Source organism: Pinus tabuliformis, chromosome 6, assembly GCF_031772625.1.
Source record: "Pinus tabuliformis cultivar Carrire ecotype Pingquan chromosome 6, CPIR1, whole genome shotgun sequence".
Taxonomy (NCBI): domain Eukaryota; kingdom Viridiplantae; phylum Streptophyta; class Pinopsida; order Pinales; family Pinaceae; genus Pinus; species Pinus tabuliformis.
This window is the reverse complement of record NC_142292.1, coordinates 1,587,477,035-1,587,751,339: the sequence shown is the minus strand read 5'-3', so window position 1 is coordinate 1,587,751,339 and position 274,305 is coordinate 1,587,477,035. Positions and strand designations below refer to the sequence as shown.

The window sequence follows — 274,305 nt, the reverse complement described above, 5'->3', positions numbered from 1 at the left end:
TGCTCTGGTTTGGTGGTGTATGCTTGAAGTATTGGGCATGTGTCTATGCCTTCAACTTCTCATTCCTCATCTTTATCTCTTTGAACTTGTTTTTGATATCCTTTTCCCTATCGGCTGGCCTAACAAAGGAAGAAACCTCAACACTTTGTTGTCTCTCTATCATTTGGGTGTTGGAGGTTGATGGATGGTGTGTTTCACCTGATGCGGTTGTATCTTTTCTCCTTTGCCCCATTGTTTCAGTGTCAATTATTTCCACTGATTCAATATTCTCCTCCTGTTCAGACACAGGATTCAACTTGGGCCTTTTCCTTAGCTCAAACAGCTCATCTGTAGTCTCCATGGCATAGTTGGATGCCTCCTCCCTGTGCCTCTTTGGATTCTTTTCTTCATTGGTTGGGGTCTATAACACAGGATGAACAGTCATTGGTTCTCCTAATTCTGGAACCTGCAGGAAAGAGCTCTTGTCAAATTGTGTTTCAAGATCAATCAGTGTGTTCTCCACATTCACAATTGTGTTGTCCATATCAATCAATCTATTTTCCACCCACTCAGATTGGTTAGCACATTGTTCAATATCAAGTCTTGGGTGGTGGATGTATGGTCCCAAATTGACCTGAGTCTAAGTTTATTTATAACCCCATGAGGGTCATACTGCCACATGAAATTATTTCTGAATTTCATCTGTTGAAGTATCATGTCGGCCTCTGGTCTAGCCTCTTTATTGTTGCAAATGAATGGGCCCAATTGTTTTTTCATCTTGAACTGTGTTTTCTTCCTAGCAGATAGAAAGTGGACCTCATCAGATTTGATGATTTGTCTGAAGTACTCAAGAGCGAATATCCTCATAGGGAGGTATTTGGGCAACTTATAGGGGGCTAATTGGTAGCCATAAACTCTGATCTCAGTGTGGTTCTGGTAGAGGTACCAGTCTCCCACCTTGTTGTTCTTAGCCAATTGCAGAACCCTCTTGATGTCTTGGTTGATTCTAGGTTGAGTATTAGAAGTCAACATGTTCATGACTGGGTATACAAAGGAGTCTATGAAGTCTTTGTAGGTGAATGATGTGGAAAACTTCTGGACCAAGGGTGTTCAGTAGATCACTAATCTCTCCTTTCCCTTGGTATCCAACTTCTGGACCAAGGGTGTCCGGTAGATCACTGATCTCTCATTTCCCCTGGTATTCAGCTTCTAAATGCTCAAAGGGAACTTATTTGTCTGGTAATACAAGAACATATGAAACAACACTGAAGAGTATTTGAAAACTCTTTTAGTGGGCAGTCTAGTGAATTGTTCATGCATTTTTTTTGCAATGAACTGAGCATAATTGTACATGATAGTAGGAGGCTTGCCTGGAGTGAAAATGGACAATAAAACCAAGATGACCTCATCCACATGCTCATTTGTGGTGTATCCAATGATGCATGAGAGCATGGTGATTATGTGTCTGCCAATTTCTGAAAAAATGCTGGCAACATAGGGTGGATTATCTGTAGGAGTATGGCGGCCTTCAATGATGAAATTCTGGAAGATTTTCTTGATTTTCACTTGGTCTAATGTGACATACAAATCCAATAGGTTTCCAATAGATAGAGGGGTCTGATTAGGGCTAGATTGGATTTGTAGCATTTGGTTGATTGACTCTGGTGTAATGGTGAACAACAAATCCTGGTTTGGGGCAACAATGGCCCTTTGACTGGGGATATAATAGGCATGACAAAAATGTACAATATCAGGGAATGGGTGAATTTCTGGGAATATGTATTTGGGTAAATTGGATTCCCAAAGGTGGATGTCATATGCATGGTTTAGAAACTTGTCCTTACTCCAACAGTGGAGCTTCAGAAGGTGGCATGGAGTAGCAGTGTCTTTTATTTGGAAATCCGTGTCTGCTAGGGCCAAATGGTCAAGGTCGAGGTGAGGGGTTGACACAAGTCTGACGTCTAGAGAGGTCTAGGCAACCATCTTTGGATAAAATGTGGGAATTAGGCTTATATAAGTTGTGGAAGTGAAGCTTCAGAAAGTCTGGTGGAGTGAAAGGGTAGTTTGTAGTTTGCAAAATAGGGGTTTGGGTATTTAGGTAGAAATACTCTAAAATTCAGGGAAAATTAATTAAATTCAATTAATTTATGTTTGAATTGACTGTAAGTTTTCAAATTTGAGAGGGTTGTTCTGGTTTGTTGTCAAAATACCTGGAAATTGGTGGTTCAGGCTGCAAACTAGTTTCAATGGTGGTTGTAGAGGGTACGATTGCTTCAATTGTGCACTGGATCGCTGAATTGGGCGTCTGGAGCATGTTCGAAAGGTAATCATCGGTCAAATTTGGTTGCAGAGGCTAAAGGTAGCGCAGAAACGCTTAGGAAGCTTTCACAGAGCGAATGAGCGAAAAGAGTCAAAATGAGCGTCTTTAGCCTTTTAACCAACGACAGTTAGAATTTGGCTCGAAATTTCATAAATGAACAGTGAGTGGTTTTGGCTTTTGGTGCGGAGGCAGTTTCGAGGGCCATCGCATCGCTTTTGATAGTCGAGCGGTATTTCCTTGAGAGCACGCGAGTTCGCCTAGAGCTACCACGTAGTCGAAAAGGGCCTGAGAAAAAACGCGAATCTCGTGTGCTCTCGGGCTGTAAAGATCAAAAAGGAAGTCAACGGAATATGGATGCACGCCGTCAAATTTGGGGGTAAAAGATCTAATGGTTGTCGCGCGGTGAAGCTGCACAGGGAGAATAGGTGCGGAGATTTGTAGGGCCCTGTTGTGGTAAAACACAACCCTGCCCCATTTTTGACTTGTTCACCTCAAATAATGGGGACTCTTTCTATAAAAATTTTGGCTAAACACCTTTTAGGATTTTTATTTAGTTAATTATCCTACGCTTTTGTTAATTTTTCATTTTCTTTGGATTCTTGTTTTGATTACTTTGTTAAAATCAATTTTTTATAAGCTTCCCACTGATACTTGTTTCGCCTCATTTGGGTCAACTGGTTTGCAAATGACACTCCTTTGAAGTCTAATCATTTATCTAGCCTGGATTAAAATGCATAAAATGTACAATATTCCATGTTTGTAAATAAATTAGTTCAATAATGCATTTATTTTAAATATTAACCCATAGTTAATTCTTACTAACATTTTTCATTTTTACTTATACAACCAAATCATGAAGCATCGAGATTTTAGAAATTTATTCAAATTTCCAAATTAATTATTAATCTCCAAAACCCAAAACATCAAAGTGGCTATAGTTTATTTTTATTTTTATTTTCAAAGTGGCTGTAGTTTAGAAACTAAAATTCATAAAAATAAAACCAAAATAAAAATAAATGTTTAATATTTAATTTTAAATTAATTAATATATTAAATATAATTAATTAAATTAAATTAAAATTTAATACATAAAATATATATAAAATAATAATAATAATAATGCCCACGGAGCTTTGGATTGACGGTGAATGGGCGCACTGTTAAGGCACTCCTTGCGATAGGTCACCGGTTCAAATCCCCCATGAGTGCTTAAGTAGTATTAATTAGAAAAATAATAATAATAATAAAATTTCGTTCGCATTAGGGCTTTTGATCGAATCGGAAGTTTTAATCACAACCTCTTTAAAAAAGCCCCGACATCTTCCCAACGTGGATCGTCGATCATTAAAAGTCAAAAGTCATAAACTTTGGTTTTGTTTTAAAGTTGCAAGACTCATTCGTGAGTGACTGAGTGAAGGTAGGGGTAGGATAGTTTTAATGTTAAAATAATTTTAAATTAATATTTAATATTTATTAATGTAAATAATAAATTTTAAACTAATTAATATATAAAATTTAATTATTATTTAGATTAATTAGTTTATAAATAGATAATTATATTAGTTAGTTAGATTAATTAATAACAATTTATTAAATAATTATTTTAGTTCATAATTAACAATTAAATTAGAATTAATTATTAGATAATTAGAATTCTAATTTAGGATTAAAATTTTGATTTTTTACCCTAGCAATAGAGATTTCAGAATTGTGTCAGATTTGATCCATCAACTTTGGAAGTTCATAGATTGAGGTTTACTTGGCCAAATGAGGCCCAGGACGACTCAATGGAAAGATAAAATCAAGAAGAACATTTTTGAGGAGGTTTCACTAACAGATTTCGTCATTTATTGGATCAAAAATAAGGCAGAAGATCAAGCTCTGAATTTTTAAAACAAAATTAATTTTATGAGTTTTATTTTTTGCATTTTCATTTGTCCAAGCCTCTTCTGAATGCAAAACCATTCATCAATGATATCCTTTGCCAATTAAAACCATCCCAGGCATCAATAGAAAGTTTATATTTTATTTTTTCAATTATTTAATTAATTGCATATGATTGGATTTGCTTTAATGCCAGAAATAACATTTTGATTTTATTGTTGAATCTTAATTTATTTTGATTTATTTTTGCAAGAAAGCAGTGGAAGAAATATGGAGAAAAACATCTCAATCAATGAGAATGCTCCAGTAATTAAAGATTGGAATTTTGAGCAAATGAAATTGGATTGGACAGATTTTTCTTCAACAAACTTTCCTCTCAAGAATTCATTTGCAAATATTATAATAATAGATTGCAGAATATAATTAAGGGCTACTCTCCTCTGCAATTTTAGACTTCTAAAAACACTTTTGCAATAGGAATTTAGAGTTGTAGGAGGGAGGAGAGAAAATCTAAGATCTAAAGATTATTGAAGGTTTTTCCTTTGTATCTTGAATTATGTATGATGGGCAGAGTTTGCACTATTGTAGCTCTAGTTTTGAAAGCAGAAGTTCAAGCAATGTAAATGATTGTTGAAGACCAGGGTCAGAGAAATGGATGCAATAAGTTAGTATTTTTAATACTACTATTTCAAATATCAATTTCATTTTTATGATAACAGAAATGTGTCATTTTATTCATATTTGTGCGCTTTTGTTAATATGGGTAATTTGTCTCAATGTTATTATTATATATCTCTGATCTTATGGATTAAATTTTGATTCATAAATAACTATTTACTCAGAAATCTGTCTTATAAAACTAATTTATTAAATAGTGAAGTGCTGCGAACTATTTCTACATATTATTGTTTAATTATTGGATTTATTGATTTGACAATCAATATCATTTTTGTGAATTATTTCCTAAGTGTTGTTGGTTTATTATTTCAGTTAACAGGTCTCAATAGGATGTGTTTTGGTATTCACAAATGTCAGTTAATTGAACTAATTCGTTAGCTTGACATTAAATAAAAGCCTAGCATATTTAAATCCTTATCATTTAATTATCTTGCTCTTAGTTGGGTTAGATCTATATTTGCCTAATTAAGATAGTTCATTTTGCTTGCGTCTTAGAATAAATTTGCATTTAGATTAATTTCTACATTCTTTTAAGTCTTCTTCTCAAATAGGCAAAATCTTAGTCGAGGCTTGGCTGAACCCAAATTAGCTTAAGGGTCATTCTCTTACCTGATCAGCAAGAAGAAGTGATTTGATATCCCTGTCGATTGGTCGTTAAAGATATTATCATAAACCAATAGCGATAGGGAGAAGGTAACTTGACCTAGTTAAACAAGTCGGAGCCACTACTCCAAACGGAAAAAGAGCTGCTTTAAGGTCCGGACCGGGTGGTTATCCTCGAATGTTGAGGTAGACATTTTTGGCCCTCAACAGGCCCGGGGGTTAATTACAATTGATTTGTAATTAATTAATGAATAAAGTGGGGATTAAATATAATGCGTGGGTTAATGGAGTGGGACCGGGGTTGTATGTAACGGAGGTTTTTTAACCGCACCAAGGGTGGTGGGTTAAAAGGTTTTATGTCGGGAAAATATGACATGGCGGAGTTAATTAAATAATACGGGGGAAACAAAACTTAGGATAAAGGTTTTTTATGGGTTTTATGGGAAATTAATAAGGGAAAAAGTGATTTTTTCAATGGGAAATGGGTTTCACACTAGGGAAAAGGGGTTTTGGGTAGGGAAATGACCTTTGAAGAGTAATTTGCTAGGGTAATGTGTGAAACCAAGGGGTAAGGGTCAAAATGAAGGGAAAATGGTATATTCATAAGAAATGATGGGATAATGGGAAAATTAGTAAGTATGTAGTGTGGGGTGAAATGAAATGAGGGGAAATTAACCAAATCAACTTGTGAACATCCTTTCACTTTCATAACTACTCCCGCACACTAAAACATAGGATTAAACATGATAAATGTGCTTTTGCTTTAACAACCTTGTACTTCTGCAACCTTTCTTGTACCTACCTTTTACTTACCCTAACATTTTTTCTTCACTTTATTGGGTGCATTTAAACTAGCAGACCCTTTCTTTTCTTTTTCTTTTGAAAAGCAAACTATGTAATTCTAACCTTATATCTTCCAATGGCTCAGATTAAGCTGTTGAACACATTTTATTTCTCTACCTAACTACTGATCTGCCAAGATTAAACAGTTTGGCTAGATCTTTATTCTCTATCTATAAACATGAAATTTAAAGCATGAATTAGTCAAGATTAAGCTATTTGACTATCATGGGTTGTGGCATATATGACAAGCTACACATATCCATTATTTTTCACATAAAAGTAAAAGCAATTGCACTTGAATTTGCACACTTTCATGATCTGTTTTTGTTTGGGGTTCATATTTTTCACATTTTTTTATCTTTTCTTTTTTGTTATTTGATTATTCTTTTAGAACATATCCTCTTTACATTTTTTCTATTTTTAATATGGAAAACATTTTGCAGAAAGCAAAAGTATGTACAATATTACACGACTAACCATAGCCAATTCAAAATTATGAATCCTATTATTATAAGACCCTAACAGTACTGTGGTACTTTGAGAGCCATTGTCATTATTGGTGGTTTTTCTCGTACCTGTTAACGGTCCACATCATTGGTCGGTAATCAGGTGGCTTTCTAACATGTTCAACTTCAACTCGTTTATTCGCATGTTAGTATTCATACTTTGATCGGGTCAAGATGGAGCACAAGACCCTGAGTCTTATCTGTTATGGTTCAGGTTGCATGGAGTTATATGTCATTCATGATTGTACACATGTTTCTACTATACGGATGGTTGTGACCATGCCATGAGATTTTATATTTATGATTATCCTTATTATTTGGATGGTTCCGCCCATACAATGGATCTTTTCATATAGTCTTCATCATCCGGATGGTTGCATCCATGCCGTGGATTCATGTCTTGATCTCAAATATGTATATGTATATGCGTCCTTGATTTGCATGTCTCCTAACAATGTGTGCCCTCGTCCTTTCCAGAATATCATAAAGCACCTAAGCCATCACTCCTCGTTCTGCCTTCATGCTTTATGGGGCATCTATTACACAGTGTTTTTTCACGTCCCTTGCACTTCCCTGTCACATACCCCAAATTGCCCGAAACATGATCATCCATGTATACAGCTTAGATCTCTCCTTTAACTTTTCTTGGAAAATTTGTTGAGCTTTCCCTCAAGAAATAACTCTTAAAACCCTAAAATGAGGGTCATCGCTCTTATGAAGCTCAAAACTGCGATGATCGCCTGTTGCAACATGTTTCACCCGCGATGGCATCGCTTTGTTCCCTATCATAGCTGCGATGATCCCAAAAAGGTAATTTTCCTAAAAATGATGAGAAGCTTCATGATCTACAAGCTTCCAGAGTGGCGAAATAGAGGTGGTTTTGCATAGATGAGGTCGAATCCTCCTAACTTGACCTCTTGGTATTATCCCTATGAGCTACCTCCTTGAGATGTGAGCCTAATCCACTCTTTGGAGGAGTCCTAACTCCCTCTCCTAGCCTAGAAATTCCTCCTCTCCCATTCCCAAATGGTTGGTCAGGTTGGTCTATGTCCATTTGCACCCCTTTGTTGAGTTTGTGCTTAGAGTCTATTCACTAGACTTGGAGAAGGAGTGTTTGGAGAGTTTCTTAGCTTGGAATTGGATTACCACTCAAGGAGAGCCTTTCAACATTAAGGCTATGGTTGTAAGATTCCCTTTATTCTTTAAATAATATACAACTGCTAGTTCATCTTCCCAAAATATATATATATGTTCATTTATGTATTAGCTTGGCATTCCTTGATCATCTAAGTAGGTTATTATTGGATTTTCTATTGGTTTTGGCATGTTTTGTTGTCCCTTGATCGCTTGTGCAGGTACATAAGCGCTGAAAGAAGTAGGAACAAGTCTATGACACAAGCGGTTCGAGGCCTTCAACAAAGGAAATCAGAATAGCATCAAAACGAGGTAGGTCATCTCTTTCATTCTACTTTTCCATTATAACCTAGGAAGATGTCTAGTTGATTGTCACTTCAATCGCTAGACCCACTCATTGGGCTAGAGGGATCATCTCTGTCTGGAAAGAGGATTAACCTTGTTAACAGCGGGTGCTCTCCCTTCTGATGTGTCAGTTATGTCTCGCATGGTGTTCTGCTTTCATGCGGGTGCGCCCAGGGCATGCGCCCCTCAACTGTTGCACATTGTCTGTTGTGGGTGTGCTCTCCATGCTTGGACGGTCTCGTGTCATGCAATCCAAGTCTTTTCCAAGTTGTTTCTTCACCGCATGGGTGGGCGTCATGCCTTGTGCATTCGCGCCTCATCGTGAGATCCCCCCTCAACTCGGTTCCAACTCAATTTTTCGCCACTTCCAAGTGTTTGTGGGTCGTCATGGGAGCCGGTTGGCCTTAGTGCCAATTCAAGGTCCTGACACTCATTAACACCAAGGTTACCCCTTGAAACAAACCAAAACTACATATATGTGATGTGCGACGCTTGCCATGTTGAAAGGCAACACTTTGATTTTTTTTCTAAACGAGACGAGAACACTTATAGAAAACACATGTGATGACTTGTTATAATTGTGATGACAACATGCACAATCAAAGTAGGGTCTGAAATTTGGATGTCGACCAAAATTTTGGAGGGTGTTGTAGCAGTGACAAAACTTGGCGACACACTAGTTGAATTCCAACTTCTCTGCCTTGGTCAATTTTTTTGTCCAGAGTCTAATTCCTCATAGAGTATTGATTCATTGTTTATATACTCTAGTTTCCCCACTTACCCCTGTATAAACATAGTCCCCTTTATCCTTTCTCGATTGAACACAATCATAAAGACAATTATATCGCAATGTTTTGAATCATGAGAAGGGTAATGTTATTCGTGAGCTTTATATATTTAGAGTATAGTTTTTCATCTCTGGTGTTGCTCCATTGCCAATAGGCCTAGAAAGTACCCTAGTGGAGTCACTTCAGGAACACAAACATTTCTCTACTTCTAGCGAACCTGGACAGTACCCTGACGAAGTTTCTTGCTTCACCTCCTTGCGCAGGAAGCCTTTCTCTTCTTTCACCCTTTATTTATTTATTTTATATAGGATTATGAAATGACACTTATTCATTTCATGGGGTGGAAGAGGGATCTTGACCTATTGAGATCATAAGAGGTTGCTCCTTTAGAGAAGCATATATAAAACCTCTTGTAATGGTTTGCTCGTTTAGATTTTCCGCTTGTCTTTCTCTAGTTGATCAGATCAGCATGGAAAACACTGAAACATAATGAACCGAGTGTAGGAATGAGGTTCTAGAATAGACATGGATATCATGGTTTGACACAAAGATTTCCTTACGCAATGATCGTATTTTCCATCATAACATCATCGACCAAAAGGTGTAACCAAGACGAAGAAGAAGGATTGGAGTCTAACCAAATGTTGTAGTGTCACAAGACTCTCTTTAATTTTGCCACATACATTGGAACCAAAAACACACTTACACACAACGCTTATTCACATGAATGAAAGAAAATAGAATAAAAATATTGAACATGGATAACAAACAAACAACATGCTATGGGGCACAACCCTATACTCTTATTGAAAATATTATTTCAAATCTTATCCATTTACAGGAAGACAGTCAGTCTTCCCATCCAAATATTAGAGACGATAAGTGTGATGTCCAAGCTCCTCATGAACAGTAAATGGTTTGATCCATAGGGACCGGAACTTAGTGTTTTTCCCCTTCTCTTCATGGGATTTATCTAACTTCAATATCAAGTAACCCACACATAATTCCTCTTTCCTCGCGGAATTCTTATGAAACCATCCCTTGATACGACTTTGGTGAAGAGTGAATTTTTCTTTTGCTGTAACACCCTCCTCCCACATTTACCCAACTAACTGGCCAACTGGGGTAAACATGTGACGAGAGGCTACTATGATTGGATTCAACCTCCCATGTGACCTTAAGGAAGTGGAATCGATGGAAACACAATATACAGACCTTCCACATCAGCTACAAGACTCCTAGGAACCATTCCAACCACTTAGGTAGCTAGCCCCTATGTCCCACTGAAGTTTTTGACCACTTGACCTCTGGGCACTCCCATGTTATAGGCCTACTGGTGGGCTCCAGTATTGCAGCAACAATGCTGCAACTCCTGGGACTCCCTTCTTTACTTTTATCAACCCGGTAGTTCGTAACAAACTTGGAAGCGACGGTGCTATATGCACAAGTACTAGCTCTTGCCGCAGGCTGTCACTTGATCAGCTGCCACAAGTCCGCTAGGAGCTTAAGCCAACTTCTATGAGCTGTTAGAAGAAGCTTTTAACTGTGATGGAAGAAAAGTAACTCAACCAGAGACTAATCTACTTGCAGAAAGAAGTTAAAAGCTAGAAATGAACGCAAACCCTAGTTTTACCGACTAACCCTACTAGTGCAAGTAAAAGGATGAAAGCTATAGAAATGGATGCCATTGACTTCTAGAAAGGTAAAATGCATGTGAATAAGCTACTTCTGAAAAGAAATATGAAGAAAACATATTTTTTCCTTTTTGAGTAATTTGTCAAAATTATTTTGCATGTGCTTTAACTGTTTTTTACTGTGCAGAGGTTGATTGGCAAAAGGAAATGGAGTAGGCGCTTGCAGGAGGTTGGGAAGGTTAGAAGAGGGCCTAAGGGGTCCCTAGCACCCTTCCAGAGAGTTTCACAGTGCTCGGATCTCAAGAAACCGCTTTCGTGAGCTTCTACAGGAAGTCTGCAAGGGTTCTATAGGATGTTCTGTGGCTTCTACAGGATGTTCCGAAAGGGGATTTTTGGAGGGTTGAGGGTGGAAGAAAGGTGAAGAAGTGGGTACGGAGGTTGGATGATGATGTGGAGGGGTCTAGGACCTAGCGAACGAAGCGGGTGAGTGATAAGGATGGTTGGATTTGTTCAAGGAGGAGTAGAGCAATGTTGCACAAAAATATGGAAATTCAGTCAAAGCGAGGGAACGTAGCAAATGTGAGGCCAGAATCAGAGTTAGAGGACGGAGCACGTGGTATTGATGGAGTAAGGGTAGGCAAAGAGGTATCACAGGTGCTCTGTAAGTTATTTTCCAAACTATTCAAACAAAGACTCGGAAAACCAAAGACCTAGCTACTTTAACCTAATCTGAGCTAAATATCAGCAAAGAAAATGAATAGAAGTTTATTGGCAACAAAATCATGTGAAATAGCTATGCAAACTAAGCAATCATGGACCTGAGCATGTAACAGCAACTGGTATCAACCTCCACAAATGAAAATCTAACACTAACAATTGCATGATGAAGCAAAGACAGTGTTTTTGGTGGCGGCAAGGACGCCTTAGTCCTAGCTCATGGTCCCACGGAGGGAGAGGTGAGATCAGGGGTGCTTGATAGCCCTTTTCTGAAGATCTTCTCTGTTATCAACCTATCAACCCAATTTGCACATGAAAAGCCTTTTTAACCATCAACAATGACCTAGGTAACCAAGCAAGACTGTAATCTACTTAACAGAAATTATTTGATAAAGTCATCAACAACACATAACAATACACAAAGGAAGCCTTGGCACTTGGGTTGGGCCCAACCCCAAGAGCTGCAAGCTCTTAAGAAAAATCTCACAACTGGTGCCAAATGAAACTGCTTTCTATTACTCAAAAATAACCATGTCACAAAAAAGTTATACAACAGAAGCTACAAAATGAGCTGAGAAACTAGCAGCACTATAGTGCAGAATACAACTATTCAAAAAGTAACCTACGAAAGCTAAAAGCCTTCCTATTTATGCACCACGAGGACCTCCAACAGTCCTCCTTGATTCGAGGGGCTTGGCTGCCCAAACTGCTAGTACTCAATCACTTCATAAAAGCTGCTCGGCTGCCCTTGGGAATCAACGTTGGTGGGCTGCTGAACTCCGAGCTGATGGTGGAGAACTCGAGGAAGAGGCCATTTAGTGCAGGAGGCACCCTTCCTACGAATCCTTAGCCTTGTCCCCTTGCATTCGGTTGTCAAATGGCTCATAAATGCTTGACCTTGGTCCAAAAGTTGTCCAAAAATCTGCAATAAACACGTATTAGTCTTCATGGTCAAGTGACTATCCTCATTCATTCAATCAACATAAATATACTCAAAAGCATGCATAAAATATGAAGAATGGTGGATTAATGGAGAACAATAGGCAAAATGATCCCAATAAGTTACCCATTTTTGGGGCTCATCACCTACCAACGTCCAGAAGGCTCTAGACACTCTCCTGACAAGGCATGCCAGTGTCTAGGGACTATTTTTCTCAGTGTTATGCCAACATCCTCGAGATTTGAGCCACTTTTCCAGGCCCAGAGCCCAGGTCATTACCCAGAATTGAATGGCACCTTCATATTAGTAAGATAACAGGGAAACAAGGATGCAAAAGTAAATACTTGAATAAGCCCTTAACTAGACCCCTACTGGCCATGACAGGGATTTCGTCAAACATATCACAAATATGTAATCTACAGGTGTAAACAACAAATTTAAGCATAGGGATCTCATACTTATCTGATAATCGCTAAGAACCATTATTCCCTGATATCATTTGATGCATTATCATCTATTAGGTCATAGATACATTATTCATTCATGTACAACTAAAAACATGATGAGAGCCACACATAGGCACTGTCATAAAACACATACATAACCAGCGTAATCGCAACAGAAATACCAATGAAATCACAGCCATATGATCCACATATAAACCAATATAATACTCATAGGAATACAAGGAGAAATAACCTCATATTGATGATGAAAAATCCAAACCCAGGATGGGAGTACCACATTCCACCCAACCATAAAATGGCTTAGCCAAATCTCTCTTCATCCATTCACCCCTTTGTCATATTCCAAGCATGAATGTGGCACTCAAACCAAAAGAACCAACTAGGGCATCCTGAGGCTAAACCACCTCACCCTAATCAATAAAAACCAGGCTTAACCGCAATCCACATAGGATCACTAGGCCAACACAATGAACATGTAATAACATGTTTTACCATGATCTCCACTAGATCACTAGGCCAAAACAATCATGGATTCCATTGGATTTTTCCACCTACACCGTGAGGAATTTCCTTATCTCCTAATCTCTCAAGCTTTACCGCAATCCTGCCATTCACCGAGACACCACCCTCTAGGCTTTATTGTATATCCTGTCATTCACCGATAAGGATTCCTAGGCCTAATCAAGGGCAACCACCTCTAGGATTTACCGTATATCCCACCATCCACCGACCAATATTCCTAGGCCCACTAAAGCAACACAATCATGGCTTTACCGCAACCCATAGTCTGACTCAGGGGTCGCTAGGCCAGTGGCTTTGTCGTGATCCATAGTCCAGTTCAGGGACCACTAGGCCACGTGCCCTATCATTCGAAGATCCACCTCACTCAGCTTTGAATCCATTCCACAATTTACCTCAACCAAAACATGAGAACCCCATCACACTATGCTTATTCGAAAATGGAAAGGTTAGGCTGAAAACAATGTCACACTTGGAAAAACCCATGCCATAACAGCAAAAGAACCACATGAAATACCATGCATGCCAAATATAGCAAGGAAAATACACATGCAAATCGATGCCTACAAATAATATTGTTGTAGTTGCTTGATCATGCTCTTCCTTGCTTGATATATGCTTCCTCTTGCCTTCTTTCCCTTTCTTGATCCAATTCCAAAGTGCTCCAAGAAAACTCTATGTGTCCAAGAGTGAGTGAGAGAGAGAGAATAGTGAGAGCGCTCCAACACTGAATTGAAAAAGGTTACAAACTAATCCTCATAAGCCTTTTTATCAATTAGGCATCTATTTTCTTCATTTTCCATTATTTTTCTTCAATTTCCTCCTCACATGCAACCTGTGACTTTTCACCTTCCTTTTCTCTTAATTTCAATTATTTTCATAATTAAATGTGCCAAAAATGCCACTTTACCTTTCCATAGCCTTATCCATTGCCTTTTCCAATTTCCTTTAGCCATATTAAACCGATGAACACCCACACTGGGATGTTTAGCCCAACATTCAACTTGGAATAAGTGTCCCATCAACCTTGGTTATTATTGTTACCTTTATTAACTTTATTACATGGAATTTTCACCAAGGTTGTTACAAAACCCTCCCCCTTGGGGGACACCATCCTCAGTGTTCAACCACACCTATACCTTATCAAAACCACTGAAAAGAAAACATATTTCCCATGGAGCTTTATAACATAGCTTGATGCAATATTTACAATGATCACCTTGTTGAAAAGAAATCCAACATAACAAGCATAAAATAATAATGAAATGAAACCCATACCACTTATTGGAGCTTTATAACATATCTCATGGCAATATTTACATCCATATACATATGTACATATACAAAAAAATCGCCAAACATATACCAAAACTGCTTTGCCTCAACCAGAAAACAAGGAAGAATACATAGCCCACATCTGAACCGCCATCTCCTATGTAACTTCATCAGGCCAAAAGTGCTTCCATTACACTTTAACCTGCTTGATTGCTCAGTTTTGGAGCATGAGCACCTTTTTTTTTGCAATATACACTAAGGCTCCGGCTAGAATTCTCCATCTGGTTACACCTGCAATACAGACTAGTCAATCACATGATCAGCAACTTTAACATACTTCTTAAGAATTCACATGTGGAAAATATCATGGACTTTCATTGTCGAAGGTAGTGCAAGTCGATAGGCTATTGTCCTAATCCTCTCAATAATACTGAAGGGTCCACAAAACTGTGGTGTCAGTTTGGCACATGATCCAATCTGTAAGGAACTCTTCTTTGGTCTGATGCACAAGTACACATGTTCCCCAACCTGGAACTCCTTGAACAACTTGTTCCGATCTACATAGTTCTTTTGCCTATCCTGTGTTGGCTTTAGATTCTTCTTTATAACCTTTATCTCTTGTTTCATGTCCACCAACATGTCTGGTCCAATCAACACCTTGTTAACTGGATCGTCCAACTAATGGGAGTATTGCAACACCGCCCATACAATGCCTTAAACGAACTCATCTTCAAAGATTCTTGATACCCATTGTTATAAGCAAACTCTACCAGTGGAAGGTACTCTTCCCATTTTCACTGCTGATGCACCACATACATCCTCAACATGTCCTCCAATATCTTGTTGACTATCTCAGTTTGTCCATTTGTCTACAGATGATAAGTTGTACTGAAGGCAAACTTTGTGCCCAAACCTGCAAACAACTCCTTCCAAAACTTGGAAGTGAACTTCGCATCCCTATCTCACACAATCTTCTTTGGAACACCATGCAATATGACCATATCTCGGATGCAAACCTATGCTACATCGCTAGCTGAGAATGTAGACTTCACTAGAATGAAGTGCACAACCTTTGTCAACCTGTCCACAACAACCATGATGCAATCGTGTTAGCTCACTATCCTCGAAAAACCTGTGATAAAGTCTATGGAAACAACCTCCCATTTCCACTCTGGAATCGCAATCAATTGTAGCAGTCCACCTAGATGCTTACACTCTGCCTTCACACACTGACAATCAAAACACCTAGCCACAAACTCTGCTACATCCTTCTTCAGATTCGGCCAATAATAAAATTTATTCCCTGTAGTCAATGTCTTTTGATAGCCTGGCTGACCTGAATATGGTTTCGCATGAAACTCCCTCAAGGTCACCTTCTTGAGCTCACTAACATCTGTCACATATAGCTTGTCTCTGAATCTTACCAATCCATCTATTGTAAGACAATAGTCCACATCCTGTGCACCTGCATCTATACCTGTACATGTACCACTACCTGTACTACTATCCATACATGTACCTATACATGTAACTGTGCTTTACTGCAACCTGTGCACAATCTCCATATACCTGACATCTTGTTGACCTGCCTACAAGATCCTACCTTATACGTTTGTCCCATAGGAGCTCATAGTTGCTAAGTGATTTGCATGTATCTGCCTGCTAAGAGCATTTGCCACCCTGTTCTCCTTTCCTTTGATGTACCTAATTTTGAAGTCAAACTCACTAATTGTGGCCAACCATCTAGCCTGTCGGGCGTTCAGATTCAGTTGGTAAAACAAATACCTCAACCCAATGTGATCACTCTTCAACACAAACCTCCTGCTAAGAAGATAGTGCGTCCACATCTTTAATGCATGTATGATCGCTATTATCTCAAGATCATGTGTTGGGTAGTTCTACTCGTGTTCATTCAGTTTTCGTGACTCATAACATACCACCTATCCATCCTGCATAAGGACTCCACCAAGTACTCTTTTACAAGCATGTGTGCATACTACAAACTCTTTGTCTAGATCTGCAATCTTTAACACTAGTGCATGTGTCAACAACTGCTTAAGCTGCTCAAAACTGGCCTCACACTCCTCTGTCCATTCAAACTTCTTACCTTTCCTCTATAATGATGTAATAGGATAAGAAATATGTGAGAAGTTCCTGATGAACTTCCAGTAATAACTTGCCAACCCTATGAAAGATCTCACCTCATCCACATTATTGGGAGCTACCCACTCCATAATGGCCATTATCTTTCCCGGATCTACTACAATGCCCTCCTTGAAAACAACATGTCCTAAGTAGTGTACCTCATTCTGAAAGAAACTGCACTTGTTGAGCTTAACATACAACTGATGCTCTCTCAACAATCTCAACGCTGCTGCTAAATGCTCGGCATGTTCTTCCTCATTTTTAGAATATACCAATATGTCATCAATGAACACAATAACAAACTTGTCCAAATAAGTATGTGACACAATGTTCATCAAACACATAAATGTAGTTGGGGCATTAATCAAACCAAATGGAACTACAACAAACTCATAATGTCCATACCTGGTCCGAAAAGTTGTCTTGTAAATGTCCTCCTCTTTGATGCATACTTGGTGGTACCTTGATCTCAAATATCTTTGAGAACATTGTTTCTCCCTTCAACTGATCAAACAAGTCATCATTCCTCGGTAACAGATATCTTTTCTTGATGGTCACTTTGTTCAACTGCCTATAATCAATGCACAATCTAAGAGTACCATCATTCTTCTTTACAAACAATATTTGTGCGCCCCAAGGTGATACACTTGGTCTAATGTATCCCTTGTTCAACGTTTCCTTCAACTGTAGCTTCAACTCTACCAACTTAGGTGTGCTCATCCTCTAAGGTGCTTTTGAAGCTGGAACTACCCCTGGTACTAACTCAATAGAAAATTATACTTCCCTGTGAGGTGGAAATTCTAAAATATCCTCAGGAAATACATCCTGGAACTGTTGTAGAACTGGGTACCCGCTCAAAACATCTGTATCCTCAACTTCCTTACCCTTGTCACTAGAAATGTGCACTGCGAATAACACACACCCTTTCCCGCGACTGCACTTTTCCTGCATAGTTGTCACCATCCTAACTGATGTGGCTTTCTTCTTCCCCTGCAAGACTCTTGGTTCCCCATTGTCATCCACACACTCAATGTCTTTTTCATAACAATCCACCTTGGTTCTATGAAGGTACAACCAATCCATGCCCAACAACATATTATATGATCCCAATGGTAATACATTCAAATGTGTTGTGGTAGGCATACCATTCAAATCAAATGCACAAACTCTTACCCAATGATGAACTTGCTTCTTTGTTCCTGTGACCAACTGCACTAACCAAGATTCTGCATGCAATTCCTTACTCATACCACATTTATCCCCCAAGTCGAGACTAACATAATTATAATTAGATCTGGGGTCAATCAAAATAGAAATAACTTGATCACAAAATCCATCTCAATGATAGATGCCTAATGGTCTGCCTGTTTGTTATCCAATGTTGCATAAATACGGGGAACACTTTGACCAACATCCCCAACAGTCGGTGCCTCCTGCACACTATATATCTTAGGCCTACCACCTTGATTATGTGGACAATATCTCTTAAGGTGCTCCTTTCCGCATGTCCAACACTCCAAACGACTTGTACCATTACCTCTATGTGGCTGTTGTGACCCATGTCCTTGTCTAGCTGCATTGAACCTCTTTTGCAGTGCCACATTTTCTTTCTCATCTGCATTCTGAGGTCTTGTTTTTTTTCGGCTGTCATTTACCTTTACCTTTGTCTTTTCCTTTCCATCCTTGTTGAGATTCATTCTTACACTTTGAGTGTTCATAATAATGTTTCAATTTCCCAATAACCTCCTCAAGTGACCGAGGCTCATCACACTCAATCCGATATCTAAATGCTAATAGCAATCCAGTGACAAATCGTTGAACTTTAGCCTTCTCACCCTTAAGATAAGCTACATACCTCAATAGCTCTAGAAATTTAGTCATGTACTCGCCGTCTATCATTGATCCCATCTTTAGCTCATAGAATTCTTTGGCCTTACAATCGTAGTACCTATCTGACAAGTATTTCTTCCTGAAAATCCTATTGAACTCGTGCCAACTCAAGTCATTTATCCTATCTCTTTGACTCGCTTCACATCTTCTGACCAAATGTTTGCTTCACCTTTCAAACTGAAGATAACAATTCTAGCCTTCATGTTTTCTGTGTACTCATGCAACTCAAAGAATTTGTTCATCCTAAGTATCCAAGCCTTTGCATCATCTGGCTTCTTCACATCTCCATCAAAATAGCTGGCTTTGATTTTTTAAATTCATCTAGCAAGTATCCCCTATCACTCCTCTTGTAAGGGTGATGACGATGACGATCATGATGCCTATCAGAACCATAACTAGAATAGTACATGTGTCCATCACCTCTCCTATTCGGAGTGCCCAACAATCTACCATCTCTGACTGTGTCGTCTCTATCTTACTTGTGACAACCATGTGACCTACTGCCATATGCCCCATTAGTTTTGTCCTCCTGTCCATGGGTATCGGAAGTGGCCCTTGTCGCTACAATTCTGACAAAATTTGAAGAAGTATAGCATTAACCTCTGCTTCTGGTGAACCAGAATGTTATGAAGAAGCAGTGCAGGTAGAAACTAGGAAGAAGTGGGAGCAAGCCATGAAAGAAGAGATGGACTCCTTAGCACATAACCAAACTTGGGACTTAGTCAAGTTTCCTGCAGGTAAAATAGCATTACAGAATAAATGGGTTTACAAGTTGAAGGAAGAAGATGGAGGTAGAAAAAGGTACAAAGCTAGACTTGTGGTGAAGGGGTTTGCACAAAAGAAAGGTATTGATTTTGATGAAATATTTTCTCCTGTTGTTAAAATGACTTCAATCAGAACTATTTTAATTCTAGTAGCAGTTGAAGATTTGCATCTTGAGCAGCTAGATGTAAAGACAACCCTTCTCCATGGGGATTTCGAGGAATAGATATATATGTAGCAGCCACAAGGATATGAGGTAAAAGGGAAGGAGAAACTAGTGTGTAGGTTGAAGAAGAGCTTGTATGGCTTAAAATAGGCTCCAAGGCAGTGGTATCTAAAATTTGACAAGTTTATGTCTGAACAAGGTTATACTAGATGTCACTATGACCATTGTGTTTATCTCAAAAGGCAAAATGATGACAGCTATATTATATTGTTATTGTATGTAGATGACATGATTGTTGCAGGTTCTAACATGCAAGAAATAAATGTGCTCAAAAGAAAATTGGCAAACTCATTTGCAATGAAGGATTTGGGTGCTAGAAAACAAATCCTTGGTATGAGAATAACTAGAGACAGGAAGAATTGCAAATTAACATTGTCTCAAAGTGAGTACATAGAAAAGGTGTTGAAAATGTTTAATTTGCAGAATGCAAAACTAGTTAGTATACTTTTGGCTAGCCATTTCAAATTAAGTAAGGAGGAGTGTCCCAAGACTCAGGAAGAAATGGTTCATATGTCTAAAGTTCCATATGCACCAGCAGTTGGAAGCTTAATGTATGCAATGGTTTGCACAAGGCCTGATATTGCACATGCAGTGGGAGTTGTAAGTAGGTACATGAATAATCTAGAAAAAGAACATTGGATGGCGGTGAAGTGGATTCTCAGGTATTTGAGAGGTACCACAAATCAAGCATTATGCTTTGGTGGTTCAAACATTTCTCTACAGGGATATGTTGATGCATATATGGTGGGTGATAGAGATAACAGGAGGAGCACAACAGGGTATGTGTTTACTGTAGGTGGAACAGCTGTCAGTTGGGTCTCAAAACTGCAAAGTGTTGTTGCACTCTCAACAACAGAAGCAGAGTATGTTGCTGCTACAAAGGCTAGTAAAGAAATGATTTTGTTACAAAGGTTTTTGGATGAGTAAGAAGGAGTTGGGCAGGTTATACAGTGACAACCAGAGTGCCATACATCTTGCAAATAACTCTAGATTTCATTCCAAGACTAAGCATATACAGCTCAAGTACCATTTCATATGGTCAGCGTTGGAAGATGGGCAGTTGAAGCTGGAAAAGGTACACACTAGCCAAAACCCTGCAGATATGTTAACAAAAGTTGTAACCAGGGAGAAATTGAGAATCTGCTCAATTTCAATCGGTCTTCAAGTATGATGAAGAAGATGAGAAACAGCCAGGTCCAAAGTGGAGTCATTGTCTAGCAAATGAAGTAGCGGTGGAGTTGCTATAATCAGTCTCCAAGTGGGAGATTGTTGGGTGTGGAGCCTGATTATCTTTTGTATTCAAAGGTATCGCCGCATTGGACCCCCAGTTCGAAATGGGGCAGCAATGCTACCCATAAAATATTCGTTGCAGGGGGGGTCCAGGGAGGGTGACTGCGACCTTTTGGGAGCCCCCCCCCTAGCGAGGGGATCGGGGGCCAGCGCCCTCGAAGCTAAGAATAGATGTAAAATTGCCTTGTAAAGTGTTGTAATTTCGTAGTCAATCTGGGCCGTTCATTAGACGGAGATCCAACGATAGAAGCTATGTTTAATTTAGGGTTTTTTGCCCTAGAAGGCAACCCATCGCTATATATGAGGGAATTGTATTGCGTCTATGTAGATCTGCATTCTGAGTGAGGAAGAGAGAGGAGTTTGAGAGCGAAGAGGGAGTTACAGCGGATCTGCTGTAGGTTGTATCTCTTCAGTTTACTAGATAACATAAAAAGAAGGACTGGTTGTTTCTCCATGGACGTAGCCCAAACTGGGTGAACCACATATATCTGTGTCTCTCTTGTTTTATGGGTTTTATGTGTTTATATTTATGCAATATTTTATGTGTTCCATTGCTCTGTAATATATAATGTTCTAACACTCCTCAAGTGACTGAGGCTCATCATACTTAATCCGATATCTAAATGCTAATAGCAATCCACTGACAAATCATTGAACTTTAACCTTCTCATCCTTAAGATAAGCTACATACCTCAATAGCTCTAGAAATTTAGTCGTGTACTCTTCATCTGTCATTGATACCATCTTTAGATCACAGAGTTCTTTGGCCTTACAATCGTAGTACCTATTTGACAAGTATTTCTTCCTGAAAATCCTATTGAACTCATGCCAACTCAAGTCATTTATCCTTATATCTTTGACCCACTTCACATCTTCCCACCAAATGTTTGCTTCACCTTTCAAACTGAAGATATCAATTCTAGCCTTCATGTTTTCTGTGTAGTCATGCAACTCAAAGAATTTGTTCATCCTAAGTATCCAAGCCTTTGCATCATCTGGCTTCTTCACATCTCCATCAAAATAGGTGGCTTTGCTTTTCTAAATTCATCTAGCAAGTATCCCCTATCACTCCTCTTGTAAGGGTGATAACGATGACGATCATGATTCCTATCAGAACCATAAATAGAATAGTACATGTATCCATCACCTCTCCTATTCGGAGTGCCCAACAATCTACCATCTCTGACTGTGTCGTCTCTATCTGACCTGTGACCACCATGTGACCTACTGCCATTTGCCCCATTAGTTTTGTCCTCCTGTCCATGGCTGATCAGAAGTGGCCCTTGTCGCTACAATTTTGACAAAATTTCAAGAAGTATAGCATTAACCTCTGCTTGTTTCTCTTGTGCTTGTATTATCCTGTCGTTGTCTGCCTTACAACTCCTTATTTCTTCTTTCAAGCTTCTTAATGTGTCTTCCAAATCAAAAGAGTGCCCAACACCACGCTGCTCATCTAATTAATATGGAGATTCTTTGTAGTCTACCATCTTACTAGTCATTTTGATCTTTCTCTTGCAAGTCATACTATGTCAGCTAAACCAAATCACAATAAACCAACATACCTTAGCGAAATCCAAGGAGGATATCTCATCTGCAAGAACAATCAATCAACATATTACATGTATAACATAATCATAAAAACATATAGACATATAATACATAAGCACATAACCATGTAACCATCAGTCTAGTTAGCAATGCATGACCATATCAACTACACATACCATGGCCTCGTGCATGACAACAACAACCATACCAACGTATACAGACAATACGTAAGCATAAACAACATGTAACCAATCATACACTCATGACAACATACTTCATAACAATAACATCCTCTTTCACATGACGACATCACTACAACCATGAATGGCACCATGCATATCCAACAAGCACATAGACCACAAGGATGATTAATCACACTGCTATGAAACCAGCTCACAAAAATATAGAAAAGAGAGATAAACGCCTTAGAATTCAACCTCTTTGAAGGGGAAACCTCCTTTACATTGCACAAATGAACAATTCTTGGATGATACAAATGACAAGACCTCCTTTCCATATATAGGAGTCTAAGGGTCACAATATAATCAAATCCGACCTAACAATAATAATATAAGGGCACAACAATAACAATATTGGGATTCTACGGGGCACAATAATAACAATATGGGGACAATAGGGGCACAACAATAACAATAAAGGCTACAATGAAAATAGTAATGGGAGAATCACTAGTATTAAAGGGACCTAACATGCGCCTCTCCTTCAAAAAAGTGGTGTTCGCAACAGTTGAATAGTTATGGATGCTTCTGTATAAAATTCTCATCCTCCCATGTGGAATCTTTAGCGGGTAAATTCTTCCACTTGACAAGATACTCTGAAATTGATCGATTTCGTAGCTGTCGAGTTCTTGTTTCTGTGACTGCTTCAGGTTGCAATATGAATTTTCCTTCCTCGCCAAGTTCTGACAATATTGTTTGATCTAGGAGCTTGTCACCAATAACCTTCTTTAAGCATGAAACATGGAAAATTGGGTGCACTCGGGAAGCTGCAGGAAGCTCCAATTTATATGCCATAGTACCAATCTTTTGCAACACCTTGTACAGACCATAATACTTTGGTGATAATTTATTATCCTTCTTAGCTTGCTTGAGGGACATTTGTTTATATGGTTGTAGCTATAGAAATACCCAGTCACCTATATCAAAACTTCTTTCGCTAAGATGTTGATCTGCCTGTGGTTTCATTCTATTTTGTGCCAAAGTTAGGTTATCCTTTAAGATTTGGAGAACTTGTTGTTGATGCTCGATGTGATCTTCCACTTCTTGAACCTTAAAATTTCTCTTAAATGTGATGTGATGGACGATGGGTGATATCCATAAATTGCCATAAATGGGGTCATTTTTGCTGAAGCATGGAAGTGTTATACCACCATTCAACCAAAGGTAACCATTTGACCCATTTTACATGTTTATCAAATACAAAGCAACAAAGATATACTTCCAAGCATTTGTTTACTATCTGTTATGAAACCAACTCAAGAAAAGATAGAAAAGATAGATCAACGCCTTAGAATTCAGCCTCTTCGAGGGGGCAACCTCCTTTACATTACATAAACGAACAATTCTTCGATGATACAAATGACAAAACCTCCTTTCTATATATAGGAGTCTAAGGAGTCACAATATAACCCAGCCGACCTAACAATAATACTATAAAGCCACAAAAATAACAATAGTGGGTTTCCATGGGGCACAATAATAACAATATGGGGGTAATAGGGGCACAACAATATTAATAAGAGATACAACTACAATAGTAATGGGGTAATCACTAGTATTATAGGGATCTAACATGCCCCTCTCCTTCAAAAAAGTGTTGTCCTCAATGCTTGAGTAGTTTTGGATGCTTCTGTATAAAATTCTCATCCTCCCATGTGGAATCTTCAGCGGATAAGTTCTTCCACTTGATGAGATACTCTGAAATTGATCGATTTCGTAGCTGTCTAGTTCTTGTCTCTGTGACTGCTTCCGGTTCCAATATAATTTTTCCTTCCTCATCAAGTTCTGGCAATATTGTTTGAACTAGGAGCTTGTCGCCTATAACCTTCTTCAAACATGAAACATGGAAAACTGGGTGCACTTGAGAAGCTGCAGGAAGCTCCAATTTGTATGCCATAGTACCAATCTTTTGCAACACCTTGTACGGACAATAATACTTTGGTGATAATTTATTATCCTTCTTAGCTTGCTTTAGGGACATTTGTTTATATGGTTGTAGTCGTAGGAATACCCAATCACCTACATCAATACTTCTTTCGCTACGATGTTGATCTGCCTGTTGTTTCATTCTATTATGTGCCAACACGAGGTTATCCTTTAAGAGTTGGAGGACTTGTTGTTGATGTTCGATGTGATGTTCCACTACTTGAACCTTAGAATTTTCTCTTAAATATGATGTGATGGATGGTGGCTGATATCCATAAAGTGCCATAAATGGGGTCATTTTTGTTGTTGTATGGAAGGATGTGTTATACCACCATTCAGCTAGAGGCACCATTTGACCCATTGTGTTTGTTTATCAGAGACAAAGCAACGAAGATATCCTTCCAGACATTTGTTTACTATCTCAGTTTGCCCATCAGATTGAGGATGATAAGACGAGCTATGAGCTAACTGAGTACCAAGACAAGAAAATAATTCTGTCCAAAATTTCCAGTAAAGATGGGATCTCTGTCACTTACAATAATATTTGGATTTCCATGTAGCTTTTGAATTGTTTCCATAAATGCAGTAGAAACTGTACTGGCTTTAAATGGATGTGATAATGCACAAAAGTGTGCATACTTGGTAAGTCTGTCAACTACCACCATGATGACATTTTTTCCCTCAGACTTGGGTAAAATTGTGATAAAGTCCATTGAAACCTCCTCCCAACGTTGGCTTGGAATGGATAAAGGTTGTAATAGACCCGGGGTCTTAATTGTTTCAACTTTATTTTGTTGGCAAACCAAACATTCCACCACAAACTTTTGAATATCTGATTTAAGGCCATCCCAAAAAAATTCCTTCTTAACCCTGTGGTAATTTTTTAAAAATCCTGAGTGCCCTCCTAAGGGAGAAGTGTGCAATTCCATAAGAATCTTTTGTTTGAGTTGGGAATTCTTACAGAGGTATAAGCGATCTTTGTACCATAACGAATCATTTTTCCAGCTAAATGTATCAGATGTACTGGAATCTTGTTGTAACTTTCGAATAAGTGCCCACACTTCTTCATCATTCTTCCATTCCTCCCTTGCTTCATTTATCCAATCGGGTTGGATAAAAGAAATGGCGCACAACAATGCTTCCACATCCTCATCCTTTCTTGAGAGTGCATCTGCCACCACATTTTGCTTCCCTTTTTTGTAGATGATTTCAAAGTCATAACCCAACATCTTTGTGACCCACTTTTGTTGCTCTTCAGAGGATAATCTTTGTTCTAAAAAGTATTTAAGGCTATCATGATCCGTTTTTACCTTGAAGTGTCTTCCCATTAGGTAGGGTCGCCATTTCTTAAGTGCATGTAGTATTGCCAACATTTCCTTCTCATAAATAGCTTTGTGTAAAAACTTTCTCTTGATTGGACAACTTTCAAAAGCAATGGGTCTTTCATCTTGCATTAAAACAACACCAATTCCATTTCCTGAAGCATCACATTCCACAATAAAGGTTTTTGTGAAGTCCGGTGTATCTAAGACCGGTGCTTGGCACATTTCCTCTTTAAGATGTTCGAAGGCCTTTGTTGCTTCTGGAGTCTATGAAAATGCATCTTTCTTCAATAATGTTGTTAGAGGTGCTGCTATTCTCCCATAATTCTTAACAAACTTGCGATAATACCCTGTCAACGCGAGAAATCATCGCAGATGCTTTATGGATGTGGGGATTTTCCATTCCTTAATGGCTTTACTTTTTCTAGGGTCTACCTTAACTCCTTCATGAGATACAATATGACCCAGATATTCCACCTCTTGTACTCCAAAGAAACATTTGGATCTTTTTGCATATAATTGTTTCTCCTCCAATAGTTGTAGCACCCTGTCAACATGTTCAACATGATCCTTCCAAGACTTGTTGTAGATTAGTATATCATCAAAAAATACTAACACAAATTTCTAAGGAAGGGTTCGAAAATGGAATTCATCAAACCTTGAAATGTAGAAGGTGCATTGGTAAGGCCAAAAGGCATGACCAAAAATTCATAATGACCCTCATGAGTTCTAAATGTTGTTTTCGGAATGTCTTCAGTCTTCATTCTGATTTGATGATATCCTGAACGAAGATCCAACTTGGTGAAGTAAATTGATCTATGCAATTCATCCAGTAATTCATCAATGACAGGAATGGGAAACTTATCTTTAATAGTGAGCTTGTTGAGCTCCCTATAATCCGGACACATGCGCCATGATCCATCCTTCTTGTGCACCAATACTACTGGAGCAGAGAAAGAACTTTGACTAGGTTGAATTATACCAGCCTCTAGCATTTCTGCAACCATACGTTCAATTTCGCTCTTTTGGGCATAGGGATATCTGTACGCCTGATGTTTGGAGGAACACTTCCTGTAATCAGATGAATAGCATGATCATGATCACGAATAGGTGGGAGACCTTTGGGAGTCTCAAATACCTTGGAATGATTGTCCAAGACTTTTTGGAGATCTGGAGAAATATATGATTCCGATGTGGAAACATCTAGTGAACATAATTGTGCAATTACACCTCTTTGTTCCTTTTTTAGAAGCTTTGTCATACCGTTAGAGCTGATTATCTTTCTCGGTTTCCCTGCAATACCCCTTAATTCAACTTCCTTTCCTTCCGCATAAAATTTCATGAAAAGTTCTTGAAAATTAAAAGATATTGTACCCAAGGATTGTAGCCATTGGACTCCTAGTACAACATCAGCACCTCCCATTGGAATGGAAAGCATTGGGCTAGTCAATACATATTCTCCCATGGATAGCTTGATATTATGGCACTTTCCAGAGCAATTTATTGTTCCTCCATTTGCAACCATCACTTGACACTCTGGTGCCGGATATAAGAAGCAATTCAATTCTTTTGCTACCTTACAATGAATAAAATTGTGGGTACTGTTAGCATTTAAATCTACCTTAGGCTGAAGGAAGGCAAAAATTAGGGTAACCACAAACCACGCTCAGTCTGGTAGCTAGCCCTACCAGAGCAGGAGAGGGCTCTCTCCAAGTCACGTTCAGGGGATAGATAATCGAAAATGGTCTGAGATGACTTACAGTGCGATGTTTACCTTAGGCTAGTAAGTGAATAGGGATTCTGGAAACAATTTTATGAAATGATCGAGCTTCTGGAATGTTATGGGACTGGCGCTCAGCAAAGAACAAAGAATTGAATATGAAGGCACAGATTATTCCGTGAGGCAAGGTAGGCGGAAAATGTAGCAATTTAGTTTGAGGTACCACGGCATGAATAGATTGTTGAAGAAAGTGAAAAGGGCATAGTGACATGAATCCTTTTCAACAGAAGAATAACACTGAACATGAAATTTTCCCACAGGCAGAGCAATAAAAATTGGATTCTACCTAATCTCATTCAAAAAATTTCACTAGAAATGAGCATGAAATGGATTATGAAACATAAATAAATACATATTAACACATAAGAAATACATTTGCTACACTCACAACCACAAGAATCTCATGAAACAAAGTTGTTGCCTTTCATTAATTCTCTGTCAAAAATACACAGTGAAAAAACAAAGTTTCTTTCCCACAATCTCCCAGAAGTTACAAGCCAACCAACCCTTTGCAAATAACTTGCATACAATATATAGAATGTGTGAGGAAGAGATAGAACGCCCAAGGGTTGGGGAGTTACTTGAATCATTGCAAAATGGAGATGGAGAGCCAACCATCAGCTACAGGTGCAACGCTGCAAACATGACATTTGGCATTAGGGTGACCGTTTGCCTTCCTTCGCCACTTGGATAGAAGCCAATCTGGAGAAAAAACTTTTTAAATATTGCCTTTGGTGCCAAAAAACCGAAGTGTAGAAGACCAGGCCCACTTGGAGAAGTCGCAAACCGAAATTTCACGAAATGGAAGAAAATTAGCAATTTTTCCTCTGTGCGCCGTGCCATTTTCTCTGTGCGTCGCGCTAATTTGGGGCCTGTTTTTGGGCGCTTGTAGGTGTCCAAAATGTGCCCAAGTGGGCTTGTTGGAAAGCCTGTCCTATTTACTTTCTAACCCCACTAGAAGTTTCAAATTTGGTGCTCATTTGCCCCTCCAAATCTTCATTCTCCCAAGACTGCTTTATGAGTATCAAAAAAGTGGCAGAGAGGCCATTTTTGGGTGTTTTTTGACCTTTAGGAGACCCAGATCTTGCCCAAATCTCTTGCCCGGACAGCAGTAGTCGTAATTTTCGATTCTGAATCCAAATATGCAAGCGGTTTCTCCATTGGAGCCCTAGAATTTTAGCGTCGCGCCAGTGGCGCGGCACACAGGAAAGAATTTCGTGTTTTTTATCCAAAAAATTGCCAAGTGACCAAAATTTGCCCAATTTTTTTGAAATTTGGGCTGTATGTTCCCTATGAAGTGCTATGTTGTGCCAAGGAAGCCTCAGCCAAGATTCGAAGCCGATCTTTCTCTTTTGCCTCCTTTGTCTCTTTTGTTGCTTTGCTCAATTTTGCCTTCAGGCTCCTGATTCTTGCTTTGGAGCTCATGTTTCGGGCCATGTAGTGGTGAGTCATGCGCCTCAGCATGTCTTTCTCCTTGTTAGGCTTATCCAACCGCTGTTTCAAGTGAACGTTCACTTTCTCTAACACATACTCTCGGTCCTCATCTCTTTGCTCCATAGGTCTGCCTTGTGCTGCCATGATGTGTCGTCGGTTTTCCTTGCTCATTTGCAACTCTATCTCAGCTAGTCGATCCTCAAGTTGCTTATTCCTCTACTCCAGATACTTCACGTTCCACTTGGACCTCTCCAAGTCCAGGGATAAGTTCTCAATCACTGATTGTTGCTCCTGAATGATCTCTCCAAGCTCAACATTTGTAGGTTCTGCATCTGTCTCATCATCCTGGAGGAGAACGAATTATGTCTCTCATTCACCTGATGGCTCACCTGAAGGCCCCTCATCATGCACTGGCTCCTTACCTCTGCCCTGCTCCTGTGATGTTGATGTCGGAAGCGAGGCCCCTTCCACCCCGGGTGGAGATAACACTCGCTTTGCTGCTGCAAATAAGGGTCTACTGCCTTTCTGATAGGTGATGTATACTGGCATGGTGGCAGTCTCATGTCGCTCATACTGATGAGATGGGCCCCCTACCTCATGCTCTGCCTCTAAAACTACCTGTGGAGCGCTGAAGAAGTCACGGGAGATGAAGTCCTCCCAAGCAATACCCTGCAATCCCAACTGATGGTCCACCAAAATCCGGATAAGAGCAAAGTGATAAACGTTGTTGAGCTGTTGTCGAGGGGTCTTGTGCTGCATGAAATTCTTCATCCTCTCTATGTTCCCGCAAATGAAAAATGGGAGGCTCATCATCCGCACCCTGGTGAAGTGCATGAGCAACCTGATGTGATAGGCATAAAGGCGAGAAAACCTCCCCTCGCAACTGAAATACTTCATGATCAATCTCATGAGTGGGGCATACTCATCCCTCAAAAATATGAATGGAAAAACTCTGGTGAGCTGGCTCAAACAACTGTCCTTGATGTAAGGCTCATAATGATGCCTCTCCACCTTCTTTTTCTTATGCCACTGTTCCCCAATGTTTGGTATTCCTGTTGCCACTGATATGGTTTCCGGTGTCAATGTGAAAGTGACCCCAGCCAGGAAAGATTGACCTCCCTGTAGATAAAGTGCAAAAAGACGGGCCAACTCATGATGGACTCTGACATTTTCCACCCTTTGACAAAATTCATAACATGCCAAGTGTTGGAAACAAGACATGGCAAGAGGGCATGCCTGCAGCTCAGTGAGGGTGTTTGGCTCATCTCTAAGATGTATGCCACTCCGGTGATGTCTCCTATGGGCCCTCTCTCCTGAAGATGTGTCACTGTGGGTCCCCTCGTCATACTCTGATGAAACTTCTGATGCCATTACTGTTGTTTGTACCCTGAGTTTTATGCTGCCCTCTAAATCCAATGGAACTGGTAGATGCTCTGAAAATCTGTCACCAAGAGGACAATAAAACAGGGAGTATTAGGAGAGGAATGATGAAAGGGGAATAGGGGCTAAAGGGAGAGATTTATCAGGGATTTGGGAGTGTTTTTGGGTATAGTATTGATGGGGTAGGGTTTGAATTTATTTTGGTAGGGTTTGGGTTTTTTGAGTCATAGGAGGAGGGGGGAAAAGGAATATGATTACAGTGGTGTTAGGGTGATGATAAGGGGAAAATGATACATGGAAATGGTGATAGGGGCAGGGTAGGAACACACTTTGACAACACTGTTACTGTAGCAAAAACCCTAGGAGCTTGATTTCTTTGTGTCTTCTTTCGTTTACTAAAAAAAAATTTGGCATTAGATTTATACTCATCAAAATCATGGTATTCTTCTCAAGTTTAATGCCAAGAGTGAAGATAGTTGGTCTACCTCTCAAGTTTGATAGGCACTCACAAAATTTTTAGGCAAATTAGTGGTTTTTTGGGCTTATATCTCTATGCGCCGCGCGCACTGCCCAGTGCGCCGCGCGCTCTGAGTGCGCCGCGCCAGTGGCATTTTTACACTGTGAACGGGCTCCCAGTGCACCGCGCACAATGAGTGCGTCGCGCCTCCTTGTGTGTGCGTCGCGCGCTAAGAATTTCACCTTGAATTGCTTGCAGGGATAGGGAAAGGGTTATGTAGTGGTCTTAGGGTGGGGTTCTTGGGAAAAATGGTCAAGGGGGAGATGAGAAAGATGATGGGTGAGGGGACAAGGGGAGTGGAGTAAAACCTTGGTGTTATCATCACATTTTTGAAACCCCAGCCATCGTTTTCTTGGTGATTTTTTTTTCATGGTTGACCTTATGCTTTTGGGTGACATTTAAACATCTCATAAACACCATATCAATGACAAAATTGATGGAGAAGAGGTGTCCACAGGGCCTACCTCTTGTTTTGCTAGCCTTCACCAAGACTTGAAGCGGTTTGGCAATTTTTTATGCCCCTGGCTGTGTGCGTCGCACGCCAAGCCCAGTGCGCCGTGCACTGGGTGTGCGTCGCGCCCTTGTAAATTTCCCACTGCGGGCTGGCTGCGTGTGCGCCGCGCTCCTTGGTGTATGCGCCGCGCCCTCGAAATCCAACTCTCACTCACTCAAACGCTCACAATTTCGCTTTCTCACTTTTGCAATGTCTCTCCAAAGCTTGCAAGAGCACAATGGCTTTGATTTTGGCAAAACATGTATTTATAGCCTTGGAGGAGATGGGTTTAATTTTTGCCTCTTTGAAAACCCTCTTTTCTGATGTTGAGTTTTGCACTTTTTCATTGACCTTCAAACATACTGATTTTCACTTTCCCTTTGACATTTTGGCTCAAATGATGAAATTTTCGGCACCTCTTTGCAGGGACTGATGGAGCATTTGGCCATGTAAATCATAACTGCATCTGAAAATTCAACTGGTGATTTTTTGGAAAATTTTGTCATAATTGACCTTGTTTGACTTTTCTTCAAAACAGAGTTTTGAAGAAGAGTCGATGTCTCTCCAGGTGATGATGAAGCTTTCTGAACCATAGCTGTGTAAGGCCTCCCTCTGGCCTGCATGGCTTGTTCTGGACATGTTTTCAAAGACCAAATTGATGAATTCCTAGACCCAAACATAAAAGATGACTTTGCCCTGTAAAGGACCAGACTTTGACTGTCATGAGCTTCGGTGATTATGGACAAAGACCTGAGCCAGCAGGGGCCAGACATGAGGGAAAATGACTAGCATGACTTTCTCCGTCAGATCATGGCATGTCCCTAGCGAAATGCAGCTGGGTGAATGGAGCGGGACACCTAAAATTGAAATGCACAAAGAGTTTTGATCTCTGACGGAGGGCTGACCAGACCGACTCTAACAGGTACTTCCTGAATCAATCAACACTATTACCTTTTTCTTCTTGATTTGTCCTTCTATCTTGATGGTTTTGAGGAGTGGTAATTCCCGCCAATGCATTACAAGATATGATCGGATTCATTTCTTCTTTATCTAGGCTTTGTTCCTGGAGTATATCTTCCTCTTTTGACCTTTCTTGCTCCTTTTCTTCTTCTTCTTCACAATCTATGTAGAATAATTTTTTCTCAGCACACTTATGACCTTTAGTGTATTTGCTATCACAACTGTAACAAAGCCTTTTTGCTCTTTTTTCTTCCAATTGTTGTGGTGTCAACCTTATAGGTTGTGGAAGACTAGGGGCAACAACACTTCCATCTTTATAGTTGTGAGTGGTATGCTTCTGGTTGCCATAATTTTGCTTTCCATTTTTCTTGCTAACCTGAATGCCTTCTCTAATGAATCAGGTTCCCAAAGGCGAACATCATGTTGGATATTATCCTTTAAAGTCCCTATGAACACATCAATCCTATGCTCCTCTGGAATATTTTTTACCCTTATGTTCAATTTTTGGAACTCCTCAATGTGCTCCATTATTGAACCCTTTTGTTTGAGACTTATCAATTGGCTAAAAAAAGTGTTGCTTTTTGTATCCTCATAATGTGCTGTCAGTTCTTCCGTAAAAATTGCCCAAGTGATAGTTTGTTTATGAGAGCAAAGCCATTGATACCATACAAACTGATTTGGTTCCAAATATAAAGTTGCAATATGTACCTTTTGTGTGTTTTGCACATTATTGAGATCGAAAAATTGCTCCATCTGTAATATCCATGTTGCGGGATCCTTGCCATCAAACTTCCTCATATCGATTTTTGGAATATGGTGGGTCTTCGATCCAACATTAGAGTCTATGAAATCATGATTAACATTTCTTTTGTTCTCATCATGAGTTTCCTTTACTACCCTTTCACCATTAGTAAGCATTTCTTGTAGAAACTTTGTCAAATCTGTCTTCAAATCTTCCATGTATGTCTTCAAATCTTCCATGCTTGTCTTTAAACAATCCATCTTAGCTTCTACGCCTTTCTTTAAACCATCCATCTTAGCTTCTACATCTCTTTAAAGCATCCATCTTAGATTCTGTTGCTTTTTGTGCAAGTGACACTTGTTGCACTTGGTCTCGTAATTTTGATATATCATGTTTAATTTCTTCATCTTCTTCATGAGTCATGCTAGAGTTTTCATGTTGCTTACTAGGTGTTTGCATTTTCTTCCCTCGGGTCATCAATTACCGATAATAATGCTTTACTATGCCCTTTGAATTCCTTCAAACTAATTTTTCAAACCAAGCTTATGCAAAAATTTTAAAAAACTACACACCTTTTTTCACTTTGTAGGGGCTTGATATTGAATCTGATGTATCTCTGTAATTTCAAATGATCTAGTTTTGAAATTGTAACTTGCGATAGCCCTCTGTGTCCTCTTTCCAATGCCACCAGTCGGATCCAAATTGGATTCTCCAAGGAAGAGTTATGTCAAATCTCCCACAGTGACCTGATTATAGACTAGTTCAGTAGAGCAAACTTGTATGACGTGCCACGAGGCACTATTTCGACCTTTGGCTCTGAAAAATATATAGAAGAAAACTACAGTCCGTCCTCTTTCTGTACCTTCTTACGAAATTTCAATCCGATGCTCAGAGAGAAAGTTATGACGATTTTCTCAGGTCACCTGTTTGGAATGTAATTCAGGAGTCTACAAAAAGACCAACTTCCTCAAATCATATCTCTGCAAATATAGAGCGAAAAGCTCTGAAATTCGGAACCGAGATTCAGCGCGATGTTTTCTCAAATGGTTTTTTTTTTAGCTTCTGAAACATCATAGAAAAAACATTATAGCGAAAATGCCACGATGACCTGTTTGAAGCAGCGAAACCCTAGAATCCAAAACTCTGATACCAAATGTTATGAAACCAGCTCAAGAAAAGATAGAAAAGATATATCAACGCCTTAGAATTCAGCCTCTTCGAGGGGGCAACCTCCTTTACATTACATAAACGAACAATTCTTCGATGATACAAATGACAAAACCTCCTTTCTATATATAGGAGTCTAAGGAGTCACAATATAACCCAGCCGACCTAACAATAATACTATAAAGCCACAAAAATAACAATAGAGGGTTTCTATGGGGCACAATAATAACAATATGGGGGAAATAGGGGCACAACAATATTAATAAGGGATACAACTACAATAGTAATGGGGTAATCAGTAGTATTATAGGGATCTAACACTATCTCAGTTTACCCATTAGATTGAGGATGATAAGATGAGTTAGGAGCTAACTGAGTACCAAGACAAGAAAATAATTCTATCCAAAAATTTCCAGTGAAAATGGGATCTCTGTTGCTTACAATAATCTTTGGGTTTCCATGTAGCTTTTGAATTGTTTCCATAAATGCAGAAGAAATTGTATTGGCTTTAAAAGGTTGAGATAATGCACAAAAGTGTGCATAATTGGTAAGTTTGTCAACTACCACCATGATGACACTCTTTCCTTCGGACTTGGGTAAACCTGTGATGAAATCCATTAAAACCTCCCCCCAACATTGACTTGGAATGGATAAAGGTTGTAATAGACCCAGGGTCTTAATTGTTTCAACTTCATTTTGTTGGCAAACCAAACATTCCACCACAAACTTTTGAATATCAGATTTAAGGCCCTCCCAATAAAAGTCCTTCTTAACCCTGTGGTAAGTTTTTAAAAATCCCGAGTGCCCTCCTAAGGGAGAGGTGTGCAATTCCATAATGCACAAAAGTGTGCATACTTGGTAAGTTTGTCAACTACCACCATGATGACACTCTTTCCTTCGAACTTGGGTAAACCTATGATGAAATCCATGGAAACCTCCTCCCAACATTGACTTGGAATGGATAAAGGTTGTAATAGACCCAGGGTCTTAATTGTTTCAACTTTATTTTGTTGGCAAACCAAATATTCCACCATAAACTTTTGAATATCAGATTTAAGGCCCTCCCAATAAAACTCCTTCTTAACCCTGTGATAAGTTTTTAAAAATCCCGAGTGCCCTCCTAAGGGAGAGGTGCGCAATTCCATAAGTATCTTTTGTTTGAGTTGGGAATTCTAACATAGGTATAAGCGATATTTGTACTATAACGAATCGTTTTTCTAGCTAAATGTATCAGATGTACTGGGATCTTGTTGTAACTTTTGAATGAGTGCCCACACTTCTTCATCATTCTTCCATTCATCCCTTGTTTCGTTTATCCAATCTTGTTGGATAATAGAAATGGCACAAAGCAATGCTTCCACATCCTTGTCTTTCCTTGAGAGTGCATCTGCCACAACATTTTGCTTCCATTTTTTGTATATGATTTCAAAGCCATAACCCAATATCTTTGTGACCCATTTTTGTTGCTCTTCTGAAGATAATCTTTATTCTAAAAAATATTTAAGACTATCATGATCCGTTTCTACCTTGAAGTGTCTTCCCATTAGGCAAGGTCACCATTTCTTAAGTGCATGTAGAATTGATAACATTTCCTTCTCATAAATTTCTTTGTGTAAATACTTTCCTTTGATTGGACGACTTTCGAAAGCAATGTGTCTTTCTTCTTGCATTAAAACATCACCAATTCCATTTCTTGAGGCATCACATTCCACAATAAAGGTTTTTGTGAAGTCTGGCGTAGCTAAGCCTGGTGCTTGGCACATTGCCTCTTTAAGATGTTCAAAGGCCTTCATTGCTTTTGGAGTCCATAAAAATGCATCTTTCTTCAATAATGTTGTTAGAAGTGCTGTTATTCTCCCAGAATTCTTAACAAACTTGCGATAATACCCTGTCAACTCGAGAAATCCTCGCAGATGCTTTATGGATGTGGGGATTTTCCATTCCTTAATGGCTTTAATTTTGCTAGGGTGTACCTTAACACCTTCATGAGATACAATATGACCCAAATATTCCACCTCTTGTACTCCAAAGAAACATTTGGAGCTTTTTGCATATAATTGTTTCTCCTCCAATAGTTTGAGCACCCTCTCAACATGTTGAACATTATCCTTCTAAGACTTGCTATAGATTAGTATATCATCAAAAAATACTAACACAAATTTTCTAAGGAAGGGTTTGAAAATGGAATTCATCAAACCTTGAAATGTAGAAGGTGCATTAGTAAGGCCAAAATGCATGACAAAAAATTAAAAATAACCCTCATGAGTTCTAAATGTTGTTTTCGAAATGTCTTCAGTCTTCATTCTCATTTGATGATATCCTGAATGAAGATCCAACTTAGTGAAGTACTTTGATCCATGCAATTCATCCAATAGTTCATCAATGACAGGGATGGGAAATTTATCTTTAATAGTGAGCTTGTTTAGCTCCCTATAATCCAGACACATGCGCCATGATCCATCCTTCTTGTGCACTAATATTATTGGAGCAGAGAAGGAACTTTGACTAGGTTTGAATTATACCAACCTCTAGTATTTTTGCAACCATACGTTCAATTTCACTCTTTTGGGCATAGGGATATCTGTAATGCCTGATGTTTTGAGGAACACTTCTTGGAATCAAATGAATAGCATGATCATGATCACGAATAGGTGGGAGACTTTTGGGAGTCTCAAATACCTTGGAATGATTGTCCAAGACTTTTTGGAGATCTGGAGAAATAGATGCTTTTGATGTGGGAACCTCTGGCGAACATAATTGTGCAATTACACCTCGTTGTTCTTTCTTTAGAAGCTTTGTCATTCCATTAGAGCTTATTATCTTTCCCGGTTTCCTTGTGATACCTCTTAATTCAACTTCCTTTCCTTCCGAAAAAAATTTCATGAAAGTTCTTGAAAATTAAAAGCTATTGTACCCAAGGATTGTAGCCATTGGACTCCTAATACAACATCAGCACCACCCATTGGAATGGAAAGCATTGGGCTATTCAATACATATTCTCCCATGGATATCTCGATATTATGGCACTTTCCAGAGCAATTTATGGTTCCTCCACTTGCAACCATCACTTGACACTCTAAAGCTGGATATAGGAAGCAATTCAATTCCTTGGCTATTTTACAGGGAATAAAATTATGGGTACTACCCGAATCAATCAACATTATTACCTTTTTATTCTTGATATGTCCTTCTATATTAATAGTTTGAGGAGTGGTAATTTCGACCAATACATTACAAGATATGGTTGGATTCATTTCTTCTTTCTCTAGGGTTTGTTCCTGGTGTATATCCTCTTCTTTTGACGTTTCTTGTTCCTTTTCTTCCTCCTCTTCACAATATATGTAAAATAATTTCTTCTCAACACACTTATGACCTTTAGTGTCTTTGCTATCACAACTGTAACAAAGCCCTTTTGATCTCTTTTCTTCCAATTGTTGGGGTGTCAACCTGGTGGGTTCTGGAAGGCTAGAGGAAACAACACTTCCTTCTTTATAGTTGTGAGTGGTAGGCTTCCTTGTTGCCATAATTTTGCTTTCCATTTTTCTTGCCAACCTGAATGTCTTCTCCAATGAGTCAGGTTCCCAAAGGCGAACCTCATGTTGGATGTTATCCTTTAAAGTCCCTATGAACACATCAATCCTATGCTCCTCTGGAATATATTTTACCCTTATATTCAATTTTTGGAAGTCCTCAATGTGCTCCATCATTGAACCCTTTTGTTTGAGGTTTATCTATTGGCTAAAAAAAGTGTTGCTTTTTGTATCCTCATAATATGCTATCATTTCTTTCGTAAAAATTGCCCAAGTCACAATTTGTTTATGAAAGCAAATCCATTGATACCATACAAACTGATTTGGTTCCAAATATAAAGTTGCAATGCGTACCCTTTGTGTGTTTTTCACATTATGGAGATCGAAACAGTGCTCCATCTGTAGTATTCATGTTACAGGATCATTTCCATCAACCTTCCTCATATTGATCTTTGGAACATGGTGGGTCTTAAATCCAACATTAGAGTCTATGAATCACGATTAACCTTTCTTTTGTTCTCATCATGAGCTTCCTTTACTACCCTTTCACCATTAGTAAGCATTTCTTGTAGCAACTTATTCAAATCTATCTTCAAATCTTCCATCTTAGCGTCCATGCCATTCATATTAGCTTCCATGCCATCCATCTTAGCTTCCACACCATCCATCTTAAATTTCACACCATTCATATTAGCTTCCATGCCATTCATCTTAGCTTCGGTTACCTTTTGTGAGAGTGAAATTCGTTGCACTTGGACTCATAAATTTGATATATAATGTTGCATTTCTTCCTCTTCTTTGTGAGTCATGCTAGAGATTTCAGGTTGCTTATTAGGTGATTCCATTTTCTTTCTTCGAGGCATCAATTAATGATAATTATGCTTCACTATTCCCTTTGAATTTCAACCTAATTTTCCAACCCAAACTTATGCAACAAATTTAAAAGACTACACACCTTTTTTTTCGCTTTGTAGAAGCTCGATATTGAATCTGTTGTATATATGTAATTACAGATCTCCAAGGTCTAAAATTGCTTCCTGCGGTAGCCCTCTGGGTCCTCTTTCCAATGCCACCAGTCTAATCAAAATTGGATTCTCCAAGAAAGTGTTATGCCCAATCTCTCACGATGACCTAATTATATAATTTTTTAGTAGAGCGAACTTGTACGACGTGCCACGTGTCACTATTTCGACCTTTGGATCTGAAAATGATACACCAAAAACTAAACTCTATCCTCTTTCTGTAACTTCCTACAAAATTTCAATCTGATGCTCAAAGAGAAATTTATGAATATTTTCCCAAGGTCACATGTTTGGAATGTAATTCGAAAGTCTGCAAAAACCCTAACTTCCTCATATCATATCTCAAAACATATAGCGAGACAAAATCTGAAATTTAGACCCGAGATTCAGAACGATTTCAGTTCAAATGGGGTTTTTTTTAGCTTCTAAAACGTCGCATAAAAAAAAAGTTATAGCAAAAATGCCACGATGACCTGTTTGGAGTAGCAAAACCCTAGAATACAAAGCTCTGATACCATATGTTATGAAACCATCTCACAAAAAGATAGAAAAGAGAGATAAACGCCTTAGAATTCAGCCTCTTCGAGGGGGCAACCCCCTTTACATGACACAAATGAACAATTCTTGGATGATACAAATGACAAGACCTCCTTTCTATATATAGGAGTATAAGGGGTCACAATTTAATCAAATCCTACCTAAGAATAATAATATAAGGGCACAACAATAACAATAGTGGGCTTCTATGGGGCATAATAATAACAATATGGGGACAATAGAGGCACAACAAAAACAATAAGGGCTACAATGACAATAGTAATGGGGGAATCACTAGTATTATAGGGACCTAGCACACATGTGCAACAACGAGACTGCATGACCAACACAGTGCACATCTAGCCCGAGGGGTGAACCATGCTTTGATACCACTCTGTAACACCCTCCTCCCACATTTACCCAAGTAATCGACCAACCAGGGTAAACATGTGATGAGAGGCTGCTATGATTGGATTCAACCTCCCATGTGACCTTAAGGAAGTGGAATCGACAGAAACACAACATATAGACCTTCCACACTAGCTACAAGACTCCAAGGAACCATTCCAACCACTCAAGTAGGTAGCACTTAGGTCCCACTAAAGTTTTTGACCACTTTTCCTCTGGACTCTCCCAGGCTATAGGCCTGCCAGCGTCCAGGGACTATTTTTCTCAGTGTTGTGCTAACGTCCCTAGGATTTTAGTCACTTTTCCAGGTCCAGAGCCCGGGTCACTACCCATAATTGAATGACACCTTCAGGTCAGTAAGATAACTGGGAAACAATGATGCAAAAGTAAATATTGGAACAAGCCCTTAACTAGAACCCCACCAGCCATGAGAGACATTTCGTCAAACTATCAAAAATATGTAATCTACATGTGTAAACAACAAATTTAATCATAGGGATCTCATACTTATCTGAGAATCCCTAAGAACCATTGTTCCTCCATATCATTTGTTGCATTATCATCTATTAGGTCATAGATACATTGTCCATTAATTTACAAGTAAAAACATGATGAGAGCTACACATAACCACTGTCATAAAACACATACATAACCAACATAATAACAACAAAAATACCAATGAAATCACAACCATATGATCCACATATAAACCACTATAATACTCATAGAAATACAAGGGGAAATAACCTCATATTGATGATGCAAAATCCAAACCCGGGATGGTTCTACCATGTTCCACCCGACCATAGAATGCCTAAACCAAATCTCTCTTCAGCCATTCACCCTCGTGCCATATTCCAAGCATGAATGTGGGACTCAAGCCAAAAGAACCAACCAGGGCATCCCGAGGCTAAACAACCTCACCCTCAACAATAGAAATCGAGCTTTACCGCAATCCACACTAGATCACTAGGCCAACACAATGAACATGTAATAACAGGCTTTACCATGATCTCCACTAGATCACTAGACCAAAACAAGCATGGATGCCACCATATTTCTCCACCTACACTGTGAGGACTTTTCTTGTCTCCTAGTCTCTTAGGCTTTACCGCAATCCATAGTCTGATCCAGGGATCACTAGGCCCTAAACCGAGACACCACCCTTTAGGATTTACTATATATCTCGCCATTCACCGACAAGGATTCCTAGGCTAATCAAGGGAAATCACCTGTAGGATTTACAGTATATCCCACCATTCAGCAACAAGGATTCCTAGGCCCACCGACGCAACATAATTCTTACTTTATCGTAACCCACAATCTAGCTCAGGGGCCACTAGGCCAGTGGCTTTACCATGATCCATAGTCTAGTTCAGGGACCACTAGGCTATGTTCTCTATCATTCAGATATCCACCTCACTTAGCTTCGAATCCATCTGATAATCTAGCTCTGCCAACACATGAGAATCCCATCACACTATGGATATTAGGAAATGGCAAGGCTAGGCCGAAAACACTATCACACATGGAAAAACCAATGCCATAACAGCAAAAGAACCACATGCAATACCATGCATTCCAAATCTAGCAAGGAAAATACACATGCAAATCGATACCTACAAAGAATATTGTTGTAGTCGTTTAATCCTGCTCTTCCTTGCTTGATATCTACTTCCTCTTGCCTTCTTTGCCTTTCTTGATCCAATGCTAAAGTGCTCCAAGAAAACTCTAAGTGTCCAAGAGTGTGAGAGAGAGGGAGAGAGAATAATTAAAGAGCTCCAACACTGAACTGACAAAATTTTACAAATTGCTCCTCGGAAGCCTTTTTATCAATTAGGCATCTATTTTCTTCATTTTCCATTATTTTCCTTCAATTTCCTCCTCACATGCAACTTGTGACCTTTCACCTTCGTTTTCTCCTAATTTCAATTATTTTCATAAATAGTTGTGCCAAAAATGCCACTTTGCCTTTCCATAGCCTTATCCATTGCCTTTGCCAATTTCCTTTAGCCATAATAAACCAACGAACACCCACACTAGGATTTTTTTCCCAACATTCAGCTTGGAATAAGTGTCCCATCAACCATGGTTATTATTTTTGCCTTTATTAACTTTTATTACATGGAATTTTCACGAAGGTTGTTACATTTTCTTTCTTTCTTTCTTTCTTCCTGTAACTTAAGGAAAGTGTCTATCCTACTCTGAACCAAGAGACAAGGCTTACCTTGGGATTCTTGCGAAAGTTGAAGGGCAGGCAGGTAAATGATTAGAGGTAGAATGGATTCTTTTCCATACACAAGGAAATAAGAATAAGTCTTCAGATAAGGTTTAGGCATGACACAGTCAACCCATAGGGTTTCACCAAAGCAATTTGCCAATTCCTTTGTTCAAATAAGAGAATCTTTTTAATGAAATAGATAAGGTTCTTATTGGTTCATTCAACAAGGTTGTTTCCCTACGGGTAGTAGCTAGTTGAATGTTTCAATATGATGACATTTTCCAATGCAAAATCATAAAGTTTCAGCGATGAAAAATACGTTGCTTTGTCAAAAGAAAGTGAAGTCAGAATGTCGAACCTAGTAATAATATTATGTTTGAGGAAGCTGATGACTTCCTGATCATTCACTTGCTTGAGGTGAACTGCTTCTGTCCATCGCGTGAAGTAATCTGTAGCAGTGAGAATATAGTAGTGTTTCTTCGATTAGTGTAGAAAGATCTCACTGATAACATCTAATACCCATTGTTGGAATGGTTCTTCTACAACGATGGCCTGTAATGGGTCAGTTGGCTTCTTTTCTCATCCATCGCATTTCTAAGAAACCGAAGACTTGCGGGCATAAGCGTGAACATGTTTGAAAAGCGTGGGACAATAGGAACTTACTCGCACAACTTTGGGTGTCGTACTATCACCTATGAAATGTCCTTCGGCTGGTCCATCATGGAGGTCACGCACTACGCTTTCCCAATCTAGTGCTTCCAAGCATCTGAGCATGACTCTGTTATGGTGCTTTCTAAAAGCACTCCATGTACCAAATAGTAAGATAAAGCTTTTAATTTGATTGCACTCTTCTGTCTTGCTGATAAATGAGAGGGAAAGGTATCGTGCTTAAGATATTGTCACACATCTGCATACCAAGATATTGGTGTGTTAGTGGGGATAGCTTGTTCTATATTATACATTTCAATCTCCTTCTCCTGTGCAAAAGAGTCATCTTTTGGCGCATTGGTCGATTATGATTCTAGTTGGCATTGACCATGGCCCTTGATTGTATCAATTGGTTTGAAGTCAAGATCCTACTCCTGTAACCCAGTCATCTAGTTCGCTCTTCTTTCACCTAACTCTTATTGAGAAATCAACGATATGACAACTGGGTGTGGCACAAAGATAATGCAATGTTCTTTAGAATATAAGGGCAAGAGTGTTTTACCACCTTGTAGACTACGTAATCTTGTTTATCGATGGTGGGATAATTAAGTTCAGGTCCTTGCAAGAAAACACTCATGAATTATATAGGTTGGTCGTTATTTTTATCATCTTTCTCTGTAAGAATGACAACAAGTGAAGTATTAGAAGCAAAGGTGTATAACAGGAATTCTTTGCTAAAGTTTGGACTGTACAATGTTGGTGCCTCTACAATTGCTTGCTTTATATGGGTGAAAGCATCCTTTTCACTTTTATCTCACTTGTATATTGCATCCTTCTTTATCATCTCTTGCAATGGTTTCACTATCTGTGCATAGTCAGACTACATCGCTTTCTTGTTTAATGAGAAGGGAATATGAGTAATGATTTTGACCCTTTCAGGGTCCACCTTAATCCCACTCTTTGTGATGATATAACCCAATATATCTCCCTCAAAAACTATGAATATTCTCTTCTTGGGATTAAGAGATATCTCGTATTCGTGACATCGCTCGAAAATTTTCTTCAAATTGTGTAAGTGGTTAGTTCTTCTTTTCGAAAACATTGTTATGTCATCAACATAGACCACTACACTTTGTCCAATCAAACTGTGAAATGTGATGTCCATTGCAAGTTGAAAAGTTGCACCTGCATTGATAAGTCCAAATGGCATTCTCTTAAAAGAAAATGTACCCCACTTGGTTCGAAATTTCGTTTTGTGTCTATATGGTTCTAACACTAGAACTTGGTTATAGCCCAAAAATCCATCCAACAAGGAAAAAAAATTAGACCTTGATATTGTGTGTAGAATTTGTTTCATCGACGACACTGGATAATTTTCCTTGTCCGAGGCGCGATTCAAATTGCAGAAATCCATGCACAGGCGTATTTCCCCGGACTTCTTCCTTACTGGGACAAAATTTGACACTTCTGTTGAATGTTGCACTTTGAAAATGATCCGAGCATCCAACAACTTCCTAAACTCTTTCTAAATCAGGGGCTCAAGAGTCGGGTGAACATTACACAGCTTCTATTGAAAAGGCTTGGCCCCTTCCTTGATTAGAATTACATGTTGGATTATTTGTGTCATAAGTTTTGAGATCATTGTATGTCCATGTGAAAACATCTCAGTGTTGCTTGAAAAGGTGAATGAAAGCATTTCGCTCTTGAGGTGTGCAACAAGTACCAAGATTTCCAAAATTCAAATCTTGTTCTGTACCAAGATTGATTTGTTCATGCGACAAATTCGAGTTGTGAGTCTTCACATTCTTTGGTCCCTTAAAGAAATTTTGCAAGTCATACAGCTTTTCCAGTGGCACCACGCCCTTGGGCATGGGGTTTCCTTTGCTTGCTTGAGTTGCATCCTGCAATGCTTTATCATGCTTGTCTTTGTCAATGATTGCTTCCTTGAACACATCAGCATTCGCCATAAAATCCAGTATCTATTGTTCGTCATTGAAAACATGAAAATTAGTAATATTATCAAGAACGAATGACCTATAAATAAGTTCAATAGAAAAACCATCTTTTAGTGATGACAACTTGGCATCAACATTTGCTAATGTATTCGTGAAAACGTTACAAATTCTAGGAACAAAAACAATATTGAAAGCTTGGAATTACAAAATGAAATGACATACCTCTTGTTGATAACTTTTGAGATTAGGTGACACACATTGTATAGTATTTCATACCTTTCGTATGACGATTTCATAGGCACCTATTGCTTTGAGAACCCCAATTTTGAGGTCGATGGCTTTCTTCAAAACCAAGATGAGTGCTTTGTATTCCTGCGATGTTGTTGTTGCACTCAAATTCAAAGCGGTAAGAGATCAAATATTTTCTCTGTTGTGGGTCTAATAAAATGCAACTAGCTCTAGATCCCTCCTACATTTTCGAACCATCAAAATATAAAAACCAAGTATTAGAAATGTTAGAGCTATTTCCTTCACTAGTACTACCTACATTTACTGTACAAATGTCAATATCACCAATTGGATTTTTAGGAAGGAGTTGCAACTGTGTATCTAATGGGACTGGTAAAGGTTGAGCCAGATAACATCTGTGATCTACTTCAAGAAAATAATTTCTGAAGGTCACTTCTGCAAAGCCCATAATTTTTTTTTTCAAGTTGTGTCACGGTACGCTTCATGCAGGGCTCGCTTTCAAATCGAATTTGATTATTTTTGCCCTTGTATGGAAGCCATAAATAAGACTAGTCCGTCAACAAGTATCCCTGGAGTTTGCTTGACAAATATCTGCTTAACAGTAATCCATAGGCTTCTGTAATGTCTACAACTACGATATTTATACATTGGTGAACTCTATGATTATATGACGAATGAATAAGAACATTTCTGAGTTCACCTATGGCATGGACAAATGGTCTATCCAATTGTATGATATGTGCATCAATTTTATCCCATTTTGCATTGATTTTCTTAGCAACCGATAATGGTATAACATTCATGAATGCACTAGAATGAACTAAACAGTTGTGAACATTATAATTAAAAAATTAAAAGTTTAACAGAAATGGAGGGAAGAGAGTGAGAGAACTTAAATTTACATCATTTACAACAAATTCGAGGATATTGCGAGAGTTACCGAACATTACCTATGATGCAGAAACTTTGTTACCTGTCAGAGCGTGCGATGAGAGTGCTTGGAGAATCAGTTCACACTAGCTCATTATCATTGTGAGATCGAAAAGTGAAATGTTAGCACAAGCTCTCTTCATGTCTTCAACAATGTTATAATCAATGTTTTCCATCACAACGGGTTGTGCTGATGAGTCATGTGGTGTAACTTTGTCCATTGTAGCAGGAGTGATGGACATGTTCCTGTTACTACTAGAATTGTTCTTGGAAGAAGGAGCACTTGCATACTTGTACTATGAACTCTGAGGTCGATTTGAAGGGTGCATAATTATGCGCAACAATTGCCTCTTAATTTCCAACTGATAAACAGGTCCCTTGCTCCTCAAATTGTAACGATCAGTTGATTGTTTGGGAGGAGATTCACTTGTTGTCGGTTGATCAACACTCTATTTGTCAGTATTGTATATGATATTGAACATATTCACTAAATGTCTAGCACCCGAACTTTCTTTAGTCGCGGTAGGTTCGCTTGTTTCTTCATTCTGCTCAGACTATTCTTTCGTTAATAAGGTATCAACGAGATTAGCCATCATAGTGTTCACATTGTCATTCCATTGTAGGTATGTCTTTTCTAAATGCTTTTTCCTGATGAAAGGTTCATAAATTATCCATGCCCAAACTTTCGATATTAAACATTATGTTAGAACTCTAAGCAGATTTGGATGGTTGTGAATTATTATTTATTTTGAAGAACTATGGTTTGGAAGACTTGTTGCTGGTAATGGATGCCCCGCTTGACTGTCTCTTCAATTTTGAAAGTTCGTCATGAGCAACTTCAGAGACTTTTTCAAGCCTTCCATGTCGAAATAGTTTTTGTCTTTAATTTTGCTGGAAAAGGGATGATTTTTCTTACCATCTTCTTTGGAGTCTTTGGGATCATCATCATCTACAATGAATCCAATGGATCGTAAATCTTCTTCAACAACAAGAGCTTCTGCAAATTTTAAGGCCAATGTTTCCTTCAAATCTCTTTTAATGAAAACATAAATGTTAGTCGACAAGGCGGATGTGTAATAATCCTTAGTGATGTCATCGTGAGGTTTCACATTGGTGGGGAACTTGTTCAACAATCACATAAATATCTTATTAAAATCTTTGATTCATTCTTTATCCCCTACTTTCAAATTCCCAAGTTCTTTCAACAACATGGCGGGAGTCTTATCGTTAGCAATTTTTTCAAGAAAAACTTCTTAAACTCCCTCCAGTTTCAGATTGAATTGGCTGGAAGATTGTGATACCATGTAGACACTCTACCTTCTAAAGTATATGGAAAGATTCTACAAGAAACATCCTTGAAACATACCTCAAGCATTCGTAGATGCATGTAGAACTAATATATATGATCTTCAACTTTGGTCTTCTTATTCAAATCTAACTTTGACAACAACTTTTCTTGATGTTTGGGAATTGTTACTCACTACCTGTGGGAAGTATGCATAGGAGATTTTTTTTTCTCCTAGATGGTCCTCAGTCAGCATCCAACAACCATCAAATATTTCTATGTGCCATTATCTTCGCCACCTGAGCTAGCCATGTGGTCCCTCACCCATTATGTTATGATTGTATGTTTGAAGGTGGGCCTCCCGCCCATGAATGTATGGATTTTCATTGGTATAGTCAAGTAATTTTCCTTAGTTGTCATGGCCAATTTTAGGAATGGATTAGTGGGGGGATTCAATGGAAAGAATGGGCCAGGTATATACTCTTGTTTCCAGTGCTCGATTTCTTGGTTAGCCTTGTATCCTAGTCCCGTGGGATCTCCTTTACTGACCATTATCTTTAGGTTGGCACTACATTGGAAATCTCGATTTTGGTTGCATGGTACCACTTCCCAACACCATATACATCACTCCCTTCCACTCGATTTAGCCCCATTCATCTCTTTTCCCATCCGGGTCCACATGTGTCTACTGGGTCCACATAGGGTTAGGCCTGGAACAATGCCTCAGAGGTTGATGCAGCTAAAAAGAAAAGAAAAAGCATAATTTGGCCACTCCCAATAGAAAATGTACCATAAAATGCAAAAGACATTCGGGGCATACAAATTAAGCACGTGGGAAAAAGCCAAACATGAGCTCTACCCCTTATATATGACCATCACCCTGGTTCCTACGGGCCCTAGATGAGCCCCCTCCACATTAAGGAACCCATGATTGTCCCAGCCCCTGGTGGGCAACGAAATTCCCCACCTCAAAGGAGGGTACCTAGTGCGACATCTTACGCATCATGCTATCATCCCCTAGAGCCTCTAGTACTTATGCAGAAAAGTCAATCAAAGTCAAAAGGCATATGAAAAATGGTGGAAAAAAAACAAAGGTTGGGGTAACTCATGTACCATGATTTGCTCCCTCCTACATTCATATACCCAGGTGTAGCCTTCCCTTATTATAACTACCCTTGTAACATGGCATGTGGCTTGGAGCATTCCCCTGATCCCCACTTTTTCCCATCACTATATCATTTTCCATCTACCACCTGATGGATGTACCTTGGACATATCACTGCCTTTAAAGGTTGAAACCACCTAATATGGTCCTTTATTAACCCCCTTATTGAGCTTGGAGACACTTGTACATGCCAAAGCCCACTATGGAATGACATGCCACCATGAAGTGCCCCATTGATTCCATGACTTGTAAGCCCTTTTGTTTGGTTATTCTAATGGTTTGTTGTATTGGAGGGCAAGGGAATACATCAGATCTTATGCAGGATTGTAGGTCGATCTCCATTTGGAGCTTGGTCTCCCTATACGGTGTCCTAACCCTCTAGAAGGCCACATTGGCACTTGTAGGGTAAGCATTGAGAGCCACGAGCCTCCACCATAGCAAAAATTACTTAATTGATCTCCAACACTACTCCTTGATTGCTCATGTTCCACCTTTTGGATGAGGATGGTGCACCTGGTTCACCATGCCCAACTAGCTCCACCTTGCACCATACACTTGGCAAATGTTCCAAGGTCAAGATGAGGATGTGACTCACTATAGGAGACAAAAGGGAGGGCTTATGTCATCATCCTTGCTCTTACATATGGTTTACAAGCATTCTCGATCCACTTGGAGACGCATGAGGATGTCCTTGTGTCTCCCGACACCCACTTGGGAGTATCACAGTGACTTGTTTAGAAAACAAGGGGACAACCCCTTGTCCACTATGTTTGGAGTCCATTTTATCACCATGGAATGCTTTGGACTTCATTAGCCCTTCTCAATCGCCCAATGACTCATTATGTTGATTATTATGCCCTCTTGAGAGGTTTATTTTTATGTATAGAGTTATCTTGGTGGGTTTGTCACCAAGGGATGTTATTATTGCACATTACTTTATTATTTGGGGCTTAATTAGGTAAAATAGGCAAATCAAACTCAACAGAGATGGTATAAATTGATGATAGGCGAGTCATTTCTCTCATCATCGCTTGAATTTGGAATTAGTAGCTACTTAAGAATTTCACATTCCCTTTTGGATGTCGAGTTTGGTTTCATGGATGAATTTCGATGTTTGGATTCTATCTTCTTGGTCTTGGAGCTTCATTATTGGCATAATTTGATGATTGGATATACTCATTGTATGTAAGTGATATTTTTCATGTTTATTCTTGTTATTTACTTTGTCACATGAATGGTGTTGGGATTCTCACTATACATGTTTGAAATTTACCACTACTTTATGCACAGTAGTGGAAATTTTAGTCTTTTGAAGCATTGCATACATTGCATGTGACATGTATGAAAGGGTGAATGTTCCTAGAGGTTATCTTTGTTGAAAACACATGACAAGTAATCAATTTTGCACATCGAAGTATAAAATCTTCTAGCAGCTACTCTCATGCCCTAATTTCCATGTGAAGTTGCCTAGAGGTCTCCTTGGTTGGGTATAGTCTCTCCAAATCATGAGTTCACCTTAACTCCATCTCTCCCAAAGGAAAGGCCCTGATCCAACCATTGGTGGTCACTTAAAAGAATATTTTTCTTGCCTTCTCCTTCTCTTTCCAAGCGTGTCCCTAGTAGGTCACCTATGGCATCAAATAAATTCCATTGTATCCATCAAAACACCTCTATTTTTGGTCCATAATTGTGTTAAGGTTTCCTCTAGAGGCCCTCCAAATCTGAAGCAATTTTGACAGTGGGATCCCGAGATATAACAAGCCCTAGCTCATAGACAATTTTGTGTCCTAGGTTTCCCTTGGGTTAGTATCCTCATTTGGATCACTGCATTCAAAACTCAAAAGAAAATTTGTCCTTTGATCCTCTTCTCTTCCCTAGTTAGGTCAATCCCCTCCTTGGTTGATCAATTCCATAACATTACCCTAATTTTGGGTCCACTTGGTCCTATCTAGTCCCGCAACTTTACAACTCTAATTTCATAACGATCACATAAATCCCAATTCTCCACAAGGATTTTCCTGTCTAGGGACCCTCTTGAAAAGATACATTCTGAAACCCTAGCCTCAAGCATCCTCCTAAGAGAGCCTTTCACCTTGCTTTTCCAGCAAGAAAATCATATAATTGAGTCTCTCATGTGAATAGGCCTTGGGAATCACACTTCATCCTTTCATTAAAAGGAGATGGTTAAGGTTTAGGCAGTCGAGATTATGCGTGGAGGAAATAAAGAGGTATCCAACATCCAATCATCTGGTGTTGAACATAATTAAAAGTTTCATGTTTTATCCCAAACTCTTGAATTCCTAGATTGTTTATTATATTTGGTCTTTATTCCATCTAGGATTTAGTCAAAGGTAACCAATAAAGTAGAGGTATAATCCTAGATATCTAGATCACGCATTATAAAAATAATAATAAGCGTCGTTTGGGTTAGCTATGGCTCATAGGGCTCGGTTAAACATGGTTAATGAATGTAGCTCCCAAGAGACACAGAGGGTTAAAGTAAGCCCGTTATTACATGCAAAAGTGATACATGCAAATAAGATATTTGGATGTCAACTTATCAATTATACACAAGTGGACCTGAATCCAAAATTTGTTGAAACAATTTTAAACACAATTATGAGTTGTGGTATCGAGATCACAAAGGTTAAACCCTCGGGGGGCCAAGGAGCCATGAAAATAAGAGAAATATGAGTCATTTGGGATGAATATCCTTCAATGAAAATAGAAAAGCAATCCATGTCATTCGGATTGGATATCTTAGTGTGTTGACCTTGATCAAGTCTATGTGGGCATAATGTGGTATAAATAACTTAATCCAAAGGGTTTTGAAGTGGTGAAGTGTGAGTTAGTGAGGCAACAACGTATAAAGAAGAAGAACTAAGAAATCTAATTTATGTGGTACCAAATGCGGAAGAAATCTGAGAATGAAATCTAAGGAAGACATGTGACCTGGACAAGGAAGTTGTTCAAACGAAGTGTGGATAAATGTTGTAAAATATGTAATTATAATAGTGGTTGTGGTGTGCAAGAATGTTACTTGAATTTTGAAATTAGGGTTGTGAAGAACAAGAACAAAGTGTAGTGTGCAAGAGATCAGAGTTAATACCTTGTGCAATATTATGCAATGTAGAACACATAGTTGTGTCATTTAAAGGGACTCGTGTCACCTTCTGGTTGGTGCTTGTAAATCATTTAAGGGGATTGGTGTCTCCTTGTCAGTAAATCATCATAGTTTGGCACCTACAAGATTATTTATAATAAAAGAAATTCCATGCATATCTAGTGTATTCTTTTGTTGTTGATGTGATTGACACTATATGTGCATTGAAATGTTTTGACTTGTTAAAATTGGTCATTATACTAATCATAATTCCAATATAAATATTTGGATCAATAACAATTGCGAGTATAAGAATCATTGAGATCTCTAGATCACATTTTATAAAGGGTATCTAGATCTCTGAACCTTTGGATTATGAATCACACTAAAACCATGTGGACTATCAATTTTGGGGTTTGTGCCAAGAACTTTGAGTTTTCTGCTAGTTGAGAAAATTGGGCATGAACTAAAATCAATTTTGGAGCACAGTTGTGGGTGCTAATACACAAATACCACATCAGGGGAAGGGAGAGATAACATATCTCTCTCAAAAAAATTATATACAAAAAAATTAAGAGCAACAATCGAAGAATAAAATGAGGACACATAGGCAGAGTTCCTGTTTAGGCATCAATGTCAATTATTTTGTATGGTGCTTATTTATGCCTAGATAATCATATGGAATAATTCCATGCGTGTTACTTGTCTAACTATTGAATTTCCTCATTAAGCTCACTTTTTAGAGTTACTTGATAACAATCACTATCATATGGGATCTCAAGTTCAAGTATGATCCCTTTACTAGTTCAAATGGGATCCTTTTATGTGGTTAAAACCCAATTTTGAATTTCTATTGTTTGTAAATTTCTCCCTTAAACAATATAATTTAGTGATGTTCTTGTATAGTTTATTGTTATCATATTTAACTAGTCTTGAGCATATAAGTTAAATTTGCATATGTTCTTGGTGTGTTTGATCATGTTATTCTAAAACTACATGCTTGTGTTTGAGTGTCTTGAAATTTAAGTGCATATTTACTAGTTTAGATCTATGTTAACCATATGTTACCAAGGATTGAGAAGGATTTATCCCTCAGAATTTCAACACTTTTGAAGGTGAAAAAATGTGAGGTTTACACCTATAAATATTTGGTCCTTCTCGACACTTGATATACCCAATGTTAAGATGGATTTAATTTAGTTTGTTTTATAAAAAGTTTTTTGGTGTTGCTTTTTATGGGAACTTGAATTATTTTATTATTAATTGTTTTTTATGGCACACGTGTTAACTTTTGGGTTGCTCTAAAAGTGTTTACACCATGTTATGGGTATGCTTTGTGTGGGGAGAGTTGCATAGTGAAATCCTAGTCCAATGTTGTATCGTAGACTATTTCAGTTAATTGACATCTAAACAACCTATTGTGGGTGGATACTTATCCTCGAGATATGTGTTAAAAGAGGTGTGTCCCTTACGAAGGTAGTTATCATATGTGACATTGATATCTTGTGCATGACACATGTATTAAGGAGAATGAGGCCTTGTCATGGGATGTGGAGCTATGTTGTGGACAAGTGTTAAGCATGAGGAGGAAGGGTGCATGGCCATAAGAGCATCAAAATCTTGTGCCATACTCAAGGAAGTTGAATGCTTCACTCAAGGGAGTCTTGACTGGAGGGTGCATTACTTGGGAGTTTTTTGTGGACTCAAGAGGCACCATGGTAGAGAGGCGTTGAAGTTTGGAGCATGTATATCCTTATGATGAAGAGCACTCGAAGTATGGAGCATTAGCTTACAAAGTGCATCACTTGGGAGGTGGTTTTGAACTGCCATATGACATGTGTGCACCTCAAGTACATCACTCCCTATGTGGACTTACAATAATGGATTCAATTAGGTTGCATGCAGACTCCTTCCTCTTTCTATTATTGGTCTCCTACCTTTAAAAGGGAATATATTGCCTATGTATTTACAACTTAGTCACTAGACAATTTTTATCTTTTCGATGTACTTGTATTGTAGTGATGTAAGAGTTGAAATGCTTGGGTAAAGACTTGGGGCATTAAGGGTTGTTGTGATACAAACTATAGAGAATACTTGCAGTGCTAGGATTGAAGTCTTGGTGCAAGAAATACCTAATGTTTGTGGTATGAAATCATAGAGAAGAATTTGAGTGCTTGATGATAATGAAGCTTTTATGATGTAAGCTTATTAATCTCCTTGAAATTTTGTGTGATGCAAGTTTGTGAATCTCCTAGAAGAATTGTGTGATGCATTCTAACATTTTATTGTCTCAAGAAATATTTAAAAAAAAAATCATTTTATTTATTTATTTCTATGCACTTTGTAAAAAAAAATATGTACACAAGTTTTATAAGTGACATATAGATTTTTATGAACTTTGGTTTATTATAATGTTTGAATATATTTTGTAAATAATGTGCTTACATAAAGCGATTGTTTTCTTCTATCTATCTCATCTTCTTTCAAAACAGAATTTAGATTATGATTTTTTTCTTCCTCCTTTATGAAAATATTAGCAAATTGTCCTTCTTTACATGTTTCACCTACAAACATACACAAATTGTTAGATTTTAAACCATGTGACCCTTTGGCCTCATTTGAAGTTTCAGTATTCAAGTCTTCATCTTCACTTTCTCCCAAAATTTCTCCCTGTTCTGGTTCACAAATGTACTCTTCCATTTCCAACTCAGCTTCTTTGAGTTTTTTCTATCAGCCACTTTACTTGCTTTTGTTGTAGCCTTTTCTGCATCTCATGCCATTCCACTAGCTTCTTCCTCAAGACCCAACCTAGTCTCTGGTTTTCCTAAAGTATTCTTCTTAATGCATCGAGTTGTTCTTTTAACTCTGCAATCTCTTTGTCAATTTCCTCTTGACTCATCCTCTTTCCATTTGCCTTGGCATCCTCTTTCTTCATCTTTCTTCTGCTGTGGCTTCTCTCTGAACCTCTGCTATGACTATCAGTAGCCATCTTCTTCTCTTCTTTCTTCATGAGCTCCTCACTCATCTACAACAAGCCTCTGCAATAGCTAGTCCTCCTTGCTGCAATCTTACCTCACTAAGCTCTCCTCACTCAGTCTTTTGGTAAGCACGGGTCCTCTATCTGGAACCTCCTCTTGAGCAACACCTTTGCTCCTTCTAGGCTTCTGCAATCTCTCACTCTCTCTTGAGAACACTTCAACTGTCCTCTCTGTCCAATCTCTTGTTGGATTCTTCAGGTTCACTGCCACTTCTCTATCAGAGTGTTTTCCTTACTCTGTCTTCAAGAACACATCTGGTTCTCCTCTCACAGCTTCTCTTGCTGTCACCTGTGCATTAGTGTAAAAACACACATTCTCAATTTAAAATAGAACATATTACCTCACCTTCAAGATCTCAGCATGATCTTGTTTCACCATTCCACCTGTACTTTGAATGGATTTCCTCTGTCTCTTGCATCTGCACATTCTTCTACACATCACCTCTTTGTGTGCCTTCCTTCTATCAAATGAGAATCTGATTCTTCCTTGCCTGCATAAACATTTTAACACATACTCTGTTTTAAATTCTTTCACATAGAATTCTTTGTTCTGTTTTAACCCCAATTACTTCAATTACAACCTGCTCTGATTACAAATCTGCTCTGATACCACTATTGATGCAGGGTTACCCCCGCTTATACCCACAGTATGCATAAAAATGCATAAACACAACTGTCCCAGGTATTTGACTCTCAAAGGAGTCAAATCTTCAACCTCTAATGGTTAAGGCCCTTTCTCCACCAGTTCCTTTTATTGGAACTCAATCACCCCGCCTAAAACCTCCTATAGGGACTCATCAACCCTCGAGTCTTCTTATAAGACTTTGGTTAAAGCCTTCCTTCTAAATCCTTCTATTGGGAGTTAAAACCCTCTTCAATCCTTTATAAAACCCATAAGCCCGCACATATATCGACCTTTCCCTCTTAAAACCTTGGTTAATATATATATATATATATATATATATATATATATATATATATATATATATATATATATATATATATATATATAACCTTTGGTCATCGTTATTTCCTTATAAAACCCATTTATAAAGGAAAATGCACCCAAACATACCTTTTTCCACCTTTGTACAGCTTCTGCACATTTCCCGAGGCTATCTCTATCGCAATCGCTATCGGCTCTTCTGCGGACCTTACATACATGTATGCCTAATCACCCCTCCAATTCCGATAAGCGACTATCAGAATCGTTAATATATGCTTTGTGTTGGCATTATGATGCATGTGTTGTACTTGATGGCAACCCTCTCATAAAAGAATATCTCACTTATGTATAATTGGATGAATCTTCAGAAGAGATGTCAAATGTGACTGATGGAGGACAACTCAAAGGAATTAGATGATAGTTCTAAGTGTAACAAGTCAGCTTTGCCATCAAGTTCAAAGGGGGAGATTGTTGGCATGATGAGACAAGTGTTGTCCTTGATGGCAAAGCACACTGATGACAAATCATAGTGCAGAAGGATAGCAGCAAGGAATTGATGATCAGTCTACAAGTATGAAGAAAAATATATACACGTTGGTTCACTATATACCAAGTCGCGTATACAAGCAGGTTCACTATATACCAAGTCGCGTATACGCAGGTTCGCTATATACCAAGTCGCGTGTACACGTTGGTTGGCTTCAGTAAAAGCGCGTGTATGTGGAACAATTATCTTTGGTCCACGGCGGTTATTCCTTGGAAGTTGTGCCTATGGTTTTGGACCTTGGTGTCTCGACGGACGTGTTGATCCCTAGTTTTGAAGATGATGGTATTGGATTTCTATGGTTTTGGCTCTTGGTATTGAACAAGGCCTAAGGCTATATAAGGAGAAGGAAATCATTAGGCAAGTGTATCTGAAATGTCTTGAATATCTGATGAAGTATTAGATCCAGTATGCAGGTTATGGGTTGATGATGCATTGCTTGATCTGAGCTAAGGAGAGATCTCACGGGTTGATGGAGAACAAGATCTAAGGAGAGATCGGGATCAAATGTTTTGAAATGAACCATCTTTATATGGTTGATTATGCTTATTCTAGATCTGCATACTGACGCAAATAATGTTCTATAAGTGTTATAGTATGATTGATGTCTGGTACAGTTATAAGGAAATATTTTTAGATCTGTACGCGGGTTGACCTTGGAAAAAGAGCGTATACACGCAGGTTGGGTTCATCCAAATAGCGCATACATTGTAAAGCTTGATATTTGAAGTTGCAGATGGGTCTGATGGTTATTGCAGAGTTTTGTGTCTGCTCTGTGTTCTGGTGACTGTGTTGTTGACAGAGTTTCAGTGTTTCAGTGATTAATGATGCAGGTTGTACTACAAGGTGATTGTCTTATGGATCCAGTATGAAAATGTATGAAACGTGGTCCCGGGTAGATCGTAGGCCGGCACCTACGTACTGGTAATCATATCAGCCAGTACAAGAGCAAGGGGAGTAAAGATTGGAGCATTCTGTAGGTAGGCACCTACGTACTAGTAAATGGATCGGCTAGTACAAGAGCTAAGAGGGTTGTAGCCCTCTGCAGGTTGTAGCCTGCGTGCTGGTAAAGGACTGCACCAGTACATTGTAAAAGAAGTTTCTTATAAAAGAAGAAAGAGACGAATTGCAGCAAGTGGTTTTCACCCACATTGGGTTTCCACCTTATATCATGGTGTTCATGTGTGTGGCTCTTGTGTGATGATCTGTTCTGTTATACTGCACCTGTTTACTGTTAATATGGTTAATAATGTTCTGATGCATTTACTGAAGATAAGCTAACTAAATCATAAGATCTCTTGATATACGCTAGTTGCAATAAACACAGTAGCGTGTACACGCGGGTTCACTTAACTGAAGTAGCGTATATGTTTCTAAGTATGAAATTGAAAAGTTTTATCTGATCTGATAATACTGATTCACCCCCCCCCCCCTCTCAGTATTATTTCCAACAATTGGTATCAGAGCAGGTCCTTTGGTAGAAGCTTGATCGCTTGAAGGAGATCCGTGGAACAATGGGAAAGAAGCTTAAGAAGAAAGCTCATAAGAAGAAGAAGACATCTCAGAAGATCTATGACAGTGGGAGAATCGATTGGGGATTAGGTATAAGAAGTTCTTCAGATTCAGAATCATTATCAGGTATGAATGTGTTATCCTCTGATGTTCCTGCTATATTTCCTTGTGAAAGTGATGGAAGTGATAGTGAAACTACTGAACATGCTTTTATGGGTGAGCAAGAAAAGTATCAACTAGAGGCAGTATTTAGAAGGCTTACAGACAAAGTTAAAGATCAACAAGATCTATTGAACAAAAGGGAATGTGCTTTCAAAGAAGAAGTTACCAAACTAAAAGCTCAATCAGAGGAAGGAAACAAGGTAAGAAAGTTACTCAAGGATAAGGAAAAACAATGTCAAAAGTTGCAGGGTGAAGTGACATCATTAAGAGATGAAGTCAATGAAAGAAGCACAACCATCAAGAAACTCAAAGATAGATCCAACTACTATGAAAATCTTGAAGCTACAATCCTCTCACTAAAGGGAGATCTTGAAGAATCAAGGAAGCAAAATGAAGATCTACATCAAGCAATTGAAAAACAAAAAAAATGAAGTCATCAGCTTAAAATCCCAGCTGGAATTTGCTTTCCGAGTTCGTCAAATGCAGCAGGATCTGAATGAAGAACAAGAAAAGGAGATTCTCAAACTAAGGGAGAAAATGCAAGAAGGAAGAAAAGCTGAAGAAAATTGGAAAAAGCAATCTCTTGAAAAGGAAGAGCAACTTCAGGTTGAGGTAAATATCGTGAAAGGTAAAATAGAAGAAAAGGATAAGTTGTTACGATTTCAAGATAGCTCTAAAGTCTTGGATGATATTATTAGTAGTCAAAGGTCTCCTGCTATCAAGACTGGTCTTGGTTTTCATGAATCTGTTGAAGGTGAATCTAGTTCACAAGGTGAGGCAAGGAACTCTAAAGAGAAATCTAAAATGATCAACAAGGAGATGAAAGGTCAACCCCATCAACAATCAAGGAAAGAGACTCCTCAAAGAAAATCTTTTACTCCTCCTATGAACAATGTTGAATGTTATGTATGTCATAATCTTGGACATGTTGCAGCTAGATGTAGAAGAAGAAGGGTTCAAGACCATCATGCAGAAAGATCATCACACTCAAGGTACTTTAACGGATATTGCTTTGCTTGCAATATGTTTGGTCACAAAGCTGCTGATTGCTACAGGAGGAATGAGATACATGTAAGATGTTATGCATGTAACAAGCTTGGACATATAGCAAAGGAATGCAGGAACAAAGGATGGACATCACACCAAAAGGAGAAAGCCTCATCACACTTGAAGATATGGAGGAAGAAGGAAGTGCAGTCAGTACAATGTACTGAGACACAGCACAGCACAGACATATCAGACTCAGGGGGAGCTGAAAGTGTAAAACTTCAGTGTTTTGAATCTCATACGCAAGTTCCTTAAAGGGAAGTCGCGTACATACGCAAGTTAGACACTGCAAAGTCGCGTATATGTCAGTCTGAGGAAAAGCAGTGGGGACAGGATCAGAAAAAGGATCTGATATGATTCAGTCTATTATTTGCTCTATTGGTTACAGTCTGCTGAGGATGTGTGGAAATGTTTTGTTACTTGTATGATGTCTAGAAGTGCTTTGATCCTAACTTGAGGATGAAGATGTTTTGATGCTTATTGCTGATATATGCATGATCAGATCTAACAGATGGCACTGGTTGAGGGGGAGCATATGCCTTTAGTAATTCATTGTTGGCATTATGGTTAATAATCCTTGGTGATGATTCTTATATGGCTAAATAATATATCTTGCTATGATATGATGTTGTGAGTTGTCTATGATAAACTCTCATATGATTCTTGAAGTTACATAGTAGATGTTCAGATCAGATTTATGGTTGATCCTTTGATGATGCTTACAAGGTGATCTTCATAAGGATAAGGAGAAGTACAAAGCTTGAATACACATCTTCCTCACTTGATGATGAGTCACTCATATACTGCTGTTGTCATATGCATAAAGATCATACAGTTATGATGCAGGCACTCTTGTGGATAAGGATTGTTGCTGTTGATGATATCAAGAGGTTTTGTCAATTGAGCTTGAGCTCAAGATACATAGTGCTGATACATGGATGACTACTCAAAGTTGCTTTGTTGAGAGACATGGTGATGAGCTCTTTGATGATAGGTTGATACTTACATATGTTGATTGATGCAGATATTCCCAAGTAATGATACTTGGATCATGTAGATCTTGACGTTGATGTAATGGCTATGGTGGTTTCACATGTAATGTGAATGATTCCATGATGATGTTTAAAAGGAGGAGTTGACATCTATGTTCAGACATACCTTGCTGCAGGACATTTACAGGTTGCTGATATGAAAATGGTTGTACGCGAGTTTCATAAGGCCTATCCGCGTATATACGCTTGTTTATATGGATGCAGACGCGTATATTAATTTTTGAAGGAAATCAGCAGGGACAGATGTTGGTTGCAGAAAGTCTCATATGGGTCTGACAGAGATCATCTGGCACAGGTGGAACAAAGGTGAAAGGAGAACAGAAGGATCTCTTGGTTGCTGATCTGAATGGTGATTATCAGATGCTGCTGGTGACTTTCATAAGTCTTGGTCTAGTTCTTTCGTCTCTATGTCATATATCTCTTTTGTGATATCTCTTCTATGATGTCAAGGTCATGTAACAGCCTTTGTTGGTTTCCCCACTATGCCTGGGATGAATGATTGGTTGTCATATGTAAACTTTTGATGTATCCCCACTTGGTTGGGTGGATGAGTCAACTTTTGTATATCCTCACTTAGTTGAGAGATGGATGTGTGTATGAGTCTTTGGTAATAGGAAGGTCTTTTATGATGTATAGAGTCATGTTCTTCTTGAAGAGCATCTTTTGCGGATCTTGCCTACAGTCAGGAAGAGCATGAACAACACACTTCAGCAGTACAGAGACTCGGCATGTACTCAGGGGGAGCATTGACAGATTGGTACACTTTGGCATATTCAAAGGGGGAGATCATTCAGAGATTTTAACAGATGCTCAGGGGGAGTATGGACAGTGAAATGTTCAGCAAAGGAAGAGAACATCTTGGTCCACCCTTTGCCCTTGATGTCAAAGGGGGAGAGTGATTTGGTGTTGTTGCCATCAAATCCAAAGGGAGAGATTGTTGGCATTATGATGCATGTGTTGTACTTGATGGCAACCCTCTCATAAAAGAATATCTCACTTATGTATAACTGGATGAATCTTCAGAAGAGATGTCAGATGTGACTGATGGAGGACAGCTCAAAGGAATCAGATGATAGTTCTAAGTGTAACAAGTCAACTTTGCCATCAAGTCCAAAGGGGGAGATTGTTGGCATTATGAGACAAGTGTTGTCCTTGATGGCAAAGCACACTGATGACAAATCATAGTGCAGAAGGATAGCAGCAAGGAATTGATGATCAGTCTACAAGTATGAAGAAAAATATATACACGTTGGTTCACTATATACCAAGTCGCGTATACAAGCAGGTTCACTATATACCATGTCACGTATACGCAGGTTCGCTATATACCAAGTCGCGTGTACACGTTGGTTGGCTTCAGTAAAAGCGCGTGTATGTGGAACAATTATCTTTGGTCCACGACGGTTATTCCTTGGAAGTTGTGCCTATGGTTTTGGACCTTGGTGTCTCGACGGACGTGTTGATCTCTAGTTTTGAAGATGATGGTATTGGATTTCTATGGTTTTGGCTCTTGGTATTGAACAAGGCCTAAGGCTATATAAGGAGAAGGAAATCATTAGGCAAGTGTATCTGAAATGTCTTGAATATCTGATGAAGTATTAGATCCAGTATGCAGGTTATGGGTTGATGATGCATTGCTTGATCTGAGCTAAGGAGAGATCTCACGGGTTGATGGAGAACAAGATCTAAGGAGAGATCGGGATCAAATGGTTTGAAATGAACTATCTTTATATGGTTGATTATGCTTATTCTAGATCTGCATACTGACGCAAATAATGTTCTATAAGTGTTATAGTATGATTGATGTCTAGTACAGCTGCAAAGTTATAAGGAAATATTTTTAGATCTGTACGCGGGTTGACCTTGGAAAAAGAGCGTATACACGCAGGTTGGGTTCATCCAAGTAGCGTGTACATTGTAAAGCTTGATATTTGAAGTTGCAGATGGGTCTGATGGTTATTGCAAAGTTATGTGTCTGCTCTGTGTTCTGGTGACTGTGTTGTTGACAGAGTTTCAGTGTTTCAGTGATTAATGATGCAGGTTGTACTACAAGGTGATTGTCTTATGGATCCAGTATGAAAATGTATGAAACGTGGTCCCGGGTAGATCGTAGGCCGGCACCTACGTACTGGTAATCATATCAGCCAGTACAAGAGCAAGGGGAGTAAAGATTGGAGCATTCTGTAGGTAGGCACCTACGTACTAGTAAATGGATCGGCTAGTACAAGAGCTAAGAGGGTTGTAGCCCTCTGCAGGTTGTAGCCTGCGTGCTGGTAAAGGACTGCACCAGTACATTGTAAAAGAAGTTTCTTATTAAAGAAGAAAGAGACGAATTGCAGCAGGTGGTTTTCACCCACATTGGGTTTCCACCTTATATCATGGTGTTCATGTGTGTGGCTCTTGTGTGATGATCTGTTCTGTTATACTGCACCTGTTTACTGTTAATATGGTTAATAATGTTATGATGCATTTACTGAAGATAAGCTAATTAAATCATAAGATCTCTTGATATACGCTAGTTGCAATAAACACAGTAGCGTGTACACGCGGGTTCACTTAACTGAAGTAGCGTATATGTTTCTAAGTATGAAATTGAAAAGTTTTATCTGATCTGATAATACTGATTCACCCCCCCTCTCAGTATTATTTCCAACACTTTGCGTCTTAAAATACTTGGCACAATACTTTACGCAAATAAATGGATTACACAGGAAAATCCACTCCAAACACATATAGCGGATCTCAAATGTTATACGCTCGTCATTGTATATGTCGTCAGGTTTGCCTTCTATGTTAACCTTTCGCCACGCCACTCCTTTGAACTCCAATAAGCAATCACTCCGACCTCCGATCGTCGATCGGCTTTATCGCTATCAGCGTATCGCCCCTTCATTATAACACTATAGCCAACCCTTTGGCCTCTCCGACATGCGATCGCCAATCGCATCTACATCGTCGATCTGGATTCTCGATCCGACAGTCCATGATGCATCGCATTATCATAATCGCTCCTTTTGATGGTCAGGTCCAATAATACCCAAAGGTTCTGTCGATGCGATATGATCAGGACCGTTGATCTAATAGATCTAATGGCTCATGTGCAGTTATACTTTACTTCTCGCCCATCACTTTACTTGTGTTTTTTCGCCATTCGCTCCAATTTTCTCTATGGTTTCGGGTTTCTTCAAAGGGTTCGCCTTACGCTCTTTTGCTACTCAATTCATTCCCACTCGATCTTACCTCCACATGCTCCATTAACCAATGTCCTTTCAGAGCATTACTTGACCCTTTAAATGGATGCAACAATCCATTACGATTCCTTCGAATCGTTCTTCCCCTCTGCACAGTTCTTCAGCACTCTGCCTTCTACTTCCGCTACTCAACTTCCTCTGAGCTTAACTCTGATCTTCTACTGGATTCTAAGACCAGTGATGATTCCTCTGAATCATTTTGCTCCTCTATTTGACCTTCAGAACTCTGCCTGCAACCCTGTTACAGAACCTACAAATTCATAAGTAATTCATTCAATAAATACTTGTTTCACGCATACTGACACAGTCAGGAATAAACCACTGTATATATATAAACAAATGATTACATTTGAGACTTCTCTGTCTCGCACAGGCTTGTTCTTCACTATTGTGGCCTCCTTCTCTACTCTGCCCGTAGGCTTACATATATGCTAGATAGTTCTGTTGAACTCATCCTGGTTCAACTCCTAAATCTATTGAACTGACTCCTAAATCCTCTATCCCCACTTCTAACTCATTTAATTCCTAAAATCTCTCTCTCGTTCCTTGAATCATGAACTGCTTTAAGAGTCATAATTGACTTTAGACTCTTTTGTCATTATTGCCCACTCATGTTCTCATTTATTTGAGAGCATTTACAAACAACCTCACTTTTATCTAATTAATTCCTATTTTATGCACTCAAAAGCCTAATATTACATTAATTCATGACTTAGGAATCCAACTTCCTAAAATTACATGACCTCCCTATGTCTACTTCATTGCAATGATTTTCTCTTGGGTTGAATGCTCATGCATCATTTCCCAAACCCGCCTTGGTTATGTGGCGACCTATCGTTAGTTGCACAACCCCCCCCCGGTCACAAACCCACAAACTATTTCCGCTAAATATAGCTCTTTTCCAAAGTTTTAACACTTCCATCATTTTAAATCAGCTAACTATTTTTTCACCAACACCATTTGCCAATCTCGTTGACCATTAGCAATTAAATCCTTCATTATGTGGATATAAGATTGTTATGTTTAAATGTCTATATCATTTAAATCATTCTGCTCCTGATCTTCTCATATACACCCGATATTCCTGCCATAGCCCTTTTGAGTGTTATCCAAGTTCATTCCTCCATTCTTTAATCAAAGTTACAGTGAACATGAGCAACATTATTCTAGCAGATTAAAAGCTAGTAATTGCAAGAGATCTCAGTGTCATCATTCAATGGGAAATTTTAATTTCTTTGCCTTCATTTTACATTCAGAATGAGTTTACTAAAAGGAAAGGAAACCTAAACCCAGGCAGAGACCATACCTTCTTCTGCATCTGTAAGAATTGATTCATTACCATTAATTGACACATAGGCCAAAATTAAAGAAACAAAGTGTGAATTTGATCTATATGAACTTTAGAATTGGGCATTTCAAAGATTTTAGGATAACAATGATGAATTATCTCTTTTGGAATCTTTATTACCCCAATTCCTCTTCCCATAGACCTATCATTTCCCAGGATTTGTTGTGTGGTGTGTAGATAGGTACTTTCCAAGTGAGAGAGCTGTAATTTCCATGAGTGGAGAGCCTTTATTCTACGTAACCTCTAAAGCAATCTTACAGGCTTTACATGTTAATGTTCCTAGTTCTCTGCACCCATTTTCTATGGAAGTGTTATTGGAAATCTATAAAAAACTGACCTTTCAACCAAAGCCTCTATATTTGAATATTTTATGCCAGAAGAAGTTGGAATTCCCAAACATAATCCACCTTATCCTTCATCTATGTTCATGGAATTATCCAAGCAAATAATATCTATGTTATGTTGTCTATTAGGGTATGCGAATTTCAATTTTGTAGATAAAGTTATATTGGGCTTTTTGTTAATCTTCTCACCACGAAAGAAACCAAAAATATTATTAAATTTCAATAAGTTTCTCTTAGAGGTTATTCATGAGCAATTTTTAAAGTTTGGAAGTTTGGAATTGAAAAAGCATTCAAATATCAGTCTACGTTGGTTTATCTCTTTTTATATTATCAATCAGAAAGATTCCAAATACAATTGCAGAAGTGTTGCATAAGCAAGATTTGCAAGGTAGTTAGTATTTAGTTGTTCATTGGACCTCGTTGGTTAGGAAAAACTCTAAAGAGTTTTCATTCATCAGTTTTGTGGATCAATTTCTTCATGTATGTCTTAGTCTCCTAAACAGTGACAATATTCCCATAATTTCACCAGAGATCAAAATAATTATGCAACTTATTGAGCAAAATAAAGTCGGTTACTGGTGTTTATACAAGTATTTTACAGAAATTAGAGTATATGGTTGTGAGCTCCCTCCTTGCCAGTTACAAACATTCCTTCATATTAGGATTTTTTTCCCTTGAGTTTATCAGACAAAGTCTCAATGTGATTCAAATACATTTTTTACCGAGGAAGAAAGAATCCTGATTTAAACTCAAAGAAAAAATAGGGCCTTTTATTGTTAGTACCAAAGCAACAAATAAATAAGATGAATATTTATTGACATAGATGAAATTCAAACTAGGATTTAGTTGGCCATATGATCCAATAGGGAGGATTTTAGCCATGGGATTCCAACAAAAATCTACTCCTTATGTCCATGTGCAAAGCCATAAATTGAGAAGTTTGCTAATAATGAGACATGGGAAGAAAATACTCTACAAGATTTGTCATAGGAACAAACAATAGGTCAACCAGTAAGACCTAATGCCTTAATCACACCTCGACAGAAGGAAAAATAACTTAAGAGGACAATTAAGGGTGTTTTAGAATCAAAGGGAAGCATATTCAGGGTATACAAAAGACGTAAAACAAAGGATGTAGAAGAAATTGTTTCATAAACTATAGCTTAAGATGTTTCTTCACCAACTACAATGGTTCTTTAAGGCGAGCCTGTTTTCAGATTGCATGAAATTGACATCGTAGTGGAATAGTCTTCCTCTTCAACTCCTCCTCCTTCTAATCAAAGTATTTTCTCTAAGTTCCTGGATATTTTTTTTACATGAATGAGTACTCATTGTATTAAATCTGCGACCAATCACGACAAATACCCAGGAGAGTTACATTGCCAAATTATTCATGAGCATCTAGGATGTCTATCTAAAATTATCTACCCTTACCTAGATTACAAAAAACATCCATTTATGAATAGTATCTTATTTGCCTAGTAATATACATACGACAAAACTGGAACAAAAGCCATAAACATTTCAAGCCAGACATTACAAAATTTTACTCAGACATATTTGTTGTACGATTGAGGTCAATATCCTGAGTTGGTTCCATTGTTGGGTTGGTTGACTTGGCATCCAAAAGCTTGAGGTCTGAAATGATGTTGTAGAGGGCAACAACCTCATCCTCTAAGTGTGCAATTCTTCGTTGTTGAGCATTAATTATGTCTAAGGTGTTACAATCAAAGGCCCTTTGTTGGTATATCATGACATGTAGGTTGTAGATTTTGGAATTAATAGTTGCATGCTCCTTTCTGCAATGGTCGCACACTGTTGAGGTTGAGGAATCAGACGTTGATGAACTTGAGTCCATTGGAGGGGCACGCTAGAGTCGAAGACGATGAAGGAATGGATGACCAACTAGGGAGAGAGCATAGACAATATGCAAAAGGCCACCAAACTTCCCAGTACTTAGAGGATCTTGATCGAATGTCAAAGTTGTGAACTACAACCGCAAAACTAGCTGAACTGGTCCAAATTCTCACAACGCTAAGAACAAAGATAATTCAGACTTTTACCTCATAAACAGAGAGGGCAAGATTCCAAATTGCCCAAATGCAATGGTGTTTATCCATGAACATCGCTTACCCCAAAAGGAGTTTTGAGGAGCCACTCAAAGCTCATCGTTGAGCTTCCAATTGCTCTAATGAATGGACGCTACACTGTCTATCAAAACTTCCCTCTACCAATTTCTCAATAGATAACATAACCTGGACTCACCTTGCTCATAAGAAGTGCACAATATTGTGCGTTCTTTCCTCAATTTATTCATAATGTTGTACGATGACCACATACGATCCTGCAATTCCCCATTATGGGTTCCATTGTCCCAAGACATTGCAATCATCACAAAACTAACTGATATGCCTCCTTCCTTGTATGCCATAAGCTCAAGCTTGAGCACAAGTCTAATCCTCACCTATACTCTTAAATGAGGCACGCTCATAGAGACAAATCCACGATGAAGCATGAAATCTTGCATAAGGGAGGAGCTGATCTTCACAAAGACATTTAGTTATGGCACACTTGCATGTGCCTAACGCTCCATAACTGCCACGATGGGATGGAAAAAGGCCTCCCAAATAAAAGTTCATGGAAACTAAGAAGAAGAACGAAACTCTAAAGGTAATGACATATACTCAGTTTTGGAATTAGACTTCATTTACAAAGAATAAATTGCTCACAGCCCTAGATATGGAAAAGGGACAATTTCAACTAACTTTTCTTGAACATAAGGTCCCAGGGGCAAAGGCTACAAAAGATTTCAAGACCTCGATGTTTGCTTTTGATACCAATAAAATTCACCATATTGATCAAATTGATTTGCATAGACAAACTAGAGAAATGATATATTCTACTTTGACTAGCTCAACCATTAGTGTATCAAAGCTGCAAAATTCATTGAATAATACACTTTCCGAGCTTAAAACCGAGAGAATGCCATCCCTTGCAAAGGATACCGAAATCAAATCACTGGAGGATCTTGTTATTAAATTGGGTTTGGATCCTCGAGATGTTAATGTTGCCCAAGAGGTTATAAAAAAAAATGTTGATATTCAAGCTCTTTGAAAGAAATTGAAGATGCCTACTATAGAACATCCACAAACACAAGAGGTTGGAGAGCTTGAAAGAGAGAAAGAAATTCTTTTATCAATGGTAATTGAGCGAAATATGCAGATACAAAAGATGGAAACAAAGATGGAGAGATTACTCAAAGAAAGAGAGCAAGCAGGAAATATAGTGATTCCTACATCGCAAGAAGGTTCAACAAGAATTGATGCAAACGAAAAATTGACACAAGAATTGTCTTATCTCACTTTGAAGATCGAAGACTGATAAATTGAAGAAATCCTTTGAAAGCATTAAATATAATAAAATTAAATCTAGCAATGCATATCTTACTGAAATGCAAAAGAGTTTCAAATTACAAAAGCAGATTGAACAATATTTAAGCGAATCGAATAGTGCTCAATGTTTGATACATGCTAAAGAGCATATTTGGATGGAAATAATGTCTTAAGTACTATTTGATATTTGGTCATCAAGTGAAATAACTGTTGAACATGAGGAATTGCTAGAACGATCAAGAGAAACCATTGATGAGATCATAGAAGAGCTAGGAAACAAACCTAATCTAGCAAACAAAATCATCAAGTTTTTGAATGCAAAGACAAGGGAAGAGCTAGAAGAATTGGGTATTAATGATAAAACCGATTCAATTTTATAAACTAGAAAAGCTATAAGAAAGAAAAGCTTAATGTTGCAGATGAAAAACAAATGTGAAAGTTTGCAAACACAGTTAAATAGATTCTGCCAGAAATTCTCTGTTTTACAACAAAAAGGTCTGCCTCCTTTTAAAAATTCACAAGGAAAAATGGCGACAGAGGAATATTATGAAAGATCACTACACAACATAGTGATTGTTAAATGAAAATTTAAAGGAATAAAAGGAGCTCTAAGTGGTCAAAGTTTACTCCAAATTTTAGCTGATGATCTTTTCATTTGTTATGAGGTCAAACATCTATTCATAGTTAAACCAACTTTTGAAAGATATACAAAAGTGGATGAAGCTTTTAGAAAAATGGTTGATTTAACTTATCCAATGGAGGAAGAATGGGAACAACTCGTTAAACTCATTGAATAATGCAAATTATCAAGGTAACATTTCAGCAGGAGATCAAGAAAAATTCAGATTTGGAGGAGCAAAATTAGAACATGATCGAGTATTTTGGGCTTGGATGCGAGAATCAAGAACATTTGGAGACTACGAAGCAGGATACTTTCTATTTTGATCAAGTTGTTATTGAAATTATCCAAAATATTTTGGGTAATAATTAGTTTTCATTGTAAATATGTAAAAGATAGAATTTTTGTAAGAAACTATATATATTTCATTTTGATAGATTGGAAAAAGGTTGATACCTAGACCAAAATTTGGAATATTGTTGTGATACCTGAAGTTTTTGAAGATAATCAAAGGGTTTTGTTTTTCAACTTATAACAACATTGTTTATTGTGTGAGTACTTGCTTGTGATTACATAATATTTTTATGCATACATATGAGTTTGTATAGATATTTGGGAAAGGTTAGGTTGAGTGTCAACCTCCCTGACATCCCACTGCAAAGTTATGTTTTTTATTGAGTTAATTGATTAAACAATCTGTTTGATTTGAATACTCTACATCATTAGATTGTTGCATCTATATTAATTCTTATATGTATTGATGTTTTGCTATAGAGGTTCTTCCATGCTCTTTTGTTCTCTTAGATGATTGAATACTCAGGGAGGATATGTTATTTTCTAAATTCTTCTCCATTCTTCTACCAACAACATTCAAAGAATTGTATGTTGCTACTGTTGGATATCAACACTTTGATTATTCTCCAAAGCATTGAGGATTATTAACATAAAGAAGGGTTTGCATCCTTGAATCATCCATTTTCAAAATACAGGCCTCACATAGATGCTTTGACACATTTCTCTAACCTGGAATTATCTACCAAGGATAACATGATGCAAGTGGTAGATCTAGGCGTGGATTCATTAATGTGAAGGTAGGTTGTCTAGACCCTTTGGTGTGGTGCCTTGCTAGGGTATGGGATTGATTTTCAATGTTTGTTGTTAATGGTGGATGACCTAGCTAAGATTTGGTTGCAATTGCATTGTCCTTGCTTGTATGAGCTAAAAGAACATGTTCTACCAACTTGAGATGAGAAAAGGTATTGCAATGTATCTTCATTTATGTTATAATACAGTGTACTATTGTTACCCAAATATGCATGTCGCATATCTAAAAATTAAGAATCATGCTTGAATGGCCCTAACACGTTTGAACACCTCTTTTTTTAGTGTGCGTTCGCCCAAGAGTTGTGACATAAAGCTTTTTCCTCTCTTAATATTTCAAAAGGTGGCCCAATTAATTTTCTAGAATTTAACCTCCATTGGTGGGATCATGTAGGTTTCAACCCCGTACAGAAATTACCTGCATACGAATTCTAAGACACATAAAATAAACCATGTGAGAGCATAACACATAAAGCACATGTACACAAAGATTTTCCCCTGGATCCCAAAACTGGGACTACCAGCTTGATTTTTCATTAGGTTCCTTTCAATGTTATAATACATATTTATACATGCCGAAGCATACAATACCATGGACCGAAAACCATCGCGTCCAAAAACATGTGCGAAATTCATGCACAAAACCATAGGTGGGTCCACCCATCCTAACATAGGGTCCAAAACCAAATAAAGTGGGGTTACGGGTACGCCTCAAACCCCTGTGACCCCCCCCCCCGCTACACAATCGACACAACAAAGGGGGGCTTCGCCCCCCCTCTAACCCCCTGGTTAACTATGTGGGCTAGTCGTGGAAAGAATATAACGCAACCCAACAGATCAGAGAATGGGCAAGAATAAATGTTTGCCTATATTCATGGCGTGGGGCATATGGAAAGCACATAATATAGTAATTTTGAGGGCATGCCTATCAATTTATACAAGATTCTCTCTTAGATACTTGGTTTTTTCTTATAATATATCACCTTGTAGAAGCCCAGGAAACATCGTAACATCTCTTGTCCCATAGTCTCGCAGTCAGATGTTTCATGTTTCTTTGATGGAGCATAACAGGGTGGCTCATGTGGTGTAGAGGATTTCATTAAGCTTCAAAGAAACATCTAATATCAAATTTGGTTGCACATTATGGATCTAACACGAAAGCGAAAGTTATAGCATGTTGGGCACTTTTACTTGTCATAACCTCCCTCAAAATTGGTTCTATGCAGGTATTCAAAGACTTGAAGGTTGTCATTGACTGGTTGAATGGGCAAAGCCACCTTCAGTCTCTCAACATTCAATGTTAGATGGACACAATTAAGATGTTAAGGAACCACTTTTCCTTTCTGTCCTTTGGGCATATTTTTAGGGAATATAACATCCAGGCAAACACCCTCTCTAAGAAAGGCCTCTTGGCGGAAGAAAGACTCGTCCATTATGAAAAACGACAGGGCACACAAATTATGAACAAGGGAAGATTTAATTTCCCTTCGGGCCATCAGTTACAATTTTTTTTCTTGTTATTTATTTTTATAATAGTTGCATTGCCCTTTTGTAGTTTTGTTTTTTTTAGATTTATGACATATGCCATCGATGATCCTCTTTGTTAGTTGTTGGGCAGGGCTTTCATCTGTCTCATGAAAAGCTCCTTTGTTTCATGATTGGAAGTTTGTTTATTTTGTACTTAGGTATATTAAACCTAGTCAATCTTAGACCTTTGATGTTTAATCATTTTTATGGCAATTTTAAGCTTATCCCTTCTCCATTTTGGGGCTTATGCATGTGACTATACACCTTTTTTAATAATGAAAATACCAAGTTTTCCTTTATGGAAAAAAATAAGAAAATTATAATACTTTGAATATTGAGATAAGTATTACATTTTGTTTACTTGTATGTACTCTAAAAGGTGGCTTGAATTAATATTTACATATTGAAATGAGAATAATAAGAATATTATAATACTTTCACAATTGAGATAAGCATTACATTTTGCTTACTTGTATGTACTTTAAAAGGCGAGTTGAGTTAATTCTTACAAAGATAAAGGGTCATTCTTATTTCAAAATCATATAATGCCTTAGAAGTTCTTAATTATTAAGACACCAAAGATTTTATTTATGCAATTTTTTTGTAATAAGAGGAGTTATTTTTGTCAGGTTTCTAGAATATTTTGTTGTTGTTTTATTGTTATATATATATTTTTTTCGTTGGAATCTAATAATATAAGTTCTTGAGAGATTGTAATTTTTTGTTATTTAAATTGCGTTTTTGAATATATCAATACATTCGATGTCCTAAAAACTCTTAGGGAAATTGAATTGTGTAGACACATAACTCAAATTTGCAATTCAAACAAGTCTCCCCAAAATTTTGAGTAATTCTATTTAAAAATATATATTTAAATTTTTTTAAGTTTTCTGGTTTATATTCCGATCTAATTTGTCTAGAAACTGGCAACGATTCATTGAAATCACAAGTTTAACAGGTGAAATCTTCACAATAGAAGTGCCCCATGGTTTTTTGAGGGTGTTGAATCCATATACGCAGTTAAAAAACAAGTTGAGTTTTTTAGGGTGCTGAATCTATATATGCAGTCAAAAAACTTGTTTAAATAACACAAACCAAGATTTGAGAACATTTTTTTTTTTTTCGCGGATTCCAGCTAGAAATCCGTCGGAAACTCCAAAAGGTTGCACTTAAAGACTACTCCCCCATTTTCACCAACTCAACAAATCATCATTAACATTATTATCATTTTAGCATGTAGATTTTCATAGTTACCAATGTGATGTCGAGAACTTCTAGAACATTGTGTGATCTCATTGAGGTGTTTGACATTTCGAGTGAACACTTCATCATCACTGTGACAATTTTTTTTGAAATAAAATGTTTACCCAAATATTCAAACTCTTTAAAAAAATCACATAATATTTAAAATACTATCACCATTATCATCAATATTAATTATCATATATATATATAAACAACTTAGACGAAACCTTAGCTTTCTGAATATAATAGGATCACGATGGCCATCGCTGGGGTTTCCGTGTGCGCAGGTAAGGAAAATACAGTCACTGAGGTCGATGGCGGGGGCGTTGCAGGGCCGGCTACTGCCAGTACTGTTCACGGGATCGTTTTCAAGAGGGTTTGTACTGAAGCTTATCGAAACGCCGGATCGGGCTTGACAAAGAGGCCAAACACCAGGAAAAGATCAGAAACCCCCGACACTGCAAGCCACCCTTGCCCCAACTTTCAGCTGATTGATGGGTCAAAGGCATTAATGGAGGATCCGACAGAAAGAATCGCCAAGAGGCGAGAAACCAGAAATCGGGCCACAAAAAAGTCTTTTGGGTGCAGAATCCACCTGGGAGGCGGAATCCCTCCATACGCGTTTCCTGCACGCAAGATTAGGGAAATGCGGATTGCAGTTTTGACCCACCATAAAATCACACGGCCCAAACTTGACGAAAACCCCAGGAACGGCACAAGCGTTTTGAGCGAGGGAGCGTTCTTCAGTAAAAACAGAGCCTTCAGGATGGAAAAACGCAGCGTGTTTTTAAGGTATGAAGGAAAAACCCATTTTACAGTTCTGTTAATATATGATGTAGATCTAAGTACCTACATACCATGGGGCTCTGTCTGGGAACCATTGCCAAGGGACAACCAGATCTGGAAACCCTATGGGATGGATAATTTAAAAAAAACAGGGGACTGCCAGGGTAAAGATTGGATCCAGATCTTCATCAAACAAACAGGGGGCAGCCACTGTTGCATGCGACTCAGCAAGAATTCAAACATACAAGAGCTAAAAAACAAAATACAAAACCAACTTGGAATACCCACAAGACACCAGAACCTGATATGTGCAGGGCGTAGTTTACAGGACCATCTTACTCTACAGGAATATGGGATCTGTCAGGATACAACCATATACCTTAACCTAAGACTGCGTGGAGGCTGCAATGGATCTGGCTCAAAGACCTCAGGCACCTTTCGTGATGCAGTAAAGGGGAAAGGAAAAATGCAGGATAAACCAATGTTACCACCAGAACAACCTGGGCCACATATAGTAGAACAAAAACTGGAACATGCAATGCTCCAAGTTACTATACCAGAGGTAACTACAATGCACTCTGACTTCACAAAACATGCTGTAATATGTAGATTTAATGGTTTCTGGCCAAAATCAGATGCTTTACATCAATGGATACATTCCCGCTGGACAACAGAATGTAATATTTACCTATGTTCAAAAGGTTTTTTCATTGTTCACTTCCACACAGAGGAAGAAAGGGACAGCATCATCAATGAGGGGCCTTGGTTTTGGGGTAGTGCAGGTCTTTTTGTTACCCCTTGGTTTGCTGAATTCGACCCAAATACCATGAAAATCACAACTACACCTGTTTGGGTGAGGCTTCACAACCTCCCATTACATCTCTGGCACCCCATAGTATTATATGCCATTGGGAATTCCTTGGGAAAACTCCTAAAGGTTGATGAAGACAGATATAGCAGAGGGATATACACTTTTGCCAGACTTTGTGTTGAAGTGGACTTGAGTCAGGGGCTGCCTGATAAAATATCTTTAATCTATAATAACACTGAGAGGATACAGCCCCTAGACTATGAAAACACAGCATTCAGATGCCGCAGCTGCCGGCAAACAGGACACCTTCAAAATTCTTGCCCACTGGCCAGAAAGAATACAAAAGGAAACAAGAAACAGCCAAAAAAGCCAAATGGGTGGCAGAATACAGAACCGCTGGAAGAAGAGGACAATCAGCCAGAGCATAAAGTGAATCAAGAGGAACTGGATATAAATATGGAACAGAATGGCACACATGAAGAAAAAGCACCAGACCCACAAATGGAGGACCATGTTCGGCAGCAGGAAACGCCAAGGCCGGAAGCTAGTGGCAACAAAAGAACCCATGGATCAGAAGGATCAGAATCTGACAAAGAACCACCAGTGAACACGCAGGAATACTCACAGGCCATCATTGTTCCCCCTTCCGACTCGCAGGGTTGGCGTAGGGTGGAGAAGAAGAAGGGCAGAAAAGTATAGGCTATGATGTATCTGTAAATTTTTATTATTCTTTTTACGAGTGTACTTGTCCTATTCATGGACAGCTATCTGCATATGCGCTAAGCATCTACAAAATGTAATTTATTTCAATATGAATATAAATTACGACTTTTTTCTATGTGAAAAAAATATAAACAACTTATAAAAAATACATTAAATAAAGATAAAATATAAAATATGTAAATTATTTAAATATTCCAATTCTTTTTATTCACTTTCTTAACTTATCAAAATCTCACTTTTTAATTAGAAGTTTAATGAAGTATTGGGGCTTTCATAGTGCATTATATTAGATATCATTTTTTGGAATTCAACTCCGTTAAGTAAGTCATTCATCTATGACCATTTCCGTAAGAGGTAGTCGTAACTGACTAATTTCTCATGATTTTTTAATAGTCCACTTAGCACTCATTGTATCAGGTGATGCTCACAAGGGTGAAGAAGTGCGATTGAAACTAGTGAAATAAATTACATAACGCTAATCATCACTTTCGGGGCTTGCACCCGGTAACTAGGACTTCCTGGGAGGTCACCCATCCCAAATCCCACTTCTTCACCCCTGTGAGCATCTCCCGATGCAATGAGTGCTAAGTGAACTATTCAAAAATCATGAGAAATTAGTCAGTTATGACTACCTCTCATGGAAATGGTCATAGATGAATGACTTACTTAACGCAGTTGAATCCCAAAAAATGATATATAATATAATGCACTATGAAAGCCCCCAATAGTTAATTCAAAAGAGTGAAGAGAGCTCTACTTGAATGGTTCATGAGGCACAATACTTGCTAAGGTTTTGCAAATGGGGTAGCAAGCTAAGTGAGCTTGATTGTGGGGAAAACTCCGTAGTTAAGTGCGCTTGAGCCAGAGGCGATTTGGGATAAGCGACCTCCTCGGAAGTCCTGGTTACCGAGTGCAAGCCCCGGAAGCGATGATTGACACTATGTGATTTATTTCACTAGTTTCAATCCCACTTGTTCACCCCTGTGAGCATCACCCGATGTAATGAGCACTAAGTGGACTATTCAAAAATCATGAGAAATTAGTCAGTTACAACTACTTATCATGGAAATAGTCATAGATGAATGATTTACTTAACGCAGTTGAATTGTAAAAAATGATATCTAATATAATGCACTACAAAAACCCCCAATACTTAATTCAAAAGAGTGAAGGAGTTCTACTTGAATGGTTCATGAGGCACAATACTTGCTAAGGTTTTGCAAATGGGGTAGCAAGCTAAGTGAGCTTGATTGTGGGGAAAACTCCACAGTTAAGCGCGCTTGAGCCAAAGGTGATATGGGATGGGTGACCTCTCGGGAAGTCCTGGTTACCGGGTGCAAGCCGCGGAAGTGATGATTGACGCTATGTGATTTATTTTGCTAGTTTCAATCCCACTTCTTCACCCCTATGAGCATCACCCGATGCGATGAGTGCTAAATGGACTATTCAAAAATCACGAGAAATTAGTTAGTTACGACTACCTCTCATGGAAATGGCCATAACTAAATAACTTTCGATGCAATGAGTGCTAAATGGACTATTCAAAAATAATGAGAAATTAGTGAGTTACGACTAGCTCTCACGGAAATGGTCATATGAATAACTTACTTAACGCAGTTGAATCCCAAAAATGATATATAATAGAATTTTAATATATATTTTTTATTTTTATATATTTTGATATTATTTTAATATTAATTCTTATGTTATATATATATATATATATATAACAACCCCGAATTAAAACATGCAACTAATTAGATCAATTATGTGATTTACAATCAACACACCTCTATTCAACTAATTAGCATAGAATTTTTTAGAAATAGGAGCAAATGCAACTTACTTGTAGCGATGATATTCTTTACTTGTAATTTTGGAGTTGAACGTTATTTTAATCTCTCTAACCGCAACAAAGTTTTGGGGACGTCTCTCCACCCAACTGTAGGCTCAACTGCATATAATTTTTCTACAATTAGCCACCCTCGAGCCCTCAATCAATGTATTATTGCTAGAGAATCCTTTGTCTCACAACACTTTTCTCCCAAGAGAATGAATGATGGAATGATCTTTCATCTTTCTCATCATCTATTAAATAGACCAAATATTGGAAAGGGAACCGCATGCACACACTCCACGTGTGAACATGCAACTTTTATTTCTTTATTTTAAGTTTAACTTAATTTAGTAATTCTCTTAATATAATTTTTTCTTATTTTATTTGTTTTTACTTTTTGATAACTTTACTTAGTATTACTATTTTTATAGTTTTTTAATTTAACTATTTCTTATTTTATTTTACTTTTTTGTTAACTTTACTTATTTTTACAGTTTATTTTTATTTATATTTATTTAGAACTCTAGTATTGTTATTTATTATTATTATTATATTTTCTTCATTATTTATTATTTATTTACTATTATTATATTTTATTTATTGTTTATCATTTATTTTCTTATATTTTAATATTACATTATAGTATTTATTATTTATTATTCTTATTATTATTAGGGGATATTACATACTCCCCCTCTTTAAAGAATTTCGTCCTGAAGTTAAGTTGAATTATTTAACATTTTATTTATTTAGTTATTTATTACTTCATATTTGCCCTGCACCCTCTCCTGAACTAGTATAACCAACAGGCATCGAAAGTTCACAACACCCGGGAAATCTCAAGGAATCTCTATCATTTTTCCCACTTTTGGAACCAGGCATAAGCCTCATCGGTCTGTATCTTGGTCCAAGGCTGGCCCCAAGGCTCGTGCTCGACTCAGACCTCATTTGCCCCAAGGCAGGCATCCAATATAATACAAAATGACTCTGGGCATCTCACAAGGCTGGCCCACTCCCTCCACAACTACTAAGGCACACAACCCTAGGCATTGAAGTCCTTACACCCCCACTATACTTCGACATCTCAATCCAATAACAAGCACCTAGCCTACAACATCAAGCACTTGGCCTCCTCAAGATGGTCCCATAGCCCCTTAAGAGCTATCTATCAAGAGCTATACAAGGCAAATGAACCACTGGCATATGTAGTGTTGATTGAGTATGTCCCCAACCCATATGGTGTTTCATATTCTCCCTCGTAAGTATGGGCTCCTACAAGATCATCAAATAAACTAGCCCTCTTAGCCCATTTGTGCATTTCCTGTCAATCGCCACATCTCAACATGCAACCATGCATTAGTTATAACATCATAGTATCATAGAAAATAATCCACATGCCAACTCTTGCATGTCATCATGATAACATAACACCATTGTTAATCACCACATTTTGAATAGTAAAGAACTACATACTCTTGTATGTCATAAAATCTACATGCAATTATCATATTGTTTCACCTTATTAAATACCATCATAAGTTATAACATCAACATATATGTATCAAAGATGTATCATGACATCACATAATAAATGAACCACATGTAAATATACATTATATTGTAACATCATAATCCCTATGCATATCATATCCATCATGAACATACAACATCATTATCATATCAAACTAAATAAATAAGAACCACATGTGCATCATTATCCTCATACCATCATATCATGAAACATCAACAATATGAGAATCATCTCAATACTTATCAAATATAGAATAATACACTATAAACATTCTTATCATGATTCATCAGAAAAATCAATTTCATTTTCTTGAACATCCATCTAGGATATATGTTCTCTCATTATTACTATCAACGTCATGTTTTCATCAAGATACCAATCACTTTTCAATAATCATTTCTTGTTATTTCTATTAGGAAGTTGACCATTTACATCATAGGTATACTCATCTAAGTACATCGTTAAATTTCAAATGAGTCTCCTCACCTTGAGCCTTAATCTCTCGTCAAATATTCTTCCTTCCCCAAGGACATTTGTGAAATTCATTGTTAAGATATTACCAATTGTACAATCATTCTTTAAATCATCAATATTGAATTAAAATTCCATGATCACTATACATATTTTTTGTATCTGTTCTTATACCCTTCTACGTAATGACATTCAAAAGTTAGGTCATCAATGTCTATGTTGTTGTCATGCTTAATCCACCAAAATGTTTCAAATGGTTAGTGTGCTTGGAAATAGCTTCTTTCAACAACAATATCCTAAACTTGATGTGCTACTCCATATCAAGTCTCTAAGCCACAACTTATCATAAAATTCATCTTCTTTCTTAATGGTATACAATTTTTATCCTTTAATATTTCCTATAGACGTTTTCTTAGTCTATCACTTGTCAACTTACACAAATATGAGTGTTCTAGTTCTTACTTTCTATCTTGGGCATTTGAAATTGTATAGGTCATCACTATGACCCTCACTAACCATCCTCAATCATCATTCACTTGTGATATCAAGAGTGCCAAGCTATTTAATCATGATAATTCCTAAATCCAAAATCTTCCATCATGTTCTAGAGTATGCTATTGCAACTTGTTGATTTTTTTCTTTTCTCAATCACCCTAAGTGTCTATCTAGTACTCTTTTCTATTCATGAACATCATTCCAAGTTGGTCATGGTTCTAAGGGATACCATTTATTGTCATAATTTTTTTTGTAAGTTTCTCCTTTGTCCTTCCTTCTTAGATAACTTCACACTACTATCATTGGACATCCCTCTTAGAAAATTTCCTTCATTTTGTAGAACTCTTATCTCTTGATAATTATTTTTCCAGTATATGAAACATAAATTAAAACATGTTAACATATAAATATGCTAACAAGAGAATCTCCTTCAATCAACCTTGGTTTCCAAAATCATAAAAAATTATTGGTCATTATGAACTACCACATCGTCCTAATAATAACTAAGTTCGCAACATTTTTATGTAAAAAAAAACCCATAAATTATAATAAAAACAAATTCAATATTTCTCATGAAATAACATTCCCAACCAATTTTAAGTTTATAAAGATCAAATTTCATTATAACTTGCTTAATACACAATTACACAAAACCTACTTTAATGTAAATTCTCATCTTTAAATTTCTTAAGTAACTATAATACTTTTAAAATATATACATTATGCCCAAATTAACTTTCCCATACACATTAATATATTAAATTAAATTTTTAAAATTTATGACATAATCTTTGATTTCATAAACAAAAATCATAAAAAAATTATGTATTATCCTCTAACTACCTAAAAACACTAATACAAATCTCCAATAAAATTTTAAAAATATCTTAAATTCCCCGCATTAACCATTCACCCTATTTTAAACGTTCCTATCCTCATTTATTTTCCTTATATAAACCACCTAAATTTTACTATCATATATAAATAGAAAATCTTATTAATTAAATCTTATTAATTTTTATTTCAAAGCTTTCAATGCTGGATGCTTGTGTTTTCTTTTGGTCTGGTATACTCCCCTATAAATTTTTTACCACTTACGTAAAAAATAAGAGAGAATGTGTGAGAATGGTTTGCTCTACCACCCAACGTGATATTAAACGAAAAACTAATTCTTGTATTTTGACCTGCACTCAGCAAAAGAACTGAATTTGGTTGTGCATTTATTGTATAAATTTGGTAACAATCGAATAACGAATAACAACTAGTCACTTAATTGGATAACAAAAATATAGAGAGGTGGAAGAGTTGATTGGAAAGTTTCGGAAATTCTAATTATATTTAGAGAAAATTTGACAAAGATTTTTGTAAATCCAATTTATAATTATTAAATTTTAAAATTTCAGGTGTCTTGCAAATTTTTGATGGTGCTTAATCCATTTCCATCATCAAAAATACGATTTAAACACTATCTTTATAATATTTTTTGAATTGTTTTACCCAACTTCTGATATTTTTGACCGTCTAAACAATTCCTCTAGATTGATAAACTACTCCAAAAATATCATACACCATTATATTTAAAATCATAACGCATACTAAATAATTGAATTTCGTGTAACTTATCTATTAATAAGTTTAAAAATAATACGCATGCTAAATAACTGAATTTCGTAAAACATATCGATTAATAAGTTTAATAATAACTACAATCTATCAACTTGTAGATATAGATTATTGAGTATCTCTACTGGAAGTGAAACCAACTGTTAATAAAATATTAATTCATTCACCAAAATATAATATATAATTATATTAATTGGATTACACTATAGTTAATTAAGCATGCAAAGCTAAGATACTCCTTGTGATTAGAGGCATGGGTCAATAAAGCATTACATTGTATTGAAAAAATAAATAAAAAAGAGACCGAAGTTTTAGATTATAAATCTTTTGGTAATTGTTTATCAAAGTTCTAAATTATATGGTAGATTTTCAATATTTTTGAGACTCTTAATATATTTTATAGGGAAAATAAATAATAATAATGTTTAATTTTTATAATATAATTATTATGTATAATTATTTGATGTCTATTTTAAATTAAAAGTAACTAATTATATAGTTTTTTAATTAGCTTAAAAATGCACGAAATATGTCTTGTATGTCTTGATAAGGTTTTTATTTTGGATGAAGCAATTTTCGTAAAAATAAGTAGGTTTTTTTTCCTTATAAAAAAAATTTAATAAAACAAAAGATCTATGTGATGTTATTGATGTTATTTTTTATGATATTATGATACTATTTCTAATACATGAGATAGATTAATGGTCACCTTCTAAGAGTTGGATTAAACACAAAATATAAAATTTAGATATTAGATCATTTTTTTTTTGTGATTTCTACATTAAAATGTCTATAGGCCCTAAGGGTTGAGCCTAAACTCTCATACTATATGTAACAACTCCGAATTAAAACATGCAACTAACTAGATTAATTATGTGATTTACAATCAACACATTTCTATTCAACTAATTAGCATAGAATTTTTGAGAAATAGGAGCAAAGACAATTACCTGTAGCGATGATATTCCTTACTTGTAATTTCGGAGTTGAACACTATTTGAATCTCTTTAACTGCAACAAAGTTTTGGGGAGGACTCTCCACCAAACCGTAGGATCAGTTGCATATAATTTTTCTACAACTAGCCACGCTTGAGCCCTCAATCAACCTACTACTGCTAGGAAATCCTTTGTCTCACAACACTTTTCTCCCAAGAGAATTGATGATGGAATGATCTCTCGTCTTTCTCATCATCTATTAAATAGATCAAATATTGGAAAGAGAACCGCATGCACACACTTCATATGTGAACATGCAATTTTTATTTCTTTATTTTAAGTTTAACTTAATTTAATAATTCTCTTAATATACTTTTTTATTTTATTAATTTTTACTTTTTGATAACTTTACTTATTTTTATAGTTCTCTTAATTTAACTATTTTTTATTTTATTTTATTTTTGTTAACTTTACTTATTTTTATTTAGAACTCTAGTATTGTTTTTTTTTTCTAGGCTAAGACTAAACTAAGTACCCACGGGGAATTGAACCAGTGACCTATCGCAAAGAGTGCCTTAACAGCGCACCCATTCACCGTCAATCCAAAGCCTCGTGGGCAGAACTCTAGTATTGTTAATTATTATTATTATTATATTATATTTATTATTTATTCACTGTTATTATCTTTTTTATTGTTTATCATTTATTTTCTTATATTTTAATATTATATTATATTATTTATTATTATTAAAGAACATTACAATAAATATATATATACATATACATATTATTTTAACTAAATATTAATAATAGTTAATATTTTATTATATATATATTTTTTTAAAAGGGAGGGGCTAGTTCCCAGAAGAAGCGATATTGGGCCCTCTTTTTTGTACATATATACATATCAGTCAAGCTGACAACTGTCACATCCAATCCATCACATCAACCGGAATACATTTGCAATGGAACAACATAGACTGCAGCGCAACAACACAATGGAGGATCGAACGCGGGCACGGTGCGAGTTAGCCGACTACCCCGACCGCTGAGCCGTGCACTGATGTGCAAGTTAATTTTTTACTCTATATGTTACTGTAATTATTTTTAATCCCCTTCCCGTGTTATTTCATTTCTATGCATTTACTTCAACACGTTATAATTTATTAAGGAATTTAGACTTCTGTGATCCATAACATTGTTTAGATAATCTTCGGCAAAATCACATAATCAATCTTTTGTCGACGCGTTTCGAACCAACCAGTGTGGTTAATCGTCAGGACATCTAAACACGTTATAATTTCTTTTTAAATATATATATATATATAATTTCTTGGTTATAATTCTCTTTTATAATATTATATATATATATATATAATTCAATTTAATTATTAATTATTCTGCTTTAAACACATTTACTAATTTTCCCGTTTATTAATAGTTTTTATATTTTAATATATATACATGTATATTATTTTAAATTACAAATTATTAATATTTTATTGATTATTATTATTAATTAAATTATTGATTATTATTATTAATTTAAATAATTTTAATTATGTTTTTATTTTTTTTCCAATTCTAAAATATCTATATTAAATTAATCTCGTGTAATGTATAATTATACTTTTTTTTATGAAAACATATTTGGGAGATAATCACATCAAAATTATATTTTTTTTATTTTTTATAAACATATATTTGGGAGATAATCACTTCAAAATTCATTTCATAATTAATTATATATATATATATTTTTTAATTGAGACTAATTTTTTTTGGTAGGTAAGTAGCCATAGGAGATTTGAACCAATGACCTTTTGCAAAGAGTGCCTGAACAATACACCCATTCACCATCAATCCAAAGTCCCTTGAGCAAAACTAAATAATTATGATATATTTAGGATATAGATTTATATTATTTAATTTCTTTTTAATTAATTAATTTTTAGACTTAATAATTTTGATTCAATTAAAAAAACACTAATAAAATAGATTAAATACACTAATCGTTACAATGGAAATAGATTAAATACATTTATCGTTAAAATGGAAGTCATGGGATAAATCCAAATCCGAGTTTGTGGCATATTTGCATTTCTGAACTTCGTTCTACATTTAAAACCTAATTCCACGTCAGATCATCGAAAACATTTGCATGTAATAATTTAATTGATCTTGCTTCATATATGATGAGCCTTTTTGGTAGCTTGGCGCCGTAACACAGGAAGCCGCTGCTCTGCAAGCAGTAGTATGCACAGCAAGGTCTGCTTAACTGAAAACAGAGCGCTGAGCTTGAGGAAACCCTCAAGCATTGCTGAGGCCACCGTTTATCTAAATAGCGCAACATAGGGCTTCAGAAAAATGGCAATTGCACAAGCATTCAGAGGCCGTGTCTTGCAAGCTGCCCGTTTGCTCCGCCGCAACATTCTGCCGGAGGATAAAAGCTTTGGAGCCGCTGCTTCTCCTAGACGAGCTCTTAGCCTGCTCTCATCAAATGCCTTCATCTCTTTCTCTGTTGAACGGGTACGATTTCCTCTCTTCTGACCTTGTCAAAATACAGAGGATTCAGTAAGCTTTTCTTGGGAATTTTTCTATGACAACTTTCTTGTAAATTCTTCTACGACAGCTTGTTCAGGGTTTTCGATAAGTACCGTAAAAAGTTATTTGACCTTGCATGGCAGCATGAAAGGCGTTGTAAAGTTGCTATCATCTTTTCTTGTTTTTATTTTGGAAGTTATTCCCCAGACTAGCAAGTACTGGGGTTTATGCTCAGGGTTAGGAGTGAAGCATAGGCTATGATTTCACAAGGTTATTGCCGTTTTAACCCTTTAAAATCCGAGTCAGTCAGAAAAGTAATGTTATCAAATCACATTCGCAAGTTGCAGTGTTGGCATGATACTTAATCTTATTATCCCTGTCTTCCAGGGTGAGAGACGGACCTTGTTCCGAAAGGTTGAATGGTGAGTTGTCTTTGCCCGGAGTCAAGACACAGTGACTGGGCACCAGGATGGAAACACTGCAAGAGTTTTGTCATCGTTTCTTTTGTTCTTTTGTGCATCTTATATACACTGGATGGTTGATGTGGAGGCACCCTCTAGGTCTTTTTTCCATTAATTAAAGCACAAACTTAAATATGAAAGGGTTATTAACCTTTTCATCCTGAATGATAGTCTTCTATGGGATGAGTTGGCAATCACAACCCGCCTGACATGTAGCTACTAGTAAATCTCTTGGGTCTATGACTTGTCTTCCTCTCCATAAATCAGGTCAGAACTTTGAACCTGATCTCTCAGTTTTTGCAGATTTCACATCACTTCGATCACCAATTGAGCTGCCCCTAGGATTGTTTTAAATGATATTTATTTCAAGAGGGCTGGACCTTTTTCCAGATGCGTACATGGAGCTTGTAAATTTTTTGGTCTCTCATAGGTTGTTCATAAGAAGACGTTTCTTTTTAGGGGGCTTGAGTTGGATACGTTAGAAACATTCACGTGGGATCTCAAAAAGAGGGCCTAATGGTTTGTATAGGGGATTCTATGAAAATGTGCAAAGAAGTGATTCAAAGTGGTGGGGTGGGGCAGTTGGTAAACTTATCCCTTTAAGGGTCAAAGGGGATTTGGTCGAAGGTTGGCATCCAACCACTTTTAATGTTTTCGGCAAAATCCTAGCCAAATCTCTGGCTAATAGGATAATGCTTTTGGTTGCTTGGATAGTACACTAGGAGTAGACAAGTTTTGTTAAGGGTTTATTTATTCTTGATATTCTTATAACTATTTAGGTGGGGCTTGACTTCATGCAAGAGTCTAGCTAGTAGTTTCCCTTTATGAAAAGTAAATTTGATAAATTATATGACATGTCACATAATTGAATGGGGCTTCACCCTTAACAAGTTGGACTAGCTAGGGTTTATCTCTTTTTATTAGGTGTCTGAGCCGTCCTCCTTTTCGGGATTTTTCTATTAGAGTTTAATGTAAATGGTTTGCTATCATACTCTTTTCAATTGTTATGCATCCTTTAGACAAGGATGCCCTCATGCCCCTTATCTTTATGTTATTGCAATCAATGCTCTAGGTGATTCGATGAATGTTGCAGGGTTAGAAGGGATCAAAGATATACCAATGCTTAGTGGTTGCTAATTTCACAATGTCTAATTTGTAAATGATTCATCTTAAACACTTGATTGACTCAATAATCTATGGGGTGCACTCTTTGTTGTTTGGATGGAGAGTTCATTTGGTATTTGGGAATCCGATTTGTTGTGCAGGTTTCTCTCTTGGATTAAGGGAGGTGGATCATGTACAAGTTTGAGAAGAATCTTTAGTCTTGGACTCATAAAGTCCATTCCCTTGTGAGGAACCTTACAATTGTTAATCCGATCTTGGTAGTTAGAGGCATGTGTTATTCTTTTTGAATGTTCTCCTTTCAAGCAATGTACAAATAATTACATTCTCGAAGATTTTTTTTTGGGGCAAGGGACAAATGAGTTTTCTTTGGTAGCATGGGATTTTTGCACTTTACTAAAAGGGTCTGGGGCTTCTTGACATAAGAGTGCAAGGAACAATTCTTGTTGGTAAATTGGTGGTGCTTTCAGCAGAGAGGATATTGATTGGCAAGTTTTAGTCAATACTGGATTTAACATGATCAACACATTTAGGATATTAAGGGTCCCTTTTAACGGTATGACATAAATAGGAATGCGTAGGCTTGCATGATTTTAGGTTCTACCTTACTTAAGAGAGTGTGCGTTGTTGGACAAGTTGTGTTTGATTTCTTACTTGGTAGTGTGAGGGCCCACATGATCATTGGGATTTGCTATCTTGCATGATTTGGATGTTTCCATCCCCCAATGATTAGGTTGGTATTTTATTTTGATTTTTGGGCAAAATATTGGCATTGATGGTTTATTTTTTTTAAAGTTTTATGAGAACATGATCATTGTCAATGGAATCATTGGCGTGCTCTTTATTAGGCTCAAATATTCATTGATTGGTAGGAATTTGTTTTAAAGAAACTTTGTTACCTTATTTATAAAGATTGTCTTTTCAAAATGTTGATTCACGTGTCAGGTCTGTTTTGGAGGGAATGGAGATGGAGGATTGGGAAGCCCTTTCACTTCTACGTCACCAAGGATATTTATGATATGGCAAGGCACATTGTTGACATTGTCCCTTGGTGGAATCAAAGATGGGGGGTGAAGGATGTTGTGATGTAGTGTTTGAGGATGCATTAGTCTTTAGAAGTGGCATTCTTATTTTAAACACAAAGTTAAGGGGTAGCTTTTTCACTAGCTAGTGTTGGTTGTCAGGAGTAGGCATGAAAAACTTGTGTTATATGTTGCTTGTATCTTGTGTGGCATTGATGAAATTGTTGAGCATGTCTTTTGCAAATGTTAGGCTACGAAGATGTTTTGGGCATGGTTTTAGGCTAAATTTCACTTCTTCACTGCTTTGCTTTTGTGGAAAATGCATCTTTTGGGAGACGCCTGGAGCATGAGAGATAGGTGGAAATCCTTGTAGCACCCAATATGATAGATTACTAATGGTTTTTTATGGAAGCAGAAATGTAAAGATACTTTAGGGAGGACCCCACCCTTTGTTAGCTTAGGGAGCATAAATAGATTTTACAAATGTTGGATTTTCTTATGAGAGTCAAATTTGACAAGTTCCATTGTGATGTGGCGTCCTTTCCCCTGGTGCATAGACTCACATGCTTGACTTTTTGTCCTTTTGGGATGGGATTTTCCTAGTTTCCTTTGGGTTATTTGTCACCTTTTCATTTCACATCTAAGTGGAAAAGCCCTAATCCATAGATGCAATGTTGAGGTAACCTTAGGTGGAGTACCATTGTTCGCTTGGGACAATTCTAATGTCACTTTTGGCCTATTCTCTCAGGGCCAAGGTGGGTATCCTAAGATGTGAATGATTAAAATAACCAAGTCTAGAAGATTTATCAATGAGAACCTTAGACGCAGGATATAAATTTGATTGTTGATGAATATATGATGTGCATATTTACACTTAGGCTACCTCCTCCTTCGAGTTTGGTAACGTTGAAGTTCACAAAAAAGTTGGCACGCGCGCACGCATGCACCAGGAACCTTCTAGAATTAAATTCCTGCTGAACCTAGACCATATTTAAATCGAATTTCAAAATAAATTCTAGCCCAACCTAAACCAAATTTAAATCGAATTTCATGATAAATTTTAGCTGAACCTAAACCAGAACTAGAACTAGATTTAAATTGAATTTCATGATTTTGTTCAATTTTGCATTCAAGTTCGTGTTTGAGTGGATGTTCGATGAACTTGATCGAACAAGTTCGCCCTGCAATGAAATTGGATGAACTTCGAACTTCATTGTTTTTGTTTATCGAACACGGTGACTTAGCACTTAGGAACATCTTTAATGAATTAATCCCAGTTCAAGATATAACTTTGCAAAGTGAAAATGATTCAACACATAAAGGATGTCAAAATGTGATGCTTCATACAAGTAAATCCTAGCGTTAAGGAACTGAAGCATACATTAACTAGATTCAATTAAAGCTAAGCTATTTTGTAAGTGTATGGATCTATAAATTAAATATGGTTCATGGTATTTTTGAAAGGAATATCTAGGCTTAAACAAGTGGTGAAAAGCACTTATTAAAGTTTATTTAAAATATACAAACTGAATGCTCAATAGGTAATTTAAGAATTTGATTTGTAATGTTGAAATATAATTACTAATTTCCAGACCTGTTAAATGTAAATAGCCCAAGTGAATGATGTAAAAGTGAAGAAGAACTTGGGCCTAATCACAATTATGATTTTATGAATAAACCTTGAATAATTTCTAGAATGGTGATGTAATAAAATTAAGTCTAATAAAATAAGCAAAAGCCTTCAAATTTCCACTAATCCTCCTAAAAAGATATTCAACAAAGCTCCAGGAGGAGATGCTCCTTAAGTAGGAGGAAAGAAACAATATCCTCCAACAACTAACTAACAATACATAAAATAAGAAATGGTGGTCAATTTGCATGTACAAGTCTCCAATAAAGATGCTTCATGAAGGTAGGATGTCTCCATCAAAAGGGAACAACAAGAAGTTAAAGCTCCAACATCTAGCGTCTAAGTGTAGCATTCCCATAACAATGATCCTAAAAAAATGCAATGGACCCCTAGATCCAGGGTTCGAAACCTTGTAGATTTCCTATAGTGTGGGACATGTGGCCTCTCCAAGGTGAGATATCTCATTAATAAACAAGAAGGGGCATGCGGCCTCTCCAAGGTGAGATATCTCATTAATAAACAAGAAAAGGTTTGCAATGAAACTTCCAAAGTCAGAGTGCTCCATCAATGATCATGAGTAAGTAATTAACAAGTCCTCAAGAGTGGATGTCCTCAACAATAATGCATAGATATAAGTACAAGCAACCTAGGTGGATGTTTCCTCAAAGTAGGGTTTGAATCAAGTGAAACCTCCCATGATAACATGCATGAGACATCCAAGAGAAACATTCCATCAAATAAGGCATGGAAGAGTGCAAAGTGGCCTTAAATGGTGGATGTTTTCCTCAAATCAAGTGTCAAGCAAGTGGATCAATGAAATAAGTCCTCAAGTCTACGAGGAACACGTGAAATGTTATCAATGCTCAACCCCTCCATGAAACAAGGGGTGTTCCCTCGTCAACTAATAAGATAAGACCATACAACATGTGTACAAGATACCCCTCCAAAGTTGGAACATCTTTATCCATAAAGCATGAGACGGTGTGCGAGGTGATAGATACATACAAGCATGTGCCAAATCATCCAATTAGCGTGCCAACTCATGAAGAAAGGGGAGCAACCTCACCATTCAAGCCATAGAGCAATGTCAAGTGTGCATATGCCTTCATATATGAGGCAAAGAAGGTGATGCTCCACAAATGATTGTGATCATAAGTGACCTATCCATGTTTGAATACCATCCATAAGATATAAGGCCTTGGAGAAAAAGGGGCTCCAACCATGATCACACCCCACTCATCCAAGTAATAAACTGCATGCAAAAGAGAGGGGGTGTATGCCAAGTGCTCTATACCATGATGAAGCCAACAAATAAGTATACCAATGCAATATTATCTTAGCCCAAAAGTGTTAGGGCGTTCTTCCCATAGTCACATACCAACATGTATCATCAACCATCCATTGGTCACAAGGGTTGCATAACCAAGTCCACTAACATGAAAGGAAAGCAATAACCTAGAAAACCCAAATGTTAACATCATTAAGATATCCTTATAAAGTGAAATCCCAACTCTTAGGCCATCAACTTGTAAACTTGTGTTTTTGATAAAAATAATGCGTAGTGAAAAAGTTCACTGGCATAGGCCTCATGCAAAACAAGGAGTAACACTATGTATTGTAATTGTCAATTCTGTCTTGTATTTATTGCTTCTATGAAGTAATATATGCCCAAAGGATTATAGGTCAATACTTTTCAATTTAAGAAATTAGCAATTCTAGAATATGTGAATTTCACCCTACTTACAAAAGTATTGAACTACATTTAATTATTTTTGTAGCTTCTTTTACTAAATAGAGATGTATATTCTAATAGAGTTTATGTTCAAAAAAATAATCAAGAAACTGCATAAGGAATTATGCAACATTAAAAAAAATAACAAGCTTTGACACAAGGAATTATGCAACATGTTAGAAAAAGTAACATGCTTTCACACAAGGAATTATAGGCCAAACCTTTTAGTTCACAAAATACAATATTTAAATTAGCAGTGCTGGAATATGTGAATTTCACCCTTCTCCTATTAACATTGAGCTATATTTAATTATTTTGGTTGCTTATTTCACTAAATAGAGGCTTATGTTTTGATAATGGTTATATTATTATATATACTATGTTTTGTAATAAATGAAAAAATATTTATATGATACAACCCTCCCATTTCTAAGAGCTACTTGAACTTATATACATTTCAACTTGGAAAAAAAGTGTAATTTTTTATCGTTAGAAAACAAAATTACATTTTGTTGATACATGCATGCATGTATTCATTTGATAGTTTATAAGCTTCAGAAATGAAGATCTGTTGATGGTGATGTTGATTACAAATTCATATTTGTAAATACCAGGAAAGTATCATATCAAAACAATGCTAAAATAAAAGTTCTCTGAGAATGATCTTTTGAAATGTTGTAGAAAATGTTGCAAAAAATAGAGAAAGTGCGCTGTGTGAGCATCCACTTAGACGGTTCAGATGTTGAGAATGATAACTATTAGTGTTAATGAAACAAGAAGACAAAAAAGCTCTTGGTTTGCCTCTTCAGTTGGTGTTGTTGTCCTCGAAGAATGGCCTATGATAGACCTCGAAAGCCCCTTCTTCAAAGCGTTAAGTTATTTCCCATGTCCCGCAAGCCAACATAATAGCCTCCTTAGAGAGGGTATTTGCACATGTATTGTGTTCCTTATAAATATGAGAAATAGTAAAGGATGAGAAAGCTGATTAGAGGCGAGATATATCATATAACTGAGGTTGAAATCTGAGGTTATAATAGTTGTTCAATCCTTTAGTCCAGTTGATGATGAGTTGTGAATCCCCATAAATTTGAATAGAAGTGATGTTCTTTTCCAAAGCAAAAACCAGTAACAACTTTAATGCCATGAGCTCTACATAGTGGTTTGACCCTTCTTTAAGCCCCATGTTCATATTTAAGGAGTGGCTATAATCAATGTGAAGGATAGCTCTGCCTCCACATATTTTGGGATCACCTTGTGCCACTACATCAAAGAAGCTCCAGGCCTTGTTTTTTTGTTGATTTGAGGCTGGCAGTTATTTCTGATATGAGGTGTAGAGGATTGCTGTGGTAGGATATTCAAGATAGCAAGAGATTGAGTAGTTGTGATTTCATGAGGAGTTAGCTTGTCATTGAAAATAACTTTTTTTCTTGCTAGCCAAATGCCCCAACCAGATAGGAGAGGGAGAACCATGAAGTCTCTTGTTCCCTTGTTTGTGACCCACACTTGCCAAATTGCCATTAGATTTAATCCTTCCCACTTACATTCCTGACCTAGCTTTGAAGAGAAGAATTGCCATAAGATTTTGGTGTATGAACATTCAATTAGAAGGTGAGTTACTAATTCCTTCACTAATTTGCATAGGCTACACCAATTTGGCCTTTTTTTTTCTTGTCTTTTGCGCAAAAAATCCCATGTGGGTATCAAGAGCCCACCACATGAACAATATAGATTTGGCAAGACATTTGAGCTTCGAGAGGCAACATCACCACAACTCTAAGGGGTCAGGGGCTCGATCAAAGATGAGGGCTAGGTAGCCTTCTTTTGGAGTGTGGTGTCCAGAGGAGGAGGGGTCCATAATAGCTTATCAAGGTCCTCTGTTATATGCAGATGTGTGCCTCTCGTGAGGCCCTGGTGAAGGTCGACCAACATCTTCTGAATTGTTTGGTAAGTTCAGATGTCTGCTTGAAAACCATTTTTGGTCTATCAGGGGATTCAGATGGGGAGCAGTAACCTGGTTTAGAGTATAAATTTCTTTTGAGTGAAGTATTGCTAATTGCTATAAGATCCTCTCGGAGGTGATAACCTCCGTTGCTTGCAGCCCAAGGATCAATACCTAGTCTAAGGTTGGTGCCTACTTTGTTAAAATTGGCAACTAGGGCCAAACTCCATGTGGGTCATCTTATTAATTGAAGCTAATATTTTTCTTGGATCCCTCTCATCGAGAGGTGTAGGATTGATCTAAAGATCATCCGATTCCGATAAATATTCATGGAGATATGAATTTATGTGTTATGGGACAATTCGTCAAGGTCAGCCAGCAACTAAATAAACCCCACTTGTGATCAACGTTTTAGTATAAATAGAGGTGGCCTTCAAGGCATTTCAACACACTTGGGATCTCTTCCTCTCTACTTGTCTTTGGGTTTTAATAGGAGGAGAGATCCTAAGGGATAACGTTGCTCTAATCTAGAGGGCAGAAGCTGGAACTGTCAGGAACTGCCGGGAAAGCTGATGTAGAAGGCAGAAGCCGGAGCTACCGGGAAAGCTGATGCAGAGGGCAGAAGTCGGAACTGCTGGGAAAGCTGACGCAGAGGGAAGAAGCTGGAACTGCTGGGAACAATGGGAATTGTCGGAACAACCGGGAAAGCTGAGGTAGAAGGCAGAAGCCGGAACTGTCGGGAAAGCTGATGCAGAGGGCAAAAGTTGGAACTGCCGAGAACAACCAGAACTGTCGGAACAGTCGGGAAAGTTGATGCAGAGGGCAAAAGCTGGAACTGCCGGGAAAGCTGACGTAGAGGGCAGAAGTCGGAATTGTCGGGAACAACTGGAATTGCTGGGCATTGTCGGAATAGTCGGGAAGCTGACGCAAAGGGCAGAAGCCGGAACTGCTGGAAATAGCCAGAATTGTTGGGAACTGCCGGAACAGCTGGGAAAGCTGACGCAGAGGGCAGAAGCTGGACCTACCGCGAATGACCGGAACTGCCACGAAAGCTGACGCAGAGGGCAGAATCTGGAACTGCCGGGAATAGCCGGAACTGCCAGAGTGTTTATCCAGGGTTTCAGCCGGAGCATCTGTCTCCGAAGGAGAGCAGCATGCAAGGGACAAGCATGTATTGGTACAACTAGCATGCAAGGGACAACTAGCATGCAACAACAAGCATGCTAAGGACAACAAGCATGCTAGGGACAACAAGCATGCCAAGGACAACAAGCAAGCAAGGGACAACAAGCAAGCAAGGTGCAACCAACACATAGGTCAGTATGGCAACATGGTGCAACAATGGCACATAATGTAGTACAGTGATGGGTACAGTCATGATTAATGAAGCATGATGAGATGCAGCATAGTGATGATGGGTGCAACATGGTGCAGCACGATGAGGTGCAGCATGATGATGAAATGCAACACAACGATAGGTGAAGGAGTCACCTTGGAGAATCAGTTGAAGCAGCATGTCTTCAACTGATTCCATGTATCATCTTCTTAGAGATGATCTATGCTCTTATCTAGATAAGTCAAAGTGTTGACTTCTGTTGTAAACGTACTATCTCTCTTTGTCTCTGCTGAACTGTTGAAGAACATATAAGAAGAATTGATCAAGGGTTCCCCACATTGGGGTTTGTCCCTGGCTAGCGCCACATCTTGTGACCTCTTGTCTTGGCTTGTCTTTTGCGATTTATGTTTATGTTCTGTCTGCAGTTTACTATAATGCTGATGTGATTGTTAATCTGGAAAAGATATTGAGTTAACTGTGAAAATTGAAATAAATTGCTCTAAGCGTAGAACATACCTAAAATTAACATACTCCAACTTTCCATGCAAGACCATGTTCGATGAGGGGTGGAGTGAGGTGGGAGGAAGGGTTTTAATAAACGAAGGGGATCAACAAATCTGGTTGTTATGGTGGCTACATTCACCTGGTGAATAGAGATTGGCCCAGATGAAGACGACAACGTTTGTTGGAACCCTAGATCGAGAGGTGGCAGGGAAAGGGGAGGCATGTCGGTGAGAGGGGAGAGATGCTGAAGGAAGGGTGAGTAAAAGGGATGGCTCCAACGGAAGAAAAGAGGGGAAATTGAGGCGGTGAGCTTGAGAAACTCGAAGGTTGTCTTTCTTCAGAAAAATACCAAATGGAGGGGAAACATTCATGGCTAAGACAACAGGTTGCTTCGGAGCAGTGATTATTAATGAAAAAAACATATGATTGAGATGGGTTCTGCAAAGTGGCTTCATAGTCATTCAAAGAAGAGAAGTGGGGTATACTCGACTTACCAGAGGAAGAGGTAGGGAAAGGACTTGAGATCTAACCGACCGTAGGGTTGGAGATGCCCGAGGGTAAACTTGAACCAACTATATCCATGACTAGGTCTAATGGGCATGTTCTCCTCCCTTGTTGACTGTCCATCTGGCTACCATGGAGGGGAAAATGCGCCATCGACGAATCCATACCTTCCAAGCCGTTGAGGGTTTGCTGCTCACTTCGAGGACTAGGAGGCAGTGATGTAAACATGGGTTTACCCTTTAGGGGGTCCTTCAAGTAGTTAAGTAATATGTCTTCCATGGTAAAACAAAGTTACCCTATATGCTTACATGCAATGATTCCTTGGTTACTTGGCCGTTACAGATGAGTTTGAACGCTGTTTATCTGACACCGCCTTTGGAAGTCGTGGCCTCATGTTATGTGAGCAGATATGGAGAGTTCACCACATTTTGATCAACACTTCTTTTCTCGTGAAGAAAAAGCAAAAGCATGGCTAATAGAGTGGCTTGTGCAGACCCAAGGGAAAAACCTACTGTACTAGGTCCTGTCAAAGTGTGTCAGAGGGAGCACTGGAGGGCATTGCTGGTGTTGAAGTTTCCTCAAACCCTCCTTGCTCCAATTTACCATGTCACTTGGTTCACATACATTTCAACTTTAAACTAGAAAAGGTTCTATATAGATTGCCTTATACACATATCACCTTGCCCCTATAGGCCAGGAGACTAACTAAAATAAGGTATATATGGGTAGTCCTTTCCTTCATAATTACATATTATATGTAAAATATGGAAACAAATTCACCTTAAACATGACGTCGCACTAGACTAAATTGGTAATTGAAAGTGAAAATATGCACTTCTTCAAAAAGCTAAAAACAAAGGAGAGCTAGTTTAAAGTTTATACACCATGGTGATGCCTGTTTGAGCTTGTTGAGGTTTTCTCCTTTATGCAAACATGGTGTTATTGTATTGCGACAAAGTCTATTGGGTACTCCAAGTAAATAGATATTTCTTGCTTGAAGGCTTTCTTCTCTTGTTTCTCTTTTCTAGAAAAATTGTGTAGAGAAACCAAATTCCCTATTAGGGTGATTGATATCCTTTCATACTTTAGTGGCATGATGTATTTTGTTTGTTTCTATCATTGAGTCTATGTACAAACTCACAAAGTGCATTGTATAACTTCTCCATACTAATATGAGAAGTATTTTGGGTTGAAAATGTTACCTTGGATATGCGCTTCTTTGTTATCTAGTTTGAGCCATTAAGGCCTTAAACCATTCCATTGTCTCTAACAAATGCATTTTTCTTTAGTAGTTGTTGCAACTTTGGTGCATGTTTGCACTCTGTTGCTTGAACATTCAAAGCTACAAGATTTAGACTAATTGAATTGATGCAAAGACTCATAAATCATGTTATAATTGAACATTCCATCTTACTTGATTTTGCCCCTTTTAAATTATTGATGATCGTGATTTGGTGGGCAAAGTGGAATAATTTTAATATTCTCTAACGAGTGTTACCAACCATGATAGTTTTTCGAGAGAAGTGGCTTCATCTATTTTAACAAGTTACTTGTATCATCAAACTAATTGAGGGTGTCGCAAGCTCTCATGCCTAGTCAACTTGTCTTTCCAACTTTTTCTCCTTTGTCAAGGAGTTGTCTAGCTCAACCCACACATGGCTTCTTGTAGAGATAATTTTCTTTACCAATCAATTTGCCACCTTATTGGTCAAACTATGTACACGGTTATAACCTTGAGTAAATTAACCAACTTTCTAACACCACTTAATGTAGCTCGCTACTTTCTATTAGGAACTTACGTATTTTTTTATTATTTTAGTGTTGGATTGCGTCTTTTTTAATATCATCATCAAGGACTTTTTTAATTCTTTAGGATGAGAGCTTCAAATTTAGTTTTGTTATTTGATTTTTTTTAAAGTGAATTGATAGTAAGCCTTATAATATGTCTGTGGTGGTTCTTGAATACCCTCCTTGACTTGGCTAGATTCGGGTTTCTTTATTTGGGCCTTTGAAGTTCAATTTCGTCCATCAATGTTGGGGGAGTTTGTGATTGATAGCCATCTTTAGGTTCTTGCTATCGTTCTTTATTGAGGGGTGGCTATTCTTATAACTAAACTTGAAAGAATCTTTGCTTTCCCCTTTGGAGTGTTTTGCATCTTCTATTTTGTAGCTTTGACTCTTGTTGTTTTTGAGTGTGCCCTTTTTGTCCTTTCTAAGTGCATTAGTTCATTGAAGTTTGTCCTTCACAAAAGTTATATTATTCTTAATTATTTTGAGAAACCACATTATAACTCCTAGAGCAATATTCCATACCATTTTAAGGAGGGATGTTTTACAAGGACCTTTATGTTGCATTTTGTATAATTCTTTAGATGTTGCTTTTGGAGTAGTGCACTTTCTGACCTCTCCTCGTAGTTCCCATGCTTCTTTTGCATATTTGCAATGGAGCATATGAATTCCAACTTCCACCTATTTAAAATATCTATATCATTTTGAGAATCCTTTGGCTTCCTTCTTTTGGAGCTTATCTTTATAATTGTTACAATTATGTTCGATTTTGCCCAATAATTTATTTATTTTTTCTCAATTTTTTCAATGCCATTTTTATTCTTGCCAATATTTTCATCCAATTTTAGATAAATTTCTCTTTGGACCCTCAACAATATATTTCTTGAAATGATATTTGCAACTTTGCTTTTGATATAATCTTATCTTTCTTTGTTATACATGATAAAACTACTACTTTTCAAGTTTTGCCCAAATTGCATATATTTCCATTTTTTCCCATATTTTGAGTTTTTCTTGGGTCCCTTAGTTTTTTATGTAGGATAGGAAACCTTCTTTAACACAATGAGTTCCTTTCCTTGAAGAGTTTCAATACATAATATAATTTTCCTTTCTTTTGTTTACCAAGATTTTTTATTATTCCTTTAGTAATGGACTTGTTTTTAGGCTATTGTCCTAACTTTTGCTATCGCTTGTGTAAAGAACATGGTATCTCTTGAGTTGATTTCTACTAATAATCTTTTACATTAACCCAATTTGTAGTTTTCCTTTTGTCCATTGTAGATTTTTGGAGAGTCTTCCTTTCTTCTGTTTAACAAGATCTTCCTTTGTTCCTTTAGTAATGGACTTGTTTTAAGGCCATTGCTTTAACTTTTTTTTTATCTCTTGCCTAAAGAGCTTTCTATATCTTGAGTTGATTTCTATTGATAATCTTTTACATATGTTGAAAATTGGTAGTTGCGGTCGATATTTTCATTGGCAAAATCATAGGAGAAATTATGTATTTTCTTGTTGACCAAGATGACCTCATTTGCACAAGTTGGCCCCACCACATGAAGGGGTTTGACCCTGTGGTCAAAACCCACCTCCTAGCTCTCATATAAATTGGCATTTGATTGACATCATTTGGCATCCATCACATAACAACAATTTGATCTGAACCAAGAAAATTTGTTCACACGTGAGAGGAGAAGAAGAGGAAGATTATCTTTGCGTTGACCAACTATTTAACTTTTGTTTGACCAATGTTGACTTGGTATTTTTTGTTGCTATTTGACGAGCTCTTGAATGATTTAGGAGGCCGCACTTATTTGTGATTTGTTGATTTGGTTTACCAAAGTTATATCTTTGTTCTGGGTCGTTGATTGAGAGGTGGCCATAGGTCAATTGTGGCACTTTTATCAAACTTTTCAATGGATATTGTAGGCTGAATTTCGGCCATTTGACTTGCTGCTTCAGGCTGAAATTTGGCTCTCTGTTGTAGACTTTGACTTGGACCAACATTGACTATTTCTCTCTCCTTTGATTGGTTTGACTTGCATTTTTGAGGTTAGAAATTAGAATTTTGACTGGAACATTCTGATGTGCATTTTGATGAATTAAACTCTCTCATAGGGAAAGGTTTATGGGTTTTCCCCTTTATGGGTTTTTTCCTATTTGTGAACCTAAATTTTGGTGTGTCTCTTGTCTCTTTGCTTATTGTGATCTCTATTGCTTTATTGAAGAAGTTAATGGTTGAAATTTTTCATGCGCAACTGCTTAATGATTGGAATGCTCTAAAAGAAGTCTAAATATATCATTGGAGGTAGTTATCAGTTTGAAAAATTGTACTAGTCTTGATTGCACTAGAAAATCAGCATGGAATCAGAGCTACGTTGAAGAAAAGAGCATGAGATCACTCTTGGAAAGACCCTATTCTACATTTGAAGAAGATTGATCTTCTACACTTGAGGCAACCTTGAGGATAGAGTCAATTTTGTTTGCCTTAAAAGCCCTAATACATTTCAAATTTGATCTCTGTCCTTTCTTTCAAAATTGAACTATCTCACTGAATGCGTCAAGAAAATATTCAAAGGAGCCATAGAAGGGCCGAGTTTATATTTGTGAAAGCTCTGGGCCTTCTTTGTGAAAGATTCTCAACTCAAGAACTCTGAGAGCTCCACCTCTGTGGTATTCGAGTTTCATCTCTGTGGCATCTGAGTTGCCTCTGTGATTGAAGCCAAGTCCTGAAAGAAATTCAAAGCAAGATCTCTGTGGTATTGTTCAAGGCAAGTGATAATCATCTTTGTGAAAAATGCAAGTTATCACTATGGCAAGTGTGAGTTCTGTGACCTATGTCTACTTCATGATGATGATCTGATCTAAGAAATGACGATTCAAGTTTGTTATAGTGACCAGTTTGAGTAAGGAAACAAGTTCGAGCTTGTATGTATCTATGAAAGGAGCCACTTTATCTCTTTGGAAGGTGACAAGTTCAAGCCCTATGATCTCTGAGGCTCTTATGCGAAATCTCAGGCTCTCATGCGAAGGTCTACGATACTATACTCATGCAAAGTTTTGTAGCTCATCATCATATAAAGTCCCATGAACTATACTTAAGTGAAGTTTTGATTTTGTAATTCAAAATTCTGTGGTTGAGGAAAAGACCCTCTTGAAAACTTGAAGTTGACTTTGCTATCTACCTAATTAAGGACAAATTTGAGGAAGTTTGTCTTGGCGTCTTGGAGAATTGACTTTTGTTATCTTGATGATTAGTTTTTGTATTGATCAAAGGTCTACTATCTTGGCTAAAGTCTCAAACAACACCTTAAAGTTGAAGCTTGTACCATTTCAAACCTCTTAGAAAATTCAGGTTGTTTGCTATGATTGAAGTAGAATCATGACCATGTCAAGAAGAATGTGCAAATGCTCATGACCAAGGAAGAATACCTTTGAAGAAGCTGAATTCTTTAATGACAGTTTGAAACTCCAAAGGATCCTTGTTCGATATATAAGAGAAGATTATGAAACCTAGATGAAATACACTGCTTGAAGCCGACCTAGTAGATCTGGAATGTGTCCAAGTTGTAATGAGTTTTGAAAGTGACGTGGAGAAGATGCAATAATACATTCTGGCTCAAAGCAAGTCGAAATATTGTGTGATTGAACTCTGAAGAAATTGTATGGCAAGAAATTTTGATTGATAAGGTTAATGATACTGACATCTTTGTCTAAATTTCAATGCTATGACTAAATTGTGAAACTTTTCTTCTAATCAAAGGGAGTCAAAAGGCGCGTTGAAGCTGATGTTGTATCTTTTATAAGTTCAAAGACAAATATGAGGCTTTGATGAAAGGTTGGGTCTCTGTCATCTTGAAGAACGAAAGTTTAATCAGTGTGATTTAAGAGAATGTTGTGGCTTGAAAGGTATTGCAAGTTATAGCCATTCAAAGAGATATGGGCACTTAGGTTTTGAAGGATTGAAGAGTTCTGGACATGTTGTATTATGCAAGATATGTCAAATCATAAAAAATTCTAATTGGGCTAAGGATCACCTTCATTAGCTACCTCTAAAGAAGGAACACTGTGATAAAAGAAACTTGATTTTATTGGAAAAGTGCTCGAGTCCCTCTTCAGTCGACTCTATCTCTCTCTTGATAAAATCAAATCGCTTGCAACAAATCTATGACAAAAATGATGTGTCAATAGAAAGACTTTTAAAGAATTGATGATATATGGGCTGACCTTACTGATGATATGGGTACTTGATTCATATATTTAAACAAAGACCAAGTATTTTTGCTACTGCTACAAGGAGAAAACAAAGTTATTTGGACCAAGGACAATCAGTAGTCAAAGCATCCGTGATAAAATTGATGATAGTGATGAGTTTCTACATGATGTTTCTAGGGTTTGTAAACCCTAGCATGCAAATGGGTTTAAACAAGAAAAACCCTAGGGTCTTTGGATAAAACCCTAGGACTGATCGTTTCTGCTAGAAAGAGAAACATATTGAATTTCTGTAGCTATGGTCGGTCTTCATAATACTCTTTTGTACTTAATGAAATATGAAGCATATTTGCAAAAGAAAAAATTATGTGAAGCATGCTCTTCATGCTTGCAAGTAAAAGGCTTATTTTATATTGAAAATGAAATTTTTATAAAGCTCATCAAAGTGCGGGAAAATGAAATATTTCAATTTGAAATTTACCTCCTCAAAGACCAATTTGACCCTCAAAAATAGCAAGTCGCCATGCCCCAAAAGACTCCCCCATTCGCGTGGACGAACGAGTATAAATATAGCCTATTCAATCTCCAAAAAGACATAACTCGAATGATCTGATCTGAGGCACATATGCAAGGGTCTTAAGGCTCCACAGTGCAGATATGAGGCACACAATGTGAGATTACTGGGGCAAGTTAATGCGAGGTTCTGAGGCATATATCTTGCGATTTTGAAGCAGAATAATGCGAGATTCTGAGTCATATATCTTGCGGTTCTGAGGCAACATGATGTGAGGTTCTGAGGCACTATATTAGTGTGGATCTGAGGCCTATATCACACCTATTTCAATGTGGATTTGAGGATTGTGTTACAGTGCGGATCTATGAGATAAAGAGAATGTCCTTCAGTCTCTCTTGGAGTTCCAATTTCTTTGTGGCATAATGTGAGTTTGAGGCAAACTTGGAGGACACTCCGCGACCTTGTTGTAGAGCCTCTTTGAACATATTGGTGGAGGGCTGACTTGGTCTTTGGAGGTTGGTTGACTTTGATGTATCTCTTGTTGCATTGATTCTTTAAGGAAAAGATTGGTCGACTTTGATGTATCTCTTGTTGCATTGATTCTTTAAGGAAAAGGTTGGTTGGGTTTTTCCCCATAAGGGTTTTCCCAGGGTAAACTTCTTGTGTTCTTGTGCATTTGTCTCTTTATGTTCTTATTGTACTAATGGGTTATATGGTTGATGTCTTTTTGTGTAATTATTGAATGATGGATTGCAAATAAGAATTAAAATCATCAAAGATAGTTACCAGTATGAAAGACCATGTAAAAATCAACAAAACCCTAGTTTATGCAAGAAAGATATGATATGATGCTGATGTGGAGGACAAGGATGATGAAGTTGCAAGACAAATGCAAAAAGTCTAAGGTTAAGAGGGAGTTGACATGTTCTCAAAAGGTAAGTATTCTGTATCTCTCTTTCTTGTTTATTAGTGTTGTTGTTGCTTCTATTCGTCTCTTGTCTTTGTATATCTTGCTTGGTTGTATTTGTTCTTCCTTGGCCTCCTAGTGAGGATTGTAGGCACTTAATGAAGGATGCCAAGGCTGTGGCAATAGATGAAAAGATTGGAAGAACAAAGCTTGTGACAAGAAGACTCGTGTTGAGAGAGATTGTATTGAATGAGTGTTGGACTCAGAGGGAGCAAACATATCAGCCAGATTGAAGCTTGTTTTTGATCTATGTGAAGAAGTCAGTTATGACTTCCAAGATGAAGATTACTAGAAAGTACAAAGAAAATGATTACCTCAGTAAGAGGAAGAAGTCTATGAAGTCAGGGACCTTGAGCTTGAATTGATATTTGTAGAAAAGTGATGTTGATCCATTATTAAAGATAAGCCCATGATTGTGATGATCTATTTCTGACTAGGGTTGAGGACCTCTTTGTCCAGTATAAAAGGAGTTGATTGAAGGATCTTGGTCTAATGCATCACTGCCTGTGATTGAAAGTGTGTGTGGCATAAGCCTATTGAAACCTTTGTTGAGATCCTTCAGAAATTTGGCATGATGGATTGCAAGTCCATGGACACCTCCATCCGTGACAAATTTGAAGAAGTTGTGAGAGATTGTGATTCTGATTTGGTTTATCCCTCTATGTATCACAAATTGATTGGCTCATTGAACTATTTGGTGAACACCAGACCTGATATTTGTTATGCTGTGAACACGTTGAGCCAATTCTTGGTTGAGCCCTGACATGTGCATTGGGTTGCAATGAAACATATATTGAGATATCTCTGTGGCACCATTGATTATGGTTTGAGATATGTTTCTAATGGAAAATGGTAGCTGCATGGTTTTACTAATGTTGATTGGGTTGGATGCACTGATGATAGAAAGAGCACCTTTGGTTTCTGTTTTAGCTTGGGCTTTGTTAATGGTCTAGTACGACTGAAGTTGAGTATATAATTGCATGTTCAGCCTGTTGTGAAGCTGTGTGGCTTCGTAACCTGTTTACTGGTTTGTTTGATCATGTGCTAGAATCGGCCATTGTTAATTGTGATAATCAACGCTGTGTAAAGCTTTCTGAAAACCCACTTTTTCATGGCAATTCGAAGCACATTGAGATAAAGTATAATTACATCTGAAATATTGTCCAGAGAGGAGTTTTGAGGCTTGAATATGTACCTATTGATGAGTAAGTTGTTGATGTTTTGACAAAACCATTGTCCTTGATGAAGTTTGCTTATTTCAGAGAACAACTTGAAGTTGTTAAGAATCCCTCTCTGGGAGAAAGTGAACATTGATTGTATAACATCATGTGTTTGACAATCTTCCTTGGGCTTAGCTGAGAGACCAAGGTTTATGGTTGGGAGTATTGTCCTGGTTACTCCCTTGGGTCATTGAGTTTGACTGAGAAACCTTATTGTTGGGGAGGTTGCTTCTGAAACTTGGAGTGATCCCTTAGGTCATTGTGTTTGAGAGAGAGACTAATAGGCTTGGTCGGGGAAACTGATTTTGAGTACTTTCCCTTGGGCCATTGCATTTGACTGAGGGACCGTATGGTCAGGGAGATTGACCCTTTTGACATCGAGATTGGGATTCCTCCCTTAGGTTGTGAACTGAGAGAATATATAGTCGGGGAGTTTGATATTGAGATAGGGATTCCTCCCTTGGGTCATTGAGCTTGACCGAGAGACCCTTGTTTATGGTCGGGGAGTCAGACCTTGTGTACTCTCTCAGGTCATTGGGTTTGGCCGAGAAACCATTAGTATAGTTGGAGAGTTTGATCTTGATTGCTCCTTTAGTCATTGTGTTTGACTGAGAGACCAATAGGCTGGTCGGGGAGATTGATTTTGAGTTCTCTTCCTTGAGTCATTGTGTTTGACTGAGAACACGTGGACTTGGTCAGGAAGATTGATTTTGTGTACTCCCTTGGGTCATTGTGCTTGACTGAGAAACCATTTCATATGGTTGGAGAGGTTGGCCTCATTGATTGATCCCATTGGTCAATTGGGTGTTGACCTTGATGCCATTGGGTTTTGGCTTATGGGATGAGTTTGATGTTATGTATCTTTCCTTATGATGAGACTTGTACATCTGATCTCTCCCTTGGGTTTATACTGAGAGACCAATGGATTGGTCGAGGATATTGATCTTGAGAGAGAGAGAGAGAATGAAAAATACCTCCCTAGCTAAGAGGGAGTGTTGAAAATTGGTAGCCGTGTTCGGTATTTTCATTTACAAAATCAAAGGAGAAATTATGTATGTTCTTGTTGACCAAGTCGACCTCATTTGCACAAGTCGACCTCACGACATGAAGTGGTTTGACCCTATGGTCAAAACCCACCTCTTGGCACTCATATAAATTGGCATTCGACTGACCTCATTTGGCATCCATCACATCACAACAATTCGATTTGAACCAAGAAGATCTGTTCATAAGTGTGAGGAGAAGAAGAGGAAGATTATCTTTGCGTTGACCAACTATTTGACTTATGTTTGATCAATGTTGACTTGGGATTCTGTTGTTGTTTTACCAAGCTCTTGATTGATCTTGGAGGCCGAGTTTATTTGTCATTTGTTGATTGGGTTTGACTGAAGTGATATCTCTGTTCTGGGCTGTTGACCAAGAGTTGACTGCATGACAACTATTGCACTTTGACCGAACTTTTCAGTGTATATTATAGGCTAAATTTCAGACCTTTGACCAACGACTTCAGGTCGAAATTTGTCCCTCTGTTGCAGACTTTGACTTGGACTAGTGTTGATTATTCTCTCCTTTGACTAGTTTGACTTGGCATTTATTGAGGCCAGAAATTGGAATTTTAATTGGAATATTTTGATCTACATGTTGATGAATTGGACTCTCTCTCTCGTAAGGAAAGATTTTTGGGTTTTCCCCTTTGTGGGTTTTGCACTGGTCGTTGACCTAAATTTTGGTGTCTCTTGTGTCATTGTTTGTTGTGATCTCTATTGCTCTATGAAGAAGTTAATGGTTGAAAATTTTCATTTGTAACTGCTTAATGATTGGAATGCTCTAAAAGAGGTCTAAATGTATCATTGGAAGTAGTTATCAGTGTGAAAAATTCTACTAGTCTTGATTGCACTAGAAAATCAACAACATTGACCAAATTTGTAGCTTTCATTTTGTTAACCCTGGAGAAAGCCCAATGTTAAGCATAAAGCTTCATGTGAAGTCTTAAATGGTGAGCTATGCTTCCATTGTTGAATCTTTCTCTCCTTTGAAATTGCATATTTGATTGTTGTCCATGTTTTTAAAGTTTTTTTCCCTCTTGTAAGTAAAAGTCAACGCCTCTTTTTTTTGAACAAGAACCGAGGATAATTTTATATTAAATAAAGTTCGAGCATAAAACTTTGGTATAGTACATGGCAAAATCATTTAGAGAGACTATTTCTCAGAGCTTCCAATTCTATTTTCACTCAGTCTCTACGTTCTGAGTACATCATATTTAGGCATGTTACTGATCTCCTTATATCGCTTATAGTAGCGCCAAAAACGATCAAACAAAAAGCAAAATTTACATTTCTTCAAGAAGATTATGTCCACCTATGAGGTTGATGATCCTTGGAGGAGCTTTTGTCTTCAGAATTTGCCTGCACTTCAATCTTCATGTTGTAGATACAAGAATAGGTTTGCATTCCATCCAAAGTGATGGAGATTTCCTGATGGAATGTGTTGAGAAAGGTGACATTTGTGTTGCTCCTTAATGACATGATCTTCTAAGTAGAAGTTGACATTTGCATGCAATAGGCAAAGAGGACACAAATTCTAATATTGTAGACTATCTCGGTCCCGTGGATGTTATTGCTGAAATTCGACATAGGCATTGACGAAATCATCTCTCTACCAGATAGTAAACCTCAGAACAATAGTAAAATCTTTAGGGGGCCATAATAACTCTAGAGGTAATATGTTTTGTCAGAGACGCAAAGGGGATTGGCTAAGTGGGTAGAGCCAACGGGTTGAGCTGCCAGATATGCAGGGGACACAACGAAACACTAGGTAGACCACCCAAAAGAGGGAGAGGATATGAAATAGAGGTCTCGAACAACAAAATTTTGCATAGAACGGGCTCAAAACGCAGGAGAATAGAGATAGACAAGCCAAGAAAAGAAAATCTAGGCAGATGCAAGAAGGAAGATTACCTCTGTCATGAATGCACCGAGGAAATTGCAAGAGATTAAGGACTCAAGAGTTTGCATTTGTGTAGTAAGGAAGGTGGCGAATCTGAGAGGTGGCTTTATAATCTATGTTGCCAGGTGAGTCTATCATGCTCTGCCCTTGATAAGGGTCGATTCTCCTCTTGAGTATACCATCCCACTTCCTTTGATTATCCAGGAGTTCCCCCTTTCAGTATCAGCCATGGACTTCCCTTGAAATTCCATCATCCACCATGGCCCCAAGAGCCAAAGATGCTGCATGGGCTCATTGTGATATTATTGATGGCAATATAATTTGAAAATATTGCAAGATCCCAATGGGAGTGGGGTATATATAGGTTGAAACACCACTAGGTTGGTATAAGAAGCCAAGTAACCCCATGTGATGCACCAAAGGAAGTGATAGGGCATATTAGGGGTAGAATACATTCAAAGGTTTGAGAAATTTGAAGAGGAGAAGGCTAGGGAAAAGGCATTAAAAGCAAAAATTGCAAAGAAGAGGCCAACTTTTAGGAGCTATGAGAGCAAGTGGATGTGATGATTTTGACCTTAAAGGCTCTTCTTTAGTCCCTTCCACCAATGTCCATGATCCCTTCCATTATGTCCCTCCCATTCCTGGGTCTCATACTAAACAATTGGCTAATATAAGACACTAAGTAACCCCATGTGATGCACCAAAGGAAGTGATAGTGCATGATATATTCAAAAATTTGAAAAATTTGAAGAGGAGACAATGAAAACAAAATTTACAAAGAAGAGGCAACTTTTAGATTTTATGAGGGCAAGTGGGTGTGATGATTTTGACCTTGAAGGCTCCTCCTCTGTCCCTTCGACTAATGTCCATGACCCCTTTTCTTATGTTCCTGCCTCTCTTGGAGTCCTGGGTCTCCTAGTCAACCTAAAGGTAAAAAAAGGATGACTATTAAGAGCTATTTCACACCTTCCCTCGTCTTTGCCTCAGTCATTGCCATTGTCTCCCAACCAAGTCTAACTTGACCCACCATAGATACCCATTGGAAAAATCAATGCAAAGAAGTTACTTTTCAATACATTGCCAAATGGTGGTATGATACAAATATTCCCTTCAATGTTGTCGACTCACCTTATTATCAAGCTATGTAGAACTCTTATATAACTGTAGCAAAGGGTTTGAAAGGTCCTAGTATGCGAGGATCTCTTTTGCAAAGTTTTGACCATTGATGAATATTTGAAGGAGTTTAAAGAGTCATGTTTCAAAACAGGTTGTTTTATAATGTTAGATGGATAGACTAAGGGAAATGATTGTGATAGACTAAGGGAAATGATTGTACCATCTAAAACTTCCTTGTTTCTTTCCCCTTAAGAGCTGTGTTTTTGAAATCAATTAATGTATTTGATAGGGTGAAATATGTAAACTTGTTTTTTGAGCTTTTGAATGAGATGGTTAGGACAATGCTGGATCAAAATGTTATGCATGTCATTATGGATAATGCTTTAAACTATATTCTTGCTGGAAAGATGCTGGAGTCCAAACATAGGGCCATATTTTGGTCTCTATGTTGCACATTGCCTAGACTTCATGCTTGAGGAAAGAGGTAGGGTGAATTGGGTAAAGAACACTATAGAGAATGCCATGTTTATCACAAAATACATCTATAACCACTCATGAGTATTGAGCCTAATGAGGAATAACATTTGGGGGCAAGGAGCTAGTTGGGCCTACAACCATGAGATTTGCAAGTCACTTCCTCATATTTTAATCTCACAACACAACTTGCAAAAAATGTTTCCCAGTGATGATTGGAATGTGTCTAGGTAGGCTCACAAACAAGATGGAAAAGACACCCGAAAAAGTTTTTGACAACACTTTTTGGAAAAAACAGTATAGATTGTGAAAATTGGTGAGCCCCTTATTAAGGTGTTGCCATTGATGGATGGGAAAATTGGCCATATGTCTATGAGGCTATGAATTGCGTAAAGGAGTAGATACATGTAGCCTACAAGGATAGAGTAGGTAAGTATGAGCCTATTTGGGAGATCATTGATAACAAATGGAATGATCAACTCCATTGTCCTATAAATGTGACTAGGTTATTTTTAAACCAAAGGTATCATTACAAAGCTTGTTTAGGAGATCATATTGGGGAGGGGTTAAAAACGGGTTGTACGAGTGCTTGGAGTGCATGGTCCCTAATGAGTTTGTGTAGCTAGAAATACATTGACAGATCAATGCTTTCACTAGGTCCATAGGTACCTTTGGCATAAACTTGCCAAAGATTGCAAGAGATGTGGGTGAATCAGGTAAGCAATTCCAATTATCTTTTTCTATTTTTTTTAAAGTTCAAGTGTTAAAAATTCAAATTGTAAATACTTGTTTTTAAGCTAAAGTCATAATCTAAATTTTTGAACAATAAACTAACTTTAGTCTTTGTCTGTCATTTTGTAGCTAATGTCCTTAATTACAAAAATTTTCAATTAGAGTCCTAGTCAAATGTGTAGTGCTTCTAGGTGTGGGCGCAACTAGTTTGTTTTTAAGTGGACCCACATGAAGAAGAGAAACCATTTGGAACTCAAATGGTTAAATGATCTTGTCTTCATGCAGTAAAACCTTTGATTAAGGCACAACCAATAGTTGATCAAAAGACTCAATACAAATCCCATTGTGTTGGATGATATCAATTCAACTTCGAAATGGGTGGAGGAGACTCAACTAGGAGAGTTAGATGTTAATTTTGATGTTGATGCCATGGAGTTTGGGGGGGGGGGTGATCTCAAGGTATGTCTAGTAGTCGAACCAGGGGGTAAAGGAAGTGAAGCACGGAGCATGGCACATGCAAGAACTAGTTGTGCAATTTGGCCCAACTTGTGCTTCTGCTAGGCCTAGTATTGATTCAACAACTATTGAGGTTGCAAATGTCCTTAAGGAGTTTTAGTCGTCCTTAAAGTTTGAGCAAGATGATGTTTATGTATCTCCTTTTAATGATCCCATGTCTAATAGTGTTGATGAGTTTGATGATTGATCACACTGATTGTGATTTGTAGTAGGCTAGTGGCCCAGTAGCTTGTAGCATTGTTTTCGGACTCTAGAGGCCATTTAAAGCCTCATTGATTATGTATGTTGTTGTTTATACCAATGTTGCAGTAATCGTTATCGGGATTAAATTGGCGAGGAGAAAAAATTGTAAAAATCGAGAAAAATTCGGGAAAAATCGTAACATACAAAAATATTCATTTTTTTTCAATTTTTTTAAAATCTAAAGCATCTACAACATAAAATAAATACATTGACACATAAATATGATAATATATAAGATGTTTAATATCATTTCTAGTGCTACATCACACATAATAGTGAATCATGTCTTGAATAGTAAGTCTTGACTCATGACTCCCAACTCAGCCTCAAAATATCAACAAAAAATATAATAATGTATCTCATGAGTCATAATGTCATATACAATGAAATGAACCAAATAACTAAAGTCTAATACTACTGATTTCCTCTGCCCCTCTTGCGAGAAAATGTAATAGCTTTCCCTTTCCATCTAGATGTAGATGCCGGTGGAGTTGGCAGTGGACTCTGCTGTGCTCTAGATGCTGAAGAACTAGGAGCTATAGGAGGTAGACCACGTCCTCTACTGGTGGCAGGGGTAGCTTGGGTAGGTGGTGTCACCTCCTCCTCTTGTTGCTCCTCCTCATTCTCCCCCTCCTTTTCCTCTTCCTCCTCCCCCTCCACTACCTCCTGCTCTAACCAATCATCAGTAGACTCCATGAGAGGCCTCTCGGCCTCAACCCTCCATGCAGCAGTGGTGTCAATCCCATCCAATGAAATGGCTTCCATATCAAGTGTCCTCTCAAGTTGCCTCACCCACAATCGGAGATTGTAGTAGACGTAGACCATGTCATTAAGTCGATGGGACTCCAACCTGTATAAAGATCATGAACTAATAATTATAAAAAAAAATACTGTTTAATAATTATTTGGAAATTTGCAATATTTTAAGTGTTAACATGTTGCGCTTCTTGTTGTGTATTTTTTCAAATACACTCCAGTTGCGCTCGGCGCTCGCATCCTGAGGAGCTACATGTTTGACTGAGGATTCAAATGGAAAGCTTTTGCAGAAAGGGTACCTTGGCACCATACATTCTCCACCATGCATCTACAACAAAATTACAAATAAAATTTTAAATAAACATAAGAAAAAAATGAAATTTGAAAGTTGAAGCAAAGTATGAAGTTATGAACTTGAAGAGACAATGAAATTTGAAACAAACTAAAAAAGTACCTGGCATTTTATCCGTCCTATTAGTCACAGCCATATCAAAGCCAAATGTGACACCTGCCATCCTATATGTCTCAATTTCTTTGGAGATTTTTGTACGTTGTGCTAGAGATCGCACCATCCTCTGAACACAGGTTAAGAATCCATCCATGATCTTAGCATCAAATACGAACCCACATGGGTAAGAAAATGCGGGGTTCAGGTAGATCCCTGCAACAAGAATGGGACGATGGAGTGTGTTGTTCCATCGTTCATCAATCACTTCCCATAGGAGGAGTTGTCTATGAAATCCGTCATCTCCCTTATCATCATAGTAGGCCCAAATGGATTCTTTCGCCCTGTCCATGGCCTCATACAAATAGCACATTGCAGGCTTCTCACCATCAACTAATCAAAGAACCTTTACCAAAGGTTTAGTAATGGTGCACACCTCCTGCACTCCCATCCAGAAGTCTTCCTGGTATGAAACTAGTTTGCATATGGCCTCTCCCTCTGGTTTGCGACTCATTGTCAAAGCACGCCACTCCTCTGAAAGAAACATTCTCTTCACATCCCACATAAAATTCAAGAGGGATTGAAGAGATATGAAATTGGTGGCAAACTGTGTAATGGCGGGGCGCACCAACTCTTTGTTGTTGTTGAATTTTCTCATCAAGCTAAGCACAAATGTATGATTATATATACATTTTGTAATGCTTTTTGATGACTCAACAATATCTTTGACAAAGGAAATTTTCCCGATGTACTCCAACATCAAATCAATACAATGTGCAGCACAAGGTGTCCAAAATAAAGTAGGATGCCTCTGCATAAGCATCCTGCCAACAACAACATAATTTGCAGTATTGTTCGTTATGATTTGGACAACATGTTTTGCAACCACCTCCAAAATAAATACATCCAGTAGATCACATAAAGTTTTTGCATCTTTGATATGTGAAGATGCATCAACAGATTTCATAAACATTGTCCCCTTGGGACAACTAACCAAGAAGTTTATAAGGGTTCTCCCCTTTTGCTCGGTCCAACCATCTGACATCACAGTGCATCCTGTTTGTGCCCATGATGCCCTAAACTCCTCCAATCTTTTGGTGCAGTCAACCTTTTCATTATGAAGAATCCGGCCTCTAAAGTCATCATAAGAAGGGATTTTGTATCCTGGGTCAACAGTTGCAATAACATCAATAGCAGGCTGGAAAAATGGATTATTCTTTGCAACGCTGAAAGGAATATCACTCCAAAGGGAAATTTGGCCAACAATTTTTGGCCAACAATTTGTCAGATTTTTCTTTCTCAGTTTTTTTAAGCATTGAAGTGATAGATGGCTGTGAACCAGGCGTGGTTCTAGGAACAAAAAATGATGAGGCAGCTACCGCGTTGGTTGAAAATATTGATGCTAAAGTAGAACCAGTGCCACTGCCACTTCCTTGTTCACCTGAGCCTAACACAACATTTTTTAGTTGCTTCTTCATTTCTTCTTTGGTGTCTCTATTGTGCTCTAAATTTTCCAATGATCTCATGGCTTTTCAGATGATTTCAAGATTTGTATTTTTGCAAGGCCCTACATCAAATCCAAGGATTTGTGCAAGGTGATACTTCAATTTGTAAACCCCCCCGACATATGCTGCCCACACAACTTGCAAGACAAGTTCATTCTATCAAACCCTTCATCAGGTTCACCAGATTCCCACAGAGGGTCCAATTTCTTTGGCATGTTTATAAGATGAAGTTTGAAGTTTGACTTTGAACTTTGAACTTTGAAGTTGAATGGTGAACCTATGACAAAATAAGGATTACAATTTACAAGTTACAAACTTACAATTTACAAATGTCAAAAACTATAAAAAATTACATAAATGAGTAACATGACAACACATGGAATTTTTGACAATTGATGTTTTTAACAAACAAAATGAAAAATCAAAAACCCCATCAAATAAATTCAAAAATATTTGATAACCCATTGAATTCTTTTGATAAACAATGGGTTATCCAGCTCTAAGATTCCAAACCCAACCAAAATGGCAAAAACATAAAAAAAAACCAAAACAAAGTTACAAAACACAAAGGTTTGGTGCCCATACCGGTTTGATGGAGAAAACTCGTCTCCTCCTTGGCTCTCAATCTGTTTTTCTCCTCCAATCAGCTGATTCAGCTCCCAAACAACAAAGAAATTTGCTAGGTCGCTCCAAAACCCTGTCGCTGCCGCTGTCTGTGCAATTGATTTTCAAAAAATGAAGTTTTGGTCATTTTAAAGTCACTGTCTGCATGGCCCGCGATTTTTTGCCATCGAATCTCATAAAAGTCGCGATTATTTCAAAAAATAGCCAAAAAAAATACGCATAAAAATTGTGCGATTTTATCAGCCAGTTGAAAAAATCGCGGTTTTCTGATTAAATTGCGATTTTCGCAACACTGGTTTATATGTATTTCACTCAATGCCATATTGCTTTTTCTAATTTTTAATTTTATTTTTTAGAATAACTTTATAATAATATTTTGTTGGAGAAAAATCGAACTTTTTATTAAGAGAATAGAAAGTTATGTCTGTAGATGACTTAAGCATTACTGTATCTGTGTAATCATAAAGAAAATCACAGAGTGACTGAATAACTAAGAGATTGACCATGAGTATATGCAGTACTCAGAAGTATGCAAGAAACCAAAAATCGGGCCTCTCCATATACTGGAGAAAACAACCCGCATAAAGTACTGTTAAAAATTTAAGAACTGTAGCATATAGTATCGAAAAATATACAAGTTGTATCAGTAGTAAAAATTACAATTGTAAGGATAACAACTGATAAACCTGCATCAAAAAATAGCTGAAACCAAAAAGTAAACTGTTTGTAAAGTGTAGGATAAACATGAATAGGAAACATCAGCTGGTAAATGGCTGTTGGTCTGATCCCGGATCCTTCCTTATTCAGTCTCTCTTATATTCCATCTGCCCAGAACCTGTTGTATACCCTCCTTAGAAAGGATGTCTGCCTCAGAGTTCTGTTCCCTGTATGTGACAAAGAGAAATGTAGTCAAAACCCTGTTTTATATGTAATATTTCTTTAATGAGAGGAAGCAAGGTGTGATTTTGACCATCTCTGTACTTCATTAAACAAATTATTGACATTTAAGGAATCACAAAAAATTTGTACAAAATCAATTCCAATTTCCTGGATCCAACATAATAATAATTTCAAAGAGAGGAGTTCTGCATAATTGTTTGTTCCAGTTCCAAGGCCAACTGAAGCTTTTAAGTTCCTTTGACTGTTGATGTGTATAACCAAACCCGCATCGCATCTGTTCTGTCCATCGGATGCTCCATCAAAATAAGCCCACGGGATTTGTGGGTTTATTTGTTCCTCTCTAATAATTTGAGGAGACGAAGTTGTTGATGAGGTTGGAAGTAGAGAGAAAATAACATCACACTCAATAGCTACAAGGGAGGGAGATGAAGGAATGCCACGAAAAACGCCTTTGTTTCTTGCCAACCATATTCCTCATGTGATTATTGGTGGGACGTTTTTCAAATTTTCGTCTTTCACTGAGTTCCACCAATTTTGCCAAGACTTAGCAGTGTTTGCGCCTCTCCAGTTCAGACTAAGTCCCAGAAGTCTCAGGGTGTCCTCCCAAATTTTTACAGTGAATGGGCAACTTAAGAACAGATGGTCTACTGATTCTTCAGAGTTTTTGCATAGCATACACCAACTCGGACCATGTTTGTTTCTTTTTTGTAGGTTATCCCATGTTGGCACCTTATTTCTGAGGATGCACCGGAAAAATAGTCTTGACCTTGCAGGGCATTTCAGTTTCCATAGTGATTTCCACCACCATGCCTGCACCCCCTGTACCCTCCTGTCCATTTGATAAAGGTATCCAAATTTAGGGGAGTATTTACCTGAAGGCGCATGGACCCATCTGAGCGATCCCTTATCCTTTCGTGAGTTCGTTGCAATTCTCTGGTGTAGTTCTCCCACTCAGCGCCCCATTGAGGTTCTAAGTGAAGGTCCCTGTTGCCAAATCGAGGAAGCTTCGGCATCCGCCACTTGATTCAAGAAGATAATTCCTTGGTTGTTGAGAAAATCAGTTAAATCCCTTGGAAGCTCATATCCTTCGTTGCATCCCACCTACGGATCCATACCTATTCTGACTTTCTCCCCATTCCCTATGTGCCATGCAAGTCTGTCTTCAATTACCCTGAAGGATTCCACTGTGGCTTTCCAGATGACAGATGCATTTCAAAATTTTTTGTCTAGACTGTGCACCCATTCCTCAATAGGAATGGGATCAATATATTTTCTTTTGACTACAGCAGTCCAAAGGTTATCCATTGATAAGATATGCCACCCTGATTTTGCTGCAAGAGCTTTTGCAAATAAAGGGAGATCCTTTATTCCCCATCCTCCCCATGCTTTTGGGAGAGCTATCTTATCCCATGCCACCCACGGGAGAACTGCTTCCTCCTTTGCTCCAGCCCATAAAAAACGACCACACAGTTTCCTGATCTGGGCTAGGATTCCTTTGGGGACCCAGGTGAGGGAAAGCCAATAAACCAGTATTGCAATTAGAACAGATTTTATCAGTACCAGTCTTCCAACCCTCGAGAGCCATTTATAACTCCAGTGTTTTATTCGCTTTTCCATTTTGGCCAGCAGCCACATCCAGTCTTGTTTTTTGTATGAATCCGACTTGAGGTGGAAACCTAAATATTTGAAACTGTCCTTCATAGGCTTATTAGCATCAAAGAGGAGTTCCAAGGAGAAGCCTTCATGAACTAGAGAAGACTTCTGTTCATTTATGCATATTCCTGTAGCTTTGAGGAACAGGTTGAGGGAGGCTTTCAGCTGCTGGATATCACCTCTAGAGCTGTCACTAAAGAGGATAATAACATCTACAAACAGAAGGTGTGTTACAAAAAGATTTGTGGCTACTTCAATCCCTTTTAGTTCTCCCCTATGTTTAGCTGAGAGAATCATCTGGCTCAGTCCTTCGGCCGCCAATAAAATGAGGAGAGGTGACAGGGGCACCGGTGTCTGAGCCCTCTCTGGTTGTGGAAATGCCATATTGATATATTCACCCTTACATGGTATATAGATGAGCAAATTTTGCATATATTCTCTCTAATGGTTTGGAATCTTAAAAATAATATTTTTTATTAAAAGCTAATTAATATATGTGTAATTTTTTCAAATTTGGTTCATTGGATCTGGTTTGAATCAGTTTCTATTCGAAGCCTGATTAGATGGGTGGTCGATTCAAGGCTGGTTATGGTTTTTAAAACTATTGTTTAATATGACAAGTTTAAACTTAGAAGGGACATTGAAGAATCAAATAGATAGGCATCTAGCAAGATGAAAGTGAGAAAAGAAAACTCAGTAAAACAATCGACAAAGCAAGCATTACACACTAGGCATATGATGGTATCCAAGATGTTGTTGTAAGATGCTCTTTCGTCCCTATGTGAGGAGGTGATTGCTTGTTATTGGTAGGCAAATGATTGAGAGGTAGGTGTCTAATGAGAGGTTCACATGGAGATTACTATACAATACTTGTGCATGTAATGGAATTGACTGCTGCATGAAAATTTGTCTAAGTAAAATAAAAACTGTGAAGCATGGGTAATAATGGATAGTTGAGTGTTGGGCATTATATGGGAAAAACACATAGGTGGGTCTGAAAACCAAAAAAATGATTGTAGAGCTATGAACAAAATTTCTTGTGTTGATTTGGAAGGGAAATTTAAGAACATATCGTGTTGCAACAACAAATGGGGTGGTTAGGATATGGTTCATAGGAAATTATTGTAATATGTAATGTGTAATGATCTTAATGGGGGTATATGTGGGCATAAGGGGTGAAATTTATATGTAGATAGTGGGCAGGCTTGGTCTCGGGTCTATATGGTTAATACATGAAAACTAGATATATAAGAAGTTAGTTGTCACTGCACTTATGATTGATGATTATTGTATTGGGATCTATTTGGGTTTTTTTGGAGTTGTTCTCTTAATATCTAAGTAGTTTAAGTTGGGATAATGATACTTTTGGGAGTTGCTCTTCATGTCCATATTTGGTTAACATGGTAGTTATGTGGGTTTATCATGCTTTATTGTGTGTTAGGTTCATTACAATTGATGTTAGGGTAAATGATTCTTGCTTGAGAACCTTTAAGTAAAACTTATTGTTGGAGGTACAACTTTTGATAGGGACCTACAAATTGATCGATACTTCAAGTGTTGGAAAGACATCCTTTAATATCTTGGTCAAAATTTGACTGATAAATCCTAAAGCTTTGTTAAAACTGGTAAGTTTTGCTAAAATGTACATATCAAAAGATTGTAAGGTCCAAATTGGGTGTGACTAGTAGCATCTTAAATTAGACATTGAAAGTGTTGTAAGTCCAAAATTTGTTGGTTTTAAAGAGACATTCACAAAGATACTATATGCACAACTTTCCCTTGGGAAATCCAAATCAAGTGAAATTGGTGGCATTAAGGAGTAGACATTTCAAGTTGCCATAGGTTGAAAATTTAGTGAAATTAGGGCATAAATCATCAATACCTAACAAATATAAGGTTGACATGCAGAGTAGTTCCCATATAAGGGTTTAAAATGGTCATGACATTTGAAGGAATGTTTGGATTTAGTGCTTCAAAAGGAAGTTGGAAATACAATGGAATATTTTGGTAAAAAGTTTGGGACAATTTGGGATAACTTTTATGAATATAGCGGAGTAGGTTAGGGTTCCAACAAAACCGCAGTTGTTTCAGTCAAAATTTTAGTTCTTTCTCTAGAAGTGATGGCAATACTTGTAGCTGGAAGGTTAAATTGAGGCATAATGCTACCACAAAGAGGTGGAGTTGCCACCCAATATTTGAGAAAAATGTAGAAAACTAGGGCAAGGGAGAAAACCGTTGGGGAGAAATGCGAACTGTAGCTTTAGAGACTATTTTTACCAGCAGGTTCTCTTAAGTCTTTAGAATAAGTAATCATAACAATAAATGAACTATAAACTTTAATATATTTAAAGGTAGAAACACATTTTAATATAAATGAACTATAAACTTAATATATTTAAAGGTAGAAACACATTTTAATATATTATTTAACATGAACAAAAGAAATACTTGTCATTTTAACTTCAAATTTTCCCTTTTTTCACTTGTGCTGGTGCTTTTGTCTTTTTATGCTTTGTTGCTCATTATTCTATATATTTTAAATATACTATATCATTTGCCCTGTTTTTTTGATATTACTTAGTGGGTATTTGCCCATTTAGTCCCTTGGTTTCTTTCTCACCCTTCGTTGTGTCAAGTAGAGACCACTACACTTGGCTTTTGTACCATGTCAGAGAATCTACATACATAGTCATAGAATATTATAGAAAGAGGAGACGCAAATGAGAGAAAATATTATACTTAATTCACTGATCATTATGGTGAATACCAATAAGTAGGGGAACAATGTGGTGTTCCATGAGGATGCTTCTCGTCGGGCACACCCTTGGGACATCGGTGTGCATGGCAAAATGTTTTGGCATGGTACCCCTTTTGCGAAACTTTGTGAAACACCTTGAAACATTTCATCGAGCTGTGGGACGTGTTTCACAAAAATGCATAAAAACTAAACTTATTTCACCTTTACATATACATCCCTTATTTGACATTTACAAGTTATTTAGCATTTGACTTTGAGATGATAGTGAGCCACGATTTGCCGTGCTTACTCATGAGAGTGACTTTGACTGGTATAGCGAAAGTCCTATTGATGATATTAATGCCTTCATACAATAGAGGAATGCAGAGGACCAATCAATGACATTGACTCCTTGACGCTTAGGTGATGTTGATTTCTTTTAGCTACTTCTAATTTTCATTGCCCATTAGTTTTGAATTGTAACTTTTTGCTGGACATATTGATGACCAAATCTTTGACTTGTTATAACTTATTTCCATTATTTCTGAGTAATTTTAATTTACTATTCCAAACTTGAGTATCTACTATTTAGCATTTACTTAGTACTATTTGGACTTTGAATGAATGTATTTCATTTTGTTATAATCTATAAATTTGAACTTTTGGTGTGCATGTATCATTGGTTCTTTTGTAATAATTTATAAATTTGAACTTTGGTTGTGCATGTATCATTGGTTCAGTGTGAAATATGATAATAGAAACGGTGATTGATGAATCATGTTTGTATCATTTACGAAGTTGAATTGAGTATTTACATTGCACAATGATGAATTTGCATGGGATGAATTGTTATTATTGGGATTTTTTTTAATAATTTTAGAGGTGGGGTCCCCTGTGCTAGGCACCTTTCCACACTTGTGTGTTGTAGAAACTTGGGGGAACATTGGAACAATGTCTCACTCTACAAGTCTCGTACTATTATTTTATTAACTAAGGCATCTAAAGTGACATTTAATTCTATTAACTTAAGTCACTTAATTAAAGTTAATTTTAACTTTATTTAAACTTCCAAATTACATTAACATATGAACATTATAAGCTAAATCTAATACTATGTGAAATATCAGACATCTTCAATGATTTTGGCAACCACTTCATTCTTATAATAACTTGAGGATGAGTACCATTGGTGGAATTCATAAATAACAAGGCTTTGAAAGAAACTCATCTATGGCCTATAAGTTCCTAGCTGTCTATTTCTAAGAAAGCTCTTTGCCACCCCAATTTGGGTTTTCCATTTAGAAGTGGTTATTTGATTTTACATATTAATTCTGTAATACAACATGGAGGTGACTTATATACATAAACTAGTTTTTTTCAAACTCATATTTGATGAACAGTAATTAGGTCTAATGGGCTAAAAGTCCATATTATAGTTTTACCTTGTATACTAGTAAGACTTTTTTTTGAACTTCGATTAATTCTATTAATCAATCCTATGTTGTCTATATTATCGTGAATTGAGAATGTGATTGGAGTTGTTAGAGACTTGTTTTCTTTATGTTGATAATATGTATTATTATAGTTTTGACAAGATTTTTTTTTCATGTATGTTTTAGCATCAGCTAGCTGCTACAAATTCAACAATTGTGTTGCAATCTCGAAACTTTTCTGCAAAAGGTACCAGGTTAACCCACACTTTTCTTCCTGTTGCTTGTTTTGTTAAGATAAAGTTCGATTTAGTATTGTTTTATTTTTTTTAATTTATTATATGGTAATTTGTTTGTTTTCTTGCATTTTCATTAGTATCTTCTCTTGATTTTTCTTTTCTTCAACTATTATTTCCTTCATTTATTTTCTTACTCTTGCCTTTGAACACTCAGGTATGCGCTATGAACATGGTAATTGAAATAAGGCAATATTTATTCCATTGGTTGTCGAAACAACTTGTCATGTTGCAAACTTGAATATTTTTAGGAGATGCAACAATAAGAATTAAAATTATAACCATTGGCTAGCACATGAAACCTTTTGCTATCAATGAGATCAAGCATACTTTATCTAATATAAACATACATCTTTTAATTAATTTTAAACTATAATGAAATGATGCTTAATGACCCAAGGGGTGAAAATCTTAATTTTATTTTTTAATAAATTAAACATGATATTCTACATGATGCCTCTTTTAATAATATAAATAATGAAATCCACATCTTGGGGGAATCGACCAAGCACTTACCCTCATTTTGAGGATGGTACCTAGGTTGAATTAGATTTCATAGAAGTTCAAGGCTTCTTCAACACAGGGTACAAGGCCATTACTACAATATGCTCCTTAAGAGCTTAATCATGTCACTTGTAGGATTTGAAGTTGGATACAGAGGATAACATTCCTTTGCTCGATCGCTCGAGCTAGACCGAATTGGTTGACGCTTTTGTTTCTTTATGAAAATATTAGTGTGTTTTGAAAGGTATTTCTATTATTATGAGGATTAGTTGTACGTCAATAAACATTCTTTTGGACTAGCTCTAATTTCCTATCAAATTAAACTTTGCTCTAAAACGAACTTATGCCATGCTTAGCCCTATTATTTGAAAGTGATTGATATTTGTTATATGGGTTACATTACCTCCTCTTGCTAATTCAGACATGCTTGACCTCCTTTATTTTGCTAATTCACACATGATTAATAGTAACCAAATGATCTCAATACAATTTAGTTTATATGTCTTGTAGGGTTCTTTAGGTTGTGTATACAAAATATTGCCCATTGATTAACTTAAGTCATGCATATGTTGTAGTTGAATGCTTTGGGTGTGTTGACCAATTATACATATTGTATTTGGAGTATGTTCTTGATTTTTTAGCTTCAGAAGGCCTTTTTCATAGGCTTGTATCTAGTGTGTAGGAGAAGAAGTCCTATTTAGGTGGTTGTTTGATAGGAGCAACTAATATGATATCCTTCTTAAGTTTCAACTTAGGAAAAAATACATTGATTAATTCTTCAATCAATGTTGACTTTGGGCTAATGCTTTTCTCTAGATAAATAATTAATTATTTAAGTGACTTAGATCTAATCTACACTATTGATCTAAGAAGGCTGGGATTTAATCTTAGTCGTCTATTACTTTGGAGATTAGGGATTTGGCCCCATGGAGAAATTATAAATAGAATCTATGGGAGAGGATGAAGACACATTGCATTGCTATTGTTGAGTGAGGGAATTTCTCAAGGGAGTGAGAGAATCCAACACTTAAGAGAAGGGAAAATAATTGTAGCAGGGGAATTTCGGGAGAAATTTTCAAAGAGGTCTAGTTTAGGAGAGAGGCCGAATTATTGAAGAGAAGGGCCAAGTAACAGAGGGAGTACAAATTTCCCAATGGTTGATTTTTTTGTTGTGCACATGGGTTATATGAAGGGAGAAAGAGGTGCTGAGTTAGCTGGTAGAAGAAGTTAATTTACCTAGGCCGAAATCTTCAGGAGGGTCGATTTCTAGGAGGGCCGAATTCCTTGGGGCCTATTTTCGAGAGAGATTTATTTTCAGGTTCTAACAATTGTTATTTTTCTGTGAATTCTCTGTGGGACTAGGCACTACTTTGCTTGAGTAATATGAAGTGAAGGAAGATTGTTTTTGGGCAACATTTTTCGCTGTTGTGATTGATTTCCCTATTTTATTTTCATTAACAATTTAATTTCTGAAGGTTAAAATACTTTGATTTAATTTTCCAATAGTTTTTAGATTTTATTGAGTAAATAATTGCTGGGTATAAAATATTGTTGAGGTATAAATAAATCAGATATGGTATTGGAGACTTAACATGGTATTAGAGCGATATTAACTCTGTGGGGACGCCCATACATCACAAGGGTTTTACAACAACAAATTGTTTTTTAGCAAAATTTTTATTTTGCAATGAGGGTTTTGTGGCTGAAATTGATGTAGTGAAATGACATCATCGTTGCAATCTTTAGTCCATAGAAGGAGAGAATCACCATTATTTTGATGGCAAACAACTTGTGGGAACTCGTAGAAAAAAAGATTCAAGTTCCTTTGGATGCTATACATGCAACCAATTGGATGCTATACATGCAACCAAACACATTTGAAAGATGTGAAGGCTAAAAGGGTCATATTGTTAGTTTTTGTAGCATCAGATGTGTTCTAGCCTTGAAATTTTGTGGAGAGGCTAGAATACATGAGATCTTCGAAACCTAGAAATTGTTTCTAGAAATTCCATCGAGAAGTGTCTCAATTAGATTATTAATAGATTTTTAAATATTTTCTAAGTCTAAATTTAGGGAATATGGTTAATTAATCAATATTAATTGAGATAAGGTGAGAATCATCTAGAAACTCACATGGACCGATCCAGAGATGATCCTCGCCATTGATTAAGTTTTAATCTTGGCCGTTGGTGCTCCAACAGAGGATTGGAAGAGAAGGTCGCTATGGTGATGGTGAAATCATCCGGTGCAGATACTCAGTTGCCTAGGCAGTTCGATTTTCTCAGAAGCAATAGCTCAACAGATAAGATAGAGCCAGAGGGTGAGTAGCAGGTGGGAGAGGAGGGCAGTAGCATTCCGAGAGGAAGATTTTCAGTTACTGGTAGAGGCAAAGGAAGGTAGGCCAAAATATCTAGAGGGCCAACGTAAGCACTACGTAGAGGGTGACACAGGGAGCTCATCGCAAAGGCCGGTGTAGCGATTTCAGAGGTAGAAAATAGCTGTGGGGTGAGAGAAAATTCTCACAATATTTTTTCCATTATTTTCTCAAATTAGATTGCTAATTGAGCATCTAAATTATTGTACTTGAATCGCTGATGAATATTAATAATAAAACCCTCATCTGCTGCATTGGTTTTCTCGCATTAGGTTTTTATGGGGACAATTGTTCGAAAATAACTGTGTCAAATTTTTTGTGCTAGAATTTCTCAGTTTCCAGTGTTTTATTTTCTGCAATATTTTTATGGTGAAATTGTAGTTGTGATTTTATTTGTTATTTGCTGTAGCAAATAAACTGCATAATTAATTTTTGAGTTAGAAGAATAATTTCCAGTTGCTGCAATAGATAAAATTTCTCATGGTATCTGAGCTTAGGTGATCAGCTGGGAAGCTCTTTAGCGAAGAGGAAAGTTTCGCTGCTCAGAAGGAGCAGCAGGCTGAAATTTTCAGAGGTAGTGCAGTGCTTTGACAGGCATGCCGAGTTGCTAGGGCAACAGTTCGATTTTCAGTTGCAGGGAGGCAGAAAAATTGAGTTGCCTAGATTAGTGATTTCAGTAGTCAGAGGGAGTAGTTACAATGCAGATTTTCGCTGAGCAAATTCTTGGTTGGACGCAAAGGGTTTTGCTGCAGGCTGCAGAAGAAGAATTTGCATCGGGTGGAAAAGAGGAATAACATACCAAATTTTTCAAGCATAGCCATGGACGAAAGTAACATTCAAGAGACTTCAGATTTGTCTTCCAGATTGGAAGACGAATTTGCTTGCTTAGCAAGATCAACTTCACAGGGAGGCTGGTATATAGACAATGGAGCATCAACTCACATGATAGTGGTTAGAGAATATTTCTCTAGATACAAAGAGGAGCAGATGGACTTCCAGGTTACTATGGGAAATAGAACGAAATGTACTCTAGGAGGGAGAGGTAACATAGATTTTCAGGGGGAGTCAGGGGCAAACACCAGTGCTATAGATGTATTGGATGTGCCAGGATTGGGTATGAACCTGATTTTAGTATCCCAGTTACAGGATAAGGAGCATGATATTCATTTCGTAGGGAAGAAAGTGTATGTCAAACACCCGAGTTGGAAAAAGGTAAGACAAATTGGAGTTCGAAGTAATAGATTGTACTGGTTACAACTGTTACAAATTGATTCTCCAATGGCAATAATAGGTAGTGATAGTGGGAGTGGGAAGGAGCTGAATGAGTTATGGCACAATAGAATGGGACATCTACACCATGGAGCACTTAAGATGCTCAAAGAAATGGTCACAAGGGTTCCAAAAACTTGGCGCAGAGCACGATGATGTGTGTAGAGGATGCATGCTTGGGAAGTAGGCTAAGGCGACATTTCCAAGAAGTGACAACAGAGCTGATGGTGTTATAGGACTTATACACTTGGATATTTGCGGCCCGATGTCCACTAGTGCTCTTAGTGGTGCGGAATATTTCGTCACCTTTATTGATGATCATTCTAGGAAAACTTGGATTTACTTCTTGAAGACCAAGGATGAGGTGTTCTATCGTGGAGAATGCAATAGGGAAGAAGATCAAGTTGCTTTGCTCAAATAATGGTAGATAATATATTGATAAAGACTTAACAGATTTCTATGCGAAGGAAGGCATCAAGAGAGAATGGACAATTCCCTATAATCCACAGCAGAATGGTGCAGTGGAGCGAAAAATAAAACCATTGTTGGAGCTGTAAAGACTATGTTATATGACAATGATCTACCCAGATTTCTATTGGAAAAATCATGTAACACAACAATGTATATTCAGAATAGGCTTCCTCATAGAGGATTGGGGAAGAAAACGCCAGAAGGAGTCTTCACAGGAAGAAGCCATAAGTTAGCCACTTCAGAATATTTGGCAGCATTGCCACGTTCCAGATGATAAACGTATCAAATTTGGATCAGATTGCAGAGAAGGTTTCTTCGTTGGGTACAACGAAACCTCAAAGGCATTTAAAATCTACATTCCTAGCAATAGGAAGATAGTAGTAAGGCGAGACGTGAAGTTCATGGAGGACCGTGCTTTCAAGAGATCTCTTGAGATGCTTGTAGGTGATTAGAATCAGTCAACAGAAGCTCCTTTGGTCCAGTAGCAGGGGAAGCCACAGTGGCAGCTAGTGGGACAGGCAGGAGGATAGTCACAAGGATCAAGTATTGTGACCAACGCCAGTATTTCCTCAGGTGTAGGAAATCTGAGGAGCTCTCAGCAGATGGAGCAACAAAGACAGGATGAGGAGGAGCTTGCAAAACCTCCCACGACTAGTGGTCAAGCCAATAGAGAGGTTCGTCAGACATGGAGGGATGCAAAGGAGTTTATTGGAACTCCTAGGACGAGTAAGAGACGACATAGACAACTTGACAAGTACCAAGCATTGGTGGCTCAGGTTACAAAACCTTCCAGCTTTTAGGAAGCCGCACAACATCAGGTGTGGGTAGATGCCATGGTAGAAGAGTATAACTCTATCATGATGAATGATGTTTGGGAGGTAGTGCCAGCCGAAAGACATCTTTTGTAGGTTCTAGATGGATTTATAAGATCAAATATGCGGCAGACGACAACAAGGAAAAATTCAAGGGCTAGGTTCGTGGCAAAGGGGTATGCGTAAAAAGAAGGGGTAAATTATGATGAGACCTTCGCCACAGTTTCCAGATACACTTCTATCTGGTCAGTTTATCTGTAGCAGCTTAGATGGGATGGCAGATTCACCAGATGGATGTCAAGACAACCTTCTTGAACTGGGTGATAGAGGAAGAAGTGTACATGGAACATCCATAGGGCTTTGAGACTCATGAGAGGCACACTCGTGTGTATATTGAAGAAAGCTCTATATGAACTCAAGCAAGCTCCCAAGGCATGGTGTGGTAGAATTGACACCTACTTGCAACAGATGGGATTCATCAAGAGTGACGCAGATCCCAACCTTTACTATTTGATGGTAGAGGATGAGCCCCTCAATCTAATTTTGTATGTGGATGATCTCTTTTTGACAGGATCATCAGGGCTCATAGAGGAGTGCAAGAGGAACTTGGCAGCAAAATTTGACATGAAAGATTTAGGGTTGATGCACTATTTCCTAGGATTGGAAGTGTGGCTGAAGGATGGGGAGATCTTCGTTGAGCAAGGAAGATATGCTACAAATATTTTGAAGAGGTTCAGAATGCAGGATTGCAGACCCTTGTCTACGCCCATGATTACCAACTAGAAGAAGATAGATTCATCAAAGGACAAGGATGTCAACCCCACATTGTATAGACAACTCATTGGGTCTCTCATGTATTTGGTCAACACTAGGTTAGATATTTGCTTCACTATCAATACCCTTAGTCAGTTCATGGTAGAATCAAAGAGGGTACATTGGGCAGCAGCGAGCCATATTCTGAGGTATATTCGCAGCATAGTCGAGTGTGAGTTGAAATATTCTCGAGGGGATGACATCAAACTTTGTGGGTACACAAATGTAGATTGGGCAGGCAGTTCAGTGGACAGGAAAAGTACCTTCGGGTACTGCGTCATTGTTGGATCATGGATGGTTTCTTGGTGTAGCAGAAAGCATGAGTCAATAGCACTGAGCTTTACAGAAGTAGAGTATATGGCAGCCAACACAACTACGTGCGAAGCTATATGGATTCGGAAGCTGCTAGTAAGCTTGTTCAGGCAGAGGATGGAGGCAACCAATGTCTATTGTGATAATCATAGTTGCATAAAGCTCTCTGAAAATTCAGTTTTTCATGACACAGGTCGAAGCACATCGATACTCCGTGTCACTTCATTAGAGATTGTGTACAACATGGAGCAGTCCAGCTACGATATGTTCCCACAGAAGAGAAGGTTGCATATTTACTCACGAAAGCTCTAGGGAGAGCTAAGTTTGTCTATTTCATAGAACAAATGGAGATGGTGGAGAATCCATTTCAGTAGCGGGGATAGGCTACTTCGGATGCTTTTCAGTTGCAGATGTTGTAATAGCAACAAAAATAGATGAGAGGGAGTTGCAATGCAGATGCAGTGTTGGCAGCAGTATGGCAGGGTTAGCGGCAGCACAGATGCAGGGTATATTAGAGTTGCGCAGTGGTTGGTGGGCAGCAATAGCCAGACATTAGTGACGTGACAGGAGATGAAATAGAGAGAGAGGGTGCTGCTACAAGGTGTGCAATAGCACTAGAACACATTCCTCGCTAAGCGGGAGTGTTAGCTTTTGTAGCATCAGATGCGTTCTAGCCTTGAAATTTTGCGGAGAGGCTAGAATACATGATATCTCCAAAACCCAAAAATCGTTTATGGAAATTCCACCTAGAAGTGTCTCAATTAGATTATTAACTGATTTTTAAAAGTTTACCAAGTCTAAACTTAGGGGATATGGTTAATTAATCCGTATTAATTGAGATAAGGTGAAAATCATCTAGAAATTCACATGGATCGATTCAAAGATGATCCCAACCATTGATTAAGTTTTAATCTTCGCTGTTGGATATTGTAACTAGGTTTGGTCTTCATAAATTGTACTTGAGTCAAAATGTAATATATTTGTCAAAAAAAAGCAAAAAGATTTTTTTTGAATTGACTTGTTAAGGCATAGGTTTCATGTTTTGGTCAATTGTCATAGGTCAAGCCTCCATTGAAGGCTTTAGGATTATTTGTTTGAGTCAAAGTCTATATTGTCATGTTAGAACTCCTCCATCAAAGTCTCGTTGATGTCGTCCTCAAAAGAATCATCAACAAGTTGACTTTCATAAATGAATTCATGTCGGCCTTACCTTAAATGAAGACACAACTGTTCATGGACTTATGTCGGCCTATTACACTTGGAAACAACTATATATAAGCATGAGGTCTTCGCATTCTACCAGCACAGAGAACTCGAGTTAATTGCAGATGGTTTCGGTGCAATCACAGTAGCCAAGTTTCGGTGCTGTTGCAGTAAGAAAGTTCAGAAATCCCAAAGATCAAGTTTAGTCCTATTGCAAAGACATGTTCGGTCCTATTGCAGAAAATATTTCATGTGACCGCAGAGACAAGTTTGGAAAAAATCTTAGAGAAGGAGTTCGGTGATATTGTAGAGGTTCTCAACATATTTCTCTGAGATATAAGTGTGGATATCACAAAATTATTTCAGATCAGTTTTAGAATGATGAATGAAAATCACATTCGGTGCTATCACAAGGTTCATTACAGTTCAGTGCTATCACTGTGTAGACGCTGTTGTAGTTCAATGTCATTGCAGTGATGAAGTTTGGAGCCACCTCAGTGATGAGAATCGAGAGCAAGAGTATATCATCCTTGTTGGACCAAAGCATATATTACAGTGTTGAACCAATACTACTCACAAGATTGACTTGATGGAAGGAGTCTCTAGTGTGTAAGGGTCTTGGTTGTCTCATCTTGAATCTACTGAAGGAAGAATTTTGATCGGGTTTTCCCCTAGAGTGGGGTTTTGCCCTGGCAGCGTGCCTACATCTTTTGTTCTCTTCTATTCGTTGCTTGGCATTAGTCTTGATGATGAGAAAAGATAATTCGAAAGAACAAATAATAATAATGAAAAACATCACAAGATAATTTCATAATAAGAGAAATCGTTTAATTGCTACACTTTTGATTTATCAACATGGTATTAGAGGTATGGTCATGGTCAAAGGCAGTTTGAAGACCACTTACACAATCTTTGAAGTATTCTCAGTGAAGGGTTCTGCGTGTATTGAAGATCAAGTCAGCTTAAGAAGGAAGATTTAAGTATACATCAGGGTTACAAATTTGGACCTAATTCAAAGAGTGAGGGTCGGTAAAATCACAGTTAAAAAGCTTGATAATTTTCAGAGAGACTAATTCGTATAATCTCAGGAGGAAGTACATTGATACATTTTGGTTCATTTGAGAGATTGGGAGATCAAGTTCGCTAAAAAATCTCAATAGTCAGTTCGATATAATATTGAAGAGAAATTTCAGAGGAAGATAAATTTAGACCATCTTCAGATTGGGTGAAGTCACAGTCATATTCATTTAGGCTTAGTGATCTATGGCTGAAGCATTGCTGGAGCATTGCCATGGTCATTAATATATGCAACTAAAGGAGGATTTGATAAAGGTAAAAAGCATTCATTTGAAGACTATTTGAAGTCTGGTCTAGGGAAAAAGAAATCAAGTATTGTCACCTAATAAGATTCTCTTGCAACAAGCTATCAAAGGTACATAAACGCAAGTTACATATTTTTAGATTTTCAATGTATCTAATCTTAAATGGTTCATACAATCCTTGATTATAGCTAGTCTAAGTTAAAATTGTAATCCTCGATAACATACGAAAACCTCATATTAGAACCTTAACCCCATATCTTCTAGGGTTTACAAGTAATCTAGAATGTCAAGGAAAATTCCTAATATTGTTTAGGAGGAGGAATAACTTGACTTTCAATATCATAGAATTCCATCCTCCTTGATTATGTAGAAGATCTAACTTGAGAAATTAAAGCATGTTCCCGGTATGGTATAAAAGATCATGGCTTAAAGACAAAGAAGACACTTCATAGAATTCTGTGAAGGTTTGTCAAGGAACATCTCTGGGTATGTCTTAGACTATACACCTTATGAAATTCTCTTAAAAATACGTTCATCCTTTTTTGAAATTTGCGTTACATTACTAACATTGTTATGTCTAGCTGTCTTGAATCATAAAGATTCTTGTTTAGGGTGATTCATCATTTGATAAATCTACCCTCCTTACATCGTTGATTGCTCTTATAGAACCCTAGATAGGTTCTCTGGAAAACCCTAACTTAAGGGTATGCTAATGATAATGTCTGAAACCCTAGCCTGCGTAGGGTTATTAGAAATGCTATTTGAAGTTTTTAATGATGATATCATGTTTGGGGTTTTGGGTATGGTCATGAAAACCCTAACTTGTTAGGGTCGAACAATGTTGTATGAGATCCCAAAGCTTTGAATTTTTGGTATAGTAGGGTTTTCTAAGTTATGTATTGAAACCCTCGATCTTTAGGGCTTGGTTGGGCCTATAAGCAAACCCTTGTTATGTATTTAAAGTAAGTTCCTAGGAATGAAACTCTAGGTATGTGTCCATTGATTGAATCCCTACCCTGGTGTAGGTAGGTATATGCTTAATGTATTAATGTTGCTTGACATATGATATAGTTAAGCATGATGATGTATCCTAGATATATGAGTTGACCTAATTATTGTTGGTCATAAGTCGTATGGTTTAATGTAAGCCCTTGTTTGAGTTTGATATTCTAGGATGATCTTGTTTGGGAAATCTAGGGTCTTGCAGCTAAACCCTAGTAGTAGTTAAATCTTTAAGATGTGTGATATGACAATCTGGAATCTATGAAATTGTATTGTGATTGTTGAAGATGAAAATCTAGGGTTTATATCAAGCCCTAGTAAATGTTGTTCATATGCTGTGACGGCTTGATTATTAAAGTTCATGTATGAAATCAGGGTTTGTATGAAATCCTAGTAGGTAGTCTAACATATGGATTCTGCAAGTTGTTAGATGCATTGATCTGATTTGTTTCTAGGGTTTGCTATATAAAAGAACTCGTCGTTGAAAGAAAATTGAAACCCTAGACATAATGAGTTTAGGGTTTGTAACAAAACTTGGGCAAGAAGTTGAAGTATTGAAGTATAGTCTCTTGCTGATTATGTTTGCAAAATCTAATTCTTCCGTTATTATAGGATTTTGATATGGCTAACTTCATGATTCTATATTTTTGGTTGTATTTGCTATCTAAGTTGTGTAGGTACACCATCTTCAAGAGAGCGAAGATGTCCTTAAGTGAAAGTTGATATGATAAGCATGAGGAGAAGGATGGAAGCCATGAAAGATTATCTGATGTCATAGAAAAGAAATTGATCCCCCTAAGTTAAGAGGTGTGAAAATTCCAAAGCAGGAACCCCTATTGCAACAACTGGTGATATTACTCCTATTTGTTAAATTCCTTTAAACAAATTATTTGCAGTTCCTACGACAAATATCGTAATACATACACTGCAACCTTCACTTAAATAAATATTATGTGAAAACAAGATATTGAGCAAGAGAGAAAATACAACAGAATAAACACCGTTATTTTTGGGCAAATGTCCCTGGAAAAACCCAATGTGGGAAAATCGATGTAGCAAGTTTATTATTATTAAGCAGTAGTTTTGAATAGAACTCTGGATGCCCTTCCAGCAATCCAGTTACAGAGAAAAAGACATTGGCAGAAAACTTAGTGAGATTACCTCACTTCACCTGGCAAATCCTGGCTGATTCGACAGCTGAACTGGCGATCCTCGGCTACAACTGCGCTGCCCCTTCTCAGTAACTGCGTGGGCTTGCGTGGAGCTCTTTGAGGCTTTGCATCAACTCTGCGCTGGGTCTCCTTGCCTTCTGGAGCTTTGACGTCAACCCTCCTGGCTGATTCGACAGCTCCCCGACAAATTTCAGACATGCTGGAAGACAACTTTGCCTCTGTGCTGGCCCTTTTGGCTTTGCGTCAAGCATTGCGTGGGCCCTCTTGGCCCATCGTCAGTCCTTCTTGGGTCTGCATTGCCTCCAATGGTGCTTCTTTGCCTCCCTGATGAGTATTCTGTTAGAAAATTATATCTTACAGAGCAATGGAACACATAGAATATTGCATAAATATAAACACAAAAAACGCATAAAACCAGAGAGACACAGATATACGTGGTTCACCCAGTTTGGGCTACGTCCACTTCGAACAGCCAGTCCTTCCTTTCTATTATCCAGCAAAATGAAGAGACACAACCTACAGCAGATCCGCTGTAATATACTTTGTTTTCTCTCACAGTCTCACCTCTCCGTTCTCGCTCGGAGAATACACATCTATTCCATAGCCTCAATACAATGCTCTCATACAAAGAGAGGGGTTGCCTTCTAGGGCAAAAACCCTAAACTAAACATAAGTTCTACCGTCAAATCATCCACCTAATGAACGACCTAGATTGACTAGAAATTACTATACTTTTACAAGGCAATTTTACATATGTTTTTAGCTTTGGGGGAGCTGCCCCCGAAACCCCTGCTGGGGGATCGCTGGCCCTTGGACCCCCCAGCCAGGGGGGATTGGGCCCCCCCGAACCCCCGCCCGGGGGGGGATACAAGTCCTACCCCACACCCCCCTGCGTGGAGGGGTGTACAAACTTACTGGGGTATACATCCCGCTGAAACAAAGACCTCTAAATAATCATTCTCCACACCCAACATATTCGTGGTCCCAGTGAAGATACTCCAACCCAACTATGCCTGCCCCTCAACTGCAAGAGATCTTCTCGATCAAAATTTCCTCGTGAGAACTTCTCACTTCAGAAATTCGATCTCTTGATTTCTCAGTGTGTTTTCCAAATGACTCTCTAGCCCCTTGTTATATCTTTCTGTTGGACAACCAACGACCTAGATTAACTCCTAATCAAAGGCTCAGATCATTTTGGCTTAATCTCCATCTTCTTCTAGAAGTTACACCCACAATTAGATTAATACCCATTAATATTTTTAATTTCCTAAGTTTAGACTTAGGGTCGTATTAAAAAATATTAATTATTTTAATAAAATCATCTCTGGGTGGAATTTCCCAAAACGCTTTCTGGGTTCTTTGGAATACATGTGCCCAAGCCTCCTTGCAAAACTTGAAGCCTAGAGCACATTTGATGCTACCCCAAATGAACAAGAGGGAGGGCGTATTATAGTTATGATGGAAACCTTGAAAGGAGAAATTGGAGAATGTAATTTGGAGGATATGTTGCTGCATGTAAAGTAGGAAAGAAAAGTTGATTACGTAATCTTTTGTCAAAGGTTTGGTTGATAATCCTATTGTGATAAGTTGAGAAGCAACATCTAGAACAACCCCATAGGTTTGTATTTGAGTATGAACATTTGAAAATGTATTACTAATTGGGGTTGTGTTTGTAGAGGTAAATCTCTCGAAGTTTTAATAGCATGCTGGTTATTGATTAGTTTGATTGGGAGAGATTTGTTGTTGAGGCTTTGTGAGTGAAGCATTGCATGGGAGGACATCTGTCCGACATTTTGTGTTAATGTCTAGGTCCCGAGGTAGGGAGGGTGGTGTTGGTCATAGAGCTCTGACCTCGGATACACACCTAGATCCCTGGGTTGATGGTTAGTAAGTAAGCCTGATGGTGTCTAGAGAGGATGAAGGCTTTAGTCCCTCTTAGTCCCACTCGGATAGATTGCCCTGGTCAGGAATCTAGTCTGTGGCATTGCTGTGCCTAAATTGTTGAGACTGATTAGGAATCTAGTCTGTGGCATTGCGGTGCCTAAACTTCTTCGTAGATGATGTGTTTTGAGATCTTCCATGTACCTCTCTGATTATATGTAAATATGAATACATCCTCTATTTAAGAGGGAGTGTTGAAGATTGTAACTAGGTTCGGTCTTCATAAATTGTACTTGAGTCAAAACGTAACATATTTGTCAAAAGAAAAGAAAAAAGTTTTTTTTTGAATTGACTTGTTAAAGCATGCGTTTCATGTTTGGGTCAATTGTTAGAGGTCAAGCCTCCATTGAAGGCTTTGGGATTATTTGTTTGAGTCAAAGTCTATATTGTCATGTTAAAACTCCTCCTCCATTAAAGTCTCCTTGATGTCGACCTCAAAAGAATCATCAATAAGTCGACTTCCATAAATGAATTCATGTCGGCCTTACCTTAAATGAAGACACAACTGTTCATGGACTTATGTCGGCCTATTACACTTGGAAACAACTATATATATAAACATGAGGTCTTCTCATTCTACCACCACAAAGAACTCGGGTTAATTGCAGATAGTTTTGGTGCAATCATAGTAGCTAAGTTTCAGTGCTATTGCAGTAAGAAAGTTCGAAAATCTCAGAGATCAAGTTCGGTCCTTTTGCAAAGACACGTTCGGTCCTATTGCAAAGAAGATTTTGTGTGACCGCAGAGACAAGTTTGGACAAAATCTCAGAGGAGTTTGGTGATATTGCAGAGAGGTTCTCGACATATTTCTCTGAGATACAAGTGTGGATATCACAAAATTATTTCAGATCAGTTTCAGAATGATGAATGCAAATCACATTCGGTGCTATCACAAGGTTCATTACAGTTCGATGCCATCACAGTGTAGATGTTGTTGCAGTTCGGTGTCATTGTTGTGATGAAGTTTGGTGCCACTTCAGTGATGAGAACTGAGAGCAGGAGTATATCATCCTTGCTGGACCAAAGTATATATTACAGTGTTGAACCAATACTACTCACAAGGTTGACTTGATGGAGGGAGTCTCTAGTGTGTAAGGGTCTTGGTCATCTCATCTTGAATCTACTGAAGGATGAATTTTGAATGGGTTTTTCCCTGGCAGCGTGCCTACATCTTTTGTTCTCTTCTATTTGTTGCTTGGCATTAGTCTTGATGATAAGAAAAGATAATTTGAAAGAAAAAATAATAATAATGAAAACATCTCAAGATAATGTCATAATAAGAGAAATCGTTTAACTGCCACACTTTGGATTTCTCAACAATTGCTCCAACAAAGGATTATAAGAGGAGATTGATGTGGTGATGGAGAAACCATCCAGTGCAGATACTCAGTTGCGTAGGCAGTTCGATTTTCTAAGAAGCATCAGCTCAACATAGAAGATAGAGCCAGAGGGTGAGTAGTAGGTGGAAGAGGAGGGGGCAAAGGATGGAAGGTTGAAATATCCAGAGGGCCGGCATTAGCTTTGCGCAGAGGGTTACGCATGGAGCTTAGCTCAAAGGCTGGTGTAGTGATTTTGGAGGCAAAAAATAGCTGTGGGGTGAGAGAAAATTCTCATAATATTTTTGCCAATATTTTCCTCAGATTAGATTACCAACTGAACATCTAAATTATTGTACTTAGAATTGCTGCTGAATATTAATAATAAAACCCTCATCTGCTACACTGGTTTTCCTGCATTGGGTTTTTTCGAGGACAATTGTCCAAAAATAACTTTGACAAATTTTGTGCGTGTGCTAGAATTTCTCAGTTTCCATTGTTTTATTTTCTGCAATATTTTTTCTATGGTGAAAATTGCAATTGTGATTTTATTCGTTATTTGCCATAGCAAATAAATTGCATAATTAGTTTTTGATTTAGAAGAATAATTTCCAGTAGCTACAATAGATAAATTTTCACACATATTGGACACTGTGAATGATCACGTAATCCCTCATATATAGGGAAGCATACAAGTCACCAAATGTGGTCAACGTTGATAAACTTGTACCAATGTAACAACCAAAACAAGACAGTGGAGATAAGAGAGAAACTAAAGAATAAAATGAACAAATTTGAAACTATAGCCTCATACGTCACAAGAATTTAGCAAGTTCATGATGAATTGTCAATTGTTGGGAAGTCGTGGATGAGGGTGAACTTGTTAAAATAACCGAGAGTGGTTGCACCAAGCAATGGGCTACCTTTGTAACAAGTATCCTTGCTAGAGACAAGCTTTTTGATTGGACCAAGTTGTGGGACGACTTCACTTAAAAGGGGATACGGGAGCGTTTGATATATGGTGGACAATGTAGAGGAGGAAGTGGGCAAGCAAAAAAGGGCAAGTGTAAAGACAAGTAGAACTAGAGTGGAGGAGGATCTTCTTAAGGAGAGGAAAAAGGACATGAACAAAGTCGAATGCTTTGCATGTCACATGTATGGTCACCATGCTAAATAATGCCCCAACAAGAAAAACGACAAATGGATGAGTTAGCTGAGAAATTTGAGGAGTTTGCATTGGTGTGACAGTGGTGATTTTTGTCATTTGACAGAATGAAAAAATCTTGTGACCTCTTCAACAATATGGCCAAGGATTACCATGATCTTCTTGTGGAACTTGGTGATAATGCCAAGTATGTAATGGAGGGTATTGGCAACATACAATTCTGGCTGGACTCTGGGAGTCCTATGGAGGTGAAGGGAATATTGTAGGTACTTGGGTTGGGCATGAAATTGCTCTTTATTTTTGCCATGGATGATAAAGGACTTGAGACCAATTTCGCAGTAGGTGAGGCATCTGTTTTGCTAAAAGGAGTTGATCCTAGCATGAGGCGAGTGATAGGAAACAGAGAGAGAGCAACTTGTATCTATTGAGAGGAGAACCAGTGAAGGCCCTTTTACATGATAGTGACAACCAGAGTGAGCTTTGGCAAAGGAGGACAGGGCATCTACACTACATGGATCTATTACTGTTATGGGAGATGGTCACTAGTTTTCTGTAGTTCAATGTGGAGCAGGATTGTTTGTGCAAATGATGTGCACTTGGCATGCATGGCAAAGCAACATTTCCTATTAGTGAGATTAGGTCCATGGGAGTGTTGGATTTGGTGCACTTCAATATATGTAGTCCTATCTTAGTGGAGTCTTATCTTTGGTTGTATTTATTTTCTGACCTTTATAATAATGACTATTGGAGGAGGACATGGATTTACTTCTCAAAGGCCAAGGATGAGGTCTTTTGTTTGTTCCAAGAGTTTAAAGCTCTTGTGGAGAACCTAACTGAGAAAAAGATCAAAGTTCTAAGATCAAATGTTGGGGGTGAGTATAGCTACAATGAGTTCAAGGGTTCCTGTAGGGAGCCAGTAATCAAGAAAGAACTTAGAGTGCCCTACAATCTTGAGTAGAATGGAGTGGTAGAGAGGAAGAATAGGAATATTGTTGGAGTAGCAAAGGCAATGACCCATGATTAGGACTTGCCTATGTTCTTGTGGGCGGAGGCTTGTAACACGATTGTGTACCTATAGAACAAGAGTTCTCACAAGGCAATGAAGGACAAGACCCTTGAGGAGGCATTTAGAGGAGTGAGACTGGAGGTGAGCCATCTTCGCATCTTCGGTAGCCTTGTGTATGTCCATATTTCATTAAAGAAGAGGACTAAGCTAGAGCCCTCATCTAAGAGAGGGACTTTATTAGATATAGTGAGATCTCAAAGGCTTATAGGGTCTACATTCCTGGTAGAGGAAGATGGTAGTTAGTTGGGATGTTAGATTTGGGGAGGGTAAGAGGCATGTCCTTTTCACCCTTGAAGTATAGGTTAGCATCAATATAGCTCCTTGCAAATCCTAACCTCATGAGATAACTATTAATCCTCTCATACCAAGCCCTAGGGGCTTGCTTCAATACGTAGAGAGCTTTCTTACACCTACATACATGTGCCTTTCGATCTTGAACCTAAAACCCTTGAGGTTGTTCCAAGTAGACTTCCTCATTAAGCAAGCCATGCAAGAAAGCAGTTTTGACGTCCATTTGATGTAGACTCCATCCTTGATTGGTAGTGAGAGCAATAATAGATCGGATAGTGGAATATCAGGCAACTGGTGCAAATATTTCGTCATAGTCCACTCCTTCCTTTTGAGAGAAGCCACAAGTGATGAACCTAGCCTTATATTTTTTAGCACTCCCATTAGCTCCATGCTTAATTTTGTAAGTCCATTTAGAAGTGACCATAGACTTGTCCTTGGGTCTAGGCACCCCATACTAGACATCATTCTTCATGATTGACTCATACTCCTCATTCATCGCATTTTTCCAAACTTGGCGCTTTATGGCTTCTTCAAACATGCAAGGTTCAACTTGAACAATAGTACTCATAGCAGCCAAATAACCTTGATACCTGTTCGACTTCTTACTTTCACGAAATGTCCCTCTTGGAGCAATATGTCTTTCAACATCTTTGAGAGTATCTTTTAGCCATAATAGACGTTTCCTTGAGGTAGAGGGATTACCAGGAGGTGGATCAATAGGATCCATCGAGCCTTCAACATCGGACATAGGCTCGTCTGTCGAGGGTTCATCTTGTTTTTCGACAGCATCATCGACCTTCCTTGGGATAGGGAGATCTCTGACTTTCCTACTGGCAGTATCTTCACCAAAGGTGATATCACGACTTACTTCCACATCTCATTGACTAGGCACATAGATTCTATATGCCTTTGAATTTTCATTGTAGCCAACGAATATACCTTTCTTCCTAGAAGCTTCCAACTTATTTCTTTTCTCTTTAGGCACATGAAAATACACGAGACAACCAAAGGTTCTAAAATGAGCAATATCAGGTTTCTTACCAGTGAAGACTTCTTCGGGTGTCTTGAAATCCAAAGCTTGATGTAGGCTCCTATTTTGAACGTATACGACAATGTTGCCAACTTATCCCCATAAGAATTTCGATAGACCTTGATCATGTAGCATGTCATGGGTGGCTTCCATTATTGTTCAGTTCTTCCTTTCAGCAACTCCATTCGCTCAAGAGTGTATGGAATAGTTGTCTCCCTCTTAATGCCAACCTCTCTGCAAAAGTCATTGAATTCATTTGATTCATATTCAGTTCCATTATCGGTCCTCAATATCTTGATCTTCTTCCTTGTTTGATTCTCCACCAATGCTTTGAAAGAACAAACCATTTGAACACTTCATCCTTCCTCTTCAAGAAATAGATCCATGTTTTGTGTGAGAAGTCATCCACAAAGATTGCATAATATGTGTATCCTCCCAATGAGGTTACGAGCAGGGCACCAGATAGGTCAGAATGGACCAATTGAAGAATATCAGTTGTCTGGCTTTCACTAGAAGGGAATGGTTCCTTTGTATGTTTCTTGGCTGCACATCCCTGACAAACTCCTTCATGGTTCATATTAAATTCGGGCATCCTTGTGACCATCTTCCTTACCCCAGGTAAGGCTTTGTAATGTAAGTGGGCAAATCTCTGGTGCCATAATTCACATTGAAGAGAAGTATCACTCGCCAAAGCTCCCAAAGGACTTTCACCAACTTGATAGAGACCATAAACCCTAAATCCATGTGTAAATGCATCTTTAGGGTTTCTTTGCAAAATATATACCTTTCCATCAATGAATGCTACCGTGATGCCTTTATCTTCCATCGCTATAATAGACACCAAGTTCTTCTTCAAATCAGGCACATACAACACTTCTTGTAGATGTATGGTTTGACCTTGATTCAAGTGAAGAGTGACAATACCTATCCCCTTCACGGGGTAGGTGGCATTATCTCCAAGTATGATCTTTAGATTAGTCTTCTTTTCAATCAAATTTGAGAGGGCCTCTTTGTATCAAGTGTAGTGCCTTGAGGCTCTACTATCAATCAACCAATGATCCAACTTCTCCGGAGGAGAGGCAATAAATAGAGTGGAAATAAGATAAAACTCATCTTGTTTTTCTACAACATTACTTTCATCATACCTAACATTTCTTGTCCTTTTGGGAGGTCGACCATTTCCGTTTCGAGCAACGAGAGCATTCCTCTTTTCTTTGTTGTTGAACCTGTTGTTCCTTTGATTGCCATTGCCTTTGAAATTATTGTTGTCATCATCCAGTGGAGAATTCTTCTTGTGAGGGCATTCTCTAGCATAGTGGTTGAACTTGTTGCAATTGTAGCACCTTCCTTTTCTTCCTTCTTCGAATCCTTGACCTTGTCTCCTTGGACCAACATTATTCTTCCTTTTTACATGAGTGGAGAAGGCAGTAGGTTCATTTCCACTGGAAGGCTTATCTCTCTCCATCATCCTTGTCTCCTCTTGAGTGCATCTAGGCAATAACTCATCGAAACCAAGTATCCTGCCATTGTTGAGAATAATGGTGACAAATGAATCCCAAGGTCTTGAAGACCTCCATGTGCAATAAGAGTGAGCTCCCTGTCAGCAATAACTTCTGCAATAGATAGTAGGTCATTCTTAATTTGTGTTATTCTCATAGTGTAGGATTGGATAGACTCCCCTTTATCCATCTTGATATCCTTCAACTTGTTTTTGAGAAAGAAGATTTGATTTCATTGTTCACTTTGAACATCCCAACCAACTTATCATATATTTCCTTAGAAATTCCCAAATCCGAAATACAGGGAACCAAATGCTTTTGAATGGAGTCAATCAAAAATTACTTTGCTTTGACCTCACCTTTTCTATACTTTGTTTTAGTAGCAGCCAATGCGTTTGAAGGAGGCTCCACCACTTTTCCATGCACATAATCCAATAACTTCCTGCTCCTCCAAAGTCAAGTCCAAAGTTTTTTCCATGCATGATAGTAAGATTTGTCATTGAGTTTATCCTCAGTCTTGAAGTAAAATATAGATGCCATGGGGACTTGTCCAATAGTCTTGTCCAACATATCTCTTAGTGATTGCTTTTCTCTCTCTTGCTTAGGCTTTGTATTCCCCTGGGCTTTGATACCATGTTAATTTTAGTTAACAATGGTATGTTCTATGCTTTCAACAATTATTTCAATGTCCTTTAGATAGCCCAGTGACAATTTCCAATAGCAATCACATTAAGCATTCATCACATTGACAATAACTGTAGATATAACATAAGCAATAAATTCAGAATACAAGCCAAGACAAGAGAACATTAGGATTTGGCGAATGCCAGGGAAAAACCCCAAGATGGGGAAACCCTTTGATCAATTCTTCTTATTATTATATCAAATGTTCAACAACGAAAGTACAATAAAGTCAAAATTGACTTGCAAATAGATGATCAAAACAATTGTGTCAAATTTGCAATTTTTTCTTGGTCAACAACAACGAAATCAGCAATAGTGTGTGCCCTAACAAGTCAATGGTCAAGGGTCAAAACAACCCTTTAGCAGCTTGGTGAAAGTGCATTTAACTAGGCCTCCTTGGTTAAACATCAGCCAAAATAGTCCTCTTTAAAGCGGTCAAATCTATCGGTCAACTACCCATGCAGTACACCCCCTTTTTTCTTTGCAAGAAAAGGGCAGCACCTGATCAGCGTTTCCGTGCCATCCAGCAGTCATCAACATTTTTTGGCGCCGTTGCCGGGGATACTTTATTCTCGGTGTTTCAACGACTTTTTATCATTCATCGTTCATCTTTCTATCATTCGTTTGAGCCGGCAACGCCAACATTTTTTGGCGCCGTTTCCGGGGACAGAGTTTTTCTGTTCCTGGAGTTTCATCGACATTCATCTTCTCATCTTTCTCATCTCTCAGTTGAGCTGGCAGATTCAAATTTTCTTTTCGTCCCATATTAGCAGCATCTCTTGGATTTGTTTCTTGTTTGGGTGGCGACTCCACTTTCTCATTTTTCCCAGACAAGAAGCTTTCCTCATATTTGCTTGTGGTTACCTTTTGGATCCTAGAATCAGATTCATTGTTCAAGTGGCGACTCCACTGTTTTCATCTCTTGATTTTCTTGAGCAGGTATCTAGTTCTATCATCCTTTTAATCACTTATCATTCATCATGGATTATTCATTTAAGCCATGTCGTTTTACTGAACGTCTCCATGATTTTCCGGAAGATGCCATTCCTAAGTTACCTATTTTCTCGGATGGTGATCCAATCGCTGTTAGAAGGCATATAGTCTTGTTTACTCGCATCATGACCATATACTGTAGATCCCCTCAATTTAATCATGAAGATATCAAAATGCGTCTATTTGTCCTTTCTTTAAAAGATGATGCTTTGAATTGGTTTAACAATTTTCCAAAGGAATCTTTCACTTCTTTAGAAGACATTGTCGATGCTTTTAAAAATAGATATGGTTATCCAAACAGCTTGCCTTCTGCCTCTAAAATTGTGCAACAGAATGAAAGTAATTTGATAAGAGGTCCAGCTGAAAGATCCCAAGACGATTCATCATGTCAGAATGTGTCATCCACTGGAAATATTGCAGATCAAGTTCATGATAGTGAAAAATCAGGGACAAATGACAATGAAAAAGAAGAGCCAAAGCAAATTATACGAGACCTAATGATGCTGGTGAGAAATATGGAAATCAATCAAACTAATTATGTCAATGATGTGAAAACTTTATGCACCCACCTGGAAAAACGTAATAGGGAGATTGAGGTCACGCAAAGTCACCATGCTAAAGAAATTGAGGCCATGAAGACTAATCATGAAACATAAATTAGAATCATGCAAAGCAAGATGTCAGTCTTAGAGGAAAATATGGTGACCATGAAAGCTGATCATGATAGGGAAATTGACTCTATGCAAAACAAGTTATTAACTATGGATGAGGAAATGACTATCATGACGTTCAATCATAACAATCAATTGGCTGACATGCAAGTGAATCACAAAGAAGAAATAAATTCCATACAGCATTACTTGATGGACATAAAGGAAAAGAACAATAAAGTGATAAAATACATGGAAGAACACCATGTCAGACAAATCAGTGCTACAAAGGTTGAACACTCTAGTCAGATGGATGCCATTAAAATACAAGTTCAAAGGTTTCAGCAACTGGCAAAGGATAAGAGAAACCAACAAACATCAACAGATCAGGAGTCTTCTCATTTGCTGCAACAAGATTCATCTTATTATTGGGAGGTTGTTGATTCGATTGAAAGATGGTTGATTGAGGGTGATCCAGACAGACTTGAGAATGATGAAGATCAGATGCAAGATGAAGAAAGACATAGCACGCATATCTTACATACTTCATCTGATAGCTTTGAAATAGAAAGTTCCAGGTCATCAGTAATTCAACCTGCCAGAAAGAAAAAACGTAAGAGAAAGAAGATGAGACGAAGATTTGATGCATCAGACGGCCGTGAGCAGCTTGATTTTCGGATAGAAAAGAGTCCTACCATATGCAAAATTGGACATGGCACATCCGACAAGCAGCCGACAGATTTGCCTGAAAGCAGGCAAATGCTTAGTATGCACTATATTGAACACATCTGATGCCGTAAGGCATCCTTTGTATCATATTTCTAACCATACTCCTTGTTTTTTCCGCATTTTCGTTTCTGCTTTAGATAGTTAATAAATGAAGAGCTTTTATCTTTCCTGTGCTTAATGTATATGATGATTTTGGAATGGACGCTACTTATTTTTATCTGTGTGTTGTATGGGTGCAGATTCTGGATTCTCACATTCCTACAGTGCAGCAACGTGTCCCCAAGTAGAGCCAGAATGAAATGTGTCTTGAGGGTTGAAAATGTTTTAAATCCCCTCGTGAGTCCTAAGTCCTAGGTCCTAGGTGATGTTTCCAAAGGCTTAGTTCGATGATCCATTTAAAAAATGAAATAAAATAATAAAATAAATAATTTTTTTTTTTAAATTTTAAAATTAAAAAAATAATAATAAAATAAAAAATAATAAAAAATTTAAAAATTTTAAAAATAATAATAAAATAAAAAATAATAAAAAAATTTAAAAATTTAAAAAATAATAATATTTTAAGTGAATAAATCGACGGATGAGATCAAGAGATGTCTTGATCCTCATCAACGGTCGAGATCATTTCTACATGGATCATTCGAACTAGCCGTTGGGATCATTTCCTTTATATAGGGTCTTAGGTGGTCATTTCAGATGGATCGGATCTGATGACTTTTACAACTTACATCTCAAGGGGACAAGCCCACTTAACACAGACCCTCATAAATCACCCAGTTCTGCGACACAACTATAATCTAGCAGATTAACACACTAGGATTCTCCTAAAGTTCTAATGACAAAATCCATCCCGGCTTTGGGGTCAGGTTTGACGGAAAACTCTGCCGATCCATGGATCGGTGAGACGAAAAACCTTTCGGGACATAGATTATCATAGAAAGTTAGGTCCACCTAGGCAATTTTACATACATGACTCTTATCTGCTAAGATTATTTACAATTAATACATGCAGACTGGGTTCACAAATAGATTGATCAAGCTGATCTTATGGCCTTTGCAGATATATGCAGAAAATCCAGAGTAAAGCCCCCGGTCTGAGCGTTGTCGTGTCATCCGCGCGACAACACAGCCAATGCAGGTCAAACAACCTAGAAAATCTCGATGTTTGTGCCAATGAATGCGACTTGCTGAGACAAAAATTCTCCTTGAAAATTGAAGTCAAAAGATGCCTATAAAGTCAAAGTAAACATTGCTCAATCTGCAAAAAATTTCAGAAATTTTGGCCTCGTAATTTTTTCCTCCTTCTGGCCACACGTGTGAAGGAATCAACTGCCCAATGAGGTGTACAAACCAATCAGATGAGGAGAGAGAAGAATGTGTGAATTGATGAGGTGCCAAATGAGGATGGAGGTCTCTCTTATTTATACAAGTCATCGAGGGTCAAGAGACATGTCCATTGGGCTTCATGAGCCTACATGATGATGTGGTTGACCTTGACAATTTGCACATGTGTGGGGTTGACCTCATAAACATATTTTTCCTTATCCAAATTTGATGTTCTTTAGGTTGATTTTGGTCCTCTCGAAAAGAGAAACAATCATCTCCATCAAATAAGCTGTCCAAAGTGGAATTTGGCCCTAGTTGCCAATTTTAACAGTAATTGAGCAAATGGTCTTATAAGTCATGGAACCAAGTGGGCACTTAATAGTGGCATTCCCTTCCATAATGGGCTTTAGAATGTACAAGTATCCCTAGGTTCAAGGGGGAGGTTAATCAGGGTCCCTATTAGGTGGTTTCAATCTCTAAGGGAATGGCAGGTCCATGGTATGTCCGTTAGATGGCAGGTGTCACATGAAATAATGATGGAATGGAGTGGGGCAACAAGGAAGGCTCCAAGCCACATGCCATGGTACAAGGGTAGCTATAGCAAGGGAAGCCCACACATGGGTGTATAGATGTAGGAGGGAGCAATCATGGTACATGAGTTATCCCAACCTTTGTTTTTCCACCCTTCTTCATATGCCTTTTGCCTTTTATTGATTTTTCTTTTATAACTGCTTGGGGCTCCAGGGAATGAGAGCATGATGTGAATGATATAGCAGTGAATACCCCCTTAAGGTTGGGCAGTTTGTTGAAATTTGGTACCGGAGGACAGGTGGTTCCCTTAGGCTTTGATCTTTGGCCTAGGGAAAAGTGTCCAAAAGAATTTAATTTTTCTCCTAAAGTGACTTTATAATTTTATAAAGTTAAATCTAATTTAAAAGTGACTTTAAGTGATAAAGTTATTAAGTCTAATTTTAAAGTGACTTTTATAAAGTCAATGAAAAATTAGAAAGGAAAAGTGACTTTGGAAATAAATGACTAAGTGGGTCTTTATTAAAGTGGGGTGAATTAAAAAATAGAAAGTGAGATTTAAATGAGCATTTAATCTCAACCATTGATCTAAATCTATTTCAGCCATTGGATTTAGAGATCACCCAAAAGTCACTTGGATCACCCAAAAGTCACTTGGAGTTATATTAAAGGAGGAAAAGGAGGAAAAGGTCATTCATTCTTTCATGAGCAGATTGGGAGAAGGAGAGCAAGAGAGCAAGAGAGATTTCTGAGCAGGAAGGAGAAGGAGACAGCAGCTTGGCACACATTCCAAGGCAGCAGTTGAGCAGATTTGTACAGCTGATTCAACACATAGTGAAAGGTAGATTTTTGCACAAACATCGAGGAGCAGTTTGCTGATTTTTCTGCACACAAAACGGAGGTCGTACAACATTTATTGCTGTCCTGTTTGTTGTAATTTCCAAATTGCTGTGAGGCACGGGAAAGGAGATAAGTTGTAAATTTGCTTGCTGATTTTTTGCTGAATAATTCTCACTGTAAAAAGGCAATTTTCAGAAATAAAGAAGAGCTCTCAAACTGGTTTTCCCCAAGAGTTGTAGGGGGTTTTTCCAGGGTCAAGTTGACCAAAAATATCAGTGTTTTAATGTGTTTTAATGGCTGTTTTTAATCGCTGATTTTTATTTCTGCAATTTCCAGCATTCTGAAAAATTTCCAGAATTTGTGTTTTTAGCCATATTTTTTTTTTGCAGTCTGTTAAATGTATGGTTATGGGAATGGGCATTTAACTACATGGGAGAAATAAGGTGAAACTGAAAACTGGGGTGGGAAAACAGAAATTTTTACATGGTATTAGAGGTTGAGTGCTGAAGGGCAGTTTGGGACAGCAAAAGGAAAAATTACAGTTGCTGATTTTTCACTCAGAAAATTCCAGCAAGCTGATTTTTTCATAAACAACAGTTTTATCTTTACTACAGCAGTGCTATTTTTCAGTTTTAGGACATCAGGATGTCATTGGGATTGAGGGTGGAGGATAGGCTGGATGGGCATATAAATTACAGCGTTTGGAAGGAGAGAATGCAGAGTATCTTTGAGGAGGCAGAAGTCTGGGATATCATGGTGCATACCGCACAGAACCCTGTTGTTGTGCCCACTGATGTTACTCAGTTGGCTGAGTATAAAAAGAAGAACAATAAGGGTAAGAGGCTGATTCTAGACGGAATCAAAGACCATTGCATTCCTCATGTGAGAGGAAAGAGCAATGCCCATGAGATGTGGACAGCATTGTCCAATCTCTACCAGAGTACCAATGAGAACCGGAAGATGGTCCTGAAGGAGAAGCTGAAGAACATTAAGATGGGGAATGATAGTGCAGCTGGATATCTCACAAAGATTACCAATGTGAGAGATGAGTTGGCAGCGATTGGAGAGGCCATTCCATCCACTGAGTTGGTGCGTATTGCAGTGAATGGCCTCCCCCGTTCATGGTTGAACTTTGCTGATGGGGTTTGTGCACGTGAGACCCTTCCCACATGGGAGAGGTTTTGGGATGATTGTATTCAGACAGAGATCAGGAAAGGACAGCTTGGGGCAGCCAAGCCAGTTGAGCAGGATGAGGACGTAGCACTGGTGGCAGGAGGCAAGAAAGGCAAAGGGAAGAAGCAGGCTTCCACAAGTAGTGGTGGGGGCAAAGACAAAGGTAAAGGTAAACAGGGTAACTCACAGAAGGACTATTCCAAGGTGAAGTGTTGGAATTGTCAAAAGATGGGACACTATGCAGTTATGTGTCCGGAGAAGAAGAAGAAGAAGGGGAAGAACCAGGACGTGGCAGCTTCAGCAGAGATTGAGGACTTTGCTGGTCGTTTTGACCGAGAGTTTGCGTTCACTACGTGTGAGTTCTCTAGTACAGGATCATCTGCCACACAGGTTCAGAGGGAGCATGCTTTTCCCTCGATTAGCGGAGCATCTTCAGGTATCTGGTATGTGGACAGTGGGGCTTCACGTCACATGACAGGAGTCCGGGAGTACTTCTCAGAGCTTTCAGAGAGTGGCACTGATATTGAGGTAGTACTCGGTGATGACAGAGTTGTTAGAGCAGTCGGGGTGGGGACAGTGACATTTCAGAGGGAGTCCAAACCTCCCTTGAAGGTGTCAGAGGTTCTTTATGTGCCAGGGATGAGGAAGAACCTCATATCCGTCTCAGCTTTGGAGGACAGAGGATATGAGGTACTGTTCAGGGGAGGACAGGTGTTGATGTATCCCAGGGACGCTCCAGCTGATTCAGCTAGAGTGATAGGTGTACGCCATGCAAAGGTGTACAAGTTTGCATTCCAGCCCCTTTTGGCATTGAGCAGTAGTACCGATAGCAGAGCTAGCAGTTCTGAGCTGTGTGAGATTTGGCACCGCAGGATGGGACACATGTATCATGGAGCCTTGAGGACATTGCGGGAGATCACTACAGGTGTGCCAGATTTCAGTACTGATCACTTTGATACTTGCAGAGGTTGTCTGAAGGGCAAGTTTGCCGAATCCCCTTTTCCCAGCAGTGACAGCAGAGCGACGGGGATACTTGATTTGATTCATTCCGATGTGAGCGGTCGGATGTCTCATGTTTCCTAGAGTGGATATGAGTACTATGTGTTATTCATTGATGATCACTCCAGGAGGACCTGGATTTATTTTTTGAAGACCAAGAGTGAGGTCTTCAAGCGGTTTCAGGAGTTCAGAGCTCTTGTGGAGACACAGACAGGTCGAAAGATCAAGTCCTTGAGGTCGGACAATGGAGGAGAGTACACCCTTGGAGAGTTTGTTGACTATTGTGCGGAGGCAGGCATTAGGAGGGAGTTTACTGTTCCTTACAACCCCCAGCAGAACGAAGTTGCAGAGAGGAAGAACAGATCCATCATAGGGGCTGCCAAAGCCATGATACATGATCAGGGGTTGCCATTGTTCTTGTGGGCAGAGGCCTGCAACACAGCTGTTTACTTGCAGAACAGGAGTCCGCATCGTGCCTTGGGGCACATGACTCCTGAGGAGGCTTTCTCTGGGAAGAAACCTGATCTTGGTCATCTTCATATCTTTGGATGCATTACATACTCCTATATACCCAAGGAGGAGAGGACCAAACTAGAGCCCACCGCAGAGAAGGGTATCTTTGTGGGCTACAGTGAGACCTCAAAGGCCTCTCGGATTTACATTCCTGCACAGAGGAGAGTTGTTGTCAGACGGGATGTGAAGTTCGAGGAGGACAGGGCCTTTAGGAGGTCACGGGAGTTAGAGTATCTGGATCAGCCAGACCCTCAGCAACAGTTGAGTCAGTCGCAAGGATCCAGTGGGCAGGGATTAGGAGGATCCAGAGGTACATCTATGAGGATGTCAGGTCCATCAGTGAGCAGTGGCTCGCCGAGCCAGAGGGGTGGTGCTCCGGGCAGCATGCAGAGCAGTTCACTAGGGAGTCCACTGATGGACAGTTCACACGGTACCTCAGCTTTTACAGGTTCAGGTGCAGGCAGGAGGACAGCAGACAGACAGTCAGGAGTTCAGGCTACTGATGGTGATGAGGAGGAGTTTCATTCTCCTATGGGAGAAGCATGCTCAGGGAAGAGGAAGCCCAAGTGGCTTCAGGACACCTTGAGAGATGCCACATCTGTTGCTGAGCCGAAGAGGCCGGTCAGAGAGAGTAGACCACCTGAGAGGTTCTGTAGCTATATGGCGATGGTTACCAGCATCCTTGACTCTGAGCCTTCTAGCTATGAGGAGGCAGCTAGCCAGCAGGTCTGGAGAGAGGCCATGCAGGAGGAGTATTCTTCTATCATGAAGAATGATGTTTGGGAGGTGGTGCCGAGGCCTGAGGGAAAATCCGTGGTTACTTCCAGATGGCTTTACAAGGTAAAGCATGTTGCAGATGGCAGCATTGAGAAATTCAAAGCGAGGTTTGTGGCTAGAGGGTTCTCCCAGGTAGAGGGAGTTGATTATGAGGAGACCTTCGCTCCCGTGGCTCGATATACTTCGATCCGCTCCATTATATCGATAGCAGCAGAGATGGGTTGGAAGATCCACCAGATGGATGTGAAGACCGCATTTCTCAATGGCTTCATACAGGAGGAGGTGTACATTGAGTAGCCATAGGGCTTTGAGGTGCATGGGAAGGAGTCCCATGTGTGCAGATTGAAGAAGGCCCTTTATGGCCTGAAGCAAGCTCCCAGAGCTTGGTACTCCAGGATAGATGCATACTTGCAGGGGATGGGTTTCACAAAGAGTGAGGCAGATCCGAACCTTTACTTTATTGTGATTGGTGAGGAGCCTCTCATTCTGGTGTTGTATGTGGATGACTTGATCATTACAGGTGCAGAGAGACTCATAGAGCACTGCAAGAGAGATCTTGCGGCGGAGTTTGAGATGAAGGACATCGGCTTGATGCATTACTTTTTGGGTTTGGAGGTGTGGCAGGAGGAGGGGCATTTCTTCCTGGGGCAGGGGAAGTATATTGTGGACATCCTTAGCAGATTCCACATGGAGGATTGTAGACCCATGTCGACACCGATGATCACCAACTGGAAGAAGCTTCATGCTTCAGATTCCGAGTTGGTGGATCCCACATTGTACAGGCAGTTGATTGGTTCCTTGATGTATTTGGTCAACACTAGACCAGATATCTGTTTTGCAGTCAACACGATGAGTCAGTTTATGTGTGAGCCTAGGAAGGTTCACTGGGTGGCTGCAAAACACATTTTGCGGTACTTGCAGGGGACAGTGGATTATGGTCTGGACTACAGGCAGGGAGATGGAATGAGATTGGCAGGATACACTGATTCTGATTGGGCAGGTTGTGCTTCTGATAGGAAGAGCACTTCAGGGTGTTGTTTTGGGTTGGGTTCAGCAGTAGTGTCATGGTTCAGCCGGAAGCAGCAGTCAGTAGCACTGAGTTCAGCGGAAGCAGAGTATATGGCAGCCAGTCTAGCTAGTTGTGAGGCTATCTGGCTTCGCAAGATGTTGTTTGGCTTATTTGGTCAGCCGTTGAGACCTTCAGTGATTTACTGTGATAATCAGAGTTGCATTAAACTCACGGAGAATCCAGTATTTCATGACAGGTCAAAGCATATCGGGATCAGATATCATTTCATCAGAGACTATGTTCAGAAGGGAGCTGTGAAGCTTGAGTATATTTCCACTGATGAGCAGGTTGCAGATATCCTTACCAAAGCCTTACCACGGGGCAAGCATGTCTACTTCAGAGACAAGATGGGTGTGGTGAGGAACACCTTCCTCGGTAAGAGGGAGTGTTGAAATTTGGTACCGGAGGACAGGTGGTTCCCTTAGGCTTTGATCTTTGGCCTAGGGAAAAGTGTCCAAAAGAATTTAATTTTTCTCCTAAAGTGACTTTATAATTTTATAAAGTTAAATCTAATTTAAAAGTGACTTTAAGTGATAAAGTTATTAAGTCTAATTTTAAAGTGACTTTTATAAAGTCAATGAAAAATTAGAAAGGAAAAGTGACTTTGGAAATAAATGACTAAGTGGGTCTTTATTAAAGTGGGGTGAATTAAAAAATAGAAAGTGAGATTTAAATGAGCATTTAATCTCAACCATTGATCTAAATCTATTTCAGCCATTGGATTTAGAGATCACCCAAAAGTCACTTGGATCACCCAAAAGTCACTTGGAGTTATATTAAAGGAGGAAAAGGAGGAAAAGGTCATTCATTCTTTCATGAGCAGATTGGGAGAAGGAGAGCAAGAGAGCAAGAGAGATTTCTGAGCAGGAAGGGGAAGGAGACAGCAGCTTGGCACACATTCCAAGGCAGCAGTTGAACAGATTTGTACAGCTGATTCAACACATAGTGAAAGGCAGATTTTTGCACAAACATCGAGGAGCAGTTTGCTGATTTTTCTGCACACAAAACGGAGGTCGTACAGCATTTATTGTTGTCCTGTTTGCTGTAATTTCCAAATTGCTGTGAGGCACGGGAAAGGAGATAAGTTGTTAATTTGCTTGCTGATTTTTTGCTGAATAATTCTCACTGTAAAAAGGCAATTTTCAGAAATAAAGAAGAGCTCTCAAACTGGTTTTCCCTAAGAGTTGTAGGGGGTTTTTCCAGGGTCAAGTTGACCAAAAATATCAGTGTTTTAATGTGTTTTAATGACTGTTTTTAATTGCTGATTTTTATTTCTGCAATTTCCAGCATTCTGAAAAATTTCCAGAATTTGTGTTTTCAGCCATATTTATTATTTTCAGTCTGTTAAATGTATGGTTATGGGAATGGGCATTTAACTACATGGGAGAAATAAGGTGAAACTGAAAACCGGGGTGGGAAAACAGAAATTTTTACACAGTTCATTGCCCACCAAAGGTTGGGACAATCATGGGTTCCTTAATGATGCGCGGGGTTCACATAGGGGGCCGTGGGAACTAGGGTGCTGACCATAATAAGGGGTAGAGCTCATGTTTGGCTTCTGCCCACATGCTAAATTTTTATATTCCAACCATCCTTTGCATTTTATGGTACATTTCTTGTTGTAAGTGGCTAAATTATGCTTTTAACTTTATTTTTAGCCGCATCAACCTCCGGGGAAATGTACCAGGCCTCTACCAAAGTGTGGAGAAGGGTAGGGGGAGGCTAATCCCTTGTTGACCCAATGGACAGATGCGAACCCGGATGGGAAATATGTGAAAGAGGGTTATATTGAGCGAAGGGGAGTAATGTATGTGATGTCGAGAAGCAGGACCATGCAACCAAAATTGGGGTTTCCCATGTAATGCCACTCCTAAAGCTAGTAGCCAACAAAGGAGATCCCATGGGACTAGGATACAAGGTTAACTACCAAGTTGGACGAGGGGACAAGTACAAACCCAACCCATTCTTTCCACCGAATCCCCCCGTTAATCCATGCCCAAAAGTGTCTATGACAAGTAAGCAAAACTACCCAATTACATAATGAAATTCGTACCTTCGGGATTGGAAGGCCCACCTTCAAACATACGATCATGACAGATGGGCGAGGGTGCATAATGGCTGGTTCAGGTGGCAGATATAGTGGAACATAGAGTGTCTGGTCGCTGCAAGGGGCTGCCGATTGAAGACAATGTAGGAGAAAAAATTCTCTGATGGGCGTCACCCACAGGTGTTGGGTAACAGGGCATAATTAGAAGGTACCTTTGGATAGTAGTGAATTATGTGCAATTGTGCTTGAAGTAGAAGAAACAGGTAGTTTCACCATTACAAGACAAGTTGTTTATATTAGAAAATGGAAAAAGAGCATTTGAAATATTTTATTCATTATTGGCGTGCAGAGGTTATAGATTTTATGTGGTGACCTTGCCTTAGTCATTGATGGGTTCCTGTTCTAAACTTGTATATTTGTTTCATCATTTTTTTTCAACAGGTTTTGTGGTTTGTGTTTCCCTTCTTGTGATTGTATCTGCAAAAGGCAGGTCATTTTGACATAAGATTCATGTATTTCCAAAATACTGTAACGTTTTTCTGACATTCCTGTTATTTAAGTGACCTCATGAATAGTGTAGCCTGTTGATTTAGGGTTCGCTTGAAAAGAAACTTTACCATTACCAATGGCTTCTTAATCAGAAGAAAATTTTAAACTCTATTATGTTATATGGAATGTCATGTTATTGTGAGGCGGTATTATTTATTTTTTCCATTTAATTTGCTGCTATAGAATTTATAAGTTTGTCTTTGAGGTGATAAGATGTGAATGGATATTCAAATTTTGTTGTAAGTTGATTACCCATTTCCAAAAAGTGGAAGTTATGAAAGTGTGCATTTCTCTGATTTATTCTAGATCCCTTTTGAATTTCCTGGAATGCTCGTATGGACCATTCTAACTGCTACAAGTCAGTATTTAGTATTTACTGAGATCTATGATTTACAGAAAATTGTCTTTTATCTCTGTTCATATAAAACAGTTATTTTGGTTTTGCTCTTATTTCACACTGTCATAGTTTCTGCTTATTGAAAAATAGGATTTGTTATACAGCTTTTGATATTCATCTTTTATTTGTTCACATTTTTTAGGTAGGAAGAAAGGAAAATCTGATTCTAGTGAGGCATCTGGTGATGACAAACTTTCTGAAAAGGAGGCGGCACTGCAGGCTGCCCTTAGCCAAATTGGCAGCACTTTTGGCAAGGAGACTGTGATGTGGTTGGGACGCTTTTTGGGTCATAGAAATGTGCCTGTGATTTCAACCGGTTCACTGAATCTTGATGTTGCACTTGGCATTGGTGGGTTTCCAAAGGTATGTTCTCAATCAAATGTTGTACCCAATGAGAATTGGTTACACGTTGACATAGAATGATTTTAAATCTCATGTGTTGGGATTCTCTTAGTCATTGTGTAGATGAATGAATTTGGGGACACTTCTTTGCTCCTTACTCTTCTAAAGATCAAATGTAATTGAAATTACCTTACTTATTACTGGCAAATGCATATTGTCACTGTCTGTACTGTAAAAATATAGTACAGAGTTACTGATATAGTGGCAGCCAGTGAACATGTATGCCGTGTTATCAGTATTTACTGTACAATATAATGTTTATTGGGTCTAGTTCAGTTTGCTGAAGACTGCTCTCCTTACAGCTTTCATCAAATTTGTTTTTGGTTCTTTGCATTCTCACTTAGGAAATTCGAGGAAGACTATATATATATATATATATACAGCAACCTGCCTTGTGAAAATATGGTTTAACTATCCTAGTTTGTGTATGTGACTTCTATGCTGACTTGTATGATCTGTTGTACTTTTGGAGAAAATGCACTCAGAAATGAAGAAAAAAAAAGATGTAAGTAATTCCAATTCTATTATCCTCGAATTATTCACAATATACAAATCTAAGTAATGTGTGCCAGTTGGATATTCTTGGATTCAACTCAACTAATTGACTACTTAGCATTAACCTTAGGGCACTAAAACTTAATGTGGCCATTAATGTTTATTTGAGTGTTGTTTCTTAAACCCGACTTCCCCCCTCCATGAAAATAGCATTCTCATATTGTTATCTCCCTTTATATAATAATTGACACTTGTAAAAAACATAAATAAAAACTGCATATTGTAATCCCCCATTATATATTACTCAACCCTTATCAAGAACTAATCTCCCATCATATAATACTCAACCCTTATATGGAACTAAATATCAATTTCATATTGTTATTGCCCCTTCCACTTTTATTATCATCAAATAATTCACAATATACACACCTTTATAAGGTGTGGCAGTTAGATATTCTTGGATCCAACCCAACTATTCGACTACTAGCATTAACATGACGGCACTAGCATTTAATGTGGCCATTAATTTTTATTTGAGTATTATTTCACAAACCCCTAACATCTAACATAACATGAAAATACCCTTCTCGTATTGTTCTCTCCCGTTATATAATATCCGATACTTATAAAGAACATAAAGAAAAACTACATGTTGTAGGCCCCCAATTATATAATCCTCAACCCTTATAAGGAACTAAATATCAGTTTCATTTTGTTATTGCCTCTTTTCAATTCTATTATCATCGAATTATTCACAATATACACACCTTTAGAATATGTGGTAGATAGATATTCTTGGATCCAACCCAACAATTCGATTGCTAACATTACCATTAAGGTACTAACACTAAATGTGGCCACTCATTTTTGTTTGAGTGTTATTACCCAAACCCTTGACTTTTCGCCGGCCATGAAAATAACATTCCCATGTTGTATTTCCCATTATATAATATTGGAAGCTTATAACGAACATAAATAAAAACTACATATCGTAGTCCCCCATTATATTAGACTCAACCCTTATAAAGAACTAACCGCACATTATATAATACTCAACCCTTATAGAAAACTAAATATTGATTTAATTTTATTGTTGCCCATTGCATATTACCCTAAAAAAGAAATACCCCAATCTCATGTTACCTTTGTAAATTATGCCCTTCTCTATAGTTTTATTCTTATCGAGGAAAGTTTGATGCTATAAATGAACATGCTTTACATCAAAGATTGCATAGGTTGCTATCTTAAATATGGTTTCCTTGCAACAACAATGACAACATGCATTCTTGGGTGGAGTATGACTGCATAGGGTTGAACTTGGGTTGTCTTGGTGACAACTAAAGTTGTTGCTAGTCCACACCCTGACACACACACAACTCATTGATGAATACTTATGGATATTCTTGCATTAATTGAGAAATTTAGGTAACTAGTTGTAATGCTCTTAGTGGCCTAGGAAAACTCGCTACATATATAATGCTTTCAACATTTAACATGCAAGAAACAAATGACTAACCATCCTGCCTTCCTTGAACATGTAGAACCAACCATTGGTGCTCCATTAGTTTTTCATCATCCTCATGTTGAATTGGTGTTATTAGAGTTGTGGGTTGTTGGCCAAGACAAACTGTTTCAGTGTACCCAAGAGTCAAATGTACTCAGAACATGTTTGATTTACAAGATCAACCAAGTACTTGTAGGGTGTTAATGAAGAGAGCTAATTGACCAGTTAGGAAAATTCACACATCTATCTTTATAGAGCATTGAGAAACATTGCTTGTGTCTCTATAAAGCATCAAACACACCCCTTGTCTACCACATGTTTCACAATTTGCGTCTTGTTTTATATTTTTGTATTTTTGAAGTTTTTTTTTTTGAGCCAAGTTGAGGTTGTCGATGAGTCAATTGACAAATTAGAAAAATCTGCATGTCTATTTCCATGGAGCATTGAGAACATTGTTTGTCTCTCTATACAGCATTGAAGACATCCCCTGTCCCCTACCTGTTTCACAATCAGAGTCTTTTTTTTATTATTATAATTTTCCTAAAGCTAAGTTGAACTTTGAACTCTTTCATCTTGTTGAGCTTTTTGTTGGCCAAAGTCAAGGAATGTGTTAAAGGTAGAATCCATGTAGATAACCATCCATATTGAGTGACTCGCCATCAATGTTGCATCAGATTGCCCTCTTGCTCATATTAAAGATAGAAATTCTTTGTTTGGAGTGATCCCTTCAAAAGTTCCTTGACTATAAAATGTGCCAAAGAGGTTGCCTTTTAAGTAGCTAGTTTATCACCAATATCATTTTTGGCGTGAAGGATACCATCCTCTTCAACTTCTCTGGTATCGTAAATGGTGCCATTCCTTTCGCCCTTGTTAGTGTCATTTTCCTTGACATTCTTTGAGTGAAAAGTGGCCATTGCATGCTCACTAAATATTGTGAGTTGGAATTGTTTCTCTAATTCTTTTTAAGCATACCTTCTTGCTCATTAATTGAATTTCATTTTTGAAAATTATAATGTCAAATTAGAAAACTACCATTCGATTATAGGATGTTTGTTGTTAGAGTCTAGGTGTTTATTGTCTTACGTGTTGGTTATTTTTTCCCTTATTAGACATATGGCATTTGTTGTCTCAGGTTATTGAATATGTCTTCAGCAGGCCTTTTGGACTCTAGTCTTTGTCGTAAACAAATACTATTGTCTCTAAGAGTGGGTTTTGTAAAAAATACAAGTTTAGTGCAATGGGCATCAAGGCCAATGTAGCTTGCATAGGAAAGGGACATATAAGAATTAAATTCAATAATTGTGCTTGAGATAAGTAGCTATTAGACTTTGTTTGACTAGCGGAGGTCCCTGTAGCTATAATTTGTGATTTGTTTCCTAGATGCAAGAATGTAGACATCATGGTTTGTATTCTTTGTATGGCATTTATTGTGGTTTTGGTGTTGACCAACTTGCCCCTTCACACATCATACTTTTATGGGAGGAAAGATAACAAGGGTTGTAAATATTTGTATTTGTGATTTCTTTTCGTCCCTCCTTAGCACTTTAATTCTGGGCATTCTCGGGTCTATATATATCATAGAGGTTTTGCAAAAACATGTGTCCTTGAAATAGTCTTTAAAAACATGCATTGTCACGAGAGCCTTCTCTAATATTGGGCATTTTGTCGAGTGTACTGATGTTATGATGCGTAGGCTTTTATTTGTGTATAGTAATTTTACATGTTCAATTGGGTTTCATTTGGATTTGTTTATGATCTAGGTGGTTTATTTTGTTTGTTTGGGTGCCTTTTAATTATGATGTTGTGCCCATAATGTCTAATGTGGGGTCTCAATTGGTTTGCAAATTGCATCTTCAAATCCCCGTTGTAGGCCTTCTCTTGAACATTATTTTAATTATAGTAATAGTTGGTTTATATGATCAAAATCCTTGAGACCTAACCCAACAAACGTTCTTACGACACAAAAAAGAGCAAATCTTGTTTTCTGAATGAAATGGAGAGTGTCAACCAACAAACATAAATTGCCTATCTAAACCAACTTGCTTAACTATTTATAGGTGTACACCCTAATAAATTGCTATAACCACAAAATTGGTTGAGAAAACATAAATATGTAAATAAAAGTTAATGCCCATGATGGGCATCATCTGGATCAACAGGTTGCTTGCATTGTGCCTTGAAGGGCCAAAAGAATTTGCAAATGAGGTTGAAGCATTTGAGTTTGCAAAAAGCCTTTGCTTGGAGAAAGGTTGTTGTGGCTACAATATGCTTGACCAAGTTAATTAGAGTGCCCAAGGAGGCCAAGAACTCTAGTTCCTTCACTCAGAAGATAATTAAGGATGCATGTGATTCCTACCCCAACTCCTAAGAGTGAGTTGGTGTTTCCCTACTTCTAGCACATGCAAGTGGGCTTTTGGATAACACTCTTAACAATTTTTTCACTCCAACCTTGAGCTTGTTGCTATATGCATGGCTTCTATTACATCTTTTTTAGATTGATAGTCGTTTTTTTGCCGTTACATTTCTGTTAAGATGTAGCAACAAAAATAACATTGAACCACACTGAGGACCTGCTTGATATGAGCTAGAAGGTATAAATGAACAAGGTTGTTGTGTCCCTATCTCCCTTGTTTGACCATTCTACACTATACTAGATAGCTAGTTTGCATTCCAAAACTGACGATGAATGCCTAACATTCTCCTTGAACAACATTGAATTTAGGCTCTTTAACAATTTTCCCATGCCGGATGAGCAATTATAAACACATATTGAGAGACCACAATATGCATGTAGGACAAATAGTTCGAGACTTAAATTGGTTTGTGTTTGCCATTTAAATAAGGGGATAGTGAGGAAATGACGATGCATGCATTTATGCCCTTCGTCCTTTATATGTGGTATCATTGCTAAATGGATGGAGGGGAACTGTTTTCATTAATGCTCCCAAAGTTGCCTAGAAGAACAAGAGGAGTTTTAGAGCTAACCAAGAGCATGATTATTGCAAGGGAAGCAAGGTGCTCTCATCCCACTTGTATCACAATGATAGAACAAATTTATCCTATTTCAATGTTGCACGTATAGTCGCCCTTCTATTTGCATCTTCCTTAAACTCTCTTCTTACATGATAGTAGATTGAGTGGAATTTGTGATCAAGGTTTCGCATTTGCAATAAAATTTTGGTTACCCTTTGTTCATTGTTACGTTTGCCCCTCGTTTGCCTCTTAAGAGCCACCATTATGATAATGGTTGAGTCCACTATGTTAACCTTCTAATACCAACCATTTTTATTTTCTCACAAAAATTTAATTTATCTGCAATTTATTATTTATTTACTAAACAATAATTGAATCACAAAAAAATAAAATCACCGTTATCTTTAACTTTTAGAATTAAAAATATGCAACAGGAATAAACTAGAGAGATCAATAACACATTACAGAAAATAATTAACGCACAAACAATTTGCCATCATTTCATTATCTAGAAAATTTGGGGTTTTTGACCCACAAAGATACAAGGAGAAACACACTTTGGAACTTGCAACACTACTCCCTCATAATGAATTCGCTCCAACTAAATCAACCTCAAGGAAATCTGCCTCCAAATGAAATTGCTTTGAATAAATCAACCTCCAACAATCAAATCTGTGCCCTCCAACAACTCGATTTGTGATCTGCCACTAATGCGCACTGGAAAAACCCCAACACTAGCAACTTGGCCTCCTCCAGACAAACTTGATTTCCTTCTGACAACATAGCCCTGCAATATCCTCCAACTTGATTGTCCTGGATTTGCTCAAACCCACTCGCACTTCTGCTCCTTTGCACAATGGTCACTGAGCCACTTGCATTGCAGAGATAATATCTCTCTCTCATGATGACCTGCTCACACACTTGTGCTCTTCATTGTGCCTTCACCTCCATCATAGCCTCCCTTTATAATCTTCATTGAGTCCAAATTTCTTACCCTAATCTCCTCTCTAGAAACACTTGGAATCTTTGTTTTAGAAACATCTTGAAGATTCCTTCTCAACGGTTGAGATTATTTCCAAGACACTTAAATAATTAAGTTATTTTTCCTTAGAAAATAACCTAATAGTCCACTAATTAATTGACTTTAATTATTGTACTTTCCTAAGTTAAGCTTAGGAAAGAAGACATAAATCACTAGAAGAGGTAAATAATGTCTTCCACATGCTAAGACACCATGAAATTGTAGAAGACCCTTCGATGCTACTCACATCAACACACTATGACGACATCTCCCAAGTATCTTTTTTTCGAAAGCATTGTATCTTATGTAGGGCTACGAGGGCTTTTGCTTCATTGATGGAGGCAATGCTAAGGCCCCAAGATGGCTCGCTTTAATACTCTTTTTTTGTTGTGATTGAAGAAAAAACCACTTAACATGCCATTCTAGCTTCTCATGGTGATTCTTAATGAAACAAGAAACTTAATATTCTGAAATGACTTTCAGTGTAGAAGCTTCTTTCATTCATAAATTAATTTAGAAGAGTTCAACTAAGAGAAGATTGTGCATTTTAATAAGGAACTTTAGTAGAGAATTAATTGATTGTGGACAATAAACATTCACCATGCAAGAACAAAATATCGATCCTCAAAAAGTCATGCTTCTTTTGTGCCAAGAACCTTACAATAACTAGATATGAAAAGATAAGCTAATTGTGTTAATATTCAAGAGATGACAACTAAGGTAGGTCAGTGGGAAACATAGAGACACAAGGTATAGTCAGAGTCTAATCTAGATTTTGGAAACCCAATTCAATATGGATAGACAATTCATGAAAGAGATGTATAAGGTCAGTGTATATAGGATCTATGTATCTTGGTCCACTGGAACTATCTCTCTTGACATCCAGGGTCAAATGGAGAAAGCTTAAAATAGATGCTTTTTTGGATAAAAATTGAAAGAGGAGCAAGATTGGGTACTATGGATATTGCTTGAAAGAGAGAGCTTGTTGTTGTGGTCTAGATGATATCATTTTGGCTATTGGTTTATTTGTTAGTATGGGACTTGGATTGGCAATGTTGTTGGGGTCTTACAAAAGTAGAATCGACTCTTTGGAGTTACATTGATATGGGGATTGTTACCAACCAGAAGTGGGTGACACCATAGGAGAATTTTACTCCTAGTCATCTTTTCCAGTCGGCAGTCAACAACCCCTAAGAGCCAGCCTCCGAGTGGTTGATGTGATGTGCCATTTGTATCTCTACCACATGCATTAGTTGTATGTTTCCTCACCCATTTGTCAAGAGCACATTTTGGATGGTGGGCAATCCAAACCAAAAGGTACTTTATTCATTATGCAATCGGTTGCTTATGCTTGTTTTTCATTTGGGCATTTGACTTGGATTATGGGGTTGTTAGAGTCAGTTAGTTTATTACTAGCTGAAGGTCTTTGGAAATTCATAGTCTTGCTATCATACAAAAGGTCAATCTCACAAACTTTTTCATTATTATGAGTTTGACTAACCACTGCCTGGGAAGTCATTATAAAAGTGGTTTTCATTTGGTCATCAAAGTTTTAATCAGTAATGGGAAGGGGTGTTTGAGTTTTGAGAGTTGTCATTATGATTTTTGAGTCAGGGTTTATGGATTTGATAGAGTCGTTCAACTAAAAAATGTGTTTACAGTCAAAAGGAATGATGTGAAAGCACCATGGTTACAAATATTACAATTTTCTCTCTCTTTATATATCAGTTATTCCCCTCATGCTCTATTCCTTATTTTTTCCCTTAGTCCTACATATCCTATTCCCTTATCCCTTTATTCTTTCGAATTATTCCCTATTTCCGATCATTCATACCATCCCTTATTCCTATTTAGGCCTAAATCCCCTTTATCCTAATCCTAAGTCCCTTTAAATCCCAGGCCTAAATTCCCCCACTAAAACATCATTTCATATTATGATTGAAATTCACCCGACTACTATTGAAGAAAGTGTAACTAGGTTCGGTCTTCACCCGACTACTATTGAAGAAATTGTAACTAGGTTCGGTCTTCATAAATGTAATTTTGATATTTGTATTATAAAAAAAAAGAAATATTACTTTTGTTATTTATATCAATGAGTTTCTTGCTCATTGAATAGGTCTAGCACATGTCAAAGTGCTATAGGTAAGTCAAAGAGTCAAAAGAAATGTTGAAGACCCTTAAGGGCATGTTACACCATGTATATATTTGTATTAGAGTCAAAAGAATACCTCCAAGCAAAGTCACAAGTCCTCTCCATGCAATGACATCACCAAAGAAGCTAATCCGAAGTGGAAAAGTCAAGTTGGCCTCAAGTCTTCAAGTCGGCCTAAAGGAGGGACAAACCTCTATATATAGAGGCTGTCCACTCCAACAAAAAGTATCATCACCTCTGAAATCAACGAGAAAGAGGACGAGTTAAGGGTGATAAAAAGTCGAAGTAAGAAGCCTCTATGCAGTGAAGGAAGGAGAAAGTATATCGAACCTGAGAGCACTGTTCTAAGGCCTATTGTAGCCACACATGTGAAGATATAGAGGGTCTCTCTGCTGTGATAACAATGCTCTAGCCTCTACTACAGTCATCCATATTTTATTGTTTGGGCTAGATAAATAGGCCTGTGAGACCTCTCACTCAAGCGAAGAAGAAGCTCACTCAAGCGAAGAAGAAAGAGGACATTCACCTAAGGAATCGCCTCACATGTGTGAAGAAAAAGGGTTGCACTGCTGTCATATCAGGGCTGCAGCTATATCGAAGAAAGAGCTCGGTTGGGTAAAGAGAGAAGGTACTCCTCATATGTGAAAGAGTCCACTAAGGATAAAGGAGGAATATCTCTTTAGTGTTAGCATATCTAGAACTAATATCAGTTGCCGGAAAGAGGACGAAGTGTCCGAAGGAGGAGGACGAAGTGCCGAAAGAAGAAGGACAAAGACTTGACTTGTGCTAGGAGGATATTCTTGTCAAGGGTCTAGGGTTTGGCATTTATCAATAGGAACTTCAATAAGTGAAATTTGAGAAAAGGGTTTTCGTCTCTAAGAGAGAGAGTTGTTGCCCTGGTAGAGAGCCAACATCTTGTGTTCTTGTCTTTTGTATTTTTGGTAGTAGTTTGATGAAGTAAGAAGAATATAGACTAATAATAAGAAGAAGATCAAGCTAAGAAGAAAAGTAAAAGTGTTTCACAAATTGTTATCATTGCTAGAAGAATCCTATCATAACTGTTTGCCCAGATTCTTCAACATGGTATCGGAGCTAAGGTGACACATCAAGGAAAGGGCATCTCAAGAACACTCATAAGGTGACACATCAAGGAAGGACATCTCAAGAACATCTACAAGGTTGAAGCATCAAGCCAAGAAGTCTCAAATACATCAAGGACAAGAAGGTCTACCATCTACTATCCATTAAGGAAGACTACAAAGCAAGAAGAGAAGCCTTTCATATAAAGGCACCTACAAGAAGATCCAATCAAAGAAGGACCTACATCAAGCTACACCATCTTCAAGGGAAAAAGCACTACAAGTCAAGTCCTTCTCTCCAAGAAAATCTCATCATCAAGCAAGTCTATTTGAAGGAAGCAATTTGAAGATCATCAAGATCCAAGAAGGCAAGCCATCTAGTCTTCAAGAAGAAAGCAAGACTACTACATCAAAAACTCTATCAAGTATATATATGTCCCCTCTTGAATGTACCTCAATGTCTTTTTGCAAGGAAAGCAACAAATTGGTTGGGACCACTAACTTACTTGCATGGAAGAGGAGGATTGATTTACTTCTCAAGGAGAATGAACTTCTAGACCTCATCAAAGGGAATATCGCTATCCTTGCTAAGGAACAAACTCAAGCCTTAGCAAAGTACAACAAGGATGAGACAAGAAATCAAAGGATTCTAATAGAATCTATCAAGGACTCTCTCGTTCCTTATGTTTCCAAATTTGAAACATCAAAAGAAATATATGATAAACTAATAGAGTTATTCTAGGTAAGCACAACTAGAGAAGTGATATCTCTACGAAAAGATTTGTACAAGATGAAGATATCAAAGGAAGGAATAGCTTCCTACTTCGTGAAGATGTTTGAGATGAGAGATCAACTTCAAGAACTAGGAGAACTCATGTCTGACAAAGAAATGACAATTGTAGTACTCAATGCTCTACCTGAGGATTGGGGCAACTTCACATCAAGCATATATGCCAAAAAGGAAGCTACCCCACTAAGTGAACTTTGGTCTCTATGCAAAATTGAGGAGACTAGACTCAAAGCCAAGGATGATGTGGGATCAAAAGAGCAAGCATTTGCTACCATGGCCAAGAGAAAGGGAAAATTTGGCAAATTTGGTCCACGAAGAACAAGCAACAAAGATATGTCCAAAGTCCAATGCTTTGGCTGTCAAGAATATGGACACTACAAAAGGGATTGTCCCAAGCTTAAGAAGGACAACAACAAGAGAAAAAGAGAAGAAGCTCACATAACTCAAGAAGTGAAAGAAGAAGACAAGAAGCAGAAGAAGGAAGATCCTCCAGATCTCTACTATGACTAAGTCAACTTCTTTACATAAGTCTTCTTTCAATGTTTTGAGTATCATAGGAGCATATAGAAATAGGATAGAATGCATGGTTTAAAGATATCCTCTAGAATATAGGAGCATGATGTAGATATAGCTCAAGATATTCATGTAGAAAGAATATACCTATTAAAGGACCTCATCCATGATGAAAGAAAATTGATCATGATTAAATCTTAGAAAGCCTCCATCATCAAAAAGGAAGAAGCATTTGCAAGATGACGGTCTTCAAGATCCTTTGACAGAATCTTCAAAAGAAGGTTCATAAATAAGAGCAGATGTCTCAATAGGAGTTCCATTCATGGGATTCAAAGAAAGGATGATATGTAGGCGAGAAAAGATGAAGCAAGAAAATTGAGGCAATCTCAATCAAGAAAGACCAACAAAAGAAGTTGAGATGATCAAAAGAAGAATCAAGATGGGGTATGTATGCATCAATATTTAGACGTGTCAGCATATGTATTATTGAATCATGGGAATAGTTCTAAACATGATCAAGTATCAAAAGATCTCTTTCACCAATGACATGCTCTAAAGCATGGGTTACAAACCAGTGAAGGTAAACATGAAGAAGTACCCTCATAAGGAGTATGAGATCGTTTTCTAAACAATCTATGAAGAAGCAGATGAAGAAAGAGATCAAAGATGTACGAACACCATGGTCACAAAGAATCATTATCTGACAAGATCCATCAAAGACATCTCCCGAAAGAATGCATGACAACTCTGACAATGAAAAAGATCAAAGGACCCTTGACACCCATGAAGGCCTTGGAGATATTAAGATGCAGATAACTGATTCAAGTCTACAAAGATGTCATGATGGAAGGCCATCCAGCAAAGCACTATTTGATGAAGTAATATCAGGATGAAGTCAAGAAGGGCTACTAAATCGAAGTATTGGAAAAGACAAGCATAACTAAGCATCCATATGATACACATTCTAAAATATAGTCAAATGACAAAGGAGTAGCCAGATGACGAAAGATCCTGACATATCTCAAGAAGACCACTTTCCACAAAGGAAGAAATGACATGACAAACTAGGAAGGAAAGTGATCGATGGCTGATGCCCTACAAAGAAGAAGCTCAACAAAACTTCATGACATCAAAGGAAGAAGGAGATCTAGCAGCTGAAGGACCCATGGAGAAGAAGTTGTTGATGAATGGACAAGTCCCTAGCTAAGAGGGAGTTCCAACAAGTTCCTAATTACAAAGGAGCTTGAGCAAGTTCCTTGTCAGAGGAAACTTGGGCATACCTTCCCCAATTAAGAGGAAGAGATAGACACAACATTCTTGTCTTCACTTTGGAAGAAAGAATGGAGGATTGGGTAATCATTTGGCATCCGATGCTCTTTGAGGATGTGTAGGGCATCCAAGATAAGAGTAGGCAAGAGGACGATATTCTTTGAGGGCTAGGAACCCAAGACAAGAATAGTCCTAGAAGGTCATACTCAGTGAACACCCGGGTGGGTATGTACCTTGAGAGACAATGATAAAGGTGTCTATAAATCATTGGTCTCGCCAACATTGTGCTCTGATCTTATGAGAGGTAGAGCTGTTAGTCAAGGCCTTGCTATAAAACAATGTTGGTTACTATGATGCTATAACAGATGGATTGCCAATCCGGTTTCTCTTATGTGAATTCTTCAAGATTGAAAAATAGCCAAACACCTTGTAATAATTTATGAATACCTCCCTAGTTAAGAGGGAGTGTTGAAGAAAGTGAACTAGGTTCGGTCTTCATAAACGTAATTTTGATATTTGTATTTATAAAAGAAAAGAAATATTATTTTTGTTATTTATATCAATGAGTTTATTGCTCATTGAATAGGTTTAGCACATGTCAAAGTGCTATAGGTAAGTCATAGAGTCAAAAGAAATGTTGAAGACCCTTAAGGGCATGTTACACCATGTATATATTTGTATTAGAGTCAAAAGAATTCCTCCAAGCAAAGTCAGAAGTCCTCTCCATGCAACGACATTACCAAAGAAAAGCTAATCCGAAGTGGAAACGTCAAGTCAGCCTTTACTCTTTAAGTTGGCTTCAAGTCAGTCTAAAGGAGGGACAAACCTCTATATATAGAGGTTTTCCACTCCAACGAAAAGTATCATCACCTCTGAAATCAACGAGAAAGAGGATGAGTTAAGAGTGATAAAAAGTCGAAGTAAGGAGCCTCTAGTGCAACGAAGGAAGGAGGAAGTATATTAAACCTTAGAGGATTGTTCTAAGGCCTACTGCAACCACACGTGCGAAGATATAGAGGGTCTCTCTGCTGTCATAACATCCCTCTACTATAGTTATCCATATTTCTTTGTTTGGGCTAGATAAATAGGCTTATAAGGCCTCTCACTCAAGCGAAGAAGAAAGAGGACATTCACCTAAGGAATCCCCTCACACGTGCGAAGAAAAAGGGCTGCACTACTGTCATATCAGGCCTGCAACTATATCGAAGAAAGAGCTCGGTTGGGTAAAGGGAGAAGGTACTCCTCATATGTGCAAGAGTACACTAAGGATAAAGGAGGAATATCTCTTCTAGAGCTAGCATATCTAGAACTAATATCAGTTGTCAGGAGAAGAATGAAGTGTTAGAAGAAGGAGGACGAAGTGCTCGAAGAAGAAGGACAAAGACTTGACTTGTGCTTGGAGCATATTCTTGTCAAGGGTCTAGGGTTTGGCATTTATCAATATAAGCTTTAATAAGAGAAATTTGAGAAAGGGTTTCCCTCTCTAAGGGAGAGGTTTTGCCCTGGTAGAGAGCCAACATCTTGTGTTCTTGTCTTTTGTATTTTTGGTAGTAGTTTGATGAAGTAAGAAGAATATACACTAATAATAAGAAGAGGATCAATCTAACAAGAATAGTGAAAGTGCTTCACAAATTGTTATCATTGCTAGAAGAATCCTATCATAACTATTTGCTCTAGATTCTTCAACAAATACACCATATATAAGCTTGGTCATCAGACCCACATCATTCTCCTAGATCCTAACACGCTCCCAAAATTTAAATATGATTTATTTATTTATTTTAGGTGAAGCACTAATTAAGCAACAGGTTTGATTATGTCATCACAGATTTTGAATCATTTTCAAATCTCTCCAAGAGGCCGCCATTTTGATTGTTTCTGATCACAGGCGAATGAATTGGTTCGTCGTGCAGGAGGTTTGAAGAATTGGTCACACATTGAAGGCACATAGCAGAGAGTTTTAGAAATTGTGCTACGTCGTCGCTACGCAGGGTGCTACACAACTGCTATGCAGAGTGTCCCTAAAGTTACCAGAGCTCGCGCAGATCAGTCTCAGCATTGTGGGAGGTAGGAGCTAGTTGCCTTGTTTGTGAATTTCTTGCTCAACAACCCGATTAAGCACAATAAAGGTCTTGTTGTTCTCTCTTTGAAAAAATTTGCTACGCATACCTTGCCTGTCAATCACGCGCACAGTTAGTTTCTAACTTAAAGTTGTGTCTTGTTGATGAAGAAGTGTAACCATCACAAAATCTTGGGTGGTTAGGGTAAATTGTAAAGGAAAATAAAATGTATGTCTGCTCACCTTGAACATTCGAAGCTTGCTCTGTCATCACTCTTTCAGTCACCTGTTTTGTTAAGTCTGTGCTGTCACACTTGTCGAGTCTTGCACTCTCTGACTTGTAAACGTAACATTTCATAAAGTTTGTGTCGACTCTACTAGGTATTAGGGTTAATGGCTCCCACTACCAGGAGAAAGGGAGGGGATATAGTACGCGTTGAACCCAACTCCTTAAACCTCATAAATTCCTTCCCAACCATTAGAGTTGCTTTCGAGGATGCTAGTTGCATTCCATTCTGTCAGAAAGCCTAGAAGGAGGGTCACAATACCAGATTGGCTAGCCTTTTCGCCCTGAACCTCCATGATAACAAGTTCAAGTTAGGGAATCTAGAGATCATTGTTATAGAAAAATTCATTGTAGATGCTACAAGTCTACCCACAACAGGTGAAAAATGGTTCAAAGGAGATGAACTTGACATCTAAGCCTTTAACTAGTTTGTCATGCCCGAGTTTAGGGATAAGTTTGCTACAAATATTCCTACCATCTAGCTTTAGGACCATTACAATGAACTGTTAAAAGTTATCCAGAGGTATTTCACGTGTGAGGGTAGATTCAACAGGGTATACCAGTCTCATCTTAGACTCTATGGCACTTCACAGACAAGAAACCTATGAACTTGCCCGTTTTCATATTTAAAAGTTTGGGAAGGATGGCAACCAAAGTTCAGATGCACAAAAATAATCATATGTCTGGTCTTTTTCATTTCTCCCTCATAAAAATTTTGGTCAAGTTTGCAGTTGATAGTAGGAAGATTTACTAGTCTGACTTATTGTCTAACATTGGTTTATTGCCATAAACAGAATCTTCATCAGTAAAGATTTGTGAGGAGGAAGAAGTTCATCAAATACAAGAGAAGAAGATCACTCACTTTGTTAAAGAGGCGAAGATAGTTGAAGAAAAAGATGAGAAACCTACCAAAAGGTTCAAAGGTTATCTTGGCAAATCGGGTAAGAAGTAGGTTTCGAAAGGCATAGAGAAAACTTTAGAAACCAAGGTTTAGGTGGCATCATCTCAGACCACCAAGTTTCAAGTTAAGGTAGAAGAAACAATCAAGAATGAAGAGTTCGTGATGAGGCCTAGGTCCAGGAAGAATGTGGAGGGGTCATACCCTCAAGTAGTTGTTGAAATTTCCGGTGATAGAAAGGAAGGAAAAAAAGAAGACAACAAAGAAGAGGAAGTGTAGCAAGATGAACCAATCAAATTTAAACAAGGAAAGACACAATGTAATATGAACAAGACACCATACAATATGAACAAGACACCATACAATATGAGGAAGAAGACCCTAAGATGGTCAAGATGAAAGAAGCCCTTTCAAAATATAAGATGAAAATAACATTCCTGAAAGGGAAAAAACAAAGATCTGAAGGAAGCAACTCAACCAACAGTTGAAAAGGCAGAGTGACCTCCTTAAACTATTGTTAAGGTAAAGGTAAACATGTCTCATTTGCTGAACATGCCAAAGAGATTGGAGTGGAGTCCAGTGGGCCCACAACTAGAGCAGCCAAGTCAAAACTTAGTTATGTGCAACAGATGAAAAAGGTGGCTCAAGCACTTGGTAAGCCACATTTTGATCAGTGGAAAGAATATCAGAGATGCCTAGAAGGCTCGGAGGAAAGTTAGGAGCAAGTAAGAGGTTCAAGCAAGAGAATCAGAACTATAAGACGTCAGTGCAACATCTTCTTGAGAACTGTGACAAGGAGGTAAGTGAGGCATCTAGAGGTCTCATCAGAGGCAAACACTTTGTGAAATGGTCCATTCCAGTGATGAGGCAATGTAAAAACCTCTATGTCAGGAATCTGGCATTGAATGCAAAATTGAGGAGCATGAAAAAGAGTTGGGACAAAGCAAGGGGACTGGTTAAGAAGTATAAGGAGGCGACCAAAGCACCTTCACCTGGAAGAGTGGCAAGGTTGAGATCTAAGGCTATAACTGTGATGATGAGATACACTTGCATGAAGGCAAGGGTTTGGTAAGTCATATTCCCTTCCAAGTTTCTGAATTTAGTAATGATTCTTTTGATGATTTGGAGAGGGTATGTTTTGTAGAAGAACCCTAAAGATGAAAACCTTTTAGGTGTTATCGTCCGCTCATGTAATGAAGAGCATGATGGCCAAGAGGATGAGGATTTTCACACTTTTTTGATTGTAAGGCATAGATGTCATTTGTATTACTGGTTTGTTTGTGGAGATCCTATCTCTGACATGTATATTGAGAGTTTAATAGAGAAATGTCTAATTGGCATACTCAATTACTCCAATTCAAATTAGCATCAAAGACCATCTCATGAAGCACAGAGAAAGCATTGTAGGGTCTATCTTTGATGATCTTAGAGAGCCAAACATGGTGGAGGCAGGTGAACCATTTTTCATTATTAATGAACAACCATATCTTTTCATCGTGGTGATTCAGTGCAAGATAAAGGTTTTTTTATGGCAATAAAATTGCAAACCAAACAAATTGTTTATTTGAGTCATTGCTTATGTATTTTACTATTTTGTCGATGATATGTATTGCACTCAGTGCCATTTTGATATATTCACCTTTACATGGTATATAAATGAGAAAACTTTGCATATTTTGTCTCTATTGGCTTGGAATCATGGTTTTAAATCTTAAAAGTAGTTTTGTTTCATTAAAAATTAATTATTTAATGTATTTTTCTAAAATCGGTTCGTTTAGACCTAACCAGTCCCGGTTTGACCGGTTTCGGTTGGTAAATCGGTTCATTAGGTGGACCGGTCTGGTCACCGGTTCCGGTTTTAAAAACATTGGTTGGGACATACATGGGTTCCTTAATGATGCAAGGGGCACCCATTGGAGTCCGAGGAACCAGAGTCATGGCCATAATGATAAGGGGTAGAGCTCATGTTTGGCTTTTGCCCACGTGCTAAATTTTATTGTCTTGACCATCTTTTGCATTTTGTGGTACATTTCCTGTTGTATGTTGCCATATTATGCATTTATCTTTTTGTTTTTAGCTGCATCATCCTCCGTGACATCGTTCCAAGCACGACCTAGACATGTGGACAAGTGGGGGGGATATAGAGCTTTGTGGACCCAGTGTTCATGCGGGCCCAGAGAGAGAAGATGATGAAATAGGGCTTCTAATATGCATAGGGGTGTGATAAATGTGGAACGGGAAAACGGGACCGCTCTACCAAGATAGAGGTTTCCCAAGTAGTACCCATCCTAAAGTTGTACGCAGTAGGGGAGATCCCATGGGACTAGGGTTGAGGATTAATACCCTAGTTAAGGTAAGGGAGCAAGACTGCGATCAAAACCGTTCTTCCTTCCAAGTTGCCCAATATTCCATACCCAAGTGTTCCCAAGAGAAACAAGCATAAGAACCCAATAACATAATGAAAAAATCATACCTTTAGGATTGGATGGCCCACCGTCAAGCATACGATCTCGACAGATGGGCGAGGGGACATATGACTACTGGCTTAGGGAGCGGAGACATCTGGCACAACATCGACTACACTGGTGGTGGTTGTAAAGGGGTTGCTGGTTGCAGGCTGGAAACAAATCTACGAGAAAAATTCTCCTATGGGGTCACCCACAGGTGGTGGGTAACAAGGTGAATGGAGTTTAGAGCAACTTCCCAAATGGTGGATGAAAGACAAGGGTTATTCACAAAAGAATAATTGAGGGATGAAAATTAGGACTCAAATGGGAGCATCTAGTGGATGTGGCAAGTAAAGATGTTAGGGTCATTCTCATCAAAGAGAAAAGTGGTTTGAGGTGGTGCGGTTAGTCAGAACACAAAAAGGTAGAAGAGAATGGTCTGCCAAGGTGATGGGGTTTGTTGAGAAAGGCAAATTAATGAGAGTAGATCTTGTTTTGACAACACATTGTAAGTCATGTGATTCATTGAATTGTAGGAGGTGCCTATTCTTTCATTTCCCCATTATGTTTGTAATGTGATTTGCATGTTGTCTTCTTCTTTCTACTATCCTATTGCTGGAGTGGGTTGGGTTGTCTTGTCCTCTGTTGTGCCTATTCTTTCATTTCCCCATTATGTTTGTAATATATATGTGATTTGCACGTTGTCTTCTTCTTTCTCCTATTCTATTGTTGTAGTGGGTTGGGTTGTCTTGTCATTTGTTGGAACAAGTTGCATTACCTCCTCTCTCTCTTAGTGAAAATTCTTTCATTTGTCCTTTTTCCAAAGACATGGAAGATGCATTTTATTATGAAAGTAGTTATTTCATAAATGTGGTGGTGCCCCTCATATTCCATACATTATTGGGTAGTCATGCAACCTTCTTGACCTAACTACTTCATACAAATGACACCTTGTTAATCCATAAAAGTGATGAAAACTTTATTATGGTGTAAAGAAGTTTCGTGGCGATCAAGACATGAACAATGTGACACTTACAAGCTAACTCATTGTTGAGATTCATAAAAGAGAGATGGGATCAAATGGAAGTAATGAGCAAAGCTCTATTCTTCAATAAAGAGATTAAATTTATAGCGAGGCAAAATAACCCAAAAAGAGAGTGAAGGCAAGAATAGGTGTGCTAGGTCAAGAAATAAATCTGAGAATGAGAGAGCACAACACTTGATAGGTGCCCTTAGGCAAATCACTTTATTAAGAATGAAGAAGAACCACTAGATTATAAATTACAACTGAGAATTGTGCAATGCATATATACACAACCCAAGGGGTGTGGTGCTTTCACCAAAGGAGTTATGAGCCTACATGTGCAAGCTTGGCCTTAGCTAGACATAGACATATAATACTGATTACAATATAAAATCAGCTGTTGCTGAATCTGAAGTTTACACCATTTCAGCACAAATTGGACATTTGAAGCAACATGAAACAATACATTTAAAATTATAATTTGTCTCAAATGTGTGGTTAGACATTTAAGTGATAGAACTTTGCTCACACATAATATTCAAAGGCTCCTTGAGGATAGAACTATGGTTTATCACTGCATTTTTTCCTCTGAGGCCTCATACTTTGGCCTATCTGAAGCCTTCCTTGTGATGCATACAACATTGACCTAACTTGGAACATTTTAAAGATGTATTTCCTTCTTGGCAATAAAGATCCTCGAGAAGTGGTACTTAGTTGTAATATAAGTTGATGTGCTATTGAAAATTGAGTTAGTAACATGATTCAAACAAGATTGGTTATCCAATAAATGAAAGTAGAGTCCTTTTCCAACTTGTCAAACTCATGTAATAATTTCCTCTAACATAATGCTTCACAATTAATTGTAATGGTCACAGTGTACATTACCTCTACAGAAGAAAGAACTGTACATGCTTGCTTCTTACTGTACCATTAGACCATCACTGACTCTAAAGATGAGCAAAAGCCCATGTATTCATGCTACTGTAGGTCACCTCTTGTGATATACCTAAGGTCATGTGTGAAATTTCCTTTAAGATATATAAGCAATCTATTACCTTCCTTGTAATGCATTTCTCTAGGCCTTGGCATAAATTGACTCATGGTATTTACAACTGCAACATAATAAATCTCTAGTCTAGCAGTACAAAGGTACAAAATGTTGAGATAATCATTTCTCTGTATACTATCACAATGCATTAATTCAACAATGAGTTATAAGGGTGGAGATGGGCTTACAACCATCCCATTTGAAACCTTATTTAAGACTAGAAGTGTAAGATTGGACTGTGTAATTATAAACTTATCCTTTGACTGGTTAAACAATAGTGTAGGTTCTCTAAGTCTTTCATCTTTTTTTTTGGGATAACTCACTCTTCAGCCATTGCAATATCTTGTTAGTGTTACTAGTGGCTATGAGGTCATGTTCAACAAAACAATGACAATGTTGTCATCTTTGGAAGGTATATGTAAATTTGCATCAATAGAAGTCTTAGCAATACCGTTTCTTGTTGAAACCACTTGTTAATGTTAAATTTGCTCGAGCCTAGCGCATGACAGTAAATGTCAAACAAATCCTTATGCGATATATTAATTTACTCACAGCTAGGTTCTTAATGAAAAAATGCACAGCAGAAACATACAGAAATCATCATTACACATTGGACTGATGATATACCTTGGAAAACCCACAAAGGGGAAAAACCAGCAAAAAGGTTCTATTAAGAACTTTGGCTCCCGTTCCAGGGATAATGGCCCTTCAGAGGAAAGATACAAACAGGTGAAGCAGCCTCGCTCTGCCCGACCTGCTCAGTTGAATGAAATCCCTCCACTCAAACTATGTACAAAGTGCCTTCACCTCTCCTTCAGATCTCCTTTTATAACTCATCAATGACTAAGAACCTTAACCCGATTAAATCTTGCCATCTCAAGATCAACGGTTGTGACTTAATCTCACATTGGGGACTTAAATCACTTAGGTGACTCAACTTTAATAATAAAGTCACTTTTAATCATTAAATACAAAAGGTACTTTATAATATTATTTTACAAAGTTTATCATCTAGAGAGGCAATCTTCCACATGCTAAAACACCAAGCCATTGTGGAAGTACTACCAAGCTACACAGACCAACAGTTAATCTGAATGTACAGAGCTCTCGGAGTTTGCTTATGGGCATATAATGCATTCATCAATTCACACACTAACTCGTTCTTGCTTGTTTGATCTTGTTCTTTGGCCACAATTTTTTTTCAAGGTATTTTGAAATTCAAGCTTTTGGCTATTTCAACAATTGTGGCTTGTGGCACTAAATTTTCCTAAAAGTAATATCATCACGATTATGCAGATGTGAACAAGCAACCTCATCATCAAATTTGGCATTTTACAAGTTATTTTTGGATATACATGCATTATAATATATAAATATTTATGCTATATACAAAATTCTCTTCGGATGCTCTCTTCTGGTGGTTTTTGGGGAAATAGCATTTGCAGTTGCTCTCGCCTCTGCTCTGGGTTTCGCTTTATGCTCTGGCAACACTGCCCCAACTACAACATAGCTTGTTTTTATAATATTTTGCAACTTGAGCATGTCTCGTGTTTTTGACTCTCAATATCATACTCTTTGTTATTGGAGTGGCTCTTTTCCTTGCCCTAAGATGGTATTTTATATATTGTCATCAAACTTTGATTAAGTAGATGATGCACTCAAATAGGTCACGGGTATTTCAACCAATTAAAGAACTTTCAATCTTGTTGGAACTTAATGTATTTTTGTGGATTTTCAATGGGTTATTTATGTAGGTGGCAATGCCTTTTTAGGGATGATTTTATTGGCATAAACCTTCTACATGATGCTTATCTTGGTAGTGAAAAAAATTCTTGCTTTGAGTTCAGGCAAACTGATAATGACTATCGTTTATCATCTGTGATAGTGATTGTGTAAGATACCTTTAAGACAATTATTTTGTGTGAATACTATTGTTTAATAGGATATTAACATTAGAAGGTTCATTGTTCACATGTTCTGATATTAGATTACTTTTATGGGTTGTAGGAATGTAAACACGATAGAAATGATATCATGAATGAACTTGGGAGAATGTATAAATAATAGTTCATGTTTCTAGCTTTCTTTGTTTTGACATTCATTTCATGGAACCATATTACAATTTATAGTTTTCTACTTCAAAGCTAAGGTGTATTGTTTTGTAGGGACGAATGGTTGAAATATATGGGCCTGAGGCGTCAGGGAAAACAACCCTTGGTCTTCATACCATAGCTGAGGCCCAAAGGAATGGAGGTACTGCCATTCCTTGATATTTAATGTCCTCAAGTTAGTTATGTCAAAGCTTTTGAAGTTTTTGATCTTTTGGGAAAGCAAGATTAACTTTGATGAAAAATTAAGCCAGAAATATCTTTTTCCACAGATAAAGTATGGGCTAGTTTATATTTGGATTTTGAATGTGTATCAGTGTATGTAGTGTAGATACATCAAAAATAGGGTATTATAACTAATATATCATCCTTTTGGTAAGAAAAATCTTTTAATTTAGAGGTGAAAAAATTTGAGCCAGAGGCCAATACATATCTAAATAATAATTTCTATCAATATAGTATTTTAAGTTTATAAAGATTTTCCAACCTAGCCATTGCAACTTTGGACATTCTCCTATAGTTTTGTTTTTTAGTAGTTTGTAGAATTTTTTTTTTTTTTTCTTCTTCTGTTGTTATATTGATTTTATTTCTTTAAGCCTTAGTGGTTGGTTATTTTTTTCTCTCTTTCTTTGGGTTATTGATATAAATGATATTTGTTTTTTTTCCATCTTTTTGGGACAAATAAATTCTCCTCACCCCCCCAGGTATTAAGCTTCCAGAGTGAGGAAGTTGGTACATTTCCAATGCCATGTGGATTGGCCCCTTTTTCTTCAGTTTTTCATATGTGGTATGATATTAATTACCAACTGCAGTAATGGTTGGTAACCATGTAGGACTTGATGTGAATGGATACTGCAACCTATCTTGACATTTCGCCTTGGTAGAAAGGGTCAAACCGATTTAACTATTTGTTGGGACTTGGCCATCCTCCTATTGATATTATTAGATCTTGTACATTTCCTATTGTTACCGCTCAATCTCATATCAGATGCAAAAGTCCTAACCACAACTGGAGAGCCTAGAGGAAACCAGTAAACAAACCACCCAGTCACGTTGGTGGTCTTGTCCCTTACTTCGTGCTATGGAGAAAGGAATTTCTGTTCTAGAGGGGGTATTGAAATCAACCTAGCTCGTTTGTCGTGAAAGTGGTAGTGGTCTTAGCTTAGATTGATTATTGTGTTTGGTTAACCAAACAATCAATTTTCCTTATATGTGAGGACTCAAGAGTGTAAAACAGCATACAAATTATTTGTTTGATCCACACCATTGTAACACAAGTTTCTATTTACCTAGACAAGTATGAATTAAGAATACACCATCAATGTGAACTTGTGTTAAGAGTGTTGGAAATGATCAAGGAAAATTACTACAAATGTTGATATAATGGCTGATTCACTTTGTGTTACTGCAATGAGTGCCCAGTTATCAAGTCTCAGAATAATGAGATAACCATTCAAGAAACAATTTCACAACCATACAATATTGAACTAAAATAGGGTTGTAACTTTGAACCATAGAAATGATTTATATAACTTTAGTATGAATTCCAGAATGCTAAGTTACTTTAGTTGTGTTATATTGTGTGGCAAAAGTACTTACATTCACATCAATGTTCCAAACATGATATAAGTGTACTGATGTCTGACAAATGACAACTAAAGTATTGAGATACATGTATCAATTCTGTTCCTTAGAATATGAACAGTTATGTGATCCAAAGCATAGATAATATCAACAGATTCAAATGAAGTTAATGGTGGTTTAGAATCTAGATACACAAATCCGAAGAGTTAAGCTGCTGTTATAATATATCTGGATTGTTAGTCTTCAGATCTAGAAAATGTTGCTGATCTCATTCATCAATACCATCACAAAATCTCATTTACAAGTGGCAAGAAACATCGTAAACCAAAATTTGAGACAAATTTAATGCTGACGGAGTTGATTGTTGTGTGTGAAGTGTGTCAAATTTAGACATTCATTAGTTCATAAACCATCATCAGACCATCATTTTCTGGGTGCTTTGAAGTGTAAATTTCTCTTAGAGATAAAACCTCTGAGATCTTAGATCATTCACGTGAAGCAACCCATGCAGAAGTGCAATGGTTGTGAGACGCCTTGTAGCATAAGATACTGATCAAATTCTGTTAGTATAACCCTTACTGCAGCAGATTTGTGGCAGCAGTAAACACTCAAAAGAATAATGGTTTGTTTAAACTTTAGATCTTAAGTGTGCAAATAATTAAAATTAATCTAAACCATCAAAGCACATGAATATTCTAGCAAATGAATGTTGGATGTTATGTTAGAAAAAATGAGTTATTGAGCATTCGTTAGCATTGATTTAGTGCATGTGTTATTAGATCATGAATCATGTAAATTTTGAAGAGATAAGTGCCCAACATTCTAAAATCCTCAAACAATGGTAAATTTCAGAATTTAAGAAGTCATGAAATAGACATAAAACCGTAAAGTGTTGGATTATTGAGAGGATTGTTTTAGGTCAATCCTTCAAGTAATGCTTAAATCCATGTGAAAATTGAACTTAAAACCACCAAATCCAAGTTGCTTTCTTTTATTTATGCTTCTTATGACTAAGTCAAGAGAGATACAAACCATTTTTAAAGATCAAGGGATAAAGAAAGAAATGGTTTGCAAGAAAACTCAAGCCTAATACTATGTTACGAGTAAAGTATATAAATATAATAAAAATAATAATAAATAGTAATAATGCTTAATTTAATAATAATTAGTTAGGAAGTGGCATGTCTCTAAGGACATGGCCATTCATGAAAGGGCAACTGGCTAAGTATGTAAGTGGGCCCTCATTTGTAACAAATCATCATCTCATATTTGCTAAACATTCTTAAATAAATATATTTTTTATATCATGGATATTTATATATTTCAGATTTTTTGATTATTTTGTCATGTTTATGAACTTTATTCATAACATTGGTATCAAAGCATTTACGAACTTTGTTTGTAACATTGGTATTAGAGCTATTCGATCCTCTGGCTGTTCAACCGCTGCACAGAGCCAGTTTTATCCGACCTTTGGCCATCAATTTTCGTCAACTTCATTGTCATTGTAATCGAAGCTTTCCGCTACCCAACGTTGGAGATTCTCCATTTTGCCATTAGGCCCTTGGCCATTAAAAAACAAAGAAAAAAAAGAAAAAAAGTATTTCAAAGAAAATATATTAAAAAATTAGGAAAAAACAAGAAGAAATTACTTAAAAAAAAGATATAAAAATAAAGTCATTATATACATTAAAAAAGTATATCTTAAAAAAACAAAATAAAAGAAAAGTTAAAAATAATAACTATATATAAAAGAACCAAAAGAAAAAAAAATCAAAATTCAAAATTAAAAAATTTAAAAAGAAAAAGAGGAATTGTATCCGCCGCTAAAGTCTAAGAGTCGGAACCCCCTCGCACGATAGACGTCAAGCTGTTGCGGAAACAAACTTGTCGATTAATTCCACTGCCGTTGTCATCAGCCCGTCCAGATGCTTGAACTCGCCGTCTCAGCTAGGGCCACCAGCATCGCTAGCTTGCTCCCCGCTTAACAAACGTCGCCCTGATCGATGCTACTAACTCTGCCTCCGTTCTTACTTCCGCCTGTATTATCCACCATCGTCTACCATTTGCATATTACTTTCCATACATTGTTATTTTCATTACATTGCGTCACAATTGACTTAAACACCAAAAAGGTTGATAACTTGGTGGAATGAAACGACGCGACTTAACAAATTTATGTGACCATATGTTCAGTTGAGGAGGCATAGCCATTATTATTATTGAAAATTAAAATAAGTTTCCCAATTAAAATACAAAGACCCTCATTAATACTGAAGAGGTTAGATTGTCGAAGTGGAAAGGGAATATTATGATTGTAAAGGGAAATTAACCCAGAAGGATTAGGTAAATGATGTTAGAAAATCGGAAAGGAATAAATTTTTTCTTATGATGATAATTACTTGTGATATTCTTATAGTTTTATTATCTTCTCTTTATGGTCTTTTATTTTAGTTTCATTAAGAAATCATCAAATCAAAACATGAAGATCAACGACACCAGAGGTACGCGTTCAGTCAGGGCGGGATCTATAGGGGAAAACCTAATCAAACTCTTCCACTAGTAAATCAAATTGAGATAGACCAAGACCTTAGACTTGACCAAAAGGCCTTCCTCCTCCACCAAATCAACCTTCTAATATGATCCATCAAACATCAGTGGTCTCTTCTTGTCCAACAACTCCAGCTCAACAACAATCCAAAATTTTGACCCAAATACTTCAAAATTTCAGCCCAGCTATAGTTGTGTAATTTCGGCCCTTCGAACAACCCAAAAACTTCGCACGTGTGAGAGTAGAGAGAGAAATTTTGACTTCTTTTTGTTTGACAAATACTTCCTTCTCCTTTGCTAGGGTTTTCTTCCTCTTCCTTGAATTTCACACCCTTTTTCTGCCTCTAGCTACTACAAATCAAACTTGTCGTGGATGTGCTCCAAATGAGGTCAAGTCGCAGCCTTTATATAGTAGATCTGTGAGGTCGAATTCCCTTGATGAGGCAGACTTGTCCCCATTTGAGGCTGACTTTGGTGGAGGAGGCCTAGAAAACCTAATTTACATAGAAATAAATTTCTTTCTTGAGATAAGAAGCCAAAGAAGGGTCTTTTACATGATAACAAGGACAAGGACTCTTTACATAAATCCTACAATGGAGGCTTTGACCTATTAACCATTGACCCAAGCATGAAACCCATGCTTTAATAAGTCAATTTCTTTTACAATAAAATTCCTCTTTCTTTCTTTTGACAAATACATTACATTATGGCTCAAATACAATTATGAAGACCAACACTAACTACATTCTTCAACACTCCCTCTTAACTAGGACTAGGGAGGTATTCATAATTATATATATACAAAGGTACACAGAAGATATCAAAAGATATACTCTATGAAGAGTCACAACACATGCAGTGCTATAGATTAGATACCTGACTAGGTTATTCTAATTGGGTGGGACTAAGGTGCACTCAAGCTTTAGCCACTTTAGGTACCATCATTCTTTTAAGCTCTAACACCAACCTAGGGATATATGTTTGTATCCAAGGTCAGAGCTCCATGACCAACGCTACCCTCCTTACTTCGGGATCTAGACATCAACACATAGGCCAGCCAGATGTCCTCCCAAGTATCTTGTTGCCACAAGATGCTTCATCTCTCCTTATCAACTAAATCAAATATATATCCACTACTCCAAGCATGCTTCAAATGTTCAATTTTTTTACGGAGAGATCTTGCACAATCACAACCCCAATAAAAAAATAAACGTTCAAGTATATATACAAGTAAACACAAACATTTAGGGTCCTCAATCATTCTGATGCTACTTATATCATCTCGAAGTTATCCAAATACAGCTTGTCAGAAGATTTCTTCTTCTTTCACTTCTTTTGTAGCACCAAATACAACCACAATACTTTTGAAATCTTTTGTTTGCATCCATCAGTATTCATTCATCGGTTTTATTTTTTCTTCAAGGTATTTATTATCACTGTCATAATATGCCCTCCCTTTCAACTTGGGAGATGTACCTTTTATTCTATCCAAGCTCACTCTCAACTTAGGGAGAACAACAATATCAAATATACTTCAGTCTTTCTTATGTCATCAAGGTCATCTTGATCGTCTACCAACCTCCTTGACTTGTTGAGTCACAAAAACGACAGTGACCTGAGAATGCTTCTTTCCCTCCTTTTTGATCACAGAACTAAAATCTTAAATAATCTCAATTAACCGATTCTTTATTAAGGTCCAATAGACCCTATTGGTCTTAGTGGAGGTTAATCATCATCATTATTATCATCTTCAATTACAAACATCTTCAACATCTTGGAGATTATGTACCTGCAAAACTTTAATAACAAGTACAACCAAATACAAATACAAAGAAGCATGAAGTCAACTATATCAAAATCATGTCATTACAATGGAAGCATCAAAATATTCAATCTTTAGACATCAAATACCTTAAGCTAGTTAGGTTCATCATTAACAAGGGTCACATCTTTTTCAGACTAGACTTCAACAACTTGCTAGGGTTTTATCACAAACCCTAGACTCCATCTTTGAGACACAAAGCCTTAGATATTAACAACTTAATCAAGATATCAATTCAATCATAGTATTATACATCTAAGGTTTCCAACAATATGGTCACACTCTACTAGGGTTTGTTGCAAACCCAAAACTAAATTGTATCAATAATAAAAAACAATATACTTCTAGGGTTTTATTATCATGCCCTAGAATATCAATCTCTATTAGGGTTTTGCTATAGACCCTAGATTTCTAAAACATAAATATGAACAATTAAGTTAGCATACTAACATTTCATCTCTAGGGTTTCATTGCTTATATCAATTTCTTTCTATGTTGTAAACCCTAGATGCAAACATCAAACTCCAAAATTAGATAACAATTTTGACTAGGCTAGGGTTTTGATCATACGAAAGAATATACACTTAGGTTTTCATTCCTAGGACTTTAACTATTACAAGCGTTTTGTTCATAAACCCTAATTCACCAAACCTTAAAAATCTAGGGTTTCATTATATAACATAGCCATTAACAATAAACCCTAAAGGACTAAGTTTTTTACCATGACATTATCAAAATCCTAAATTTCAAAAGAATAGGATTTCATCATATGTTCTAGACTCTATCTGTAAACCCTAAGAAGACTAGGGTTTCATGATCAATATTGACATACCCTTAGCATTAAGAGGCTAGGGTTTTGCAGTTAAACCTAAGGGTGAGGGTTCAACAAGAATGATTAAATGACAAGAGATAATATAATGAGGGTAGATTCGATCTATGATTAATCACCATAACAAGAATATTTAAGATTCAAAACCCTAGACATAAAAATGTCACTAATGTAAAACAAATTTCAAAAGAAGAATGATCATACCTTTTTGCAACAAAACTTTTAAGACATACCTTGAGTTGTTCTTTAACAAAACTTGTAGGACATCAATTCTTGAAGGGCTTCCTTTGCAACAAAACTTCTTTCATGATTCAAGTCTTTTCTTTGAAGTCTCCTCCACAAACTTTGTGTACTCTGCAAGCTTTTCCTACCAAGGAAAATATAAAGAAAAAGGTTATGAGTATATAATACAAACAAATCTTGAAGTGAGGAGGAAACCAAACATGAAAGATAAAACAGAGAACAATATATTTATGTTTTGGTAAAATGGTGAAGGCTCCCTCTTAATCCTGTCTTTCTGAGGGATATCTACAACTTATCAAAACAACTTAAAAGATTCGAACAAGATATATTGAATCTATGAACTATGAAAATCAAAACATAAAAGAAAACATTGCAAAACTTAAAGTAGGATATGCAAGGGATAGTATCCCTAAGAGTCTTTAGCAAATAAGTCTTTGACTTTGGATTCTTTTGTCTTGTTCTTCTTTGGTGGAGCTTCATCAACAACATTCACATGTTCTCTTTTGCTCTTCTTATTCTTTGGATTTTCAGGACAACGACTTTTGTAATGACCCATCTTATGACAATTGTAATATTCAATCTTGGATAGGTCAAATTTCTTCCTAGGTATTTTAAGCTTCTTGAATACACCCTTCTTCTTGTTTTGAACAGTGTAGGCATTTGAAATGTTGTGTTCTTCATCCTCTTTGTTATTTACTAATGAGATGCAAGCTTCTTCTTGATTGCATGCATTCCACATTTCTTCAATAGTTGGTGTATACTTCCAACTGCTAATTCCTGATGCAAAAGAGCTCCATGATTTTGGTAGACCTAGTAGTGCAACAATCACGAGTTCTTTCTCTGGTACAACTTCATCAATAAGTTGTAGTTTAACTCTTATTCTAGGGATTCTTACAAAATATGATGATACAATATCATCGCTTGCCATCTTCATTGTTCTTAGTTCATTCTTGAGACTAGTTCTTGATGGTAAACAACTTGGAGAGGGCTTCATACATTTTTTGTGCAAAGTCTTTGTTGGATATATATGGAATTAGATTATCCTTTACTCCATCTACTATTAGATTCATGGCCAAGATGTTGATTTCCCTGAATTTCTCCTTTTCTACATCATCTGTAGGTTTTTTAACTTTTCCTTGAACAAGATCCAAAACTTAATGCTTAGCGAGAATAAGATCTATCATCTTCTTCCATGCCTTGTAGTTGGAGGCACCTTCTAGCTTGTTTTCTACCTTCTTTGAGGTTGTCATAGTCTTTATAGATAGTAGGATTCTCTTCTTATATGATCCTTTCCTTAATGACCTTCCTTAGTTCCCTCCTCCTTAACTCTTCTTTCAATTGACCTTTAAGTTGCCCTTTCCTTCTTTCTTCACCTTAGCTTCGATACCATGTTAAAATATTAGAAAGGCAAAAATACAGTGTTCCAGGGGGGCTCGTGCCCCCCTAGGGGTTAGTTTCCTCGCTCCCCCGCGCTCTGGGGACTTGGGGACGAGTAGGGGTCATTTCCCCACGCTCCCAAAAATGAGGAAACTCAGGGGGATGTGCCAAGGGGTCATTTCCCTTTCCTGAGGGGGTGTTTCCGAAAAGGGGGACAAGGGGGGTCATTTCCCATCTACATCTTCCACTGCGAAAGTTTTGGAGGTTGATAATATGATAGGGTGTAAGATTCCAACATCAAGTCGTATCATGATCTCACATATGTAGAGCACGTTTTGTTGTAGGATGAAGAAACGGCTCAACCCCGTCACTAATAAGTAATATAATTGTTAATATTTCTAGATACCAGAGTCTCCAAGGTATAAGTACACGCACCACCCTCATATTCTTTAAATATCGTCACTCACATTCCTATATCGCTGGAAAACATCGTATTTTGATCACTCCAAATATATATACATAAACTCTAGGATGTGCATATTCATTTGACGAAATGGTGTGTGAAATTTTCATATACACGTTGGAAGAAAGTGGTTGACTGAAGATGCTCCCTTCTCAACATTATATTTGTATTTTTAATGACTTTATAGATACAACAATTTCTATTGCTGACTTAATATATGTGTCTGCTTTAACAGAATTGTCAAGATCTCTGGAGATTTTGAAATGAATATAATTATGCTCTTAAGCAACAACTGTTCTTGAAAGTTTGAAGCAACGCCCGCTCAGACCGCATGGCCTTTAATCCTGTAAGAAGCTAAGGATTTCGAGGGAAGATTGCCGTGGCTTGTGAGAAAAATTATATTGCTAAGCGGTTGTTCTTGCAGGTCTAAAAGAGAACATTAGATTTGATTGTCATGGGTAAAATTGGGATTGAATTTTGTAATAGATTGTTTAGTTTATGACGTATGATTATAAATTAGAATTTTAAATTTATATGATATTAGAAATTTAGATAATGATATTCATATCAATGATCATGCTTTGCAGCTTTTCAATTCAAACCCAATTGTCATAGTGGACTCAATTAATAAATTATATTTTATATTTATAAGTTTTTAAGACCCTGACGCTCCCCCACGTTTCCTAAAAAATGGTGGGGAGCTTTTGCATAGGCCGCTCCCGCGCCTCCTCGCTCCCTTGCCCCCTCGTCCCGGAACCTTGGTGGAACATTGCAAAAATATTTTCTTATGTTGATAATTACTTTGATATTCTTGTAGTTTTATTATCTTCTCTTTATGTTGTTCTTTTATTTTCATTTCATTAAAAATCATCAAATCAAAACATGAAGATCAACGACACCAGATGTAGACACTCAAGCAGGGATAAAACCCCTCAATAGGGGGAAACCTAGTCAAACTCTTCCACTAGTAAATCAAATTAAGATAGACCAAGACCTTAGACTTGACCAAAAGAGCTTCCTCCTCCTCCAAGTCATCCTTCCAATATGATCCAACAAACTTCATTACTCTTCTTGTCCAGTAGCTTCAACCTAGCAATAATGCAGAATTTTGACCCAACTAATTTAGAATTTCGGCCTTTCCAGCAGCCTAGAAACTTCGCACGTTTTGAGAGTAGAGAGAAATTTCGACTTTCTTTTGCTTGACAAAGACTTTTTTTCTCTTTCGCTAGGGTTTTCTTCCACTTCCTTGAATTTCATACCCTTTTTTTGCCGCCAACTATTGCAAATCGAACTTGTTGTGGATGTCTCATTGCTACCTTTATATAGTAGATCTATGAGGTCGAATTCCTCTGATGAGGCCGACTTGTCCTTCTTTGAGGCCGACTTGGTGGAGGAGGTCTAGAAGACCTTACATAAAAATAAATTTCTTGCTTGACACAAGAAGCCCAAGAAGGGTCTTTTACATGATGACAAGGACAAGGACTCTTGACATAAATCCTAGAAGGCTATAATGCAGGCTTTGACCTATTAACCATTGACCCAAGCATGGAACCCATGCTTTAATAAGTCAATTTCTTTTACAATGTTAGGGTCTTATAATTTATAGGATCTCAAGGTAATTGAGTATTGTATCTTAGGAATCTTATTTTGTAAATTGTCAATCTGCCAATGATTTCCAAATAAAAGAACAAATAGAATAAAAAATGAAAAGAGGGTATAAATAAGAAAAAGAGAAAAAACAGAAATATTGAAAAAAAAGAAAAAATTGAATCCCACCAAAAGAAAGATCTTATTCTTCTGTATTTTGATGATCTTCTCTTAACAGGTGTAGAAGGTTGAATTGAAGAATGTAAGAAGCAACTGGCAAAAAATTTTGACATGAAGGATCTTGGGCTGATGCATTACTATTTGGTACTAGAAGTTTGGCAAGGACCAAATGAAATCTATTTGGGTCAAGGAAAGTATGTGATTGAGATTCTAAAGAAATTCGACATGATGGACTGCAAACCTATGACCTCTCCGATGATCACAAACTTGAAGAGATTAAGGAGTTCAGAATCAAGCCCTGTGGATCCTTCCAGGTATAGACAACTCATAGGCTCATTGATGTACTTGGTGAATACTCGACTAGACATATGTTTTGCAGTAAATGTACTCAAGGCAATTTCAAGTGGAGCCGAAGCATGATCATTGGATAGAAGCAAAACATATTTTGAGATATTTGCGAGGAACCATCAACTACTGTGTGAAGTATGATAGAAGGAACGATGACCAATTGATTGGATATACAGATTCCAACTGGGGAGGTAGTCAACAAGATGGAAGAAGCACTATGGGAGGATGTTTCAGTTTAGGATCCTCCATTTTCTGATGGATTTGCAGAAGGCAAGACACCGTTGCTTTGAGTAGTGTTGAGGTTGAATATGTTGCACCATGTGAAGTAAGTAGAGAAGCATGATGGTTAAGGAAGCTGCTATCCGACCTGTTTAAAGGACCGATGAACCCTACATTGATACTTTGTGATAACACTAGTTGCATTCGTTTGTTTGAGGATCCAGTTTTTCATGGAAGGACAAAGCACATCAACAAGTATCACTATATTCGAGAGCTAGTACAAAATGGTGTGCTTTAGCTACGATATATCTCCATTGGTGAACATGTAGCTGACATATTGACAAAATCACTTCCGCAAGAAGCTTGTATACTTAAGGGACAAGCTTGGTTTGGTGGATTTGTCCTCCCTATTTGAGGGGGAGATATAGACACTACATTCTTGGCTTCACTTGGGAAGAAAGAATGGAGGATTGGGTAACCATCTGACATTCGACACTCTTTGGGAATGTGGTAGGGCATTCAAGACAAGAGTAGTCATGGATCGATATTCTTTGAGGATTAGTTACTCAAGATAAGAATAGTCCAATGGGATGTCATACTCTGTGAACACCCGGGTGGAATATGTACCTTGGGAGACAATGATGATTGTGTCTATATATCATCGACCTCGCCAACATTGTGCTCTAATCTCGTGGAGAGATAAAGCTGTTAGTCAAGGCCTTGCTATGTGACGATGCTGGTCAATATGATGCTAGACAAATGGGTTACCAATCCGACTCGTCTTATGAGATCTCTTCATATTGAGAATAACCATGTACCTCTTATGAATACCTCCCTAGTTAAGAGGGAGTGTTGAAAAATGTGTAACTAGGTTCGGTCTTCATAAGTATGAAATGTATTCTTGTAACTATATAATGAAAAATAAATTATTATTATTATTGGAGCATGGGTTTCATGCCCAAGTTCTTTTATTTTATAGGTCAAGCACCCATTGAGTGCTCGTATGATTTTCCTAGGTAGAGGAGTCATTATCATATATGGAAGACCCTATGAGCACATTGTAAACTGTAATTTTTTGTTTGTTTGTTTTTTACTGTCTTGAAAGTGGCAAAATACCTCCAAGATCAAGTCGACCTACATGAAGAGCCACATCCACCCTTGAGGAAGCCTATATATAAGAAGAACTCGTCCTCCATTTGTATCACTCACTCTTTCATCTCTTATGCAAAGAAATAGAAGAAGTAAGTGCGAAGAAGAGGAAGTCGAAGAAGTCAAAGTGTTTCTGGGCCTTATCTATTCCTCTGGGAAGATCGAAGTTAGGGTTTCTGCGCTGGATCTTCAGGGGTTCGATTTTGGAAGCAAAAGAGAAGGGAAAGCAAGTGAAGGTCTCTTAGGGCATCTTACTAGCTCTAAGACTCATGCCAAGGCGGGTGAAGTCAAGAGGAAGGCTATTAGAGGGAGATCGAAGTCTCCTAGAGAAGCAACAACAGTTGTTGGGGAGAAGAATTTCAGATCTACTGGGAGGTTGGAGATATTGCAGCAGGAGACAATGGTAGACTTGATCTTGGAGGGTATTTGTTCGAGTCTAGGTCATGGTAGTCAATTGAAATATCTGAAAGATAAGGAGAATTACGGGTTTTCCCCTCAAGAGGAGGGATTTTGGCCTTGACTTGCAGCCTATATACTGTGTCACTGTTCTTACTATTTTGGTAGTTGTTTGATGTATTGCACATTGGAATAATAACGAACAAAGCTAATGAGTAAAAGGTAACACAAAAAGTTATCAAGTTAAGAGAATTAACATATTCATTGCCCTATTGAATTCTCAACATAGGCAATGGATGTGCATTAGGTAAAAATACCAAGAGACCATTTGGAAGTAGTTTTTCAAGGTCAAAGGAAATTTTGGATCTCATTCATTCTGATGTCTATGGTCCTGTGACTCCAAATTCACTTGGAGGTCATTTATATTATGTCACCTTCATAGATGAGCATTCAAGAAAAACTTGGGTTTATTTAATGAAATCCAAGAATGAAGTATTTATCAAATTTCAAGAATTCAAACCTGAAGTAGAAAACCTTACAGAAAGGGAAATCAAGATTTTAAGGTCTAATAATGGAGGAGAATACACATTCAAGGAAATTGTGGCCTTCTGTAAGGAGTCTGGGATTAAGAGGGAGCTAATAGTCCCATATAATCTCGAGAAAAATGGAGTTGCAAAACGAAAGAATCGATCTTTTGAAGAAAGTGTAAAAGCCATGTTACATGATCAAGATTTGCTGAATTTATGTGGGGTGAAGCTTCCAAGACAATGGTTTACATATAAAATTGAAGTCCCCATAGGTCACTAGATAACATGACTCCCAAAGAAGCATTTATTGGGAAGAAACCGAGCGTGGACCATTTCCAAATTTTTGGTTGTCCTGTCTATATTCATATACCCAAAGGACAAAAGAAAGAAGTTGGATCATTCAAACATGAAGGGAACATTTGTTGGCTACAATAATTCTTGTAGGAGTCCTTAAACTCTGAGCCATATTATTTATGTAGCTCATGTTGATGATCCCTTGTGTAGTAGTGGTGACGGTTTTGACCAGGATGAGGAGTGATCATGTTGTTGATCACTGATATGTAGACTTGTAGTAGGTTAGTGGCCCCATAGCTTAGAGCATTGTTTTCGGACTCTAGAGGCCATTTAGAGCTTCATTGATTATGTATTTTGTTGTTGATATGTATTGCACTCAGTGCCATTTTGATATATTCACCTTTACATGGTATATAGATGAGCATACCTTGCATATTTTGTCTCGAATGGTTTGGAATCATGGTTTTAAATCTTAAAAATAGTTTTATTATTATTAAAAACTAATTATTTCATGTATTTTTTTAAAGACCAGTTCATTGAGATTTGACCAGTACCGGTTTGAAACCTAGTTTATTAGGTGGACTAGTCTGGTCACCAGTTTTGGTTTTTAAAACTATGATCGAGATGTGATATTTAACGAAAGTATTGCGTTCAAGAAATCAAAGGACCTCCCTATGGACTCTGATGATGAAGAACTTTTGGTATTTGAATGGGAAGGTATTAGGGAGGAAGAAGAATCAATTCATGAAAATGAAGGTCCCAGTGAACCCACACAACCTGTGGTAATCCCTGAGTATAGAAAGAGACCTAACTAGTTGAAATCTACTCTATTAGATGCAGAGGGACATGGAGCAACTAAAGTCACATTTAGAGAAAGTAAGAAGCCCAAGAGATATTTAGGGTATGCAACATATATGACAAAACTAATCGAAGCAGAGCCATCCACTTTGAAGAGCTATCAATAATCAAGAATGGAAATATTCCATGAATCGAGAATATCAATCGATAATGAAGATCGTACTTAGGCTTGAAGACAAGTCTGTGGTAACTTCTAAATGGCTTTACAAGATTAAAAATGCGGCAGATGGAAGCATTGACAAGTATACGACAAGATTTGTGGCTAGGGGCTTCTCTCAACACGAAGACATCAATTATGAAGAGACATTTGATCCAACAACAAGGTATACAACTTTACACTCACTGGTCTCTTTTGCAACATCGTTGGGATGGAATATTCATCAAATGGATGTCAATACTGCATTCTTGAATGAAACAATTGATGAAGAAGGCTATATATAACAACCCTCGTGATTTGAAGTCAAATATGGAGAGGCTTATGTTTGCAGGTTGAAGAAGGCATTATGGCCTTAAGCAAGCACCAAGGGCATGGTATGCTCATAATCATTCTTCTATATGTGGATGATCTTCTCTTGAGAGGTGTAGAAGGTCAAATCCAAGAATGCAAGAAGCAACTAGCACCAAAATTCGATATGAAGTGTTGCGCTGATGCACTACTATTTGGGACTGGAAGTTTGGCAGGGACTTGATGAGATCCATCTAGGTCAAGGAAAGTATGTGATCGAGATGCTAAAGAGGTTTGACATGATGGATTGCAAACTGATGACAACCCCATGATCACAAACTTGAAAAGGCTAAGGAGTTCTGAATCGAGCACAGTTGATTTGACCAAGTATAGACAATTGATTGGCTCACTGATGTACTTGGTAAATACTCGACCAAACGTATGTTTTGCAGTGAATATTTTCAGTCAGTTCCAAGTTGAGCCGAAGCATGATCATTGGATAGCAACCAAGCACATTTTGAGATATCTACAAGGAACAATCCACTATTGCCTAAAATATGACAGGAGGATTGATGTTCACTTGATTAGATATACAAACTCTGACTGGGGAGGCAATGAGCAGGATGGAAAGAGCACTATAGGAGGATGTTTTAGTTTGGGATCCTCCATGATGTCATGGATGAGCAGAAAGCAAGAATAAGTTGCTTTGATTAGTGCTAAGGTTGAATATATTGTACCCTGTGAGGTAAGCAAAGAAGGTGTCTGGTTGAGGAAGCTGCACTCTGACTTGTTTGAAGGACCAATGGACCTTACAGTGATACAATGTGATAACACCAATTGTATAAGATTGTCTAAATATCCAGTGTTTCATGGAAATACAAAGCATATAAACAACAAGTATCGCTACATTTGGAAGCTAGTACAAGATGGTGTGTTGCAGTTACAATATATCTCCACCGATGAGTAGGTAGTTGACATATTACAAATTTTCTTCCTAATAAGAAGCTTGTGTATTTGAGAGACAAGCTTGGTTTGATTGATATATCCTCCCTAGTTGAGAGGGAGAGATAGACACACCATTCTTGTTTTCGATTGAGAAGAAAGAATGAAGGATTAGGTATACATCCGACATCCGATACTCTTTGATGATGAGGCATGGCATCCAAGATAAGAGTAGTCGAGGATCAATATTCTTTGAGGACTAGCTATCCAAGATAAGAATAGTTCGAGGACATACTCTGTGAACACACGGGTGGAGTATGTGCCTTGAGAGATAATGATGATGGTGTCTATAAATCACATTGGTTTTGCCAGAATTGTGCTATGATCTTGTGGAGAGATAGAGTTGTTAGTCAAGGCCTTGCTATGTGACAATGTTGGTTGTTATGATGCTAAACATATGGGTTACCAATCCAACTCTTCTTATGAGATCTCTTCAGATTGAGAATGTGCATGTACCATTCATGGATACCTCCCTAGTTAAGAGGGAGCGTTGAAAAACATGTAACTAGGTTCGGTCTTCATAAATATGAAATGTACTTTTGATTCTTGTATTTTGTAAAATGAAAGAAAAATTATTATTGTTATTTTTGGAGCATGGGTTTCATGCTCAAGGTCTTTTATTTTAAAGGTCAAGCACCCATTGAGTGTTTTTAGGGTTTGTCCTAGGTCAAGAAGTCAAGAGAGTCATTGTCATAAATTGAAGACCTCATCGAGCACATTGTAACTTGTAAATAAAATTATTTTTGTATTTAATTTAAAAGCGTCAAAATAACTTTCAAGACCAAGTTGGCTTGGCAGCGAAGAAGTCAGCCTATTTTGAGGAACCACGTCCACCTTGAAAAGCCTATATAAAGGAGGGAACTTGACCTCCTTTGGAAATATTCACTTCTCATCTCATCTAAGTGAAGGAGAAGCACAAGAAGGCTAGCGAAGAAAAAGGAGGACGAAGAAAAGAAGTTTCTGGGCTAATTCTCTCTCACATGTGCGAAGAAGGAAAGCTAGGGTTTGCTGCTTCAAGTTCAAAATTCTCTATTTGTTGGAAGAGGATCAAAATTGCTGGAAGAAGGGCCTAATAGGTCACTTGCTAGAACTAGACAAGGAAGCAAGTCAAGTGAAGTTGCTGGGTGGCCTTAGAAGGCTAATTTCACTCACATGTGTGGATGCATTAGCAGTTGCAGGGGGCCCAAAATTGTGAAGCTAGGGGTTGAAGTTGTGCTGTTGGAAGAGATTTGATTGGGTTTGACTTGGACAAAGGAAACACATCATCAGGAGAGGTTGGACTTGGTTTTGGAAGGGTATTGGTCTTGGTTTGGAAGTCTTGAAATTCGTCAATTGAATAATCTAGTAGAAGAGAAGAGATTTACGAGTTTTCTTCTCAAGTGGCGAGGTTCTGGCCCGGGGTTGCAGCCTATATCTTGTGTTCTATTGTTCTTCTTGTTTTGTTAGTTTTTTGATGATAAACAGACATAGTAATAAGAGAAAAAGCTAATAAGTAAGAAGAAGTAAAAAGACATCACAAGCAGTTATCGTAGAGAGAAATCATCATAACTACCACCCCATAGATTTCTCAATACTAGTTACATTCTTCAACGAAGGGTACGAGTTATAAAAGCGCGACTTGAAACACTGCTAATCGTTTAAATAAAAATAAAAAATAAAAATAAAGGATTGGTTGGAAATGCACACACACACATGCATATATATATATATATATTGTTGGAAAATCAAAGTAGTTATATTAGGGTTTGATTCTCCTTTCTTGATAATTACTTGTCAGTGTGTTGGCTTCTTTTACTTCTTTATTATCTTATCTTTCATCAAGCAATTACCATATTATGTGTGTATGAAGATCACAAAACAACAGACACAAGATGTAGGCACTACGCCAAAGGGCAAACCCCCCTCGAGGGGAAAACCTAGTCAAGAAAATTCTTCTTTTCAATAGTATTCTTTGAGACTCTTCACCCTAGACAAAGACTAGACCTTCCCTCCACACCAAGTCAACTTCCTAGATCTTTGACCTCTTTCCAGGAACTTCGACTAGGCAACAACTTTCGACATCAGTGAAACTTGGAAGACTTCGATCTCCCAATCTAGGGCACAAAATAGAGAGAGAAAGAGAGGCACCAAAAGTTCAGTTTTCTTCTTCTCCTTAGACTTCCCCAAACTCACACTTCCTTTGGCTTTCAGGCTTCAGACTTTGCACTTCCTAGAAACTCTTGAGATATCGAGCTAGCTTAAGTTGTGATGCTCCAAATGAGTTTGACTAGCCCAAGAAGGGTCTCTTTGAATGTACAATGATGCTATAAACTCAAGATTAATCCTAGGAGTCCACAATGTGGACTTTGGCTAATATAATGATGACCCAAGCATGAAACCCCTGCTTTAATAATTCATTGTTACAATAATAAAATTCTTTTCTTTATTCTTTTGACAAGTACATTTCATGATGATTGAAATACGTCAAATGAAGACCGAACCTAGTTACAATTCCAACACTCCCTCTTAACTAGGGCGGTATTCATCATATACAAATAAAACAATAGAAGATCCCAAACCATATGAACAATGAAGAACTTTAGGCACCGCAATGTCATGGACTAGATTCCTGAGCAGGGCAATCTATCCACTAGTCTCTCCATAATTTAGGCACTGCAATGCCACATATTAGATTCATGACCAGGGCAATCTATCCAAGTGGGAATAAGGTGGACTCAAGCTTTCAACCCCTTTAGGTACCATCAAGCTTACTTGCTAACCGCCAACCTAGGGATCTAGGTGTGTATCCATGGTCAGAGCTCTATGACCCACACCACCTTGCCTACTTTTGGACCTAGACATCAACCCAAACTGTCGGCCAGATGTCCTCCTAGGCAATGCTTCACTCGCAAAGCCTCAACAAATCTCTTCGATTTCCTTATCATTAATACAATCAACAATGTCTACCAAAGTCAACAGGTTTCTCAGATACTCAAACTTATTTAGAAGAGCCTTTGTTAGTATATCTGCTACCTGTTCATCTGTCGAGACATACTCCAACTTCATGTTCCCATGGATGGCAGAAACCCTAGCTTAGACTTGCACATAAGAGAGAGAAACCCTTGCGCAAAAACCCTAGCTTAGACTTGCACGTGAGAGAGAGAATTAGCCCAAACACTTCGACATACTCCAACTTGTGCTTGTCTTTTGGAGGGCTACTAGACTATTCTATTGACTCATGTACATTTGTAATACCCCGAAGACGAGTTCTTCATACATGACATTGACTCTTTGATTTTAATGGCAAATCTTAAAGGCTCTCAATGGGAGCCATCTAAAAATAATCTCTTGCTCATGAAACCCATGAAGCAAGCATTACAATAATAATTTTGTTTTCATATTTTCATCATTTACAAAAATTGCAATTACATGTCATTTTAAAGATCGAACCTAGTTACACTTTTCAACACATCCTGCACCAAGTTCCTAATAAAGTGGAACTTATTATTGATATGCTTCGTTCTTGAATGAAACACGAGATCTCTAGACATCTTGATACAACTTTGAATGTCACAAGTAATCACAGTAGGACCTAGAGACTTCTCGAAAAAATTTGTCATAAGCTTCCTTAACCAAACAACCTTCTTTCCTACTTCACATGCAACCACGTATTTTTCCTTGGCACTACTTAACGCAACAGGACCTTGCTTCCTACTCATCCATGAGATCATAGCGGCTCCCAGACTAAAACATCCTCAGGTAGTGCTCCTTCCATTAGTCTCACTGCAACCCCAAACAGAGTGTGTGAAGCCAATTAGCTTGACTTGCTTACTATCATACTTTAGGTAGTGATACATAGTGCCACAAAGATACCTCAGTATATGTTTAGCAGCTATCCAGTGATCATGACGTGGCTCCAATTGAAACTGACTAAGAATGTTTACTGCAAAACATATATCTGGCCTAGTATTTACCAGATACATTAGGGAACCCACCAACTGTCGATAGGAGGTAGGATCCACGAGACTAGAGTCAGAGTCCCTCAACTTCTTGAGATTGGTGATCATAGGAGTAGTCATCGGCTTGGAATCCATCATCCCAAATTTTTGCAACAACTTGATGATGTACTTTCCTTGCCCCAAATATATCTCCCTAGGTCTTTGCCATACTTCTAGACCTAGGTAATAGTGCATCAATCCTAGATCCTTCATTTCAAATTCAACTGCCAACATCTTCTTGCATTCTTGAATTCTTCGCTCCACACTTGTCATGAATAGATCATCCACATATAGTAGAATAATGACGGGTTCATCATTCACGACCTTGATGTAGAGATTCGGATCAACATAACTCTTCATGTACTCAATTCTAAGTAGATATGCATCCATCCTTGCATACCATGCCCTAGGTGCTTGCTTCAAACCATATAGGGTCTTCTTAAGTCTGCAAACATGAGAGTCCCTGCTATTAACTTCAAAGCCTTCAGGTTGTTCGATGTACACTTCCTCATCAATGGTCCCATTTAGAAATGCGGTCTTCACATCCATTTGATGGATATTCCACCCCATTGTAGCAACCAATGAAACCAACGATCTAATGGTAGTGTACCTTGCTGTAGGTGCAAAGGTTTCTTCATAATCAATGCCTTCCTTTTGAGAGAAACCCCTTGCAACGAATCTCACTTTATACTTGTCTATACTTCTATCAATTGCATGTTTGATCTTATAGATCCATTTAGATGTGACAACCGATTTGTCACTAGGTCTAGGAATGATTTCCCAAACCCCATTCTTCATGATGGATTGATATTCTTCTTGCATTGCTTTCTTCCAAACCTCTTGATGCACAACTTCCTTGAATGTAGATGGTTCAACTTCAATCAATTTCGTCATATATGCAGCATAACCAGAATATCTCTTTCGTCTCTTTCTTTCCCTGAATGCTCCTTTTGTAGCTTCATGTCGTTTAGCATCTTCCAATGTAGCTTTCACACAATTTGGCCTCTTCCTTGTGGTTCAGATGACCACCGATTGAATAGGCTCACATGGTCCTTCTTCTTCGAGATTTGTAGTAGAGTTTTCATGATGAGATTTTTCTTCTTCAAATATAGGAGCTTCTTCATCGTCAAAATCAATAGGAATATCCTTTGATTTCTTGTATGCTTGATTTTCATCAAATATGTCATCCCTGCTTACTTCAATATATCTTCCTTCCTTGATGTAGATTCTATATGCTTTTGAAGAGAGACTATATCCGATGAATATTCCCTTGATAATTGTAGAGTCCAACTTCTTTCACTTGTCTTTCGGAACATGGATATATGCTTGAGTTCCAAAGATTCGGAGGTGATCCACACTCGACTTCTTTCTTGTGAATACTTCTTCGGGTGTTGTATTATCAAGACTCTTATGAGGACTTCTATTTTGAATGTATATAGCTGTCATCATTGCTTCTCCCCATAAGAACTTTGGTAGGTCTTGATCAAGGAGCATAGTTTGAATGCCTACTTCAATTGACCTATTCTTCCTTTTGGCCAATCCATTTTGTTCGAGATAATAGGGAACAATGAACTACCTCTTAATACCTGCTTCCTTACAATATGCAATCAATTCCTTAGAAGTGTATTCCCCACCATTGTCAGACCTCAAAGTTTTTATCTTTCTTTTGGTTAAGGTTTCCACTTTAGACCTAAACTCCTTGAACTTATCAAATTCTTCATCTTTTGTTTTGAGGAGGTAGAGCCATGACTTTCTAGAATGATCATCAATGAATGTCACATAGTAGAGATGACTTCCAAGTGATTTGTTAGACATGGGCCCACACGCATCAGAATGGATGAGGTCTAATATCTCTTTAGACCTAGTTTTACTATTATGAAAAGGACTTCTTGTATGTTTTACCAAAGAGCATCCCTTGCATGCACCTTCATGATCTAACTTCATATTAGGAATACCATGAACCAATTGACTAAGAGTAGGGATGACCTTATATTGTAGATGGCCATACCTCCTATGCCACATCTCAATGGGACTTATTTCCATAGGAACCAAAGCTTGAGGAGATGGTGTAATGACTGTATAAAGGCTTCCTTCACGAACTCCAAAAGTCCTAGCTTTATCAATGCTAGAGTCTTTCCCCAAACCAATACTTTTCCATCAACAAAAGCAATTCTTGCCCCTCTATCTTCTAAACAAGAAATAGAAAGCAAATTCTTTTTCAAACTTGGAACATATAGAATGTTGTTGAGGTGCAACTTCGATCCATTATCCAACTTCAGCGATGTTGATCCTAGGCCTCTAACACCATAGCTTTTGTTGTCACCCAATTCCACTGCATGAGAATACGACTCCTTTGATAGTATATGAAGTTGTTTACTTTCTCCTGTCATGTGTCTGGATGCTCCACTATCAATGATCCATGCATTGTCATCATTGAGAGAACTCGTAAGAGCAACCAAGAATCGTTGACTTTTGACCTTGTTGAATAAATAGAAGATGACCTTCTTGATCCAACTTCCAATAGTGTTGATACCCATTCATATGTAGTTCATCAAAGAGGGAGAATCCATGCCAACAAAGTGATCTTCGACTCTTTCTGACCTTAGCTCTGATACCATGTTGGAAAATCATAGTAGTTATATTAGGGTTTGATTCTCCTTTCTTGATAATTACTTGTGAGTGTGTTGGCTTCTTTTACTTCTTTATTATCTTATCTTTCATCAAGCAATTAGCATATTATGTGTGTATGAAAATCACAAAACAAGAGACACAAGATGTAGGCACTATGCCAGGGCAAAACCCCCCTTGAGGGGAAAACCCAGTCAAGAAAATTCTTCTTTTCAATAGTATTTTTTGAGACTCTTCACCCTAGACAAAGACCAAACCTTCCCTCCACACCAAGTCAGCCTCCTAGATCTTCGACCTCTTTCCAACAACTTCGACTAGGCAGCAACTTCTGGCATTAGTGAAACTTGGAAGACTTCGATCTCCCAATCTAGGGCATGAAACAAAGAGAGAGAGGCACCAAAAGTTCGATTTTCTTCTTCTCCTTAGACTTCCCCAAACTCGCACTTCCTTTGGCTTCCTGGCTTCAGACTTCGCACTTCCCAGCTACTCTTGAGATATCGAACTAGCTTGAGTTGTGATGCTCCAAATGACTTCGACTAGCTTGTATTTATAGGCTCCATGTGAGGTTGAATAAGTGTCCTTAGGCCGACTTGATCTTTTCTAGGCCGACTTGGTGTGGAGGATACATAAGTCATATTTGACTCAATAGTTAACCATTTTACATGATTCAAAAGCCCAAGAAGGTTCTCTTTGAATGTACAATGACTATAAACTCAAGATTAATCCTGGGACTCCACAATGGGAACTTTGACTAATATAATGATGAACCAAGCATGAAACCCATGCTTTAATAAGTCATTGTTACAATAATAAAAATTATTTTCTTTATTCTTTTGATAAGTACATTTCATGATGATTGAAATACGTCAAATGAAGACCGAACCCAGTAACAATTTCCAACATATATAAATAGTAATATTAACTAAATTTAAAATAAAATAAAAGGGGTATCTTTTAAAGTGGTGTTAATTTAAGAAGTAAAAAGAGAATATATTCTCAAAGTTTTAATATAAGAGGAAAATGAATTAGTGAAGATGAGTTCCACATAAGTCCACATTTTGGATTAAATGTCCTATTGTAAACTAGCAATTGGATTTTGGTGGATTCATACAAATTGCGAAATATATTGTTCGACATGTGGGAAGAAGTCGGAAAACTTGAACAAAAAATTGAGGCATTGAAAAATAAACAAATGAAAAGATTAGAGGAAGAACTCGGAAAAATTGAGCAAAAAATTGAGGTATCAAAAAAGAAATATAAAGACCTCGAAGATATGTTATATAGGGTCTCAAAAGAAAAGGATGGGGAAATTTTATGTCTAAGGGACCATAGTAAAAAATTATTTGCAAAGGTGAAGAAGTCCAAAGATGTAAAAAATAATTAGAAGAAGAGAAGGAATGTCTCTAGAAGAAATTCAATGTAAATCTATTGGAAAAGGAAGAAGAAAATTTGCTTTTAAAAACCCTTAATTAGTGGTTAATAGAACACATCAAAGATTTAGAAATTGAAAAACTTGAACGTCAAAATGCTAAGAATAAGGTTGATGAATTAGAAACTGAAGAACTCTTACGTCTCAAAAATCATAATCAAAGTCTACTCACTAAAATTAAGAAACTCAAAAATGATAAGAAATTATTGAAGAACAAATTTGAGTAACTTTTCGCCAAAAAAACATCAAAACCTTCAGATGTAACAATCCAAGATGAAGGAAAAAGAACAAATACCGATCCAGTCAATATCACAATTCATGAAGATGACAAAGCAATTGAAGTAAAAACATACTAAGATATTGTAGTTCAAACGATGAAAATTCCAAGTGAAGATTTCGAAACCAACTCAACATCATTAGTACTCGAAGTAAATCAAGAAATCACCACAAATAGATTAAGATGAGATCAAATCACAATAAATTCTTATCAACATCCAAATCACAAGAGTAGACATCTCAATCAATTTGCGTATTTGTATCACTTAGAATAGAAACAACCGACTTGTGTTCCAAAGAATATTGATGTCTGCACAATTTAGTCTTATGATAACAATTCATCACAATTTTCTAGTAACCACAAGATTCTGCAGAAGATTGATTTAGAATGGTCAGATCCCTTTTTAGTTCGACAATTTTATTTATCACTCAGAGGATCCTATCATCTTGCATCATTGAAGATGACAACTAGAAAAATTCCAAAAGATGTAATATAAAGAAACAAATGATACATCTTGTTGGCAATAAGCTTTGAGGACAAAGCTTTTTGAAGAGGAAGGCAATGTTATGAATAAAATATATAAAAGTAATACAAATAAAATAAATGGTAATAATGATTAATTATCATAATAATTAGTTATGAAGTGGTATGTCTCTAAGGACATGGCCATTCATGAGGGATACCTGGCTAGGTATTTAAATGGGTCTTCATTTGTAACAAATCATCATCTCATATCTTCTATAGATTCTTAAGTAAATATATTTGTCCTATCACAAATGTTTATATATTTCAGATCTTTTGAGTATTCAACTACGTTTATGAACTTTGTTCATAACATACTATATATAAATCGTTAGGTTAAAAGACTTGAGGTGCAAGCTATCTAGACTAGGAATAAAGCACTTCTTGCCTAGATGGCAAGAAAAACAAATTAAAAGAGAAAAATATAAAGTTTGTCGTTGAAAAGTGAGAAGGGTTGGACATGTGCCTTCCCCCACTTGGGCTATGGGGAACATTTAGTTTAGCTTGACGTTGTATTCATGTCTCAAATGATTAGGTCACAAACACCATTTAAGGATTTCCTTGTAAGCCTCCAACCAAAGACACTTGAATATTTCAAGCACTTGGGGAGATTGGTCTCGTGGGAATCAAAATCTAAATACTACAAGATGGTCTTGATGTCTAATCTAAAGAAGAACCTATTGTCCTAGAATGTCCAAATTCGATGTCTTAGATCTAAAGATAAATAATCAAAAAGTGTAAGGCAAGTGTTAACTAAAAGAATGTTCAAATGAATTCATTCACATGGAGCGAACAGCTCAATGATAATACAAAGATATTTACAAGAATAGAAACATCAGGTTTCTATGTAGAATATAGAACAAACAGTTTTATCTAAGAAACTGCTAAAAGAATAAAAATAGAAACATCTAAGAGACTGAGCATTACTAAATAGAGATATATTCTAATACCCTCCCTTAATGCTCAATCTATTTACAACACCAATAGACCCGCGAAATTTTACAAATTTATCAGGACCAAGAGGCTTGGTGAAAATATCGGCGGGCTGCTCTGTTGTGGGAACATAGTGCAACTGAACTGAGCCGTCTTCAACCAGCTGTCGAATGTAGTGGCAGTGAGTTTCCACATGCTTTGTTCGTTCATGAAAGACAAGATTCTTGGCAAGTTTGAGCACTCCCTGATTATCACAAAACAAAGAAGTAGGCTCTGTCTGAAAAACATGCATATCTGCAAGCATACGACGAAGCCAAACTGCCTCACAGGCTGCCTTAACTACTCCCCGATACTCTGCTTCTGTTGAGGAGAGAGCCACTACCTGTTGCTTCTTACTAGTCCAAGTAACAGCTCCAGATCCTAGACTAAATACATACCCAGCTGTAGATTTACGGTCATCAATCGAACCGGCCCAGTCAGAGTCAGTGTAGCCACTGAGAATAGGATTGGAGCTGCGAGTATATAAGAGGCCATAATCAGAAGTACCACGCACATATCGTAGCACCCGCTTTGCTGCTATCCAATGATCAGCGTTAGGAGCTGACATAAAACGAGAAATGTAGCTTACTGCAAAACTGATGTCAGGTCTGGTAGCAGTAAGATAGATGAGACTGCCCACTAATTGCCTGAATAAAGTTTCATCCACAAGAGGAGAGGATGACTGTGCTGAAAGCTTGAGCCCTGGTTCCATAGGAGTCGTGGCCGGTTTGCAATCCTGCATTCTGAACCTTTCCACAAGATTTTTGGCATACTTGGACTGAGAAAGAAAGCTCTGATTTTCAGTCTGCCACACTTCAACCCCCAGACAGTGATGAAGAAGTCCCAAGTCTGTCATCTCAAAAGTTCTGCATAGATCTTGTTTGATCCCATGGATCAAATGTGCAGAGCTGCCAGTAATGATAAGATCATCCACATAGACAACTACAAACAAGATATCATCACCAGTATGCTTGATATACAGGTTTGCATCAGATGGACTCCGCTGAAAACCCTGATCTGTCAGGTACTGATCAATTTTCATGTACCAAGCCCGAGGAGCTTGTTTCAATCCATAGATTGCTTTAACTAACCGACACACTTTCTGTTCTTGACCAGCAGCCTTGAATCCTGGAGGCTGCGTCATGTAGACTTCTTCTTGGAGATCACCATTTAGGAAAGCACTTTTTACATCCATCTGATGAACTTTCCAATTGAACTGAGCTGCTAGGGCAAGAACAAGCCGTATGGTACTCATCTTGGCTGTAGGAGCAAAAGTCTCCTCATAGTCGATGCCTTCCTTCTGTGAAAATCCTCGAGCCACAAGCCGAGCTTTATACTTGTCTAAGGTTCCATCAGCTTTGTATTTGACTTTATACACCCATTTGCAGCCTATGGGTTTTTTGTCTGCAGGAAGATCAGAAAGTGTCCATGTGTGATTCTTCTGAAGACTCTGAAATTCTGCTTCCATAGCCTGTTCCCACTCAGATGTACCCTTAGCCTCTGAATATGTTTGAGGCTCAAAAGTACTGTGAAGGTTAGCCATAAGAGCAAAATTGACTGTAGACTGTTGTCTGTTCTTATGCCTAGAAGTTCTACCTTCAAGGAGCTCATCATCCCGGAGATCACCTATGGTTTTAGCCCACCATTTAGGCCGAAGAGAAGAAGAACCAATGTCAGGATTAGAGGAACCAATATCAGGAGGAAGAGAAGCAGGCTCAAGAGCAATAGGAACAGCAAGAGGGGGATTAGCTTCTGGAGGAAGCTCAGATAGAGTAGTATCAAATCCTGATGCTACATCATCCCTCCCATCAGATGGACTGACTGGAAGAAGAACACTGTGAGGCGGATCCTCAGAGCGCTGCTCAGAAGAAGAAGATTGAAAGAATCCTCGGTCTTCATCAAAAACTACATCTCGACTGAAGCTAAGTCGACCAGTGGCTATATCTATCAGCCTATAAGCCTTGTGATGATCACTGTAACCTGTCATCATGAGTTTCTGACTTTTGGAATCCAACTTAGATCGCTTAGCAGATGGAATCCAAACATATGCAACTGAGCCAAAAACTTTGAGATGACTGATCTTAGGCTTACGACCAGACCACACTTCTTCAGGAGTCTTCCTTTAACAGCCTGAGTAGGGGATCTGTTAAGAAGGTAAACAGCAGTAAATACTGCTTCAGCCCAGAATTTGTTTGGAACACTCCGGTGTTGTAACATGGAACGAGCCATTTCAACAACCGTGCGGTTGCGACGCTCGACAACACTGTTCTGCTGGGGAGTGTAAGGTGTGGTTAATTGACGTTTGATGCCATGACTATCACAGAAGTTGGCAAAAGCTGAGGAACAAAATTCCCCCCCATTGTCGGTCCTAAGGGTCATGATATTACAACCAGATTCGTTTTCAACTAAAGTTTTAAACTTCTGAAAGGTACTAAGAGCATCAGATTTATTTTTTAAAAAATACACCCACATCTTTCTACTGAAGTCATCTACAATAAGTAAAAAGTATTTGCAAGCAGTGATAAAAGCTGTATTCATAGGACCACAAATATCAGCATGAAGTAACTGAAGTACCTGGGATGCGCGCCAAGATTCTCCATTTTTGAATGACGACCGATGTTGCTTTCCCGCTTGACAGGCGCTGCATACCCCCAACTGCTGAGTCTGAATATCAGGTAATCCTGACACAAGTCCCTCCCGAGAGAGCTGAGAGAGATACTGCATATTGAGATGCCCATATCGCTGATGCCATAGAGTACTGATGGGAGAGACACGAGCTGCTAGAGCCACTTCTGGAAAGTCACCGGTGTCAAGTAGCCTGTATAGACCATGGTCCTCGAGGCCAGTAGCAACTGTCAGACTGGTCTCCCTGTCAATGATGGAACACTTGTGTGCACTGAACACAACATCAAGCTGAGGAGAATTCCTCATAATCTGACTGACAGAGAGCAGATTAATCTCCATACCAGGAACATAGTATACATTTAGAAATATGAGCGTGCGTCCACCAGACTGAATTTGAACTGTACCCCTGCCAGCAACAGTGTACTTTTCACCTCCACCAAATACTACTGAATCACTGAAAGGTGAGAAGTCAATAAACCAGTCACGCCTGTGAGAGAAGTGGCGTGATGCACCAGAATCAATGTACCATGCAGAGGAAGGAACATGTTCTGAAGACCTTTTAGCCATAAAGGCGTAAAAGGCAGAATCTGTCTGCTCGGAATGTTCTGCAACATTCGCTGTCTGATGTGGCCCTCCCTGTTTCTTTTGTTCAGAAGCAATCCTCTGCCTGCAATCTTTCTTCATGTGACCGAACCTGTGACAGTAATTACACTGTACACTTTTCTTCCTGTTAGGATCAAAAGACTGAGATGATCCTTTCTGCTGAAAAGACTGAGAGGACTGATATTTTGCAGCAAATGCATTTTCCGAGGGCACTGATGAAGTACCACTACCAAACTGCTGTTTCCACCTATCTTGCTGCAGAAGTTTGGTACATAAATCTGAAAACTTCAGATCAACATTTGTGGTTGTAATGTTGAGTGTTTCAATGAAGTGTTCATAAGATTTTGGTAGACTCTTCAGAGTAATGACTACCATATCTTCTTCCTCCATGGTCCGACCAATGGCTTCGAGCTGATCTCGAATGTCTTTAATTTTGTTGAGATGTTCCTGTAAAGACATATGTTCATCCATCATGATGGAGAACAACTGATTTTTGAGAAAAAAAGCTCTGCTTTTATCAGATGTCTCATGCAATTCTTTCAACTGTTGCCAGATTTCAGCAGCTGTCTTGCCAGAAGGGATCTGTGGTAACTGATCATCAGCGACAGAGAGCTTGAGAAGCATAACAGCCTCTCGATTTCGATCATCAAATTTATCTTGATCGGTCCCGGCTGTACCTGGACGAAGCTCTTTGCCCAAAATGAGTTGATCAAGACACCTGTACTCAAAAATGGTCAACATTCTTTGTTTCCAAATGTTATAGTTGCTGCCATTAAAGCGTTGATTTCCTTCTAACATCAGATTGGTAAGTGTGGCCATTTTCACAAAGAAAATACAGAAGTATGACACACAAGAACAATGTAGCAGACTGTTTATCCTGGTGTAAATTAAAGAACAGACTTTGTCCTGCTAAAAAAAAATTTTACCCATCAAAGATATCTCTCCAGTCTAAGACAATGGTAATACTGCTAGCACAAAATATATATATTTCTGAGAATACAGTTTCCCACAGGAGCATGCAAGTCTACCACACTTGTATAGCTTGTAAAGAAGGCTGTCAGGATACCAAAAGAAGGAATTCTGCTGATAAAAAAAAAATTCCGCTGATAAAAAAAATTTCCGGCAACTAGAACCACAAATACCACGGATTGGTAACGCTGAATTCCGCTGATAAAAAAAATTCCGGCAACTAGAACCACAAATACCACGGATTGGTAACGCTGAATTCTGCTGATAAAAAATTCCGGCAACCAGAACCACAAATGCTATGGATAAAAAATAATTCCGGCAAGCACCACGGATTGGTAAAACGAATATCTAAACACGTTGGCGCACGTGAGCTATCAAGGCTTCACGTCACGTCTCAGCAGTAAACTACTCAGAGATATACTTCTCAGCTATATATGGCTCAGCTATATAGATCCACAGGTGAATATATCTACGGGTTTCAACGGATAGATTGGTTTCAACTGTATATATGAACCCGTATTATGGACTGTATATACCCGTATTATGGACAGTATACACCCGTATTATGGACTGCAATATGGACCCGTATTATGGACTGTATATAATAACTGTATATACGGGTTTCAACTGCCACGAGTTTCAAATACGGGTCGGAAATATATAATCACACCAAACTATATATCCACAGGTTTCAAAATGCGTATCCCGTGGAGCTACGCCGTCTTAGCTCAGCTGGAAGAACGCGTGGCTTTTAACCACGTGGTCGAAAATATTTATCCACGGCAAACTATATGAACTGAGCTGCTACGTGGTCGAAAATATTTATCCACGGCAAACTATATATCCACAGGTTTCACAATGTGCATTCACGGGTTTCAAAATATAAATCCTCGGGCTTCAAAATTAATATCCACGAGTTTCAAAGAATACACGCGTATCCACGGGTTTGACAGTTTTGAAAATAAGACCACAAATTTGCCCGCAGATCGATTTTTCAAACCACGAGTCTGACTTTCAAACAAACAAAAGTTTTGAGAGAAAACACCTGGATCACGAATGCTGAGAAATTCCACGGTGTGGTCGAGTAGCCGCCAGGTGAAGAAGAAGATAGCCGGATCCACGATTCCAAGCAAAACTGGCCAGCCAAAAAAAATCCCGCTCCCACGAAAACAGTCACCGCCACAAAGTTATTTCCTTAATAAAATGATCATGCAAGAGAAGAATCCATTTCTGTATCGAGATGGACGACTGTAAGCTTTTATCACAGCGAGCAAAGCCGAGGCTAAGACTCAGTGAAGGCTGCCTGGCTTACAGAGGGCTCGACCTTAGAAAGGACTCAAGAGATTACGATGCAAAGAGAATTACTGTTTCAAGAAGAATCTCTTAACCTTGCTCTGATACCATAAAAGAATGTTCAAATGAATTCATTCACATGGAGCGAACAGCTCAATGATAATACAAAGATATTTACAAGAATAGAAACATCAGGTTTCTATGTAGAATATAGAACAAACAGTTTCATCTAAGAAACTGCTAAAAGAATAAAAATAGAAACATCTAAGAGACTGAGCATTACTAAATAGAGATATATTCTAATATTAACCATGCCTTACATGATTTTCAAATGTGGCATGGTACCCATCTATGGTCTTGTAGTAGTTCTATCCTCGAAGATACCCACAATAGACATCGTCTTCTAGTATCGCCCTAAAATAAACTCTCAAATGACACAGTTAATCACAATAGATTGTGCAAAGTGAAACAAGCTTCTTTCAATTATTTTTTGGCAAGATAGAAATGAGCGAGAGGGCTCTTTATATAGGATAATTTTGCAACAACTTCATGAATGAAATAATGCAGATCTAGAACCTCCATGCCCAAAATAGTCACTCTCTAACAAACTAGAGAGGATATGGCCAATATAGAATAAATAATGTGGGTGTTGAAAAGTGTAACTAGGTTCAGTCTTCATAATGACATGTAATTCTAACTTTTGATGTAATAAAATTATTTTTGTAAGCCTTGCTTCATGGGTTTCATGAGCAAGTGATTTTATTTTAGGTGGCTCCCATCAAGAGCCTTAGGATTTGTTATTAAGGTCAATGAATTAATGTCATTTATTAAGAGGTCTTCTTGAGCATATGTAAAATATATGAGTCAACCTAGCATCTAGGAAGCTCTCCAAAAAGACGAGCACAGTCCTCTTGATGTTGGTCTGCGATGTGAAAAATAAACTTATGTTGGCTCACCCAAAGTGACACATTGGTTCACTGGTTCATGTCGGCTTGAACATGGACAAACTACTATAAATAGGTGGGTATGATCTTTGCATAAGCACAATTCAAAACTTGATAGTCTCTGAGATTTTCAGTAATAATTATAGTCATCAATTTGGTGATATCTCTATCTTTGTATGGGTAAGAAAGAGATAAGAGGGAGTCAGATCTTTGTCACAACTCAGACAGTTCGTATGTCTCTATAGTTTCGGTGGGCAGTCTCAATAAATCACAGTGCACACTTCAGATCACAGTGTAGACTCCAGAATGGGTAAGAACAATGAAGGACAAATCTTCGTATATCCCTGTAGTCTTCAAACAAGTAGGGGCAAAATTAAGTCCTGAAACATATCACTGAGATTTCGATATTAAGGCTACAAGGTCATACCTATCTAAAGTGCAGAGATCAATTCGGATTGATAGTAAAGAAGGAAGAGTCTCGGTCTTACAGTGTTAAAATTGGCAACTAGGGCCAAACTCCATGTGGGTCATCTTATTCATGGCTGATAATATTTTTATTAGATTCCTCTCGTTGAGAGGTATAGGATTGATCTAAATACATCTGATTTCGATAAGTATTTATGGAGATATGAATTTATTTTGATTATGGAATAATTATCACGCCGGCCTACAACTCATGTAGGCTCAGAAGTCCAACAGTCGCATCTATTCAAATATCTACAGTTGTGTATAAATACAGGAGGACTTTTCCTCATTTTCACTCACTCATCTCATCACATCTCTCTCTCTCCTGCATAGAAAAGAGGCTCTTCTCTACTGTGTAGAAAAGAGACTCTCTCTCACACATGTGGAAGGAAGCAGGCAATTTTAGGGCAACAACTGCAGAACCAAAGTTTGACCAGCGTTGGCCAAAAGACTCCCTGCTCAGAATTGCTCTGTAGGTCCATCTGGATCTCCTCTGAAGGCCGCAATTTTTGGTGGTGGAATCAACCTGATCCGACGGTCGGTTTGCGAGATATTGTTTGCCCTAGTTTGGGACTGATCTAGGGTTTGCTGCTGCTGATGTAAATCAAATTTATGTACTACTTCTCTCTGTTGGATTATTGAAGATAAAAGAAGATTTGATCAAAGGGTTTCCCCAATATTTATATTGGGGTTTGTCCTTGGCTAGCCGCCACATCTTGTGTCTCTTGTCTTGGCTTGTTTTTTGTCGATCGCTTAATGTTCTATCTGCACTTTACTTAATGTTCATGTGATTGCGAATCTGTGGATAATAATAATAAAAAGAAGTAAACTGCTCTAAGCATAGAACATACCATAACTTAACACACAACAAAGAAGATCATCAACATGTGGCAAGGTCTTGGTACTATCACAAAGAAGATCAAAGCTAGAAGAAGATCAAAGAAGAGGGCTCATTGTCAAGAGAGTTTTTGTCTTGTCTTGGAAGGGCTATTAGGTCAAGGGTCTTGGTCTTGGTATTCGTCAATTGGAATCTTTATAAGAAGAATTTGTGCGGGTTTTCGTCTCAAAGAGTGAAAGGTTTTGGCCCTGGCTTATAGCCTACACGTTGTGTCGCTTGTCTATTTATGTTCTTGCATCGGTTACTTTTTGATGAAGAAGAACACTAATAATCTAACATGAAGAAGATCCTAATCTAAACAAGTGAAATGCATTCACAAGCAGTCACCAAAGAAGAGAAATCATCTAATACGAATGCCTTAGATTTCTCAACAGTGGGTTGGTATGAGGCAACTCTTCAATATGATGGACGTCCTTTAAAAGCATCGTCTAAACCATCATGACCAAGCAAAAAGGGTCTAAGAGAGAGTGCACTATCCCAACAGTGTGTTAGCAACCTCCAGAGGTCACACATGTGGTCAACAAGAGGCTTGAAAGCAGGTGTTCCCTCTCAACCACCTCCATGAAGTATGGAGTAAATCTCAAGATGAAATGTATTGAACAATAAGATGATGTGCAACTAGGATATGTGGAGCATCAAAAGGAGATCACTCCAATGCATGAGTGGTCCAAGGAAGTCATAACCAACTCAACCTTTTTACAGTCTCGGGAATTAATTGAAGTGGGTGTAACAACACCTCAACTAACTACAACCACTAGAACAACCTCACATATGTGGACATAAAGCTACGACAAGCTCAACAAATCCACGAAAACAAGTGTGCCTTTGAGAGGTGATCTAGGTGGCGTACATGATAACAGGGAGTTCTTGTCACGTTGTCTAATGCATTGTGATAGATCCCAATGTGGTGTCATGTATCTCAATAAATGTACACACATCCCATCATAGATACACGAATACCAATGTAATGTCATGGATCCAAAAAAATGGGAGGGATCCCAATATATATATATACATGGCTCCTAGTGCAAGGCACCCACCTATAGTAGTTAGTCATGACTCGATATCCATGCTATTACATAGTAAAAATTCAATTTCTTTCCAACTCTTGTTAACTCATTTAACTTTTACACTTTAGGCTAAGTTTATCCATGGTGGGAGTAACAATAACCTCTAGTACATGTGACACTCCTAAGACTAGGAATTATGTTATGAATTGGTAAATTAGAAGTAAGTGAATGTGATCCATAATTTATCGAAGGGGAAAGGCTAAATTCATAAATCGGCCTTTCATTGGTGATGTATAGGTCTTCTTGGGCCACTTAGTACCCTTTTTTATTTCCTTTTTCTTTTGTTTTTCTTTCTTTCTTTAAAGTACCTTTTGATTTTTTAGTTATTTTTATTTGACATTTTAAAGCATAGGATTAGGGGTAATGGCTTTTTAGTAAGGTGGTATAGCTCTAGCATTATTATTTTTTGGTTTTTCACCTTTTTATAGCTTCTACTACCTCAAAGGCTCTTAAACATGGATCTTCATTACTTTACTGATGGAATGAAAGTGAAAGGGATGTTGAAAATGTAATTGGTATCAATGTTCATAATTGTTGTATGACATGATGTAATTCTTATGTACTTGAAAAAAGAAGAAAAGAAAAATCTTTGTAAAGATCAAAGAAAATTATTTTTATAAGCATGGGTTTCATGCTCATTCGGTTATGTTGATAGGCCAAAGCACCCATTGAGTGCGTCTAGGGTTGAGTCACGAGTCATTGTCCTTGTCATTATGTTCTAAACCCTTCTTGGGTTTATTATGTCAAAGAAAGAAAAAATATTTATGTAAATTGGTTATGTATTACTCCTCCACCAATTCAGCCTCAAGAGATTGCAAGTCGGCCTCATAAAGGTGATTCAACCCCTATATATTAGTGATGAATTCGACCTATTGTGATCACTTTCCAAGCAAGATTCGATTTGCAATTTCAGATGAAGAAACAAGTGTGAAGAAGGTGATGAAAAGGAGAAGAAACTTGATTTTAGAAGGAAGAAGTCCCTAACAATCAAGAAGACCAAAAATTCATCGTTTCTGCCCACACGTGTGAGAGGTTTGAGTTAGAGTGCGAAGTTACATGTTTGAGCTATTGCAGGCTGAGAATTTTAGAGCAAGGAAGAGGGCTGAAACCTTAGTATTAAAAACCGATCAGTCTGAATTGGAAACCAGTCAAATTGATTGGTTCATTGGCCAAACCGACCAAACCGGTTAAAAAACCCGGTCAATAGCCCTCATTCGCCCTTTTTTTAGACAAATTGGGCATAAACCGACTAGTTCATTGCCAGGCCGGCTGCGATAAACCAATCGGTTCATTGGAGGCTTATGAGGTGGTTTGGAGGGAAAATAAGGGTTGTTTCCCTCCAAAATAAAGCCCTCCAAACCAATAAAAGGAGGTTTCCCCTCTCATTTGCCTTACACATCTCATTTAGAGTTTTTGTGAGCTTCATTGTGAGCTAGGAGAGTGTTGAGTTTTCACTGCAGTAGTGGAACAACAAAGAGTTTGAGCTTAAGTAGTAGCCACCATGCCTCTAAAATCCAAGGATACTGTATGGGCTCATTGTGATATGATTGATGGAAAAATGATTTGCAAATATTGCCAAAAATCTATTGAAGGAGGGGGTATTAATAGGTTTAAGCAACACTTGGTTGGGATAGGAGGCCAAGTAAATGTGGAGCACCAAATGAAGTAATAGGGCATATTAGGGCAGAATACCTTCAAAAATTTGAGATTCAAGTCACTGAACCAACAGAGAAGTTTGTGACTCAAGCAGTTGCAAAGTTTGGGAGTCGAGACCTAACCAACCGAGTTTAATCATGATGAGAAGTTTCAAATTTCAAGTGATAATGTTGATCACTAATATCATATATGTAGACTTGTGGTAGGCCAATGGCGCCATGGCTTGTAGGCTTTGTTTTTGGACTCTAGAGGCCATTTAGAGCCTCATGGATTAAATTCACCTTTACATATATTCACCTTTACATGGTATATATATGAGCAAGCTTTGCATATTTTGTGTCTATTGGTTTGGAATCATGTTTTTAAATCTTAAAAATAATTTTTTTTGCATTTAAAATTAATTATTTCTCATGTTTTTTTAAGACTGGTTCATTAAGATCTAACTAGTCTCAGTTTGACCTATTTTGGTTTGAAACCCGGTTTATTAGGTGGACCGGTTTGGTCACCGGTTTTGGTCTTTAATACTATGGTTGAACCCTATTTGACTCAGTTTTGAAGTATTTGACTTTTGTTGACTATTGAAGGACTTGACTAGAGTTTGACTAGTCTTTCTTGGAGGCTGACTTGGTGGTTGGAGGAAGGTTTTTTGTCTTGGTCTAAGGGTCTTGGTTGTCTCATTTTGAATTGGTTCTTAAAGAAGAAGAAGAAATTTTGTTGGGTTTTCCCCTAGAGAGGGGTTTTGCCCTGGCTGAGAGCCTACATACTGTGTTCTTGTTGTTTTGATCTTCATGCATTTATGCTTTTGTAGTTGCTTGATGAAAAGAAGTTAAAGAAGATAATAATAGTATAAATATATCTCAAGTAATTATCAAGATAAGAAAATCTTGCTGCCTTTCAAATTTTCTAATATGGTATCAAAGCTAATGTGAAGTAAGAAGGGAAAGTGCAACTTGAAGATCAAGTACTCTCATCATCTTTTTGAAGGATTGCAATTGCAAGGAAGAAAGAACTCTTGGTGGTTTTTAAAAGGATATCTTTTATGGCAAGATGATTCGGATTTGTGGTATAAGTCTAAAAGCCTAATATTCTTTGATAGAAGGGCCACCGTCCTGTGATAAGAGATCGAAATCACAAGGAGATTGAGAAGCATTGTTCAGATTTCCTTATTACCAATACAGAGATTTGAAATTTAGAAGTTTGAGGTTTGAATTTCTTAATAGTATACATGAGAATCTCTTCATTCTTGTTCTCTATAAGCAACAAAATAGTCTCCTTATCAAGTTCGAGATATGCAGTGACAACATAAGGTCTCTTTGTAAGGTCTATCTAGAAGGATCTTAGTCATTCTACTTAAAAAATTATATGATTCAATCAATGGCTAGCAACAGTCCTTCAATCTAATACGATGTGACATTTTGTAAATGTTTCAAGCTTAAATTCTTTGGAGAAGTATCCCTATAAGCAAGTAGAGAAGTAACCTTATAGGAGGATATGGACCGCACCCAGTAAAGGCAGTTATAAATCTAATCTAAAGCTCTTTTATAGTGAAAAACAATGCCCTAACCAAAACACCAAAGTTGCAAAATATGTGCTCAGACCAAGAATCATAAGAAAGGCACCAAATGCATTATTAAGGATAACAAATCAAGGAAATGATCTTTTAAGGGAACTATGAAGCTAGCAACAACATAAAAGGTATAGTTTGAAGTCCTGTAGCAACACCTACAAAATTCAAGAGAAGTAGCATCTTGTCATCTTGGAAAAGGAATCTTAGTTTGAAGAGTCATCTTTGAAGATATTATAAGAGCATCTTGAAAGCAACAAGAAGATCATGACATCTTGAAGAGTCCTTTGTAGCAGACTTTGTGATCTTGGAGGACTTAGGTATGTAGTCCTTGAGGTATATATAATTGTTTTTATTTATATAAGGTCTAACTCAAATTGGATTAGGGTTTTGAGATCTTATTTTTGGTTCTAGGGTTTTTAGCCTTCATATTGTTGGAGGTTGTTGGCATCTAAATTATTATAATCCCTAATTGGTATTTGGAAACCCTAGCCAAAAGAGAAACCCTAACATTATTCTATTTTTAGGAACCCTAGATTTTGGTCTCTAGGGTTTGTAGGTAATGGCAAACCGTAGTGAGGGTAGAATTGGATTTGAAATTCAAACCCTAGGGTTGATGTTTTGAAAGGTAACATCAAGAAACTTAGGGTTTGGATATGGAAACCCTAAGAATTCTCCCTCTCTAAAGATTCCATGAAATCCCTAGATTGTCAAAATCATAATCATGCTCTTGTACTTGTATACTTTTGGTGGTACTTATTAGTGAATGTTGCAGGTACATAAAGAAATGTTGATCTTATGCCATGAAGTGCATGATGAATGAAGAAAATAGTAACTTGGTAATCAAATTGGATCCTTGGGCACTTTCAAGGTAGACTAATATGGAGATGGACCATGAAGATGTTGAGAGGGAGCCCTTCAAGAGGTAGACATTTCAATGTCTGTAGAAGAAGAAACTCAAGGTATGTTTAAAGTTCTAAAATTTGTAGCAGGTCTCCATCACATGAGTAGGTATGATTGTTTTGTCTTTAAAATCTATTTATGTTAATGGCTTTCTCATCTCTAGGGTTTTGCTATAGAATCATGAAGATTGGTATATTGTTAGGGTGATTGATCTCTAGATTAAATCAACCTTTGTAAATATTATCTTTTGCTATTTGTTCACTTTAATGAAACCCTAGCTTTTTAGGGTTTGGTGATGATATCTAAAGTTTATGACAAAACCATAATAGAGGTTGATATAAGATCCTAGGACATGAAAGTGAAACCCTAGGTGTAAATGCTTTTGCTATGATTGAAACCCTAACAAGGTTTAGATGTTGGATATCTAAAGTTTAATTTTGAAGTATTGATAACCCTAGATGCTCTCCTTGTTATGACATGATAACCCTAGATTGATAAAGTTAACTTCATGCTCTTGTACATATATATCTATATGCTTGATTGTACTTGTTGATGAGATTTGCAGGTACATAGTTTTCAAGAGGTTGTAAAGATGTATGCCTGCCTCATATTTGTTGATGATTGTATGATGATGTTGAGTATGATGAAAAGAGGGAGTTGTAAGACCTTGATGACATTAAAGTTTACATTGATAGATGGCTTTGTCACCATATGAAGATGAAAGAAATGATATTTTGGAAGGTCAAAGTTCTTCGATAACTTGATGATACAAAAAAGAAAGAGTCTGTGTGGCTGGAAGATTAAAATTGTTGATGGACTTATCTCCCTAATTGAGAGTTAGCTTGGATATGTTTCCTTTATGAAAGAAAGTGTGTATCCTCCCTAGCTGATAGGGAGGACATGATTCTCTACTTCATTTGTCATGCACTAGGCCAGGACTAACAACCATACGTCTACTGAAGGCCATGAGGTGAGAATGAGATTGGAGAATAGCTAAAGCACTATTGGTGGTTATTTTTGATGAGTCGTGAATAAGACTCAGTTTTTTTGAGTAGTGTTGAAGTTGAGTTTGTTGCTACTTGAGAGGTTGGAAAGGAAGCTTCCGTCAAGATTTGTTTGAATATTGTGATAACCTAAGGAACATTAGAATGGTTGAAGACCCCATATTTTATGCTAGCATATTGATAATAAAAACTAATATATTGGAAGTTTTGGTTGGGGTCGTGAATCTACAGTGTGTTTTGATAGTTGAACAAGTAGCTAATGTGGGTATGTTTCCCTAAGAAGTTTGAATATTTGATATGCATGTTTGGATTGATAGAGATCTTTGATTTAGAGGGAGAGATGAGTACCTTAGGTTGCGAGCCCGTATGATGGTACTGGGGAGGACTAGTGTTTTATGAAACGACTGGATCGAAACCGAAATGATCGAGCCAGAGCCTAGCTGGGTTGGCGTAGTGCCCGAATCGGTTCGGCTGGCCAGGTTGTTACCGAGCTGGTGACCGACTTGATCGACTCGATAACAACCCGACAGGCTCGGTAACAACCTGGCCGACTTGATAACAACATCGTCGGCTTGGCTAAGCCCGAGCTAACTCGTTCGGCTCGGTGGCCGTGGCCTAAAAGTGGCCTACAATTTTTTTTGGGGGAAAAAGGAACCACAAGGAACCATGTTTCTAAAATCAGTTGATGCATCTGATAGGGTGAAAGATGGACAATTGTTATTTCAGCTATTGGATGAGGTCGTTGAGGAGGTGGGGGTGGCTAATGTTGTTCAAGTCATCACAGATAATGCTTCTAAACATGTTCTTGTTGGTAAACTGTTAGAGGAAAAACACAAAACCATCTTTTGGACCCCATGTGTTGCACATTGCATAGACCTCATGCTTGAGGATATTGGCAAATTAGATTGGGTCAAGAACACTGTAGATCATGCCAAAAGCATAACAAAATTTATCTACAACCATTCATGGATTTTGAGCCTGATGAGGAGACACACAGGGGGTAGAGATATTATTAGGCTTGCCATCACTAGATTTGCAACTCATTTTTTGACATTGCAATCTATGCTTTCCCAACATAGAAACTTGCAAAAGATGTTTTCCAGTGATGATTGGAATCAAAGCCAGTGGTCTAACAAACAGGAAGGCAAAGATTTGAAAAAGAAAGTTAATGAAGAAATATTTTGGAAAAAGGCAGCAGAGATTGTGAAGGTTGCTGAGCCACTGGTTAAGGTGTTGCAGTTGGTGGATGGGGAAAGATTGGCTATGGGCTTCATTTATGAGGCTATGGATCAAGAAAATGAGCAAATAAAGAGGGCATACAAGGATAGAGTGGCTAAGTATGGGCCCATTTGTAATGAAAGATGGAACAATCAACTCCATCGCCCTATACATGCAGCTGGGTATTTTTTGAACCCACGGTATCATTATAAAGCTCTGGAGGTAGGAGCTTTGGGTGGGGAGGTTAGAGATGGATTGATTGATTGCATTGATCGCATGATCCCATTGGAGTGTGATCAGCTGGAGATACACCGACAAGTGACAACTTACGTCAAAGCCATAACTACCTTTGGCAAGAACCTAGCAAAGATTGCAAGGGAAGCGGATGATCCAGGTAAACAAAAATTTCAATTTTCAAATTCTTATTATATTAAATTGTTTATAATTTGAAAGTTGGATATAATTTGTCGAGCTAACTCATTACACTACTATGTTTTTTGCAGCACAGTGGTGGGAGGCTTTTGGTAGCCATTGTCCTCAATTGCAGAAGTTTGCAATTTGTATTTTGAGTCAAACTTGCAGTGCTACTGGGTGTGAGCGCAATTGGTCTGTCTTTGAGAGGATTCACACAAAGTAGAGAAACCGTTTGGATAAAAAATGGTTAAATGATCTAGTCTATTTCCAATACAACATCCGGCTCAGATGCAACCAATTGCGGAACAAAAGACCTGATTCAGATCCCATTGTGTTGGAAGATATTGATACAACCTCAAATTGGGTAGTGGAGAGTCATCCAATAGAGTTTGATTTTGACGAGGAACTTGATTTGGAATTACAGACGGAGGCATCACTCGAACAAAATGTTCAGTTGAATGCACATCCACTTGTACCTGCCTCATGCCCAACCCTAAGTCCTCTAGTTGCAGGCGCTTCCTCTGCTCAGCCATGACGGAAGCGCATATCTCGTCTATCTCAGCGTGTAGTTGTTGCATAGCCTGCCAGTGCTACCACTTCTACAGTTGAAGTTGGAGATGATGAGGAGGAGGAGCCATGGGTTTCCCTGTTTGACTTTGATTCAGAGTCTGAGCCAGATGATGTTGGATCCTCTAGCAGTAGTCAGTAGTACTGGTGACTAGTGATGTTTCACGGTTTACTTTTGTTGTAGAGGCCATTTCTAGCCTCTCTATATCATCATTCATGTATGTATTGGATAGTGCACTAGGTGCCATTTTGATATAATGGATATAGTCATGAGCCTACTTTGATCATATGTTGTCTTCTCTCTATATTCTAAAGCTTTGTGTTTGGAAACATGAATGAAAATCTTTAAAACTATGTTTTTTAATAAAAAAAATATTTAACGTAATTTTTACAACGACCGAGTCGATATCGAGCTGGAGTCGGAGCCAACCCTTGGTCGTTCTTGAGCTGGAGTCTGAGTTTTAAAACATTGGGGAGGACATCTTGATGATATTTAAATCCCTTTCTAGGGTGATTGATGATGTATAGATCCCTTGTGTTGGTGTCTTGGCCTGGATGATGTACAAAGCTATGTTGAAATTATTGGCCTAGATGTCACCGAGGGATTCGTGATTAGTAGGTGTCTTGGATGACACCAGGGCCCCTGATGAGTTAAGTGTCTTGGTAATTGACACTTGGATCCCTGAAGATTATTTAGTGTCATAACACTTGGATCCTTGCATTAGTGTCTTGGAAGGTAGTCTAGATGACACTTAGATCCTTGAATTAGTGTCTTGGAGAGGACACTTAGATCCTTGAATTAGTGCCTTGGAGATGACACACTTGGATCCTTCAATTAGTGTCTTGAGATGACACTTGGATTCTTGCATTAGTGTCTTGACACTTGGATCTCTAATATGTTGAGTTGGTACCTTAGCAGGAAGCATAAATGGTACCTTGATGGATTGATACCTTGGTAGTTTTGGCCTAGATTATATCTGGCATTGTATATGTTGTTTACTCTTCTTGGAACATTTCAAATTAAGGTCAACCTTGTACTGGTTGAACAATTATGAATACCTCTTTAGTTAAGAGTGAGTGTTGAAAATGTAACTAGTATTAGTCTTCATAATTGTTGTATGACATGATGTAATTCTTATGTACTTGTAAAAAGAGGAAAAGAAAAATCATTGTAAAGATCAAAAAATTATTTTTATAAGCATGGGTTTCATGCCCATTTAGTTATGTTGACAGGTCAAAGCGCCCATTGAGTGCTTCTAGGGTTGAGTCATGAGTCATTGCCCTTGTCATTATGTTCTAACCCGTCTTGGGCTTATTATGTCAAAGAAAGAAAAAGTTGTTTTATGTAAATTAGTTATGTGTTACTCAACCAAGTCGGCCTCAAGAGCTTGCAAGTTGGCCTTATAAAGGTGATTCGACACCTATATAGTAGTGATGAATTCGACCTATTGTGATCACTTACCAAGCAAGATTCAATTTGCAATTTCAGATGAAGAAACAAGTGCGAAGAAGGTGAAGAATAGGAGAAAAAACTCGATTTTAGAAGGAAGAAGTCCCTAACAATCAAGAAGACTCAAAATGCATCCTAAGATCTCCAAACGTCCACAAAAGAGCAAGTGCGAGTTCCTTTAAGGAGGCCAAAATTCTAAAGTGTGATGATGATTTGATTCAAATGAGACTCTCCTCTACTGATAGGAGGAGGTCGAAATGCTATTTAGCCTATAAGCTCGTAAATAACCATAAAATAATGTGGAACATAAGCCTAGGTCACAAGCCAACCTACTAGCCTTTGTGAAATTAGATTTATCTCCATAAATGCAAGTTGAAATGATGATGTCGTGCTAGTGTAGGCTTGCTAAGGGCAAGGGCAAGCGTTGAGGGCCTCGAGTGCCTTCTTTGGTGTAGAGGCCTTGTAAAATCAAGGTCTAGTTGTTGGCCCCTATATCTCTTTTTGAAATCATCTTGTGGCACCCAAATGTGGGTTTGGGGCACAAAATTGGGTTTCATGGGTCTCCTAGTGATGAATAAGCCTGATTCTGCTCCATTGTTGAGGACACTGAAGATGGTGCTAGTCCTCCCATGTCTCAAGGCATGAGACATATCTCATCTGGGCCCTGGATCAAATACCAAACCATGTGATCACTGTTAAGCGGGTTGGGGGCAAGCTGGTATAGGTGCAACATCCCATGATTAATAAAGCAAATGTAGGGACGTTGTGGGTGATGATGGTGCCCATGGTTATGAAAGATGGTTTGCAACTATCCAGAGTCCCATGGCTCTTAATGCATCAACTGTGGGTGTCATTGTGTCCCTCTACAAGCTCTTGACCCTAGTTATGTTGCCAAGACCTATAGATGGAACCACTTGTCCATCACACACAATATCCATTGCTGCAACTTTCACCACCAGGCACATAATCATTATTACATCTAAGTGAACCAAGCTTGAAAGAAATGGGCAAATTAATACTTCATATAAGGTTTCTCTTCCAAATTTGGGGCCTTAGTCATGTAATGGTGTTACCTCCCTAGGTAGGAGTGGTTAATAGATGGCCCTATTAGATGTTCTCAACCCCCAAGGGGAAGTGACATGTCCTTTGTCCACCCTTGAATAAAAGCACAACTAGGTTATTCACACAATTATTCAACATAAACAAAAATATTAACCAATCTCAATCACATGTGACATACAAATTTTGCGCAATCAATAGTTTTTCATTAACTTAATTATTTGAAAGTACTTGGGATCCCGTCCTGGGATAATGGCCCAATTGATCTAGCTGATTGGATCCTAGATCTATCCTTGATTAGCTTGGCTGATTTTGATCCCCACTGTTGTACTGCTGCACCTTCCTCAAACTTGACACACCTAAGTATCTAACTACTCACTTGAGAATATGATATATCTCTTTCTCATCGGCTTGTGCTGTAGTATTGTGTTTTTCTCCTCTTCTTAACGTTGCTTTATAACATTTCATTGAGCTAAATCCCTAACCCTAATCCCCAAAGGGATGGATGGCTAAGATTAGATCTTGGCTCACTTGAGATCAACAGTTGAGATTAAAACATAATCACTTAAGTAAATACTTTACTCTTTCTAAGTTTCTTTAGCTTAATAGTCAACATAATTAATTATATATTTTTCCTAAGGTAGACTTAGGCTAAGTTACTAGTTGAGCAAGTGTCCTAAGGAGACTTTGGGCAACTTCTGCATGCCTAGACAATTAGGCCTGTGCATAAGCACTTGCCTGAGTTACACACATCAACGAACTTGCACCTTAAAAAGTTATCAGCCAATGCAGTCTCCACCCAAAAACAGAGTTCTATAATGAGCTTCCTTTCTTATGAGAGTCAAGTCCTTTCGCTCTACAGCTACTCTCAATATCACCCAGCTAGGTCCCCTCTGTTCTCAGATACATAGCCCTTGCATTGATTGCTTCACAATCATAAGGGATGACAATGATGCCTCTTGCTCTCTCAGCTTCTTGTTCTAACTCTACTTCTATGCCTATCTCCAAGTTGTGCTAGAGTTTCACACTTATTAGGGTTTGAAATTGTCTTACTTAGGGTAACATCTTCTCTTTTGTTTATTGGCATATGTATCTCTCTTACTTTGCTAGCTTGTTCATTGGAGTGCCAATGGCACTCCCATAGTCCATTGATGACTTATTTTACTTTCGAGTCCCATTGACCTTTCATTGTGATTTATGGATATTAATAAACTCATCTCATCTTTGGTGACATTTATTATAAGCACCCTAAGTTGTTAACCACACCACTTCTACCATCAATATTTAACATTACTTTATTTAATTGAAACATAAAGTGATATAAATATTAATATCTCCTGCGATGACTCAACATAAATGTTATCGAGTGTTACTGGCCAACTTACATGGATATAGTTATGGTATCTGAAATGGATATACAACATTTTATAGAAAATTAGGATAGATTTGTCTAGGATAGGTTAGAGAGAGAGAGAGAGAGAGAGAGAGAGAGTATTAGGATATGATTTGCCTATGATATGTAAAATACAGACACACACGCACACAAGAAACTAGGAGACAAAAATTTCAGATTCCAAAATAGCATCCGTGGATTTCAAATTTAGAAATAAAGCTGAAAGGAATGCTATAATTAAGAGAGGCCTAATGTCTCTCTCTATATAAATTGATTTGTAAGCATTTAGTGACTTAGCAGTCTTTTTTTATTATATTTTTTTAATGTTTGTCTTTCGTTTTAGCAACCAAATTGTCAGCTGAAACAGCCAATATGCCAACAAAAACAGCTGAAGCACTGCCTGAAACAGCTGATACTGTATTTCAAAAAATCGAAATGTTTCGGCAATGTTTCTAAAATGTAGAAACATGTTTCCAGCACCTTGGGCTTGTGTTTCTGGTAGTACACATCCCTTCCAATATCTTTTTTTTGAAAGTCAAAATTTTCTACTACTTCATGCCAGATTTACATCGTGAGGATCTTCAAAGCAAAAAACTATTGGTCGCAATCCTACCAAATTTGTTGGCCCATAGATAGAATCAGAACCACATTACAAGCAAACAGATCGAACTAGATAGCCGTAGACAGATAGCCCCAAAAGACCAAAAAGTGCCAAGAATCTGAAAACAACCTATTAGCATCCTTGATCATGAAGGAGAGCCGGAACTGGGATGGCCTGCCCATTGCCTGGTGGAAGAGGGGGGTGAAAAGCATTATGGTCTTGGGGTTCAATGAGCTCTAGTCTGCCTTCCAAACTCACCAGCTTTTCATTTATCCTTCTTTTCCTGCGCTGGAAGGGAGCCAACCTGTCCAGAATTCACCACTGGTTATGCTGGAGGTCATTTAAGAAACTTATCACCTCGTTTCTATCATCATATTGGATCCAAACTAGCTTTTCCAAGACCACTGAAATCTGCTTTAGCCTTTCAGCCAATGAGTCAATGGGAGGAGACTTCTTTACCCTGCCTGGAGACTGCTCCTGTGGAGGGACGACCTTTTCACCTAAATCTCGAAAATCTCCCTGATGGACATCCCCTTGGCCATGAGGACCCACTCCCCTTCATGCACGACCTCTATGGTGAAGCATGGGGCCAGGATAATCCAGGAGGCCCCAACTGTCTGCAGAATATTTTCTCACAACAATTTGCCAGGCAACGCCACCAACTCCTGTCTCTTCACAGTCCGAGGCGAGCATACAGAGCCAAGAGCCACTTTCTTGCAAGTTACCGCCGACACCTAGAAACCAACTAACTGCCCCAAATGAGCCCACACTACTCTCTACCACCGGCAGGGTCAAAAGAACAGCCTTCTGTGGCACGACCTTGCTGCCCTTTGTCAGGGGAAATCCTGGTAAAATCCTGGCACCAATTACTAAACCACCCAGGCAACAGAACAAACCAGTGAAAAAAAACATAGAGACACTAACAGTTCATCCAGAGTGACAAGGCTTACCAGAGGTCAGGTTCTTGGAATATCTGCTAACTCGTCGTGTCTATTGTCCTTCTTCTGCCAGTGTCATACCATCCAGGCAAGTGTAACACCCCAAGTCGAAGAGGGACGATATCTTGAACCTGGATCAAACACTTTAACCCACCAAATATTGCCCTTGGTATTACCAGTCTCTGCAATTCCTCCTTGGTCTTCACTTTAGCCCCTATCAACTTGGTTTGCATGGGATGGCACTGCTATAATGCCATCCTGCAGACAGAAGCGCCCAATTTCCTTCAACACCAAGAGTCCCATAACCTTTGACGAACCATAATGACGAAACCTGAACTTTCGTGCATATTTAAATCTCATCGTTTCTGGAGGCTTCGGCATCCACTTGCCAAGGGAGGCATGCCTGGCATGCTCCATTAAACCTGATGTTGTGCGGGCGAGGGTGACAAGGCCCTCACCGTATTCTCTGCCGCCATCTGTTACCCCCATTGGGGACAATATCTTAAACAACTGTTATGTGCTACATCAAATGATTAAATATATAGCATTTTTTGTTTATATATTTAGCTTCAATTATTAAAATAATAGCATAATATTAAATGCGGACTAAACTCTACCCATGATAAATTTCCTAAATAGTAAAGTATATGGATAAAATTGATTACTGGGGATTTGCGAATGGCTGTATGTATATAACCTTAAATTTGGCCAGTTGGTTTATCAGGCCTGTTAATTAAAGCTATATTTATGAAGAGACATGCAAAGCATAAATCTGGATTCTGGAGGATGTGATCTGGTGACAAATTTATAATAAATCAGTAGGTAATATTGGCTTAAATAACATGCATTATTTCATTTGTGCTAGTGATTTATATTTACTTCACTGTTTTTGTTGTTTTGCAGGTCACTGTCTCTTTGTTGATGCAGAGCATGCCCTAGATCGAACACTTGCAGAAGCTATAGGTGTAAATACGAAGAATTTACTGATTTCACAGCCTGATTGTGGTGAACAGGCTCTGAGCCTAGTTGATACTTTCATTCGCAGTGGTTCCTTGGATGTTATTGTGGTAGATAGTGTGAGGACAATTCCCTGCTTGCAATCTGGTTCTGTTATACTTTATCAGGGACTTTGAATTTTTTGCTGGAATATAATATAATTTTTCTTCTAATGTGATAGTATTCTCTTCCATAACAATTCAAGTAATTCTGCGTTTAGTTTCAGCAATTTATTTTGTGCTCATCATAATTTTGATACAATTTACTAGAAAGACTAAGCAGTTTGGAACGAAATGCTCTGTTTTTTATTTAATACTGACTGCCATGGCCTGACTAAAAATCCTTTTGATATTTGTGTGCTACATGAATACTGTACAAAAGACTAAAAAGCCCATATGCTTTCTGCTGTTGATTTCCTCAGAAATGGTGTCTGATGTATTTCCCCTCGTGTCTGCAATATTGTAAGATCATAGTAGTCCTATATCCAATGCTGTGAATGAACTTTGAAGCAATCTTTTCGATAGGAAAGTGTGGCCATTTGAGACTTGGTATTGTATGCTTGTATAAGTGCAAGTCGTCTATACCAAATCCATTTCTTTTTTGTTGGCTTGAAACATGATCTCAAGTTAGCCACTTATGATCTTGTGAATTATGCTGATCGTTCCTTGAAATTGAAGCTGTGACACTTTCTAATACATCGTACGCTTTATATACTGAAAGAGTGAACCAAATATACTCTACGTTGTCCACTGGAATCTTCAATAATAGTTTTGGAAAAGATTTTTCCTACTTGAAGTATTGTAAGCCAACAGAAACATATGAAGAATTCTTTCAATGTGAAATTCCCTCAGCTGTTGAACATTTATTTCAAGAATGTGGTCTATCTATTATCGGTAAGTTTTGGACTTTTACAGCCATGGCTGATGTTCATAAACATTTCTGAAACCTTTTCCTATGCATGCAATGAGGCTTTTGGATTGGACAAATTGCACTATGCATTTTTAGAGTAACAAATTAGGTGAGGCATATGTTGAATTGCTAAGCTTGCTTTGTAAATCGACCATGCCTGCAGCAACCATATGCACCCTCCAATTTTATGATTAATAGACTGTCCTATTCACTTACATGTAATGGTACTGTGGATTTGTTTCTTAAAAGATGACATCCTAAACAGATACAGCTTTGACAGTCTGCAGTTGTACTTAAATTGTCTAAAGCTTGACGTACTGGTGACAACAGGTAGCAGCACTAGTGCCTAAAAGTGAACTAGAGGGTGAAATGGGTGATGCTCACATGGCAGTGCAGGCACGACTGATGAGCCAGGCTTTGCGAAAATTGACTCCTTCTTTATGCCGTTCTCAAACTCTCCTTATTTTTATAAACCAGGCAAGAGGAGTTTTGATATCTTGTTTTATTGATATAGAATTACTGGCAAGTTAGGATTCCATGAAATGAGTTTTTGATATACTAGTAAATTGATCATTCATCAATTGGATGAAAATTGTTTGAATGCTTTTTCTGTATTCATACAGGTGAGGTCAAAATTGAGTAGCTTTGGAGGTTTTGGAGGTCCATCTGAAGTTACTGCTGGTGGCAATGCTCTAAAATTTTATGCATCTATCCGTCTAAATATTCGGAGAACTGGATTGCTAAAGAGAGGAGATGAGGTATTTATTGTAGTAATGGAAGAAATGCTTATCGAAGTTTGCATGGATTTTAAAAGTTAAGACATTTTTCAATTTTATTCTTGACTCTTCTGTCTCAGTGCGCTTAGATGGATGAAGTTCCCCTCCAAAGCCATGTCTTCTGAAACATCGCTGTTTGTTTTGAAAATATTATTTTCTTGTTTTCTTTTTCCCATTGAAAGTGATGTTTCGTCAAGCTAGATTTGAATAATTAACCCCCCATCCCACTTGTGAGGAGGAGTTCATAAATTGGCCTGTTTATGGAGGAAAACTAGCCCTTCAAGAGCAATGTTTAACCAGATGCCCTGGGGATTGGAACCTTAGGGAGTGCCTATTGAACCACAATCCAGTTGGCTTTTTCTTGATTAAAATTAAATGAAAAGAAAGAAAGAAAGAAAACAATCACGAAGAGATCTTGTTTTCAACAATTGTTGCAATTTGGAAACAATCTTACTAAGCTGCAAGAAACATGGAAACAGGTATGCTGTGGAAACATAAACCCCAATACTTTGAAAGCGCAGTGCTGTCTTGCATTATTCTGCCAAACCTTGAAAGAAGAAAGTTTTTGGTCTTTGCGATAATCTTGTGAAAGTACGTCCAATTAAGTGCTTTTTCTGCTGTCCGTATAGAAGAAAATATTTGAGTTAACAAATACCCAATCTTAAGCTTTTTGTGTGGTTAAACAATTCTGGTTCCTATAGATTGGATGAAAGGATATTCACTATAATTTTGCTCACATGCTTGATAAATTGAGCACCTGGAAAGAAAATGGACATGGTGTGATAAAAAAAGAAATTAGAAAACTTGAAGACAAAAATTCAAATGGGATTTTAAATGTTAAAATATGGACTATTTTAAAGCCACACGTGAAAGCCAATTAGTGGACCAACGAAGAAATGGAGGTTTCCTTCATATTATTCCCAAAAAAGCATATGGAGACTATTGACAGCTTATTACATGCAAAATCTCCATCTGCAAATTGGCTCCTCGATCTTCATTATTTCCCCAATTTAATTTACATGGTAATATAATCATCACCATGAGAATACTTGTTGATAAAGTTATTTCAGTGTCACGTGAATTTGCATCTAATTTTTCATATGAGTAGATATTCTACCAAATGAATAAGGGTCTGAAGCATAATCCATCTTATACATTAAGATCCCACAACACATCCCTCCTTTCTTGGTCAATTCTGGGATGCTCATCAAACAAGACCTTTCAAGCATTTCACTGGTTTGGTCCAATCTCTCATACATCCCCGTAGTAGGGCTTGTCATTTCCAATGTGCACATGACATCATAGTCAAAGAACTCACTAGATGATATATCTGCCTGTGCCACCTCAAGAACTAAACGAGGGATCGATGAAGGTCTGAACTTATTTACCACTATTATAATAGGAAACCTTCCATTTCTGCCATTCTGAGGAAACAACCATCTCTCTAAGTAATTAATGCACCTCTAAGAGGCCTAACATAATAAAGGTAGATGCAAATCAAAATTTTGCACAGTAAAGAAGCTATAAATTGGCATGCTTATACATTGCCATGGCTGCTGTATGATTGATCACAATGCTTTGATTAATCTTAGCTTCAATGTAAATCTTTCCAAGCAGAGCAATGCTGTTTATGTCTCTAATGAGGTCAATACAGTGAACAACACATGGAGTTCGTTAGATTTTTTAGTAGTTTGTCACAATATAGCTTGAAGTCAAGCACTAAAATATTGATATTTTAGTTTGCAAATGAATAATCCAATTTTCTATGGCTGCGTGTCAGATTGTGCGTATGCTTTTTTCTGATCACTGCTGGAATAGTTTTTACTCTCCCAACACTTTATTATTACTATTATCTGCCAGTGGTTTGGCTTAAATTATTTCTCATCTCTGACCACCTTGTTTATCCTGTTTTTGTTTTCCTGCCAGTGTCTAGGACAATTCATGTGTTATCCTTAGTTTTGGCAATTTACTCCATGTCGGTGCATCAATCAATGTCACAATGTCTAGTTTCATGGCATTTCCTTGCAATGCTTGTTTGATTAATTGACTTTGCTAATTTTTATATTGCTGTTAGACATTCGGGAGCCAGATCTTAGTCAAAGTTGTAAAGAACAAGTTGGCGCCTCCATTCAAAAATGCAGAATTTGAAATTGAGTTTGGCAGGGGCATTTCGTGTGAAGCGGAGATTTTGGATCTGGGATGTAAGCATGACGTGATTACAAAATCAGGGAACTTTTACAGGTTAAATGGGGAAAATTTCAATGGTAAGGAAAAGGCCAAAAAATATCTGAGAGAGAATGACCAGATTCGCTACGAATTGATGTCAAAACTCAAAGAGAAGCTCTTAGGGGGTATAGTCCAAGAAGATGACCTTGAGAAGGATTTGGGTGATACATTCAGTGAAAACAATGATGAAATAATTGAAACTGAGGCAGTGGCCGAGGCAGTGGCTGAGGCAGTGTAATTGGACTACACAAAATCTTCTAGTAAGGGAAGTTACAAATTGCTTTGCACAAGTTGACATGTTTAACGTAAGACTGCTGTGTTGCCTGTAATGTCATCTTAATAATCTTGTGGAGAGCAAAAACATCAGTATGGATAGCAGTTATTAAACAGAAATTTGGGATCATTTCTGAGGGATTCGAATCTCAGTGTAAAGAGAAGCTCTAGAAAGGTTCACTGTGAGAAGACAGGTAGAGGGTATTTATGTTGCATCAAGTGGGGGAGCCGGTTTCTGTTGATGGGATCGAAATGGATGGTTTGCTAGTTTTGTAGTAATTGTGTTACGAGGTTCTAAAAAATGCTGCCTTCTTTCCTGTAATTATGAAGAATACTTGCTTCATCCCTCTCCTTGAAAATAAACTAAAAGAAAGTGCAGGAGAGGAAACAATAGCAATGGAGCATATTTGGATCATTGAACTAAAAGGGTGAAGCGGCTGCATTTTATTAATTTCTCATCACCTTTACCAGCTATTTAATGGAAAGCTTTCTGTGGAATCGGCAATATTGCTAATTTCAGCATGTCATCATATTAGAATCAATTAACCTATATAGTATAATGATTGATAGACATATTTGCTTCATCAACTTTGTGTCCTAATTTCTTATATTTTACATTGTTGAAACAAAAAAATCAAGTACAAGTGAGTTCTATATTTTTCAGGACTTGGATCAGTAGTGCCAAATTGAATATATTTCTAGCATATATGATAAATTATAAGTATTGATATTCTCATGTAGAAGAAGGGATTGAGATTATGAAATTGACTCGTCTCTAAAGGTAGTTGTCATTTTGAAACGTTAAATTCAGACTTTTGTTTATGTTCTTATTTAATCATCCGCCATTGACAAGTTTGTTGAGCGTTGAAATAATAATACTTGATTGTAAGTTTAGCATGGGTGAAATAACATTACTCGAGTATGGGAATGAAATAGTTCACAAGATTCAAGTTTAATGTGATTAGTGACTATGATTAATTTTGAACTACTTTTTTGGGATTGTACATAGTAACATCTTTTGTGGGAATCGAAAACGGATAATAATGCTGGGTTTTAAATTTAAGAATGTAACTGGGATGGTGAGGAACATTTTTATGTGAGACATAGGAGAAAAAGTGTTACTGTCAATTTTTTTGTCAAAAGTTTTAGAAAGTTATTTTTGAATAGTAAATTTTGAAGGCACTTAACATGCTTATGATGTTTACACTAATTGATTTAGGTCAGAATCATCGATGGGTATAAAATATAGATTAGGAATTTTTGTGTTATGAAGAGGTCATGGTAGCAATCAGATTCAAGGTGATAAAAGTAGAGATTGAAGGTGCATGTTTCGTAACAAAATGAACCGAGGTGAATATAAACTCTTTCGAGACTATACAAAATGAACCGAGGTGAATATAAACTCTTTCGAGACTATATTTGGATCTAATATATTGTGTGGGCTAATTGGAAAAGTCTTTGAATAGAGTAACAATAATTTGAATAGCTTAACAATAATTAAGCTGAAATATAGTTAAAAGGAGAAATTCCTTTTCTTGTATAGTTAATTTTGTAGCCGTGTTTGGTTCTTAAAAAGGTGTAGGTTTTAGGTTCTATATGAGATTATTTTCATTAGGGGTTAAGGTTTAATCCTTTTTGGTTTCATTGTATTTTGTTGTCCAAGTCAGGTGAGAAATTCTACTTTTTATGATTAAAAATTTAAAATTAAAATTAGGTTTCATTATTTATCTTTCCTGCCGACCTGTGCTTTGCCTCTATTATTCATCCCTCATGAGTATTTATTTCCTCCATCTGGCTCTTCTTTTATCATCTTTCTCTTCATCTTTCTCTTTTCCCTGATGATGGATCCCATTTGGGATTCGAAACGTTGGTGTAAAAACTCCATTACTGTGGGTTCTCCGATCAAAAATTCAAATAACACAAACCACAGATCTCTGAAATCCGATATGTTTGTAGTTATGTTGACATTAAGCTAAAGCAAGGTTTATTAGATGGTATGTAACAGGGTTATATTTATAGCTAGGGGGAAATAGTTTATTATGACAAGAAAATACTAGTTTGAACCATATGTTGTGATCACATGTGGTGAAAAGTAAAGTTTCCGAAGGAGAATGATTAAAAATAATATAGTAAGAACATCATATGGTGAAGAGGAAAGGGATGAGATTTAGGCTACCAAAATCAAATTACAAATTTTGTGGTATCAATTTTAGACATTGGATGTTAAACACTGGTTGGGTTTTCTATTTAAGAATATAAAATAAATCATATTGGGTAACAATATCATTGGAATAAGAGGATTTGATTGGTTTCTTATCATAAAATTAAGGCTAGGCATTTGGAAGATTTAGGAATATTGTAAGAAGCATTTAGAAGATTTAGGGTTGTTGTAAGAAGCTTAGAAATATGGTGCTTTAGACCTCATTAAAATTTAAAATTACATGTGCTCGTATTCTTGCTTTGGATGAAGCTATGGTTCACAAGAATTTTTCAATTGAATTAATTTAGACCTTTTTATGATTATAAATACAATATTAGCTATAGATTTTCAGAGAATATTCTATTTAGAATATGAGCTTTGCTATGGTTTCTAGTTCTCTTTACTTCTTTTTCATGATCTTCCTTGGGAGCTTGCCTTTATCCTTAGTTAGGGTTTGAGTTCCAATGATGAGGAGACATCTACCATGTTAAGGGAAATGGTGGTTGTGATGCTTAAGCTAAAGACCAATCTCTTGGTCTAACACATAATGCTTAGGTAGACTTGTCCGTGTTATAATTCTTGTGAACCTAGCGCTCGGTATTTAGTTCCTAGTAGAAAATTGGTTTTCTGAATAAATATAGAGCTAGGTTCCTAACACAAATTTAGTGGAAGCAAATCTAAATAAATGATCTTATAAAATGATGACAAAAAGGTTTGTGCCCAATCAAATAAGTTCATCATTAAAAATGACTCTAAGTTATTTGTGCTCTTGTTTTGGGATAATGATCCAATTGAGAAAATAAAAAATTAAAGTAATCTAGATTTGATCAAGTAGATTTGTCCTAGATCGGTGTTCAATGTTTCATGCAGATTTAGATCTTCGAACTTTTCACTCTCTCAGGGTCATCACACCTTTCTCAGTCTTGTACTGTTGTAGTGCGTCTTTCTTCTCTACTCAGCCTTACAAAATCCCTTACCCTAAGCTCGAAGTGATTAATGACCGAGATTAGATCTCACCTCATTTGAGATCAATGGATAAGATCATTTAATGTGGTCAAAAGTAAAATTTCCGAAGGATATTGTTTAATAAGAATATAATAAGAACATCATATAGTGAAGAGGAAAGGTATGAGAATTAAGCCTACAAAAATCAAATTGTGAATTTTGTGGTATTAATTTTAGAGAATAGAGGTAAGGTTGAAACCACTAGGCAGAGAAGTAATCCACTCAGGGGCTTGCTAGAAAGAGCTAACAAGCTAAGTGCTTGCTGAGGATGCTGATAAACCACTTAGTGATTGCTAAGTAAGTTGATAAACCACCCAGACAGTGAACTGCAAACTCCTGTAGTGTTTGCCTTCAAAATACAACAAATAAACCACATAAAATGTAGATTCACTCTTGGAATTGAACAATACCTTAGCTGAGCTAAAGTTGAATTCTTTGAGAAAACATCCTCTCAGATCATGGAGTTGGCTTTGGGTGGTCAGTTGAAATATGTAATTAGGTTCGGTCTTCATAATGACATATGTAATCATGATTTTTATGTATTTAATAAAAACAAGATAATAAATCTAATATTGTAAAGAAAATTATTTGAGTCAAAATTAGAGTCAAAAGACCCTCCAAGATGTCATCATGGTGCAAAGATCAAGTTGGCCTACATAAAGGGACAAATCAGCGTAAAGATAACAATTCATACCCCTCGTAAGCCTATAAATAAGAAGGAACGCGACCTCATTTGTACACTCACTCAAGCAAGTTTGATTTCCTCAAGATAGACGCTGGGAAAGGATGAAAAATAAAAATAAAGGAAAGATCAAAATTTTAGGCCTCTCTCGTGTTAGGGTTTCTACAACGGCTGGGCAAGTCAAAGAGTTGGAAAATTATTGGGCAAATCAAAGCGCTGGAAAATCGTTGGGCAAGTTGAAGTGCTAAAATACTGTTAGGCAAGTTGAAGTGTAGGAAAGTTGTTGGATCGAAGTTGTAGAAGAATTTGCTGGGTCGAAGTTGCAGAAGAAACAACTAGGTCGGACATTAGAGGAAATTTTATCCTAAAAGTGCCCATGATTTTTTCACATAATTTCCATGTCATAATATGTAAATCAATCAAAATTATTTAAATTTAAAAAGAGGTAATGTAAATATTTTGGAGGGAAAAGAAGAAAAGCTACATTTTTTAATGGCATTTTTGGCTTATCTCTTTATAGGTTTACTAAAATTTCAAGCATAGACACTCATTGGATGCAAAGTTAAATTTTGCATCCAATGAGTCTCCATTATACATGCTTTTGAGAAGACCCACATTGATTTAAAAAATTCAAGATACATTTAAAAAAAACGTGTTGAAATTGCTAGGTTGAAATTGTAGAAGAAATCGTTGGAGTTCGGAATTGCAAAAGTTGTTGCAAGGAAAGATCGAAAGGTCTGACTTGGTCTTGGGGGGTTTTGGTCAAGGGTCACAGGGCTTGAAATTCACCATTTCAAATTATATAAGAAGATGAATTCTTGTGGGTTTTCCTCTCAAATGGAGAGGTTTTGGCCCTAGCTAATCACATATATCTCGTGTCCTCTTGTTTCATTGTTCTTTAAGTTTTAGTAGTTGTTTGATGAAAATAACACAACTCTGATCAAGTTGAAAAAGAAACTAATTAAGATAAGTAAAAAGACATCACAAACAATTATCAAAGAAAGATAAATCACCTACTCTTGTTGCCTCTAGATTTCTCAACATGGTATCAGAGCTAAGGTTGGGTGAGGGCATAATGAAGATGTCTACTACATTATAGAGGTTCTTAAGGAAGTGTGTGAAGGTAGCAAGTGATCTCAAGAAGGGTATCAAAGAAAAATGTGCTCTTATTTTCTAAGAAGGAAGTGACTTACAAAGGATGAAGGGCTATTCTCTGCACTCACTGACACATATCAAGTGGAGAATATTTGGGTAATTGACAATGGAGCATCGAGACATATGATGGGCCAACACAAGCAATTGAAGACATTATCAAAAGGGAAGTCCTCTTACTCCGTAGAACTTGGTGACAATAAAAGTTACCCTGTAAGGGGGAATTGGATCAACTTCACTTGCATTGAAGAATGAAGGAAACATTCAACTCAACAATATCTTATTTATTCCAGGTTTGCACAAAAATTACTTTCCATTTCATGTTTAGAAGACAAGGGCGGTGAAGCATAAAACTTCTAGATAGACATAAATATATATAGAAGTATTTTATTAATAAGATGAAATTACAAATGATGATTGATTACAATGGGGTTTCTGGCTTATATACCGCCATGGCACCCTTTGGGAAAGGGCATGATCTTATGATCGTGCCCTTTCATCTAACTAAACCTAAAATTAAACAATAAACCTAAAATTAACTAATTTTTTACATAACATTGCCTTCCTCTCGAAAGAATGCTTTGTCCTCAAAGCATACGCAATGACAGATGTTGTTGACAAAATGCTTCATTCTCCCAAGAAGCGTCTTCTTCGGTAAGTCCTTCCACTTGATTATATATTCCAAGATGATCAAGGTCCCACACTTTAAAAGGTCTTGGATTAATCTCTCAATTTCCGTTTTTTGGTGATGTGAATATCGGTATGGCTTGATGTTGACGAGCTCTGATCTTGCCTTGACTTCTATTGTATGCTCAATTTCCCTATTAGGTGGCATCTTCATAGGTAGGTCTTGAAATACTTTTTCATGCTTCCGAATCAGATCTTGTATCTCTGGTGACTCTTCTCTGGTCATATTTGCAGATAACATTTCTAATTGGTGACATTGTATTGCATAAATAGGTTCTCTTCTTCGACTCAGCTTCATCATCTGAGATGATGATACAACTTGATTTTTTTGTGCTTGGAATCCATGTAGTTTGTATTTCTGACCTCCCCATTTGAATTTTATAAATTGTACTTGATGGTTGGCGGCATAAGTACCTAAAGTTCGTAACCATTGGATACCTAAGACTACATCTACTCCTCCTAACGGTACTGTGAACAATGGAGACTCTAGATTAAAGTCTTGAATCTGCAAATTGACCTTATGGCATTTCCCTACCTTTTCAATCTTCTTACCATTAGCGACCATCACTTTCATGTTTGGTAAGGGAAATGAAAAGATATTGAGTCTCTTTGCCACGGTTGCATCTAAAATATTGTGTGTGCTTCCAGAGTCTATGAGAACCACTACATTGTTCTTCTTTATGTGTCCTTTTAACTTTAAAGTCTGAGGTTGTGATATACCTGCCATAGCTGACAATGACACTTGCGGAATACTTCCGTCATCTAATTCTGGTGAGAATTCTGGGGCGTCTTCTGTGTCTTCTATGTCATAATCTTCACTGTTTGAATCATTGGTTGCTTCACAATTATATAGGTTTTTTGGTTCTTTTCCTTTAGCACATCTATGTTTGGGGTCCCATTTCTCACCACAACGTTTACATTTACCCTCTTTTATTCTTTGCATTTCCACATTAGATTTTTCATCTTCACGACGATGCGGTGGAACATATCTTGTATTATTTGAGTCCACATACTGGGGTATCCTTCGTCTTGCATAAGTTTTTTCCGCTTTTGACCAAAATATTGGTTCGGATTTCTTTTCCGCTATTTTTGCTTTTCGTCTTGCTACTTCTATAGATGTAATGTCATGCATCTCAAGTTCTGCTTGTAAATGGGTTTTGAGTCCCGAGATGTATCATTGAATTAGACGAGATTCTGATAACCCAGGTACTCGTGTTACTAAGGTCTCCCATTCTTGAGTGTATTCGTCGACACTTTCTTTTTGTCGTAGTTTGATGAGTTTTGAAAAGAACTCTTCTTCCTTTACACCTTGGAATCTTTTGAAGAATGCATCTTTAAATTTCCTCCAGCTAATGACATGTGTTGTGTTTTTCCACCACATATACGAGTTATATGCTTTTCCCTCCATTTTCATGGATGCATGTCTGAGCTTTTCGTCATCGTCAGTGATGTCATATATCTCAAAGTATTCTTCTGCTTTATTTATCCATGCAACATTGTTTTTTTCGTTTCCATCGAATTTAGGCATCTCAACCTTTGCCATCTTCTGGTATGTGGCTAATGGTTGAGCAAAAAAAGGGTGTTGATTGGTAAGGGTATCCCAAAGTTGCTTGTTTGTAAAGGCCATGTTACTTGCTTCTTGGTGGGGTGTCGCTGATTTTCTTGGGGATTCAACCTTTTCATGAGAATCTGTTGACTTTGTTGAATCTGATGAAAGGTGTTCTTGATTCTCTTCACTTTATTTTAATAGCTCTTCGGGTGTACAATTCGACCTTTTACACAGAAGTCTCAGCATTGTTAAGGCATCTCTGATGTTTACCTCTGTTTGGACATGTTGACTTTCCATCTTTATCTCTATTCGTTTTGTCGTATCTTGAAGATTTTTGATTTTGTCCGCTTGCTCCCCAAGCTTGATCTCAAATTCATTTAGTCTTTTATTGACCTCATCGTGGTTGCTATTTATCTTATGCTCTGCATCCACAAATTTTTTTGGAAATCCGTCATTGTCATTGTCGACAATGAGCGGGTTTGCGGGGGCGTGTATTTATTTGCCAGCGAAAATATTTTTCCTCCCTCTTTTTTTTCCTCTATTAGCTAAAATAAATTTTATACATATAAATTTTAATTAATTAAAATAAATTTAATTAATTAAATTAATATATATATATATATAAAACTTTTAATTATATATATATATATATATATATATAACTTTTTAATTAATTAAAATAATTTTAATTAATTAAATTAACTTTTTATATATATATAAAACTTATAACTAAATTAACTTATGTATTATATATAACATATATATATAATTATATCATATATATATTTTTGATATTATATATAAACAAACGTTATATATATATTATATATATAATATACGTCACGTTGTATTTATTTTAAGTGTTTGTCGACCATCACGTCCGCCTGTGGGGGTCACCTCCTGCGGATCGTTCAAAACCTTTAAGCGGAAATCACCGAAGTGCTGCTGCTAACTTGGAATTGTATGCGCAAAGAATTGTATGGACGCGTGTGCGCAGAGGGAATCAGGCTTCCAATGGGGCAGAATAGAGGGTTTTACGATGAATAACCTGCTTGTGATTGACCCGACCACATTTATATATTGACAAAAAACCGATTGAATTCCAACCACGACACACCGTTGATTTCCAACTAAGTTCCGCCTCCACACAGACACAATGCTTCCACTACTCGACAACAGGGGAGAAACGACAATAATTCACTGGAGTTTTGGCTTGTTAGAACAACGTCCTTCCTCTAATTTGTCGAGAATTTATGTGAACCAGTGGCCGGTTTCTTAGACGAATTGTCGGATTTTTTTGTGGCTAGACAGTGGAACAACGAGGTATGATGTGTGTTGACAGTGGAGATGCAGAACGATGGCAACTGAACAACGAAGAGTTTAGGGTAGCGAAGCAGTGATGAGTTGAGGGTTGCAAGCAGCGGAACAATGAGGGATTGATTTAGTGAGTATGGCAGCGGATAGGTGCTTGAAACCTACACAGGTGAGAAGATTTGATGGCTCCGATACCAATGAAGCATAAAACTTCTAGATAGACAGAAATATATATAGAAATATTTTATTAATAAGATGAAATTACAGATGATGATTGATTACAATGCGGTTTCTGGCTTATATACCGCCATGGCACCCTTTGGGAAAGGGCATGATCTTATGATCGTGCCCTTTCGTCTAACTAAACCTAAAATTAAACAATAAACCTAAAATTAAATAATTTTTTACATAACAGGTGGTGCTTTCGTTGATGGAAAGGTTGTAGTATGTGGTAAAAATTCAGGCACAGAAGATGCAAGAATGATTGGTATTTGTGAAGGAAGACTTTACAGATTATTAACTCTCCTCGCTCAAGCTTTGGTTCACATTGAAATTAGCCCATATGAATTTTGGCATAGAATATTTGGTCATCTTCACTACAAAATCTTACCAACCCTAAATTTAATAGTAAATGGCATCCCCAAACTGTGAGAAGATCATGGAGTATGCAAGGGATGTGCATGGGATAAGAACACCAAGAGACTATTTGGAAGCAGTTCTTAAAGATCAAAATAAATCTTTGGATCTTATTCATTTCGATGTATGTGGTCCTATGAATCCAAAGTCATTTGGAGGTGACCTATAATATGTTATCTTCATAGATGACCTTTCAAGGAAAACTTGGGTTTATTTAATGAAATCTAAGGACGAAGTATTTACCAAATTTCAAGAATTCAAAGCTGAAGTAGAGAACCTTGTAGAAAGGAAAATCAAGATATTAAGATTTGATAATGGAGGAAAATACACATCCAAAGAAATTATAGCCTTATATAAGGAGTATGGGATTAAGAGGGAGATGATAGTCCCATATAATCTCGAGAAAAATGGAGTTGTAGAATGAAAGAATCGGTCCATTGAGGAAAGTGTAAAATCTATTCTACATGGTTAAGATTTGCCAAAATTTCTGTGGGGTGAAGCAACGAAGACAACTATATACATACAAAATCGAAGTCCCCACTGTCATTAGATAACATGACTCCTGAGGAAGTGTTTACTGGGAGGAAATTGAGCGTAGATCATCTTCGAATTTTTGGTTGTCCTGTCTACATTCATATGCTGAAGGATGAGAAAGAAGTTGGATCCATCAGGCATGAAGGGAACATTTGTTGGCTACAGGAATTCTTCTAAGGCTTATAGGATCTACATAAAAGAAGGACATTGAATAAAAGTCAATCAAGATGTGGTATTTGACGATTGCATTCAAGATATCAAATGATCTCTCTATAGACTCTAACGATGAAGAACTTCCGATATTTGAAGAGGAAGTTACTAGGGAAGAAGAATAATCAAATCATGAAGATGAAGGTCCCAGTGAACCTATACAAGAAGTGGTAATACCCGAGACTAGAAAGAGACCTAATTGGTTGAAATCTACTCTATTAGATGTAGAGGGACATGGAGCGACTAAAGGCACATTTAGGGAAAGCAAGAAACACAAAATATATTCTGGGTATGCAACATATATGACAAACTGATAGAAGTAGAGCCATCCATCTTTGAAGAAGCTATCAATCATCAAGAATGGAAAGATGCCATGAATGAAGAATATCAATCGATAATGAAAAATGGGGTATGGGACACTGTAGTGGCTTTACAAGATATAACATGCGACAAGTAGAAGCATTGACAAGTATACGACAAGATTTGTGGTTAGGGGCTATAGAAATTCTCACTATAAATCCCCTGATAATGTAATGTACTAAAGCAAAATACTTGATCTACTTCTACTATCAAACTTTGCGGAAGCTTGATCAATTTGAGCAAGATCAATCGGAACACATATAACAGAGAAGAAGATTCAATCACACATGAAACATGGAAGAATACTCAGGGGAAAGCCTAAGCTAAAAACCCCGCCATCTGTATTATCATACAAGTGGAAATATCTCAGGATTACACAACTTTAGCTCACAAGCTATCAAGCTCTCAGTACAATCCCTTACTGCTACTCATAGACAGAATAGACAACACATATGCTTTCATTCAGTCCTCCAAGCCTCCTATTTCCTTGCGCAGTTTCTCCTGGGTCCTCTAGCTGCAACCTGTGTGATTCTCATCTCACACACAACACTGACCTCTGAAACAACTGCGCAATCCTGAAGGAGATGAATTCCTTCTGCATGGATGAATTTCCTTTATAAGAAAATTCTTCCAACTGACAGTACAATGTCCCTTCCTTTAATCTCAACTGGGTCTTTCTCTGAACTGACATGCATGAGTTGTTTATGAGAGAATATTTAGTTATTTGAAGTGCAACAGTTATATGCATGCATGCATTAACTAATTGAACTCACAATCAGTTCCACAAACTGTTGGAACTAATCTAACTGGACTTAACTCAGTTAACTGAGCTAACTAATTACAACTCAAATTACAACTCATTATGATCTCCTTAATCAAGGGATAACTTCCTCAATCAAAGGGGAAACTGTTGCATGTCTTCACATAGACTTCATGTTTGATTTTCTACAACTAATTAACTCAAGATGAATTAATTAATTATTTTAAAAACAGCTGCTAAGATCAAACTCGAATTTTAATTCTCAATTTTAGTTCAGGGACTAACTAAAATTGGAATTTATGATTAACTAAAATTGGAACGTATCCCGAAATTCTATTTATAGCAGTGCTATTTATAGCATTTTTTGTTGCTATTTTCAACAAGTGTTTCTCTCAACAAGAAGGCATCAATTTTGAAGAGACATTTTCTCCAACAACAAGCTATACTACTATAAAATCGTTGGTCTCTTTGGCAGCATCGATGGGACGGAATATACATTAAATGGATGTCAACACTGTTGGCATTATGATACAAGTGTTGTCCTTGATGTCAACTCACTCAGAGGTATGATACAGGTGATGGAAACTTAATCAGATGACAGATATAGTGCAGTAGGTCAAAAGAAAGGTATACGCAGGTTAGACTTGATGAAAGTGCGTATACACGCAGGTGAGCAGAGCAAAAGGCGCGTATACGTACACACACAAGTTCACAGAAGTAAAGGCGCGTACATGTTGAAAAACTAAGTTTTGGTCTGTGGTATTTGGTCCATGGTATTGGTCCGTGGTATTTGGTCCGAAGTGTTGACCCCAGGTATTGGGTCCAAGGTATTGGTTCAACATGGTTTTGGGCCATGGTATTGGGAGAAGCCTAAACCTATATAAGGAGAATATCATTAGGCCAAGGAGGGGAGAAGGTGATGAATATATGATGAAGTGTGAGATCTAGTATGCTGGTTATGGGTTTGTGATGCTTAGCTTGATCTGAATCAAGGATGCACCTATGCGGATGATGATGGATGATGGATCAGGATATTAAGGCTTGGAATGTTTATGATTATATGGTTTGATTATGGATATAGTAGATCTGATTTATTGACGCATGTTTATTCTGTAAATGTTATGTTCTGATGTCTGAAATAGCTGCAAAGTTATAAGTTAGAATTTGCAGATCTGTATGCGGGTTGTCTTTGGTAAAAGTGCGTATACACGCAGGTTGGGTTCGTCCGAGTAGCGTATACAGTATGAAGTATGATATTTGAAGTTGCAGTTGGATCTGGTTGTTGTTCTGGTGACTGTGTTGTTGACAGGGTTTCAGTATTGGGTGATTCAGAGATTGATGATGTAGGTGTAGTTGATGATTGTCTTGCAGTGGTGATTATTTTGTATTTATGGATCCAGTATGAAAATGTATGAAACGTGGTCCTTGGATGATCGTAGGCCAGCGCCTACGTACTGGTAAACATATTGGCCAGTACAAGAGCTAGGGCGTTGTAGCTCCCTTCCAGGAGCAGCTGGAAAACGAGTGAAGGTTGGAGCCTTCAGTAGGTCGGCGCCTACGTACTAGTAAATGGATCGACTAGTACAAGAGCTAAGAAGGTTGTAGCCTTCTGCAAGTAGAAGCCTGCATACTGGTATAAGACTGCACCAATACTATTGTAAAAAGAAGTTTCTTATTAAAGGAAGATAGAGACAAATTGCAGCAGGTGGTTTTCACCCACATTGGGTTTCCACCTTATATCATGGTGTTCATGTGTGCTCCTTATGTGTGATGATCTATTCTGTTTTACTGCACTTGTTTACTGTTGATATGGTTAATAATGTTCTGATGCACTCATTGAAGATCAACTAACTGAATCATAAGTTTACTGGATATACGCTAGTTGCATTAATCACAGTTGTGTATATACGCGGGTATCCTTAACTGAAGTAGCGTATATGGATTTGAGTATGAAAATGAAAAGATTATTGATTTGCTAATACTGATTCACCCCCCCCGGCCCCCCCTCTCAGTATTATTTCCAACAAACACTGCATTCTTGAATGACATAATTAATGAGGAAGTCTATATACAACAACCCTTGGGATTTGAAGTCAAATATAGAGAGGCATATGTTTGCAGATTAAAGAGGACATTATATGGCCTTAAGAAGGTATCGATGGCATGGTATGCAAGGATGGATGCATACCTACAATGATTGGGCTTCACAAAGAGTTCTGCTGATCTTAATCTCTACATCAAGTTTGCAAAATGTGAACTTGTGATTATCTTCTGTTTGTGGATGGTCTTCTCTTGACAGGTATAGAAGGGTGAATCCAAGAGTGCAAGAAGCAACTAGCAACAAAATTCAATATGAAGGATCTTGGGTGATGCACTATGATTTGGGACTAGAAGTCTGGCAATGACTTGATGAGATCTATCTAGGTGAAGGGAAATATGTGATCGAGATGTTGAAGAGATTTGGCATGCTGGATCGCAAACCAAAGACAACCCCGATGATCACAAACTTGAAAAGACTAAGGAGTTCTGAATCAAGCCTAATGGATCCAACCACGTATAGAAAATTAATTGGCTCATTGATGTACTTGGTGAATACTCAACCAAACATATGTTTTGAAGTGAATGTTCTCATTCAGTGCCAAGATGAGCCAAAGCATGATCATTAGATAGCAGCCAGGGATATTCTGAGATATCTTCAAGGAACAATCCACTATTGCCTGAAATATGATAGACGGAATGATGTCCACTTGATTGGATATATAGATTCTAACTGGGGAGGCAGTGAGCAGGATGGAAGGAGCACTACAGGAGGATGTTTTAGTTTAGGATTCTCCATGGTCTCATGGATGTGCAAAAAGAAATAATTAGTTGCTTTGAGTAGTGTTGAGGCTGAATATATTGCAGCCTGTGAAGTGATCAGAGGGACTATTGAAATATGTAATTAGGTTTGGTCTTCATAATGACATATGTAATCATGATTTTTATGTATTTAATGAAAAGAGAAAACTAAATCTATTATTGTTATTTTTGAGGCATGGGTTTCATGGTAAAGGGAAATTTATTTTTAGATCAAGCAACCATTGAGTGCTTCTAGGGCTTGCCATTGAGTCTACAAGTCAATTGAGCCATTGTCATGTATTGAAGACTCATTTGGGCATGTTACATATTGTAAAGAAAATTATTTGATTCAAAATTAGAGTTAAAAGACTCTACAAGACCTCGTCATGTTGCAAAGATCAAGTCAGGCTACATAAAGGGGAAAGTCGGCCTAAAGATAGCAATTCACACCCCTCACAAGCCTATAAATAAGAAGGAACATGACCTCATTTATACACTCAAGCAAGTTCGATCTCCTCAAGCTAGAAGCTGGAAAAGCATGAAAAATAAAAAGAAATTAAATATCAAAGTTTTGGGCCCCTCTCTCTCTCTCTTTCTTGTGTTAGGGTTTTTACAATTGTTGGGCAAGTCGAAGTGCTGGAAAATTAATGGGAAATTCGAAGTCCAGGAAAGTTGCAGAAGAAACTATTGGATTGAAGTTGTAAAAGACATTGTTGGATCGGAGTTGCAGAAGAAATTGTTAGGTCAAAGTTGCAAAAGAAACTATTAGGTCGAAGTTGCAGAAGAATCTATTGGGTCGAAGTTGCAGAAGAAATTGTTGGGTCGAAGTTGCAGAATAATTCGCTGGAGGTCGAAATTGCGAAAGTTGCTGCAAGCAAATATCGAAAGGTTTGACTTGGGCTTGGAGGGTCTTGGTCAAGGGTCACAGGCCTTGAAATTCATCAATTTAAGTTCTATAAGAAGAGAAGAATTCTTGTGGGTTTTCCTCTCGAGTGGAGAGGTTTTGGCCTTGGATAATCACATATATCTTATGTCCTATTGTTTCATTGTTCTTTATGTTTTGGTAACTGTTTGATGAAAATAACACAATACTAATCAAGTTGAAGTATAAACTAATTAAGATAAGTAAAAATACATCACAAACAATTATCAAAGGAAGAGAAATCACCTACTCTTGTTGCCCCTAGATTTCAACTATAAGAAATACTATGGTGTAGCTGGCCTATGGTTGGGTGGAGTGTTGAAGTCCCTCCCTCAATTGCTAGTCATTCAAATTAATTAGATAAGTGTATTTTACTTATGAATATGTTGCACTATGAATGATGATTGATGCTTTTATGTGTTATAACAATGTATGTATCAACACTTTTAATGGAGGAATGTGCTATTTTTTCTCATTTATGATGAGATGTTTTTTGTAAGATACCAAATTGTAACACTGCTAGTTTTTCTTAAAAATTTCTGAGTTTTGGTTTGAGTTTTCAGTGATGAATTTCTTCAAACATGTTGTATACACTTTGTTTTAGGTCTTAGTCTGGGCATTTCATCTAATGACTAACATGAACCAACAGAGTTCTCAAATCACAAATATACTCCTTATAGCAACTTAGTTGATACAATAATATAATCCACAAACAACCTTCTCACATTCAAGATCTAAGTATATAGTGATTTAGACAGAAGTAAGAACTTGATAAGTAGTGGCAAAAAACAGTGGGAAATGCATAAATAGATATAATCCCTCTTTGAATAATATACCAGCTTTGTTGGAAGACCAAGATAGTGCCTAGGTACAAGAAATCAACCCAGAACTCCCAGGTATAGAGACACACTTAACCAACAACTGATAGATGGGTATAACTAGCAGATTTGGTCACCATAAAGAGTCCACAACCTATCCAAATCACTAGAAAAGGCACTCATCCCAATGCAGCTCCAAATAGACATAAATCAATACTTTTAGAGACAATATGCAGCCCCAACGCACAATAGCTTCGTGATGCCCAAATAGTGGCTAAACTTGCTCATGTAGACAACAAAACGATCCAGAAAATGGCAACAAATTGTTCCAAACAGGAAGAGAACTCGTCTAGCAGAAAATGAGAAGGGATTCAACATCCCTCCTCTTCATCAAAATTCACGTCTCAATTATAGAACTTCAACCAGCAAGGAAATGAAGGATTTGGGTTTGTTCAAGCTCCAAGACTCATCTTATGGAACCAAATATTCGATTTCCTTTGGCTGTATGAGATTTGACTATCAAATTGACCCCCACAATCAGAAGGAAAATAACTAATGAGACCATAAAATCAACCAGAACACTAGTATACCTTTTTATTTCTTGAAAATACTATTCTACATTGAAGCTTAATGGTGAAATCTGTTAAACTCACATGGAATGCAAACCACTAATGTAAATGATAAGAATTAGATTACATATATTATTGACATGATATACATTTATAATACATGGTGTGACCCTTGGATTCATATTCCAAGTGGTCTCTTGGTCTCCGATGGTTGTTCACATTCCACACCAACCCATAGAGGATTAGGTGTCCAACATTCCCCCCTTAATCTAAAGGGGTATGCATGAGTCCAAGAAGAGAGTTGTAATACAAAATGTGAAAAAATGCGTGGCAACACTAGGCTGAATGTGCTCTTTGAAATGTTGGCATAAGGGGGTGGTTTAAGGATAACAACCAACATTGGAACGCTTAGTGCAGTGCTTGGAACTCTTCCAAATCTGGTATGAAGTTGAGGTCTTCTGCTAGAGGAAGTGCGCTTAATGTTTTGAAGAGGGAAACCTTCAACCTTGAAAGGTAGGTCTCACCCCGCATAAAAAGGGAGATCCTCAACCTGAAAAGGGAGGTCTCAATCTGTAATGGTTTAAAGATGACCACCAACTCTGAAATTCTTAATGAAATTCATGGAACTCCTCCAAAATTGGCAAGAAGCTGAAGTCTTCTGCTAGAGGAAGTGTCCCTAATGTTATGAAGAGAGGTCTCAACCACGCATAGATGGTTTAAGGCTGGTCACCAACCAAAGGCGTGCTCAGGGGCATATTTGTTTCCGGCTACAACTCTGAATCTGGTATGGCGAGTTGTGGCTCAAGCTCGCTTGATGTGGCTTTGAAACTTGTAGATGACCACCACTTCCCCCCTTGTCAGATACAAGATGAGAAGATGGGGAAAACTATACTGCAAAGCCTTTTAATATTCTAGAAGAAATTCTGACATATCACGGAAATATCTTCTTGGTTGTTGAAACCCATTGCCAAGAAGCGATCCATCCAAGATGAATCTGGAACACACGAATTTAGCTATTGATAACCATGATAAATATTTTATTAAAAATGAATAGATGATGTTTACATTTTGTGGGAGGCCCTAGCTATATACTACCTTGGGTGCCTCTTGGTGAACAAGCATGATCTTTGATCATCCCCTTTGCCTAATAACTTATAAATTAAATAATTTTGTATATAACATTGCCTTCCTCTCAAAATAATGCTTTGTCCTCAAAGCATACGTAACGACGGATGTTGCTGACGAAATGATTCAGTCTCCCAAGAAGCTTCTTCTTCTGGTATGTTCTTCCACTTGATCAAGTATTCCTTGATTGCACGAGACCGAAGCTTCCTTTCTCTGGTAGATAAGATACCTTTTGGTTATAAAATGACCCTTCCTTCATCATCTAGGGATGGAAGCGTTGTTTGCGCTGATTGATGTTCACTCAGTTCCCTTTTAAGGTAGGTTACATGGAAGACGTTGTGAACACGAATTTTCTTTGGAATGCTTAAACTATATGCAACTTAGTTGATCTTTTTATTGATCTGATATGGTCCATAGAACTTTGGTGCCAATTTATTTTTTCCTTTTTGTTTCAAGGACAACTATTTGTATGGCTGGAGCTTGACAAATACCCATTCTTCGACTTCAAATTCTCTTTCGGTTCTGTTTCGGTTCGCTTGTTGCTTCATACGATTCCTTGCATTATTCAAGTTTTCTTTTAGGGTTTGGACAATTTTTTGGGTTTCTTCTAGTTGGTTTTTAACAGTAGGTAGATTTGTCTGGATGGTAGCTAGATCCTTCCATTTCAGAGGTTCGTACCCATACAAAGCTTGGAATGGAGTAATTTTTGCTGACGTATGATAAGTACAATTATGCCACCATTCAGCGAGATGCAACCACTGAGCCCATTTATTTTGTTTTTCTATAGCGTAACAACGTAGGTAGGCTTCCAAACATTTATTGAAAATCTTTGTTTGTTTATCTGTGTGACAATGATAAGCCGAACTCATATTTAGGTAGGTTCCTATGTGGTTGAACAATTCCCTGCAGAAATTACCCTTGAATTTGGCATCTCTATCACTCACAATGAATTTCGGAAAACCATGCAATTTATATATATTTTTGCAAAATATTTCAGCGATTTGTTTAGCTGAGTCTGATTTCTTTATTCCCATAAAGTGATCATATTTGGTGAGTCTGTCGATCACTACGGAAATCTTGTCCTTGCCTTCAGATACAGGTAATCCCTCAATAAATTCCATTGATATTTCTTTGCATTTTTGATTCAGAGTGTTTAAGGGGTGAAGTAATCCAGGTGTCATAATATTTTTACTTTTATTTCTTTGACATGTGTCACATTCTGCTACATACTTATGAATATCGTGACTCATCCCCTTCCAAAAGAATGATTGACATGCATTGTTGTAAGTTTGAAAGAATCCTACATGTCCGGCTGACAGTGAATCATGTGATTCCTTGAGTATCTTGGGTTTAAACTTGGAGTTTGCATTCAGATATATTCTTCCTTTGTACCATAGAGTATCATTCTTCCATTCAAATTTTGAGTTGTCTAGAAGGTTATTGATTATCATAGTTGTTTCTAGATCCTTGGCATACTCACTTGGAATCTCATTAAGCCATTCAAGAACAATAACCGAGACTGCAAGTAATGTTGGTTCTTCGTCCTTCCTAGATAGGGCATTTTCTATTACATTGTATTTTCCCCTTTTATGTAGTATCTGCATGTCAAAGGCGGCAATTTTTTCAATCGTTGTTCTTCGGAAAGTGTTTTTTTGTTGAAGGAGATGCTGGAGACTATTATGGTCCATTCGAATGGAGAACTTACTTCCCAAAATATATTGTCTCCACTTAGCCAGTGCGTGCATAATAGCAAGCATTTCCTTGTTGTATGTGGACTTGAGACATTCTCTTTTATTGAGCTTCCTGCTTTCAAAAGATATTGGATGCCCTTCTTGCATTAACACTGCACCTATACCAAATCTGGAAGCATCACACTCGATGGTAAATGGTTTAGAGAAATTTGGAGTTGCCAACACGGGGGCATTAGACATAACTTCCTACAGTTCTTCAAAACACCTTCCTGCTTACTCATCCCATTGAAATGAATTATTCTTTAAAAGGTTTGCAGAGGTGCAACTATATGTGCATAGTTTTTAATAAATCTTCGGTAATATCCAGTCAATCCTAAGAACCCTCTTAGCTTGGATATATTAACTGGTTTGGTCCATTCCTTTATAGCTTTGATTTTATTAGGGTCCACTTTTACACCTTCGCGAGATATAATGTGTTCGAGGCATTCTACTTCTTCCTTTCCAAAGGTGCATTTGGATTTTTTGCGTAGAACTGATGCTCTTTTAGTAGTGTAAAAACATTATCCAGATGTTGTAAGTGCTCCTTCCAAGTTTTACTGTAAATTAAAATATCATCAAAAAACACTAATACAAACTTCCTAAGATATGGACGAAATAATTCGTTCATAGTGGCGTGGAACGTTGCTGGTGCATTGGTTAACCCAAACGGAATTACTTTAAATTCATAGTGACCTTCATGTGTTCGGACTGCCATTTTTGGTATGTCTTCCAACCTGATTATGATTTGGTAATAGCTTGGCCTTAAGTTCAATTTTGAGAAGTATTTTGTGCCATGTAGCTCATCCAACATTTCGTCGATAAAGGGGATTGGGAATTTGTTTTTAATCATTATTTTGTTTAATCCTCTATAGTCAATTCATAACCTAAATGAACCATCCTTCTTCCTTACCAATACCATTGGAGTAGCATACAGACTTTTACTTTTCGAGATGATCCCACACTTTAAAAGGTCTTAGATTAATCTCTTAATTTCCGTCTTTTGGTGATGTGGATATCGATACGGCTTGATGTTGACGCGGTCTAACCCTGCTTTGACTTCTATTGTATGCTCAATTTCCCTTTTAGGAGGCATTTTCATAGGAAGGTCTTGAAATACCTTTTCATGCTTCTGAATTAGATCTTGTACCTTTGGTGACTCTTCCCTGATCGTATTTGCAGATAACATTTCTAATTGGTGACATTGTACTACATAAGCTGGTGCTCCTTTTCGAATCATCTTCATCATCTGAGATGACGATACAATTTGATTCTCCGATGCTTGAAATTGGTATAATTTGTACCTTTTCCATCCCTAGTTAAATCTTATGAACTGTACTTGATGGTTGGCAACATAAGTGCCTAGAGTTCGTATCCATTGGATAACTAAGACCACATCTAATCCACCTAATGGTACAGTGAAGAATGGGGATTCTAAATTAAAGTCTTGTATCTGCAATTTAACCTTATGGCATTTCTCTGCGTTTTCAATCTTCTTACCTTCAGCTACCATCACCTTCATGTTCGGTAAGGGAAATGAGAAAATATTAAGTCTTTTTGCCACCGTTGCATCTAAAAAATTACGAGTACTACCAGAGTCGATGAGAACCACTACATTGTTCTTCTTTACATGTCCTTTCAATTTTCGAGTTTGAGGTTGTGATATACCTGTCATAGCTAATAGTGACACTTGTGGAATACTTCTGTCATCTAATTCTGAAGAGAATTCTGGGGCATGTTCTATTTCTTCTATGTCGGAATCATCACTGTTTGAATCATCAGTTGCTTCACAGTTATATAAGTTTCTTTGATTCTTTTCCTTTTGCACACCTATGTTTATGGTCCTGCTTCTCGCCACAACTTTTGCATTTGCCTTATTTTATCCTTTGAATTTCCACGTTAGATTTTTCACCTTCACGACGATGTGGTGGAACATATATTGTATTATTCGTATCCACAGACTGGGGCATTCTTCGTCTCGAATATAATGTTTCTAGTTTTGACCACATATCTGTTCAAATTTCTCTTTTCGTCTTGCTACTTATATTGACGTAATTTCATGAAGCTCAAGTTCTACTTGTAGATGAGTTTTAAGTCCAGAGATGTATGATTGAATTAGACGAGATTTTGATAAACTGAGTAATTGTGTTGCTAAGGTCTCCCATTCTCGAGTGTACTCATCCACACTTCCTTTTTGTCGTAACCTGATGAGTGTTGAAAAGACCTCTTCTTCCCTTACACCTTGGAATATTTTAAAGAATGCATCCTTAAATTTTCTCCAAATGATGGCGATTGTCATCTTCTTCCACCACATATACCAATTATATGCTTCTCCTTCCATTTTCATGGAAGCGTGCCTAATCTTTTCGTCATGATTGTCGATGTCGTCAATCTCGAAGTATTCTTCTACTTTATTCAACCACACAATGCTGCATTTTTCATTCCCATCGAATTTGGGCAACTCGATTTTTGCCTTTCATTGATACATTGCTAATGGTGGAGTGAAAAGAGGGTGTTGATTGGTGAATGTATCCCAAAGTTGCTTATTTGAAAAAGTCGCGTTACTATTCTCTTGATGGTGCGTGGATGATTTTTTGGAGATTCTGATTTCTCATGAGAATTCGCTGATTGAATCTGATGAATTACGTTGTTGATTACCTCCATCAACTTGGAGTAGTTGTTCGGGTGTAACCTTCGGCCTTTCACACAAAGTGTTCAACAATCCTTTTGCCTAATTATGATTCATTTCGGATTGGATATGGTTCTTCCCGAGCTGTAGTTCTATCCGATTTGTCGTATCCTGAAGCTTCTTGATATCGTCGGAATGCCTGATAACCTTACTCAAGATCGACTAATTTTTTGTTGAAATCATCAAAGTGGCTAGTAATCCTATTCTCCAAGTCAATCAATTGTTTTATGAAATCGACCGTTGACATCGACGACATTGAACGAATTTTTGGGGGTGTATATTTGTCCACCAGTTTTTTTTTTAATAATTAAATTAAATTAATTAATTTAATTATATAACATATAGTTTTTTTTTAAAATTAAATAATAATTAAATAGTTTAATTTTTATATTATTGTTATTATGAGTTATTAACCAACCACCCAACGCTTACTCGACCACCTTAAATTATTTAATTTTTATAATGTAATTATTTTGAATCATTGACCAGTCTCTCCAAATGCTTACCGGCCACCGATGACCCTTAGCTGTTGGTCACGCCCGTTGACCGTGGCAGATGTCGACGACTCTCGTGGCTACAACGACCAGGAATATCCTTACATGGAGGATGGGTGAAGACGACGGAGGATAGGAACGACACAGAGAGTGCTGGCTTTGTGGATGCGGGGACAGGGGTCGACGGTAGTGATCGTGGATGCAGTGAGCGAAATCAGCGCCTGTTGGATGAGATAAGGAGTGACGAGGATGGGGCAGAATAGCGGAATGTTGGGCAGTGCGGCTCAGTTGGTGGAGAACATATTGCAATGGATGAAACAGGCAAAGAATACAGGGGCAGAAACAACTTAAGGTAACTATTGGCAACGGTCCACAACAAAAAATTCGGAGGATCGATGCTCTGATACTAGATGGAACACACGAATTTAGCTATTGACAACCATGATAAATATTTTATTAAAAATGAATAGATAATGTTTACATTTTGTGGGAGGCCTTGGCCATAAACTGCCTTGGGTGCCTCTTGGTGAATGGGCATGATCTTTGATCATGCCCTTTGCCTAATAACTTTTAAATTAACTAATTATTTATATAACAGAATCTTTGTTCTTGCATGGGGCTTGTTTTTGAAGAATTTGTGTGAAGAATGAGTACGCTGACCACAATGCTTGCATGAATGAAGATCAAAACAATGATCTTTCACATGGCCAACTCTGTCACAATGTCAACATTTAACAATTTGTTGTGGTTGTTGTGGAATAGGACCATAATCTAGAATAGGTGAAGGTGAACTGTCATGAAGGAATCCAATGCTCTGAAATTGGATGGGATTTGAGTAATCTGGAATATGAAAGGAAACCTCCTTGTCATATCCAAGACCTGTTCTGTGCTTGTTATGGACAAGCTCATCCCAAAGTCGGATGACCGACTTGGGAAGTGCAGACTGAACTTCTGCTTCTGCATGCAACTATGCTCTTTCATTGGACACTGAATCTAAATCAACTTGTTGCTTATGGGAGTTTGTTTCAATGTTCTGAACATAAACAAGTTGAGAATGATGAGTCCACTGTTGTAATTCTGCTTGCTGAAGCTGAGATTCAAGCTCCAAAAAGTCTACCTTCTCTCGTGTATACTGCAAACATGTTTTAACATCACAAAGAATGTTTTTGTTGATTTTCACTGTGTCATGTTAAGTGGAATGTATTAGATTATTCAGTAATTCTAATACATCATCAATTTTAGCCATTTTTCAAACAACTCAAGATTCAAATACAACAAAGGTATTCAAGCAACATTACTTTTCGTAAGCTGGAGAGAAATTAATAATATTGGCTTGGATAAAAACCTTTATACCATCAAAATCTGTAGTAATGAGGCTATCTCTCTAGTCCTAGCTTCACAAGTTTTAGTCTCAGAATAAGTAAAGAAACTAGTGAAAATGTGATCTTAAAGCAAGAGAACCACCTGTTTTCACAATATCTAAGCAATAAAATAATATCCAACTATAAGTGGAGGACAATCAAGGTAGTTGTCTTGAGTCAAAGATGAACACAACCCTTGAAAATCTGTTTTAAGGTCCTATGCTCCAATTTTTAGTTGGATTTGATGGACAACAAGAAGAATGCACTATTGCATATGGGCCAAACCAATGATCTCCATTCTAAGTTACTTCCTCAACATCAACATCCAGAGCTTTAACACTCCTCCAAATGCACATATAGAAAAGCATGGGCTATGCGTTAAGCACAAACTATGGCTCCATTCTAATGCTCTGTGACTAGCAGGAAATGACTGTGATGCGGCAAGATGACTCGCATAAATTCCTCGTCCAACAAGTGTATGAAAATGGGACGCTATTTTTTGTATATATTTATAGAACTTGTACCTAAATACTGGTTCCTTTCGGCTCAGAACAACGATAACCAATGTCCATGCTTAGATAGGGACACATGTTCTTCAAATCTAAAATTGATGGTCACTGGCTGGATTTCAGGCTTTCCATCTAGCCTACAATCATCAACTAGTTTGCAACTGGATCATGGAATTTTGGCTCTTCGACATCGCAACACGACTATAACAACGCTCAGTCAATCAATTCACGTCGAGTTCACGAGGACTCTTCTCTGTGCAACATCATAGGCATATATATTCACTCTAAGAGAATCCTCTCAACACTGTTAATCAGCTGAAGCACGAACATATAAAAACTTGGGCTTGAAGCATTTCATTACTCTCGATCAACTCTTTGAGGTCATAAGCCAAATGCTGAAGTCCATCAAGATTTACACACACAGAGGTTTGAAACCAAAGGAGGAGCCAAGGGCTCGAAACCAGCTCCTTCTCACCCTACGTATTTACTGATGATCATAGAAGCAATTTCAACTTTGAAGGAGAGGACAGGTTCCAGCCAGTTCAAGATTGCTAAATTTATTGGTGCAAAATATAAAGTTTTTCTCCCTGGCAATTATGAGAAATTACTGTTGGTTCAGCTCCGCAGGTTATCTAAAAGCAACAAGCTTACCAAGGTTAAGGGTTCATACAAGCTCTCAGATGAGTTGAAAGCAACCTCTAAAGCTGCGGCCAAGCCTAAGAAAACAAAGCCATCAGACAATAGACAAATCTACAACTTCCCAATGAAGCAGAAAAGTGTTATGTCTATAACTAACAGGTTCAACAGAGAAATTAATGGCAGGCAGTTTCTGCAAAGTTGACAGGCTCTAAAAATACCCATGCCTCTGTTTTCAGATTGCTGGAATGTGCGTTACACTCAGAATCGTAGAACTGACAGTTATATGAATGTAGAGAACTGACAGTTATATGAATGTAGAGAGGAGGACGTTTAGAGTTGTGAACTGTTTCCAACCCATTAAGAGAGAACGATTAATTCTAAATGTCATAACTGATGACTAAGAATAATATAGTGAACCGATAGAGGCATAGGCGAGGTACAAATGGTGATAATTCAGGCTAGGGCGTAGATGTCAGGATCATTAAGGCTGAGGTATGCATTTCAAAAGAAGTAACGTTTGAATGCTGAGCTATATGTTACAAAGGAGAATGACTGCACAATAGAAAACGAGACATAATGCCAGAGAAGTTACAAAGGCAGAGATCTAAGACCTGCGACCTTGTGTACGTGGGAAAAATGCTAGTTTTTTTTTCTATATTAGGACAATGGGCAGAGGTACATGACTGGCATGTATAGAAAGGCCATAGAAAAATAAGCTCACATAAAAAAGTGGCTCATACTTGACTAGGGCAGGAGATCACCCGCTCTCATATCATGTTAAACTCACATGGAATGCAAACAACTAATGTAAATAATAAGCATTAGATTACATATATTATTGACATGATATACATTTATAGTACATGGTGTGACCCTTGGATTCATATTCCAAGTGGTCTCTTGGATTCCGGTGGTTGTTCACATTCCACACCAACCCATAGAGGATTAGGTGTCCAACAAAATCTGAATGACTTCACTCTCACATCTAGACTAGGCGGTCTCATTGCAACACCGAAGTCTGCTATGGAAACTAGGGTTCCAAAGCCCTCAAATTTCTCTTTAAAATATCTCCAAGAGCTCTCTCTTCAAACTCACACAATGCACTAATGAGGAGAGTCTCCTCATTTTCCTTATTTAATGAGTTTAGGGTTGTCTTTTCACCTTCACCTTCCACTTTTTTCTTTTCTTTTTGTTTTTTTATAACTCACTTACCTTTTCCCTCCAATTAAATATTTAAAAACAAATTTCCTTTCTTTATTTAATTAAGTGACTTTTATAAACTAATTAAAGTCACTTTTAACACCAAAAAATACTTAATTCACCTCTATGGTCCCACTGGCCACCCAAAGCCCCTTTTTATCATTCTTCTCGGTAGATATTTTCACCCTGATTACAATGAGTTATTACACTATAAGGTGTTTCCCGAAGTAAGCAACCCGAAACAACACCTTAAGCATAAATAATTTAAAATATGCCTATTATTAATGCCATTTTACAGAAATCATCGGAACGCAACAGAACCAAGAACAAACCGTGCAAAATTGATCTCAATGATGAAATATGGTAAGAGATCCCAATCGGACCCATAAAACTCCTCTAAAACCCTCTGGGCCCACTAATGTAGTAATCTTGCTCTTATGACTAGACTGACACAAGCTTTGGAAAACCCTCCTAACCACCTCGCTTATTAATCCAAAAGTTGGGGACATTATAGTCTCCCCTCCCCAAAGTTGCTTTCCCTCAAGCAATGCCATCACATGTTGTCGCTCCACAAGTTTATCCTAGTGAATATTAGGGTCCCAAACCATCCTAGTCATCGTAAAGCATCTCTCACTCCACTCACTCACCAACAAGGAATAGGCACTAGAGGCCCTTTGCATACTTCCAATAAGTAGAGTGTCTTGATAATGTGAAAGTCTAACCAACTCCTTAAGAAGTCGCTCTACCAGAAAACCAATTGCATGTACCTCACGAGTGAAATCCTGAAAGTACCTTCCAAAACTTGTTAAAAATGATCCTCGCTCATAGAAACTAACCATTACCACCTTTGATACCCCCAATGAATCACTAAGAAGTCAAACACCCTCCGCCAAATTGAATTCCAATGGAAGATATGATTAATCTTCCCCTGTAAATACCAAGTCACCATAATGTTGGTTGAGTTGTCAAGTGTTGTAATTCCAGGATCTCATGCTAATCCCAAAATGAAGCTGCCATGTTGCTACTACACCACTCTAATCATAATTAACTGCTGTAGCAAAGCACTACTAACTGTTGGCGCCATTTCATGCACCATCACTAATCCCTGCATGCAACCAATAGATGGACACCATGTATCATGAATCAATTTGGTGCACGCTAAACTTCCTTTCTCCTGCCTAATCACACATCAAACTATGCTATCATATGCCTTGGTGATGTACCCAATTACTGCTTGGAGCCCACATGCCTTCCTGTAAAAGAGGCCTACCATCCACTGTGCCCCATGCTTGTACAATGCCTCGAAATGTCCTATCGAGGTGTGTCATGCAACTCTCTCCTAATCATCTTCCTAAGTGTGTACTCAGGGGCAGGACATATGTTGCCTTTGCAGTGGGTCACGCCATCCCTAATCATGTATCTGTCAACTCGCGCTCCTACCATATGCCTCAGCTGGGAAGTCATTATCCTATCCATGATGCACTGTGTCTCACCCAACTGTCTCAGGTGACCCTCATGTGTCCTGCTATATGTGATGAGAGCATCAAAGAACAATAATAAAAGCCTCTACAACAATATGTTACACTGAAAAATGATCGATGCATGGGTCAATCCCAAAGGCATGATAAGGAACCCATATGGATAACCGTGGGTAGTCCTGCGAGTAACTTTCTCTTTGACTCTAGTTGGGTGATGCTCCAATCGAAGATCAAACTTCGAGGAATGAAATTCTCCATGATGGTCATCCATCCACTAATCAATCCTGGTTAATCCAGGCTGATTGGTATGCCCGATGTCCCAATCAATCTATCTCACAAGAAGCAATGCTTTTAGATCTCGCTGTGCATCACCATACACCACTGCATAAAACCATTCATCATCATACTCCTCTACATACCCCTTCTCACCATGGCATATCCATGTACCCCACTGGCTATCCCTGCCTGCTGTTGATGCACCTTGTACCATTTGGTATCCCGCTTGTGCCAATGTATCTGCCATCCTGCCAATGGACCCATGATGTGAGCCATATCTCTTCTATCTCGGTAGACTTGAGAGGTGTGAATCCTCACATGCTAATGGGGATGTCATTGTTGTGCTAATCCTCAATGGCTCCTGTGCCCAATACATTAATGGAAGAATATCATCCTCATAAACTGCTCTATTTGGTGGCATACAATTTCCATCCCATTTGAATAACTCTCATCGGGGCATGTTGACCACCCTGCCACTCCATGCGTGAATGATGTGCCAAGACATCTCCCGAAGTTTTCATGCTCCTACATCAAACCAACCAACCACTATTGTTGACCATAAATCTGATGGAAGTATGAAGGAACATGACTGCTTCGTCATTGGGTTAATCAACTTTTCAGTGCCATAGTCATTCTTCACACTTGTTAACTAATTGAAAACTCCACCTAGATCCCAATGCTAACTGGGGTCTCTAGTATCCACTCCACTCGTGTCAACCGAACTTGGATCCTAGATGTATGTATCCTCATCTAAAATATATCTGTATCCACATCCCATGGGTGTATAATCAGAAACCTTTGGAACATACCTCTCTACAAGTGCCTGTTCATCTGGGTGCTTTGCGTGCTCCATTATCACAAGAGGCTCCTCTATCAAATCATGAGTGTCCCTAACATCCTCTTGTGTGATGGTTGCCATAGAAGAATGTACACAATTCAACTCCATACAAAGCTGGTCAACCTGCAACTCTAATTCTTGAAGGGCCATCTGAGTGCTCTTCAAGGACTCCTAGGAAATCTCAAGCTTATAAGTAAGTCTGTCAACTTCCTCCTCTTTCCCTACTAGCGCATCATGATATATCTTAGTAAGCATGAGTAGGTGATCTCTATGTAAAAGGAGGTATAGGTAGTTAGATTTCATCTCTACCAATGCCTTCTTGAGAGTCTGAAAATCTACAAGTGAAGGCTCTCCTCCTAAATTGTCATGTGCCACTGCACTTCTCCAACAATAATCTGTCACTAATACCAATGCATCATCATATTGCCTCGTGGCTGCATTTATCTTGTCAACGTTAATATTCAATTGGTTTTCCAAGTTATAGGCATAAGTAGACTTGTGAGCAACATTTACCTCATCAACTAATGGGATTGAGTTTGCACTGTCGACCACTTGTGCGTTATCATATTTGCACACCTCTTGGGAATCATCATCAACTGTTGTGGCCTCATGAATTTCTTTGTACTCATAATCTAACACAACAATCTCACTAAGTGATGACAAACATTCCATAGCAATTTCTGATTCCCTTTCATCCTAAACTCTCGTTCCAACTTGTTGGGGTGAATCTGTGATAGTTTAATTTTCAATGGGTGAGACTTTTCTCAATTCATCCTAGGAAGTTTTTTTATGGTTTTCATCTTCAATCCTTGCTTCCTGATCTTTAACTACCTTTTCATCTTTGGATTTCCTATTCCTTTTTGTATTTGCTACATTTGATGACACCCATGCTTCGATGTCCTCTATCACCTTTGCAATGTTTTTGTTATAATTTTCAATTTTTTTAGCAAATAATTCTTCTTAACTTAAAAGCATTGTTCCCTTGTCATAATCTGCCCTTTGAACCCAACAACTGTATCTTGACACCTTCAAAATAAAGTCCTCGAACTTGGCTTTTCAAAGATAACCCATGGCTGAGCTAAGATCAATGCTCTCATACCACTATAAGATACCAAAATGTAACACTAGTAGTTTTTTCTTAAAAATTTTGAGTTCTGGTTTGAGTTTTCAATGATGAATTTCTTCAAACATTTTGTCTACACTTTTCTGTATGTGTTTACTGTAGATTTTTTAACTTCAGGGCATTGCATCCAATGACTAACATGAATCAACAGACTTCTCAAATCACAAATATACTCCTTATAGCAGCTCATAAATAATTACACAGTTGATACAATAATGTAATCCACAAACAACCTTCTCACATTCAAGATCTGAGTATATAGTGAATTAGACAGAAGTAAGAACCTGATAAGTAGTGGCAGCAAACAGTAGGCAGCACATAAATAGATATCAGCCCTCTTTGAATAATATACTAGCTTTGTTGGAAGACCAAGATAATGCCCAGGTACAGGAAATCAAACCAAAACTCCCAGGTATAGAGGCACACTTAACCAGCAACTGATAGATGGGTATAACTAGCAGATTTGGTCACCATAAAGAGTCCACAGCCTGTCCAAATCACCAGCAGAGGCTCTCATCCCAATGCAGCTCCAAATAGACACAAAATCGAACACCTCTAGAGACAATATGCAGCCCCAACACACAACAACTTTGTGATACCCAAATAGCAACTAGACTTGCTCACGTAGATCCTAAAAATGGTAGCAAAATGTTCCAGCAAAAAGATAACTCATCTAGTAGAAAATGAGAGGGGATTCAACCTCCCTCCTCTTCATCAAAATTCGTGTCTCAACTATAGAACTTCAACCAACAAGGAAATGAAGGATTTGGGGTCTATTCAAGCTCCAAAACTCGTCTTATGGCACCAGACATTCGATTTCCTTTGGCTGTATGAGATTTGACTATCAAATTGACCCCAATAGTGGCTTGGCACTTGATATCTTCATTGGTATCTCCCAACCTGTCACAATGAGATGGAAAATAACTAATGAGACCATAAAATCAACAAAACACTGGTATACCTCTTTATTTCTCAAAAATCCTATTCTCCATTGAATCTCAATGGTGAAATCTGAATGACTTCACTCTCACATCTAGACTAGGGGGTCTCATTGTAACACCGAAGTCTGCTATGACAACTAGGGTTCCAAATCCCTCATCTTTTTGTTCAAACTCTCTCCAAGAGCTCTCTCTTCAAACTCACACAATGCAAGAATGAAGAGAGTCTCCTCATTTTCGTTATTTAATGAGTTTAGGGTTGTCTTTTCACCTTCACCTTCCCCGTTTTTCTTTTCTTTTTGTTTTTATAAATCAATTACCTTTTCCCTCCAATTAAATATTTAAAAACACTTTTCCTTTCTTTATTTAATAAAGTGACTTTTATAAACTAATTAAAGTCACTTTTAATGCTGGAAAATGCTTAATTCGCCTCTGTGGTCACACTGGCCACCCAAAGCCCCTTTTTATCATTCTACTCTATAGATATTTTCACCTCGATTCCAAGAAGCTATTACACTAAGGTGTTTCTCCAGGTAATCATCCTGAAACAACACCTTAAGCATACATAATTTAAAATATGCCTATTATTAACGCCATTTTACGGAAATCATCGGAACACAACGGAACCAAGAGCAAACCATGCATAAATGATCTCAATGATGAAATATGGTAATCGATCCCAATCAGACTAATAAAAATCCTCTAAAACCCTCTAGGCCCACCAATGGAGTAATCCTACTCCTATGACCAGGCTGACACAAGCTCTGGAAAACCCTCCTAACCACCTCGCCTAGTAATCCAAAATTTGGGGACATTACATTTATATATATCTATATATATATATATGTTCTCAAGGTTATGAGGAATTTGTAGATATCTATGTTGATATTTGCTGAGTTGTAGAGCTATTTAGATGGTCTTATATGATTGCTTGATGTGTTGAGCTAAAATATTACAGTTGGTGATTCTCATTATCTGATGTGTTGTGAATCGTCATGGGTTTTTGATTGCTTGAATGTTGTTTGTATATCCTGGTAAAGGACTACAAATGATGCAATGCATGATGCATAAGTAGATATGACAATATTTTTTTGGGATCAATGGGATGTATAATGGCTTTGTATAGTGAGTAAAACTTTCTATGTTTGGTTAATGGTTTTATCCATTTAAAATTTGTGTTCTATGCAATGCCTTGCTCCAAGGATGTTCTAGCCAAGCCTCTTCTATTTTTTATTTTATTTTCTAAGTAGTGGGAAATAGTCAACATTTGTATCTGGGGCCAAATGGATTTCTGGGTGGACCAAGTATCCGAGGTTGGATGCCTTTTTGGCCTTTTCCATTTGGTGCATCTAGATATATAAAATGGGAAGATGCATTTGAGAGTTCGGGCATCTGGCTAGTCAACAAGGATGCAACTTCGAAAACACCCAAATTTAAATTGCACTGGATAACCCATGGAAGTGGAATTGCATCCAGGGTGGGGTTCGCTTGGAGGACTATTGGTGCAAGGCTAGATAATCCATGGAAGTGGAATTATATCTGGGGGAACAGGGGTTGTGCCATTATGATTTTTAGTGAGCGCTTGTATTTTCCCTTGCCTCAGATATAACAAGGAATTGTGGAAATACATGGCAAGGAAGGATTAGTGGGTCCCCCTGACATAGATGAAATGGCAGGTGCCATGACAGTTTGATGTGGCCATGCTAAACCATGGGCAACGTGGTAGAGTCATTTGGATCACACATGGGTGCTAGATGGCAGTGTCTCACTGATGTGGCAAGGTTTAGTGGGCTAAACTTCAGATGGGCACAACTTTTGAATCGAGAGACAGATTGAAGATAAAATTTATGTCGTTAGAATGCTCTCGATGAGCTGAATGTGATGGTGGTAATGGTTTTGAGTTTCAGTGAAGTTGGGAAATGAGGAATTTTGTAACCCCATCTTCATAATAGACCTTGAGGGTTGGGTTTCTTATAAAGTAACTGCTTCCACAGCCTAAGAATAACCCAAGGGAGTGGGAGGGACTGTAACAAAGTGGAAGTATGCACAAGGTTCAACACTAGACTTGAAGAGTCTCATACATACACACATACAACAAACATTTAATATGTTAGTTTCATTACTGTATACCAATGTGTGTTGATACTCAGTTATAGTTGGTATAACTGTTGACTTGAGAGATTACTAATAAGTTATTTATCCTTTAATCTGCATATTAACTTGAGAATTGATGTTTCAGTTGGTTTCACATCAACATACTTATTACAAAAATGTCAAGATGATGGGGAAATATGTTTATTTGTGTTTTGATTCGACCAACAATTATGTGTGTGTAACGACACATAAACATACACCAAGGAATAATATGAAAGTCTAAGAATGAGCAACATAATAGTACAATATAGCACTGGTAGATCCCAACATTGTCAAGAAGAAGACTCAATTGGGAAAAGGAGAGAGGAATACTCTCTTGATTATATGTACACCCTTAGAATTTTAAGAGCTGAGTTGAGAAACTACAAAAAGACAATGAAAATATTTCTAGAGTACATGAAAGGAAAGGAGAGGTACATGTAGCAATATCGCAGACTCTATTAGTTCTGCAAAGGCATAAACAACAAGATCTCGGTGCCAACTATTTAGGCAGGCACAAGTCCAAACCTAGCCCATCAGAGGTCCAAAAATAAAAATCGGACACTAATAGGATATGAAGTAGTAATTTAAGGAAAAGATATTAGCAAGTAGATGAATACACAATGAGAGGATAAATTCTACTAAGCCCTCCAGAAAGAGAGTATATTAGCCCTAACTAGTCATCATATACTGCAATTAAGAGACACCATCATTAGAGGAGAAGTAAGAGGAGCTCAATGCCATAAGAGTTCAAGAATGTAAAGTTCCCTACCTTTGATGGAGAGACAAAGAAAGTATAAGAGGCAAAGGCTTGGATGTTGAGAACATGAGGGCCAGAGTAGCCATTTTCAACTTGAAAGGAAAATCCAATATCTAGTGGGAACCCTTGAGGAATGTCAAGGACATTAGAGGGAGTTATCCTGGAGAAGATTTGAGAAATGTTTCCTAGATAAGTACTTGTATGAGAGGTACTATGAAAGAAAGGTTCAAGAATTTAACGAGCATAAGTTGGGGAAACTTACTGCTGATGAGTACACTAATAGATTTTTGGAGTTGTTGAGGTACACACCATATATCATAGTTGAGAAGGTAAAAATTAAAGGAACTTGCTGACAGTGTTGGATGTTGCCGACGTACAGGGGGTCTCTCCAATGTGAATTCCCAATTATACCTCACATCGTTTGATGTAGGAGCCCCATCCGTATATAAGGTCTGACCACCATTGTAAGCTATTTTAAAGGAATGCCTTGACTACAAAACATGCATAAGAGGTCATGCATATAACTTTGTGTTAGAGAAATCCAAGGAGGAGGTAGTTAACTGATTTCTATGATGATGATGTTATCTTGTGATGTTTTCATTATTATTATTTTTTCTTTAGAATTATATTTTCTTATCATCAAGACTAATGTTATGCAACAAGTAAAAGAGAACACAAGATGTAGGCACACTGCCAGGGAAAAATCCCACTCTAGGGGAAAACCCAATCAAAGTTCTTCCTTCAGTAGATTCCAAATGAGACGACCAAGACCCTTACAACATAGACTTGAGACTACCTCCATGAAGTTATCCTTCTTTCACTATGTTTGCATCCATGTCACTGAATTCTTGTCACTGAGTTTTCATCGAATACTTTCCACTAAGTTCGCATCGAGACATCAACACTTATTACTGTGATGGTACATAATCATTCTCAATCATCACTATAATTACATTGGGACAAAGATTTCACCGAGATCTTCGCTGTTGTAATACTGAGCCCTTATCACTATAGTTATACCCTTAACATTGACCTTTCTCACTGCTGTGGTACCAAAACAATGTTACTCCCTTACTGTGATATCTGAAATTCATCTCAGAGGTAATCAAGACTTTATCATTTTGTAATAACACTAAAAAAATTCATTGCAATCCACAATAATCTCAGAGATCCGACCTTCTGTGGCAGCACTGAGATCATTTGAGCTCCTATAGCGACACCAAAAATATCCTCTTAAATTCCTGTCTAAAGTTCTAATTTGAGCGAAGGCCTTAGGCTGGTATTTATAGTGGTTTCTTCTTGAAATAAGATGACATGACTTCATGAACAACTGTGTCATCATTTATGGTTAGGATGCCATGATATTACTTGAACATAGCCGATTTGGTGATGATCTATTTGAACCCGTCTTGAAGGAGACTTGATGGAGGAGTCTTTGAAAAATAAACAAATTGAATTTGACCTAAAATAAATAATCCTAAAGCCTACAATGGAGGCTTGACCTATAAAAATTGACCCAAGAATGAAACCCATGCTTTAACAAGTCAATTAAATCAATAATAAAAAATATTTTCTTTATTCTTTTGACAAGTACATTACAAGATGACTCAAATAAATTTAATGAAGACCGAACCTAGTTACGTTTTCCAACACTTTGGGGTAGCAATAATGTAAGATTTGTGAGGCACCAAATGTAAGGTGTAAAATGGGGTTCCACACAAGAGAGTTAAGAAATGGACCTCTGATAGAAAAGTATTAGTACCATCCTAAGAGAGACACACGAGAGAAATTGATAAGATTTGTTAGTTAACTTGCAAATTAGTTCACAAGATAAAAATGCTCATATAAACACATAACAACACCCATTCAACAAGATTCATAACTAAATAAAAAAAATAACTCATTATCTTCAGCATGTGTAACACAACATATATAACAAATATCTGAAGAATAGTCTTACAATATTTACGATACATGCATGAAATAATGTTGGCTCCAAGAGATTCTAATAATTAATGAAAGGTCCAAGTACACTGTTACATTGATGAAACATTAGCTCCAATAGAGGAACATGAAGCTACAACTTTCTTCTCCAAAAGAATGATCTTCTCCCTTGTGCACAACTAGAGAAGCCAAGGCCAAATCTCTAAAAGTCCAAGCCCTTTGCTTGAGTTATGAGGGCCTATTTATAACAAATGCTAATGCCCCTTAAGTTTCCTCACGACTCTTTGAATTCCACAACCTATGGAATTCTATGTGACTCATCACATTTCCCATGTATCTCGTGGAATTATTTTACATTTGAACTTATTATTCATAAAAGACAAATTACATAAAAATGGTGGATATATAGGACAAAACTATAATAAGACAACATTCCTCATGTAGGAGGAAAAGAAAAATCAGTAGCTTGAACATGGAGTTCATTTGTGATGTAGGAGTGTCATGCTCTGAATTCCGTTGTGATAACTTTAACTCTGATTGGAAGCTCTACAACATATCACATCTTCACCTCTAAAGAATATGATATTTATAGAATATCATTCTTTGTAATATCCAAGCCTTCTTGATCTCTTGCTTGCTTGATTTGTTCAATATTTTATCTCCCACATGTTCCTCTTATTTCTCGAAGTCCACCCACAAAAGGGATTTTATGTTTATGTGCCAAGGAATCTAAACCACTATGCAATCGAACATAAGAAGGTATGGTGTTGGTCATTTGTTCACTACGGTGGGTCTAATTATGATTTTGAAGTCTTAATTGTGTTCTATCCACCTCGGCTGCTATCCTGTCTTTCTTGACCAACTTCTCAGAAACATTAGGATACTTGGTGCTCCAATCCTACACCAAATTTACAACTATGCTTGTAACCTCTAGAAGCTTCAGTGTCTCTTGAGATTTTGGACCAGGGGAGCCACCACCTCATGATCTATTATCCTTCATTGTTGTTGCAAAAACTACATTCGGTGCCATGACTGCTCAGGGATTTCACTTGGTATTGGATACTATTACCTTCTTTGTGGATATGGAGACTGGATAAACATGATCATTTGGAAAGAACCTTTGCATTTCTTGTACAATACTCTTCTTTAGCTGATCAAAGTTAAAACTAGACACATACATAACCTTATCATTGGGTGGAGGAACAATTCCCATTTTGTTGAATGGGAGATGATCACCAGCGAGAGGAGGTTCTAGCCGAGTGTTGGGATCATATGCAATTGTTTCAATGGCATCCTCCTCCTCCAAATGTCCTTCCATTTTACGGGCCATTTTTTCTTCCTCCATTATCTGTGTGAATTCTTCCTCTTGTTTGTTCCTCATTTCTTCTTCCTGGAACTTCTTTTGTTGTTCCTCTTCCTCTATTCTTTTCCTTTCCTCTTCTGCTTTTCGTTGTTGTCTAAGCAAGTCATCTTGCTTCCTCTTTTCTTATTCTTATATATGTAAGTGCTCCTCCTTTCTCTTGTGTTATTCTTCTATTTGATTTTCTACTTCTACCCTTACCTTGTCCTACTCCTTCTATATGTTTTGTTGCTCTGCCTTAATTGCATCTGTGCTCATTGGATCAACTTTGAACTTCCTACTGCTCTCTAACACTGGATCATGTTTTAGCATCTTTCTGGGTGTTATCGTGTTCACTTGGGTAGTTTATTCCTATTGAACATCCTCCATTTGTACATTTGGTACCTATGAAACCTGGGAGGTCCTTGCCTCATCTCCTGGCTGATTCTTTCTCAGTGCATTGTACCAATTCTTTATTTTTCATCTTTTGGAATGGTTATAGGTCCATACGACCAATTGTATTGTATCTTGTCACAATGTTGTCTACAAATTTTTCTAGGATCATATCTATGAAAACTCATCGTTCCAAAATGAAGGCGCTTAAGTTTTTCAATTTCAACATTCGTTGCCTTAAGGCTCTTGAGCTCATAAAGTCCAATCTGTAAAGGAAAAGAGGGCCAAGGAGCCTTCTTCCTCCTTTGAAAAGACCACCTTATTGGTCACATACCTAGGCATAAGGTGAGGGTTTATCTAACACCTGAAACATATGATGTATGTGCCCTGTGGTGAAGCAAACCAATTTGCAATCTCATAAAGTGCTTCCTTCCCCTGATTTGTCATGCAGGGAGGTTCTTGTTGAGAAATATAAAGGGCAAGGATTATAGCTATTTCTCTTTACGTCATAACGACTTGTGATGTATTTTTACTTATTAGCTTTGTTACTTATTATTATATGTGTTTCTCATCAAAAAAATATCAAAATGATAAGAACAAGAGCACATAATATAGGCTATAAGACATGGCCAAAATATCTCCACTTGAGAGGAAAACCCACAATTCTCTTCCCTTCCTTACAGATGCTTCAATTGACAAATTCCAAGAACTTAAGACTGACTTCAGAAAACTCTAAGACCAACCTCTTTGGATGATGTGCTAACCTTGATCCTTTCAAACCTACTCAAATCTATTATAGTAACACTTCTTCGACCTCCAACTGCAGAAATTTTGGCCTCCACTACAGATCTGAAATTTTAGCCCCCCCCCAACAGTTGCTACTGCCACTATGAGCTTTGATATGTCTTCTGAGCCTTCTTTTGACCTTCCTTTTCATTTCCCTCACTTCAGGAGCATGAGGATTACCCTTGGTGATCTTCACTTAACCTAATTGTCTTATTTTCTTCAAGATAGAACTTGTAGATAGAAACCCTAGGTCTTGCTGCCGAAATTCTAGTTCTCCTTAGTACGTGTGAGAGAGAAATAACCCAAAAAAATTTATTCTTCGTCCTCTTCCTTCTTCTTCGCTAGAATGAGATATGAATGAATGTGTCTCAAGGAGGACTAGTTCCATCCTATATATAGACTCCTCAAGGTGGACGTGGTTCTTCCTTTTAGGCCAACTTTCCAGTTGCCAGGCTGACTTGGTCTTGGAGGGTATCTAGACACTTTTTAAGACAAAAATAATTTTCTTTAGAAGTTACAATGTTCCCAATGGGGTCTTCAACTTGTGACAATGAATCTTTTGAATTCTTTACCTAGGAAAAATCCTATAAGCACTTAATGGGTGCTTGACCTATAAAAATAAAATACCTTGAGCATGAAACCCATGCTACAATAATAATAATAATAATAATTTTTCTTTCATTTTACACTTTACAAGAATCAAAAGTACATTGCATCTATATGAAGACCGAACCTAGTTACACATTTTTCAACACTCCCTCTTAACTAGGGAGGCATTCATATATGGTACATGTACATTCTCAATCTGAACAGATCTCATAAGGAGAGTCATCTTGGTAACCCATCTGTAGTAGCATCATACCAACTGACATTTTCACATATAAATGGCTTGACTAACAAATATATCTCTCCACAAGATCAAAGAACAATGCTGGTGAGACCAATGATTTATAGACAATCATCACTATCTCTTAAGGTACATACTCCACCTGGGTGTTCACAAAGTATGACCTTCTTTGGAATATTCTTATCTTGGATAGCCATTCCTCAAAGAATATCATTCCATGACTACTCTCATCTTGGATTCCCTACCACATCCTCAGAGAGTATCAAATGCCATATGTTTACCCTATCCTCCATTATGTCTTCCCAAGTGAAGACAGGAATGATGTGTCTATCTATCCCTCTCAACTAGGGAGGATATATCAACCAAACCAAGCTTGTCTCTCAAATACACAAGCTTCTTATTAGGAAGAGATTTTGTCAATATGTAAGCTACTTGCTCATCAGTGGAGATATATTGTAGTTGCAATACATTGTCTTTTACTAGCTTCTGATTATAGTGATACTTGTTGTTGATATGATTTGTATTTCCATGAAATACTGGGTCTTCATACAATCATATACAACTGGTGTTATCACAATGTATCACTGTAGGGTCCATAGGTCTTGCAAATAGGTTAGATAAAAACTCCCTTAACGAGACCGCTTCTCTTCTTACTTCACAGGCTGAAATATACTTAGCCTTAGCACTACTCAAAGCAACTGTATCTTGCTTTCTACTCATCCATGCGTTGAAAAGTGTCACTAGGTTCGGTCTTCATAATGACATGTAATTGTGATTTTTGTAAGTGATGTAAAGAAGAAAATAAAATTATTATTGGCTTGCTTCATGGGTTTCATGAGCAAGATATTTTATTTTAGATGGCTCCCATTGTGAGCCTTTAGGAATTGTAAAAAAAATTAATGTCATGTATGAAGAACTCTTCTTGAGCATGTGTCAAATGTATATGAGTCTAAAAAATCCTCCAATGATAAGCACAAGTCCCTCTCTTCAAGTCAACCTCTAGACGAAGTGAAGATCTCATGTTGACCTTACCTTATGGAGACACATCTATTCACATTCACATGTCGGCTTATTTATAGGACAAACAACTATAAATATGTCTGAAGGGTCCTCACATTAGGACAATGAGTAAGTTCAGATATCTCTGAGTTTTTTGGAGTACAAGCATAGAAGTAAGTTTGGATAAGTTTGTAGAGAATGTTTCGGTGAAGGAGCTCAAATAAAGGTACAAAATTGTAGTAGATAAACTCGGTACTGTCTCATAGTCAAGGGTGAAACTATGTCTCGATATAATAAGGAGAACATTCAGTGAGACTATAGTAATCAAGGTTCAATATAATCACAAGAAGTGTATCTCTCTATTTCAGTGGAATTGCAGAGGTCATATTCCAGATTGAAGTAGAGAAGCTAGATAAGATTTCAGTGATATCACAGTGACATCCCCTCACTATTTTAGTGCTATACTACAGTGATTATCTCAATATAATATTTGTCTTACAACAAAGAGGATTCAATGCTAACACAGGAAGAAGATCACTAGTATGTGACAAGGTCTTGGTACTATCACCTGTAGAAGGTCTAGATGTGAAGAAGATTGAAGTGGAAGAGGATCGAAGAAGAAGGCTAACTATCAAGAGAACTTGTGTCTTGGTTTTGGAGATGCTACTAGGTCAAGGGTCTTGGTCTTGATATTAATCAATTGTAATATCTAAAAGAAGAATTTGTGTGGGTTTTCCTCTCAAAGAGTGAGAGGTTTTGGCCCTGGCTCATAGCCTACATTCTGTGTCTCTTTTCTATTTATGTTCATGCATTCGTAGTTGATTGATGAAGAAGCACAATAATAACTTAAGCAACAAGAAGATCCTAATTTAATGAAATGAAATACACTCACAAATAATCACTAATCCAAGAGAAATCACCTAATTAATGATGCCCTAGATTTTTCAACATTGTATCAGAGCCAAGGTGACAGTTAAGGAAGGGAATATAATCAAAGAGATACTTAAGGATTAGATTTCAATAATGGCATCAAAGCAAGTCAAAGGATATAAAAGCAAAAGTTCAAAGATTTACATTGAAGAATCAAACCCTAGATCAAAGAAGAAATTTTACTTCAAAAGAAGTCTTGGGATGATGAATCAAATATTCAAGGCTAAAGCCTTATTTCTACTCAAGGAGAATAGATATGCAAATCAAGGAAAATAGAAGGCTACACCGAAAAAACTATTGGATCCTCTAATCATCGTCGAAAGACCACAAAGACCCTCATCAAGTTGAAAATGTCTACAATGCAAGGCAACATAAAGTGTAGACATCCCAAAGAAGCATTTCTGATCTACACTCATTCACCACCGAGGAAGTCGAAGTATCTTGAAGGCTAGAAGGCATTGTCATCATCTTCAAAAGATATATGGCAAGTTCCCTCTCATTGAAGCAAGGATCCCCTGTGTATCATTAAACAAGATCATTTGAGGAAGCATCAAGAGATCCTCATCAAATCAGCGCCATCAAAGGAGATCTAGATCAAAGTCGTTGTCATCATAAAAAGGAGGCAATTTTCTTTTATTAAAGAAGGGATTTATTTTGGAAGAATATCATTCAAAAGGGGCACTAATACATCTTCATCGATCATCATCAATGAAGAAATCAAGTTGAATATTTCATCAAGTAATTATCTTTATTCTATCATCAAAATCTTGTAAATTCACTTCGTTTTGCAAGGAGATCTTTAAGCTAGTTGGGTCATTGAAATTCCTTGCAGGGCAAAGGAAGATAGACTTAGTCCTCGAAGAAAGTGAAGTCATTGATCATATCAATGGAAAAGTCTCCAAACTATCCGAAGGTCAAGCATCATCTAAATACATGGAAAGTGATCAAGGGGCTAAATGCATTCTTATAAAATCAGTCAAAGGTCCTCACATTCCCTATATAGCAATATTGGAGACATCAAAGAGATATATGATAAGAACTATTCTCTGAAGATGCAATAAATAAGGTCATATCACTTACATCTAGTCTACACAAATTGAAGGTATCAAAGGATAAAATGTTATCTTCATAATATCTAAATTGCAAGATCTAGGATGAGATAATATTCATTATATACTAACTGATGAACAAGATAAGAAATCCATTCCATTCAACAACTTGTGATTTCTATGCAAGATAGAAAAAGGCTGGTTGAGGGCAAAAAGTATTCAGACATTTGTCGAAAGGAAAGAAGAACATAGCTAAGATTCAATGCCATGGGAATTATAGGAAAGAATGTCCTAAGTACAAAATGGGAAATAACAAGGAAGATAGGGAAGAAGTCCATTTCACCAAAGAAGTTAAGGAAGTTGAAAGAGGAAAAGCATTAAGTGCAATAGATTGTGACAAGACAACTGGAACAAAATTCTATGGCAGTCAACTATGAAGTACACAACTCTTGGTGAACTCATTTAAAGCTCAAGTAGAAAGGGAAGAAGTCATCCAAGACAAGGCTCATCATACGTCTGCTAGATAGGGATATGTAAGATCCTCAATATTCTCTGATGGAATCCTCATCGGAGGGTTCACCAATCTAGAAAGGAAGCAAGTGTTTCATCAGGAACTCCAACTTGTGGAATTCACTGGATGATGGTATGATGATATAAGAGATGAAGCATATGAAGGGGTTGAGGCTCTTTTAAATCAATGAAGCTGCTGATACAATCCTAGATGACCTAAAGGTAAATGAGGTATGTATGCTTGCATTCAATATTATAAAGTCATGTTGTTTGGTTACAAGTAACATGGATCACTACTCGATTTTAGAAGCATGATCAAAGGAAATGAATATACTCCTATGAAAGGTTTCTAGAAGACATGGATCACATAAATGAAATCAACATATATGACCTCATATGAAGTATGAGATAGTTGACTACAATTGAGAAAATCTGAATGGATGCTCCTGGGAACCAAATATGTGAAGAAATAAAGGAAGAGATCATAAGAATCTACAACCATGTAAGAAGGCATTCAACATCCAAGGCTAAGAATATTTGGCTAGAAAATCTCTCGGAAAGATATGGAGACTCTGATGGAAGTTTGAAAAAGATGGAGACACTTGATAATGGATATCTTTGGGAGATGTGTCAACATGTATGCAGGATGTTGATGCAAACTGGAAGATGTCATGATGAAAGACCATCAGAAAGGTAATTTTTATTCAAGTGTTCATTTCATATTTTTGGACAAATATCTGGATGAGTTTATGTAGGTATGCCAAGGGAAGAAATATGACATGAAGCAAGGCTAGATGAAGACTAATGGATCACTTTATGATGAAAGGAATAATGACATGACTGGCCCATGGATGAAAGTGATGTATGGTCTATGCCCTATGAAGAAGCCACAAAATATGAAGACTCCTTGATAAAGAAATTCATGACATCGAAGGAAGGAGCTCTCTAGGCAGCTAGTTGAGGAGTCATTGTATGTACCTAATTAAGAGGAGTATGAAAACAAGTTTCTTACTTGGAAGAAATTTGGAAATTCCTAAGTCAAGAGGGAGTTTAGGAATTGATATGTTCTTCCTAATTGAGAGGGAGAGATAGACACATCATTATGGTCTTCACCTGGGAAGACAAAATGGAGGATTGGGTAAACATCTGGCATCATATTCTCTTTGAGGATGAGATAGGGCATCCAAGATAAGAGTAGTCATAGTGGACCAATATTATTTGAGGAATGGCTACCCAAAATAAGAATAGTCCAAAAGTAGGTCATACTCTATGAAGACCCAGGTGGAGAATGTACCTTGAGAGACAATGATTATGTTGTCTATAAATCATTGGTCTCACCAACATTGTGCTCTGATCATGTAGATAGAGCTTTTAGTCAAGGCATTGCTATGTGACAATGTTGGTTAAATATGATGCTAGACATATGGGTTACCAATCCGACCCTTATTATGATAAATTCTTCAGATTGAGAATGACCATGTACCATTATGAATACCTCCCTAGTTAACGTTGAAGAAAGTGTAACTAGGTTTGGTCTTCATGAGATTGTAATTATGATTCTAAAGAAAACAAATTTATCATTATGCCTTGTTGCATGGGTTTCACGAGAAAGAGGTTTATTTTATAGATGTCGCCCTTTGAGAGCCTTAGGATTTATATTTAAAGGTCAAAGAGTCAAAGTCATGAATAAGGAGCTCTTCTTTAGCCTATATGTAATGTATACAAGTCTATAGAAAAGTCTAAATTCCCTCCAAAGACAAGCACAATCCTCTCAAAGAAGGAAGCCAGAAAAATGAAGTAAATACAGTCATGTTGGCTCAAAAATGAAGACACAACAGTTCACTTGGTCATGTTGGCTCAAATACAGGGTCAAACCACTATAAATAGGCGTGTAAAGTTCAGAATTACAGTCAGATAATTTCAGATATCTCTACAACTTCGGAGGTGCAGGAACTCAGATTCCTCTATGATCTCAGATGGGTACATGACTAAGTTTCTTCATATAATAGTAAGGATCAGACTTCGGATGGACAACCTCACTATAATCTCGAATGAGTGCCACTGAAATGGTTACTGTCTCGGCATAGGTAGAATGATAAGAGTCTGTCTCAACATGTTAGCTAGTATCATGAAGGCCTTAGTATATGAAGAAAACACAGTCACAAAATCTTGGCATAACCAGTGATGACAAGGATCTAAGGGATCCCAAAATAGGATACACAGTCTCGGCATAAGTATGATAGAAGGATCTCATAGTGATTCACTTATCTCAACATACATTAAGGTGCAATCATGATCCTGTCACAATCATGATCTCGTTCTTGATGGAGACATAGTCATAAAGGCTATGATCTCAGTGAAGATATAGTTATGATGAGACTATCATGATATCGATGGATCTACGTGCAACTTTCCTATACATATCACATTATGAAGATCCCATTGATGAAGACCTCATTGAAGGTGCAGTAATGGTGTTGAAGCAGTAATGAAGATCTCAGTGGTGCAGTAGTGATGGCCTCTATGGTGCAACAAATATGATGATCTCAACAATGAAAAAGAAGAGGATTGGTGTCTTGGTCTTGGCGTGGCTTAATTGGTCAAGGGTCATGTTCTTGGTATTCATAAATTGGAATCTCTATAAGAATAATTTCGTGCGGGTTTTCCTCTCAAAGAGTGAGAGTTTTTGGCCTTAACAGAGAACCAACATTGTGTGTTCTTGTCTATTTTGTTTTTGGTAACTATTTGATGAACTAAGCATACACACTGTAATAATAAGTAAATATTGTACTAATAAGAAAATTTAAAAGAACCTCACAAATAGTTATCATGAGAAGAAGAATCTTACAATCTCCATTTTTCCTAGATTCTTCAACATGGTATCAAAGCTAAGGTTCAGAAGTCAAAGGAAGGGTAGCAAAGAGACATACAAGGATCAGTCTTCAAGGGCATCAAAGAAAGTTGAAGGGTTTTGTCAAGATTGAAGGATCAAGTATACAACAAGCAATCTAAAACAATAAGAACTTGTGTCTCCATAAGCCATCATCAAAAGGCCACCAAGACCATCAACAAGATGTTTTCAAAGCAAGGTAACTCAAATGATCTCAAAATCAAAGAAACAGGTTGAAACCCTTGTTGGAAATACTGAGAGGGGGGGCGAATCAGTATTCCTTTTCAATTTTTACTTATACCAGTTAAACCAATTATATTTAGAACACAAAATAAGCAATAGGAATAAATTCTTCTATTAATATTGTCTTTATAATAAATCAAGTACAATATATAGGGCTCCAATCCTTGATGAAGACATCGATCTTCAATTCCCCAGGCTCCAACCTGTTGCCAAGCATCAACTTGGTCTTTTGTGAGGCTCCAACCTCTAGGGCTTCGACCCTATCTTTTCAAGGCACTAACCTTGGATTTAGAAGCATCAACTCGAAGGACACTAATCCTTCCAATTCTGAGGCACCAACCCCAAGGGCTCCGACCCTATCTTTTCAAGGCAACAACCTTGGATTTAGGAGCACCAACTCCAAGGACACTAATCCTTCTAATTATGAGGCACCAAACCCAAGGGCTCTAACCCTCTACTATATATTTTCTAGATATGTTTGGTATTAATTCTTTGCTCCAAAAATATTCTTTATTGAATTTTGTCTATCTACAACTTCACTGCTACATCAATGACAATCTGTCTTCATATGAAGGAGTGTTCATAACTCTTCATATTTCCAAAACTGAGTCTGCAAAGTTACCTCATGATGATTTCAAATAGGCATCATGGTCTCCAATAATGTTTCCAATATTTGCTAAATCTTTCCAATAAGATATATGTGCTAAGCCTCAATGTATGCAAAAAAAGCAATTCTTTGTTTTCAAGCCTCTATTATTATTGTCGCAGTAACTACTTTAGGAGTGATTGTCATGGTATCTTACTTCCAAGGAACAAACTCACAAATACTTCAACATTGGTGTTGTCTACTACTCCCTTCAACTAGTGACTGATGAAATCTTACTTCGCTAGTTTAAGGTCAAACAGATCTTCACAAAAAAACTATTCTTCAGGTTGAGGTCTGTACTTCTTCTAATTCATCACAGGTCTGAGCCTTTCAAAGATTAACCCAATCAACAAAATTTCTCGACCTTCAGCTTCCTTCTTTCCTACTGGACCTTCGGCTTCCTTCCTTCTCGCTCGACCTTCGGCTTTCTCTGTTTCTTCAAGTTCACAAGTTGTGAACTGTTACTTCTTCTCTATGTTAGATGCACAAAATCCGTTGCCTGAAGTGAAGCATTTCAACTAGTATATATATGAGTTTTTTCCAATAACCAAAAGACACATTCATTGGGAGGAGAGGTCGACTTATGAGTTTGCACATTAAAAGATTTTATCGGAGAGGCCCTTTTTTTAATATTCATCCAAGGCTATACCCACATGGAGGTCCAACATTAATCGCAATCACAACTACAAAACTATCACATTAATCACAATCACAACATTCATGAAAATTAGAGTTATTACTTTAACCTTGCAATCACAATTTTCAGAGATTTGCACATAACATAGCGATTCCCCTACTACCAACGAAGAAAATGCGATATGATCTTAAGTAGTTGTTAATAAATTTGTCAGGTCCACAACCTTATCGCAATCGACGGTTTGACATCCTTAGAAACTAGCGATACTGAGGATGTGATATTGTATAAAGTCATGTAATAATGGTGCAATGGGTCTACAATATTATATCACAATCGGAGGTTTTACCGTGACCTTTGTGACCTACAATATGAAATTTCATACGACAGATACGATATAGTATTAAGGTGTATTATAATGGAACCATCGGGTCCGCAGTACATATCGCAATCAGCGT

General features: G+C 37.7%; 1 protein-coding gene across 2 annotated transcripts; it reads left to right on the top strand.

Moving 5' to 3' along the window:
- The first annotated feature begins 83,936 nt into the window (after nucleotides 1-83,936).
- On the top strand, nucleotides 83,937-227,699 carry LOC149264880 (DNA repair protein recA homolog 3, mitochondrial-like). 2 transcript variants are annotated; one of them, XM_089429027.1, is made up of 8 exons: nucleotides 83,937-84,376; nucleotides 119,609-119,663; nucleotides 152,688-152,908; nucleotides 174,677-174,764; nucleotides 222,835-223,007; nucleotides 224,167-224,313; nucleotides 224,460-224,594; nucleotides 226,687-227,699. In XM_089429027.1, the coding sequence occupies exons 1-8, from the start codon at nucleotides 84,215-84,217 to the stop codon at nucleotides 227,074-227,076; spliced, it is 1,371 nt and encodes a 456-aa protein (XP_089285153.1). In that variant the 5' UTR covers nucleotides 83,937-84,214; the 3' UTR covers nucleotides 227,077-227,699. The 2 variants fall into 2 exon arrangements, with proteins under 2 accessions (XP_089285153.1, XP_089285150.1); XM_089429024.1 differs by having other exon boundaries at nucleotides 83,939-84,376; nucleotides 119,603-119,663.
- Nucleotides 227,700-274,305: the final 46,606 nt, after the last annotated feature.

Excerpts from the sequence above, each read along its gene's own strand:
- LOC149264880 (XM_089429024.1), top strand. The coding sequence starts at position 84,215 with ATGGCAATTGCACAAGCATTCAGAGGCCGTGTCTTGCAAGCTGCCCGT. Across the intron at positions 84,377-119,602 it reads TCTCTTTCTCTGTTGAACGG|CATCAGCTAGCTGCTACAAA; the intron begins GTACGATTTCCT and ends TGTATGTTTTAG. Across the intron at positions 152,909-174,676 it reads GCATTGGTGGGTTTCCAAAG|GGACGAATGGTTGAAATATA; the intron begins GTATGTTCTCAA and ends ATTGTTTTGTAG.